Below are 277,012 nucleotides of genomic sequence, written 5' to 3' on the forward strand. Positions count from 1 at the left end.
AATCCAATTTGAACCAGAAGTTCTACGAAATGAGAGTGAGTTTAAGAATTAAAATTTTGGGGTGAACTAACCCTTTTATATCTAGTATAGATCAACCTGAACATGTGAACTATTTTATGTTTAGCCAGTAATTTACATAATTAAGTCTTAAATGTATATATTAGCAAAATAGACTGTCATAATAATGGAAAAGTAAAAAAAAATGGTGGTTTAAAACTACATAATGACTATTTTTAGTGCACACAACCTTGACTAGTGGAATTCAAGGGGGAAAAAACCCACACAAAACCATACATTACAGCACATTTAATCTTTTCACAGGAACCCGTACAGCTACTCACTTCAAATTTAAGTGTACTTCTCAGATTTCAATCTGCTCATTCATGAAAACCTTCCAGATGAGAATCACTACAGAAACACTGCAAAAGATTTAAGGAAAATCTGTAAAAAGGAAGTAATTAATATCCTCCTGCCATTCCTCAGACTCATTTAGACAGCCTCACCATCCTCATATCTGTCAAAAGTCGCACAGGAGGTGTCAGTGAATCACTGATGATTTAATGAATGCAGTGCTTTTTTGTAAAATAGGCTGCCATGTTTCAGGTTAGTTTAAGACTGCTTTTGTGCCTGGAGCAAAAGTGCCTCTGTTATCAACGCTCTCAGGATTTAAACTGCCTCAAACTTTATCAGCAAACGAAGAGGAAGAAATTAGCTGTGAAATGCTGGGGCTTATATAGGAGTCTTATGCAGTCATCAAAAAGGTTTAGTCAGCAAATGGAAATATTGGCTAATAACAATGTGAATATGTGAGGGTTATTTTATAATAATTTACATTGATGAATTAAACATACTGGTTTTGTGTGTATTGGGGTGTTTACTCTTGAAATTGTGTCTCCATCTAACACAGATCTGTATGTAGAAACTTTCTTTAGCCATTTTAACACCGCTATGGCCCCAAAGAGGTAGTGAAGAAGAAGGTATTTGAGTTGTGGATATCTCCAACTCTGAACTACCTTCCCTCTGTTCTTAACAAGCCTCCAGATAGTCAGTGACTATTGCCTTTGTTCCATTTTATCACGGTCTCTCTCTTTTTTTAGCAACTAATCAGCAACAAAACAGTCTCTCTCTCTTGTTCTGTGTGAGAGAGGTGTGTTCCCAGAGTACTGCGGGTGTGGTAGAGTGCTTTATGGCGGTAATGTATTTCCACTCAGCATTGCCATAGTTCATTTTTACGAGCGGGAGCGGGGCATTGTAAAGCAGGCAGAGATAGCGCTGTGAAATATTCCTCCCTGTGTCCACAGCATGACCGCTGCTCTTGTAATTTCAGCTGCACCATACCAAAATGAAACAAAGAAACTAAATAAATAAATATATGTATAGCCTATAAGAATATTCAGTTTATACATCATATATATATATATATATTTATACATTTTTTTTAATTCCGTATTTTCTTAGTAATGACTATTATTATTCTATTAATAAATTATATAATCAAGTATTATATGGCCTGGTTTCACAGATAGGGATTAGATTAAGCCAGGATTTGGCAGTCTTTAGTCAGATTAGGACATTTAAGAAGCTTTTATAAACATGCTTTAGAAAAAAAAAACATTACTGGTGTACATTTTGGGGAAAAAAACAATGGCACAGACATATTTTTAAGGTATCAGTGCAAGTTGATTTCAGTTAAGACATCTCAGACATGCATTTTAGTCTGTGACTAGCTTAAGCCTTGTGTGTTAAACTAGGCATATATTTATAGCCTAATCATTCAAAAACTCATTGTGATTCCTTGAATGAATTTACTCAACCATTTTGTTCAAAAACACTTTCCCCGTACCCTTATATATGGTGCACTGCTTGAGGGAACATCCGTGTGGTGTCCGAAACCATAGTGGACATTATCGAGTGCACTTATTCAATCCCATAATTCCCCCCAATAACATGTCTACCGATATAAACTCAATGGCTAGTCATTAGAGCAGGGGTACTCAAGTTCGGAGGCCAAGAGGGCTGCATTTTAAACCACATAAAATGTAAAGAGCCACAAATTACAACTTGGATCGTAAGACTTTTATTTAGGCCTAATCAGGACAACATCTGAAGCTTTAGTAAGTATTTACAGTTTATTATCTAGCCAAGTCTTACCAGTCCTTTAATGGTTGTCCTATTTATTTAAGTATCACTGAACATGAAAAAAAAAGGATTAATAGTTTGTCTTGCTGCAAAAAAATATTAATTATTTTTCTTAATGCAAAAATACATTCATACTCAAATACATTCATACTCAAAAAACATTCTTAAGCAAATAAACTTAAGTGAGGGGAGATGGGGTAGGCCTAGATATTAGACTAGATAGCCTATAATAAAAGATAATGAATTTCAAACCTGAACCAAACATATTTTTATTCAAAGATCAACAGTCTGTCATTAGTCTTTAATCTGCCACAAAAAACAACATTAAAATCATGAACTCAAATGTCATTGTGAAATAACAACAACAATGACTGTTGTAACAGTGCGTAAATCAGACCTTTCAGGCTAAAGCCATTCATATTTTTATTCAAAATTAGCTTATCAATGCATATCTAAATTTACGCCTACGGTATCTTTGTAGAACTTCAAAAAAAGAAGCAAAAAAGATGCTGCAGCCAATGAGCAGCCGGCGGGGGCTGGCTGCAGGACGACTTAACCTCCACGGACAATTTTAATGTTTTATCAGGCAATAACTACTCAAGATGTTGCTTTAGTAGAATTTTCGGGACAATCAGGGCCGGATTCGGAATTCGGGACAACAGCTTAGATTTCAGGACTGTCCCGAATTTTTCGGGACGTCTGGTCAACCTTATGTTGTCGCTAGCGAAAACCTAATGGCGGTGCCGTGGGTGGAAACGTGCAGATAAATAATATTATAATTAATAATATTATAATAAGATCCCCTTCCTACGTCAGAAGGGGAGCAAAAACGGATCTGCTTATTTTTTGACATGCTTGCAGAGTAAAAGGCTTACCAAAGCAAAGTTACTGGGTTGTCACTTTTCACGTTTTCTGTGTTGGTAGATGCACTGGGGACTCGATTATAGCACTTAAACACGGAAAAAGTCTGATTTTCATGATATGTCCCCTTTAAGAATAAAAGTTATGTTTTTCATGCTGCTAAGAGGAACATTGGCCACTTACACACTGCAAAGTTTCAGTGTTGCATTAAATTATGCAAAAATAAAGCTACTTCGTTTTAACTCTCACTCATTTGACAGCGTGCGCGAACACAGGTGCTCGACACATGCGCACTAGAAAGAGTCATCCTTGTCCAGTCTCTGCGCTTTTTTGCTCCAAAAGTTACAATAAAATTGTTTTTGTACATGTTTAAAATAGAGATGCTGGTATCTTTTAATTCCCTCACACAAACACTCGTCAACACTGGCGACTGTTGTTTGTCTTTACTTTTGTTCCATCTTCTCCGTTTCTTTTCAGACTGTGAGACGGCCTGTTTCAGTGTTGACATCTTGTGGACAAACTAAATTAGCACAAAACCTATTCAAAGTGCCTGTGCAAAGTGCCTTACTACATTGTTCTGTGCTGATGACTAAATGTGCGTCACAGGCAGTGTACGCCTTCCCTAGTGTGCCTTCTTGTGTCACACTCGGTGTCTAAATTTGTTCACTCGTTTTCATTCACTCCTACTAAGTGATATATAAGTGAGGTAAAGTAGCGAATGAGGGTATAAGGGACTTTTCAAATACAGTCAGTGATGACATGAATGCAATTAAATTTTTTTTTTAAACTTTTAAAAAGACCTTGCGGTTCTTGGTTTTGTTATGTTTTTTTTCTTCCCATTTCACTTCATCTCACATCTAGCATTTTTTAAAACATCTTACATGTAACCCGGTTCCCTTTCGAGGGAACTCAACGCTGCGTCATAGCATTAACGTTATGGGAACATTCCCATAGCATCAACGCCATTACGCAGCATTGAGTTCCCTCGAAAGTGAACTTGTTCTGTGTGAAAAGCCCCTAACTCTATTCAGGCCTCGCTTAAAACTATTTGGGGGTAAATGCAAAAATACATAATCTGTTGCTATGTACCGTATATGTCCCTTTTGAGATAAGAAATTTGTGAGAAGTTTTGTTTCATTCTTATTAAGCAGCATTGTTTAGATGTTTGTTTTTTTTAAGCTAGGTGATGATAAAACTCTCGCCTTTAAAAAAATGACAGGTGTGAAAAGGCTAAACATGATGCATTTCTGTGATTTGCCTCATGGCCACGTTTGTAACATGATACTGAAAGCCTGCCATACTGTGGCACTGAACATCATCAGATATGCTCTTTACGTGTTTGGAGGTGAAAATGATTTTGTCCTCTTTTCCATCACCTTTTCATTCTGTCTGCACAAATCATTTGTTCACTATTTGTCCTTTTATTCTTCTATGTAGCACATTTATTCATTTTTATTTCTTATTACACCATACAGAAGCCCAGTGTTGCAATACATCATCTATTATTAAAGGGATAGTTCAGCCAGAAATAAAATTCTGTCTTCATTTACTCACTCTCTTGTCTTTCCAAACCCATTTATCTGTCTTCTATTCACCTTATTATCAACGTAAGAGCGGGAGCGGGCCATTGTAACTTGATTATGTCAAGGTCTCACTTCCATTTAGCTGTTCAAAAACGATGCTGCTTGAGAGTGTAAACTGTTACTTGTTATCATATTATTTAGGGATTTCAAATTTCAAAAAGGGTGCCAAAAGCACCAGAGAAATATCATAAAACTGGTCCATGCATAGATAGGACATGTGTACTATATTCAGCATATGTGTGAGTAAAATGCTGTGAGTTATTCACTGACAATCTCCTCCAGTGAACTGTTTACTGCAGTGACACACAAATTGAGTCAGTGAGTTGAACTTGAGAGCTGGATCAGTCTGATTTGTGAATTAATCATTCTGACTGCTTTTGTGAACTGGATCCAACTGATTCATTGATAAAATCGAACTCAAAACCATACTTGTTCATAAAACGCACCAAGGAGAGCTAGAACAAGGAAAACACGCACATGTCTCTTTTATGATACTTTTATGGTGCTTTCACCTTTTTTTTGAAACTTTAAACCCTTTTAATGTAATAAAAGAGTGACTGGTACAATTCCTCCAAATCCTCCTTTTCTGGTCCACAGAGGACGAAAGTCACACAGGTTTTGTACGACATGGATGACTAAATTTCCACTTTAAGGTGAAATTTCCCTTTAAACGTAAGAATTATACAATAATATATTCTGCATTATGATTCCATTACAGCATGGCCAGAGACATGAAGCTGGCATTGATATATCACTGCAGGCATGAGACACTGAAGCTCTGAAATCATTGCTGCAGTATGTGCCTCTATCTGAAATTAAGATATAAACCACGCTGACCTACACACCCTCACTCTCAATGACAGCAACACACACACATACACGCACCTCTAAATCTCCATACACATACCTGTCCAATGACACCGTTTTGCTCTCTAACAATCTTGCTAATTATAAATGTTAATTAATTTTCTCATAGTGTCCCCATCAGGAGACTAATAACCTACATTTTACATAATTAGACCTTCAACCTTTTACTCACTCTCCCGTTACCCTCCCTCTTCCTCTCATCCTCTCTTCTCTTCACATCACCTCTTGGACTCTGTCCCACTCCTGTTCTTTTGAAGTTAGTGGGTTACTGTTACGTCCTAACAACGTTTCTTGCGCCCTCATCCCAATATGACAGCACTGTGGCCGGACCCCTCACTGTCACCCTTCTCTCTGGTCTTCTTCCCTCTTTTAATGTCAGTGTCTGCCAGCCATCTTGTCTGCCTCCTCCCTCTCTCTCACACACACACACACACACACACACACACACATACACACACACACACACACACACACACACACACACACACACACACACACACACACACACACACACACACACACACACACACACACACACACACACACACACACACACACTCTGTGACCTGGTTTCAGATTCGGCTGTGAGTGCTTCAGAAAGCCACCTGTGTGCAGGAGCCTCATGCACCTATTTGTTTTCAGGGGCACCGGGGGCACTTCTGCCTCACTTTTGCTCTAGGCGAGATAAGACATGTTATTGTGTTATTGATGTGTTATTCTAGTGTGTTTTTGTTTTGTTTAGTGTGTCTGGGTTTAGGGACCTGGCTTCAAATTCTCACATAATACTGTATATTTATTTTTTTAATTATCTGAGCAAAACTTTTGAGCCATTGATTGCCATGCTTTTTTGTTGTATGAAAATGATAATTTTATAGCAATTTTTATTTTATCTAGAGAGGGGGAAATTAGCATTGTTATGGTAATTATTTTAATTTGATATTTTAAATTAAATTTTCTCTCACATATTGTTTTATATACATTATTTTATATAAATTTGAATATTATATAAGAGTTGGCATTTGGGTGATGAGTTACTAGGTTTTTTTTTACATAGTTGTGATTAACTTAATTATTATTTTATTTAATTATTTACTTTACTTTATTTAGTTATTTTAATTTTATACACTCAAAAGTTTTGAGCGTGGTAAGACTTTTATGTTTTACTGTTTTTAAAATAATGTTTAATGTTATGGCTCACCAATGCTGCATTTATTTGATCAAAAACAGTAAAACTGTAATATTGTGAAATATTATTACAATTTAAAATAATTATGTTTTCTATTTGAATATATTTTAAATGTTATTTATTCTTGTGATGGTGAAGCTGAATTTTCAGCATCACTACTAGTTTTCAGTCACATAATCCTTCAGAAATCATTCTAATATGCTGATTTTCTGCTCAAGAAACATTTATTATTATTATTATTATCAATGTTGAAAACAGTTTTGTTGCTTAATATTTTGTGGAAACAGTGATTCTTTTTTTAGATTTCTTTGAATTGAAAGAACAGCATTTATTTTAAAAAAGAACAAACATTTTTGTAACAATGATGTAGGCTAACTTTTGATCAATTAAATGCATCCTAAATATACATAATATAGTATATAATATAAAAGAATTGTTCAATTTAATCATCAAATATACAGTTAGATTTATTTATTTATTAGTTTTTTATTTTAAAAAATTTTCTCACAAATCTGCTGTATAATACTTTGTGTTACTCTTTTCAGGAATACTGATTTTCCTGTCTCATTCTCAGCGGTTCACTGGAACAGTTGTGAAGGCCTCAAAGTCCTTATGGAGGAACATGACGACTGCCAAGACTCCCATCTGTCCAAACTCTTTTATAGAGCGAGACTGGCAGCTTTACAGACTGAAGCGGATTATTGATCACTGATCAGATTTCTTTGCTTTCCATCCTACTGTACTGGAGCTACTGGCTTGTCCGAGTATGAGCGAGCTGGTGGCCAACATCTCCCTCTCTTTCTCTCTCTCTGTCCTCTTTCTTCACCCTCCCATCATCTGTCTCTTTTTTACTCTCTAGAGAAGGGTAACCCAGATTTCAAAAATGAATTGCTGCCTATTTCTCTTCATCTCTCTCTCTCTCTCTCTCTCTCTCTCTCTCTCTCTCTCTCTCTCTCTCTCTCTCTCTCTCTCTCTCTCTCTCTCTCTCTCTCTCTCTCTCTCTCTCTTCTCTCTCTCTCTCTCTCTCTCTCACACTTCACTTCATCCCCTCTTGCTGTTGGTAAAAACAGATTCAATCTTGGAAAGTGAAAATCGCCTCTTCCTCAACCCCTCTATTCTCTCTATTGGATAAAGGAATATACGACCATTCAATCCTCCTTCTCTCTTTCCTGGAAAGCGTCTGTTTCATCCTTCCCTTCATTCTTAATTTCGTTTTTGGGGTTTGATTCTTTTTTTTTTTTTGAGTTGTGTTTCCTCTCTTGTAGACCTTCTGTACGGTGAGGTTATCTCTTTTTTTCCTTTGTACTTTTTATGAGCCAAGGATTGATCGCATAGAATAGCAAGAGTCTTAAGAAGAAGTGGGAGGAAGAGGAGAAACCAATACTGTCACATTTAGGTACCTGTTGGGTTTGTTTATTCTTTCTTTCTTTCTTTCTTTCTTTCTTTCTTTCTTTCTTTCTTTCTTTCTTTCTTTCTTTCTTTCTTTCTTAAATGTAGTCTTTGTTTCCTTTCTTCATTCTCCTGCTCTGAAGATCTGCTCTTAAATTAATGTGACGATCATTTGTTCAGTGTCGTGTCCTGTTTGGTTTGATCCTGTCATCATTTATTTCCGCTTTTCTTACTTTATTCTGTTTTATTAATGTGATCGATCCTAATGCACTCCACTTCTGACTAACATTAAATCAGCTAAAAAAACAGTCTGTATGTATGTATATATATATTCGACTTTTTATATATATATATATATATATAAATTCGAATTTAAATGACAATTTAAACTTTAATATTTTATTATAAAAGTAAGTGTAGAGACAATGAGCTTGCAAAAAAATCTGAAGAGCAGGTGTGTGTGTGTGTGTGTGTGTGTGTGCGTGCGTGCGTGCGTGCGTGCGTGCATGCTTGAAGTAGGGCAGAAGGTACACTAATCTCTATGCTTTTTGAAGTCCCAGTGGAAGTTTCTCTTGGAGTGTGTATTAACCTCTATTTCACTCTCTGTTTTTCACCCTCCCTTTCCTTCTCCTGGGAATCTCTTCCTTTCATTTCCTCAACATCACAAACCGGACTGCCATCGCATCCTATTGAATTCATTCCTCTACGTTCCATGTAACCTCTTATGCTTGATCGGTGTTCTACCAGACGTTTTTCTTCTTATTTATTCTCCTCTTGTTGTTCTTTCACCCCTTGGTTGCATAAACCATCCATCCCTCTCCCAGTCGTGTTCTCCGTGTCTTGCTCTGTCCAACTGGTAGCATGTCTACCCCGGTCTCTCCATCTCCATCTCTGTCTCCCCTGGCCCTGAACTCCCCATCTCCATCCTCCTCTCCGCTCCCCTCTCCTCTATCTCCTCCCCCCAGGCTGCCAGTCTTCCAGAGGAAGGGAGCTCTCAAACACAAGAGGATCATTGAAGTGAAGGACCACCAGTTCACTGCCCGATTCTTCAAGCAGCCCACTTTCTGCAGCCACTGCACTGACTTCATCTGGTACTTCACACCTTTAACACTGCAGGCCACTTCAGTAACTTTACTGAACTCGTAACATTATTATGCTGTAAACCGATACTTTTACCTTAACCTTTACACTGCACTGCATTTATGTATTGATTTAATCCTAAAAACGTAATGCCCATATCCTGATTCATATCATAACTCACTCTCAATGCTGTTCTGGCCTCGTACTTTATTGTTCATACTGAATCATTCAACTGAAAGTTTTCATTTCTTTAAAAAAAAAAATCTTACTGACTCCAATCTTTTGAAGAGTATGTACAATCTTGCAATTAAGCATACTTTTAAATGTATGACCATGCATGAATTGCATGTAACAAAACATTAATGAGGTTTATGCTTGAAACCAAAAAATGGTAAGAAAAACAAGCCTAATTCAACATACTGTTGTTAGTTGTGTAATAGTTAATTTATCAATAAATATTTCTAATTTTTTTTCTGGACAACAAGACAAAAGAACTTGGTTAATATTTTCAGTTAACTTTTCAATGACACGCACACAAGAGAGGGCAGAAGAACACTGTCCCACATGTGCGTTACATGACTGTGCTTGTTCTCAGTTTCCTCCATGCCTCATAAAGCTCAAGCCCTGAGGGGCTTCTTAAATTATGCAGTCCTCTCTGTTTGAGCTGCCATTTAACCACAAGCTTCACAGAACCCGCATGGAAGTATGGCCGGCCATATGGCCCATGCATTACCCACTCATATTCTGTGCCTCATGTTCATTAGTACAACTCAAATAGCTTCTGATAGATGCATCTGTTTCTCTGTCTGTCTTTTCATTTTAGTTCATTGAAATTTTATTGTTATGTCTGTTGGAGTACAGAATTTCCAAAGAATGGTATAGTAGGAGAGACCGGGGAAATACCTTTCTGTATATATATATATTTTTTTAGCTTTTTTAATTTTCCTTAACTCAAACTACTTCAAGTCTATTCTGCAATATATACTGTATGCCAACGGCACGATACCATCAACACATTTACAGGGAGAAAGTCATTGAATTTAATATAATAAGTCAGATTTATACCATTACATGCACCTCCAACATGTAAAGAAAATGTATTATTATTATTATTATTATTATTATAGTATTTTTGTTTTATTTGCTCAAAAAATATTTTGCCCTAAATATAAGACTTATGTTATTTGAATTGCATATAAAGTTTTCATTCATTTGGATTACACTGTTTTAACATAAACTAATAAACTTAATGTGATGCATATTTGACAATCATACATAAAAAGGTTACGATTTCTGCACTCAAAAACAAATAAATCATAGCATACAGTAGTTTATTACTAACTTTTTGCACGTATTTGTTCAAATTGCTTAGGAATCAGCATAAATCTGTACATTTTTAAAACAATCAAATGTATTCAGTTAAACATAATAAACATGGTTAAAATGTGGCTAGCTAAGGAACAAGCAATTATCAATTAGTTAAAATTATGAGATTTAAGCAAATTAAATTGTACCTGGTTATTGTGTTTTTAAAACTCATTCCGTTCATTAGTACATTACCAAAATCTTAACTGTTCCATTTATGAAATGACTGACAAATGTTAGATTGCGTTTATTAGTCTGTTTATGTTAAAACTGTGTGTTCCAAATTGGATGGAAATTTTATTTACAATTCATATACATCTTAAATTTAGGCCTAAGTATTTTTGTGAGTGAAGGGTGAATTTGGGTCAATTTATTTATATATATATTTATTTATTTATTTATTTTGACATTGAGGTGACTACAACTGCATGTACCTAAACAAACCCAATACAGTACATAAATTACTATTGAATCCTATTAACTTGGTTCTCTCTTCCCTCTATCTGTCTCTTTGCCCTTGTCTTGTCTCATCCTATATTTCGGAGTATACATTGATGTATATATGTTGATGGCTCACATCTCTCAAACCCTGTTGACTGGTCTGAAGGACGCTCTTAAAGAGTCGTAGATACTCTCAGATGCATTTTGAGAGCATATCATGCCCAAAGTGTTGGGTGTCAAAGTATCTTATTTTAGTACTTTAGGGATTTATGATAAGTTATGTTTTGCATAGCAAAGATATCATGAGCAGAGCAACCTGTTATTATGGTGAACTGAAGAGCACTTAAATTGCCCGTCGGATGAGGATTTCTTGAAATTACCTTATCTCTTACGGCCTTAGCAGCTTATGTTTTCTGTTTGCCCTCTGCCCACACACACACACACACACACACACACACACACACACACACACACACACACACACACACACACACACACACACACACACACACACACACACACACACACACACACACACACACACACACACACACACACACTACAGCTCTGTGAGATCTGGTCTTTCTCACAAATCAATGCATTTACCTACAATATAATTAGACAGCATTATGTGAGTTGTTGTTTATGTTTTACAGGGGAATTGGAAAGCAAGGATTCCAGTGTCAAGGTAAGGATTTAAATTCATTCCACACCTGTACTCAACCAAAAACAAAATGAGTGCGGAAAATGCAAAAAAACTGATTCTATCTGGGGCTTCCTATCATCAAAGTCACCTAGCCTATTTATGAGTTAATTGCATTACTCGATATTATACATTTCTGTGAATGAGCATCCCAGGTCCAAAGATGTGACCAAATATTCCGTACTGAAGGGGACCTAACGTAAAATTGTAGGCCTATTCCATGACCCCCTCAATGTATATGGGGTCCATGTGAAGATCGAAGTGGTTTGCTGAAGCAATTCATATTTGACAATGAAAAGCTGAGACAGCAAAGTCTGAGTAAAGCTATTTTTTGACCTGAGATCAAGTCCCAGCTTGTGGTCCTTTCTGATCCATCTATCTCTCTTTTCCCCACTTTGCTTCCTGTCTGCTGTCTGCACTGTCCTGTATAAATAAGGCAAAAAAAAAAAAGCAATGTAGCAATGACCTGTAGCTAAATGATATACTCCTTCCATTTAATCTCACTTTAACTGTATATTTTTGCTGCATCATGGCATTTAAAAGTTTTTGGGTTTGGATATATACGTCTGTATATATATATATATATATATATATATATATATATATATATATATATATATATATATATATATATATATATATTGAGCAAGGAAGCTTTTAATTGATCAAAAGTGAGATTAAAGACATTTATAAAACATTTCTGATTAAAAAATGTATAGCAGCAATATTAAAAATATTAAGGATTATGTGACATTGAAGACTGGATTCCTGGAGACTGTTGCAAATACATTTTAAAATGTAATAAAATGTAAAAGCGTTATTTTAAATTGTAATAATATACTGTATTTTTGATCAGATAATGTGGTATCAAACCAACAAATATTTTTAAAATATATTACTGACCCAGACTTTGAACGGTAGTGTATATAGCGATTTATGACATTTAATGTTTTTGATTAAATTATGAAAAAATGTTTATTAAATCTATTAAGTGTACTCATTATAAATGAATTAATTTGTCTATTAATGATCTTCTATAGCCCCTAAAATAGGGAACATTAATAAAATGTTCTACCATTTTACTTCGCTGCTATGCGTTTCTTTTAGTCTGCAGTTTTGTGGTGCACAAACGCTGCCATGAGTTCGTCACTTTTACCTGTCCTGGAGCCATCACCGCTCCCAAAGCAGAGGTATGTATGTTCCGTCTGTGTCTTTCTCTGTTAACTTGTACAGTATGTGTGTGTGATCCTCTTTCCATTAGGATTAATTTTGTTGTTGTTTTTGTCCTATCACTTTTCATGTTTCTTTTGCTTGATCATCGTATAACTCTCCTTTTCATGCTTGATTTTCTGCTATGATCACCGCAGTTCATCTTTTATTCTACTGTATCATCCGTACCCCATCTGTCTCTCTCCTCTTCATTTCTGCATGCCAAACCATTTATTTTTTGGCTGAGTAAGCCAAGTGGAAGTAGATCTCACCATCACACACATATTTTTTTCCTTTTCCTGATGAGCCTTTTATTGCTCTCGCTTGCATACCTTCTTTAAAAGAGGAGGCTTTATAGGAAAAAGAATATCAATTTCCTCTCTCTCTCACTCTCTCATATTCGTGCTACGGTATGATAAAACATGCAGGGGATGTGAAAGGATGGTGTTACACTGCTACTCACACTCATACAGTACAGAGTGAGTGTGAGAATATGTGTGAAAGAGGAAAACAAGGAAGGGGCTATAATGTACCACACTACCTCTGTTCCAAATCCTAGTTAGCAGCCTACGTAGGCAGCACTTTTCATCAAAGGCATCATGGGCCACTTCCAAAGATTGTTTCAAAAGTGAAACCGCTCAATTTTGCTGCCTCCAAATTCACTTTTTTTTGTAGTAAAAAGTGCTGTCAAAATTAACGCATTAGCGCGCGCAGTTATTTTTTTAGTTTAATTCGTTATTTGGTGCAATTAACACAGCATCCGTTTTTTCCTCGTCAAAAACAATGAAAACAATAACCTTTTGTGCATTTTGACAGGGCAAGTAAAAATCTGAACTGGTCTGACTGAGCCAATTGAAAAAGAAATTGAGCCCTGATATTTTAAAGGGCACAGGTAAATTTGACATTTATTATAATGTGAAGATTATTTCAAAATTATTAAAAATTATTTGTGTGAAGATTGTTTTAGGTTCACTTAAATTAAAATTTGTTGTATTTTTTTTTAAAGCCTTATAAATGTTAAAATTTGGATAGCAAATATACTGTAATTCTGAATGGCTATAATTAATGGCTAAAATTGAGGAAAAAATTTTTTTCATAGAGAAATCAGTAGCAGTATTGGTATCGGTGATACTGGCCTTCCTTCATAAAAAGGTGCGATTAATCGCTATTAATTACAGGAAAAATGTGTGTGTGTATATATATATATATATATATATATATATATTAGGGCATAATCTAAAACAATGCAATATAATATAACAATGTAATGCTTAATGATAATAATTATAATCGTTTGCAATTTTTGCAAGTAAAATTGATATTAAAAAAGAACTTAGAAATACTGACACGAACTAACAAGTACATATAAGACTTATAAATAAATAAATAGTCTTGTTTTTACTTAATAATTTATAATATTGTCTTATACTACATTTCATTAGACAGAGGAGAAGCGGTTTGGAGAATGGATGGATGGATGGGTATTATATTGTTTGATTCTTTTTTTGTATTGATATTATGTTGATGGATATTATATTAAGTGGGAGTCCGTTGCTCAAATGTATCCTTTGTGTTTTAATCGTTGCCCGAAGCACATTGAAAAAAATAAATGGTGGACAAAGTGAGATGAATGTTGATTGCAAACCATTTCATTCAATACGATAAAAGAGTTGATAAAAATAGTCAAATGTAATGAAAAATGCTCATTAGTGTCACACTGCTAGCTTAGCAACATGCTAACGTCAAACTCTACTGAAATGATACAAATTGAGTGTGTGAGGCAATGTTTGTGCGGCATGTCGAGCGCTCTGAATCTTGGCTTCCATGATGGTTAGGACGCGGTTTTAAAAAGCATCTGCTGGCAGTGAGGCATCTCACTGGGTTTTGGATCAAAGCTATGGTGTTTATTTTATCATGTCTTCCTCAGTAGCATAGTTACGACTTTTTTATGAGATTTTTTTCATAAGCTGCTAAATAGAATGGTTGTAAAATGAGGTAAAGTATGTGTATAAAGTATGTGTGCAACTAGGCCGTAAGGAAGGGACAATGATGCCTGTGTGAAAGGCGGATGAGGCAGAATGACAGAGAGGGAAAGAAGTGTCAGAGGATGAAGAAAAGATGTATAGGCAGCATGCAGAGAGTGGGAATGAGGAAGAGAGAGGGAAACGAGGGGTGGGGTGGAGGGGGTTGAGGCATTTAGGAGGATTCAGTTTTCACAGCTGAGCAGAACTCATATTCATCCACCATTCATCCTCAAAATAGCCCTGGCTAATTGGCTCCCAGTGAAAAAGTCACTTGAAAATGAAGCTTTTCCTCTGGACCTTTAAAGAGAGAGAGAGAACCAGAGGGAAAGTAGAGTATCTGTGTTTGTTTGGGCATAAAGCTTGTCCTATTTATAGAGCAAAGAACAGTATGAGAGGGCTTCTTATCAGACACATCATTTAAATCTCTTTTTCTTTCTCTCATGGCCAACCATTTCCAAGAACTGGGTGTGCATGGTGCCCCTCTTTTTTTAAATGGGAAAATGCATCAAAGTGCTTTATCCAACTGACTAAGCAATTAAATAATGAAATGAGGACAATGTTTTTCTCTGTCCCTCTCTCCAGGATCTCAAGAGCAAGCACAAGTTTAAAATACAGACATACTCCAGTCCCACCTTCTGTGATCACTGTGGGTCTCTGCTCTACGGCCTCATACATCAGGGCATGAAATGTGCCAGTGAGTGTCTCTCTTTCTCTCTCTCTCTCTCTCTCTCTCTCTCTCTCTCTCTCTCTCTCTCTCTCTCTCTCTCTCTCTCTCTCTCTCTCTCTCTCTCTCTCTCTCTCTCTCTCGTTATATATCTTCAGCACTTATTGTGCACATGTTGTTTGTCATGTTTATAATAACTAGTATAATATAAATCAAAAAGTCCCCTTCCCAAACTCCGCAATGCTTAAAATATTTACGCAATATAAAAAATACAATTCAATTGAAATAATTAAAAAGGAGCCTTGCAAATAAAAGTGTTACTTTTAAGTGTCATTATATTATATTATATTATATTATATTATATTATATTATATTATATTATATTATATTATATTATATTATATTATATTATATTATATTATATTATATTATATTATAGTTAAATTCATTCCCTACATTTTTGAGGGATTGGGTAAAATTTAATCTACTCAAATTCTTTGTGCATATATATTTTAGGGTTTACAGCGTAATCCTGCCAGCCATGCAAGGATATATAAATGATTGCAAATTGTAATATTTATTAAAAAAATAATAATTCAAATTACAGTAAATATTATTATACTAATTTTTAATGAATTAAAGTCCATGGTAATTTCTTGCTCAAATTCTACATGAAGCACAACATTCATAGAATTTTAATCATTTTTACAACATTTTTATCCTGATTAAACTGTATCATTTCTAAGATTAGCATATCATAATTATCAAGATCACTGTTATTAAATGAACATAATTTCTGTAATTATATGTAATTGTATTACTGTCTGTTTAATAGATATCTCATACTGTTTATCAGATTGAATTAATTCCCTTTAACTATCGTTTAATCCATGTAATAAACATGTCATCTAATTTGCATGACATGATACAGTTTTAGAAAATAATGAAGCTGTCGCAGCTGACAGCACTTGCTGTTTCAGCATGTTCTCTCATAATGTACAACGTATGACAATGGCTGTTAACAATTACACTGTTTATATTAGATTTGGACTTTATAATTATATGTAATTAATTATTATCATTTTTGGACAGGCGGGAGACTATAAGTACATCACTCTTTCTTTCTGTCTTGTGTTATTTGTCTGTTTGTGTGTCTGTGTGAGAGAGGTTGTGACATTAATGTACACAAGCGTTGTGAGAGCAGCGTCCCCAGCTTGTGCGGACAGGACCACACTGAGAAAAGGGGACGGATTCGTCTGACCGTGCGTGGAGAGAAGGAAGACCTATATGTCACAGGTGAATACCTGTAAATTCGTGGCCTGGTTTCACAGACAGGGCTTGCATTAAGCCTTGGTTACATTTTAGTAAACTTGCCTTAGAAAAACATTACTGGTGTGCATCTTGAGACAAAACAATGGCACTGACATATTTTAAGATATGTCGGTGCAAGTATCTTTCAGTTAAAACAGTTCAAACATGCATTTTAGTTTGAGACTAGCTTAAGCCTTGTCTGTGAAATCGGGCACACGTGGGTTTTAAAACTGTTGAATATTATAAGACTTCTCAAAAAGCTCATTCATGGATGCTCTACACTTGAGTGCTCCATGACTTTGGAGGTCCTTCTCAAAAAATTAGCATATTGTGATAAAGTTCATTATTTTCCATAATGTAATGATAAAAATTAAACTTTCATATATTTTAGATTTATTGCACACCAACTGAAATATTTCAGGTCTTTTATTGTTTTAATACTGATGATTTTGGCATACAGCTCATGAAAACCCCAAATTCCCATCTCAAAAAATTAGCATATTTCATCTGACCAATAAAAGAAGTGTTTTTAATACAAAAAAAAAGTCAACCTTCAAATAATTGTGTTCAGTTATGCACTCAATACGTGGTCGGGAATCCTTTTGCAGAAATGACTGCTTCACTGCAGCGTGGCATGGAGGCAATCAGCCTGTGGCACTGCTGAGGTGTTATGGAGGCCCAGGATGCTTCGATAGCGGCCTTAAGCTCATCCAGAGTGTTGGGTCTTGCGTCTCTCAACTTTCTCTTCACAATATCCCACAGATTCTCTATGGGGTTCAGGTCAGGAGAGTTGGCAGGCCAATTGAGCACAGTAATACCATGGTCAGTAAACCATTTACCAGTGGTTTTGGCACTGTGAGCAGGTGCCAGGTCGTGCTGAAAAATGAAATCTTCATCTCCATAAAGCTTTTCAGCAGATGGAAGCATGAAGTGCTCCAAAATCTCCTGATAGCTAGCTGCATTGACCCTGCCCTTGATAAAACACAGTGGACCAACACCAGCAGCTGACATGGCACCCCAGACCATCACTGACTGTAGGTACTTGACACTGGACTTCAGGCAAGTTGGCATTTCCTTCTCCCCAGTCTTCCTCCAGACTCTGGCACCTTGATTTCCGAATGACATGCAAAATTTGCTTTCATCCGAAAAAAGTACTTTGGACCACTGAGCAACAGTCCAGTGCTGCTTCTCTGTAGCCCAGGTCAGGCGCTTCTGCCGCTGTTTCTGGTTCAAAAGTGGCTTGACCTGGGGAATGCGGCACCTGTAGCCCATTTCCTGCACACGCCTGTGCACGGTGGCTCTGGATGTTTCTACTCCAGACTCAGTCCACTGCTTCCGCAGGTCCCCCAAGGTCTGGAATCGGTCCTTCTCCACAATCTTCCTCAGGGTCCGGTCACCTCTTCTCGTTGTGCAGCGTTTTTTGCCACACTTTTTCCTTCCCACAGACTTCCCACTGAGGTGCCTTGATACAGCACTCTGGGAACAGCCTATTTGTTCAGAAATTTCTTTCTGTGTCTTACCCTCTTGCTTGAGGATGTCAATGATGGCCTTCTCGACAGCAGTCAGGTCGGCAGTCTTACCCATGATTGCGGTTTTGAGTAATGAAACAGGCTGGGAGTTTTTAAAAGCCTCAGGAATCTTTTGCAGGTGTTTAGAGTTAATTAGTTGATTCAGATGATTAGGTTAATAGCTCGTTTAGAGACCCTTTTCATGATATGCTAATTTTTTGAGATAGGAATTTTGGGTTTGCATGAGCTGTATGCCAAAATCATCAGTATTAAAAGAATAAAAGACCTGAAATATTTCAGTTGGTCTGCAATGAATCTAAAATATATGAAAGTTTATTTTTATCATTACATTATGGAAAATAATTAACTTTATCACGATATGCTAATTTTTTTTATATACATATATATACATATACATATATATATATATACATATATATATATATATATATATATATATATTTCCGTTTTTCACAAATTGTACATTTGTGGCCCTAGACCACAAAACCAGTCACATGGGTCAATTTTTTGAAACATTGAGAAAATCGCCTTTACAGTTGTCCATTTATGTTCGCGATCGTGCTGCATTCACTTACAAAAATAAATGTTTTATCTATTTACAGTAGGAAATGTACAAATATCTTCATTGAACATGATCTTTATTAATAGCCTAATGATTTTTGACATGAAAGAAAAATCGATAATTTTGACCCATACAATGTATTGTTGTCTATTGCCACAAATATACCCGTGCGGCTTGTGATTGCTTTTGTGATCCAGGGTCACATTTGATTGCTTTTGTCAAGCGCAATCATTCAACCCTGTTCCTCAAATTATTGTAAGAAATTATTGTATAGATATTAATGAACGTATCACTAAATAACACCTTCTGAGTGACAGATTAATTTAAGATACTGTTCATATATAGCTCTGTAACTGTATATTGTACCTTTTATTGTATTAGCTTTATATTAATAAATTGTGTCAAATTTGTATTACTACTTTATTTATTACTAGAAAATTGCAATGTAAAAGAAATATGTAGGTTTATACATGGCCCCAAGTTTTGGTAACAGGATTGCAAAAATTCCAAACCCCTTAGAAAATGAATAATGATTGTCCTTGTTTTAAATCCCATTTTAATGGAAAGTGTACGTAATGTTTATTAAGTTGCTCCTGCTGTATTTATACACCAATGAAGAATTACACCTTTGAGAGAATCTGCTGTTTAAGGAATCACTCTGGAGATGCATTATGAGCCGTGTGGCACAGCTCAGCTTTCCTCCAGCAGAGGGAAATGTGTTCATACAGCATCATCAGTACATGAGGAAAAAGCTAATTATACACACACAATCTGCTGTATAACAATGCATTAGCTGCACTGTGTCAACTTAACTAAGCCTGTGGCTCTTACATCAGCACCACCATAGAGTCTGATGAGTAGTGAGAAGACTACTAATGCTCTACAGAGAAAAAAAGCACTGCTGTCATGTCATTCTGACAGGTCAATTTAATAATACAACTGAAGTGAACGCGGGTACAAAGCATACTGTTGATTTTTTTTTTTTTTCAATTTAAAGTATTTTTGCTGGTTTCAAATTTTAAGTTTAGTCAACTTGAAATGTGAAATTGTACTAAGTGACAACTTGGATATTTGAGTTGACTAAACTGAAAAACTAAACTAACTTTTTTAGTTAAAACAAAATTTATTTATTTTTACTGTGCACAGCATGTACATTCGTTTTGTTCTATTGCATAAGATAATTCATGCAAATACTGTTATGTATAAACACAAATGCTTAGTTCTCAATATGTATTCTACGCTTTAGTGCATGAGGCACATAACCTGATACCCATGGACCCTAACGGCCTTTCGGACCCTTATGTGAAGCTCAAACTCATCCCTGATCCAAAGAGCCAGAGCAAACAGAAAACCAAAACTATCCGTTCTACACTCAACCCCATCTGGAACGAGAGCTTCACCTTGTGAGTGTTTATTCCATTTGTTTGTATGTGTGTACGATGCAGAAGTCGCTGCCATAATGCTAGGGTGTGGGTGGTTGCCAAGGTGTTGCTATGCTGTTGCTAAGTCTTCTGAGTGGATGTTAGGCTCTCTTTGCTCTCTTTCCTTCTGTCTGAGTGTAGTTCAGTGCGTGGAAGGCAGTGGGACAGGCGTTTGTCTGTAGAGGTCTGGGACTGGGATCGGACCTCAAGGAATGACTTCATGGGCGCTCTGTCGTTTGGTGTTACTGAGATATTCAGACGTTCCGTCAGCGGCTGGTTCAAACTTCTCAACCAGGATGAGGGAGAGTATTATAACATCCCTGTACCCGACCCAGACCTGCAGGTACTCCCATAGGTGTTCAGTGAGCACCATCATAGTCACTTTCATAACACATCCACAGGAGGGCAGTGTATGTCTATATTGAAACAAACTATTATTTTTTTCTCAATTTCTCTGTCTCATCCTGTGTTTCTCTTTTCTGAAGGTACCAGAGGCTGCTATCGAACCCTCTATTCCTCCTCCTCATGTTAACGTGACAACGCCTGTTCCTTCTGTGACCCCAGCCGCTCTGAGCCCGACTCCCACTGTACTGCACACGGGCAAAGGCCAAGTCGGACTGCACGATTTCAACTTCCTCATGGTTCTGGGCAAAGGGAGTTTTGGCAAGGTGCTTGAAATTACAGTGGTGTCACAATGAAAATGTGCGATTCAAAATCTGATATGAACCTGGGAATTAAATTTCAGGATTTTTCTATTAGTCCTTTTTTTAAATGACCAGTGCATGTGGCCACTACAGCTAACGGACACCAAATTTTTTGGATGTGTAAAAAATAGATGTATTTCGTTCCTGGTTGTCAAAGGACCAGAAATCTTTCAAGCAAACTCTGTAGACTCAGACAACACTCCCACGAACCGCCCACTCTCTTCACTGACCGTCTGATGCATGTTGAACACCAAAACGACAAGTGCTGACTATAATCAACAAGTTTCAGTCTGCTCGGGTTGCTTTAGGCAACATCAAAAGTAATGACAGAGTTTTTTTTATTTATTATTGGTTCATCTGTAAACAAATTATGTTTACAAGGTTCTGAGTTGAAAAAATGAAAAATCATCAGCATAGTACGTGTGTACTGTACGCACACAGCCAGATTTTTCTTAAGGCTCAGGTACAATTAATTTTGCCACGTTCCACTCCGTCTTTGCTCAGTTGAGTGCCCAGTCATTTCAAAGTATACCGCTTTGAACGTGAAGCTGCAGTCACACTCAGTGTTAGGGAAAGTTACACCCCTGCATCTGCACCTAACTTCTGATTTCTCTCAACAACAGGACAGGAGAGGTGTCAGTCAATAATGAGAAAACTTGCATTACTTATTTGAAAAAGTAATTCAGATATTTTGTTGTAGAACTTTACACGTTACTTGAAAAAAGTAATCTGATTATGTAGCCTAACTCATGCTACTTGTAATGTGTTTCCCCTAACTTCTACAGATACTACTACAGATATTCCAATGGCCATGATATGATATCACACTCTGCGACATCTTTTTTAAAAACCTTAATTCAACATATAATGAATAATAATAAATCCAAAATGTAAACAATATACAATCGACTGTTTTTTTATTTTATTCTAATTGATCTTCTCTCCGAAAAAATGTGTAATAATTGCAGCTTTAGGGGTACAACAGCTTGTTACTGGGGCAGGGCCCTTAAAATGATATCTTTGTTTCTTATTTACTTGTAAAAGTTCTTAGTAGTATCTCAAGGGTACATAATACTATAAGGTACTAAAATGCACCTTTTATGGGTAGATAAGGTACAAAGTTGTCCTTTTAAGGGTACTGCCCCAGTGGCAAGCTGCTGCTGTACCTCTAAATGTGCCGGTTTTGGACATTTTCTCTGATAGTGTGCTGTTGGTCACTATCTTCACGTAATATGAATTTGCAGGTCAGAGTTCACCAAACTTGAACTTTTGGAATGCAGCAAAATCCGAAACTAGTTTGCATGTCTGGTTTTCCACATTCACGTTCGTTATTTCCATGCAAGTCAATGGAATGAAAAGTGTAGTGTGACCGCCCCTCGAGGGTGGATAGATGCATTTGACACATGCCCCTTTGTGGCCCCTTCTTTAAAAGCTCTCAAACCACTTCCAAATGTGCTGTTGTACACGGACACAAAAACAGGGCTGAACTCAAACAGTGTGCACTGAAGTACAGGCTATGTGTTCGGCTGTACGTATACTCTAGGGTTCGCGTCAAAACTGAAGTATACTTAAGTTTTTCTGTGTATGCTTGTAGTGCGCTTGATGCAAATTTCATCATCAGCATAGTAAGCACACAGACAGACTTTTCTAATTGCGAATACCCGGTATGATCAGTTTGCACATGCAGCTTGAATGTTTTGCGCTAATTAGTTTGTCCTCAAGGTGGCAACACTGGGCATTTTCAACATTGTTGAAAAGGAAATGGAAGAGACAGAGAAACAACAATCACAAACTACTGGAGACAGCAACCACAATAGACAGCTGCATTGACAAGAGCTTGTGAGAGGCAATTATGACATACAAGCAACTCTAGTTTAAATAAGTACAAAGACATTTTTATCACTTTAAACTTCTGGAGAGAAAGAGTTCAAACACTGGATAAGGATGAAACTTTCTAGCGCACATGTGTTCCAAATGCCATATACTTTGAAAGGCTATGCGTTCAGCTAATCACATATGCTAGCATTTGTGTCAAAACTAAAGTATACTTTGGGCTTCAGTCTAAGTAGGTGTTTTTGGGAAAGAATCGGCTGCAAAGCAGACCAGATTTTTATTCCGAAAGTCAGGCTACATGAGACTGCTCTCACCCATCAACAAACACATCTACTTCTATGTTCCCTGTAGATGCAATAAGGAGTGCGAAGGGTACAGCGTCCTTGGAACTGAATTAGGCCCTTGTCTCATTCGTTCCTGAGCTGCTGCTGCTAATTCAGGCAGAAGGGGAAACGCTAGCTTTTCTGGTCCCAGCTGCAAGAGGAGGGGGCTGATTTCCCTATCTAAAATTTGCAGCTGTGCCTCTGCCTATCTACTTCGAGGAAGCAGAAGCTCTGACTCAAGGCCCAGTGAGATTTGTACCTCATACACCTTAAAATACCTGGAGATACTTAGGCTCAGGGTCATTTCTGTGTTCGGCCGATCTCTTTAAGTGATAAATCAAGCGCAATCTGTGATACATGTAAGAAAGACCTGGTGGGGTTGTGTGTCCACAAGCAGCCCAGGGGATGTTGGAATATTTCAGAGCCAATGCCTTGTTTTGGTCAAGCAAAGCACTGTTCCTCTGAATCTAAATTCTGTTGTTGTGTGTCAGAGCAGAGCATACAAGTGAAGGACTCTGAGCTGTTTGATCCCTGAGGAAGAATGACATGGGAGGGCGTGCGTGTGTGTGTGTGTGTGTGTGTGTGTGTGTGTGTGTGTGTGTGTGTGTGTGTGTGTGTGTGTGTGTGTGTGTGTGTGTGTGTGTGTGTGTGTGTGTGTGTGTGTGTGTGTGTGTGTGTGTGTAGATGTTGTGTGTGTACGCGTGTTTCTGGTGCGCGTACACTTGTCTGTGTGTGTGTGTGTGTGTGCGCTTACAAGATATTTGGTTATATAAGAGGCCAGGGTTATACTCAGTAGACAGCACATCCTCCAGGGCGCAGAACCGCGCTACAGAAGGACAGAAACGAGGGAAGAGATTAAAGAAAAGCGTAGAGGAGAGGCCTGGGACCCAGAGATAGAAAAATGACACAAAGCAGGGTAAAAAAGACATGAAGAGTACAGGATCATACGAGTAAATGAAATGGAAGAATTTCTGTTCTCTTTTTTTTATTTGAGGTAATGTTTGCTTATGCATGTTAAACTCACTTTGAATGCTGTTTTCTGCAGTCATTTTGTGTTTGCCCAATTGAGTTGCTGTTGGAGGAGTGTGTGCAGAAGATGATGAACTCTTAATTGTTAATGTTCAAGAAATGTTAACGCGAGGTTTCCTTGTCATCTTGCAGGTCCTGTTGGCAGAGGAGAGGGGCAGCGAGCGCTTGTTTGCGGTGAAGGTGTTGAAGAAAGATGTGCTGTTTCAGGATGAGGACACGGAGAGCGCCATGGTGGAGAGAAGAGTGCTGGGCCTCGCGGGGCGACCTCACTTTCTGACCGCCCTCTACTGCGCCTTTCAGACTGAGGTCTGTGTGTTCATCGTCGTGTGTGAGAGCGTATGTGAATGGTTAATGATTTAAAGAAAGTGGGAGCCTGGTAATGAGGTTTATACATGCATATGCACATTTGTAAATTATGAAATATACATGGGCTGAAATTTCATTCGCCCCTAAGCGATGGAACAGATGTGCTCTTCACCTTCAGGGGGATTTTTAAATCACTTTTTTGGCCTTGCGCAGTTATAACATGAGTACTGACATTTAGTAGGTCCTTCATGTCCACATGTGGCCTCCCAGGGCAACGACTGGCTATTTACAACGATGAATGCAGTAATTTTTTGTTTGTTTTATGCTGGTTGATAGTATACTGACACCTAGTGGAGTGGATGAACCTCTGATGTTTTTAGGTACTGATGCCATTCGGCGGGTGAAAGTGTCTAAGAACAGGGGAGTTTCCAAGATAAAGCAAAGCATGACATTCATTGCATTTTGGAATTACCGTAATTAAGAGATTCTGACTTGCAAAAAAGCTCACATCCTTATAAAGCTCCTAATTACAACTTGTAAACTGCAGCAACATGCGGAAACATTCAAAATGGTGGTGGCTTCAGCAGTAAAATGTAGTTAAGTAGTAACCACATAATATTTATGTTTAATAATTGCTGAAATTGACTCTTGCTAATGTCTTAATAATGCTAGATTAAGCTGAAAATAAATGAAAGACATACAATACAGTTGTGTGTCAACATACAGTAGATTTAGATAACTAACGTTTAACTAATTACTTTTTTAATAAATCCTTTGCATAACAACTGTAACTGTTGTATTTTTCAAAAGTACTTTTTGTGTAAAATGTTATTTTTATGGATTTTTTTTATTTTTATTGCACCTCTACTGAGGTTCCTACAACAGATTAATGATTGTGTTAGCTATGGACTAAAGCTGTTCAATCATAGTAAAAATGAAAGCATCATAGTTACTATTCTTCTTTTACCTCATTAGATGGTTGTTTACAATGGCCTAGATACGCACCGAAATATTAATTAATTTGCCCTGAACAAGGCTGTTAGCAGTCCTGAGAGGGAGAGGAGTAACAAGAACAGATTGTTGTTACATTTTTGACTAACAGTGTTTATAAAACGTCAGCCTGAACAATGGAAGAACAAAATAGCAGAAGCTTCTGACAATGTATTAATTATATTCTTGGAATGCTGTCATGTGAGCCCTAAACTGGCAACCTAGAACAATCTCCATCTTAAAAGGTGATTCATTGATCATTTTTCCACGATTCACTTTGACACGATAAATCATTTTTCTGACTAATGAATCTGGAGGGCCTTTTTGCAATGTTAGTTGCCTCATTTTGCTTTGAAAAATGACTTTTGGTTATGCTAATTGTCTGACCTCTTTTAGCAGACACATTTTGCAAAGTGGCAATCAGCCTAATGAAATATTGGCAGCTGCTGTACTGAAAGAGAGAAAAAGAGGTGTGTGTGTGTGTGTGTGTGTGTGTGTGTGTGTGTGTGTGTGTGTGTGTGTGTGTGTGTGTGTGTGTGTGTGTGTGTGTGTGTGTGTGTGTGTGTGTGTGTGTGTGTGTGTGTGTGTGTGTGTGTGTGTGTGTGTGTGTGTGTGTGTGTGGCTTTAATGGTTTGTGAAGGTTTGAATTACTCTTGGTAAATGATCTTGTTTTGTTTTTTTTCTGTCGATTGAATTTGTAACAAACACTCAATGTGACTGTGTTTAGTAATGACCTCTTTTGTGTATTTAAACTGTGTCTCGTTGTATCAAGTACATGAAATAGAGAAATAGAGTCAAAGCAATCAGTTGCCCAGTGGAAAAATGCAGCATCCCACTGATCAGAAGTTCAAAATCTTGCAAACTCCAGATGCTGTAGTCAGATGCCGCTGCAGATAAAGTCAGCTGTTATCTTGCTCTGGCTGTAGGAGACAAATACTGAAGCAACAGAGAAAACATGCTGGTCTCAACTAACAGAGTTTATGTAAACAGGCTGTGTAAAGTAAAATTTGTAGTATTTATTTTTTTATGTTTTTGAAAGAAGTCTCTTACTCACCATGGCTGCATTTATTTGATCAAAAATACAGTAAAACTGTAAAAAGTGATCGGTTGACTTTACTTAAAAAAGTGAGAAAACCTGTTGCATTAAAATTATTAAGTAAAGAAACTTCATGCTAATTGTTATAATAATTATGTGGAATTTTCAAATTCACGTAACTTACATTTTTAAATTAGCATGAAGTTTATTTATGATTTTAAAAGTTTATTTTTAATTTTATTGGTTTCAATAGACAATTTCATTACCCTTTCATTAGCAAAAAAAAAAAGTTTATTCTTTCTAATGCTTTACAGGGTTAGTTCACCCAAAAAGGAAAATGATTCCATAATTGAATAACCCTCAAGCCGTTCTAGGTGTATATGACTTTCTTCTTTCAGCCAAACACAATCTGAGTTATATTTAAAAATATCCTGGCTCTTCCAAGCTTTATAATGGGAGTGAATGGTACCATAGATTTTGAAGGCCAAAAAAGCACATGAACTAATCCTTTACTTTCAACTAAATTTAAAAACTATGCATTTTTACTAGATACTTAAATTTTGACACTTGCCCATGCTTTATTTTAAATATAATTTCTCTAAATTATTATATTTTCCATTATGAGATCACAAATCTTAATTGTGTTTGTATTCATGTATTTATGAACATCTATCTTTCGATTTGACTGATTGCCAATCTGCTGTGGCATTTCCTGTATTATTTACTTACATAGCATGAGAACAAGTGAATTGATTGGTGATTCATTTTTAGTTCCTATTAATATTCTGAAGTTGCATATCTGCTGATTACTAATAATCAGGGGTTTTTTTGTTTTAGGATCGTCTGTATTACGTCATGGAGTATGTGAATGGTGGTGATCTTATGTTTCACATCCAAATTGTTGGCAAGTTTAAAGAACCACACGCAGCGTGAGTTCAGCACTTTTCGTCTTAATCCTGCTTGCTTTTTCTCTGTTGTTGTACCCCCTTTCTTCTGTCTCTAAATTCACCTGTTCAGCATCATTCTGTCATTCTGCCCTGCAGTGGCAGCATGAGTGTTTAATGGAGTTAATGAGAGATTTTGATGTTGGCAGATTCTATGCAGCTGAGATAGCGTTGGGTCTGTTCTTCCTGCACAACAAAGGAATCATATACAGGTACAAGACACGATGAGAATCTCCTTACGCAAGCACACCATATGTTACAGTCATTTAATATTCTCTCGCTTTCTCTTTCTCTCTCTGATGCGCAGAGATCTAAAGCTGGACAATGTCCTGCTGGACAGTGAAGGACACACAAAGATAGCAGACTTTGGGATGTGTAGGGAAGGCATGATGGCTGGGGACACCACTCGCACCTTCTGTGGCACACCCGATTACATCGCACCTGAGGTTTCCCTTTCTCCGTCTCCATCCTTCTTCTGATTCATCTTGTCTTCTTCATGACCTTGGCTCTGTGTTCACATTAACACTCAGTGGATATGCGCAGTCAGCACATGTCTGCCTTGTGCGAGTCTGTGTGTGATTTCATTTAGGTTCACTGCGGTGTTTACTACCGGCGACATGATGGACATCCCACTCGAGTGATGTATGTGCTAAATCGTCAATGTTTGTGTTTTGCTGTGATGTGAAGGCGATAAGTGTGAATGTGAGTCTCCCGAAGCACAGTATGCGTCAGTACTGTATTAACCCAGCAGTTAAACTGGCTCACATTGATCATATTATGTAAAAAAAGGGGGGGAAAGAAAAAGCTATTGATCTTTGTGTCCATGTCATTCTGAAAAGATGCAATATGTGTCCCTGCAGGCAAGGAAATTAATCTCTCTTTCTCACGCTGTGACACACACTCACGGCTGACACAGAGACACTAGCATATTTATTGTGTAATTATCTTTAATATGATTTTTATGAGCTTATCTGCACATTGAGAGGCCTATAATAGCAACTCTGCAAGGGGCATATTTCTAATTGATCTGATTTTAAAGAATATAACATTATGAAGCATTTACCAGGGTTGGGCAAAATTCAGAATTTATGTTTTGGCTCCTTTCAGTTGGAATGTGTTTTTAATTGGTTATGTTCCACAGGGTGTTGAATTTGAATTTGAATTGTAATGATGGGAATTTATGTAATTGCAATTCAAAATAATTCAACACAAGCAGACAACGGAGGAACTTAATGGACAAGAACAATCCTACCAGAACATACCTAGTGCTCTACTTAAGGTTTTCATCTTGTCATCATGCTTTATGTTGTTTGTCTCCATTTTAAAGAGTATTCTGTAAAGTATCATTTATTAAATATGTAATATTAAAATTAATATTACGAAATAATAAAATACCTACACTGCCATCCAAAAGTTTGGGGTTGTTAGGATTTTTAAATGTATTTGGATGAAGACTCTGATGCTCATCAAAGCTGCATTAATTTGATCAAAAATACAGGGGAAGAAATAGTATTGTGAAATATTATTATGATTTCAAAAAACATTTCTATTTTAGTGTGTTTTAAAATCTAATTTATTTCTGTGATGGCAAAATTCAGCATCATTACTCCAGTCTTCAGTGTCACATGATCCTTCAGAAATCATTCTAATGTGCTGAGTTTCTGCTCAAGAATATTTCTTATTATTATCAATGTTGAAGATGTGCTGCTTAATGTTTTTGTGGAAACCGTGATGCATTTTTTTCAGGTTTCTTGGATGAATGGAACATTCAAAACAGCATTTATTTGAAATATGAATCTTTTGTATAACATTCTAAATGTCTTTACCATGACTTTTGATCAATTTAATGCATCCTTGCTGAATACATTTTTTAATTTCTTTAATATATATATATATATATATATATATATATATATATATATATATATATATATATATATATATATATATATATATATATATATATTAACCCCAAAATTTGAATAGTAGTGTAATTTCATTTTATTCAATTCAATAAATTACACATTTTAATGATATTACATATTTTAGAAAAATATGAAAATGTAATATGAATATAAATGTTATCACATTTTAATATCATATTTTTTCAGAAATTCCACGTATAATTTGTACAAGATAGCATGTTGGCAATTCATACTACGCTTAGTTTTATTGAATCTCATTTTAATTCAAATGAGAATTCTACATCCTGTTTGCTACCTCAGTACAAATGAAGGAATTCAGCTGGAATTCAAAAGGCATTCTTAATCATCATTTGAATAAATCTAGACTAAAAAAGCCCTTTACAATAGATCTGTATTGTTTTCAGATTGTGGCGTATCAGCCGTATGGTAAAGCAGTGGACTGGTGGTCATATGGAGTCCTCCTTTATGAGATGCTGGCCGGGCAGGTAATTGTTCATTCTCTTCTTCCTTGAGCTTTAATTTTGTCCTTTTCTCAATAGATCTTCATCTCAGGCTCCCTCTGTCTCGTTCTTTTCATCAGCCTCCTTTTGATGGCATAGATGAGGAGGAGCTGTTTCAGTCCATCATGGAACAGAGCGTTTCATATCCTAAGAGTCTCTCTCGGGAGGCTGTGGCCATCTGCAAAGGGGTAATCTACTTCCTGTTCTTTCATCTCTGTTGCCTACATGTGCTTGGATCACAGTGCATGCGCAGAGCAATCTATCCCATCTTTAATACTAACATTACCTCCAAAAATTGTGGCTTAAATTAGACAACAAGCGTGATTCCATCCCTTCTGTATTTCTTTCTTTCTTTCTCCATCTGTTTCTCCCCCAGCTCCTCACCAAGAACCCTGTTAAGCGTTTGGGTGGAGGAGAGGATGCAGAGAGAGAGCTGCGGGAGCATCCCTTTTTCCGCTGGATAGACTGGGACCGGCTGGAGAGACTGGAGATACAGCCTCCCTTCAAACCCAGAAGTGTCAGTATCACCTATCACAACACTTGTCTCTGTGTGTGGGTCAGGGTTACCCCACAAAACTCCCATCATTCTAGAAAAACAAATGTATACATAGGCTCATTTTCTATTTTCATTATATGAGTTTATCAAAACTGCCCTTTGGCGGTATTTATGGGGATTTATATATATATATGCATGATATATCGGCCACCACATCGGTAACGTCCGATATATGTTCATTTTTAATAAATAATGGAATAAATAATTTTAAATAATGGATAATTTCCTTCAGCTGAGACACCTCAGATGCGCACGGTTTGCAATGATGGTTTTGAACAGCCTGAAATATGTTTGAAATCACTTCAAAAATCACTTTAAATCACACAAACATTTTTAGTGCAAGTCTGTCATAAGCTACATAAAATTATAATGAAAACATAATATTTTATGCTTGGGAAATGGCTTTTAATGGTGAGACTTTTTTTTTTTTATCAGGCTCTCAAAAATTATATACAATTTTGGATTTGGATTTATCTGCCAATATATCGGTTATTGGCTTTCAAATATAAAGAATTATTTTGGTTATTGGTATCAACCAAAATTGTATACATGCATAATTTATTTACTGCAAATTTTATCTTTAGTGGTAGGACTTTAATGATAAATTATTTTATATACTGTATATATATGTATATGCCATATTTGCCAGTTTCTTTTAGCTATTTTAAACTAGTAACCATATAACTGGATATTTATTAATGTGCTCTGCCTGCTCTTCCTTGTTATTTTCAGCATGCATCTGTACATGTGCGTTTTCATATTTACTAGTGTTCTTTTTTCTTATGAAGATTGCAGAAGCAAAATAATCCTGACCCCTATTGCCTGTAGCTCTTTTCATATTACTCATGCTTATCTATGCAGTTATTATTATGCGGTGTGAATGTATGTAAGTGGGTGTGCTCTGAGTTCACAGCGCTAGACTATCATCAAGAGCATCCACTCAGTCTGCTTGATATTTAATAGATATTTAATAGATATAAACTTAACCCAACTTATTTTTTTTTTTTTGTGTGCGTGTGCCATTTTCACAGGGAGGCAAAAAAGGAGAAAACTTTGATAAGTTTTTCACATCCGCCCCCTCTGCCCTCACGCCCTCTGATCCGGATGTTCTCGCTGCCATAACTCAAGAGGAATTCCAAGGCTTCTCCTACATGAACCCGGAATTTCCCCCCTCACCCCTCACAGCTGTCTGAGAAAACCTTAATCGATCCTCACCAACAATCTTGTGACTTTTATTCTGCTCCTGTTCATGATTTAAACTACTGTGACAAAAAAAAAACATTGCGTAATCTGGCTTTTGCTTGTTTACAATAGGAGTCTGTCTCAATTAGACCAAACGTCTCCTTCTAAAACAACACCACAAGGATTTAAATTATCTTTACAGTAAAAAAAACTAAGCATTAATAATATTCAGCCGGTCCACTCTGAGAGTATCAGTCTGAATTATTTAAGGGTCATGCATTCATGCCATTATCTCATTGGACAATAGGATCTTATTGGATATCCTTTTGGATGCTAGTAGTTGCCATGACCTAATTATAACTGACTGCACCATAGAAACCAGCATGAACATGATTGCCCCCATGTTTTAAAGTTCACTTCAAGCTGATTATTTCATCTCAGATCAAACTCAGTCTTTGTGTGAGATCCTGTTCGCTCTGGTTTGGTTTAGTTAACCAAATAAGTGTAGACAGGTGAGCAAACACTGGTCATCCTTTTAGCATCAGACAACTGGTATAGAAGCTCAGTAATGTGATTTAGAAGTCACACACACATGACAGCTAGATGCAAAAAAAAATTATTATAAACTATAAATAAACTACTTGTTTGTGACATGAATGTTAGAGCTTACTGTATATGTAGATGCATCAGAATTCAGTCCAAATATGATACAGATTATAAATGTTTGCATCATCTAAGTATTTTACAAAAATAAGTTATCAGGATCCATGTTCCCTTGTTATTGAAACAAATGACTTTATGAAAAAATGCTAATTTAGATATTTATGATTTATTCCATATATCTCATATGCATATCTATATAAAGTATGTGCAGTGTATTATAAAGTATACATGTTAACGTTTATTCAGAATAAATAATATAAATTTTCTATGAACATGTTAAACCATATCATCAGTATAAAATTAATTTACATCTCATCATAATGTTTTGCAACCTCTAGTGTCAAGAAAAAGCAGCCCCAACTGTTATCAACCAAATATTTTATTTATTTACAGTGCACACATATTACTTATTATATTGCTAAATTGGTCTCAAATCAGCCTTTGAAATCTCAAGTGTCTGGATGAATTAATTGGTGTTGAGTGTTTATTTGTTTGAAGCTGGTACTGTATAAATATGAGGTCTCCGAGATCAGCATGATATTGCATAGTGAAATTCATGAAGTCTGACCTGGAAAGACCTGAGTCTGCACACTGTGCCCAAACTGCCCTACTAATACAACTTGCTAGCAAACAAAATGCAAAGGACGTGGGAAAGACAGGATAGGAGGAGTGACAGGTTAGGTCAAATGATATGTGTAAAGGTAGGATGAAAATAACTGAAATTAATTTACAAATTAAAAAAACATTAAAATGTTTTGGTATCATGTCCATTATTCCTGGAATTTGTAACTAGGCAAAATTGACTGATTACTGCCTGGTCATGGTCAAATTTCCCCAGCGTTTTTTTTATCCCAGAATTGCTGATCTTGTGGTTATGTAAATGGGCTACTTTGTAAACCAGGGTGCTCATGGAGATCTACTGTACATTATAGATATAGTTCCATTTACATGACACCTGTCTGTGAATTTCTGTTGAACCCAACTGATTAGCAGCGGTGCTTGATTTGGGGTTGGAACTAAACTCTGTAGCGAAGTACATCTACGCAAACAGGACTAAACATTGGATTAAAAAGTGGTTAAAGCTGCAGTCCGTAACTTTTTTGCGTTAAAAATTGGGTTAAAAAAGTGCATAATCAGCCAGTGTTCAAAACGATCTGCTTGTCTTAGCTTGATTCAAAACGGTATAAGCTTGTAATAATGTTTTTAATTACTATACCACTGGTTGATTTCCACAGGGAATTCGAGCATGTCTTTGCGTCATTACGTCACATCTGTACACATAAAGGAGTCTAGGCTAGTAGGCGTTATTGCGTGTGAGGATGTTGGAGGTGGAGATTTATAGCCTTTTCTTACAGCACTTGATATAATTAAACATCAGATTGATGGCGGATCCAGAAAGGTTCAAACGACAATCACCAGTGACAACTAGAGATTCACCCGTTGTAAAATGGAAAACACTTCGGACTTCGGAGTGGCTACAGAAAAAAAGAGACTGCAACCCGGCCCATGCGAAAACAAGGACAAATATCGGAAGGGCATTAAATGTAGTCACGCAAATCCTGATGTTGTTAACATTTACAATTTGAGAATAAAGTATAGTCAGACATGATTTGAGAAGCTTTAATCAGCGCAATTTACTGCAATGATTTTTTTCCCCTTAGTTGTTCAGAACAAAAGTGGATGTTACTTTCTTGTTTATATGACATTTTCCGGTGAAAATTCTTATGTTGTTCATACTTCCAAAAAGTAGAATCTGTGATTCTGAATGACAGTATTCACACCGCGCGGTGACTGACATACGCACATTCTCCTCAAAACATTGGATTCATCCACGCAGTGCCGTGCCGAGCCACAACCCACGTAAAGTTAGATAATTCCGCAAATAACTGCAATTGCAGTTTTCGAACAGAGATGGCGACAAAGAGGAAAATCTACGGACTGCGGCTTTAAAATATGAATGTACTGATTAGTGAAAATTCCATGTATTGGTGTAATAATGCTGTTTACAATGACCATGTATGTTTCCAATCACAATAAACGGATAAACCTCAGTATTAAAAATCATTTAGTTAAATGCACAGATAGATAGATAGATAGATAGATAGATAGATAGATAGATAGATAGATAGATAGATAGATAGATAGATAGATAGATAGATAGATAGATAGATTGCACAATGATTTTGCATTGAGTTGTTTTGTGTTTTCAGAGTGTGAAAATAAAATATATGAAGTAAACCCATCAGTTTTTTTGTATGTGTCCACTCTATCAGCGATCCGTTTGGCCTCGTCTCACTGGTCACGTCTCTGGCGTCTGTGTTCGTGCTGATGAGACGAAAGACTTTTACACTCGTCTCTCAATTTCAACACTTTCTCTCTCCACTCATCGCTCCCTCAGTGCCGTCCCAGTGGGCATGAGTGATATAACAGGATACCCTTAGATACCCTGCCTATTAAAAACCACCCTAACCTCCTTACTGTAACTGTCTTCATCTCCGTCACTCCTTTTTTTTAATGCCCCAGTCTGACTTTCTTTTTAGTTCTATGACCTCATCTTCTTTTCTTGAACTGAAGATTTCCAGCATCGGAAAAGTATTTAAAAAGGTGTGTTAAAGAAATAAAATGCTTTCAGAAGTGTTTGCTTGTCATGTATTATTGTATATAATGTAGATCTCTATCTCTCTGTCTCTCTCTCTTTCCATCTTTCACTTCTTGAGGTCAGAGTGTACTATGCTATTGATATCATGTCTAAAAATACATATACTAAAGTATAATGGGACTAACAGAGGAAAAACTGAGAAAGGATGAGATTAGGCTTGAGTCCAACATGGATGATGACACACGTGAGCCCTTATTGGTGCATTCTTTTGATTTTTTGTGTTTGCTGATGAAAAGAAACATAAAAATGCTCAATTATTTCTCCCAGACAGACTTCTGCTTCTGTCGGCTGCTTCTCAGATGTTTCTTCTGAGAAAAAGACCCCAGTAATCATGTGTCTCTCATCTAGAGTTTCAGAAGACATGCTGCACATTTTCTTTTGTTAAATCCAACAAAGATTCAGTAGCAGGTAAATCTTGGATTCTGCTGAAGCTGCAAACATTTTGAATTCTGACAAATTGTCAGGGAAAATTGCACTAATTGCTAATGTAAGGAGAAAATGAGTCCTACGTCTCCTTTTCTGACTCCCTCTTTTACTGTAAATTATGCTGCTCTCTGTAAGTCTTCTCACAATGCACTATTGACTAAAATGTCTTTCCCTCCATACTTAAACTAATTTACTGAAGCTTCTTTCATAAAGGAGGGTGTTGGAAAGTGGCAGGTCGACACTTTTACAGACACACCATAAACATTCACATACAATTTTAAAGATTCATTGAAAGTGAGCATTATATGACAGCATGGTAATTTAAATGTGATAGGGGAATACAAATTTGAATATCAATACCCAGCTGACAAATAAATGTTCAAAAGTCCTTTTGCTAACACTTAAGTTGCCATTCATTAAAATGTTATTTCTGAATGTTCTCTGAAAAGTAGCGACATTTGAAAAACAGACTTATAGCTTAAAAAAAAATGAGGCTAACTTTTTGAGAGCACTGATTGAACGAATATTTTATTAATGTTACTGGAAGAATGTTTGTTCATAACCGTGCCTCAACGTTAGCTAAAGTTCTGAGAATATTCTCTGTAAGGACTGGCTCTTATGTATCAAATATCGATTGATACCGATCAACTAAAAAATATCTAATATCGACCAATAACCAATGTCATATATTGTGCATTTGTAAACCATAAATGGTTTGCAAAACGTCTTTTCCCTGTCAAAAGCACTAACACCAAACATAAGCTTCAAGCCTGAAAAATATCTTTCCATTTATAATGCAAAAATACATTTTCCATTGCGCATTACTAACCCAGAACCTACAACATATTCACACGCACATTGTCTGCGTTGCCTCGGTATCTTTAGTTTTGCTGGGATAAACAGGGAGGGAAACCGTGAAAATGTGAGGGAGGAGAAGATAACGGGGTAATAGAGGGAAATGTGCACGTAAGAGTGAGAAAGAAAGAGGGAGGGAAAGACGAGAGTGAGGGAGAGAGAGAGCGCGCAGATATTTTGCCAGGCACCCCTGGTGTGAGGCTTGTGCCTGCGCGCTCGCTGCACACTCGTCAGCACCACGCGCACGGGCAGGGTGAGTACAGTCTGTTTTCATTGTCCTTTACTGTTCTCAACTAATGCGTGACTGAGTCGAAACACGTTTGAACTTTTGTCAAGTGTTATTGATAGAAGTTATAGAAAACGAACGGGTATGTGTTTATGGCTGTGCGTATACCGTGTTACAGAATCCCAGCAGGTCTGTGAGCGCGTCGCATGTTGTCTTAATATGAGCGGAACATTTATCATAGGACGTTTGTGAGAGTTGTTTGTGGTCCGTTGTGAATTGTAAACCTCCAGAATCATTAAGGAGACTGGCATGCAGTGCAACTAACATTTGAAGCTGTTTTTGTGTTGGTGAGTGAATGGTAGCTGAGGTAGTTGAGTGTGTAACTGGCTCAGTCAAGTGCCTCAGGAGGCGCGCACTGGCATGTAGGTGGGAACTCCATCATTACTGGGCCAAGGTCTTTCCATACATTAACCTACATCTGGCTTGGCACTCTTTCTCTTCTCTCTGTCCCCGTTCCTTACTGTATGTCTGGTGTTTACATTGTATTTATTGTAATGCGTTCAGATAACGACTCAATATCTGAGGGTTCCTTTAAACAAAAACATACAAAAAGATTTAAAGAGACAGTTCACAAAAAAAATGACAATTCTGTTTACTCAACCTCGTGTCATGTCAAGCATGTAGACTTTATTTCCTCTGTGGAACACAAAAGAAGATTAGGAGAATGTTGTTTTATTTCCCCTTTTTCCCGTTTTTTTATTTTTTGGCAATACAATAAAAGCAAGTATGGTCCAAAACAAACAAACAAAATATTATTATTATTATTAATAATAAAATAATGCTGGATCTCATGGACTTTCATTCCATGGAGAGGAGTGAAAGAAAAAAACTTTAAAAATATATATATATTGTATGCGTTCCACAAAAGCAACAAGAATTTTCATTTTTGGGTGAACTGTTCCTTTAATATTTTGGATCAAGTGCACATATGCCACATTGACATCATACTGCATGTGATTAGTGCAAACTGCTAAGTGCACGTAATGTGTGGCAACAGTAGGATTGTGTAGTATAGGACAATTTCATTTAGCAAAGGACAATATCAGACCCCACAAAAATGCAAAAAGTCAAAATAGAAAAAAAAGAGTCAGTGGTGACTGACTGGGGAGTCTGTGGTCAAACTTGGACAGACTGATTTTGTCATGGAGAAGTAACCTCTCTTCTACATCAGTACACGCGGCCTTGAGGGGGCAGAAGCGCTGCGGGCAGAAAAAAAAACCTCTCAGTGTAGATGGTCAAGCTGGAGTTTGACATGGTTGTTCTCTGCTTCTGTTGTGCTTGCTTCAAAGCACTCAGTACCAGCACTTTTTCTCCACAGCGTTCTCGCTGTGCCTTTTTTCACTGCATTGCAAAATCTGTCCATCATTTGCTGGGGTTCATTATCTGTTGACAGCGAGTGTTAAGGCTTGTGTCATTCTTTGCGGCAGGACGAACGGCAAAAGGGTCAAACTCTCTGATTTTCACAGATGGCACTACGATCTCGTCTAGACACCTGCGATTCAATTTGGAAGCCAAGAGTCTTGCTTTCCCTTTTTCTTACTTTTTCTCTTTTTCTCCCTCTCTTGTTGCTCAGGGTGCTGCTCTGAATCACCAGCTCTGAGAGACACACAGGAAATGACAGCATGAAAAAGCACACACACACACACACTCAGACACATTCTCTCTCATACACACTCTATACAGCATCTTCAAAAATAACCATAATAAAAGTCGCCATTGCAGCAGCAGCTGAGTGACTGCAGAGACAGGAGAGTGATTTTTTTCAACCTCATTCTTCATGTAAACGAATGACTGCATTAATTGAATTAATCTCATGTCAAATCATAATCTTTAAATAGGTAGAGAGCAATGACAGGATGAAATTGTTCCTGTATCAGCTCAGCACAGATGCGGAGACAATGACAGAGAGCAAAAGGCACATTTCCCTTTGAAAAGACCTTTCAAATTATCGCCAGCGCAGTCATTCATTCATCACAGAGACAAAACGCATCCCTCATTAATTAAGAATCGATCAGAGCTCAGCTCTGGGTGAATCAGAGAGATGCACATGGTCAGAAAGAGGATCTAATCTTAGTTTTACAGCACATTTCACATAGAGAACATGAGTTCACTGTACACTCTGACATTTACATACTGCCATTTTTAGTTAGCTGCCCCATATACGGCCTCTCCTTCATGTCTTTTCTTGCCCTGTCTCTGTTCCTCTACAGTCTGAACCTTTCTGTCTCCTTTTTTATGCAGTGTTGTGATTAAAGCTCCAGTAGGTAGCCTTTGTAAACAAATATTTGTTAAAACTCTCATTATGTCCTGAAAGTAGAATATGAGACAGATAATCTGTGAAAAAAATCAAGCTCCTCTGGCTCCTCCCTGTGGCCCTATTGCCATTTGCAGGAATACAACGCTCCCGGTCAGAAACAACCAATCAGAGCCAGGAGGAATGTCTTAGCAGTGTCAATCACGCTCGTGTACGCGCTGATCACCCCTCTCTTGAACAGCGCGAGCGCGTACCGTCGTTCGTGACTCTCCTGTTCGAACTCGTTCATCCAAATGAACGAATCTTTTTTCGAGTCATTTCGTTCATTCAACGAACGAAATGACTCGAAAAAAGATTCGTTCATTTTGAACGAGTCTTTTTCAGAGTCATTTCGTTCATTCAACGAACGAAATGACTCGAAATAAGATTCGTTCATTTGGATGAACGAGTTCGAACAGGATCACCTTGTGCATCACAGAACAGAGCAAGGCGAGCATTTGTGCTTATAAAACTTAAAGTTTTTTATTTATTTTTGAAATGACCGATCGTTTCGCTAGATAAGACCCTTATTCATCGTCTGGTATCGTTTAAAGCCCTTTTAAGCTGCACTGAAACTGTTATTTGGTCCTTGAAACGTTTGTGTCCTATTGAAGTCCATTATATGGAGAAAAAGCCTGGAATGTTTTCATCAAAAACCTTAATTTCTTTTCGACTGAAGAAAGAAAGACATGGACATCTTGGATGACATGTGGGTGAGTAAATTATCAGCAAAAGTTTTTTTTAAAAGTGAACAAATCCTTTAACCTTATCTTAGTAGCTATTTATAACTTATAGAAAGAGTGCAACCTTATAAAGTTACATGTATTGCAAAATACATAATGATTTGAGGACCAAGTTTGTAGTCAAACTATGGGCAGGCCATAGTCAATGTAAAGCATATTGTTGATGTTTCGTCCCTATTAGTGAATGTTCCATAACTGTTTATAATCCGCCGCTATCGGTGGTCCTGTTTACTAGCCTGCGCGTTCACGGCAGGCTCCGCTTTGGGGGAGGAGCTGTGGAGGGAGGGCTGTAGCGCAGCAGAGAGTAAGGGGGTTGGACCTGTAAGTTGTGCTTCTTCAAATTTTCAGGCTAAGTCAACATTTTCTCAAAACTCTCTACTGCAGCTTTAAGTAAAACTTTTACAAATCATTTTTCATTATATGAAGTAAACATGAAAATATAATTTAATGAATGAATGAATGAATGAATGAAAAACCTAAACTTAAAGAACTAAACTTGAAGTCTAGGTTATGAATAAAACCTTGGTTACCAGATAGGAAACGGGACGCTGCTTCATAACACTCTGGGGAACACCAAAGCGCCAACGTTATGACGCAGCGTTGAGTTCCCTCGAAAGGGAACTAGAACTCTTGCCTTGGTAACTGAAATAAAATAAGTTTCAGTTGAAGTACTAAATTGACAAAGTAAAACCAATAAAAATTAAATAAAATCAGTTGATGCTAATAGAAATGTAAAAAAAATCACTAGAGCACATACAATTGTTAAAACTGAAAATATAAAAATAAAAGCTAATTCAAAATATGAATAAATAATATTATATTATATGAATTATAAACAATACTAAAATAACAATGTTTTAAATCATTATAGGAATAGAGTGCAACGGTTCCTGCCCCCTTTTCAGCTGCGCTGGATCCGTAAGTTTTTTTTTTTTTAAATAGTCAGTACAAAATAAAATTTAAAAAAAATCTTCGTTAAGTAATGGATAATATCCAGCCAGTTGTTATTGCAGAATAAACCCCAACAGGGTGATCAGGTCTTACATCAGCCTGAATTGGTTTATTCTGAAAAACAACCAGCTGGATGTACATTATTATTACAAGGCTACTTGCCACATAAGTAAATAATTAAACACAAAATATTGATCTGAGTCTAAATATTTTATTAGGTCTTCAAACCCAAAGCTTCCCACGGAGAGAGCAGTTACTAACGTGGCAGGTTCAAACTAGACATATATTTAAGGGATACGGTACATTCATACCACTTATTACACAGCATTTTGCCACATAAATAATAATGGGGATAAGAGAGGATTTGAGATGAAACTGTTTTAAAATCATACCTGTTTGTTATCTTATAATCCAACAGTGTACAAAACAATAGCCGCAAAATGGCAGCAGCTGCGTTTGTATGAAACAAGAGAGAGCGAGTCCACAATACTGGATGACATAATTAAATAACTGTACACAAAATATTGATTGGACTGAGTTTTAATATTTTATTAGCTAACCAAATGAAAAACTACCATGAAGAAAAAACATTCCTAGCAAGAGTGTAGCGTTGACCTGACTTCAGTAACCCGGATGAGCCTGTGTTATCTGTTTTCAGCAGTTGCTATCGAGGAATAACATACTGTTGGATGGATTGATGGACCAATAAGAATCAAGTATTCCACAGAGCCGTGTAATAAAAAGGTATAAGCCCTGAACCAAGCCAATCAGCTACGAGGTGAATCACAACACTACAAACTTTGATTTGAAGCTAAAAAGTTTTTGAAAATTGGACAAAAGACAAAGGTACAAAACTCTTTACTTAATGGTTTTAGGAAAGAACTACAATCCCATGAAGCATTGCAAACAGCATAATCTAATTAAAATCAGTGGAAAAATATAAAACTACTTATTTACAAATGTTGATTATATGTATAAAACTATTTATTTTAAGTTTATTGCAATATATATTATATATATATATATATATATATATATATATATATATATATATATATATATATAACATTCCAGTGTTTTTAGAGCGTAGGGAGATGGGAGCTTCATGGGAGTGGGCGGAGCTAAAGAGCTATTTTGGAGCTTGTTGCTGTTTTCGACTCTCTGATTGGTGTAATTTTCTGTACAGCATCATGGGTAATGTAGTTTTTCACCAGGAATTCAACTGTCAAGCACGATTATTTTAAAAATAAGCTGAAATAATGCTGGCTGACGGCTGAATTCTGAAAATCATTGAATATGTGAACGATTGTTCCTCTAATGAATATCATCAATTTCACATAACCACTCTGAATGATTTGACTCTAGTTGAGTTGAATTCACTTGATGCAATTATTCGGTCACTAACGGCTCAGCGGAGGGTGAAGATTTTCATTGAATAATGATTGAAAAAAGCTGACTACAGTCATATATGGATACATTTATGATGCTTCAGTCCAATTCACGGTAGAAAAGAGTGAAAAGAACAATCCTTCAACAGAATAATGAAAGTCATAAAGGGAGTAATTAATGAAAGGACTGTCATTTTTAGATGAACTAATCTAATTGCAGCTTTCATCATATTCTGTTCTCCTACAGTGCATCACATTGCATAGGATGCCAATGTGAAGCAGGACCAGTGTGTTTTCATCTGCTTTTTTTCTCCATACGGACAAGGTCTGTCTCACAGTAAAGCTATGACTCATGACTCTGTAGGCACTTGTGTGTGATGTGAATCACTGCCAATAATGTTTCACTTTCTGCCTCAATGACTGCCACCCGTCAAGCCTGGTGAACTTTGACCTTTTGTGCGATTGGCTGATTACCGCCACAGTGGGACTGGAACTGTCTCTCATGATCTTTTACACTCCTCTCTGTCTTCCTGAAGAATAACAGACTGTGCAGAAGTGTCTAGATTTGATGGTGCCATTTCACTCCCCGCTGCTCATATCTCTAATGTTTTTGCTGTGATTTGGAGCTTGGGTGCTGACGGTTCGTGTGTGTGTGTGTGTGTGTGCAGATGAGCTCTTGCAGCAGCAGGGCTCTGACTCTGCTCTCCACAGTGTTTGGGGCGTGTGGACTGCTGTTGGTGGGGGTTGCCGTGGCAACGGATTATTGGCTACTGATGGAGGAAGGAATCGTACTGCAGCAGAACCAAACTGTCGATGTCAAGATGGCATTGCATTCTGGCCTCTGGAGAGTGTGTTTCATAGCAGGTGTGGACAGACACACACTTACTTTATATGCAAACACACTAAGGTCTTCCATTGTACTTTTGGATTCAACTTTCTTGCCAAGGACGCAAAATTTACAATATATATATTTTTTTCTTGATAGGTCTTGTCTATTTATAGTTTTATACACTACTATTCAAAGGTTTGGGGTCGTTTTGTAAAAATTAAATGTTTTATTTATTAGACACATTAAATTGATCAAAAAGTGACGGTTCAGACATTTTTAATCTTACAAAAGATTCATATTTTAAATAAACGCTGTTATTTTTAACTTTATATTCATCAAAGAATCCTGAAAAACTGGTTCATGGTTTCCACAAAAAAAAATATTAGGCTGCAAAACTGATTATAACATTTGTAACATATTATAACATAATGTTTCTTGAGCAGCAAACCAGCATATAAGAATGATTTCTGATGGATCATGTGACGCTGAGGACTGGAGTAATGATGCTGAAAATTCAGCTTTTTACATTTTAAGATATATATCGCAATAGAAAACAGTTATTTTAAAATGAAATCGTATTTCACAACATTACTGTACTATTCATCAAATAAATGCAGTCTTGGTTAGCATAAGAGGCTTCTTTCAAACACTTTGAAAAATTTTAAAATCTATAAAACATAAAACATGTTATTCATACTTTGTGTGAAATGCAGTGTAAAAAAGACGATGTGTTGTTTGCTAAATTAAATAATTGTATAATTATAATTTAATCATTTATTATCGGACTGATGCCAAATCAAATTATTATAATATTATATTATAATATATATTATTTACTTTGTATTAAGGTAAAGGTGTATCTACCAACTTAGTATTTTTTTTAATTCTGTTAAAATTCTGTCAATAGAACAAAATGATCACCAACATTTTTTAACAGTAAAGAAAAAAGAAAAATAAATCATAATAATAGTAAATTCAGTAAATGTTAAATTAAAGAACCATTGATGGAACATATTTCATTCATATCTAAAATGAAATTTAAGATTTTAAATAGTGTTTTGCTATTCTCCTCTATGTTTCATTAAATTCCTACAGTTATTCATCCATTTATATATCTGTGTTTCCTGTATTTCATAAATGTATCTTTCATTACATCCTTTGTCTCACTGTTTTAGGTACAGAGAAAGGTAGATGCGTCGCCTCTGAGTATTTCACTGAGCCAGAGATTGAAATCACCACAGAAAACACTGCAAATATTCTCAGTGAGTGAACGTGAGTTCAAGTCAAAGTAACACGTCCATACCTCCACACACAACTCTCATGCACATGTATTTCTCGTTCTGGCAGAGATGGTGCGGACAGCTACACCCTTCCCTATGGTGTCTCTGCTCTTCGTCTTCATGGCCTTCATCATCAGTAACGTGGGACACATTCGTCCGCAGCGCACCATCCTGGCCTTCATTTCTGGAATCTTCTTCATTCTCTCAGGTAGCGAGAAACCTTTCCATGTGTAAGGTGGCCATTGCTGGAATTAATCCATTTTTTGTATCCATTTATAAGTTATATCTCAGTTTTTAGACATATATTGAGTAGTATAGCTATAACACTGTTAGGATAGATGTTGTGCCATCTATAATTATGTCATCACAAAATAAGCCTGGAGGAACCTTCTTTTGAATCACATCTCTTTCTAAAATACTCTTACTGTTAAAAATAGTTCATAACATATTTAATGCCGATCCTTTTCAGGAGGATTAGATGTGTGAGGACTTTGTGTTTTGTTCTCATCAGAATGTAGCAGTACCATCTGTAGTGCATTAATGATGTCTTCTATGATCATAAACCTGTGTCTGAGCATGAAATCACTCCATCTGTTTATTATTTATCAGTTTCTGGAACCAGTAGATGCAGTGCCAAAGATTCTTTGGTGGAAGCGCTGTATTTGAATTGCATTAGTTGTTCTGTAAAATAAAAAAAATCTATCATATGAGTGCCATTACTAAGCCACCTGTCAACAGTGTATGATTATGATGCAGGCCGCATTATAGGTCAGAAGTCAGATTGGATCAGAACTTTCACAATATAAAACGTGTACATAATAATGTGTATATAATAATAATGTGTGTATAAGTCACAGTATGTAACGTGACTGCTCTCACTACACTGTTGCATATATTTTGCTCTTATTATTTTCTTATGAGCAAAACTGTAGTCATCTTTTCACGTAGGCACAAATGCCTGATGTGTCCCATATTATGTTAAACGGAAGATTGAACTCATCCGTCAATGGTGCCAGATTTATTTCCCAGTGGAATACCTCAAATATCTGAACATGCAATTCAGTTCTGCACCAGCAGAGGTCAGCAAGTATATAAAATATAAAACATGCTCATTAGTGAGGAGACTGTAGAGAAAACTCAGAAGTAGACTGTGGTAGGCATTGCTGTATGAACTTGTGAACATACAAAAAGCTGAAATCAGAGACATTTAATGACTATTGTTTATTAACAATAATTGTTTTTATAAATCAGGTGAGTTTACTGATTTTCTAATTTTCAATTTTGTGTATCTAGGACATATCTGGTGGCCTAAAACGTGTTTATTTCATGAATATTGATGAGTCGAATTTTCGAATATGTTTGTCTTGGCAATTTTCTTTTTGTTTTATGTAGTCATTTTATTCAGTGCTCTGCCATCTGAACTCTTATCGTATTAGGGAATAATTAAACCGTGTCGTCAGTGTTGATATTGTGGCTTTATGGTCGGATGCTTACATGTGTCACTATATTAGTAACATTTGACCAAAATCAAGGTCAAATGGAGTTTGAAAACAAGGCTTTTGACCAGCGAATTTCAGACACACACATCTTAGAACGGCCGCATCTGAGGCAGTGCATCGCATTACGTTTTCATGACCTTACAGGTTACAAAGTTTATTGTAGATATAAGTACGTAAATTTTTTTCTGTCATTTGGCCAAAATCTCATGTTATTAAAGATGAAGTGCTACATACAGACATTTAAGACTGTACTGACTATGACTCGATGACAGATTATTGACTAAGACACTCTTCTTTGGTCCTCAAATACATAAAACATTAGCCTTTATATATAGTATTTCTTGAGTCAAGAAAACACTGTACTTATTCAAGGAACCAGTTCTTTATTTAGGCTATACCCTTGCATTAAGACGGTCCAAACTCCAAACTGCGTGCGGCACTTCATTCACAATAGAGGCTGAATGGAGTTATAAGGTTTTATCGACAGTTTGGGGATCCAATGAAGTAAAAAGGTTTAGTCACAAGCTCTTTTTAATACTTTTCAATGGTTAAATATTTGCAAAGCCCTAAAAACACACATAAAGGGTGACCAGTAGTAACAATTTATGAAAAAATGTAAAAATTTGTGACATTGATCATGTCTAGTGAAACACTTGATGCTCTTTGTATGTTTGTCAAATCAAGCTAGAGAACATCATCATCAGGTTTTACACAAACTTGTGAAGTTTGTGCTGCTTGTGTGCTGAAAATATCGAGCACTAAGAATTATTTAGTAGTTTTTTCCCCCCATTTTTTTCTCTTTTACCTCATTTTTTATGCATATTATACTTTGTAATGAACAAAACAAAACAAAAAAAAGCAAAATAAAAGCATTTTTCCTCATGAACTTGAACCCCACTGTAAGGTCATCAAATAGCACTTCCATGACAGGCCGCAGTGAGAGCCTAACCCTAACCCACTCTGAATGTAGAACTTATTTGTATGCAGATCCTGCTGTTGTTTACTTCATCTCTGCCTCAACCTTGCACACGGCCAGAAAAGACCTTCAACTTTTTTAGAAACACCTCTCTCCTTCACAGACTTCCTGACACACCGCCCTTGAAAAACACCTTTTTACTTGTCCTTTTCTCTGTGTTCTCTATCAGCCTGCCACTGAATATGTAATGCGCATTTCAGACTGCCCGGGGCTGATAAAAGTGCGTCAGTTGAAAGAAGCCATTAAAAAGTAAAGATCAAGCATGCTGATAGTGCAGTTAGATGGAGCAGCTGTGAAATGTAGCTGATGTTTGCAGGAATGTTGTGTTTTTACTTTTTGTATGTGGGTGAGAGAGAGTCTAGTTCGTCATTCTGCTGTTGCCATAAATATTACAGGCATTTCTCAGCTTGTGCATGTTGAGCTTTTCTCACCCATTCTCACCTGTCCCTTTTACAGTTTTCTGTTATTCTCTATCCAAACTCACACACATACACACATTGCTCTGCTCCCCTTATTTTATCTCATCTGCCCTCCATGCATCTCTGTGCTGCAGTGAGGAGCATCTGGGATTTATTTAGATGAAGCTGATGTCCTCTCATCAGTTGCTGGGCAAAGCCCTGGAGAATGCACAGTACTTGTGTGTCTGTTGAGTTGGCCGAGGGTGAGCATTATGTGCCTGACAGGAAGGCTGATGACCTCATCACAGTGCAGTTATTTATCTACATTGTTTATTACTGTTGTTGTTATTTCTCTTTTTTCATGTAGCTGCATTTAAAGGTACAGTAAGCGATTTTTTGGAAACACTGTTGATATTTAAAATCAACACAAACAAAGTTAACAAACACACCCCTGTTTTTATTGCTCCATCCCCAAAATGCACAAACATACAATGCAAGATTGGATGTCTCTTTTCTCTTTATCATAGCTAAAGAGAAGCAATATAATTCATTGTGAAAAATAAAGATAGGTTGTCGAACAAATGACAAGAAAGAACAAAATATGAACATACAGTACTAAAGAGTATATCCAAGCAACAGAAACAACGCAACCTCGACGTCCGTTTTCAGACCTTCCTGCATAGTTTTCTCCAGGTCCTTACCGCGGGTCCTTAAAGCAACACTATGTCGTTTTTGCGGTTTTTGCTCTCGGGGTCCCCCTACAGTTAGGAAACAGTATTGTCTTCTACTACTGTCGTAAAATCTGTCATGGTTACACCAGGCGATACACGTGTGCATTTGTTGACAAGCCGATACGGTCTTGAGTTCTCGCGAGTTCTCACGTCTTGGGCAGACTGCCAGCGTTGCGTGTGAAATGTCTTCATCCCAGGTACATTGGCATATATTTCAGCATGTCATATGAATATAATTTCATGGGTTTTATTTTTTTCAAACGTCAAAAGATCATGTAGCTCACGTTTACAAGCCAGCGTCATTATAGTAGCCTATTGTCTACTGTTTTACATTACGGATATGCTAATTCAATTCAATGTTTGCGTGGTAGGTAATAGCCATATATCGTCAATATTATAATATCAAGCTACCATAGATGAATCTGCAAATTTGAAAATCGATTTGCATTATAGCCAGAGGCAAGACACCAGAAAAATAAATAAACAAACATGACTAACAGCCTGCAGACATTAGGATAGTTATCCTGAAAGATTATTTATTATAACCATCGTAAACTAGTATGTTAGTGTAGCTACCAGATTGATAATTCGCTACTCTACTAGCATTACTTGATTCATGAAGATAAATGGAGGACCAGATAGATTCCGTAACATGGCCAGGCCATGTTATTCAGCCTTTTACATTTCGTGCGATAGTCAGCTCCCTGATTTATTTATAAATGTATTGATTTATTTATAAACTTTATAGATGACTGACTGCTGCGCTTGTGACAGGGTGCATGTTACTGAAAGAACGAGCAGAGAGAGCCGGTCGCGCGCGCGCACACTCTCACCGTCTTCAAACTGTCTTGCTCTCCCTCCAATAGTGATCCTCGTCCGGTCTTTTAATTTGTCACTCTCCCTTTTTCTTCTTTTAGTCTCCTTTGACAAAACCTTTGCCTTCTTCCTTTTAGTTGTTGCTTCGATCATGACAACAACATACAGACGCGTATCAAACGCTAGTTGGACTCTTACGTCAGAATCTGAGGAAGTGGGGGAAGTGACGTATGCCGTAAATCAGTTGAATTTTGTAGGTTTTTTTTGTGCTTACATAGTGCCAGTAAAAGTGATACAGACACTGTCAGGCTATGGTAGTCGTGTCATTCAACCTATTGTAAGTCGATGTACCATCACAAGGGTCTTGTAAATATATAATGAAGCTTGAAAAACTACATAGTGTTACTTTAAGTTATCTTGCTTTCTACAGTCTTTCCTTAAATCTCACTCTCTCTCCTCCCCCATCATGTAAGGACACATCCCCTACTGTTGATTGGCTATAAGGATGTTGTGGCGCTCGGTCCGATCCACTTTCAACAGCTTTTTTCAGAAATGCATAAGCGCTAGCAACAGTACAACCCTCGATTCTGGGGGAAGGCAGCTCAACTCCCCTAACACTCTCATCTAGGACCTGCTATAACCCATACTTGATTCGATCAGCACTAGCCATAGTGTCAAGAACAAGGGATGCTGAAAGGGATAGATGCGAGCTGAATATGACTTCTTCCACGACTTTTCTACCTCAGTGTGAAGTTCGTTAAGAAATGGAAGGCTCATTTGAGCGGGACAGTTATGGCCTGACAGGAACCACTCGTCAAGTCTGCTATGAGCGACTCAAGTGCCCCCAAAGTATCCAATCTAGTGCCATTACCTCCAGCTACTCCTCTCCTCGCGGGGCTGGCAGTCTGATTTTTTGCTTGTCTCACTACAAGCGATATCTTCGCCCTCTTCAACCACGTCCGCCTCGTCCTGGCTGGATGGTGCCAGCAATGCTATCTGCTGGATCTGAAGACTCATGAGAAGGTGCATCGTGATCCAGTAGATCGTTCGAGCCAGTGACTAGGAGAGACACATTCCTTTCTTGAACTCCTCGGCCCACGTCGGGTTGCGCTGATAGGCAATAATATCGTATATCGGCGATAGTTTGAGATATCGTCAAAAGCATCAGCTATCGACCATATCAAGAAGATTTGGCATTTCCAATTAATGTATTAAATTATTATTATTATTATTAGGCTACTTTTATTATTAAATTAATAGTGCAATTCATTTGCCCCGCAATAATTTCATAACTAAGGCACTGTGAGGATAATTAAAGATGTTAGATTAGCTTACTCCTCATTTCAAAAACAACAAGTTTAACACGAAATACTTCTTTTCTCTTTTTTATTTTTACTATGTATAGGCCAGGAGAAATTATTATTAAGAAAATAAACAGTCATAGCCTTGTTGTGTTTATGACAATGGTCTACAGCCAAAATGCTTCTGAAATAAATGTATTCAAACCTTACTAATTCTGGGTCACTGAAAATAAAAATGATGCTTAAAATTGTTGATTGGCTCTAATTTTTTTAAAGATATGCTATATCGCCTTGACGTATGTTTCATCTGTAGAAACATTTCTCTCAGTTGTTTATGTACTCAGAACTCAGAACGAGGAAGTATACAGGACGTCGTCATCCGGAAGGGCAGGAGTTATGATCACATTATCTGATTGACAGATCTAGAACGAAAGAGTGCTCTCTGACTCATAACACACACGCACCCGGAAGAATACAGACACACAGTGCTCTGTATGCTGTTTTCAGTGGAAAATGAATAGGAATGATATTCTGTATAATGAAATATAAAGTAAACTGGAGAATAAATCTGTTCTCAGACACCCAAGACAACAAGAACATCCATTCTCTTCTCTCTTACAGAATACTTTTCTTTTATATTTAAAAGTATTTTCACTGGTTTTCACAGTTCAGTACCACCAATCTCACCCTTTTGTGCAACAACAGAGGCTCCAGGCATGTGATATAAAGCTCAAATCTAATTGGACGGCCCGTTTCATCGCTGAGCAACGGGGGGGGGGAATCTCACTTTGTCGCGCCCGGTGTTAATACAGTAGCTCCATAGGAATCTATTGTTTCGATTCAAGAGCGTCATCGCGTCGTACATTTGCTACACTTAATCGTGCTCAGAGTGAAAGGCCCTTAAGAATAATACATTTTTGTTAATCACAGAATTATTTTTTATTTTTTGGTCCAGGGAAACATTGTGATACGTACTTCTGGGTTAGCCTTAAAAAACATCATCACTGCAGCATTCAATAAACACTGCAATATTCTATAAAATAAGAGGTGTCAATTTTGATTTCATGGTGACTTTAACATTTCAGTTGAATGTTTTTTCAGGAGATGGCAGCCAAGATCTTGGCGTTCTGTTGATTTTTCTTCACTCATTTGTTATTGCCTCTCTTTCTCTCAGGGTTGAGTCTGGTAGTGGGGTTGGTGCTGTATATCTCCAGTATCAACGATGAAGTAATGAACAGGCCGCGGGAGCCAGAGCAGTTCTTCAACTACCGCTATGGCTGGTCCTTTGCATTTGCTGCCAGCTCATTCCTGCTCAAAGAGGTCAGAAGATGAAATTTCAGTCCAAAATATCAGTTAATCTGGCTTTTCTGTGTGTCATTATGTTTGCTCAAAGCAAATTCAAGCTCTTTGGCCTGGAATAGCCAAGATGTAGTCATATTTCTTGTGAAAGCTCCAATGACTTGAGCATATCCATGCTTTTAGGCCCGAAGAGCTTGACAATTTAATTATGTCACTTGATGCTGTTGAAGCAGATTCTTTTAACATGACCCTGCCCTGACATACACTTCAGTCGATGCAGGAACTTGGAGTGTGCTCTTTATGTATTATGAATGTGAATCTTCAGATGCACTCCATTTTAGTCATTACTCTATACCTGAATACTGCATTTAGCGCAGTTAATCATTGTTTTCACTCACTGCAATAGGCAAAGGTCAAGTAACCTGAGCTCAAGGAGGTCAATATAAGGGATTTTCACCATGTATATGTTTCTTTCTATTGCTACACATGATATCCACATACGGTTTTAAGACGCTTATTATTAAAATGCAGATATTATTGAGGTGATTATGAAAGTTAGAGTTTGTGAAGAAGACAAAGTGAATGATGGATCAGTGAGAGCTGCAGTCTGTCAGCTGTTCTGTGCCCATAAGGTGAGGATTTTATTTTTCTGCTTGATTCAGCAGGATACTTTTATTATTATGGTCGCTGAAGGAAGCATTAGATTGTCAGCATGTGTGAGAATGAAAATTAGAATGCCTGCAAAACCATAAATCACTCCTCGTACATTCACCTTTAAAGGTCCATTGTGCAATATTCAGGAGGATATGGTGACAGAAATGCAATATCATATACATAGCTATGATTTCAGTGGTTTATAAAGACCTTACATAATGAACCGTTATGTTTTTATTACCTTAGAATGAGCCATTTCTATCTAAAAAACACCGCGGGTCCCCTTACATTGAAATAACCATTTTGCACCGACATTAAATGAGATTTTTTCTACAGAAGACCTAAACGTTTCGTCACTATGTTGTTGGTTGCAATTTGCAACCTCACCATTAGATATATCTCCTTTAATTTCTTTTATAACTGTTTTAATTTAAAATTTTCCTTGCTTTTATTTTGTGATTATTTTAATTCATTTATGTAAAGCACTTTGAATTGTCATGGTGTATGAAATGTGCTATATAAATAAACTTACCATGTCTAGATGCCGCTACAAATTACACAGTGCACCTTTAAGTTTTTCAAGGAAGAGTGTTGCGAAACCATTAATTACTGATTTGCCACAAATACTTAAAGTAAATAAATAATTAAATACATAAATCTGATATTTTCTTTTTTGAATATATTCAAACATTCTATTATAACAAAAGTAAAAAGATTATAAAATGATGTATTTCAGATTTTTAAAAAAAGTTTTTTATCATGGTTTCCTCAAAAATATTAGGCAGCACAACTGTTTTCAACAATGATATATATTTTTTTCTTGAGCAACAAATAAGCATATTAGAATGATTTTTGAAGGATCATGTGACACTGAAGAGTGGAGAAAAATCAGCTTTGCCATCACAGAAATAATAAAATTACATTCAATATTTTAAAATAGAAAATTGTTTTTTTATTTCAGAATAAAACTGTTTTACTGTATTTATGAACTCTTATTCAGCCTTGGTGTGCAAAAGAGACTCCTTTCCAAAAAAAAAAAAAAAAGTCTTACCGATCTTATCTTCTAAACACAGGCCTGAAAAAATCACTGTTCTCCTCTCTCTCTCTCTCTCTCTCTCTCTCTCTCTCTCTCTCTCTCTCTCACACACACACACACACATATTCTCTCAGGGTGCCGGTGTGATGTCAGTGTATCTCTTCATGAAGCGTTATGCAGAAGAGGAGATGTATCGGCCTCACCCGGCTCTCTATCGCCCCCGCCTTTCCGAGGGCAGTGACTACAGTGGCCAGTACCTGCACCCAGAGACCTGGCCTCCACCCCAGCGCGCACGGAGCGCCTCTGAGATCTCCAGCGACATCTCCATCCAGCTCACACAGAACCCCCAGGCCCAAATGAAGACCAGCGGCCAGCAGAGCACATCATCTCCGGGAATCACCTCCGCTTCCAGCCCCGCCTCTGGAGCAGGTTACCAGCTGTCATCGTCAGGTTCTGCAGCTCCGTTCCCCCACAGCCATCCCCTCCACCCTGGGATACACGGGGCAGCTGCAGCGTCCCAGACCCTGCCCATGTCCGCATCACCTCCACACTATCACACGCATATGCGCATGAGCGCCTCTCCATGTTAAAATGTTTATAGAGTATTTGTTTTTAATTGAGATAATGCATAAAGAATATGATGCAAGGCAAGATATAGTTTTTTATATGAGAAGAGGAAGTAAAAGAAACTGTTTGTAGCTAAAGTCCTCTTTTTAAGACTGAATGTCGTCGTTGTGAAACTGTAGCATATTAAACTGCACTGGATCGAAAGGGGTTCATGCAGAACACTTGACAATCGCACACACCACCAGAACTGACAATTCATTTACTTAAGCATACACATTAGCGCACATAAGAGAACTGTAACTATTGCCTTTAATTCTGCAGATGATATAAAACTGAACTTAAACTGTTATTTCTCATCATGTTGTTTCTGTTCGTTTTATTGTTAATATTATCATCAAATGCTAAAGTTGGAATTACTTATAAACAAAAATGCTTAACTTATTGTTTTTTTTATTTGAAAAAAGAGTTATTCACAAGCCAGAGTTCAGATGTATAAAGTATTTCCTGTGTAAATAGTGTGTACTGTTGTGTTTTGGCTGTGATTTGGTTCACTGCCTTTCTGCAGAATGTTGACAAATTTGGTGGGGAAAAACTAAATTAAAATGCTTTAAACGTTCTTATTTCACAAGACTCTTTTCCTGATTCATCACATAATGTAGGTCCACAAAACGCTCATAGCGCCCTCTAGTGGTAAGAGATTGTATTGAAACTGCGGCGTTATGAGAAGCGCTGTCCGCGGTGCTGAAATCATCCAAGGCTGCTTGTCAAAAAAATCTATAAATGTTTTGAACACAGTCAAATGTACCATAAGGTTTTGTTGCTAAATGAATGTGCAGTAGCCATGCAGAATTAATGTGAATGAACATAAATGACGGCTAAATTATGGGTGTTAACCAGATTTAAACTGTTAGAATATGAAACAATTAGTTTCTTGCAAACCCCCTCTATGATTATTATTATTATAAATATTATCATTATTAGTATGTTTTTATTTTGTTTGTGTGTGTTGAGAAGGGTGTAAACTTAAGCGTTACAATATGCATCGATCCTGCGCTACAAGTGGCAATAAACAGAATTACAGATAAAATGAGTTTCTTGAACACACCTCTTTTGTTTTATTGGTCGAACACACATATAGCCCCGCCCCAAACTCAGGCGTTTGGCAATGGAATACAATGGAATAGTAAATGTATTTAAATATATATGAAAATATAAATACTTAAGCTTTCAACGATGTGTATTTTCAGCAATGTGAATGTGTGTATATTTGCGTGTGTATTTTCCGCACTGGGACTGTTAAGTGTTTCTCTGCTCTGCGGTTCATCGTTCCATTGCCTCAGGGAAGCGTGCAGACCAATTGATCACAAAACTCTCTCTCTCTCTCTCTCTCTCTCTCTCTCTCTCTCTCTCTCTCTCTCTCTCTCTCTCTCTCTCTCTCTCTATTTCTATCTCTGCACGTTTGTGTTTAAGTGGGATGTCATATCAGTCGCATTTCAGTAATTCCTTTCGCCAAAGTGTTGAACGTGTGTGTGTGTGTGTGTGCACGTATCCTGCTTGATCTCAACGCAACAGCTAATAGTGTGTGTGTGTGTGTGTGTGTTGTTAGTGTGTGCTTATATGAGGGGGTGGGGGAGACTGCCCGTGTGTGTCAGTCAAGAGTTGGATATAGCGCTCTTTTCACCAACATTGCTGCATGAAAGAGCTGTCACCCAGCATTAGCGATTCCCTGCTCCATGTGTGTAATAGGTGGAGAGAGAAAATGAACATGAATATCTGTCGAGAAAACCTTTGAAGGTCGTAGTTCACTGTACTACTATGCAGATGTCTGAGTTTGGTCATTTGACAGCCATTTGACAGAGGAATATATATATATTGGCAACGCCAAGCGCTCAAACGAGACTAGACCAATGGTAGGCTCTCAAAAAACCCTCCCTTGGTCCAAAACTGGGACTAGTCTTTTCGCATGATTACCCATCATGCTTTCACTCGACCTCAGATTATTTTCTCCACATCCGGGAGTGTGCTGCGTGTAAACACACACACACACACACACACACACACACTGAGTGTTTATTGATCTTTTAAACGACAGAAAGCATAAGAAATAGACTATCACCCGCTCAAAGCCAATTTTGAGGCATATGTCGCATTCAACCTGCCATTTTCACTTCCCTCCCTCCATACACCCCCTCTCCGTCTCTCTCTCTCTCTCTCTCTCTCTCTCTCTCTCTCTCTCTCTCTCTCTCTCTCTCTCTGCGGAACTCAGTGCTCTTTCTCAGGCTGGATAACATTGCATTCATTAGCAGTGCGGTATACTAACATCATCTCCAAGATGCCTTTTTCTCTTATCTCCTGCAAAGGCAAAAACCAATATGTTGAGCATGTTGCTATTATGGTGGGAGCTTTACGTCGACTTATTATGCTAATGATATTTTCTATCCCCTAAACCTAACCCTCACACAAACCTTGTCGAATTTTAACATTTTCACTGAAACATTACTCTGGATGTTAATATATTTTCCGCTGAATTTGCAAACATATTCCGAATGATATCAGCAAATTGTCATAAGCTACTACGATTATGTAAATATCATGTAAATGCATTATTACTACATTACTATTGTCATAAACGGATTCTGGTTTCTAAAAATGTGAGTAAATAGATAGCAAATGCCTTAATTAATCAGAATTTTTGGTCATGTAGACGCATTATTCAGAATATCCACTATAACTGGAATTTTATAGTTGTGCGCATGTCCAAACAATTGTTATTCTGGGTCATATTAGATATAGACAGTTGGCAGGTAAGTCAGGTAAGAGTAATTTATTTCATAAAGGAAAGATATATTTATTTGCTTGTTTATTTATCTATTACAAACATTAAAAGAAGTAATCAAGAAATCAACATACATACGCATAAAATCATTTCTTAACCTATATTTTGCAGTTCACTGGGTTATTGTATAATTTAGCCAAGGAACATATATTAATTAAATCATTGTGCAAAATACAAATAAATAAATAAATGGCAAGAGAATGAGAAAATATCGAAATGCACGTTTTAGTGGAATGTGCTGATTCCAAAGGAATATTCCAACTGTGAAGTATGTAAAATTACGTGCATGTGGATGCGATTTCACATTGTTCTTGTGGGGACATTTGGTCTCCAAAATGCAGGTAAATCTTGACACAAACACACACACACACACACACGTTGACATTCGGCAATGTTTTTTGCACTGTAAAAACGTTATAGTAGGCTATATCACTACACTAACCCTACCCCTAACCCATCACAGACAAATTTAGCTAGACTATTTTTGATATTTTTAAAACATCATTTCGTATGATTTATAAGTTGTTTTCCTCATGGGGACCATAAAATGTCCCCAAGGTCAAATTTTTCTGGTATTACTATACTTGGGGACATTTGGTCCCATAACGAAAACCAGGACCACACTCGCACTTAGGCTTGAGTGCAAATTGTGAATCATCTGTCCCAGGAGATATATGAGGTCGGGAAAAAGGCTTCAATTTCAAAAGCACAATGGCGCGAATATTTCGTCTGGTCTGCCAGGATTTGGTATGCGACAAGTTGCTTACGACTCTCTCTCTCTCTCTCTCTCTCTCTCTCTCTCTCTCTCTCTCTCTCTCTCTCTCTCACACACACACACACACACACACACACTAACACACACAGGGGGTAAGGAAAGGGACGGATAGAGCGAGTGAAGGGTTGCGGCGCGGGCGGGGGAAACGCAGTCGCGCACACGCATTGGCTACACGCTCTAGACAAATCCGTGTTCGAGTGACGTGGAAACGTGTGCGCGTTGAATATCTCTCCTATATACTATATGTCTTGAGAGAGATTCACATTTGTAACTGTGTGTTTTTTTTATTATTACTTGACGATATTTTAAAAGCGTCAGTCCCCGAGACGAGCAAACCCCGCCATTATTTTCTTTGCTTGCTAACTCGTTTACAGTCCATTTCTCTTGATATGCAATTATCTGTCCTCGTCTTCCTCTTTGGGAGCCGACGGTCTTCAAACCGGAGACAAACTAAACTGGTAAGCAATAATCTCAGATTTTCTGTAGTCTGCGTGTGTGCTCGCGATTTTCGGGGACTGTTTGGATGTTTCCGTTTGCATGTGTGTGTCCATGTGGAATGTAAAGAGCGGTCAATCGATGCCAAAATGCAAACTTGCAAACCTCAGCTGTCGATTTTCTCAAAGCTTTTCGCCTGCGTTTGGTTGTATCTGCAAATGTGTGTTAAATCAAACCGAACGGGGAAACATGTGATAAATGATGAAATCGTCTTCATAGTGGGTCTGCAAGCGCATCCTCGCATTCATTATGCATGTGCAGCATAAACTCCTCTTATCTGGAGCTCGATGAAACAAACACACTGATATCACTGATATACTTCAAGAACAAGTCTCTTGTGGTCCATTGGACACATCCTGTCCTTTTAGCATTTTGAAGCGAGAATGAAGGGCTTTTTATAGAGAAAGGCGTCCATTTTCGGTGTCGGGCTCCTCTAATGAATGCACTGCGGCTCGCATCAGCGCCCAGCCTCCCCCTGTCAACTCCCACACTTCACCCTGACCATTTATCTGATCTCACTGATCACGAGCGTGGACCTTTTCACAGCCCTGCTCGTGCATGTTTGATCCATGCGTTTCAATCACATCTCGTGACATGAGGAACATGGCTTTTGCTGTCAAGAGGCCTCTATTTCAGCATCAGGCAATTTTCAAAGGAAAAAAGCACTGGTCACACTGATAGATGATAGAGTTCTACATAGAGGCGTCTGGATATTAAAATGCAGTCAAATCCTGTTAATTGGTTAAGTGTAAGTTTTAAGTGCCCATTTTAAGACAATACATAATTCTACTGGCAAATGTTGTAAACCAAACTGAAGGAAAAATATATTTCTAGTAAAGTTTCTTTTTTTAGTTATCAGGTGATGTATGTTTAAATTTATTAGTTTATGTTTATGGTTGTATTTGACAGTTTTCATGAACTCTAAGACATGTGGTCTGCCCTCTGTTACATTGCACTGTAAAAAGCAACTATCACTAGCTGAAACAGGTCGGTGCATTAACATATAAATTAACTATATATATATATATATATATATATATATATATATATATATATATATATATACGTACAGTAGCCAAACTTCACTTAATTGCAAAGTGTAAAGTATACTTTCACTAAAAATGCCATCCCATAATGCCTTTAACAGTGTCAGTGTATTTTTACAGCAACATTCTGGTAACTAGAGCTGCCTGTTTTTAATGTAAATGTTACTAAAAAAGACGTACGGTGGATTCCTGTCAACTCTCATTATGAATGTGTGGAAATATTGCTTATTTGCACTTTGATTTCACCTGCCCATTTTACAAGTAGTAATATGTCTCCCATTCAGTGTCATATTGTACGATATACTGTAATAAAAATGAATGAATCAGTTAAAAAACACACAGCACAAGCTAGTGATGGCAGTGTCTGGCTTTGGCACTGAAACCTTAATCAACATAGTTGTGTGCTCACAGGAAGCCTAAGATATACCTCCACCGTTTACATGGCCTATGACCACACAGAAATGTTTTAATGAAAGAAAGCACCTGGTCAGGGCTCAGGTTGTATGGCTCTCCGTTGGAGGAGTCTGTTTAAGCAGATTGCGTCTCCTGGGATCATAATTATATAATACTCTGAAGAGTCCTGTGTCAGCATTGCTGTACCAACACCATTTTCCCACGATCTATACAGGAACTGAATACAACAAAGGAAAAGAAACCCAGCGGACGGCCTTTTTGCTATTATTAAAGAGCGGACCCCTGACTGAGATTATCTCCTTTATTCTCTGTATAATTTAAAGAAGTGAACTGTAAAAATAAGAAGTCCTGCAGCTGTAAATGACAGATTTTATATTTGCAAGTGGAAGTCTCTGCATGGTTTTGAAACTGATAAATGGTGAAATATGATCAAGCCATGGATTGTTTTAGCAATTGGCTTTTCTTTTCTATGCCATCTCATGAATTGCACATTGTGTTAGTCGTGACACTTTCCCAGGCACACTTGTTCTTTCCCACTAGACCAATACAGCTTTTAAAACAGCCATACTGCAGCAGAAAAACAAAGTGGAGTGAACTGACCCCTCATACCCCCGATCAATGCTGTCTATAGCAAAGCTATATCCTCGCAACAACACCGGCAAAAGAGTTTTTCTCACAAACTACATTAGTGATGAGGTTTACACAGTTAAAACAGATTTAGAAGTTAGCTATTGTTCATATATTGACTGTTTATGGTCAGTGCAGTTCAGGTCCTGTTCATGGTTGTATTAGTCTGGCTTTTTAACAGACAGTGACATCAGATGAGTCAGGCAACATCTGTTTGCGGTGTGCTTACTTTTACCCTAGTGCAATGATGCAATAGTACTAATTTTAAACCATTTTTGGGAGAGATGACTGATGTCTTTTTCAAGCAGTTAATGCCAATAGTGATATTTAATAAATTATGTTTCATTAGGAAAGTTCGGGAGGAACACGTTCAAATGATCTATCCAATCAACACCTCATTCCAATCAGCAATTAACACGTCTATCCAAACAGCATGAGAGGGGGCCAAATATGCACAGTCCTCGACAGTTTTCAGCATCCCTCTTGGCTGGTTCCTATCACAGCCAGGAATACAGGGGGAGCACTCTGGGTTCAGGCCAAAATACAAAGCTCAAAGCCCTGTTTTCGGACAGCACGCCAAATACACATTCTCTTTACTCGATCTGATTTTGAATTCATGAAAATAAACATTTTTGAGAGTTCTTGAAACATTTTGGATTTAAATACTACAGAAATCTGCCATCAGCATGCAACCGATTGAATCTAGCAGAGCAAAATCATTGTTATGTGATCAAATAATATAATATAATTAATTTTATATTAATATATATTAAATTGATCAAAATTGACAATAAAAACATTTGAACATTGTTCCAAAAAATAAGTCAAATAAATTGTATTCATCAAAGAATCATCATCCTGTTGTCCACAAACATTTTAAGCAGCACAACGGTTTTTAATATTGATAATTAGAAATGTTTCTTGAGCAGCACATCAGAATATCAGAATGATTTCTGAAGGATCATGTGACACTGAAGACTGGAGTAATGATGCTGAAAATTCAGCTTTACCATCACAGGTATAAATTACATTTAAAATATATTAATATAGAAAAGTTGTTGAAAATTGTAATAATACTGCACTTTTGATCAAATAAATAGAGACTTCATTTGAACGGGATATATATATATATCTCAGAATTGTCAGATTCTAATTTAGTGTGGAATCAAACAACACATACACTCTCATCGCCTCATACACATCCATTGAGGCTTTTGGATTGTCCTTAGAGCTGTGATAATTAACTCTCCCTTTCGTCACTCCCAAATGGGACAGACACTTTCATGGAATGAGAATCCTTAAATACCTTAAATACAGACGCAACAGAGTGCAAGAGACAGACTGTGATCGTTTGTTTCCTTCGTGCATAGTCATCAAACAGAACCTATAGCAAGCTGTAAGCAAAAAAAAAAGATTCATTCAGTTGGTTCATACATTCTTTGCCTGGATCTCAAAAGGAATTAAGAAACAAGGTAATGGCGCTTGTTTAGAGACTGTTAATTGCTTGTGGGAGGAGATACGGACATCCAGGTTAAGCAAACTAAATGAAAATCCTGACTCACTCTCTTTTCCTTTGAGCTTCCTTTACAGATACTGCTGCATAACTAGAACTATATGATTGTTCATCATTCATTGAGCAACTGCCTCCTGGCAAGTGATCTTTATTTCTGAAGTTTATCTGAAAATAAATTATCTGAAATAAAAGAAACAGATTTATTAATTTAGAAGGATTATACCTGAGCAGTACTGACATGCCTGCTACTGTACAATTCATACAAACACCTATCAGATGCCCTTAAAATGATGTGAGTGCAGGCCAGGGGAGATATATTCTATGTTAAGGAATTAAGCCTAGATGTGCTTGGTTGTTGTCACGGAATGGTGAAATAGTGAAGCGAGGATTCAAGTGCAGGAATGAAGGTTATTTAATAATAAAAATTAAACAAGATACAAACAAAAACTCCCCGTGGGGGAAAACAGGACAGGCCTCAAGATACAACAAAACTGTGGCAGGAAAAAGGAACACGAGGATACATAGATGACAAACCAGCACAGGACTGCAAACACTGGGAGAATAAATAGGGAAGCAAACAAAAGGGGGTAACGAGGGAAGGCAGGTGGGGTTGGGGGTTGGTGCGTTGCGACCTTCGTCTGTTATTAATAGGACAACTTAGTTTGAATAAACGAGCAGACACTGATTAGCTACTTGCTCTACGTTTATTTAAAATTAACAGCAAGACGACTAGAAGTGAATGTGCTTTCCATTAAATGAATCACACAGAGTAAACAAAACTTTAACAAAAAAACTTTGCAATGAACTGCAATTTAGACGCGCAAACTGGGTGCCGGTGCGGTGAGACGTACATGCTCGGGCAGATTCGGCTTGAAGTCGTTCATCCTCGTATGCGGCGCCGCGCGCGCGCTGTTGCTAAAAAAGCCTTGCACACAGCAACAGTGAAACGAGGTCTTGCCGGTCTTGCGCACCGAACGTGTCATTTTTGCCGCACGCACCTTCGCGCTCGTGCGGACCATAGACAATAAAAGAAACGGACGCCTCGAGTATAAACAAGGCTTTACTCCGTGTCAGCGCGCGCTCTGATCGGTAAAGGGGCACACATACACCTCTCCCGAATCATCTCCAGCAGCGGTAGCCTCTGAAGCACCACTGACTCCGCCTCCGTTTCCCTCGTAAGCTGATATTAGTATTTAAACATTCTCTATGATAAAAAATGTTTGTAAAAAATATTTTAATAACACGGTTTTGGCGGTTATAGAGTTCTAATGACGGTGTTCAACTATAACCGTCGGTCTCACGGTTATATAATAACTGTCACACCCCTAGATGCTCAGGCTCGGCAGGCATGACGAGCACGGTCTCTAGCTCAGCAGGTCTGACATGAAGAAGCTCTGGCTCGGCCGACCTGACGTGAAGAAATACAGTCTTGACAGGCTGTATGGGCGGGGCCGACAGGGCAAGTACCTTGGGTGGCGCTGGCAGAGCAAGGAGCTTGGGCGGCGTCGGCAAGGCAAGGAGTTTGGACAGCACCACTAGGGCAAGGAGCTTGGGCGGTGCCGGCCGGGCTAAGAGCTTGGGCCTGGTCTTCATGCCTTCTGGGATGGAGGATGCCTTCCTCCTCCTCCTCCTCCTCCGTCTATGAGAGCGCGGCGGTGCTTTAGGCTCTTCGGCCACCACTGGGGCCGCAACAGGGAGAGTGGACAGCTCTGGGACAAACGGGCATGGGACCGCCGAAGTCGAGTCCTCCTGGACCACCGGACTTGAGACACCCGAAGTCAGGTCCTCTTGGACCACCAGCCTTGAAACCACCGAAGTCGGGTCCTCCCAGACCACCGAACTTCAAACCCCCGAAGTCGGTTCCTCCCGGACCACCGGACTTGAGACCCCCGAAGTCGGGTCCTCCTGGACTGCCGAATTAGGGGGAGTAACAGGAGCCTTCCTCCTATGCTTGTGAGGTGGTGTAGGAATAACCCAGCAATAGCTGCCATTTCTGCATTTGCCAAAAGCAGCAATAACTGCCATTTCTGGGGGAACTGCAGCTTTTACTGCCAACTCTGGGGAGACTGCAACTTCCTTAGGTGGAGAATTCACAAATTCCTCAAACTTCAAATGATCCAGCCCTCTCATTCTCCAGAAGTTGATGGGCTCATCAAGGGCGTAACTAAACAAGTCCTTAAGAGCTGCATCACCAAGCCCTAGTCCCTCTCCAGCAGCGCTGAACTTCAGGGCAAACTCCCTCACGTCAGTCCCCTGTTGATGGAGGAAACTCAAGGTCCTGAAGAAAGGGCAGTAGACAGGGGAGACCGGTGGATGGTGAGAGTCCTTCCTCCGCTGAATCCTCATGTTGGCTGGTTCATAATGTCACGGAATGGTGAAATAGTGAAGTGAGGATTCAAGTGCAGGAATGAAGGTTATTAAATAATAAAAATGAAACAAAATACAAACAAAAACTCCCCGTGGGGGAAAACAGGACAGGCCTCAAGATACAACAAAACTATGGCAGGAAACAGGGACACGAGGATACATAGATGACGAACCAGCACAGGACTGCAAACACAGGGAGAATAAATAGGGAAGCAAACAAAAGGGGGTAAGGAAATGACAAGCCACATTCTCACAACAAACAGGACTATAACACAAGCACATGACAAACCGGGAGTGTCAGAGCTCTGTCACCAAACCAACATATAAACTAGACAGAAGTGACGAAATCCTGACAGTTGTGTTGTCTGAATGCGAGGAGATTTGAACTTAATTAATCAAACTGTTTAATTTGGTTTTGTTTAAGTTCTCTCATATTTAATGACAACAACCTTTTGGTGAAATTCAGTTCTAGCCACATGTGGTGATATTACATATATACACTGAAATGTTTGGGTTTGGTAAGATTTTTTATGTTTTTGAAAGAAGTTCTCACCAATTCTGCATTTTTTTTTATCAATATTTCAGTAAAACTTTTGTTATTGCAATTTACAATAATTTTTTTCTATTTTAGTACATTTTAAAATGTAATTTATTCCTGGGATGACAAAGTTAAATTTTCAGCATCATTACATACGTTTTCTATTTAATTTTTTTTTTAATGTTGCTGCTTAATATTTGTTTGTGGAAACTATGATTCTTTGATGAATAAAAAGTTGAAATCTTTTTAACCAATCTTTTGAAACATTGAAAAGTGTTAACGTCACCTTTGATCAATTTTAATGCATCCTCGCTGAAGATTAATTACTATGGCTCTAAACTTTTGAACAGTAGTACATGTGATCAGATTTATGCTGGTTTGTGAAACCAGTTTTGGAATTGTGTAGATGTATTTTTGAATGAATCTATTGGATTAACTCAACTGAAACTGAAGTTTGATACTGTGATTAATGTAATAAATAACAGTAGATCAGTGCATGAATTGGCTGTTAACTGTTTTGGTGGGGCTTAAATGGATTTATTATTAAACTATATGTGATCTTGTGCTTTGTGCTGTGTTCTGACTGTTGAATTTGAATCTTTAAGGTGACTTCTTCCTGGAAGCCTTACATGTTTATGCAAAATGCATGTGTATAAATATACTGCCTGCTGGCCCATCACAGCTCTTGTCTTTTCACAGACTTACACATTCTTTCCTTCATAATATTGGTCATGTCAGCTTGAGCTTGCCTGGTAAGAGAAACAAGCGATCCATTAACTATCTATCACTATTGTGCTCTTGAGCAAGCCACTTTAACTAAAGTTGCTTGGGGGAGACGGTCCATGTAATAAAAAGTATACTGTAAGTCACTTTGAATAAATGTGTCTGTTAAATAACTAATTACTTAAAGGGGCATCCGGCAACTATTTCAGCTTAATAAAACCGTTTAGAAATCATTTGGATGGTTTAATAACCTGTTCTGGTGAGAATGGTGACTTTCCCCACTCCGCCCAACGTTCCTAGGCGGAAAACCAACCTTGCAACATGAGGATTAACGTCCCTGTAAGTTGGAAATAGGAAGTCTTGTGAGAAGCGAGAACGAGCGAGTAACACAAACTGCTTTATGGCAATTTGACATAAACACACACGCCGCCCTCAATGTGTATGATGTATTACCCACCTCGGTAGACATAGCTCCACACGATAAAGTTGGCCGGCTCCGATAATAACAAATGCACATGAGCAGCGGTAGAAAGGGGGAGAAAGGTGCCGTAAGTGATTTTTTTTTAAGACTTTGTTGTGAAATATACACCTCACAGCTGCAGGGGGAGCTTGTTGACAAAACATGCAACAACAAAAGTGATAATCAGCAAAGAAATAGCTAGGGTTGCCGAATGCCCCTTTAAAGATTTAGCAAAGAGTTCAGTCTTTGAGAGAAAACATGATCTGAAATGAACACCTCATTTCATGTAATTTCTGAATCTTTCAATGTCTCTATGTGTGCGAGCACAGTTCTTTAAGTGTAAAATACCGAACTTGTCCTTAAAGCATGGTGGTGGCTCGGTGATGCTCTGGGGCTACTTTGTATCCTGTGGCACTGGAAACCTTCAGTGTGTGGAAGGCAAGATGGATTCATTAAAGTATCAGGAAATCCTAGGAGAAAACTTAATGCCATCAGTGAGGAAGCTGAAGCTGGGCTGTCATTTGGACCTTCCAACAGGGCCTTCATGGTCACCTAACTTGAACCCCATAGAAAATCTCTTGTGGGATTTGAAGAAGGGGGTTGCAGCACGCAAACCCAAGAATATTACTGAACTGGAGGCCATTGCTCATGAGGAATGATTCCTCAGAAACGCTGCCAGAAGCTGGTGTCTGGTTATACATCTCATTTGCAAAAGGTCGTAACAGCAAAAGAGTGTTCTACTAAAAACTAAAAATGCTTGACATGAAGGGGTTGAATAATTTTGAGACTGCAGAAGTCATTAAAAGTTGCATTTTCAGTTGAATTTGGGGGAACCACTTGAAAAATGTGTTGTGTTGAGCTATTTCAATTACTTTGGTTTGATTTGTTCATTGCAAACAGCTGAAAGTCTGTCAATTTGGCCATTAAACCTGATTTGCAATGGGGGTTATAATTCCGATTACCGATTAATGTAATAATTTCGATTACAACTGTAGGTTAATGGGTTAATTCACCCAAAAATGAAGATTCTGCTTTTATTTACTCACCCTCAAGTTGTTCCAAAACCCTTAAGACTTACTTTAATCTTAGGAACACAAATCCTTTTGATGAAATCTGAGAGCTGTCTGTCCCTCTATTGACAGCTACGCAACTACCACTTTGATGCTTCAAAGCGTTCATAAAAAGATTGTAATTCTAATACATATGAATCGGGTGTCCATTTTCTGAAGAGACACAATCACTTTATCAATCATGATGAACAGATTTAATTTAGTCTTTTATTCACATATTAACATTGATCAGCGAACATAAACAGAAGCTCAGTCGAACTTGATTGACGCATGAGAATAAGCCTCTTGCGGAAGCTCAAACGGGCTGCGTAACACACGAGAATGAACCTCATTAGTCCGTGCAGAAGCTCAAACATGCTGTCACATTATGTTCTGTTTAGTGTTGTTTTCATGGACTTTCAGGTTGTTGTCATTTGTCACATGTCTTTGTTCAGATTCACGCCACTCATCTATCTCCTTGGTTACAGTCATTATTAGTTCATCCGTGTCAGCTGTGTTCTATTAATTATCCTTGTTTGTGTTTGCTTTATAAGTTCATCCCTCACATTCATTCTCCGTTTGGTCTACGTTTCATGTTATGTTTGTGTACCTTGCTGCCTGTTTAGACTCATACCTGTTGGGACTATTCTATTAAACCGTGTGTTTGAACTTTATTCATCCTTGTCTGCATCTGCCTATCTACACGCATGCCTTAAAGAAGACTGAACCAACAAAATGGATTTGGCAGCAAGGATTGGTGCGTTGGCCAGAAGCAGTCATACCATCTTGGACTTCACCGTGGAGTTTTGCCGTCTCGCCGTCTGTACCTCTTACAACGACGAGACCCTGAAATCACTGTATTGGATCGGGGTTAACTATTAACATCCCGTAGACCTTCCAGAAACTCAAGGACTTTGCTGGAAAGCTTCTGCCTGCCGCGATGTATGAGCCAGAACCCGACAAAGAGAGGACAGCGCCCACCATCGCCCCGGAGCCGAAGCATCTCAGAGTCTGACCCGGGGTGTGAGCCAGCAACACCGTCCATCGCCGTGGGAGTTCTCGTGGAGTTCGAGGGAATAGAAGCGAGCCCTGTCCACCCTCCCGCCATTGAAAGAGAGTACCAGCAAGACTCTATGGACATTTTTCAAAGGAGTGGAGAGATGGATCCCCTTTACTCCATGAATTTACCTGTAGGGCAATTGTCTTCAGTCATGTTAACCATGCCCAGCCTCCCTCTCCGACCACCTCTTCTAACTGCTGTTGGTAGCACTTTATTTATTATTGGATTCTGTGCGTCTCTATATGCCTGTCCTCAGTCCTCAACCCCTGTTACCACCCAGTCGTCATCAATTTCCCATTGGTCCATCAGTGTCACCTCCTATCAGTGGCGTGGTTCCACCTTGGACCTGCGAGGAACCGATCTCTCCTGGGCAGTATGAGACCGTGGCTCCGACTCCACCCTCAGAGCACTCAGATTCACCTCGACACGTCACCCTGGCTTCTGCTTCTGCGCTCCTTCCTCCCTCGACTCTAGCGTTGACCTTCGGCCGTTCGCAGTCGGCACTGGAACAAACCACGGATTAACTAATAATGACTGTAACCAAGGAGATAGATGAGTGGCGGGAATACGCAGCGGCGACCCCCCGAGAATGAAGCGAGGACCCTGAGGGCTGAGGTTGAGGTGCTGTGACCGTCGGCTCCGCCTGGGTCAGACCTCGCCATGCATCCGCTGCGGACTTGCGGGCCATTCGCTGCCATCCACCCCTTCGGCTCCGCCTTCCCTCAGTCATCGCCTCGGTCACACCACCTCATCCTCAGCCCTCAGGGTCCTCGCTTCATTCTTGGGGGGTCGCCGCTGCGTATTCCCGCCACTCATCTATCTCCTTGGTTACAGTCATTATTAGTTAATCCGTGTCAGCTTTATAAGTTCATCCCTCACATTCATTCCCTGTTTGGTCTACGTTTCAAGGTTCTTGCGGAAGCTCAAACTGCGTAACATATGAGAATGAACCTCATTGGTCTCACAGGTCAAGTGAACATGCTTGAGCTTCTGTTTCATAACTGTGTGAGTTGATGAATGTTTGTGAATAAAAATTCAATCTGTTTATCATATAAATCGATCTTTTGACTGACAGACGACTAGAGCTGGAAATGACCAATGAGCTGCTGTTATTAGCATGCATGACCCAGTAGTTTACTTGAGTGAGGGGTCGAAATTTATGAGGTTTTATAGGTTCTAATGGTTTATGTAAAAAGTTGATTAAGACTTATTTTAAGATTTATTAACGTATGCTTTACACATGTAAAATATCCGTGTTTCACATAATTGTTGGGTGCTTTAATGATAGAATTATGTATTTGTGACGTCATCGTGTGATTACGTAAACTAACTAGTGAATTGGGTTTTTTAGAACCGGTTCATTGAAACGAACTGTCCGAAATAACCAGTTCAAGGAAAATAAATTTCCCATCTCTCAGCCTCAGATGATATTAAAACCTAAAAGATATTCAAAGATTTGAGTCACTTCATGGCAAGTTAACTAGATATTCACAAGAAAAACTTCAGATTTCGCTTTATTTTCTGAGCTATGTCTGTATTAATGTACTTTTTGCATTTGGAGGGACAAAATATATGATTGTGGAATCAGTCTACACATTTCCTGCTTTTTCCCCAGTGTTTTCTGTTTGAGACAGCCACATAATTGTGTGTTGTTGTGGTATATTCTATTTCAGATAAACTTGGTCTTAAACAGCACTTAAAAACAATGCAAACTGTGGTTGGTTACATGTCGACCAGACATGGTCTGTTCCAGTGCCGACTTTCTACTATCTTCGACATTTACATACAATTGTTGCAGTTCCATTCGCTTGGAACTTTCACATTTTTCATGCTCTCTGCTTATTCACCATGTTAAAATGAATGAAAAATGAAAATACATACAAAACAAATGATTGCCAACACATCTGAAAGAAAAGCAAAGTAGGGCTGATCCATGTAAATAATTATGTAATAAATTATTTCCGACATTATTATTCTACTAATATTACATAAATAATGTTTAAAGCTCACATTTTAGAACAAATATACTGGTAATTCTCACCATGCGCTTTTGATTTTGATTAGAATAGGCCTTACATCACATCTGGTCGAGTGGTTGCATAAGGTCTTACTGCAAAAGTTCCTGTAATATTGCACTGGAAATTACTGACTTCCGGTCTGTCATTTGTCATTAGATAGTTAAAAGGAGGCAGTCGGCAGTAGACAGGTCAGCCAGATTAAGCAGTGGGAACTAGACATAATGCTATTTAGTTAAGGACATGCGAGACTAGCCTAAACTTAATTATCTTTACTAATGAAAAAATAAAATAGCTATATATCCATTCTTTAGTAAGTACAATTAAAATGTTAGAATGCAGAATCAAATAATCTTTCACATTTGACAGACACTTTTAATATCAGCGACATGCATTGCATTTAAGGTAAAATACCCAACTTTTCAAAAGTTGTAGTAAGATTTAATACTTTTATTGAGCATGTAGGCCTATGCATTAAAGGGATAGTTCACCCAAAAATTTTAATTCTGTCATCTGTTTTTCTGTTTACTCACCCTCATGTTGTTCCCAACCTGTATGAGTTTCTGTCTTCTGTTGAACACAAAAGAAGATATTTTGAAGAATGTTGGTAACCAGACTGTTGACGGCACCCATTGACTTCCATGGTATTTTTTTCCTACTATGGAAGTCAATGGGGCCAATCAATCAACTATCTGGTTACCAACATTCTTCAAAATACCTTCTTTTGTGTTCAACAGAAGAAAGAAACTCATACAGGTTTGGAACAATTTGAGGGTGAGTAAATTATGACAGAATTGTAATTTGTGTCAGGACCACTATCGTCAAATACGATTGACAATTAGCATACAGTTTCGATTGGCATTATATGGTTCCGTTCTGGGCAAGAACTCCCTGTGCATCCATGCAACCTAGCATGGATAAGAGCAGGGAGAGCAGCAATAACCACCTTAGGATAAACAGAACAGAAACAACATGAAGGTATGCAGATATCATTAATTCGAGATTTTAAAGTACAGCATAATTAGAGAATTTCCTTACTGTGTGAGAGGAGGAGCTGGGGATGGAGGAGGGTAATTAGCTCCTGAGAAACGCGATAGCTGCTGATAATACTGAAGGAGCTTATATATGTATATATACAGTGATAGGCGTTGTATTCCTATTGGTAGATGTGGATCAGCTGAGAGTCAGCTGATGCGAGCTTGACTAACGCTACCTGCCAGAACTGACGCTCTGCTTGATTTTTGAGTGAACACTTTAAATTGATCAATAGTGACAGTATGCATAATGTTACAAAAGATTTCTATTTTAAATAAATGTGCTTTTGAAGTTTTCACAAAAAAATAGTAAGCAGTAGGCTACAACTGTTTTCAACATTGATAATAGTAAGAAATATTTCTTGAGCAGCAAATCAGCATATTAGAATGATTTCTGAAGGATCATGTGAAGACGAAATGATGCGGGAAATTCAGCTTTGCATCACCTGAATAAATTACATTTTAAAATATATTTAAATAAAAAAACAGTTATTTTAAAATGTAATAATATTTCACAATATTACTGTTTTTACTGTATTTTTGGTCAAATAAAGTCAGCCTTAGTGAAAAAAAAACCTTTTTCAAAACATTAGCTACAACTCTTACCGACGCCAAACTTTTCTACATTTTTATCAATCCATGCATTGAATCGGACTCATGACCTTGCTAGTGCTATTCTCTACTGTTCAAGCTAAAAGAACACAATGTTTCAAAATTCAATCAGAAGACACGTGATAAGGCTACACAGGTACACACATCATTCATTTTGTATGGATAGCACTCAAAAAGTGTGAGTTGGACGTACACCATGGCCACAATTTGAGCACAGTGGAGGTGAGGCTGGCAGAAAGAGAGTGTATGTGGTATGACCACAGCCAAGAAGTGTAGTGTGAATGTGAGGGGTGTTATAAAGGGTGTGTTGAAATGAGAGGATCAGGTGTTATACTCTAATCCTTCATTAACGATGTCGCCTCTCAGCTCAGTGTGGTCTCACACCCTCAGCGTGACGATGCTGCTGCAGTAGCGCTAAATTCATCCAAACAGAAAGGTGAAGGTAGTATTTCATTGCATTCATTTGATGTATAATGCTATTCACTTTTCAAAGTGAATCATTCAAGTGTTTCCTTGCACAAAGGTATTTCAAACTTCAGTGCGCTTGCCGCTTGCTGTTGTTTGATGTCATTCGCACTCTCCATGATTATATTGCTTTTGCTCTGTCCATTCTGTCTCTGTCTGCTTCTGTCTCACGCTCGTTCTCCCTCTCTTCCTAACCACGCAAAAGAGGTCATAATTGACGCTCTTTGTCATGATTGCAGCAGGGACTTATGTGCTAATTATTTTGATTCACGAGTCATAATAATTGGACGCGTTTCCCATAATTACGGCTTCGCCTTTCACAGTCATGACATGATTTGTCGGAACGGTGTATTAATTGTCTGTAATTTTGATCGGTTACTTGACATACACATTGAAATGTCGAATGTATGGTGAGGAAGTAATGATGGTGGAAATGAGTTATTTTGTGTCACTTCTTTCCCCCTCCCCCCCAAGCCTTGCGAATCAAATCTCGCATGACTGCAATAACTGGGAAGTTATGAATGGAAGCACCGCTGATTATGTGACCGTCTCATGAGAACAGGATCTCTCTGCTATTTTTTTCCTTGTCCTTGTGTGATTATAAATAGATGTAAATAAATATGTGATTTTTTTGTGGTCTGCCAACCCAAATGTTTGTATTTACTGCGATAGTAAGTGGCAGACTTTGGAAACACAGAGACAATCTGCTTCATAAGAGGTGTTGTGTGTGGTTCTCAGTTTGATGCTCTTTTTTGCCTACTTCAGTTTAAACATAGCAGAGGCATCAGACTGAAACAGACACTGAAAGCTGCTGACTGTCTTCTAAGCGACTCTCAGGCTGATTACTTTGACATTTAGAAGAACCGTGTATTTCAGTTAATGTTTCTGTGGCCTGCAGAGGTGGAGTTAAACGCCTCAGGACTGTTGACTTCGCACTGGCTTTCTGGGCAGTCATGTGAACTACAAAAAAATGATGGCCTATTATTCTGTAACACTTTTGGTGTTTTGGGCAGTGTTTTTGTGGGAGGAATATAATTCTTCTTTTGAGGAAATAATTATATTTTGTTATGTATTTATGATGTTCTGAATGCTATAATGCAGTGGTTCTCAGTTGATTTTGTTTTTTTTCTGGACCCAGATTTATCCCAAATATCCTTATTGCGAAACTTTTAAATTATATTATGATGAACTGCATAGACTAGATTAGAATATGCAACATTACTGTTTATGTATCTGTTTTGTGTTGATATAGCTTGAAATTTGCTATGTGAAGCCAATTATTCTTTGCACGAAACGCATTGTATCTTAGCATTGTATATGAAATCATAGAGAAGAGTTTGATTAAGTGCCATATTTATTCAATTTTGTATTTTGCCACATTCTATGTAATTGTATTTTTTTCTTTCTTTCATGAGAACAGACCCCATTTGGGGGTTTTGACCCACCAGTTGGAACTACTGCTGTATTGTACACTACTGTTCAAATGTTTAGGATCTGTAAGATTTTTTAAAAGAAGAATTAATAATTGTATTAAGCAATGATGCATTAAATTGATCAAAATTAACAGTAAATATATTTAGAGGGTTAGTTCACACAAAAAAGAAAATTCTGTCATGATTTACTCATCCTCTTGTCGCTCCGAACCCATAATACTTTCACTCATCTTAGAAACACAAATTAAGATATTTTACTGTCCCTCTATTGACAGCTACGCAACTACCAGTTTGACGCTTCAAAATCTTTTATGATTTCTATGAACTTTTTGAAGCGTCAAAGTGATAGTTGCGTAGCTGTCAATAGAGATCGCTCAGATTTCAATAAAAACATCTTCATTTGTGTTCCAAAAATGAACGAAAGTCTTACGAGTTTGGAACGACATGAGGGTGAGTAAATGATGAAAATTCTTTATTTTTTGGGCGAATTAACTCTTTAATGTTAGGAAATGTTTATGTTCCAAATAAATGCTGTTCTTTCGAACTTACTATTCATCAAAGAATTCCACAAAAATAGTATTAAGCAGCACAACTGTTTGATGGATCATGAGACATTGAAGACTGGACTAATGATGCTAAAAATTCAGCTTTGCCATCACAGAAATAAATTACATTTTAACATTTTAATATAGAAAACAGTTCTTTTAAATTGTAATGTTTCACAATAAAACTATTTTTCACTGTATTTTGATCAAATGAATGCAGCCTCAGTGAGCATAAGATACTTCTTTCAAAAATATTTCACAAGAAAATCTTACTTACTAAACTTTTGAATTATTCACTACTCATTGTACTATGCTGTGTAATAGTAATGTATATGCATATTTGAAGTGCAATAGTAATTTTTGTTAGCTATTTTTAATAGTACACCTGTAGTGCATACAATAATAGAATATTAGATATTATTGTAATGCAAAAAGTGTTACCACAAGTCTCTTTTTCTCATGAAATTAATAAATATTAGTTAGTATTTGTTGGTTTCTGTTTGTGATAATAAAATATTGCCTCAATGCAGTTAGCTATTTTTGTTTATTAGTAGCTTGGCAACCTACATTTATGAAGTTTTAAAGCTTCTTCAACACTGGCAATGTGATAAAGCACAATTAATCAGTGATTACACTGCTAGAAAAGAGGCATTTGTGATCTGTGAATGTGACTTTGAGCTGTAGTGATGAAGACTTGGACCCACTGTTGCTGTCTCCGTTATTCATAGCTTTATTAACAGATTCTTGTATTGATCAAAATAAACTGTATTCACTGTGTGAGTAGAGATTAGATTAAAGATTTAAAGATTAAAGGTAATTGTCAGGTTTATGTTCAGTTTGTTCGTGTTTGAGGGTACGTTTAAACGACACCATTTTCAACAAAAAACTTTTTGTGCATTTTGCCAGTTCATTTACACGACAACAGCGTTTTGGGGGCCTGAAACTTGCACTTTTGAAAATGAGTTTTTGAGAACAATACTGTTATTGTCTCCGTGAAAACTACAAAAAAGCGAATTTGTGAAAACAGTGACGTCATGCGCATGCGTGTTCAGTCTATAAGCGTGTAGTGTTTCTTTACAAAGTCACACCACCAACTACTCGCCTGGCAGCATATTACAGCATTTTTAATTGATTTTGCAGATCCATGTGAACGGGAAATGTTGTCTTCTGTATACAAAAAAATGTTTTTAGTACATCGTTGTCTGGTAAACGGACCCTTAGTTTGGTTTGCTCTTTCTGCCTGTATGTATCCACTAGTTAGTTTCCTTGGTTACTGATTGTTACGCAACTGTTTCAGTTTCTGTTGATTAGCATCCCTTGAGTATTTAAGCCTTCAGTTCTCTTAGTTTTTTGTTTGGTGTTAGACATCAATGTTTTACGTGGTTGTTTTTTGATTATTATTCCGGTTATCTCCTGCGTGTTCCAGCTTGGTCATCATCATGTCATGAAAATGTACTCTAATTACAAGTAGCCTACGCTTTGTGATAATATCAATTAATTATTTTTTTTACTTTAAAGTACATTTTAAATCATTATGGTGTAATGCTCGTTTGTCGTGTTTTAAAGCAGTACATTATTTTGATGTGTTGACTAACATACCAAAAGCACGTAAAGTACTTGATTGTCATTTTCAGTAATTCAATATTATATTTAAAGTTAATATATTTTAAATATACCAAATTGCTAATTCTTATTTACAAATATGTAATTACAAAATATCAATTATAATATATTATATTATATATAAAATATAAAACATACAAGTTTCAAAACAAATTACATTAAAGTATACATTAGTTTACCAAAAATGCTTGTCAGCACTTTCAGCACACTTTAACCATAGTTCAAAGACAATAAAAGTAATTTTGATATGACCTATAAATTTGAACTTACGTCCTACTTAAATGGGTCTGAAAAGCTCTCTAAAGTTCAGCTAATTGTATTTAATATCAATTTTAACTATAATACATTTTCATTATTTGCAATTACATGCAATTAAACATAACATTTAATTTACACTTAATTATATTATTTTAAACTATATTATTCCCATTATAAGTACTCCATTTAATAGTTTGCTTATGCTAAAGTGTACTTTTTTCCCACAAGGACTATTATCCTAATAATTCTCTTTTACAGCATCTTGAAGATCAATATACTGTATGTGTCATATAATGGTTTGCATTGTGTATTTGTACAGATTGTATTTTGTTTGTTTTTGCTATTTTATTACAGCCTCTTTCATCTTATCTAATAGCTTACACTTGATAAAGTCTCTAGCTAGAGTAGTTTGGGCTACCACATGCAAAACTGCATCTTTATGTTACTTTTTTTTATGTACCACTGCCACGTTAGAAATCGGCTCAGATTGTCCATCCATGTTTTACTCGAAAGGGATTTTTCTATGAGCGTTACAAATCTGTACTGCAGAGGCTCACCATGTGAACAGGATTTAACCCATTTTGATGGTTGTGCCATATTGCATTATAAATTATTAACAGCCAAGGCAGCCCTGCATTATGTCTGCTAAATTATGTTTGCTAAATTATGCGTACTGCACGATTGTCCTCTGGTTTTATAGGTTTTCATTGTGCGTGTGTGTGTGCGTGTGCGTGTATGTGCATTCGCGTGCATCTGTGTCTCATATAGGTGTGGTTAACATAAAGCATCCAGCACTGTGAGGTAATGCTTCTCCCTCTTGCTTGGTCAGGGAGTCTCTACAGATTCATTGCAATGATCCAATTCATGTAATGTTGCTGAATTGCATGTTTGTCAGTTATTCCCTTATCTCGTCCCAAGGGATGAAAGCAATGCCCCCCTCCTATCTCTCCATGCTAAAGCTTTTGCAAATCAGCGTTACTATGGTAACAGTGTAGGTCTGCCTTTGCTCCTTTCTCCCCAAGTTCTTTAGAATCATTCCTTGCCAAAGTTCCGCCAAACAGTTTCTTTGTTGTTTTCTTTTTGCGGCAAAGAAATTGCGGCGGAATACAATCTCTCTCTTTTCTTCCTTTTCTATCTCTAGGTTTTGTTTTATATATCAGCAATGACCAGAACTGACACAAAGTAAGACTGCATACATACGAAGGGATCAAAGAGACCAACACAAGCTTTTCCATTGTGGTCGACCTGTCAGAAGAGAAGCGGGGGAGTAAACGAGTGCAGGAAGAACAAAAGGAGTGTGCGAGGACAGTCGATGGATGCTGCCCGGATTGAGGGGACAGCACATTCTCATCTGACGAGGAAAAGAAAGATTTCAAAATTGAGTCGAAGGACAGAAACTCGCCATCAGGTAAGCTACTTCGTCCAATCAGGTTGGAGCATTGAATGGCCTTGAGGCTGAGGTTGCATGATTAGAATCAAGTCTAAAAAGAGAAGGAGGTCAGTCATTTCTCATCTCTTTATATCTATTCTATAAAATAAAACAAATTGGAGGAGAGATTGATGGACAACCAGTGATTTTCCGTATCTCTCTCTCTCTCTCTCTCTCTCTCTTTGCATCGCTTGCTCTCTCCTGTAGGCATGGTGTGTGAGAAGGGTATTCAGATCCTTCTCACCATCGTGGGTGCTTTCGCATCCTTTGGCCTGATGACGGTGGCTATCGGCACAGATTATTGGCTGTACTCGCGGGCGCTCATCTGCAACAGCACCGCCAACAACTCACAAGATGATCCCCATAATAAAGACAAGAAGGACCCCGGGGCCTTGACGCACTCTGGCCTGTGGAGGATCTGTTGTCTGGAGGGTCAGCCACTATCTTGGCTCTTGGTTACATTGTAGGGGTGGCATCTGTGTTTCTGTGCACTTATTTGGAGAATAGGAGGGTTATGATTTATTAATATTTGCCTCCACTAGGGTAGTCCTATTCTGATATAGTGTTTATACTTAAAAAAATATACTAGGCCACAGTTTAATAAACAAACAATATTACATCAGATGGTAAATAAAAAATAGTTATGTAACCTACATTAAACAATATGGGACTAAGTCTTATATCAGTGGTTTTCAAACTGGTAACCATGGGGAAAATTTATATTTTCTGTCATAGTTAGTGTTAGCTTAATATATCGATTAAATATGTTTAAATATTTTTTCATTGATAAATGCTATTTTTAAAACGTATGCAAATTTTGATGATGTTTCAGTATAATTTTTACTCCACAGACTTATGAGATAAACAGTTATTTTATTCTATTGACAGCCATAGTTTTTAGCAGTAAGAAATGAAAAACAAGTGTGCCTATAATTTTGTGTATATATAAAAAAACGCGTATGCATACACAATTGTTTAAAAGTTTGTGATTGTTTAAAAGCAGTTGTTCTCCTTTCGATTTTTTGTGGAAACTGATACATTCAGGATTCTTAGATGACAAGAAATTTAAAAAGAACAGCATTTATTTGTAATAGAAATATTTTATCACATTATAAATGTCTTTACTGACAATTTTGATCAGTTTATGCCCGGTTTCACAGACAAGGCTTAAGATAGTCCCAGTCTAAAATGCAAGTTTGAGCTGTTTTAACTGAAAACAACTTGCCATTTCCATTGTTTTGTCTCAAGATAATCCAGTAATGTTTTTTTTTCTAAGGCATGTTTAAAAAAAGCTACTCAAATGTCCTTATTTAACTAAGGCCTAATCCTGGCTTGATCTACATAAGCCACGTCTGTGAAACCAGGCCTTAGTGTCTTTGCTGAATAAAAGCATTAATTGAAAAAAAAAAAATCATACCCCCAAACTTTTGAACGGTATCGAATCTATAATAATTGCGGTGACAATATAAAATGTTATCTTTATAATATCCCACTATTATCTATATTTTAGGAAGTGGGTCCCTCGCAAGAGGATAGTCATCTCCCCTGTCTTGGAACATTTTACAGGCATGGCAATGTTTTTAATTCCAAAAATATACTAAACATAAGATTTGTATTATTTACTTTAATTATTCATCAAATTAAATGGGATCTCACAAGCTTCACATAATGCTTGTTATTGATCTATTTTCACAATCACAAGTGCCTTTAAATTGTTCTGAGAATAGCTAATATGTCTGTATAAAAGATAAAACCATTTCAAAAGAAGTTAAATTCTTCATGTAAATGGCATTTAAGGATACCCAGACAGCAACATAATGTCGGCCCAGATCCGGCCCACATCTGGTATGTGTGGGATGAGCCCGTTCTCATCCTTTGGCGGCATATGTGACGCCATATGACAAAACGGCGAAATACTACGCACATGGCACCCTTTAGCGTGAATATAACAAGCGAACCCAAGGCGTCATAAAGTTGACTGGCATCCTTTAGCGTGAATATGAGACGCAGACCCTACCCCACACCTAAACCTACCCATCACAGTGCGTGTTATATTGACGATAAAGGGTGCCATGTGCGTAGTATTTCGCCGTTTTGTCACATATGACGCCAAAGGATGAGAATGCGTTAGTGGGATCCACATGTACCAGGTGTGACACTATGTTGCTGTCTGGGTAATTAACACACACAGTATCATAAAACCTACACATCCTGAACCTGTTTGCTGCTGAAGAGTTTTGAATTTAGGAGCGCAGCCCAAAAAGGCCTGTAAAGGCCTAAATAAAAGGCTGAGCAGATTGCATTGGGAGGTCAACACAGAGGGACAGCAGTCGTAGTCTTAGGGGTCGTTCTAGCACCTCATGTTCTCACTCATCCCCGTGTAATACGCTCTCCGCTCCGCCTGCAGCCAGCCATTGTGCTCTTCTAATTTAGCCTTATGGCTAAGCTCTCTGATAACAAAGCATTCAATTAAAGATAAGCCTGGATTCCCAATCATCATGGCGACGCGGCCTGCTTTTTTCGTCCGTCTCTCTTTGTTTCTCTCTCTATCTCATTAAAGCCTTGCTTTCCCGTCTTTCTTTTTGCCCCTTTGGTCACTGCAGTATTACAGCACTCTTGGCATAGTTTAGAGGTCAAGACATCCTTGCTTTCCCGAGGGATTAGAGCCCAGATAGATGCTCAGTAGAAACACAATTAAGAGCAGGTGAAGTGGAAAGCGGATTTTTTTTGGATCTGCATAATAAATGTTGCCGCTAAATCAGTCCAAACAGCAAATACTACTGGCTTCATGATGATAGATGCGCTGATTGTCACAGCACCCCGACTCAATTCTAGACATGCACACACATGCTGGGCCTCGTCCTGTCCTTCATCTAGGCTCCCCTACTGCTGTAGCAGTCGATATAGCAGAGGCCAATGCTACTCTCAAAGCTAATGAGTTGCTTTCATGTGTAACATGGCTTAGATCGCTGGCTCTACAAGAGAGAAAGCAAGGTTATGGTAAGCAGGTGAACTTCCTATTGGACCAATTTGGACTAGCTTGAATTTCCATACTGACTTGGTGCTAGTCTTTTCCCATGAATTCTCTCATCATTTACTTACCCTCATGCCATCCTAGATGTATTATGACTTTCTTTCTTAAGAAGAACACAAACAAAGATTAAAAAATAAATAAATAAATAATAATATCTGTGAGTCCATATAATGCAAGTGGATGGAACCTTCAAAGTTGACACTTAAAAAAAAATCACCCAAAGTGAACGTGACGGGAATCAGTACGGCCCCAGTTTTCTGAAGCGTAAACGATAGGTGCGTGTGTGAGAAAAATACCATTATTTACAACGTTTACACTACAAACCATCCGTCTGCCTGTCAAACACGGGTTCATGAGTTCGCGCTTGACATGAACATCAGCACTTTATAAGCATGTTCAGAAGCTCAAATAAGAAGTGATGGAGAAGCACAGAAGACCTTCACTACTCACACAAGTCTCACAACATGCCGATATTTATGTCAGCTCACGAACACACATTTGACAGCTGGCTGAAAGTCATACTTTATGGTGTAAAAAGTGTAAAATATTAGTATTTTCCTTACACACCTATCGTTTTGCTTCAGCCGACATTGATTCATCAACTGGGGTTGTATGGATTACTGTAGTTCACTTTTTTTTAAAGTAAATTTTAGAGGTCCTGTACACATTATATGGACACACAGAGATTATTTTTCTAAAAATCTTCATTTGTGTTCATCTGAAGAAAGAAAGTATAGCCTACTTCTGGAACAGCATGAGGAGAGAATTTTCATTTTTGGTGGAGTATCCCTTTAACACCCTAGCTGGCCTTTGGGCTGTGTGTCCAACAAAGCATTTTTAGCCAGCTGAAAAAAGTCCTTTGCAAACGAAATATTTCTCCAAGCATTATTTTTCATATTAATTCTATGGTAGTTCGGAGATGCCATCTACAGACATGAATAATCAGAGACTAGCAATAATAACTTGTCCAATCTTGTTCAGTCATAGTACAATCAGGTGTGGTATTTTCACCACTCCTCCCCCACTGTGATTGGACAGCTGGATAAAAAGTGACACTGATGAGCTCTGCGTTTTATTCAAAGTTGTACACTTCTCAACTCTCAGCGACCAGAAAAAAAGCCAATAAAGCACTCAGCATGGAAAAATCGCTCAGTGGCTCGTCACGCTGCTGACTTTTTTAAATATGTGGCTCTTCCATTGTGGGTGATGCAGACCTGCCAACCTGTATGGCTTTTGCGTAGCAGGTACACATTTTGACCTCAAAGTACATATTTATACATACAAGGCTAGTCTAAGTAGATTTAATAGTAGACTAAAATGCATGTTTGAGCTGTTTTAACTGAAAGCAACTTGCACTGATCTTATAATATGTCAGTGCCATTGTTTTGTCTCAAGATGTACATCAGTAATGTTTTTTTTTTCTTTCTAAGACTTAAATGTCTTGATTAAACAAAGGCCTACTCCTGGCTTAATCTAAGCCTTCTGTGAAACCGGGCCATAGGGTTTATATATATATATAAGGTTTCCTATATCCTCACTATATAATTGTTGTTGGGTTTTTTAATAAAAAATGTAATATATATTATGAATAAATTTATAATATGGTGGTGAGTGGGGAAATAACCGAAGCGAAGTAGTGCAAAAGCATGTGAACTGAGGTTTACACTATTGTGGTACTCAAATAATTTCCCCAAGCTTGGCAGGTCTGATGACGTGCTCTTGATGGCAGAAACAAAGGCCATTACTGAGAGCTGCAGTATCTTTACCAAAGAAACAAAATGGTGATGCCAGATTCTCCTACGCTGACACCTTTCCCTTTTGTGCCCTCGTCTCTTTCCTACAGATTAATGTCCATAAGAGGAGGAATATAAAAAGACAAAAACAGCTGTGAAAAGAATCCCCCATACACCTGTTTCTCCTTTCGTCTGTCTCATCAATCCATTACATTCCCACTCCATCAATCAACACCAGTCATGAGGTCCTCATAGTGCGTCAGTCTGTCTGTCTGCCGTAGGCCCCCAGCACTGGAGCGGGTAGCTATTCACTCCCCGATGACTCCAGGGCTAGATGTGTGTGTGTGTGTTCCTCTGTTCCACATCTTAACAAATGAACATAATGAATTAAGAGAATTAGATCTGTATCAGCAGCTACAATCCAAAAATGAGTTCCCTATCTAATTTAAAGAGATTGGATTGCAAATTAGACCATTAAAAGGTATTCTTTCTTTCTTTCTATCTATCTACTGTATAAATCTATCTATCTGAGCTCACATCAATGCCTGTTTTATTATGAAAGAATAATAGAAAATTTGCATTCCTGCATTTGACCATGATCACAATTGATATTCCATGAGACACTTCTTGTGTTAAATACACACTACTGTTCAAAGGTTTGTGGTCAGTAAGATTTTTGTGTGTGAGGGGTTATACGGAGGTATGTGATGCGGTTCTTTCTCAGTTCAGGATTAACATATGCTCAGGGTTGTTGTCAGGATGTCTTACCTCTGACGTTCCCGTGTTTTTGCTTGTAGGGGTGAAGCGTGGCGTGTGCTCCCAGATCAACCACTTCCCAGAGGATGCTGACTTTGATCATGATGGAGCAGAATACGTCCTGCGTAAGAGGCTACCCTTTATTACAACAACAGAGTTTATCATGACAAAGCAGTTCTGCAACATGAATGGAATGCAGCAACAGCAATGTTAAAGGAAGAGTTCACCCCAAAATAAAAAAATGGTCATTATTTACCCCCCTTCCCCCTTTGTATTGTAACAAATGATTATGATTGTCTTGATTATGATTGACGATGATCTTCCTTTTAAATACCTATGTTTCTTTGATGTGACATACTGTAAGAAGAGCTTTTTCAAAGTGACATATTGCTTCATATCCCCTGAAATGCTCCAAGATATTTCTGTGCTACAGCTCCCTGTGTGCACGTGTGCATGTCATGCGCATAAATGCACGCACATATATACACACACACAGGTTGGCATTTTGGTTGGTATTTAGATGGCATTTCTTGCTCTGTCCCAGCTTAACTGGTCCCAGATGGGATGCCCAACTGCCAGGGGAACATTTTTCCTCTGGGGCTTTTTCACAGAGAGCACAACAGCATAATTTAATTAACCAGGTGCCTCATTTTAGCTTTATATTTATATCTCAAAATGTGTGGAAATACAAATGCACAGAGCTAAAGACCTGAACAGAACTGACTGGCCTGCACTCATCACGTCTCACACTTATGATGCTCTCCGTCTCTCTACTCTGCTATTCTCTCCTTCCCTGCAGGAGTGGTCCGGGCCTCCAACATCTTTCCCATTCTTAGTGCCATCCTGCTGCTAATGGGAGGGGTCTGTATCGCAGCCAGTCGCTTCTACAAGAGCAAAAGGAATATCGTGCTGGGGGCTGGCATTCTGTTTGTAGCAGCAGGTAAAGTGTGTGCAGTGTGTGTGTACGTGTATTGGTTCTGGAGTAAATGTCAGATTACAGCTAACATTAGCCAGAACTACAAAAATGTGTCATACATATATATTAAATGCAAAGTAAGCTAGACATTATATTCAATTATATATTACATTTTATATAATACATCATTTAATATAATGTCTATCTCATAATGCTTTAAAGATTATGTATATAATTTAATGTAATATAATGTTTAACTTACATTGCATTCAAGATGCACATATAATTATAAGATACATATATTATATTGCAAGACACTTTCTTCCAAACAGACTTAAATTGCATTTAAGATACACGTTTAATTAAGAAGCTGCTTTGGATAAAAGCGTCTGTCATACATAAATAAAAATGGTTAAAATTATAATATAGTATAATATGTGTTAATTGTCTAGTAAACTTTTCAGTAAAAATCTGTTTACCGATAACATATTTTTATTGGAAAAAAATATGTAAAATTGACATTTTTACATTTGGACCCCAAAATGTATCTGATGAAATCTATTTGTCAATTGCCATATTAGACTGCAAAATGCTTCTGAATCGTCGTTGTTCTGCAAACAAGAGCTGCTAATCACCTGAAGCAACAACACATTTTGATCAGTTGGCATGTTTTTGACCTTTGATCTTTAGGCCTGAGTAACATCATCGGTGTGATAGTGTACATTTCTGCCGCTCTCGGTGACATTTCCCCAAAGAAGGACGAGGATAAGAAATGGCAGTACTCCTATGGCTGGTCCTTCTACTTTGGTGGGCTGTCCTTCATCCTGGCTGAGATGGTGGGTGTGTTGGCGGTAAACATCTACATCGAGAAGAACAAGGAGCTCCGCTGTCGCTCTCGCACCGATATCTTTAAGAGCACCACTCACGCCATGCTACGACTCCCGAGCTACCGCTTCCGCCGCAGATCGCGTTCCAGCTCTCGGTCCACCGACCCTTCGCGCTCTCGAGACCCGTCCCCCGTGGGAGGTCCTCCGGGGGGTAAGAACTTCGGAATGGCCCCGTCAGCTTTACTCTCCCAGGGGCCCATCTCGGTGTCCACTCTACCCAACCCCCACTCCCGCTCCGCTCTGCCAGGGGGTGATATTTCCCTTTACACCCTCTCCCGAGATCCCAAACTGGGTGGTTTAGGAGGGCTGGGCGCCCCTCCGCTGTACGGCACGGTGGACCGCGCCACACTATACCAGCTGCACAACTGCTTCCCTAAAGAGAGCGGAGGGGGTGGAGGAGGCTTGATGATGAGTGGGACGCTGCCCTCGCTCAAATCCCACAATCCGTCAGTGGTCCAGAATTCTTCCAACTCCAATGCTCAGCTCGGCAACTCTGTCCCGTCCTCCCAGCCTCCACCTTTCTCCTCCTCTACGGTGGAGAGGGAACGAGGGATGGGGACGCTGGATAGGCTAGGGAAAGGTGACAGAGAGAGTAACTCCAACACGCTAAATAGGAAAACTACACCAGTCTAGACAGATCGAGGGTTGGAGTAGTTGATAATGTGCAAACGCGAGAGATAACGTAGACGGAAAGACTGGGAAAACAACTAAAAAAAGAGGATAACTCTCTCGGTATTGAAAAATGTTTCACTTTATGAAAAAAATAAAGAGTAAAAGAATGAGAAACATCTCATAATAACAACAACATTCATGTTTTTTTTTTCATTACGGTTTTATAACATGTTGTTTATTCTTAATGAAACTATAATCATGGGATACTGTGATTTTTATTATTTTGCTTGATTTTAAAGACGTAGAATTTCCAAGACGATGCAGTGTTGTTGTTACTATGAGGACGTTTAAACTGGTAGCTCTTAACATTGATACATGATTCTAGTTTTTAAACTAGAAAGGTGAGATTTTTGACTGTGATTCAAAAACGTGATACTGAGCACTGCAGAAACATGAGTGTTTTGTGAGAATGAGATTATTATTACAACTAACTTTGTGAGAAGCATTTTATTTATTTTAATGAAAGTTTTATTTTCTACCCTTTGATAACATGCAATTTAGTGTGTAATATCTGTATATCTGTCTTCCAGCTCAGTAAACAGATCAGCACCATAATTGATGGACTGAAGAGTTCAAATGAAAAAGATTTTTATATAAACCTACCATCATATTATTTTTGTTAAAATCACTGTTAGCAGTAGAAGTAGCACTTGTTGAATTGAAAATCTTTGTTTTGGGGCATTAAAAACATTCCCTCGCTTAGTCGAAGAGGGACAGATGATATATTTGTATAGAGAAAATGGTGAATGACATTCAGAAAATGACTTCTATCCAAAACTGTGCTTTTCAAATGGGCGGGCACAATAAAGGACCATTTGAATTGTAAATCGACAGGTCTGCAGTTGGAGGGAGGCTGAAAAAATACATTTTGAAATACAAATGTATATTACACATTAAAAAAAAAAAAAAAAAAAAAAGACTTTAAAATCCAGAGTACAGATATGTATTGGAGAGGGCAGAATGGGTGGGTGGGGCTTTTTTTGAATATGTATGAGGACACTTGTCTTCCTTGAGCTATGATTGGGCTACACTCTATGTTGGGGCATGCCCTGTGTCATTTGTGTTTTCCCTCCATTGTGTCATGTGATCATGACAGTATCCCAAAGGCAAAGCTCCCCTCCAAAAAAAAACAAAAAACCCTAACAAAAAACAAAAACAAACGTTCACTGTGCTGCACCTGACTTTCTTTGACCCGTCTGCTTCTCTAAATGAGAGATTATATATATGGACATTCTGCTAACCTTTAACCTTTATTCCATGATCCCAGCCAACAAGAGGTCAACACAGGACATTACATAATTGAGTGCAAATGGGCATCAAATCACAATCTCCTGTAATCGGGGGTCTTTTTTAATTCATAAAAAATGTGAAAAACTACACACAGACAGCATTTATGTGCTTAGTTATAAATATTACGTAGTGGAGAATAGATATATCTAGATAAAATATGGTTTATCTTAATGTGTGATAAACTCTAACACTGTATTGCACGGATTTTATATATAAAAGAAACAACAGACAATCTACGAGTGATGTCATTTGTGTCTTTTAAAATCTTGATCTTTTATTATTAACTTTATTAAAATTGTTTTCTATGGAAGAACATCTTAACCTCAGAGTAAAAAAAATAACTAGATAATTGAAATAGTTTAAAATACAAGGCACATTTATGAGACTTAAGTTTGCAAATGTGAGATAAAAACTCACAATTGTTCAAAGGCGCAATTATATAAAAAAATGTCACGATTGCGATCGCAATTATGAGATAATAAATGTTCTTTTTTTATTCTGAGGACAAAATGAGCTTTCATAATCTTATAATACAGTGATTCTCAACCAAAATTATTTAAAATAAAAGCATTAAAATTGGCAAAAATCAAGATATTTCTCATTTTAATTAACCCCCTAAACAATTGGGGTTTTTTTATCTGTTAATTTTTCTTTAAGAATGAGGATGCTCATGGTATTTGAAAACCTGTATATATGAGGTAGCCTAATTTTGTGTGATTTCTAGAACTGGAAAGTCATGTAAATTAATACATGGAATTTTAATAAAATTCCATGGATCTTTTTATAATGAATATACATTTTTCTAGTTATGCTATGCTCACGATTTATTATTGTGTAAAAATTGAGAGTAAAAATCCATATCCTTAATCTTTATCCTGTAAATCACAAACAATGGGAAAGTCATGGGGCCTTTGAATATTGTAAACAATGGAGGGCCTTGGAGTCAAAAAGGTTGAGAACCACTGTTCTAAAAAAAAAAAAAAAACTACTAAAAAACAAACATGAAAATAATACACTGTTACCCTCTGTTACCCTCTAGCCTCCTTTTAACAGGCCTTTAAATGGTAATCTAGATATTTTGCAGAATAATTTTTGGATTGTGGAAGACCTCATTTTTTTCTAATTTCCAGATGGGCAAACCATCACACACCACCCCAGTTCTTTTACAATTGGAAAACTGGCTATTGAGTGTTTTATTGTACCCACCCACGAAGACGCACTAATTTCTGTTCCGACCAACAATTAGTTTCACTGTGAGAGCAGATCCTGTTTTATTCCCCACATGTACTTGGACACATAAAAAGTGAAAGAACAGCCCGTTAGTCTGACAGGCACTATTAAAGGGCTATATATACTAGCAGACCTCTGGCTTCAGTGTCAACCTACAGCTCCAATTTCCCAACTCCTGCACACTCCCATACTCCCCCAGCTGATCAGCCCACGTGCTCTTATTCTACAGACCCAATACAGATTCCCCAAATTAAAAGGGCCAATTATAAGCATACTGTAGGACATGTCGAGACGGTTGCTCCAGGAACACACTTGCCACCTGTCATTTCTGCGGTCAGCGGATATCTAGATTGTTTTGCACAGGATGGAGGCTTTAGTTAGACTGGATGAGAGACATGCAGATTACTGAGGCTCAGACCTTTCCTCACTTCCCAAATGTACTGACACTGTATTCACAAACACTCGGGTGGGAGGGGAGGAACGGGACGGCAGACGCAGGGAAACGGCAGCTCCACCCAAACCCTCGGAGACACCCAAGAGCGATCAACATCGAGAGAACGTCGAGGGTGGGCATAGTTGACATACCAGGATAATATTTCTCATCCACTTCAACATGATGTGCTTAGATGAGCAATGCACTAATTTTAGACTGAGCGAGAGGCAAAAGAGAAGGTGTGAGATTAAGAAACAAGCGAGGGAAGGAGTGCAGGAGACTGTCTTAGGTGAAAGAGATTTAATCCTCAAGCAAAACTACTGAACAAGTAAGAGTGTGACGAATAGAGAGTGGCACAGACAACCAAGTGAAAAACAGATATAAGAAAGAAGGAGATGAAGAAAGTTCAGTGAAGGACAGTATTTTCAGTATAAGGACAGGGTTCTCTCATTTCGACTGAGTACAATATAAATACATTATTTACATAACAGTGTGGCTCAACAACGGGTCTGTATCATCCACATCAATACATTTCATTCATCATTTTTATACACACACATCGGTTTCACATGTATTTCAATACTGTGTTCACAGTATTAAGCATCATTTTACATGTATATAATGTAAGTTGAATCTATGCATTGAAATCTATGATGTCTAATCTGCTGATTACTTTGTTCATTGAAAACCCAGCAGAAAAGGCCAGTATAAAGTGATCCCAAAAAATATTTGGACATTTGAATGCATAAACACTACATTATATAGCAAAATATCAAACCAAGCAGCATTTATTTTAAAGGTATTTTTCACCCAAAAATGAAAATCTGTCATTAATTACTAGCCCTCATGTCGTTCCAAACCTGTAAGGCTATGCAACTACCACTTTGACGCTTCAAAAAGTTCATTAAGAGATCGTAAAACTAATGCTAGGTTTACTGAGCGGATTAGTTTTCTGAAGAGACACGATCGCTTTATGAGAACCAATGAGGTTCATTCTCATGTGTTACGCAGAACATTTGACAAGCACGACAAGCAGGTTCGGTTGAGCTTCTGTTTATGTTAGCTGATCAATGTTTATATGTGAATAAAAGTCTAAATTTAATCTGTTCATCATATAAAGTGATCGAGTCTCTTCAGAAAATTTGGACTAAACCGCTTTACGGACTTTTTGAAGCGTCAGAAGAAGATCTAAAAAGATCTACATTTGTGTCCAGAAGATGAACAAAAGTCTTATGGGTTAGGAACAACATGAGGGTTAGTAAATGGCAGAAATGTTTTTTTTTTTTTTTGGGTGAATTAACCCTGTAAATAAAGATGGCACAAAACGTTGCAAGGTTTATAAATCAATAGATGTTTTTAAAAAAAATTACTTTCACATTTTTTAATGTGTCCAAAAGTGTTACTTTTTTAGATCTCTGTAGCTAGTCACCAGCATATATTCTTGCTGATGTTCCCATTAGGCTTTTTAACTAGCAAGATATTGTCGGTCACCAGCTTCACCATAAAGATAATTCTGGTCAACGAAGCTCACCTGCCAAGTTTTGCTAGTAAACAGCTATGATGGTTCACAAGCCACAACTAACTAGCATACACCAACCTGGAAAGCTGGTATCTTCAGCCAGGAAATCCCTGTTAACGTCCATTCACACCAAGGACGATAGCTATAACGACTTTAACTACAAAGTTTTAATAATAATTCTAAAGGCCCATTCACAAAAAAGGCAATATAACTATAAAGTTTTAATAAATGAAAATAGAGAAGTCCCGTAGCTATAACGATAACGACACGGGAACGATATAGTTGGGATCACTTTCAGAGATGATAAACGATAAAAACATTGACAGGCAATCAGAATCCACCCAACTTTAAAGTTGGCATGAAACGGAAGTTGTGATAATCTTTTCTTCCCTATTGTGACATATATCCGAGTGAAACGGCTTCTTGAATAAGAAAAATGTAGAGCGGGATTTGATAGGGCTGTAAGAAGTTGGGTGTTGCTAACTGAATAGAGGCAGATTTTTGATAAATTGATTTGATCAATTAGTTTCGATTTTTCAATTGTTTGAGCTCTTTGAAGACTTAACTAAAAGCTACAGTCGAAAAACTGCAGCGCTGTTTATAATAAACAGAATGTTATCATGCGTTGGTGTGGACGCTAATATAGTTATCGTTCTTGGTGAATGGGCCCTAATTCTATGAGAATAGGGAAGTGCACACCACAGCTACATGGATAACGACACAGGAAGGATATTGTTGGAATATTTTTTTTTACACCTGATAAATGATAAAAAAAAATATCGACGGCCAATCAGAATACACGCTCAAGCATTTAAAGCAGCAAATGACAAAACTGCAGCACACATATAATAAGCAGAATGTTACGCATTGGTGTGGATACAAATTTTTTATCTTATATTTATAGATATTGTTCTGTGTGAATAGGCCTTAAGCATAGATAGAATGGCATTTTTTAAAGAAACAGTTTTACACTTTGATGCAACCTACAGAAACCATCAGTCAGAAGTCAGTTTTACACAACAAGTAAATAAATCAGGTTTCTTATACAAATTAGCAATGCAGATAAATGAACGATGCATAATAGCACAGCATGTTGTGTAAATGAAGCCTTTAAAGACAGTAAACAGATCTGTTGGTCACTGATTTTATGTACAGAGCCATCATAGAAATACCAGTTAAAATTCAGTCTATGTGTATTAAGGTCTATAATCTTATTCATAAGCATTTCTAATGCAGATTATTGCAAAACATTATGAACATAAGCTTTTGAGAGTCCTTTATAACATCAGTTAATCTCCACAAGCAGCATAAGAGTATAAAAGATCTTCTGCTACTTAACTCACTGGCAGTCCTTCTGACAGCTAGGTATCACTACTGCTCTGCTGACGAAAACATTTCTCCAGGGGGTTGTTGGGGAGGGAAAGCAGCAGGAACATAAGCCCTCCAAAAATGAGAATGGCCCCAGCCGAGCCAACACACGCCACTGACCAGGACAGCTCGTGATGGAGAGGGATACTGTGATCGCTTGCCAATAAAGCCAGCACAGACTGGTGGAAAACAATGATGGACAACAGGACCAGGATACCTGGGGAAAGCGGAGAGATGAAAGGTCATTTCATTAAAGGAACAGTTCACCTTTTTCGATTCAACAAAAAACATTTAGGAGCAAAATAATATTTGTAGTTGATAAATTAGCCAAAAGCGCTTCTGACTTTAGCTTGTAACAGCTTGTGTGCTGTGATGAAGGGACATTTTAATATATAGACTATAACAAGTTATATAAATTAGGGTGTTTTCTATATAATTGCATTTAATGTAAATTAGTTACAACTTTTGATCCTGTTCCTCTAGGCAACTACATTTTAACTTATTGTTGCCATTTTTTATTTATTTTCTATTTTAGTTTCAGTCTGGAGCTGCATGTGTAACCCCTCACCCAGATCCTACTTCGCCCTGCTCTGTGCGGGCCTCGAACCCAGGTCTCCGGAGTGGGAGCCAGGCGTTTTAACAAGGAGGCTAAAGACTGCAGCCTCTAGCGTCAATCGCTAGAGCGTTTCTTGAGATCAGGGAAGTGAGGTTTAACTCGCACAGCCAATACTATCTGGCCTCCGATACACATGGGACTATGAAAGTTCCCATATACTTTAAGTGAAAATAAAGAACAAACTGGTGTGAGATTATGTAAATATAATCAGGTAAGAGCTTGCAAAAGTGAAGCTTCTGAAAAACACCTTCAAACTATCTTTGATCCATGCTGATTACGTAATGGCTAGAAACCTTTGGTTCATTTCTTCTGTTTGGTCCACTGAAGAGCTGCTTTATAGTAGAAATTGAAGTTAAACTGAAGCAATTCTAATTGAAAGCGGAACTGTTTTTTTTATGTTTTATACCACAAAGCAGCTTGCTTTAATGCAATCTATTGTATGAAGTGCTATATAAATAAACGTGACATGACTTGACTGGAGTGCCGAATTGCAGAGCTGGTGCAAACATATCCACGTCGCTATGATCAGATGCTTTCTTAATTGGTGTTTTCTCACCGCTGTTATTTTTGTGTTTTATTTTGTCATCGAGAGGAACACATGGAGCACATATTTACATATTCATCTAAATGATGCTCTCAGCAGTGTGGACGGCATGTTCGAAAGGTATTTAAAACTACTTTTTACCCCTAGGTGAAACAACAACCTTTGTTCAAACTACACCAGAACCTTAAGTTTTAAATCTTCTTTTACAACTCAAACTTAATAAGCTTTTAATAAGCTTTTAATAAGCTTCTGCTTCATCCCGCTCCTTTTCGAACATATTGTAATTATTGTTATAGTACTTTATAGATATTGTTTTTTTCTTTCTGTATGTTGCAACATACTTGTATTTTTATATTTTATTTTAATTGTATCTTTTTTGTTGTTCGAAATAAAAATAAAGAATGAAAGAAAATAAAGATTATCAGTGGTTACACCTGACTAGTGAAGTGACCCTGAAATAAGGCCAGCTGTATTTCTTGAGATGCCTGAAATTGTGATGGTTGAGGTTTGAGCTCAGAATAGTGCACTTGACCATTGCCAATCCTAGTCTAGTCTAGAACATTGTCTCACAGGACGCCTTAATAAAATGTAGCCTCGTCCATAACTAGTTACTTCAGTTTTACTGCAGATGAATGGTGCTGGTGTTTTAAAGTCATTGGATGCAGTTATGAGGTGTTTGAAAAGTACCTGAGGAAACGAAGCAGATGGTTGCAGGCTTGAGAAAGAAGGGCACACTCTTACTGAGAGACATAGTGATACACAGAGAGCCCATGACCATTAGAAACAAACTGAACAAAGCCAATATTGCACCTGTCATATGCAAACCTAAGAGAGAAACAAAGCAAACAGTGAGTTATACTTGTTACCAAAGTCATACTTGATAATAAAAGTCTCCATCCTTTTATAATATAGGCAAAAGTATGTGGACAACCAAACCCCAGGGGCATTTCATTTCAAAACCCTTGGCCTTAATGGCCCTCCTAACAGCTTGCACTTTTCTGGGAAGGCTTTTCACTGGATGCTGGAACATGGCTGAAGGGATTTGCTCCCATTCAGAGAGAAGAGCATTAGTGAGGTCAGGGACTGATTTTGGCCAATGGGATCTGGTACATGTTCAGCATTCCAGTTCATCCCAAAGGTGTTCAATGAGGTTCAATCTGAGCTTTAAGCAGGCTGGATTCAGTAAATCATTCCTTTATATTGCTAGCATCATGCTCAAACAGTTAATATAACAGAATACTATCATAAAACGTGCTATTCCAAGCCATCTGAAGTCATACAAAAGCTTTAAGTGAGCAATAGGCCAAAATTTAAGCCATTATTCACTGGAAATCTTGATTGTAGGTCACTGGCATGCTTGAAGAGCAGCAGCAATATCTAAATCATGGACGGATTGCCCTTTTGAGTCAGATCTTTTATAATTAATCAGTTCTGAATGATTTAGTCATGAATCAAACTGATCAGGATCAGATCAGAAGTTTAACAGTCAACTAACAGTTCACTAGTGGAAGAGATTTTCATTGAAAAATAAATTAAATTTCAGTCTGTTTCTCACACAAATGTGTCGCATTAATTCAGAAGACAAGAAATATAGCTTTTGTTTTATAGTGATTTTGCATCTTTTTGTGTGTAATTGCATTGCAAAAGTGACCTCTACATTCTTCGAAATGTTTCCTTTTGTGTTCCATAGAAAAAAGGTTATACAGGTTTGGAACAACATGGCGGTGAATAAATTATGACAGAAGTTAAATTTTTTTGGGTGAACTATGCCTTTAATTGGCCTAGCCAAACCTGTGTCCAGATAAGTTTGAGTATATAGTGCGTTTTGTTGGGGCATTCAGTAATTATGTAAACTGAAATAAGAATTGATCAAGAAAGAAGCTCAAGAATGATAAATTCTTCTGCATGTACACAGTAATGGAGAGCTGGAGAGACATGGAGCCGGGGGAGGAGAAATAAACACATGACTGATTTTCAATGAGAGAAACAGTGTGGAAGGGGAGAGAATGAATAGATGAGAGAGCAAAAAGGGAAATGACACATAGAAGGCAGAGAGAAAAGAGGGCAGAGGATACAGTAAGAACTTACTTTTTTGTGTCGTTTTCTTAAATATGACAGCATTCTCTCCAGAAGTGTAGAATTTAAAGAATGTGCAGTTCGATTCTGAGGGCGAAAAATGAAAGAGTGAGGGAGAAGAATGAGGCAGAGAAGGTGAAGACTAAAAATCAGTCAGAGAAACAGAAAAAGGCACTTGAGCTCTCTGCTGTAAGCCCTGTGAGGGTCATTGTGTATTAATGTGTCGAGGACACAGAGCAGCCCTCTCACATATGGCACTGAAAGAACAAGAGACAGAGAGAGCGAGGCAGATGGAGAGGGAGGGAATGAGAGTGAGGCAGATGGAAAGAGAAGATGAAGGGCAGAACAAGGAAGAGAGAACAGACTCAGGTTAATGTATACAAAATAAAATCCACATTCACTCTCTTTCGTCCTCTGCAGCTTGTCTGTTGTCTACTTATATTTCCAGATTTTTCTCTCATGTCCTCTATATTTAGACTTGCAACCATGCAGCAGTCAGACTGCAGTTTTTCCTTGTGCAACATGACTGACCTTTCTGCTATAACTGTGACCCATCTCACATACACGTCTTTTTTCCCAGAACTTACCCTCATTGGAAAAATTTGTGCTGACTCCAAATTTTTATTTATTCAAATTACAGCCCTGGATGGATTTTTAAAAATCCAATAAATTAGATGATATAACAAAATAAGGAAAACATCTATCTATATATATATATATATATATATATATATATATATATATATGGATACGCTTTAACTAGACATACATAAAGTGTCTTTAGAAGTCATTATATTGTTTTTTTTATTTTCACATCAATGAGCATAAACCTATTACTGACCTACAGTCCACGGCAATCTATTTTTTGTCAATTTGTTCGAGGTTGATTCAGGGTCAGTTCACACAGAACACATTTTCGCATTCTCCGTCTATTCTATTTTTTTAGGTACACATGAGTCAGCCTGATGTTTTTGTCTTCCTGCTATTTCTTGCATATCTTACTATATGTGTTACATTTTAAGACACTTTGTCAAAAAAAGTTGATCTTCCATTTTCAAAATGTTATGAAGATTCATTTTTTTGGCCACACTTATTTACGTACAGGTTAGGGCATGATTACATTTTTGTTTTTTAATAATTTTGCTTTATACTTGGATAAATAAAATATAATTAAATATATATATATATATATATATATATATATATATATATACATATATATATATATTTAATTATTTATATATATATATATATATATATTGTGTGTACATGTATATATAGAGGCACACACACATACATACACACAGTCAAGTAAGGTCACTGCTGAGAGCTGCACAAGATATGATTGGCATAGAGCTGGTAATGTAATATTGAACAGATTTCTTAAAAATGCATCATGGAAGTCATAACTGAGAATGAAAGCAGGTCATCTCTATATAACGTTCAAACATCAAACTACTGAGAATTTTTAGTTATCTCTTATTTAAATGTTCAAAGCAGAAACCAAACTAGTTGCCCTTTCCTCTGAATCTGCCAAATCTTTCTAACTTTGCCAGGAAAAATACCCCCAAAAAAGTGCAGTTCTGCATTTCAGCTAAAGGGGTGTCGTGTTATGATCTGTTATGACAGGTTCAAGTTCCTTAACAGATCTGGCAGTCGGACCAATGGCACTGTTACAAGAGACATCATCACAGTTCTCTGAGTCGTACAAACTGAGGCAAATGAAACTCTCTGGTTCTCTGTTTATGGTTGTTGTTATATGAGAGGTAAGATGAATATCACCAACCAGAACTAGATAAACTAAGCCTCATGGCATCTTAGAAAGTCAACCGTCATTAATAACCTCACTGTTTTGCTGTACGTGAGCTGAATGCTGCTTTGTGTCTTTAAAAATAATTATGCATGATCTGTTCCTCCAGCTAACCCAGATACATACATATAAGTATGCCGTATAATGTGTTCACATTTCCAACAATACATGATACAAGAACAATTCATTATATTATTAAAACTCTAAAACTGTTACTGTAAAACACACCAGGTTTTGTTTATGGATTTAGTAAGTCTAATAATTTCTTCATACTTCTTTATTAATTAATATTTTTATCTCATGATATCAGCCTCCAGTTTCCCAGGAGCAACACAAACACTGGATTGGTAGGGTTTGTATGGTGGCTATGTTGAGAATGGAATACTATCATGCTGCCTACTGAATTCTACACTCTAATCTGCATACAACTTTTTAAAAATAGTATGTAGAACAGAACAAATTATGCAACAAGAAATGTTTTAAACAGCATTATGCTACATTACTATCTACAATCTCATTATGCTGCATGTAATGACGCTTAAGTTGCCATTATCTTTTCTTCCCTATTGTGACGTATATCTGAGTAAAACAGCTTCTCGAACAAGTGAAAATGTAGGGAGGAACTTGATTTTGATCTGGAATTGATTGGATCGTTGTGGTTTACTATTGCTGTGATGTCATGTGAGTGACAGGTCATCCCGCCCCCAAACGACAGTAAGTAGGTCATCAGAGAAGAGATGTTGTTGCAAGGGGGAGGGGAAGTTATTTTAATTATTGATTACAAGGGCACATGAATTAAAAACAAAAAGAATGATGTGCATGAATAAATAATTTTTAATAAACACTGCAATATTAAATTAAAAATCAGAATTGTCCATTTTGATTTTATGATGACTAATGAAATAGATGTGCGCAATTATCATATCTTGGAAACAAAAAAAATGTTTTGCATTTTAAATACTAATTTTGTTACAGCAATTATATTATCCAAAAAATATTCATAAAAGAATATATATATATATATATATAAAATATTTAAATAGTGAGTCGATTTAAGAAACAGATGTTAAAATTCACAGCATATGTGTTAATATTCAAGCACATTGCATTGTGGGATGCAGTATGCAGGAGGTCATCATACAGAAAATCGGCATACTATATCCTACCATATACTGCAGTTTGAGAAGTATGATAGTATGCTGTTCTGAATATAGACAGCTACGTTTACATGGACAGTTTTTTTTTTCAATCGGAATGAATCGGAACATACTGTTTACATGAAAACTAAATAAAGCGTTGATGTGTGGGATTTTATATCACAAGCTTCAAATCAGATTCGATTTTTTGACATGCCCACACTCCACGAATATAGTTTCGCGTTGTTTGCGCATACTAACTATGCTTCTCCTTCTCCTACATTGCTTCTTGATTTTAAAGAGCAGACTAAATATTTATCTATTTCAGGTCGATGAGCACATGAACCATTGTGCTGTGCTGTTTATATTTATCAAGCAGTAAAAACGCCCTTTCTAGCGACCAAATCACAGTATCTGTGGATGAGAGTCCGAAGCAAAGTACTGGTGGACGTAGTCTCGGGTTGCCAAACCTTCAGACTGACGACAGAAGGCGTGATTTTTTTTCCCAAACCACTTCAGTGGAAATCCCGCCCTGCAGCCGATTCTAAAGTTTTCTTTGGTCATGTCAATCACTGTACTGATTGCCTAAACCAAACACTGATCCCTAAACCTACCCGTCACTGTAACCTAAACCAATGAAATCGGCAGCAGGGCGGGATTTCCGCTGAAGTGGTTTGTGAAAAAAAAATCACGCCGACAGAAGGCCGGGGCTGCGTTCCTGTCCAAAATTGTCACGCCCTTCACTCGCTATCTTCCCTCCGTCTCGTTCACTCGGATGTGCGTCATTGCTTACGTTGCACGAGTGTCCACTTCTGGCGGAAACTGCAATGGGCTGAACTGGAACGTCCTAAGCCCTTGATCACTTGGAATCAGCTATGGAGTTGATTTATTATTTACAAATTTTTTCCCTTTAAGAATTTGTTTAGTGCAGCATCCAAATGTATATAGGTGTGTTTGGGTTGTTTTACATAAAAAAAATCGAATTAATATATAATAGAGTTGTTTGTGGTGGTGGTGATTAGACGAGATCGGCGGTGACGTCACAATCGTGTTGCATTGTGGTATATGGAACTGCCTGAAGAGTACATATGAAGTAGACTCGCTCCCTCGGTCAAAATCGAGGGAACGAGTGTCTGTCCATATAAACTTCCCTCGTCCACTTCACGAAGTGGAACGCACTTCAAAATGGCGGCAGTTATTCCCCCGAGGGGAAGTGCTTAGGGAAGTTTGCAAGTGCATGTCTAAAAGTGGACTGGAACGCAACACTGGACTCCGTCACTGCCACCCAAGAGGACGCCTGACTGACATGTAAAGCAACCAATCACAGGGCATCTAATAAATTAATCATTCAAAAACATTGTGCAAGTTTTCTGCAACAATGGCCCTGCAACTTCACATACTTATGAAAATCCAGCGTTAAGTTGTTCCTCGTCACGGTTGTGGCTTTCAATGGCTTTCTTCTTCCATAAGTTTTGGCATCATGATGTCTTTGTTTCCAGGTGGACCGTTAAAGAACATGACACACCCGTCTCCCGGAAATCCTGTAGAATTTAACCAATCAGATGACGACTTCGTGACTTCTGAGGCTGAAACTAGGTGGGATGTTGTCCTGCTCCACCTTTTTCTGAATTTTAGAATGACACGACAGTCATTTATGACACTTCATTCCACAACAACAACAACTCGTTCCACGCGTCATACATCATTACGCCATTTTTTACGTCATTGCATATGCGCAGTACTTTCCAGTTTCGGGTTTCAATCTGATTAAGTTTTTAGACCACCCATTACAATCCAAAATACATTTTAATTGGATTTGGCAAATTCATTCTGACTGACGTGTTTACATATGACTTTTCTATTCCGAAGACTGTGCTACTAGTTCGATTACAATCGGATTATTAGGGTCCATGTAAACGCAGCTATTGAGTGAGTGAGTGAGTGAGTGAGTGAGTATGTTAGATAGAGAGAACGAGTGGTCTCACCTCCAGGCAATTCTACAGGTCCACAGCTCTCTCTCTCCGGGTCAATATCTGACACCCATAGAGTGCGAACGCATGATTTCCAAAGGCCATAATGTGCCATCTCACACGTCTGGTTGTTCCTGAAGTGTTTTGGCTCAGATAGCTCCACCCAGAACTCTGTGCCCATGCCAAGTACCACCAGAGTCACCCCTATGAGGGCGATAAAAAATGCCAGCTTTATCTTGCCCTCCTGGCTGTCACTCATTCGAGGAGCCCTCGGCCGTTGACCTGCACGCCCCAACTTACTGCCAGCTCCACCCAACCCTGCCGCACCTCCTCTCCCATCTTCTTCGTGTGCAATGAAAAAGTTGGACCACATGGCAATGAGAGAGGAAAACTCCCAGAGGCAAAGTCAAGAAAGGGGAAAACCAGAAATGACTAAAGCAAAAAAACAGGAGACTAGAGAGATTAGTCTGGAGTTTGCTGGACCGATGGATAATGAGAACGCAGAGAAGTATATTAATAGAAAGTTAAAAAAAAAAAGAACAGGAAATGATAGAGAATTACAATGTTCTGTGATTTAAAAAGAAACCGGCGTGCCAGAAATTCAAGTGACAGGGGGTCATTTCTGAAGAACGTAGAGTGGGAATTAACTGACGCCTACAAACACGAGAAGGTTTGATAACAAACTAGACAGGAATAATGGGTAGATGAAAAGAACGACTTGATGAGAGACATTGGATTGAGGCCTTATAGAGCAGTGAAAAGAAGATGCATTCCTCTTTTTGATGAACCTGCAAAAAAAAAAAAAGACAGTACATGAAAAGTAGCAGAAAGACTGAAGGATAAAGAGATCTGCAATCTAAACAATTTGCCAATGCGATAGAAAAACTTTATTCAAGATAGATTCTATTATAGATTCTTACTACTAATTAATACTTGGTATTCTAATCTAATTTTAATGCTTTACTAACTCTAAAATTACTACTAATTCATTCTAACTCTATAATAAGGCTGAATTTATTAGCATTAGAAAATGCATTAGGTATCATGAATTTACAACAACAGCATTATGAACAGGAATTATGGTAACACTTTAAAATAAGGTCCCATTTGTTAATATTAGTTAACTACATTGGTAAACATCAACTAAATATGAAAAATACTTCTAAAGCATTAACCATAGTTCATGTTCATTTCAATATTTACAAATACATTGTTAAAATAAAAAGTTGTATCTGTTAATATTATTTAATGGACTTGAGTTAACATGAACTAACACTAAACATCTGCATTTGTATTAACTAAAATTAACAAAGATCAATAAATACTATAACAAACGTATTGCTCATTGTTAGTTAATGTTAGTTATGAATTAATCTATTAGCTAAAGTTAATAATGGAACCTTATTATAAAGAGTTACCGTAAAAATTAATTTAATAATAATTTAAAAATATCATATTTATGTTCAGTCATCACACATTAACCAATGTTAACAAACTCAACCTTATTGTAATTTTCTAATTTAGAAGTAAACTTAGAACTTATTAAGAAATTCTAATTAAATTAGTTATTTATTAAATTATTATTCAAATATTTATTAAATTATTATTTCAAAGCAAGACTTGTTTTTAAAATATCTAATAGCTTTTCTTTATTTTTACCTCACTTATATTTGTATTGGAAAACAAGACATTTTGCAGTATACATTCAACAATGCACTTTTCATACTGAACTTTTTTTCTTTACTGTTAAAATTAGTAGTGGCACAGCGAACATCCCTAATACCTGGAAAACAACATTATCCCTTTGTCCTCTGTTCAATAAACAAACAGGCAGCTTGCTGTCAGAGAGAGTTAATATGGGTCACGATTAGGTCACATTGTCTAAGAATTAGCTATGCCAGATGCGACTCTAAGATAACACCACATACCCACATAACCCAACTCACTTTAGCCCAGCCTGTTTGATCTGCGCCATTTTAAGGCCTCATAAATACCCAAGCATTATGTGTACAGAGAATTATCAGATCTGTGGACAGAGAGTTTCAAGGTGTGCGGCGTTCTGCTATTCTAAAAAAAGATGTGAGAGTGGGAAGAGAAACAGACTGAGGGATAAAACACAAGGTTGATTGAGAATGAAGGCGAATATAAGAGCCAAGTGGAGCAGTAGGTGTTAATTCATGTGACAGGCAAACCAACAGAGGGTCTAAAGGCGTTATCACGGTCCACGTACAGGGAGGGAGTGTTACAGGACGAGGCTCACTGAAACCAATTACCCACACAGGAGCAATAAAACCACAACAAGGCAAGAAATAAGCATGTGGCCCATAGCCAAAATTATAGCATTATAAATTATAGCACTCACAAACGCCATGACATATACTTATGAATTAGCTTATTTTATTATTATATATTAAGTCTTTAACCAAAATTAGCATTTTAGCATCACAGTAAAAATAAATGACTCAATAAGTTAAAGCAAGGTCACTTATGCAAAATCACTTTATATTTAATATAATGTTTTCAGAGAATATATATTGAACTTAATTTTTCTTAGTCTAAAGGGAAATCGCTTTTTTTTAAATAAGTAAATAAACTTTCAATTCCATATAACTTAATTTTTTTTGTTACTCATGCAGTTTATTTACTTAATAATTATAAAGCAACGGGTTTCCTCACTTTTTGTTAAGTTAGGTCAACTGATCACTTTACAAAGTTGTTTACAAATGTTTACACTTTACAAAGTTTACAAAATGTAAAATATCTTTTTCACATAAATTATGCTAACTTTCTATTCCAGAAAAAAACACTACAACAAAAATATTAAGCAGCACAACAATTTAACACTCATAAATGTTTCTTGAGCACCAAAACAGCATATTAGAATTATTTCTGAAGGATCATGTGACACTGAAGACTGCACATCAAAATAGAAAAGCTATTTTAAATAGTAATATTTTACAATATTACACTTTTTACTGTACTGATAAAAAAAAATCAACTTAGTTCCATATATTTAGCTATAAATCAATTTATAATCAGAAAACAAGCCTTATACTTCACTTGAAAACAAGCTAAAAATCCAGATTAAGACATTTGCAGTGTGACTACACACACAGATATTAAAGTAGTTCTTCAGTAAGTTTTTGGGGCTATTTACAGTAAGTTACAGTCATTTGAGATATAGCAGACTGTCAAAACACTAAACATGACCTGGAAATGTAACGGGCTATAATTAACCCAGCACCAAGATCATCTCCACCTCCATCGTAGCTCTTTAAATTACCCCGACTCTGTCAAAACTTTCTTCAAAACAGTTACGCTTCTGTAATATGTATACTATACTTTGCCATATGTTGTTGTCTCAAAAGGAAAAAGTCTACACCCGTTCCTAAGCGGCTCACATCTCAGTCAAGAGACAATTTTGTCAGCAAGAATGAAAGAAACCAATCGTCATTTTAAAAGTTACAGGGCTTCAACCCCAAAACTCACATCTTTGATTTAGACTCCAGAAGACATGTATAAACATCACTTATGACAATAAATTACATCCAGACCAATGGAACTGCCTAAAAGTTTATAGTGTATCAGACAGTTAGACATATGCAAACATAACTAGTCACATATTAAACAGTGATGTGATTATGTGCTGCAATAAAATGCTAAATTATAAACATATTTTTTTTTAAATTCAGGTTAATATACAAAATCATTTACAGTTCAGAAATAATACATTTATACTTATATCAATACATCCATGCATTTTAGATTCAGATTCTTAGAGAAAAATAAATAAAAAAAATAAGTTCGCAAAGTTATCAAATGTGCAATCACTCTTCCTGAGAGCATAATAAAAAACATAATTTAATCAGCTGCACAACACAAAACTATTAAATTTAAGGTTTGTCTCACAGATTTTATTCAACTATGACAGTATACATGTGTGCAGTAAGTGCATTGAAAAGCCATCAAGCTTTAGCAACAGTGAGAGCAATCAAATCCTGACCTGTTCTGTGTGGGTGCAGATCTGATGACTAGATACATGAAACTCAACTGAGAGAGTAGGAGAAGGAGGGACGCAAAGAGAGCAAGAGAGAAAAAAGAGAAAGTGGAGGGTGGAGAAAAGTGGGACTGGGGCTCATGCAATCAAGTGGAAGATATTTTGAATGCATGACCGCTTAAGCATGAATAGATGGTCCAAGCAAGAGTATTTATCTACGTATGAATAGATTTTTTTATTTTTCAGTGTAGGTCAGTGTGAGTTTTGCATGTGTGCGGGAAATATAGTCGAGTGTATGTCAGCTGATCCACTGATGTTTGTGTGCGCGCGCGTATGGGCAAGGATTCTATTTTGGACAAGCACCTGTTAATGACATTAAGAGCGTGGGAGTTACAGTTGCAACGACAGAGAGGACTGTTTATGAGGCGAGAGAGGGCAGCTTAAAAAGTTATAGATGGAATTAAATCAAAAGCAGATGTGCGAGAAAGAAAAAGGGTGAGAATAAAGATGGTTAGAGAGCTGGCTGTAAGACATAAAATTGGGGCATTATCGATAGGTAAAAATAAAAAATAATGAAGCCAAAAAGATGGTCACTAATAATTCAACAGAACATGTTTCTATCCATCCATTCATTAGTTGTAGTTTATTCATATAACGCCATAGCCATTATAGAAATGGTTTTAGATACAGCTCTGAATAAATCAGTAGAAAGTATTTGTAGTCTTTGTGATCTCTCCAAAGTAATGAGTACTATTTCACTGAACTTTAACAAGAGTATAAAACTACAGTGGAGTATCTTATTTATTTGATGCCATTAACGTCACATTCAACATTGTTGCAAACTGCTGATTTGTTTCCATGATAATGTTATCTAGCTGGCTAACATAAATGGTGTTAACAAATATGAAAATAATTAAAATTTGTCAGTATGTTCCACACCAAATGCCATCATTTTCCAGCAGAAGTGTTTAATTTATTGACATGATTCATTTCCAGGTGCATTTTTTTTAAAGCGTAAACAGTTTAAGGTGTCATTGTTACAGTGTAATTATATATTTAAGTACTGAGTAATATTAAGCAACTACATGTACTTACTATAGGGTTAGGGTAGGATTAGGTAGAGGGTTAGTTGCATGTAATTATGCATCATTTACTGTTATTACCATGGTAAGTACATGTAACATATGTAACAAGGACACTGTAAAATAAAGTATTACCGAAAAAACGTTAAAGTAAATACATTGAAATGGTTATTTTTTACGTGGGAGGGCACATAAGAACCGAGCTGACTGAACCAGATGATTTTTCTGTTGAGCTTGTGAACAAATTTTTCCTGGCTCCCTGAAAAGTAACGTTCAATAGGCTTGAAAATATATTTTCTGAAATGTTTGCACAACATGCATCAGGTGGTCCGTAGTTGTGCCACTGACGACTGAGACTAGGAGACAATGTGTTTTAACCAGTTATGTTATTTCTTTTCTACACAATACATTTTTTTATTATATTCACATACCCTTTGTCAAGCAGCTAAAAGCAGTTTATTATAATCTATCAAAATTAACCACCCAATAAATAACTTTCCCTCCCCCATTCTTTGCAGAGGACTTTATTCAGTTTATTCACCTGGATTTGTGAAGGACAATTAACTCCTCAAAATCTATTTCAGTTTTCAGTCAATCCATAGGAGCACATGAATATCGTTAATCAACATATTTCACGGATATTTTATCCGGTTTTTTTTTTTTTTAAAACAACATTATCCCAATTCCCCACCCCCCCCCCCACCCCCCCCCCCACCCCCCCCCCCCCCCCGCCAGCCCCAAATAATAACCCCCCGAGTCTAAAAACAGACTGACTACAGACTAACCAATTGCTCATAATTCTCAGATACCATATTGGTGATAAACTAGTTAGAAGCACTGGCAGAATACAGATGCAGTGTGTCGCGATTCAATTCAAACGCATTGGGTTTATTTCACCAGATTGTTTCTCTGGTCCTCATACATAAATGCATTGTATTAAATCAACTCAGCTTATTACAGTTTTTAAAAAAACAGCAGTGGACAGTTCGATACAGAATCAGAATGTATAAAAAAATTTAAATAAAAAAAAAAAAGACAAGTTTCTTTTTCACTGTGTATAAATTTGGTTAGATGGGGCCAGGAAAATAGGGTTCACAAGAAACAGTACAACTATTATAAAAGGAAGGAGAGATAGCAGGAAAAAAGAGAGGAGGGGCAAGATAGAAGACAGTATAGACTTGGTAATAGTCACCCTCTACAAGATAAGATGCCTGTAACAGCTTTACCTCATACATGTGTGGTGTCAAAAAACAATCCAGAAACTCATCTGGCTTTTTAAACTGCACTTTTACACAGGAAACCTCATTTCACAGCCAAAATAAAAACCATGTCAAAATAACAAGGACTTCTCTCCTCAAATACCCCCTCTCACCTTCTTGTTTGAGTGTAACATTCATTTCTGTTGTCATCATTTCTCTTCCCTCACTTGCTTCTTTATATCCTCCTCTCACTCCTATCTGACCAGTCTGGCTCAAAGTGTGAGCTGTACAGATGATAGAGCAGGTATTTAACATTGAGGGGAAAAAAACCTGACACGTAAAATCACTATGGGCCAGAATTAAGCTTAAAGTTTAGTGGCATGTCTAATTGTATCCTTTTCTGTAGACATCGACATAGTACGGTCTATTTTCCCATCTTATAGCTTTGCACATACTTCAATGCTGCCATCAACAACATAAAAAACATGACAAATAATTGGTTCGCTACATTCTGACCAATCACAAGTCATGTTTATAGTCTGCCAGATTTAAAAAGAAAGCTCACACCCTCTCAGACCTCATAAACCTACAAATTAAGGGGTTTCCGAGAGACTGAAATCACACCATCTGCGTCTCTCTCGCTCTTGATTCAGTCCAGTCTCTACCAGAAGTCGCGGCGGTGATAGGCATCAGGGTCGCAGTATTTAGTCACCACCACTCTGTTGGCAAATTTCCTTCCTGTTAAGCCTTGCATTGCTTTCTGAGAGTCAAACACTGACATAAACTCCACAAAGATCTAAGGGGAAAAAGAGAGAGAAAAAAAACCCATAGACAACAGTTTTAACAAGCTACTTTTAAATTTATCATTCAAATGTAGATTTATTTATCAAACCTTTCCAGTGCCAGGAACTTCCAGGCCGTCTACAGGGCGTGGAATCTCGATGCTCTTGACCTGACCGTATTTAGAGCACTCGTCTCTGACGTCTTCCACGATCTCCTCATACTCGTCATCATCCAGCAGCTCCTCTGGAGCCACCATGTTCATCAGACACAATACTTCCGTGGGAATGCCACCCATCTGAGTTACCGAGCTGTTCATGAGACCTGGAACTTGAAGGGTAACTGGAGTCTGGTTTATACCAGTCTTCAGAGGGGACGAGAGTGAGAAATAATATTAGGAGATTCAGCACATCAACCACACATAAAGGTACTCGATACTTGAAAGCATTCACACTGTCCCTCACCAGTGTGGTGTTCTTGGAGCCGACGCTTGCTCTCTGAACCAGGAGTTTCTTGTCCCCCAGCTGCATCCCATTAAGCCCCGCGATGGCCTGTGACAGTGAACAGTGTGCCTTGGAGAGGTTAATATGGATGTCAATTAACAGCTCTGACACGCCTCTAGCTCATTTCCTGTTCTAACCCATGGATAAATCCTGGGCAAATTATTTCATTCTAATTGATCTACAGATACAGCCCATATTCAACAGCATATGTAATATATGTGCATATATGTAATGTGATAAAGCCCATTACATGCAGAGGAAAAGGGTAAGTGTTGGGTGATGTGTCTCATATAGTGTTGTATAAGCTTATGTTATTTGCTGGGAGTTGACAGACTGATCATATGATTTTAATGCTTGTTTTTATCACCTGGTCGTTGATATTGACGTCAACATATTCACAGAAAGCATAGCCCTTAGAGAGGCCTGTAGCGCTGTCTTTCACCAAATTGAAGGCCTTCAGAGGACCAAACGATGTCAGCAATTCTTTGACCTGTGGAACAGAGAAAAATCTTAAAATTACTTTGATGTTAATATTATACATACGTGAATATTCACAGAACTGGAGTAATGGCTGCTGAAAATTTAACTTTGCCATCACTGGAATAAGTAACATTTTAAAATATATGCAAATACAAAACACGCATTTCAAATAACATAAATACTACAATAAATTGTAATACTTCACAATATTACTGTTGCTACTGTATTTTTGGTCAAATAAATACAGCCTTGGAGAGCATAAGAGACTTTTATCATAATCTATCATAAATTAAAATTTTGATTTTTTTAAATAAATATGTTTTTTTACAATGACAAGCGGTTTCTTGTGAAATTAGGTTACTTTTAATTCGTTGCCATGTGTTGATTTTTTCCCACGGCGTAAAGGTTTGACACATTGCATAAATTATATTTGCCTGAAATATTTTATATTCTAACAATTATAAAAGTGTGCTAGATTTTAAGTTTTGTGAGGAGTCACTTTGTGCTCCTCCGAGCTCCTTTTTGAAAACAGACTGTTTATGTTTATAACTACAAGTTGAAATTGAGAAGTCATAGTAGTCACTGTAAAATATATATATATTAGGTACAGTATGTGAGTGACATTTTAAATTTTGATATCTGGGCCATTTCTGATTGGCAACTGGGCTAGATTTGTTACGCAGACATGGCAACCCTGCAACCATGTGAACTTAAAGGCTATAATATCATGGATGCATCTGTTCTGAGGAGCATGAAAAGTTTTTATATTTCCTTTAGCAAAGCATTAACCGCTTCACTTTAGCACAGTCAAAAGATTAGCATATCTGCCAATATCATAATCAATATGCTAATATCAAAAGCTATCATAATCACATTGTTGTAGCTGGTGTTGTCATCAGGTGTTAAGGACCGCACAGCCACTAAAAACAACAAGCCATGCCAAGTTATGCAAAAACTTTGGTCAAAACAATTCTACTTTAATTACACTCAGAATAATGGCAAATAAAACATACTGGGAAATCAGTTTTGCCCAATCAATAGTTAGCTCAGCAGCCCTCAGTGACCGGAACTTGCTGCCACATAATGCTATATTAACACGAACCTGGTCATCGTTGAGGTAATTTGGCAGACCGCCAATAAAGAGTTTATGGGCCGAATCAGGCACCACCGTGGAAACGACACCTAGGGAGAGAGAACCAGAGTGTGACCAAAAATGATCCACATTAAATCAATCACTAAAGTTTCAATGAAATTATGACTGAAGAGAGCAAAACATTGAGCGTACAAGAATTGGGGGAGCAAAAGAGTGACGTGCCTGGGACATAGACACTGGGATTCTCACTCATGCCGGGCAGAGGCTGGTAGTCGTGTGGTCGGCGAATCTTCAGACTCTGTCCCTGGAAAATGATGCCATCAAATGCCATGGCCTGTGTAGTCTCATCCACCGAGCGGAACTGTATAAACAAACATAAAAAATAACATTCATATTACACTCCCAAAATGTTTTGGATCTACTGCTCAGAATGAAGACTGACCTCCAGAAAGGCAAAATTCTTGTCCTGGTTGATCTGGACAGCAAGAACTGGATTTCCTGGGGCCTGAGTCAGGCCACCCAAACGCATCTGAGCATTGAAGAAGTCCATCATAGACTCCTATATTTATATATAGATAAAAGAAATTAGAAAGCACCGCTATTATGCAACTGGAGCAAGAACAAAGAAAAGCATAAAAAAAAAAAGAATTTGTTGTACTACGATTTAAAAAAATACAGTTGGATTCACCATAACGTTGACGGAAAGATTATCACACATTCCACTACACCAAAATTCAAATGGATGTCAGATAATAATGAACCTCACCTCTGTGATGCCAAATGGGATGTTGCCCACATAGAGCCGCCGGGCCTGTCGAGTCATCTGACTGCCCACGACAGGAACAGGTGTTGAGGTCACAGCCAGACCCTCAGGGGTCATTGTGGGCAGCAGAGCAGTGGCCGGGATCTGACCAGCAGCTGACGTCAAAGAACAAGGTTTACAAGTATGCTAGACATATGTATTCATTATAAGCATTATACATAATAAACATTATAAATGTCTTTACTATCCATTTTGATCAATTTAATACGTCTTTGCTGAGCAAGTAGTAATTTCTTTCAAAAAATGTAATCATACTGATCCCAAAATTGTGAACAGTAGCGTTATAAGCTTTAATTACAAATTGTTCAATCAGACAATTTTAAGGCAGCACATAACCAGAAAGAACTGCATTAAGATGAATCACAGCAGGAGTAAACCAGGTTAGAGAAGGAAAGAATGAAAAACAGACTCTTACCCTGCATGGCTTTGTACTGCATGGGTGTGATGTGTTCAAATCCAGGAGGAGGAACATCCCAATATTTTTTCACTTTAATCTTTTTCTTCTCACGGTGTGGGGAGCGACTGCACAGGGAGAAAGCGAAACCAGCAATGACGCTATTTGAAAATGTACAGGCTCTTTTAAAGCTTTAAGTGAATGGCCCTAAGAATTCAAATGTTTCCCCACGTACCTGCGTCTGTGTCTGCGGTCCTTGCTATCTCCATGACGTTCTCGGCTGCCTCTCCTTTCTCTGTCACGGTCCCGGCTCCTTCTCTTCCTGTCCCGGTCTCTGCTACGACTTCTCGAGCCACTGCGCCGGTGGTGCTTGTTCTCCTTGTCTCGGTCCGCTGCACATTTGAGTTGCACAGCAATGTACAAAGCATGAATAAAATTAGTATTTTCTTCACTCAACATGTATGTTTGTTCAAACTGATATATGCTTTCTGATGCTCATCTAAGCACCAGAAATTTAAGTCAGAAATTGAATTTGTTAAAGTAATATTTGGTGGGTGAAAATGATATTTTGTACATTTATGAGAGCATTTATTTTTTAAATAGCATGTCTATAAGTAGGAAAGGTTTCAGTAATTTCAAATGGTCACTGCCATATTTCAATTCTTAAAGGGACAGTTCACCAAAAATTTTAAAATCTGTATTGTTTACTCACCCTCATGTTATTCTAAACCTGTATGACTTTCTTCTGTGGAACATAAAAGAATATATTGATGAAAAATAATGAATTCTAATTTTGGGTGAACTATGCCTTTAAATATAACTAGATAACATAAGGCATAGATGCCATTTTACTTATCACATTGTTTACCTAAGCCCTGGTGATGTTTCAGCACTAACCCGCTCATATTTATGCATGCATGCATACATACATCCAATCAACATAAAGCTCAATATCTCAGTGAAACCATCCACCAAACACACATCCTCTACAAATTGGGTTTACAGTACACACGACTAAACAGCAACTACATTTTTCTGGTTTCCTTCTGTGTAATATGATGCAGACCACCCTTCAGGCTGCAGGAACATCCAGGGAAACCGATCCACTCACTGACCACTATCACATCAACTGTAACATTTGGCCAATCCCTCACTTTCATCACAAATATACAATTATTTCTCACCTTGCTTATTTTCGGTTAGCTGTCTCTCAAACTCGTCAAAATCAGACATTTTCCAGCAGCTCAAACACGCCGACAGAGGGTGAATCGGGCTAGCTTGCAGCTAGCAATTCGGTGACTGCGAATATCTCGCAAATAAAAAAAAACAAAGTGTGAAACGCTAAGAAACTACAGTATTTGTAAGGGAAAAATGCGACCCTGGGAAAGCAAAGCGGAGTTTAATAAGAGCAGCAAGAGTCGAGCTGGAGTCTTCCAGAAGCGCTCAGAACATACAAAGACTAGCATGAGGAAAACGTGCTTTCAAAGAGACCTAGAGTAAACAGACACATGCACCAGATGATGTGCTGGAATAAACGAGGGCTTTGCTCGTGAAAGAGCTCATGTATTCCTCAAAAACATCGACATACGTTAAATAGACTCTATATTTCCCACAAAATCTGGGAAACGCCAAGGCCGTGAAAGAGCGCCCACTAAGGTCAGGTAGCCACCCCCAAACACTTCCGGGTCAATTTTACATATCAAGCCATTAAAATATATAATAACGGGTATCTGTTACTGTTGCTGATTTTAGTATTGCATGCATGCATTTAAAATCATTGCATGTAAATTCATATGTTCAATAAAAAAATACACTGAATTGCAGACTGTAAAGTAACAGCTTTGAATCTTACAACGCCCTCTAATGGATCTGGATGGCAGTGGTGAACACCATGTGTATGGTGAACACTGAACAGTGGTTGGGATTTTAATTCATCCCATTGACTCGAATCTTTTAAATATATATATTTATTACATTATTTTGTGGGTTACACACCGTTACGCCAGAGGGTATTTTTGTGTGTTGTGGTTATAGGTGAGCCAGTGAATCATTTACTTAACCGATGCATTATTCATTCAGTTCGTTCACAAACGAGATGACTCGTTCAGTGCTGCTACGACTCGAGTCTCAAAACACAAAATAGATTATTTCAGTGAAGGGGGCGGGTTCGTTAACGGCTCTGGGTCTATGGTCGCGCTAACGTTGCTGGGAAAGATGAGACGTATACAGTGACGTAAGACCTGGCTCTGTGCTGGCTCTTTAGCCTGTGGAAAAGCAAAACGGTTCTTTGGAGGCACATCAGTCGAACCAACTCCGAACAGGCACCTGGTTCTTGTTGGTGGAAAAGGGGTACCAGAGTCATAGAGAGACTCTCTATGACTCTGGGTCCAACCAAAGAAATTCTCATTTACAGCCCTTACTCGAATTCTATTAGTTCTTGCTATCATCATTCTTTAAATGGAGCTAACGTTAGTTGAAGAGAACGATTCCTTCTGAATCGTTCATTTGAAAGATTGGTTCAAAATCACAAGCGAAACGCCACTATTGGCCTCTTATCTGGAGGTTTGTGTTAACGTTACAGCGAGTGAGCGAATTGTGCTGCATTGTTGTAATAATAATCATCAAGGAAATATATCTTTCAAGAGCACACGTAGATATCAGAATATACCTTTGTGCTGTATCTGAATTTTGTGCGTTGCTGTCATTTATGAATATGTTAGTCTTGTACTCGGCTTAGTCATTACCATATAAACTTCACCAGAGTTTCAACAACAGTTTGACCAGTGGACATTTATATAACATAGAGGTAACGGTGACCTGATCTTGATCTTTGAGGTCTGAGGCTCCCTCACATTACACTACTAACAGTAAGTACTGCTCGTGAATGAACTCTATCAAACGCAGTTGTGGTTGAAATATGTGTGTTAATAATGTATGAGAAGAATTCAAAGTTATTTACATGCTCTTCGTACTTTCACATTTATTACAATAAAAGTGGCTCACAATATCGGTTTAGACATGCTACTTTTTATTTTCATTAAAGTTTATTTAGTGCATCTTTATTTTTTTATCGATTTAATTAAGATTATGCTATTATGACTAAATTGAAATGATTTTAAGAATTATTGGGGCCCCTACAGGGCCCTGGCACAAAGACTCACAGAATGTGAGACATTATGTGACATAATTACCTGGTTATCTCCACAGTGGCAAGAATTGGCAGGCTGTCTACCAAAGGCTCAGTGCTGCTACTGTGTGACATTCAGGAGAAGTTCAGACCCAATATTTTCCAGTTCACAAACATTGTGAGCAATGCAGCAAGATTGCTACAGGTACAATCAGCACCTACAGTTAATCAGAACTGCTGCATTATTCATATAACACCAATCTATAATCATCATATATTAAATGTGCTGTCACCACTGCATCTTGTAAGCTACCTGATTTTCTATGCATTATCTATATCCCTCTGGTGGTCTTCTGTAATTTTAGACTGAAATATTTTACATTTGGAATTTTTTAGAATTTATTACTTCATTGCAATGGTACGAAACATGGTGAATTTTGTGGCACTTGCTATTTGACCAAAATAAATTTTTGACCTGATTAGAAAAGGCTAAATCGTCTCTTAAAAATTAGTAACACTAGTGATATTTGTGGTCAAAACTTACTGCTATTGGAAACAAATGGGAAATACAAAAAAATGAAAATATTTGGGTACAATCTACAAATCAGCCATAATGAAGCAGGGTTTGATAATATATAATGTCTAAATATATAATGAATAATATAAGTCATTTATATATAGAAATAAATGGTGCATAATTTAGAGGTGAATATTTATAGTACCATGAAATAGATATTAAAAGAATAAATATTATTGAAACAAAATATTGCACATTCATTCATAAAAAAATGTTTCAGTTGCAGTTCAATTTTAGGTTGGGAAATGGACATAATAAATTGGGTTTCTCTTCCAGGCAAGCCGAATCTTGAACATCCCTCAGATTTTAACCGAGCAGTACCCTAAAGGTCTGGGCCCCACTGTTCCTGAGCTGGGGGCCGAGGGCCTGAAGCCTCATACAAAGACCAGTTTCTCCATGCTGACGGACAGTGTCGAGAGCTCACTCAAGAGCCTGGGAGACCCTCAGCAAGTCATACTATGTGGCATTGAGGCTCAAGCGTGCATTGCGGTAACATCAAACAAATTTATAAACTGGTGCCATGGCACTTCTTACTTTCAATGACACATATATTGTCTCCTGATCATGATCTTTAAGGTTGTTGTTTTACTGTAGTGTACAACCTATGATCTTCTGGAGCGAGGCATGGAGGTCCATATTGTGGCAGATGCTGTCTCCTCTCGGAGGTATAATAATCATTTTGTTTAAAATATACAAAATTGAAAACTGTTGTGATATTCAAAATTTATGTAATTTATGGAAAGTATTATGTGATAAAACATGAAAAACTGTGTTTTAAATCAATGCAAACATGAGACACCTACATAACCTTTTCTTTACTCACATCCACATCTTTTCAAACAGAAACTCAAGTCAAATGATGGATGGCATCTATAAGCTTTTTTTCTAAAGGTCTATAGAAACTGGAGGAATTTCAGTGTTTGCTTAAAGATGAGGTGGTTGTGTAAAATCTGATGTGTCCTGTAAGTCAATTCTTTAAGTGAATGTCAGCGTTTTGAAAACATATCTGTCTTTTTTTCAGTCATACAGATCGTCTTTTTGCACTGTCACGACTGAAGCAGAGTGGGGCGTTTCTCACCACTACAGAGGGAGTTTTATTACAACTAGTGCAGGATGCCAAACACCCCAACTTTAAAGAGGTACCTGCCAACATGTCTGTCAGCATCTATTCTAAATCCATCTGTTTTTTTTTTCTTGTGCATATCATTTACATATAAAAAATGTATATATAACTTTTCTTATTTGTAATTCAAGAAATGTAAAGTGTGTCTGTGTGTATATATACTGCTAGTCAACGGATATATCTAATCAGCCAATCACATAGCAGCAACTCAATGCATTTGGGCATGTAGAAATGGCCTGTGTCCGAAATTGCTCCCTATACCCTTAACCAGAAAGCACAAACTATGCAAAAGCAGCAGTCATTCCGGCGCACGCAGTGTCTGAATGCACATACACACACACATATTAGTGGAGTAATGTAGAGAATAGTGAATGAGGGTATATGTGATTTCAAACCCAGCTATGGTCTGCTGAAGTTCAAACTGAGCATTAGAATTGGTAAGAAATGTAATTTAAGTAACTTGAAAGGGATGCCATTACGGCCTGGTCTGAGAATTTCAGAAACTGTTGATCTACTGGGATTTTCACACACAACACAACCATCTCTAGGATTCACAGAGAATCGTCCAAAAAAAGAGAAAATATCCAGTGAGCGGCAGTTCTGTGGGGGAAAATGTTGTGTTAATGCAGAGGTCAAAGGAGAATGGCCAGACTGGTTCAAGCTGATAGAAAGGCAACAGTAACTTAAATAACTACCCGTTACAACCGCACAACACATCAAACCTTGAAGCAGATAGACTATAGCAGCAGAAGACACACCGGTGACACTCCTGTCAGCTAAGAACATGAAACTGAGGCTACAATTCACAAAGGCTCACCAAAATTGGACAATAGAAGATTGTGATCTGGATCCATCCTGCCTTGTATCAAAGGTTCAGGCTAGTGCTGTAATGGTGTGGGGATATTTTCTTGGCACACTTTGGGGCCCAAACAGTAACCAAACAGTTGATTTTTTTTCTACTATGGAAGTCAATGGGGTTCATCAACTGTCTGGTTACCGATATTCTCCAAAATATCTTCCTTTGTGTTCAGCGGAAGAAAGAAATTCATACAGGTTTGAAACAACTTGAGGGTGAGTAAATGATGACAGAATTTTCATTTTGAAGTGAACTATTCCTTTAAGGCAGTTCTGAAGGCAAAAGGGAGTCCAACATCTCTCTCTCTCTATCTCTCTCTCTATATATATATATATATATATATATATATATGCAAAGTAGGGAAAATCTTAATGTACATGCACGTTAAACCCACAGCTGGTATTTAAAGGAATACAGCACAAACATTTGCACATTTAAGCTTGACAGACCTAATTCCTATTACCCTATTTTTCAGAAGTTGGAGTTTTTGGGGAACTATCCCTGGCTTTTTATAAGACCTTAAGAAAAAATATGATTCTGCAAAAGTTTTTTTTTTCATCCCTGCTTGTAATTTTAGGTTTGTTTGTGTCTGAGTGAGAGCATGATGAGGTGGCGCTGAGGTGGATGGGATTTTGTGGTGATTAGGTTTGCGTTCATGTTCTGACCTGTCCTCCTTCATTTTTCGCACACAGATCCAGAAGCTCTTGGCTCACCCCTCCCCTGATACAGGCCTGCTGTCCTTCTTCAGCTCTCTATAGTGCCAGTCGCACACCACACCCTGCAGACATAATTACATACATTACTAAAAATCAGCACAAACTGCTCTCTGAACCTGTTGGACTCATGTGATCTTTGAATATTTGCATATTCAAATAATATCTACTTTCATAGAAATGCTTCAGCATTAGTTAATAAAAATACAACTGTTCGTTGTTAGTTCATGTTAGCTCAATATGAACAGAAATGACTTTTGATCAGTTAGTACATTTTAATATTAACATTAACTAAGATTAATAAATTATTTTAAAGTATTTTTCATTGTTAGTTCATGTTAACTAATAGCAAATGGAGCCTTATTACAAAGTGTTACCGCATTGACTGGTCTAGGTTCATTTTTAATTTATAAATATGCATGTAAAGTGACATGAATGTATAAAACCTCATTGTAAAGTGTTGCTAAATGATTATATTCTGTACATGCATAAAATTAATAAGAATAAAGTATTGTGTGTACGCCTCTTGATTATGCATATTGTGTTAATATGTGTCTAATACCTATGTTTGTTTTTTGTCTCATTATGAAATGTCTCATTATGAAATGTGTGTCAAATGTGAAATCCACCAGGATGCAAAGATCACTGTGTCATAGCACCAAGAAAATCTCAATGGAAATTATTACAGAGCGTTCCCGCCAGTTTCTCGACGACTCTCCTATTTCAGCAGTGAAACAGGAACTTTTACTCACCAGTAAAACTCTGAAAGTGCAGCCATGAAAGGAGGAGGAGAGAACGAAAAAGAGGAGGAGAAACACTGATTTGTCAAATGTCAAAATGGAGGGTGGAGTGTGTGACGTTCAACACAAGGCAGAAAGGGAGGGGAAAGAGAAAGAAAGGGAAGAACTTTTTCCGACAGTTTTTTTTTTCTTCTTCTCCCAAACTCAAATTTCAAACAAAACGTGTCAACTTAGACAATCCAGGCAGCTCATGAATGCAGCGATAAACATAGAAGAGAGAAGAAGGACAAATAAATGTATGTTGAGATCCTTCATCTGCCTCTGCGCATCAGATGACGGCATTAAAAATTTACAGGGTGAAGTCGGTGGCCTTTTGACAGGATTGAGGTATGTCTGTCTTCACTCAACTATACTTATTCAAACATTTATCTTAGAATGCTATATTCGAAATAAATAGATCTATAAGTGTATCTAACATTTCATTTGATCAAGTGTTCAGATATGAGTATCTGTTTTTCAAGCCATATAGCCTACTTAATGAGTTTTTTAATAAGATTTAGATTTCTATTACAACGTAGCCTACTTTTAAATCACATTGCCTTACAACTGCATGACATGATTGACTTGGTTACACAGCTTAGCTGGAATGCATGAGATAACACACAGTATTACATAATGTTTTGTTTTCTCAGGCATCCCCTTAAGCATGGCTTCTGAACTGGACTCTAGTTTAACCAGCATTGACTGGCTTCCTCAGCTGGGAGTCAGCACCTTGCGATCAGGGAAAGAAAGAGTGGAACGGAAAAAAGAACGAGGAAGAGAGAAGGACATCCCTCCCATACCTACACTGTCCCCCGGATCTAATTCCAAAGTGAAGCCCCCCCACAGCTACGCCACTCTGATAGCCATGGCAATAAGTTCCACTCCTGAAATGAAGCTGAGTTTAAATGATATTTACACCTGGATCAGTAATACATTTCCGTATTACAGCAAAGCAGGAAGAGGATGGAAGGTAAAGTCCAGACCACTACATGACCACTTCCTTGTGCTAAATAGTAGAATGAGACTAGTTATGTATGCAGTTGTGCTCGAGCAGGGACTTGGCTTTACACCATCACTGATTTGATAAACAAGTCTGGATAGAAACTTTAGAAATATAAATGCAGCTGAAAGAAAAAAATTTGTGTGGTATTTTAGGGTCAGTGGCATAGAGAGAAACATGTCAGGGTGATGTTTAAAATGATAAAAATGGTCTTGATATGAAGACTGAAAAAAAAACATCATTTTATTATTATTTCCTAGAATTAAAAAACAATCTGATAATTTTAGCTTGTTTGACAAGGCTAGGTTAGTTTAGGACGGTTGTAAAATGTCATGTGGTGCGACACCTAAAAAACAACATCTATATGTGGGGGAAAAAACTTTTTACCATAGAAATATTTGTTAACAATAATGATTATGATGTATTCAAGTTGTCAGGAAAATGTGTTATTACTTTGTACTTGATGGTTACACTAAAAAAATTTAGTTAAATTGACATCACTCTTATATCTCATTGACTCGTTAACTAAAATAAGTTATTTGTAGATTTTCAGCTTGCAAATTTTTCTAAACATAATTTTTCATCATACAGTTCTGTGTTGTTGTTATTTTGTGGGGGGAGGTGTCTTGAAGCAGGGTTGTTATCATTAACTAAAACTAAAACATTTCTGTCAATTGCAATAAAACTGAAATAGAATAGAATATAAATATTATTTGGAAGAAAAAACTAAATGAAAATTAAAAATGTTGCTTTGGCAATACACTGAAATAAGTTAAAGATTAAACACTAAAATTATTAAAAAAATTAAAACTAACTTAAAATGGAATGAAACCTAAATAGCAATATTAATAATAATAAAAGGACAAAAGCAAGATATTACAAATATAAAAAATAAAAACTAATTCAATATATCAATAAAACTATTAAACAAAATAACAACAGTCTGAAAGGACCATTTACTTTGATAGATGTTCAGATTTAGAGCTCTGAGTGGCTCGTCTTACTGAGTCCATGGAGCAAGACATTTCATCAGCATTACTTAACTAGTTTGTGTTTGTAAACATCAGGTTTCTTCTGTCCAGTGCCTAATTTCTCTTTTGATAAACATAGACTTGAATTGTCCAGGGAGCTCTGGATTTGCATCATATCCTACTGTTAAAATACAACTTCTGCTTTTTACTGAGGTGTTAAACAGACTGCATTTCATTATTGCGTACATACAACGTGTAGGCTATATGATTCATCACAGATTTGTTACAGATTTTTAGTCAATGGGAAATGACAGTTTGTAGGTGTGTAGTCATGAAGGAGAGGTTTTGCAATCTCTTTACAAGAAGTAAAGCTAAATGAAATATGATGCTCTTTAACTGGAAACGGTGCTGATTATCTGAGGAATCTGTGCATGTTTAAAAACAGACTTTAGGAAATGACCCATATAAAGACTGATACATATCTGATATAGTCTCTGATGCACACCAAGTCTGCATTTTGTTCAGCTGCATGTAAAATACAGATACATATAAACAAATATCTGTTTTTTCTCCTAGAACTCAATTCGGCACAATTTGTCTCTCAACAAATGTTTCCGGAAAGTTCCTCGACCACAGAGCGACCCTGGGAAGGTGATGTAGTCAAGTATTTTATTATTTTGTTCATTAATATCTGAGGTTATTGCCATGCTAACAACTTTTTTAACAATTTTAGGACTCTCAAATACTAATACTGAAGTTAAAATAATCACCTGTTTTAGGGGTCATACTGGACGATGGATGTACCACCTGACACAACTCAACCTAGAGGAGTCAAACGTCCTTATCCTAAAGAGGAGGAGGTAAGAGTACATCACATGAAGTGATCTCGTCACGTTTGTGAGATCAATATTTCACGAAATATTTCGACATCCCTGTTTCAGGCTCCACCCTCAGAGGCCCAAGTGCATGTCAATCAACCGGAGCCCCTCCCACTTCAGCCAGACACCAAAAGCATGTTCTCCCCCCCTCCTTGCAAGGTTCAAAGTCATTTCTTCTTATTTCTATTAAGGGTTATTAAGGAAGCTCCTCTTAGAACGGAGTTTGAGGTCTAAGAAAGAGGAAATGAGAGTGTAAAGTAAACAAAATAGAGCTAGTGACTGGTGAACTTCATAATCACTTTCAATTTGGGTGCATGCATCACCTTAAAAGTAAAGCTCAGAATATTTTCTCATCCTCATGTCATTCCAAACCTAAATTATATATATTTTTCATGGAACACAAAGGAGATATTTTGAAAATCTCTACATAAGCTATTTTTACAATGACACCGGAGTGACCATGGCTGTCAAGCTTCAGCAATGACTAAAATTAAAAAGGCTTATGTGCTATATTACAAGTCTTCTGAAGTCCTATGATAGCTTAAAATTGGAGATGAAATGGAAGTAGCGATATATATTTTCTTCTGTTTTGTGCATCCGAGTTTAACAATTTAGTGAAACAGACAAATTGTAGGGTGGGGACTTAGTTTCATCGATTGGTTGTTGGTTGGGTTTTGAGATATGGGCTTTGCATTCAAGAATGAATGTGAATTTGTAGTTGATTGTGGAGGCGAGGGGTAGATTTAAGAGAATTCTTTTATATGTCACCAAAGAGAGTTCTGACTTTTTGATTAAACATTAAAAGGTCAAAAAACTTTTAAAAATTAAACATAGAATCATTCTCAATAAGATCCATAACAGTCATTTACAAAATAGATGGCCAACTTATGTCGTATGAACTACAGAAATAGTGCTTTGATGCCATTAATAATGTCATTTGTTCTTACGCATCTCACATGTTGGGGAAAGCTACTTTTTAAAGTAATGCATTACAGCAGTGGTTCTCAACTCCAGTCCTCGGGACCCACTGCTCTGCACATTTTGTATGTCGTTCTTATCTGACACACTCAGTTCAGATCGAGGTGTCTCTCCGAACGAGCTGGTAATCTGAATCAGGTGTGTTAAATAAGGAGACATAAAAAATTTGCAGTGGGTCCCGAGGACTGGAGTTGAGAACCACTGCATTACAGTATTGCGTTACTCCCTAAAAAGTAACTAATTGCATTCCTTGGTTACTTTTTATGGAAAGTACGTTTGCATTCTGAACCGGGCTGGGCTTGTTTGTTTGTTTTAATTACAAAACAAACAAAACTAAATGTTATATGTTATATTTTTGGCCAATGTAAAGGCCCTTTCACACCAAAAGTTAAATGAATAAGTGTTAAGCTGAAGGAAATGCAAATTCACGTCTGTACAGTAGAGGGTGCAGCTCAAACAAAACTTTTACACTCTTCAGCAATAAAAAAAAAAAAAAATCAACACAAATGTGATGTTTATCTATAGTCATTTTTGCTTATTTGTATGGTTGAATTGAATCATAGAAGGTCAGAACCAAAGACATTGCTTAATAAAGTGAGATTAAATACATAAAGTATATTTGTGTAATTTAACATTTAATTATTGCAGGTTTGCTTAATATTCTGAGTTTGCATTTCACTATTTTAATTCATTTTAAGGAATACTGAATCTTTTTTTAATAAGAGGGATGAGTAAACGCATGCTCATATTTAGCCTAGAACTACAATAACCACCATTTTTACTCAACAATGTTTCGCACACAACGCCACTGCACTTACTCACGATTTCGCTCAACATGGGGACAGGAGAGGTGTCAATCAATAAATGGGAAAACAAAGTAACCTGCATTACCTATTTGAAAACGTAACTGAGATGTTTTTGTTGTAAATTTAAAAGTAATGTGTACTAGTTACTTGGAAAAGTAATCTGATTACCTAACTCGCATTACTTGTAATGCATTAGCCCCAACACTGAACGACACTGAAACTTTTATGGTGCTTTTTTGTCCTTGTTGGAACTTAAACCACATTGTTGTAGAAAAGAGCTACTTCAAGATGAGTAATTTTTACTTTTGGCTGAAATATTGCTTTAAGTGGTACATGACATTGTTTATCCAAATTATTCTCAAATTTATCTCTGCAGTCATCGTTTCCACAGCAACGTCCAAGTGCCCCCATACTTACATCTTTTCCTTCGAACCCTCATGCCGATCCACCTCTCCGATTCTCCTTTGCTGATTTGAATCTACCGGATCTGTACAATTCCTTTCAGTCCCTCTGTCGCTCCGTGCGAGACAGAGTCACCTCACAATGTAAGTAAATCAATTATGTCACTCTTTTTCTTTAGCTTATTATTTACTTTCAAAGATTCAGAATTAATACGTTTTAAGATTAGGTGTGCTAAATCTCTCTCTAATTCTCTCTCAAAGCGGATGTTCCCAATTTACTTGGATTTACCCATGACAGTACACCACTCCACACCCCAACCCTGCCTCCTTTCTCCCCCTGCCCAAACCTTAATATTAACCAGTATACCAACCCAACATCTACCTTCAACCCAAACCTCAATACCAACGGCAACTTAAACCCAAATACACCCAATACTAACTCTAGTTTTATCCCAAACCTAAACCCAAACCAGAATGCTAACATTTATCCCAACTCCAACACTGAGCCTGACAAGCTGCTACACAGTAATGGTGAGTACAACTGCTCAGTAGTGACGTGTTGATGGGTTATGAGTGTCCTGATGACTGATTCTCTCTCTCTCTCTCCTCTCTCCTCTCTCTCTCTCTCTCTCTCTCTCTCTCTCCTCTCTCTCTCTCTCTCTCTCTCTTTTAGTTGTTCCTGCAGACTGGTTCTGTAACGCTGACTCTTTGAGAGAGAGTTTCAGAATTGCTAGTGGTCTGGACTGGGCTAACATAGACCTCACCTCTCACCCTGGTCAGTACTCAACTATAGACTACAGTGAGATATATAATGCATTTTCTGCTCTGGATTTACAGTTTCATTTCAAAGGGACCATCTTGGAATTTGTTTATCCAAAGCACCATTTTCCAATGTTAGGAAACTATTTTAAAACTGTAGCTGTTGCAAGTTACAAGGTTCTCATCACACAATCAAGCTTCCCTTTGGAAAAATTAGCTACACTAAATGCAGCTAACAAAGTGATGTATTTCTTTGGCTAGACATTACTTTTTCTCGTCTAAATGATTTTTAAAATAATGGACAATACTACAAAACTGCTGTACATTAGAGTAAGGGAGATTTATCAGTTGTCTCTATCTGTGTTGTTTTCATTCAGACCTGGTGGAGAGCATGCGGCAGGCCGAGCTGTGTGACTGGGCATTGGATTCTGCTCTCTTCACCTCGCTCTGTGATTCGCTCAACCGTTTCTTCACTCAGAAGGGTCTCATTGGCTCATCTCCTGGTGGCTCCTCCCCTTTTGCACAAATGGCCCCACCTCCTCTCAATATTCCACCCACTAACTCTACCACCCTGGCTAGTTTAACTCAACCATCTCCACTCATATACTCCCAGCTCCCGCCTGCCACTGGTGAACCTCCTCTCCAAAATCCCAGGAGAACCCTGTCCCCTCACACCCACAACCAGACAGCACAAAGACCGCCAGGGCTGCAGCCCACCATGAGCCAACCTCTGACTCCTAACGGTACGTTGAGAGATCCCTTAAACTCTTACAGGACCAGTGCATCTAAACTGAAAGAGATAGTTCTCCCAAAAAAAAAAAATTCTGTAATTTACTCACCCTCATGTAGGGTGACCACCTGGTTATAGCTCTGTTGCAGGACGTAGATGTGATTTGGCGGGACAAAAGGCCTATTTACCTTTACATTGGATGATAACGTGTTTTTAATCGCTGACAAGCTTTGTTAATTGTGACCGGCTCTATAACTGGTACGCAATTTACCTAGGTTCAAGTGAGACAATGTAATTTACTCTACAGGTCCTATTTAATGAACTAGTAACAGGCCAGGTAAAAAATCTAACTTTATACTAAAAGAAATTTGATTAAGTTGCGAATAGTTTATTTTCATTTATTAGACTATGTAAATGCATTCCAAACCTTTCCATGACATTCTTTCTTCTGTGGAACATAACATATTATGAAGAATGTTTTAACTGTTTTTGTCCATACAATAAGTCAGTGAGGTCCAAACGTTGTTTTGGACCCCGCTGACTTTCATTGTATGGACAAAAAAACAATAAAGAAACTACTACAGGTGTGGAAGGACATGCGGGTGAGTAAATAAGTTTTCATTTTTGGTTGAACTATCCCTTTAAGTGCCCTTATTCATTCATACACTAAAGGAAATAAGTGTTGCAATGTTGCTCTAATTGCTCAGGCATCCAAATATGATGTTATTCTGTCTTTATGCAGCACTTCAAACTCAACCACTGACCCCAACAGGTCATCCACCTTTGAAGAATCTTCATAGCAACAGTGAAGAAATCCAGGATGATTTCGATTGGGATTCATTGATTGAATAATTCTGTTGGCAGATATACACACATAAATACACAGTAAAAGAAAACATGAGACATTTTTTGAGAAAAGTCATCAGTGTGTGTCAAGCAGGTGAGGCCAGCTCATTAATCTGGTTTCATGTATATATGGAACAAAAGCAGCACCATCTTCAGGTGTTTGTTTCCTTTTAGTTCAGTTCTACCTTACAATTTATACGGCACAATGGTGCTGCTATAGTCAGCTGCATGTTGATGTGCGAGGTTAACCAAAACTTACAATGCAATATATTCATCATGTTTGTTCCTGAACTGACCCAGACCATGAATGTTAGGGTGGATCAATCAATCCTGACAATGTTTTCATTAATGTAACATACATTTTCCTAGCCCACGCTACATACGCCCAACTGCCTTTTAAGTTTTATGTCAGTGTATTACAATGTAAATAACGTTAGCACTTCCAAAGCCTTGACCTATTGACAATGGCTCAGTTTTTGCTGAATGTTGATCTAGTCTACAGTCAGTTAAGTAGTTATTTTAAAGAACTTTTTGACCAAAGATTTTAAATTGCACTTTTCCAACAAATTGCATGTACACTAACAATTTGTGGGAGAATAAACACAGTACACTGAGGTATATTATGACAATACATATGAGTGTATATTGACTGAAATTGATCGACATTTATTGCTTGATATTACTACATTGTCTCATAGCATTTCCCATTATGGAGTTAAAACAAATAAAAGGAAATGTTTTAACTCACTGTCATTTTAATTTCCATTTAAAATCAAATCAATGCAACAAAAAAACATAGACAATTTTATGTGGATTTTTTTTTTATTTCTTAAATTTCTTAGATTTTTTTTCTCCATTTTATTTTTAAATGTGAATGTTCACAGTCAACACCGCACAATTTTTGACCATAGCCAATATTAGAGAAACATCTCTAAAATGTTCATATATATAAAATAATTCATTGAAAGTAAATAAAGAATAACAGCATGGATCATGTCATTCAGTCCCCAATATTACATTATGATTTCACATAAATCATTCAGATAATTCTTTTTCATTTTCATAAGAGTTAACAATTCCCATTCTCTGTGTAAATGTCAAAGTAAAAAGGTGCTGAGGTGAAATGCAAAGACAGACGCTGTTTCTCATGTGAACAGGTGTTGAATTAATGCTTTGATTCTTACGAATGTAAAAATAAATGGCTGAAAAGAAGAACCATTATGCTGAAAGTGAGACTATGCTGATAAAACTCCATCAGAAACACAGCAGTGGGCCGAGTGAAAACACTGGACACATCATACACGCTCTCACACTCACACACGCAAGCACACATACAGCCCCTGTTCCTGTGTATAAGAACCATGTGACGTGCACAGAAATTTCGCAGGCCAAAGGAAACCAAGCAGGCATCCGTTTCAATGGCAATTTCCAGTGAGATTTTCCTTGGTTTAATCGTTCCCAGGAGTCAAACACATTCGAATTAAAATAAATTACACAAGATTACACATTAAATTAAATTAAAAGTAATACATCTATTGATGATTTTTAGTAGAGTTGTGAATAAAACGGACAGCTGAATTCTTCTCAAGCCCGTCAGTCATCCTTCATTTTACTCTTTCATCAGAGGTTCACCTCAATGAAAGGGGGAGAAAGAGGTGTGTGATTGAGTTTATTAGTGGCTTGTTTTCCTCCTCCCGTATCTTCATCTTCTTGTTACTGAGCAATAACAATCATCCTAATAATATAACAATATTAACAACCTGCATTCATTGAATGAACCCGCCAATCATCCATGTCTGTCAAAAAAAAAAAATTGAACGAAAGGGGAAATAAATACTCCAAATACTGTGTAAAATAAAATGAAAAAAATTATTGAAATGCTGTTTTGTGAAAGAAAATAACACATTTTTGTTTTGATTTTTCATTAAATATAGAGATGTACACACATTTCTTTTTTGTCAAACACAAACTGTTTGTGTTGGTAGGGCAGGTTTGGATTGGTTGTTGAGTGGATAGGGCAACGTGGGATTGGTGAAATCTCTCAAAGGAGGAAAGGATTGGTGCTTGTGCCTGTGGTTCCGCCTCCCAACGATCCTCCTGTTCCCATTACTCCGCCCACCCCAGACGGCCCACCCAAAATCAGTGAAGGCTGCGCAGGGCCTCCTGAGCCCATCAGCAAGGGGTTTCCTGCAGGACCCATGGGGGATATTCCACCAAAAGGCATGCCCATTGAGCTGGACTGTACTATTCCCATGCCCATACCAGGGGCCGCCATAGGGACCCCCATTCCTGGCATGGCCATCCCTGGCTGAACCATTCCCACTGCTGGCGGAGCCATGTGACCCAGCATAGGGTTTGGGGGAACAGGGCTTGTACGGAGCTGGCTCAAACCAAGTGAAGAAGGTTGAGGGGAGATGGATGCCATCGGGGTCACGCCAAAAGGATTAGAAGTGGAAGATGGGGTCGGAGACACCCCTCTACTGGAAATGGTACTGCCCGGGGTAACTCCCATACCTGTTGAGGAGGGACCTTAAGGGAGAGGAGAAAAAGAAAGTTTGAGGGATAAACAAACACATAATTTCTCTCTAAATATGGCCTATTTTAAATACACACCCTGTGTCTGTAGAAAGGGGTTGTGAGATGTTGAGGAGATGCTTGGCGGTGGAGGCTGTTTAGGTTTGGGTTTTGATGATACTAGTGAGTCTAAATCCACGAGGGCTGCATTGGGGCCCAAGAATGACTCTGGCGTTTTTCGAACAGGCAAGGAGGAACCGAGCGATGAAAGGTCAAAGGGCACCGGAGAGCCTGTGCTGCCTCCACCTCCTACATCACCTCCTGTCAACGAGGATCCTCTTCTCTCTAGATCTGCTGTGTGTGGAAAAGAATTAGACAAAAGACTAACAGGTAAATTGTTAAACAATATGATCTTGTGACAGACTAACAAAAAACAGGTTTGCAGTCCAACTGCTATTTTGCTAAGCCCCACCTAAAAAATGTTACTGACCAAAATCAACCAAAGCAAATGTTGCCGTCCACCATATTATTAGACAAATATTTGTTTAGCAATAAATATTGGCAAAGAATTAACACTTTGAGAGCACCATCTCTTGAAGGTCAGTTTCCCTTTAAGAGCGCATCAATTTAAGTTGCTGTTCTGTGTACGGTCTCGAGTAGAAAATTAATTAAACAGTAGTCACCATTATTAAATGTAACTTTGAAATGTGCAGTAAGTCACTGTAGTGACGACAGTAATTAAACAATTCACAGTAAATGTTAACAGTTATGTTCACTTAACCTGCCTTTCCAGTATCTCCAACATATATATATACACAAAAAACAAATGAGTGCCAATGCGTTTAAAAGAAAAGCATAGTTTTCTAGAGCAAATTAATGCAAATAATTAAAATCAGGATTCATTCTAGCCACAAAAGTTCAAAGCTCAAATCAGATCTGAAAATTATGCATATTAACTAAATTCCACACAGCTTCTACACTACTCTCCATTGGAATTTAATGACTTCCAGACTGTTGTTTGTCTGGAGATTGTGAAATGGCGACTTTATCAGCTGTCGTTATCAGCTGTCGTTGTGTTTGCTCTCCGATTCTGATTCAGTCTCCACAGTTTTGTCTTACTGCATAATTAAACTTAAAAAAATAAATAAAAAATAAAGAAACAACATCAGATGCAACACTTTTCAAGATCACAATTAATTCCAGCCCACATAAGAATAATATCCACTATTTCTGTTAATCTCCTGTAAAGCTAATCTAAACGGGCAAAAGTAACGAAGGGGCGGAGCTTAATAGTACCAAGTAAAAGTCCTCTTCATCTTCAAAATTGGTGGTGTCTAATGGAAGTGTTGTGTGTGAATTACCAGCAAACACACTGTTGGTGTGTCTAATGCAACTTAACTTTTCTTTGGCAAGTCTTCGGACAAATTAGGGGTGTCCAAACCTGCTCCTAGAAGTCCACTGTTCTGCAGAGTTTAGCTCCAACCCCAAATAAACACAACTGACAATGATGTAATGAAAGTCTTTAGGATTACTAGAAACTTCCAGACAAGTGTGCTGGTAGATTTTGGAGTTAAACTCTGCAAGATGCTGGCCATTCAGGACCAGAATTTGAAATCCCTGTGATAATAAGCATCTATGCATTTACATGTACAAGTATACCTGTGCCATTAGTTTGTTTAACCGAGCCACTCCAGGGGTCAGAGGTCAGACCGTCAGTGGCAGGGGCGGCTCCGTCCGCTGCCCAGGGATCGGTTGACCCTGAGAGCGGAGTAGGAGCCGGAGCCACTGAGTGAGCCCAAGGGTCGGCACTTGGAGGGGTCACAGCTGGAGGGGATGCAAGGAGAGTTCAAGGATCAGTGGACACCACAAATATAGAGGAAAAGCCAGGGAAAAGACAAAGAGGACACTGAGAGGACACATCCTCTACACTCTCACCTGTGGATGCCCAGGGGTCAGAGTTCACTCTAGAGGACGAATCACCCCATGGGTCTGGGACTACTGTTGCTGGTGCTCTTCCCCAGGGATCGGCACTCGGGGGAGAGGCGGGGGAGGCGGCCCCCCACGGGTCGGCTGGGCCCCAAGGCCCAGCGGTGGATGCAGGAGCCAAAGTGGGAGGAGGAGAGGGTCCCGCGGAGCCCGATGCTGGGGCCCCCCAAGGATCTGCGACACTCAACTCCATCAGAGACGACTGAGAGAGAGATAGGTCAGTAAGATGTCCTCATCAGAAGGGAGTTTGCGACAAAGCAAAAGCGTGGAGCTTGTTTGAGAGAGGACATACACTTACACTTCCAAGTAGTTTAATTATAGCTAGTGTGGCAAAATGGTAAGGAGGAGGAAACTCTAGAGGAAGTGAAACGGGCTCACACACACTGTTGCGCTAAAGAGCGTACGCAGGGTGAGAGACACAGACAGAGCAGGTAACTCTTGGAGAGTGAGAGGCAGGTACACAAACACACAACCCTCGGTAACACAACACACTACCATGTGTACACCTCACGCTCTCGCCCTAGAGGAACAGCTCATCAAGCATGAACTCTATCTGACACAATCATACACAGTCACACACCTCCTCGGGCTTGGCTTTCTCCCTCTTACTCTCCTCGATGGCCATCTGCAGCCTCAGGTCGTCTCCCCTGCGCAGACGCTCCTCCTGCCAATCACACACCACCGTCACATCATCATAGTGAACCAAGTTCTGTGGGCTGATGGGAAATGGAGTCTAGTGAACTGAGGCAACCTGACTCCCATGTCTCACCAGCTCCAGAGGTGTGTTTAAAAGGCTTGAGTTAGACACAAATGAACAGCATTTGGAAGTAGTGGGCAGTTCATCTACTCTGATATTGCATTGATAAGCTCTGGTGGAATTGCAAAGAAAGAACAATTACTGAGAATTATAGGTACTTTTGAAATGACTTGTTGATTTCATCATGCAAAAGTGAAGATTTCAGAAGATTTCAAACAACAGCAATGACTAACAAGAGGTAAGTTCAACACACACACACACAAAAAAACAGACATTACTAACCTTTTAAAAGCACTTATTAGGTATTTCTTAGATATTTCGATTGTTCCATGATCATACTGATGAATATATGATTTTAGGCTGATCTTTGATTTGAGAGGGAAGAAGATAGCAAAGGAAAGGTTCATCCACTGTGAATTTTTGCTCCCTGACCTTTTGGTGAGTCTCCTGGCTGACTGTGAGTGCGTAGCGGATCTCTGCATCTTCCAGAGGGTCTTTGCTAGTCTGAAGGAGGGGGGCAGGGTGAGGACAGGTGTGAGTGAAGGAGTGAGAGGGGAAATGTGTAAAAACTGTGCAGAGGACGGGCCTCTAATGTTGAATGTGTGTTATTGTTCTTTATTAGAGAAACAGCCAATTTTTCTATTTTAAGATGGCAGTTAGGAAAGAATGTAGATTTAGGGAGCTTTAAACATGGTTATTATTAGCAGGGCTCAACAGTAAGTATGGCTTGGGGCCAGTGTGAGAGTGTTGAGCCAGATGACAGAATGACGTTCACTTGCCCTATCTTACTTTTTTTTTTTTTTTTTTTTTTTTTTTTTTTACATAACTTTTTATACTTTGCAAAATTATTTTTTTTTAAATACTTATTGTATTATTATATAATTATAATAGCTATCATTAATTGTAAAAAAAATATATATATATATATTTATAATATAATAATTATAGCAATAGATAATAGTGACATTTTTAAAATATATATTAAATTATACATATACATTTAAAGTTTTAAAATTATGAATGTAAATAAAACATTTAAAATCAGATCAATTATAAAATATAAATGCTATAAGATATATATTTTAATAAAAATCTATGAATATTTTTTTGTTGGGTGCCAGTTCCCAATACATCTAAAAACAAACTGGTGTGATGTAATTTAGAACCAAATCAGGCCAATACGAAACACTTACGATCTACCATTGGTTTGTGGCGATTACATGATAATAAGGTGTGCTCTGTGGCTCAAAAAATATTTTCCAGTTCATTTCTTTTGTTCAGTCCATCAAGGTCAGACACATGAACACACTGGAGAGCTGCTTTATAGTAGGTAGAGTAGAAACTGAAGTTGTAATTTTAGAGACACTGATTTTCACGTTTAATACTGTAAAGCTGCTTGCGTTAAAGCAATCTATTGTATGAAGTGCTAAATAAAAAAAAACATGAAGTGACAACTGGAGTGACGAATTGCAGAGCTGGTGGAAACATATCTACGTCGCTATGATCAAATGCTTTCTTAAATGTTGTTTTCTCACCACTGTCATTTTTTTGTTGTGTTCTCATTCTGTTATTGAAAGGAAAGCATGCAGCGCATATATACATATTCATCTTAACGCCGCTACAAGCAGCATTTACCGCGTCGGGATGTTTGCTAACAGTATAAGTTTCACATTTAATCTCCAAATTAATGCAAAAACAACATAAAGACGGTATATTTAAAATATTTAATCTAACAGGTAGGAAATATACAGAAATTAAGTTATCAAACACGTCACAGTCTTCACTGCATGCATTATAAATGAAATATAGATTAATCCTTATTAAAGCTATAAATGTTACTTAGTCTAGAGCACCGAGTGATTTTCTCTTTGACTTTTGTTGTTTGATTAACATTAATGTAAGACAGCAGCAGGTGTATTAGGCTGCTGTCACTTTAAATCCTGACGCACATCTGACACAACATGTCCACACAACTCTTTATGGTCATTTAAGATCTTTATTTAACTCATTAAAGACTGCTTACAAGGATACTCGACAAAGTGTGCATTTTTGCATAATTTTGTTTTTGTCTCTTCAAGCACGAAAGAGAAAATGCGGCTTGCGCGATGTCTAAGGCAGCTTTCTGTGCGCATGAGTCGTGTGCGTCACACAGACAGGAGATTTCTAGTCACAATTGAAGGGTTTAAAAGCACTTGAATGAATAAAAGCATGATCATAATGTAACGCTAGCTAAAGAATGATGGAAAAAACAGATGCTGCGTTTACTGCGTTAAATATTTCAACGTGTTAATCTGAAACAAATGTATTGCATGCATTAACATGTTCATTTTGACAGTACAAATTATAATATGTAAGAACAACTTGTAACTTCGATATGTTCTAATTTAAAAACAAAAATCTGTTTCAAAAGTCACACAGCCCATTAAAGCAAATGATTACACGACTCTCTGGAATACTTGATTTTAATTGTTCAATCTTGGCATTTTACTTTCAAATATGTTTGTATAATGACTGCAAAACTTTATAATTGACCACTGTCTTAGACAAATAATTACCTGTGCAACCTTATCAAAGCATGGTCTCTTCTTTCCTTACATACAAAAGCTCAAGCCGTGTAATAAGCAGGATATTCTACAGCCAGTGATTATTGCAAAAGGAACCCCTTCAGGATGATACATCCCTCTGCTTTGCATTAGAGCCTTAAAGGGATAGTTCAACCAAAAATGAAAATTCTGTCAGTATTTACTCACCCTCATGGTGTTCCAACCCCGTAGGACCTTCGTTCATCTTCGGAACACGAATTAAGATATTTTTGATGAAATCTGAGAGCTGGATCACTCCTCCATAGGCTTCTAAGGGATTGAAACTTGCCTGCCCCGAAAAGTTATTAAAGATATCGTTAAAATAGTCCAAGTGACTACAGTGGCTCAATCTTAAGTTTACCAAACGACGAGAATACTTTTTGTGCGCAAAAACAAACAAAAATAACAACTTTATTTCAACTATTAATTTCCTTCTCTGTGGGCCTCGAGTCAGTTAACGTAGTGTGATTGCGTAGAGCTACGTCACACGTAGGCTCACTATTGGCCAACGCTGGTCATGTGTGTGATGCGTGTGTCGTACAACAACAGAAGCTTATGCTATTACACTATGTGAACTGACTCGAGGCCAACATAGAAGGAAATGAATAGTTGAAATAAAGTTGTAATTTTTGTTTGTTTTTGCACACAAAAAGTATTCGTCGCTTGATAAACTTAAGATTGAGCCACTGTAGTCACTTGGACTATTTTAACGATGTCTTTAATAACTTTTCGAGGCTGGCAAGTTTCAATCCCTTAGAAGCCTATGGAGGAGTGATCCAGCTCTCAGATTTCATCAAAAATATCTTAATTCGTGTTCCGAAGATGAACGAAGGTCTTACGGGGTTGGAACAACATGAGGGTGAGTAAATAATGCAGAATTTTCATTTTTGGGTGAACTATCCCTTTAATCACCATGTCAGGGATTCCTAATGATTAGCTGACTGTATATTACCCCTAACATGTTTTTCTGCTAAAATCCAATTTCACATTAAGTATGCTTACAAAGCTCTTTCTGTTTCTAGTAGAACAACTATTCATCTTCCTCAGTCTCTGAACCATTTCAATAGTGCATTTTACCTGCAGCCTGAAAATCTGTCGCTGATTGGCTGAGACTTTACCTGCTCTGCCTCCTCCTTGCTCATGGCGAGTGCCAGCTGGAGCTGCAGGTCCTCCTCTCCGGAGCTCTGGGGCCACGCCTGCTCAGCGTCTGCTCCTGAGTGCACTCCTCCCCCTAAAGCAGGAGCAGAAGGGGCCGAAGATGCTAAGGGAGGAGTCAAATGACAGCCATTATGATGCATCAATAGATGGTGGAGGATGGTCCCTAAAAGTGCTTCCAGAGCAAAACGCTTGCCAACCTCCAGACTTGGCCAACGTTGTGAAGTGCAGAGTGCTTTTATAATGGGGCTGACAGACATCTTTTGAGTGTCCGCTCTGACCCCTACATGAGCTCCTCCTACTGCAAAGCACTTCTAGATCTTACCACTGCTGGTCTGTGCCATCTTCTCTTTGGTCTTGAGTGCATGGATTCTCTCCTCTCTTAACCTCTCCTCGTCTTTTAGCAGAGTCACCAGCTGCTTGGCCTTTTCCCGTACATTCACACCCTGAAAAACACACACAACATGTGACGTTATATTCAGGAATGTTTTGTTTTGTGCAAAGCATGTGTGCAATTGCAACAGGTTTAATGGCTCCTTTGTTCAGCATCTGAATGAATAATTAAACAACCTGAACTGGAAGTTGTTGAGTTTGAGGTAGTGCTCGTGACAAACATGTTAGGAATTTATCAGGAGGACTAAAATAAAACCTAGTGAGCTGAAGACTGGGCTGATGTTTTTGTGGTTTAAGTGTGAGTGGGAGAAAGACCTTGGTTGAAAGTCAAGGTGTTTGAGTTGACACCACATGGAGACCTTGAATGAGAGATTTGTTGTAGTGTATAAATCACAATTGAGAACAACTAACATGTTGAAGTACACTTCAAAAGTAACACTAAGAGCTCTTCTTCTATATCCTTATTGAAAGAGAAAACATCTCTCATCTGCATGTGTATTAATAAATATAACTTTCAGTTTCTGTGTACCTGGTCCTTGCCATCTCTGTCTATGTACTGAAAGTCTTTGAGTGTCTGAACGGCGTAGATGTTTTCCCTGCATTGCTGTGCCACTCGCTCTGATCCTGTCTTGATCAGATACTCCATCAGAGTCATAGCCTGAGAAAGAGCAAATGTAAAAAATACAATCAGATTATATTGTTTATAACCCCATATAATACATCTGCCACAAGCAAGAGTTAAACCATCAAACGTACTTTATATACATGTCTCCAGTTCTTCCCATGGTCGTTGAGTCTCTTCCAGACCATGCTCATAATCTCTGAGAAGGCCACAACATTGTATGTCAGATCAGCAATCTCTGACATCAGAGAGCTAGAGGGACCCCATGGGTCATTAGAGGTTGCTTCCCTAACCTGGAGAAAGTACAAAATAAAGTTCAATCAACTTTGCTCTGCTTCTGAATACAGTGCAATGCACACTGTATGCTGCCTGCTTTTTTATGTATGTGAAACAGTATACTACATACAACTATAACATTTCAAAACAGTATTATGCTACAATGTTGTCACGACCTCAAAAACCTTGCATTTTTGTTCAGCCAATGTTGTCAAGTTAAAAAGTAGGTAACATTTAATTGTAATTTTTTAATGTATTAATGTTATTTTTTAAATTAAATACAATACAAACAAAAACACATCGGAGTGGTCAACACATTATTAATTGCCATCACACCGTGTATATATATACGACCATAGCCCTACAAAAAACATTGCAATTATACTATTCCAGTCACATTAACGTTAACTTTTCTGTGAAATTTTGCAAGCAAAAAGGGTCCATTGTCAAAAGTGTGGCATTGCATGAAGCACAGATCGCATAGCAAAACGAGCAGCTTTCTTTTGCACTGTACACCCTAATGCTCAAAATAATTAATTGCTTTGAGTAGGGTAAACTTAAATTAAACAAATTAGTTAATTAGGCTAATAAAATTCACTTTTCTCTAGGGTTAACAAAACAGACACATTTTAAGTAATCTGAATGGTTTCGTTGTTTTAAATTTTATGAACTTGATTCTTTTAACTAGACAAACATAAATTTAACTGAAACTGGGCTGGGATTTCTATTTCCCAGCATGCTTTGCCAAGACACTCGAAAGGGAGAGTAAATGCTGAAATTAAGTGTTATATAATGTTTTTGTGCAAGATTAAAGTTAAGTGTTAAGTGGAGCAGGCCCAAGGCATAACCAAACTAAACGGCTGCTCCCGTGTCCACCTGGAAGTAAAATAATGCCAAATGTTTTTGAAACAAAAAGCCTGTTGAATTGCACTACTTGAAAAAAATATGCATTGTATTAACCCTGCTTGTATTTTTATGCATTGTATATTTTTAGGGCTTGCATTTTTATGGGCTGAAATTTAGCATGGTTGAATATTTAAGCTGTGAATATTTCAATTCAAAACTTTTCTAACACATTTTCATTGGTAAAATTTCAATAATCCATATTCACCTTTCATATTTCACTTCAAAAATATTCAAACTGATTAAAAATACAACCTATAATATTCAACAGGCGGTTTTCGGTCCATTTTATTTTGCTTTGCAAATTCATTTCCACGAATTCAGTGGTTCAAATTCGACAGTAAATTCAACGTTGACATCCAGGAACTGCAGGAAACGCAGTAGATTACCGAGCATTATCTCCATCTGCTGTTAGTCGACCTCACCAGCAGGGGGTGCAAGCACGTGTTGTTGACGAAGACCAGAGCAACAGTTTGAGCAAGCCATTCATTCATAAAAACTAATTTACAACAATGTAAGTGTATCTGTGATTATTATGTTTTATGTGAAATTCAGTGTCTTCACGATTACTTTTCCTGTGTAGCCTACATGCATCTCTACCGTGAACGAGATTATAATGTTATTCCCCCGATGCGGATGTATACAGATCCAATGTTACATTTGAGTTTGACATATCTATTGGTTGTTTAGTTGCCTCTCTGCATAGCTACTAGGGTTTCCCTCAATACGTCAGGATTCCCCTGCTGGACATATAAAACGCTTAGCGTAGCTTAATGGACTAATACAGTGATATAAAACACCAAACTCGCAGGCAAGCAGAAGGACTCAGAATATGAACTTAACGCGCAAAGTTTAAAGCTGAGCGTTTCTCAGTGATACTGGCATAAGTTGTCTTGACATTGGACATTCGCACATAGGGACTGTCTCTGAAGTTATATACGACATTGGTATACACGTTTCTAACTTCAATAGCATTTGAAGAGAACGACTTGCAGTCATAACACCAACTGTAAAGTGTTCATGTAGGTGTCTTGTATTATATGTTGTATTTTTAATCAGTTTGAATATTTTGAAAGTGAAATATGAAAGGTGAATATGGATTATTAAAATTTTACTAATGAAAATGTGTTAGAAAAGTTTTGAATTGAAATACTCACAGCTTAAATATTCAACCATGCTAAATTTCAGACCATAAAAATGTAAAGCCTAAAAATACAATGCATTAAAATACAAGCAGGGTTATTGCAATGCATATTTTTTTCAAGTAGTGCAATTCAACAGGCTTTTTGTTTCAAAAAAAATTTGCCATTATTTTACTTCCATATGCCCCCCAAGAGCACATGAAATGACAGCTTGATTTTTACAGTAGAGATGCACCTATTACAATTTTCTAAGCCGATTCCGATTTCCGATTTTTCATGAGTTTGACCTGCCGATACCGATTTTAGCCGATTCCGATTTCATTTTTTCTAACCACTTTACAGCAAACACAAATATTTATTTTCTATCTTTTCTTTAATAGAACATTTTACATAGAACATAGAACATTTTTTGAACAAATAAAATAAAATAAAACTATATAAATTATTACTCCTGGTGTGGGAAATTCACACATATCTAAATGCAAAGTTATGGTATGGAAGAACCATTTTCATTTCCATATATTCAACAAAAAAAGAAAAGTGATATATTTACTTATTTACGAAACTAAACTTCTGTATGAAAACAGGTAATGGGCAATAAAATAATATATAAATAGCAAATAATAATAAAATAAATATAGCCTTGCAGTATAAAGATGTTTCTCAAAACAAACACACACACACACACACACAGCCTATTGCAATCACTTGTACATCAATGGCAAGTTTTATTTCGCAAACAGTTCTTCTCTCATCTGCCACATGTCCAGCCAGGCTAAACAATCACTTTAATTGAGCGCGAGCAGCGCAGCAAAAACAGACTCTGCGCCGAAACCCCGCTTCACTGCTGCGTACGCGACGCTCCTGCTCGACGCTCACGCGCTGCTCCTGCTCTCGGTGTGAATGCACTCATTGATAAACATGCACGCCGGGGGGAAAAAAACACTGCGCTGCTCACGCTTGCGGTGTGAAACGGCCATAATTCACGAGGTTTCCTACATGTGCGTTCTGTGTGCACGTGTGATGCTGATTTTGCGCAATGTTAATCATGCGGCGCCCGAGTGCATTTGACCGGCAAAAAAAAATCGGCATATATTTCAGACTTACCGGCTGGTCTCCGATCATGGCCGATCACGTGAAAATCGGCCGATTCTGATCACCAGCCGATCAATCGATGCATCTCTATTTTACAGAGAAAAATTTTTTGGCGCCTCTATTCCAATACTGTACAACATGACACATTCATACATTCACATCATGTTAACGCAGCTGTAGAGTTACACTCACTGGACACTGCACTTATTCTCAAACACAAGTTTATTATTTGCATGTGCTGTAAAGCCTTGCCGGTTAAACATTTCATTTGCGTGCTGTTCTGACATGCGTTTTTTTCTGAGCGCGTACACCCGAAGAGCGCGCACACTAAAAGCCTGTCAAACAGCACCCGATGACTGGACTTTATCTTTTGTGTCTGATTAATTGCGCATACTGTCATATACACACACAAGGTTTACATAAACACAGTTGGTTATGTCTAAAGTGAAAGTAATCAAATTAGATGCATGCAGGTCTTAAAGTGACAGTTGTTCCAAACCTGTATTTGTTTCATTCACCTGCTGAACACAACAGATGATATTTTGAAGAATGTGGGTAACCAGACAGTTGCTGTTCCCCATTGACTTCCATAGTAGGGAAAAAAAATACTATGGAAGTCAATGGGGACCAGCAACAGTTTGGTTACCCACATTCTTCAAAATAACTTTTATGTTCAACAGAAGAAAGAAACTCATTCAGGTTTGAAACAGCTTGAGGGCAAGTAAATGATGATAGAATTTTCATTTTTGGGTGAACTATCCCTTTAATGTTAATAAATGTATTATTGTTATCCTGTTACAGGTTCATCTGAATATTCATTTTATGTCGTTATTTAAGGATTTAATTGAATATAGTACATTTACTTTTTATATAAGAAGATACTGTTTATCTTAAGTTACTTTATTTGTAGTTAATTGTTCTGCACTTTTACATGTTGAAATTTTTTTTTAACCAAAAGCAATTAAAGTCATTAACTTGTTTACAGAAAATGCATTGTATGCTGTTTTATTTAGCAACTTTCTGTACACCACATTAAATATGCCACTTAGTTTTGTAAGACTAGAAAAGAAAATTCAGCTTAGAGCCTCAAAAAGGCTTGGCCTGGCCGTGAAGTAGGAGATTTAGTAGCATTTAATGTTTGGGTTTTTTTTATGCTAATTTAGAAGAGTTTCTGTTATGTGGGGTTTTTTGGGGGGGGTTACCATCGTGGGGATGAGTGGAGCATGAGCTTGGTTTGAGAACAGGTATATGTTAAATGTTCTATATTGCCGTACTCTTTTAGCAATTGCTATGCCATGCTATCAAAGCATTGTGTTACCAATTAACAAGTTAGCATTTACTTAATTAGCTTGTTAAAGCTAGCCAAGTTTCCACTATTAAAACTGTTTAAGTTGAAATTACATGATAATTTAAAGTAAAATATATGAATTAGCTTACACAATTATTTCAAGTTAATAGCAGTTAAAATGATTACAAAATAATAATCTACCAGTTCTGCTTCCTTAAACTTTGAATTTCTTAACTTAATTTTTTTTCATGTAAATGCTAACCTAATTTTTTTTTAATTTTGCCAACTTATTCGGATTAACAGCTTGGTCAAAGCGGTGAATTTGCGTGACTAACTTGAACATGAGCGGAATCTGCGTGGGGACTGTAAAATGGTTTTCTATTTAAATGACTGGATATCATCCCCAAAATTTCGCTGAACGATGGAGTGGCCGCATACAAAACGTGAAAATGAGTCATGCATAAGATTCTGTGTTGTAAGCATTTTTGGTCAGTTTTTAACCGAAACAGAAATAACTGAAGAAAAAGGCTGAATGAATTTCTGCTCCTTTGTATGACTGCATAGCATACAGTTTCATTTAATCGAAAAAATTAAGGCCAAGCGCAAAACATTTATAAAGAAATAAAAGACTATCGATGAATAAGATTGTTTCAAGGCCAAGAAGAAAAATGTGAATAGAATAAAGAAAACAAAAGCAAGGTTATAAAGGTAAAAGTCTAACCTTTATCTCCGCCTCTGAGTAATTGTGAACAATATTCTTCACTTGTCGCCGCAGCGATGATGTCGACATGGCAACAGGCTGGCTATCAGGTTCTGCAAAATCTGGGACATTGTAAAACAATGTCAATAAAACACTAATATGGACAGGTACAAAAGCAAACAAAGGCTACACATTTTTCAAATGGGAGTGTATCGACTCTGAGATCCAAACAAAACTTTAATATCTAAGAATGACACGGAGTTACCAGTGAGAAGTTTTTTAGAAAACACAAAAGAAATGCTTTGGCAGCTATTCAGACTCCATCCATCTCCCCGTCAATTAAAAAACCATTAGATCCAATCTAACAGAGCGTCAACAGCACCGTACGTACACCCACTGTAACCATGAGAGCCCAGCCCGAGGAATTCCCCAACCTAAAAAACCCTGTAAACACAAGAGCATCTGATGACGTGAGACTCTGGCTCCAGGAAGTGTCTGTGAAGTGTACTATACCTGGGAGTGTCAGTCTCTCTCCCCCCCTCTCGGTCTCTCTCTGTGTGCGTGCTCAGGTCGGGGTCTCTCAGTGTTTAGCCTGTCCACTGTTCCAAACCTCCGCACGGCGGCCACATGAGGGCCCGGAACCACAGATGTGGGGTGAAACAACTACAAGAAGAACAGAGATTTAGGCAGGAGGTACAACACACAGGGATATAAGCTAGTGCAGCACTGTGGAGTCTTAAAAACACAACAGACATTCAATTCCACTCTCTCACAATAGATAAAATGCATTAATAGCGGACGGTGCCTAAAGGCACTACACATTACTCATCTGTAACATCAGCTAGGTGTAGGCCAAGAGAAACTACAACAAAGCTGAAGCGTCACACCTGCTGTGATGTACTAAACATTAAATTAATCACTGTAATCAACATCACGTTTCACAGAAACATTTTACTACATTATGTAGCCCCACCACTTTTCAGCGCTGCGCTTGTTTGTATTTCCACAGCATGAAGGTAAGATCATACGGATTTATGAATAAACCGCACGTTTTAAGATCTTCCCAGTCTACTGACATTTGTTATGACATCCGCTTCAAACATTACAATGCTCATGAAAACTTTCATTAACTCTCCAATATGTAAATCCACTTCACCGGCTAATTACTCTTTTGACAGCGTGACAGTTCAAAGACAATATTCTAAAGATGGCTGCGTGTTTTTTTCGCTTACACATAAGGCCTATAATATAGTCTACTGTACTGTATCATATATGATACATAGATCTGATTGATAGTTAATGCTTTTTAACAAGTAAAAGGCTTTCAGTATAATTGTTAAAAAGTCCACCTTCAGGTCATTGTACATGTCTTTTTAGTGTGAAATATTTACTTTTGTTTTTATAAAGTAAATGTAAGAATAACTTATATTGTTATAAATATTTTAAGATGAACATTTACTGGACTTGAAGCAACTTTTAGAATGTTAATTGCTTCATGTTAAAATGTATCAAATATAACAAAACAGGCTTTTATTTGTACACCTCTCAGTCATCATTCATTAGCACCACTTTCATTAAAGTGAAATCATGTTTATGCAAATATACTAAAAATGTATTTCTAAAAAGTCTCGCTCAATCCAGAAAGAACAGGCGATAAGTAGCTAGTAGTTCATGAGGGTGTATTAATATGCAGCACTGTTGCATAAGGCTTTGACCTGATAATAACAGCCGCCTTGAGGATGCCAGGAGCAAAGTACTAAAGTCTGAATGAACTGTAGTCAAATAGACCACAGACCTTGACTTCAACCTCCATTCAAAAAAGTAAATTCAGGGGTCAACAGGTGGTTTTCCAAAGCAAGCTGTGTGGAGATAAACAACCTTCTATGAACTTATCTATATGACAACCGTTGCTTGGAAATGTGTGTGTGAAATCTGACAATGGGAGAACTATCAGATCTGTTAAAGTGGCGAGTAGTTTATCTTTGTCTGAGCAGATGACAGTAGGGGCTGTCAAATCTCTCTAGATCCCCACCCAGCCACAGAAACAAACCGCTTTTTATTCCAAGCCTTTAGACAACCCTCCGAAAGTAACTTCAACACCACATAAGCCTTGTGCGGTCCACGGTGTCTCAAACTGATAGCTAGAGAGAGATCATTCCCAAGTCAACTAGAGATCAGCTAGCTGGGGCTACTTACCGTTGAGCTTCAGTTCCACCTCTCAAACACGACCAGACATCCAGCCGAATAGTAGAAAGCGGGTAATTATCGGTGAAGACGGGAGTAAAGGAAAGCGCTGTAGTCTCTGTCACGGCGCTGAATTAAAAACACTCATTTAGAGGCGTGAGCGCTGCGCTGCGCTATGCTAACTCAACTCATAAAGAGACGCGCGTGAGTGCGTGACAGATTGAAGCGACAGTGGTTTTCTTTCACAACTATCACCTCTCGAGTCGCGGTCGTCATTTAAATATATAACGTGTCACACAACCGATTCTAATGATATAACCGAGCTACTTTCTCAAAAACCGTCTGTACTGACCCTGCTGTTGCTCGGGTGGTCAGAGGAGATGGCGGCACTTCCGCTTCCGTTTTCCCGCAGCCGGACGGACCGCGCCCCCTTGCGCGCTCCCTCGTTTGCATATTCATAAGCCTTGGTAAATATTACCGTAACAACGATTTCTAGGTGGTGTTCTATAACAGCAGAGGACCGTATGAATGTAAATACCCTCAGTTAAATGTGACAATCTGGAATATAAATATTATATATACGCAAACAAACTTAACTGTCCTGTTTTGGTGACGTTTGCGCTTCTGTCTACAATCTTTACAGGAACGGCTGCTGTGCTATTGACATTTGTGGCAGGGTGTCGTGTTAACCTACACAAGCCTTGAGTTCTGAAGAGATGATAACTATCCCTCTGATATTTTCTTTCCTAACTTTAAAGTGATGCTATAGCACGCAGTGCCCACATAACGGCGGTGTCCTCAATGAAAATGTGCTCCTTAAACTGCAGCCTATTGCAGGAATATCCTCAAGACATTTAGCCTACTTGCACTACACCAGTGGTTCTCACCCTTTTGAACTTGAAGGCCCCCACTGCAACACAATATGCTGTAATTATGACGACGCTACTTGTTTTCAAAGTTTGTAGAATAATAACAGCAAAAGTGAAAATAGCCAGTAATCTTTAATGAAAATAACTTCCTCTCCTACTTGCAACAACTTCTCTTCTTTGATGACGTATTTACTGGCGTGAGGACGGAACATTTGTCACTCATATGACATCACAGCAATATCAAACAAAACCATCCAACGACCCAATACATTTCTGATTAACAAAATCAAGCCCCGCCCTTATAATGGGGAAGAAACAACTATCGTAACTTCCTTTTCATGCCGACTTTAAATCAATAAAACAATTATTTTTGTAATTCCAAGTTTAATGAACTGTATATAAAACATTTTAAAAAGATATGTTCAGTTAACATCTTTATTTTTTTAAATATTTTATTTAAGTTTGATTATTTAATATAAATAATTTAAAATCATCCTGTGGCCCTCTTTGAATTTTGCTAAGGTGCCCTGTTTGAGAACCACTGATCAAAACTATTCTTGCCTTGTGGATATATAAAATATTCATACAAACATTTTCAAGTCTCCTGATTGACTATATTTGCTCTTTATTGCACAACATTGTTTAGAAATGTAAAAATGGCACTATGAAATAACAAAATGCACCTAAGCAAGAATTATTCTTACTTTCACATGTCTGCACAAGAATTTTTAGGGACTTTTTCTTAAAATGATGATAGTATTGCATTTAAATTCCTTTCGCTGTAAAAATAGAGCAATTTCTTACACTTAGAATATAAGAACATAAAAATAACATACTGCGTTTTTTTGCGAAACTTTGGATTCCAATAATACTTTTAAAATATTTTTTTAATTCCTTTTATTTTCACTTTTACAGTTTGTATCTTTCATTAAAGTAACATGCAACAGATTTACTTTGAGCAGTTGGCAAGTTGATTATAGAAGTTGTTATACCAAGTACACAGACACAGTCTTAAAATATCCTTGAAAAAAAAAACACAAACACAGACAAATGCACATACCCACAAACATTCATGCAGAAGAAATCAAGGCCACTACAGGTAAAGAAAACTTTCACACTTTTGTTTTATAATAAATAACTTAAAATTATATTCAGCGGGTAATTGCAATAGACACCCAAATGATTCATTGCTACCTATTTGCGTCTTTGCGATTGGGTTACATGTTAAACTAATTCTATGATGTCTCAGACATAACATGTGACATTCCTGAACAGCAGGGGAGTGACAGAAGCGTAGTGCTGATTATGAATGGAGATGAGACCAGAGGGATTCATGAAGTCTCTTTGATGTCAACAGCAGACTGTATTAGTAAGAGCTTCATGCATGTAGAGGGCAGCTGGAGAAACAGAAACGGCCACTGTTGTGATAACAGGGATTGTTTGCTTTCGTAATACACAGTAGCCATGTTGTACTTGTGATATCAAGGGAAATCTTTCTGAGATTTAAATGTATAAAGAGTCAATTGTGAAGTGCAGAGAGAGAGAGAGAGAGAGTGAGAGAGAGAGAGAGAGAGAGAGAGAGAGAGAGAGAGAGAGAGAGAGAGAGAGGGGGGGGGGGTAAACTGAGAATGAGATACAGAAAGAGAGAATGTGAATTGGCAGCACTAAGCAGAGGTTTGTCATGGAGAGGATGGTTAAGTTCTGCAAGCTTTCAGCTGTTAGTTTTGTCACTCAAACAGATGGCAGAATGTGCAGGTTAAATACCATTGAAGAATGCCAGCCAATAAACAAACAAGTAAATAAAACAAAAGGAGAGGACAATTTTAATGTAATGTCTATATACACATAACTGTTCTCTTTTCATTCTTTTTCTTATCTTATCCAGAGGTGTTTTAAAAGTGCTGATAATCAGTATAATTGCACATAAATATTTTACTGTATTTTTATACACTGTTGTATAGATTCCAGTTTGCCTTTATTTGGAGAATGTGTGTTTACAAATACATTAACTGCCTGACCCATTTTTGCATGAAACGTAAGAATGACATGAATTGCTTGTTTATGGAATTGTTGCATAAAGCAATATTAAAGATTCTCTTATTAATGGAAATGACAACCTCAAATTCTATATCACTGGAGGAAGCGTAATAGTCAGTGTAAACCACATCCACCTCGTAAGCCAGTAATGACGCTCATGTTACAGAATTGTTTTCCATGTTTTACAACAGTCAGTCACCATGTGCATTCATTACACATGTACACTCTTTAAAATGAAGGGTTCCAAAAAGGGGCAATAGAATGCCATGAAAAAGCCATTTTTGATTGCCCTAAAGAACTTTCAGTGAAAATAACTTTTTTTTCTTAGTGCAAAGAGCCTTTTTCCACTACCTTTCTCATCACCCCAAACTTTTGAACGGTACACAACTTGATCCTATCCTTGACCCATTAGTGGAATCACATTTTCATGGTTATTTTGTAACAGTTAATGAAGAGGTATCATATCAATCACAAGTTCAGTATGGAGTAGCACAAGGCTCAGTACTAGGACCGTTGCTTTTCACCCTTTACATGCTTTGGGAGATGAAACATGATGTTAGTTTTCACTGTTATGCTGATGATACTCCGCTCTATATTTCTTTGCGGTCTGACGAAACTTACCAATTCACAAAACTAATGGACTGCATAGTTGATTTAAAAAATTGGACAACTAGTAATGTCCTACTAAATAAATTCGAAGAAAAACAGAGGTTTTAATTATTGGACCAAAAACCTCTGCACTTAACAACACTTGATGGCTAAATTATGAAATATGCTCTTAATGTCAAATGCAGAAAAGTTAATACATGCATTCCTGACCTCAAGGCTAGATTATTGTAATGCTTTACTGTGTGGTTGTTCTGCAGGCCAACTTAAACCGACTCCAGCTGGTATATAAATAAAGGCGAGTTGACTTGACATGTGTAGCACATCTTCTTCAAAGACCCTGGGGGTCCACTGACCCCTGGTCTTTTACTGTGATTCTAATCAAATATAGCTCGTCCATATTTGAAATTGCTGGTTTCATGGGTTTTTTTCTCTCTCCTGGATTAACTATAATTCATTTGATCCTAAATACTTTTTATAAAAGTGTGTGTGACTGGCACTAATCTCCTTGCATCCTCTCAAAAATATAGTAAATTGATCACACTTCACTATTTATTAAAATGGACATTATGCATTTCACAATGTTCATTTATGAGTCGAGAGCCTTAGGAGTAATTAGATCTCAAAACTGTAAACCTCTTCTTCAGTCTTAATCCAGCAGAGCTGCAGACTGGAGCTGCACAGTAGGAGGAATTTACCAAGTGATAGTGCTAGTAGGAAGAAGGGAGATCAGGAGAGACCTCAGGGAACAGCAGGAACTCAATAGAGTGTTACAGACAGACTGACTGACAGGTGCAACACATTGGGACACTACTGACGTACAGGAGTAAAGAGAGAGAGCGAGAGAAAGAGTGAGACTCTGGGAAGGGCCAGCATACCTCATTGCTGTAGTACATGGCTATCTGGGATGGAAACAAGCAGAGGAATTTTAAAGGGAAAAGGGAGAGAAAGCAGAGGAAGGTGGTAAGCAGGAGGGTCAGTAGACTCATTAAGGATCAAGAGAGAGAGAGAGAGCACAGATATAAAAATACTCAGTAGCAACTGACACTCAGGCTTGCACGGCGACATCTGATTAACTGCTCGTCGATCTCAGTTGTATGTTGATAACGAGCAACGGACAGTTTGACTCAGAGCTCAGTCCTGTCCAGATGGGAAAGAAACAGTGAGAGAGACTTCCTAAAAGACACTGCAGCGTTGGACAATGACTGTGAGTCAAATACTGATCTTATGGAAAATGTTCCATTTCATATTAATACACATTAACAAGTATTAGAAATGAATACTTAACCAAATAACAATATGTAATAATAGCGCACACACACATATACTGATGATTTCACTAATGAGTGTTTTGTGAATGGCGGCTTTACAGGAGTAAATCATGACTAAATAACATTTCAGATTTTATTCTGCTAAATCCATTTAAGCTGTGCTATACACCTGTGGGTAATATAAAGCGCTCCAGCCGTGCTTCCCAAACACATACTGCACATATTTTGCAATAGTGAAATAGATAGATAGATAGATAGATAGATAGATAGATAGATAGATAGATAGATAGATAGATAGATAGATAGATAGATAGATAGATAGATAGATAGATAGATAGAAAGAAAGAAAGATAGATAGATAGATAGATAGATAGATAGATAGATAGATAGATAGATAGATAGATAGATAGATAGATAGATAGATAGATAGATAGATAGATACACAAGGACACTGTAAAATAAAGTATTGTGGTATTATAAATATTGCAATATAGCACACTGAAAATGGTTGTCACTGCAGTTAAATGAGAATGAATGATTGAGTTTGACAGTAAAAAGGATTCATAATTGTTTATCAGTGTCAGATATCATTCATATATAACTTTAAATGGACTGAAGTACAATATGATAATGTTTCAAAAATGATTTACAAGGGGTTGAATGGGTAACATCATTAAAAAGATCATAATCCCTTATGGCAAAGCTCAGAGAACACTCTTAATTGCAAGAAATTTGGGTCACACTTTAGTTTAGAGTCTAATTCTCACTATTTACTCATTAAACTCCTAATTACTGCTTATAGTTAGTAAGGTAGTTTTTAAGTTTAGGTATTGGTTGAGGGATGTAGAATGTGGTCATTCAGATTAAGGCATTAATATAAGTACTAATAAACGCCCAATATCCTCGTAATATGCATGCAATAGTGATAATTGGACCCTAAACTAAAGTGTTACTGAAATTTGATTTTAAAACCAACATTGTTAGTCTTACTGTACATTTCAGACATGAAGGTTGCATGGAAAATGAAGTGAGCTGGAGCATATGCACGTCCACTCCTGGCACCTTATCAAAGGCCACTGCCAGAGACGTCTATCAGTAAGATAAAGGCTGCTCTGGTGGCTCTGTTCTCAGTGCCTAGCAACACACTCATACAATCGCTTCACTAGGACCACATCACAGATTTATAAAGTCGTTATAGAATACCATTCAATTACATGGTCCTGCTCCTCAGCTGCGTGGTGTTAGTAAAGGTTGCATAGATAAAGCAAAAAAATGAGCATTGACGCACACCGGACTGGTGTGACGCACACTTCTAGGAACTTTAATCAACAAATGTCCCTGATAAATATATAGGGTGTAATGTAAATATGATCTGCTTGCTTTGTGTTATGTAAAAATGCATTAGTAACATGCGCCCCAGCTATTTCAGGGCTGCCGAGGTGTTAATGGGCTTATGGTATTGTTTGACCATCCTCTGACATAAAAGTGAAGGCTGGTGAAAGTACTGACGGATGGGAAGTTAAACTGTCATATAACTATCATTATTACATGGCGCTCTGGAATACATGAATCTCAGTTGCGCAATTCTGAAGTCAGACATTTTTGTGTAATTGGTCGTTGTCTCAAGCAAGATTTCGATTTCCTAAATAGCAGTTGTAGTCTCTTTTCTTTAATTTCATGCCCACAATGTGGTAAATAGCGAAAATAAGGGGGATAATGTATAGTCAGCTTATCATTATGACAAAATATATATCAGTACTATATCTGTATATCTGTTAATATAAAGGATAAGTATCGGTTGATATTGGATATTTAATTGTGCTTGTTAATTTACAGTTTTTCCATTTAGATTATTTTTTTGCCATCATCTAAAACTCATTTAAAGTTCTTTAAAACATTAATAACAGGTACAGGTAACAATTTCTAAGGCAGTCTGTTCTGGGTTGGTTAGGAATAGATTAAAAAAATTGTCTCTTCGTAAGAAATTACATTAATTCATACAAATAAAAATATTTAATTAATTAAAATAATTTAATAACACTGATAAACGTACTATTTAGAAAATGTTAAAATTAATAGCTATTTTCATAATGTATATTATAAAGTTGTGATGTTTAAATTCAGTTTTATTTATTAATAATTTAGACAAAACAGTATCAGATTTTAATACTCAGGCATTTATCGGTTATCAGCCATAACATGAAAATAATCATCAGCTTATCGGTATAAGCCAGAATTTTAATATCGGCATAAGACAAAAGCTTTTCATAACTTTCATTTTTACAAAGATCAAGCTGGCATCACATAAAACAAAAGTAGAAGCTTCACACAGCATAATGATTGAAAATCATCATTGTATGATTAAAGTCGGCATGAGATGGAAGTTGCGATAGGTGAAGCAGCTTCTCGAACAAGAAAAAATGTATGACGGAATTGGTTGGATTGTTCCGGAATGCTATTTCTGTGATGTCATGTGAGTGACATGTTGTCCCGCCCTCACGCCAGTAAGCACATCATCAAAGAAGAGATGTCATTGCAAGAGGGAGTTTTATTTATTAAAAATTATGTATTAAAAAAGACTACATTTATAATATACACTGCGATATTCTATTAAAAAATTCATAGCGACTTGAATATTGTTTTTTCTGTTGTTTTCTTGTCAGACTGCACCTAGAGAGCTGGATGAGCTTTGCTACCTCACGGCTCAGTCCATGACATCATTGGTGACATCAGAGCACTTCAAGCTGATCAAAAAGCTGGGACAGGGGTCGTATGGCAAGGTGATGCTGGCGGTGCATCAGAAGAGAGGTCAGTTGTTTTGTGATCACCTGTTTTGTTCAGGCTCTAAACTATAAAATGGTGTATTTGGTGAAGGCGAAGCACTTCTCACTTTAGCAATCTTTGAACTTCCAGGAACTCCAATGGCTCTGAAGTTCTTCCCCCGTCGCTCTACCACTCTCCAAGCTTTCCTGCGTGAATACAATCTGTCCGTCTCTTATTGCACACACCCGTCTCTGACGCGGGCTATAGGCATCTTCTACTCCACGCCTTCTCACTATGTCTTTGCCCAGGAGGCTGGTCTTTATGGCGACCTGTATGATGTCATTGTGTCAGAGGTCAGTAAATGCAGCAGACTTTAAAATTCTTTCATCCTTTACACACCCTCAGGTTGTTCAGATGAGATTTAGATGACCATTAGACAACTTTATGGTGGATTCTCCTCATTAAAGGGCCTGGGACATTGATCCTGGTCTTCTGACGACAGTCCTGATCTAAGGCTGTCGAAATTATGATTATGCATACATGAACATTTTTTGAAGTGACGTCTCTTCAGGGAACAACGTGTCTTAGATTATTCAGGCAAGAACATGTTATGCTCCCGTGTTCTCGCTCTCCTGCCAAAACAACTGCTCCTATCATCAGCCTTGATACATTAATGCAATTTAATGAGAGTACTTGCTGTACCGCTGAGGGGAAGATTAGAACACAGACTTTCCGTCATCTCATAACTCATAGGAATAGGGCTGTTACACAAACACTATTGCCAAAGCATAAATACACACAACAAATGCATTGGAAAAAAAATAATAATGATAAATAAACGAAAATAAGGCCATGCCTGAATGAATAAATAAATGAACAAACAAACAAATAAATAATGAATTAATTCATAATTAATACATAAATGAGCATATACAAATAGCAATTTTATTAAAAAAGGACAAGATGGTGGCCTTGGTTGAATAAATAAATGCATACATGTATACAAATATCAATAATAATGTTGTAAAAGGAAAATTAGGTGCCATGAATGAATTAATGAAGAAATGAATTAATGAACAAACGAATGAGCATATACAAATAACAATATTGGATAATAAACAATAAAAGGACAACAAGATGGCCGTAATGGATGAATGGATAAATAAATAAATAAATAAATAGATAAATAAATAAATAAATAAATAAATTATTATTATTAGTATTGTAAAAAGGAAAATAATGTGCCAGAAATGTAAGTAAATAAATACAATGACAAAACAATAACAGTAATAATAATAAATGAGCATGTAAAAATAGCAATAACAATATTAATGAAAAAGGGAAATAACATGCCAGAAATTGTTAATTGTTATTGGCAGAAATGTGTTATTTCTTATTATAATTCTTGTTATAAAATCCCATCCCTCTTTTTCTGTAGGTGGTGAGTGAGGAGTGCGCTCAGAGTGTGATGTCTCAGTTGAGCGGTGCTGTATCTCACTTGCATTCGCTTGGCTTTGTGCACCGGGACATTAAGCCAGAGAACATCTTCTTGTGTGACCGTGTTTGTCGCTGGGTCAAACTGGGCGACTTTGGCCTGGCGCGGGCAAAGGGGACCAATGTCCGTGCTGTGTGGTACAACTCTCCTTTCTGTGTGCCCGAGATGGAGTGCGCTAAGACAGTCAATAAGGCAAAAGAGGAAGCAGAGGACACCTGGATGACAGTAGAGCCCAGTTTGGATACTTGGTCTTTAGGCATCCTCATATACTGCCTGCTGACAAGCTGCTTCCCCTGGGAGGAGACCACTTCTGATGACCCTTCCTACTGCAAGTACAGAGACTGGTTCAACCGAACCAAACTGGAGGAGGGAGATCATTGTGAAAATCAAAACACTGTGAGAGAGGAGAATGAGGCTGAATTAGAAGTTGCCCGTCAGTTTGACTCTTTAAGCTCATTCGTCCTGATTCTTCTGAGAAAGCTGCTGAACCCGCTGCCCTGGCTTCGCCCCGGGCCTGAAGAGATCCTGTCTTACCTTGGAGGACCTTGGTTACTGAAGACAGAGAAAGAGGAACTGAGGAGAGAGCAGGAGGCACACTTGGAGGCTAAAAAGATCCTCGAGAGAGGAGGGGTGGAAGGGGGAAAAGAGATATTGGGAAGGAGGGAGAGATAAAGTTCATATACGACAGCAATATTATAAACAGATGTACTTTATATTCAAGAGTTTTTTTTTTTTACATATATTTTGGAAAATTAGTTTTTTTTACAAATAGACTAGTTTTGGATGTATACAATGGACAATGAGATACTTGAACCTTTAAAAGATTTGTATTTGTACAGTGGCCCTTGGAATCCTACACTCTCAGAAAAAAAAGGTACAAAAGCTGACACTGTGGCGGTACCTTTTCAAAAGGTAGACCTTTGTACGTAAAGAGTGCATTTTGGTACCAAAAGTGTACATTTTAGTACCTAAATGGTACATATTAGAAACCTTTTGAAGGGTACTGTCCCAGTGAGAGCTTTTGTACCTTTTTTTCTGATAGTGTAGTATTATAATTAATAAGTAGTATTAATTATTAATGTTAAATTATTAGTAATATTAATTATTAAAGAGTTCATGTCATTGCAATAGAGAACAAATTATCCGGCCAAGTTGATGTATACAAACACACAAACACACACTACAATTCAAAAGTTTGGGGCTGATTTTGTAATGTAAAGTCTCTTATATTCACCAATTAAGGCTGCATGTATTTGATCAAAAATAGCAACAACAGCAATATTGTGGAATATTATAACAATTTAAAATAACTGTTTTCTATTTTCATATATTTTAAAATGTAATATTTTCCTGTGTTGACAAAGCTGACTTTTCAGCATCGTTACTCCAGTTGTCAGTGTCACATGATCCTTCAGAAATCATTCTAATATGCTGATTTCAGTGCTAAAGAAAAATTCTTATTTCCAATGTTGAAAATAGTTGTGCTGCTTATTAATTTTTGTGGAAACCATGATCCATTGTGATTCTTTGATTAATAGAAAGTTCAATAGAATATCAGCATTTATCTGATATAATATTAATAATACATAACTACAATAGGATTTACCAACAACAACAAAAAAAGTATTTTGGGACAATGAGTTACATAAGCAACAAATTATTATTACTATCTGTATATGTGAGAGGTTAAATAGACAATGTTTTCATACAAGTATAGTCTCTAAATACTTTGGCCACAATAATTCAATGTTTCTCCAATTGAGGTGATAATAATACTGAAACCAGCAATACTGCAATGCCTAACAGAGTTCTTCTCAGGTGCAACGTATAAGTAAACTCTCAACTTTTAGAGAGGTAAATAGATACTGTAGATGAGGAGTTGCTCATCAGAATAATGCTCATCAGATGTGGGTGGAATACATAAACACTCTCTCTACCTCAAACGAGCTGTAGATACTGTACATGCTTGTTTGTACATATAAACTTGTTTGTTTTGGTGACTCATTTACTCTCTTCAGTCTGTTATACAATATGCACTTCTCGAGCAAGACTTATAAGTTGACATCGTCATGTGGATACATCAGCATTTGTTGAAGACCTCTACTGACCTAATGCATTATAACACTTCAGATGGTCCGAAGACAGCCGATATACTGGCAGGCTGGTTGATATACAGCTCCACTCCACTCTAAATAGGACAAGAGCAGTGTGAAATGATTAAACAAACACAGGTACAATGGAGCGGGTGTCAGGTTGGTGTTGTTCTGGTATACAGTGGATCAGTTCAGATATGTGCGGCCGACTCCAACTTTCCAGCTGTCCACACTGTACTATCTGCAACCGGTGCTGGGTAAATTATACCCACAAATCATAGTCCGTTACTGAATACAAATAAAAATTGCAATTGGTAACGTAATCTATAACATTACACATTTTAGGTAATGTAATCGGTCTAGTTTTTAAATTACTTTTGTCCTAACTCATTTATCACATTGATTTGGACATCTTGTACCAGACTGATATGTAAAAATACAAAGAGAAAGATAATGTGTTCCATTTTTTGCTATCAACAAAATGAACTGCATTAAACCTTACATTACGTCAGGGTTTCCCAAACTGAAGGAACTGCAGGAGGTTTGCAAGTTGATGAAAAGCTAATAATTAATTAAATATATAGTAAAATATAATCTACAAGAATTAATTTTTTTGGAATCTGATTACGTAATGCAGATTACATATAATCAGTTATTACCCAGCTCTGTCTGCAAACTACATTTAATGCGTTTAATCAACTATCAGTTGTTTATGTTCATACATATTTAGTGTTTTGATTATTCATACATTCATTCTTCCTCTGACCCCCTCAATGAATCCTACAGGCCTGCTCTATCAGCTCTGGCCTTCACTATGAGGCCTATGTGAACCCGTGGTTTTATAAATAGCCTCAGGTCCATCTATTTAGACTGTCGAACACATCAGCACCTTTCCGTGTCCCCTCTTTGCACCCTGTATCTCTCTCCATGTTCATGTTCTTTGCCATCTTGACTTTCCCTCACACCACCTCCTCATCTCTCTGACGAAACACTGTGATCTGTCCTTCTCTAGTTCGGTACAGGCCATTGATTTCACTTACAGGCCAAAGCCAACCGGCTGAACTTCACGTCTCAATGATGCATTAATACAGTCCAGTGAGAGTCACCTCTGGCTTCTCTCTTTCTCCCTCAGTTGATGGCTTTGAGGTGCTCTTATAGTAGTCAATGAGTTTGAAAGTATTTGGTGTTCTGTGTTTCATTCATAACCAATGTTATCGTCATCAGCTTCCTGGAAACTGGTGAAATAGCCAATGAAACAGACAGGGCTTTGGGGTATATAGTGGTAACATATATTATGTGTGGGGAAAAATGTGTTTTAGCTAATTAAATTTGGGCACTGATGTATGCAGGGGGGGGTCGGCAGCAACCAATATGAGTGTTAATGTCTTTTTTAAAATATGTATACCTGCACCTGAGCTCTATACCAACTAACAGGAGCTGTGTCAAACAACACAGGTCTCACTTTGATATCCCCGTGTGCACACGTAATTAATTCTTATTCATATTATTATTATTATAGTCTCATTCATTTTGCAGCTAGTAAAACTGAATCTCAGACTTAAGACAAATGGGCACTATGTCATAAACAGAGATTCGATGGCCAGTAAATTCCAGTGGACAGGGATAGACTCTGCAGGGGACAGCTGGATGGAAGGACACAACAACCGATGAGTGGTGGGAGACGCAGATAGAACGCAATTGATCATAAGAATGACAGGAGAAGAGCTGGACTGCAAAAGCAGAGCCAAGGACAGCAATGAACCTGCTACAAACTTAAGCAGAATACAGGGATAATGATTACATCGCTCAAACATATCAATGTACAGACTGGCTAATCTTGGTCAATAGCAGTCAACATATGAAAATTGATCGTTTGCATTTGCTGTCGCAAAGACCGATTTCTTTTAGCAATATCAGCAGATTCACAGTCTGGAAACATGCAGGGACCAGAATTAGAGCTGGAACATTTAAGCACACGAACAAACAAGAGATTGCAAGTTTTACATTTATTTCATAGGCTACAACAGTTCAATAAACAAAGAGTTAATATTAAACAACTTACAAATTGACACAATTTCGCTTCATTCATTTTTGCTCAACCAATGAAAACAGATCCAAACAAAACCAAGCCAAAACAGAACGAAAACGGCTTACTTTGCATTTTTAATGCAATTTTGTATTAAAGCACCCATAACTGACAGTCCAAGTTTATGTAGTAGTATGTCATATTGCTATAATGAACATTGAACATTTCAAAGCCAGACACTGAATGACGCAATCATGGGCAAAGACTTGTTTTATACTCACAACTGCTATATCACAGTTTAAAGTCTCATTTATAGCGTCTTACTTGCTATAAACTTTCTATTATAAGCTGTCATGCAAAGAATTCAGTGTAAGAAATACTGTTAGACAGAGCCAATTGTGCTATCCAAAAGAAAAAAATTGGTAATTCAGATTTACAAGCACACCTGAAAGTGAGGAGGTTACCCTTCAGTGCATTTGGGAGGGGTGGGAAGAAACATTCTTCCAATAAACAGGTCTATATATTATATGGTGTTTACGATCTGGCACGCTTAACTTATATTTGTCGACTCAAGGAGGACCCACCGTGTCTCCCTCGGCCCACCCCACATGGCATGATGAAGCACATGAATTCCACAATCAGGTTGTGAGGTCGCCGTACGCAGGTTTGGACTAGCTCAGCTCTGGCTCTCTCCTGCCTGCCTCTATCTGTCAAAATGTCATCAGCTCCTCTGGTGCTCAGTTTGTCGACCTAGCACAGTATGGATATTGGGAAATCGTGCAGCCATGTTGTGTCAACTGCATGATGACTGTCTGCCTGGGCCTAAAGAAGCTACCAGTTAAGCTAAAGGTCAATACTGAACCAACCATCCCAGTGGCACTGTGGGTTTCCCCCATTCAAAACTGATTTTGATTCATAGAGGTTGTGGGGTAGGTCAGTATTTAGGTGCAGGGTTTATTTTCAGCAGTGCTAACTTTCCTTTCATTCACATGCCAACCCTAAATCAGAATGTCTAATATGGTCTAATATGTTATCTATAAGGATTAACCCTATGAATATGGCTAAATCTGAAACTTTAGGATTAACCTTACAAAATGAGCACTACACTGTCTAACATTAGTGAATCTAGGAAATTACTTTAAAGTGGACCTATTGAGCCTAATGGACCTAAATTCACTTTGAACATAAATATTTCAGCAGTTTATGTACACAACCAACCTATGGTAAAAATCCTTTTTTATTGATCCCCATAAATCATAAGCAGTTTCTGCAATCTGGCGTCACATTGCTGAGGCCCCGCCCATGACTGCTGACGGACTCTGCCCTATTAGCATATTCTGTTTTTCTTTTGTTGAAAGAATATTAACAGAATATAGGCTAATATTCCATATTAACAGCATATATAGCAGTAGGTACTGTATATTACACTGCTTTCACTTTAATACTCAGATTTAATATAGGCTACACATGTGATTTCATACTTGCTGTTTACGTTCACAGACATAATCAAAGTTCTGTGTTTATGTGAACTTTGTTTGACACAACCTTGTGTGAATTTGACAGTTTGGGTGCAATAAGACGTGAAAGAGAATTTAGTTTACGTCCCGCACCTCTGATAGCCTGCTTTCTGTGCGCGTGCATCGGGTGTGTGCACTCAGGAAACCATATATCAGAAGTTTAGACTGATATGGCTTTAAAACACATGCAGATAAAAATCTTCCATGATAATGAAGAACTGCAATGTCACGTAAGCATGACCAAGATAGAGATGATAATCAAAAAAAAACATAAGTTTTAGTTTTTGTCAGAGTATTGGAGGCTAAAATTGTAAAAGCTCCGCTCTCTCACCGAAAGCAGGGTGGGGAGCAGCAGCTCATTTAATCTGGGTAACTTGACGGAATGTGAAAATGGCAATAGGATTACGAAGAAACTTTCCAATCAATAGTGTGCAGAACCGTAACAGTCAGGTCTTTATATTTTTTACCTTGGATAATTAAGCTATGTTATTATTGTAGGCCTAGGTATAATATTATCAGTTGCTGCAAACACATTGCTGCTTTGAATACAATATATGTCATTTATATTATTCATTCAGAGTTTGCTGGCTGGTGGTTGAGCATCCTTCCATTGAGCATCAATTTTTATACGGGATTCATTCGTCAGCAAACGACGAAATCATGGTCAATTTACTTGAGAAGCAAAATTAATATTAATAATTAAATATAAATTTCATAAATAATATTAAAAAGATTAAGATTCTTTCCAGAAAATATATCTTACATTTATAAAATCCTATCTTACAAAATGTTTAGCTTAAATCTGACTAATTTTATTGTGATTTGTGCTTAAAACAAAAACAAACAAAAAACCTGGTGGGGTCAAAAAATAATTCATGATGTACTGTAGTATCTTACGTAGATTTTCTTTAAAAAAATGTATCTCATAAAGGATGTTTAGCTACTTTTACTGGAAAGCAAGACAAAAATACAGATTAAGAACAAAAATAACATAAAAATAATAATAATTTTAATAACAGTGAAAATGTAAGTCATATTATTGGTATTGTGATTAATAATAATAATTGTTATTATAATTATTAATATGAATTAATAATACTTGCATGTTGATTTTTATGTAATTTTTATTATCTATGGAAAACTGTTAATATGAAAATGTCAAATCATCTCTTTTTCATACAATGAAAATATATGGTGATCATTGGCTGTCAGACATGTTCCGAACAGCCAATCACTGCTCTGTGGTGACGCCTGCTGGTGGATAGATTATATGTCCACACAGACACTGTGATTTTGCCAAGACATGTTCCTGAGTCAATGTATTTAGTTGATCCTGGAACAACATTTGAGTCCGAAAATTGAGTCCTAACCCTAAACTTAACCCTGCCCATAACTTATCAATCAATCAATCAATCAAACTTTATTTATAAAGCACTTTACAACAACCAAGGTAGACCAAAGTGCTGTACACAAGAATAAACAGATATACAAAAATAACACAACTCATACAGCATAAAATACAGAGTAAAATAACTTCTAAACAAAACGTATAAAACAAACCATAAAACTGCTAAACCATAAAAGCAAAATGTCAACTCCTGGTGTTAAAGGCCAAAGAAAATAGATACTTTTTTAAAAGAGATTTAAAATGACTGATTGAAGTGGCCTGTTTTACCGACTGAGGCAGGTCATTCCACAATTTTGGAGATGCCACTGCAAAAGCACGGTCCCCTCTAAGTTTACGTTTCGTTTTGGGTACATGTAGGAGCAGTTTATCAGCTGACCTAAGAGAACGAGTGGGTGTGTGAAGATGTAATAACTCCGAGATATAAGACGGGGCAAGACCATTTAATGATTTAAAAACAAAAAAAGAATTTTAAAATTGATCCTGTACTGTACAGGCAGCCAATGAAGTGATGCTAAGACGGGTGTAATGTGTTCGTATTTACGTACTCCTGTCAAGAGACGTGCTGCTGCGTTTAGCACCATTTGCAAACGAGCTAAAGAAGACCCACTAACTCCCACAAATAGGGCATTACAGTAATCCAGCCGACTAGTAATAAAGGCATGGATCACTGTGTCAAATTGACGTCTTTCCAAGAATGGCTTTACTTTGGCCAAATTTCTCAGCTGAAAAAAGGCCGTAATTATGGTTCAATTTTTGTTTTTGGTTGCCTGAGTTTTAATGGAGCAACACTATCTATCGCAGATTGACAAGTGAAGTGTAACCATGAGCTAAGCTCCTCAGAATCATTATGCTGTGGTATACCAAAATTCTGATTAAACACAAATGAAAATTTAACAGCAGTAGTAGAGTTTATAATGCGGCAAGGCAGAGCCAGACCCGTCGCCATACCTCAGTCTTAAGGGGGGCATATGAAATGTATGGGGGGGGGGGGGGGGGGGGGCAAAATTATTATTAGCCTACATTATGTATATTTATAATAATCAACTCTAGTCGCGCAGCACGTAATCATCACGTTAAACATATAACCTACAGCAATATGACCAGGTAGCCTAGCCTACACCACATTGCACAGAAGCAATGTTATGAATATCCATAAAACACTTGACTACACCACATATTAGATGTAAAACTAGAAGCATCTCTCAAACATTGCATTTTAAAGCAGTCAACAGAGGGATATGCATTGCCATGACACACACACACACACACACACACACATACATACACGCGCACGCAAATACACTCGCACAGATACTTTGAGTGGAGGCAGCGCTGTCCTCTCTCCAGTCCCAGTAGGTACAGCGGGAGGAAGCGTTTCTCCGAGCAGAACCTCCTCATCAAAGTATCATTCCACTCGGAAGGAACTGAAGCGAGTAAGCCGGCGAAAACTCGTTTTGAAACCGGTGTCAAAAATACGCGGTAACTGTTTAGAGCGGCTTAGTTGTATGTCACGTACGTAGCCTAACGTTCTTTTGTAAGGCCGTGATAGGCTGTTGCAGTGTAGATTCCCATCAATCAAACTAAATCACACCATTGTTTCTTTATATTTTTAATATTTTAATTATAAAGAATGCAACATTAATGCAACACAAAATTCGCAACTATGATAATATTGAAATAAAATTAAAATTAAATTATCTGTGCCTCAAGTGGGGGGGCACAAGCATTTTTGGGGGCGGGCCCGGCCCCCTATCGCCCGCCCATAGCGACGGGTCTGGGCCGAGCAACAGTGCAGGGTTTGTTTGTATTACAGTCCAGGGCAATCTCAAATAGTATAGGCATATGGTCAGAGAACGCTGCATCACCGATCTCTAGATTATAAACAGGCAACCCAAAAGATAGAATAAGATCAAGTGTATGTCCACGTTCATGTGTGGGGCCAGCCACAGACTGCGTGAGATTAAAAGAATCAATAAGGCATAGGAAGTCTTTTACCATTGGGGCGTCAGTACAACACACATGTACATTAAAATCCCCAATAATTAGGATGCAATCATTTTTCGGCATTATCTCGGCCAGAAAGACAGAAAACTCACTTATAAAGTCCTTATTATATTTCGGAGGCCGATAAACCACTGCACATAATACAATAACTTATCCCTAAAATCAGAGGGAAATGATAGGCGAATAACAATGACGTAGAAGCACCTAACCCTGGCTGTAAACCTAAACTTGACATAAACTGTAAACTTCAAATCTGGTTTATTGGAATGTTGTTCCAGTAATACAAAATCACGTTCACCATGTAGGAACAGTAGTGAATTACAAAATTACTATCACTAGGCAGATTTTTCACTAGGAATTTCTCACAAAAGAATGACATTGTTGAAGAACATCATTTTAAAAATATATAATTAATACATACACATATTGTGGTTTAGAACACAAAAATCTAAATCACCCATGCAGGACAGCCAAACAAGGCCCAAGACCAAATTATAGGGTCAAGCCCCCATACATTTTTTTTAATATAAAACCTTATCTATAAGGGCTATAACTCCGAAATTTGGATTAAAATGTGAAGAGTGAATGAGCAAGAGAGAGAGAGAGAGAGAGAGAGAGAGAGAGAGAGAGAGAGAGAGAGAGAGAGAGAGAGAGAGAGAGAGAGAGAGAGAGAGAGAGAGAGAGAGAGAGAGAGAGAGAGAGAGAGAGAGAGAGAGAGAGAGAGAGAGAGAGAGAGAGAGAGAGAGAGAGAGAGACAGGCGGAGGGATGTTGAGGGGAGGGAAGAGAAAGGGAGGGGAAGTAAAAGCCAAAGGATTCTGAAAAACACAAGGAGCAACAGAGGATTGGAAATTTGTAAGTATTATAAAAACAAATTATTTTTAGAATTACATCATTACCATCATCATATAACACATCATCTGGTCATTGCTTTTAACATGCACACAGTAAAACAGAAGATATGCATTCAGAATGTGGGCAGTAAAGAATCTTTATGAGATGAATATGTAAAAAATCTGCATTACTCTTGAAAAAACATGCAGCGGTTTAAGAAATAAACACTTTAAATGAAAAACAATGCAGAATGAGAGTGTGAAATGTGTGTTGATGCATGCACTCTACATTTGAGTTGTCAGTTTATGAATATGGAATTGATCCTTAAGGCAAAACTATGGTCTGAGGGAATGCATATAGGAGTGCGTATGTGTTTATGTATGAGTTTGTGTGATTTTATGCATCTGTTAGTGTATGTAAGCATGTGTGTGTGCGTGTGTGATTTTGTTGAGTCCACAGGGAGGGGTGGGAATGCACATTCTTTAGTGTGAGCTCATGTCTTGGACACAGAGAAATACAGGCTTAGAGGAAAAGACTTGGGGAGAGACAAGGAAACAGACAAAGCTGGACGGATGGAACAGCTGTAACTGATATCTTTAATGAGTGATTGAGAACAGAGAACTTATGTTCTGTGACATCAATAAATGAGAATCTGCATGAGTCAGAGGCAAATGGAAATCTAGATTGGTCTGCCTTCTCATACAGAATTCTTTTAGAATTTATATATTTTGTCCAAGTCCTTCGAGGATGCCTATAAATGGTTATATTTTGGAAGTGCATGGTGACTCTTAAAGTGTTAACAGGGCCTACTTAGGAGAAAATCTGTTCTGCCGGCACACGGATACACAGTGACTGTGGGCTGAAACAGCACCCCCAAAAAATAGGATAGAAATGATAAATGCTGTTCTTTTGACTTTCTAATCATCAAAAAATCCTGGGGAAAAAATTATCACGAATGTAAAAAAAAAAATATTAAGTAACATAACACTGATAATAAAAGGAAATGTTTCTTGAGCAGCAAATCAGCATAAATTAGAATGATTACTGAAGGGTCACGTGACACTGAAGACCTTAGTAATGATGATGAAAATGCAGCTTTACATCACAGAAATAAATGATTGAAATATATTAAAATAGAAAACACTTATTTTAAAATCTAATACTATTTCACAATATTATTGTTTTTGTTTTTTTACCATACTTTTATCAATAAATGGTAAGCATAAGAAAATTATTTCAAAAAGAATCTTACTGACCCTAAACTCTTGGACATTAATGTATTAATTCTTACTTTATCTCAACAATAAGCTTATAATATTTATTTATTTTATTTTTTACTCTGAAGGGGAAACAGTCATACCATCCACTTTACTGTAATATGAAATACTCTGAAAGCATTACCGTTGATGCTCTCTCTTTCTCCAGGCCCTGAGCTGTGATCGGATCCCGTAAAGACCCTGAAAGATGGGCAGCTATCCAGTCTCTGTGCTGCTATGCTGTTGTCTCTTTGGTAAGTTCATCAAAACAACCAAACAGAAGCCAATTCATTTAATTACAGTAATATGAATGAATGATTCCTTTTGAATGCCCAGCCAACAAAACTTTTCTGCTTTTTTTTTTTATTCTTCTCTCACAGTACTTGTTACTGTCCGGGCACAACAAGCTGGTAATTCACTATGACACTGTAACTATTTTGTTAAAATTATTGTGTGAACACTGTGTGTGTGTGTGCGTGCGTGCGTGCGGGTGTGTGTGTGTGTGTGTGTGTGTGTGTTTGTGTTTGTGTGTGTGTGTGTGTGTGTGTGTGTGTGTGTGTGTGTGTGTGTGTGTGTGTGTGTTTGTGTTTGTGTGTGTGTGTGTGTGTGTGTGTGTGTGTGTGTGTGTGTGTGTGTGTGTGTGTGTGTGTGTGTGTGTGTGTGTGTGTGTGTGTGTGTGTGTGTGTGTGTGTGTGTGTGTGTGTGTGTGTGTTTCAGTTTGGTACATTGGTTTCAAACATCTATTCATTATATTCATAAATGTCAGGGGCAAGTTGACAGGTTTTATCTGTTGTCATTTAATTATATATATATATATATATATATATATATTTTTTTTTGCTGTTTCATGAATAATTAGTGTTTTAGAATAATTTAAATGTATTGTTATTTTTTACCAAAGTCTAAAAAATAGTCTAAAAAGTAATACAAAATCAAGAAAAAAAATCAAGAAAAAAAATCAAGAAAAAAAATCAAGAAAATATTTATAATGAACGTATATGTTTATTTGAGTTATGTCAACCTCTAAAAATATTTCATCTGGTAGAAATTGCTATTTGTAAGTAAAAAAAATAATAATAATAATAAAAAAAAATTATATATATATATATATATTGAAAACCTTATATAGTATATATGACATATAGTAATATAAATTCATTGGTAAAAAAAAGTGTAAACCCTAAAGAACATTCAGAAAGATTATTTATATATTTTATTAAATCATTTTAGTTACATAGTATTGTTATAGATATAATCTAGTTTATAATATTTATATAAATATATAAATATTTCATTAAATTAATTTGTAATGCCACTCTTAGTTTTAGTAAATTAAAAAAAGGATGAAAACTGCTGTTTGTAGAAAATGTCTCTCTTTTCTAAATATTAATTATATAAATATTAATGTCCTTCTTGTGGCAACTCACCCATTTGCCTGTTAAATGAACTGTATCTTTTTCCTTGGTCATAACGCAGAAATGTTCTTTAGCGTTTTTGTAGCGAAGACTTGAAGTACTTTAAGTAATAAAGTATGTCTTTACACACACTGACTTTCAGAAATAAACCTTCCCTGAGTCCAAAGTGTGATAACTAGCCCGGGTCTCCCGTAAACGCTTTAAGTTTGCTTTGTTTTTCTTTTTCTTGCTAGAAATACAGGAAATTGACGTTACTGCTTTGCCACCACCAGGTGAGTTTGTATATGCAGTATATGCGAGTACGCCATTTGTATCAAGACAATAACAGTCTTGGATCTGTCCCACAGACTGCAGAGAGGAAACATACCCCTGCACCAGGATGTACTCGGTTCATCGACCGATAAAGAGATGTATTCAATCTCTCTGTCTCTACAGGTGACTAACACAGACCTCTCTTTCCTGCTGACATTCTCTCTTTGTTGCACACACAAAACGAGATCTGTATTTGACATGGTGCATGTTAAATAAATGGCATCTGTTTCCAACCAGTCTTCCAAGAGTCTATGTGATCAACAAAGAGATCTGTGTGAGGACCGTGTGCCAGCAAGACGAGTTCCTGATGGGTGAGACACTCGTCCCACTAATGTGAATTGGAACTTGTAATTTTTGAATGGACCATCTTGTTATATATATTGTTATGATATAGTGTTACCCCCCCCCCCCCCCCCCCCTTTTTTTTTGCTGGTAAACATTAAGCAGTTTTCTGCAAACATAATATTTTAACTAATATTTCTGTTGTTTTGAATTTAAAATAAAAATTTAATATCAACAATATTAAAAGTAATTTACTTGAAAAGCAAAACTCCACTGAAAAAAATTGCTGCCTTAACTGTTTAAGTACAATCAACTTAGATGTTTAAGTCATTTCAACTTGAATGACATTAAACTGACTTAAAAAATTAGTTGAATTGCAGACAACTTATAAAAAACATTGACAATTGCTTAACTTATTTTGATGAGTTAAAGCAATGTAAAAACATATGTTGTCAACTTATTGATCATATAGTTTTTTTACGGTGTGATATTAAGAATTGTTGAATATTAAAAACAATATTGAGATATTATTCATAATAATTATATCCTTAAAGTCCCCCTGTGGTGAAAATCAAGCTTTTAATGTTGTTTATATGTCTATGTGGTGTTTTAATATGCTTTGAGACAAACCATCTGCAAATGCATAAGTCAACACTATTGCTGAGTATTTTCTCCTTAAAACTGCAATGAACCAAAGGCAGTCTCAAAAACAAGGTTTGAAATCGCTTCTGGTTTGAATTGTTTCTGACATCACAAACTACCTTGTAACCAATCACGTCAACATGTGATCGTCAATGAGACGAGTTACATTCAAGCTAGTTGAAGGCATAAAAAATAATAAAATAAAAATAAAACACAATCTTTTGGTGGTAAATACTCTCTCTCTCTCTCTCTCTCTCTCTCTCTCTCTCTCTCTCTCTCTCTCTCTCTCTCTCTCTCTTTCAGCTGAACTCTGTAGAGAGAAATCTGGGTGGCCAAAACGCCAAAAGAGGACAACTAGGAGACACTGTCGCCGTGGCTACCCAAAAAACTGGGCAAACAAGGTCTAAAGTCAGATGGATGACAAAGTCAGAGAGAAAAAGAAGAGAGTTCTGGTTCCAACAAATACAGCTATATAAATCTGAATGTTGAGTTTTTTTACTGTTGTGTTCCTAAAACAAACGAAGCAGACACAATCATTACTGTTCATTATCACTTTTCATCACTTTTTTTATTCTGAAATAAGCTTGGTTGAATGTCTCAGCGTTTTAGTTTTAAGATTGTATTTTGATAGGATCACAAAGGGCATGACAATACACAGCTCTGGTGCTAAATGTTCAAGAAGCCCACTGTATCACCACTATATGTGCTTTATATGGTTCTTGTATACTGTATATGTCCACACCAACCACTGTAAGTAAAAGACAACATCCACAATAGCAAATAAAAATGTTTATATGTTTCATTTATATGTTTCAGAATTAATGTTTTACTCTCAAAGATCAGACTAATTTGTTTTGGACTTTCCTGTTTTTATAATATGTCAGGATGTAATTGTTGTGTTTAGCATGGGATTTTAGGATAACCTGTTATTACAGAAAACTACCAGAACACAGATAAATCACTAATCTTTTAAAGTCGTCATGAAATCAGAATTTACCCTATTTACTTTGTTAGCACACATTAACTAGTCTTGTGGTGAACAATTAATCAGTGCAAGTTAATACTCAAAAAATAGTTTGACATGGTAATCTTTAATAAAAATCTGAAAATTTACTACTGGAATGGCGTTCCTACTCTGATGACATCAGTTTGACGGCTTGGGTTGAAAATCCTTACCACTCCCCTCCTACCATCAGTCTGATATGAGCGAGAGATGGAGAGAAGGTGCGCTAAAGTAAAACCCTGCCATCTATTCAATATTTAGTTTCACTTGGGCTGGATCCCAAATGGTACACTCCGGCCTTGTGGACCTTCTTCGAGTTCACACTTGGTGACATCAGGAAGTGCAGACCTAAGGGGCGCTGGCCTCGAGTCCACGAGGGCGCTCACGAGCACACTTCTGAGCACTGAAATGTCGAATGTGACACCCTACGGACTCGTACACTTTGCGAGCACGCGCAATTTAAGGCCACGAGACCACGAGTCCACATGAAGTGTGCCTTTTGGGGTCCAGCCTTGGGCTGCCAGTCCAAAATTGTCATGCCCTTTACTCGCTAACTTCCCTCCATCTCGTTCACTCTGATGTACCTCATTCTTTATGTTGCATGAGTGCTCACTATTGGCGGAACCTTTGCAACAGGCTGAATTGGAACATGCTAAGCCCTTTATCATTTTGAATCCACTATGGGGTTGATTTATTATTTATTTTTTTCCCTTACGATATTGTTTAATGCAGCATTCTATATGTATAGGTGTGTTTGAGTTGTTTAAAAAAACATTTTTAAATAATTAATATATCATAGAGTTGTTTGTGGTGGGGTAAATTAAACGCAATATGTGCTGACGTCACAATCGTGTTGCATTGTGAAGCTGCCTGAAGTGTACATAAGCCCTGTCTAGGCTCTTCCCCGTTACGGGTTGTGTTTAGCCATTCGTTAGTCTGGTTGTTTGATGAGAAATAGATGAAATGTAGTTGCAATAAATGAGATAAAAATCGGCACAACTGCAACAGCGGAGGGACTTCTGGTGAGCTGAACTGATTTTTAATGGCGGTTGGCAAACAACTTTTTAGTCTGCTTTACCCCCACCTTCTGAAATGGAGTGTGGATTAAAATAGCCTACTTTACCTGCTAAAAAAACAACAACAACTAAAAAAAACTTAAAATAAATACTCTTAAAATAAATACACTCTACAACCCGGTTCCTCAGAGACGTCAGATTCAGTGGCCAAGAGTTGCGTCGCACAGTAAAGAACTTATCTAAAGCAGCAGAAAGGAGCAGCAACTGGCTGTGGTTGAGACGGAAAGATTCTAGCTGGCTGTGTACAGGCCGCCATGCTACGGTTTTGAAAAATTCTTGAAAACTTGAAGAGTCTGTTGGTTTATTGGTATAGGTTGTTTAGTATTTACAGTCATTACGTTCCTGTACTGCGTGAATGACGGGTGTTTGGGCAGATATTGTGTTTTGCGGTAGGTGGTATGCCATACGGAACCGTTGCCACTGAAACTGCATATTAACGCACCAGTGGGGCTCGACAGCCTTAGTCAAACGGGTTGGCGTGTATGGTTGGGTTGTGGAGAGATTGTGAGATTGTGGTTAGGTCTCAGCAGCAGGAGGGATGTAAAGGTTAGTAAGCTGGGCTGAGTTGAGTGGGGGACGGAGGGGGGTGACTCTGGGACGCCAGAGTCACTGTCGAGCCCTCTTGAGGTGTCGTGGGCTAGTCGACGAAACACTGAGGACGGAAGGTGCCCACTTGAAGACCTGTTCCCTACTCCGCTCAATCCAGACGGTTGTCATGGGGGGACCGCACTGTGGTTGCAGCCGTTGTGTGTGCTGACGCGTGTTAACACTAGACAGAAGGAGATTTACTTATGGAAAGAAGCATAAATGGATGGAGAAGCATATGTTACTGTAAAGCTATGTCTTAGTTGGTGCTTATCTTGGTGAAAGCCGAGTACAAATCAGCATGAAGTTTTAACATCTACTCTCGTGTAATGGAAATCAATAAACCTATTAATAATAATAAAATTGTATTCCCGTCATTAAAAACACAATTTTAATAATAACTAAACTCATATCCATGAGGAAGTACTGATGATGGAACAGTTTGATCTTTTGGCTGACAAATCAGAGGAAAGGGGCGTTTCATTTCCGCCTAATTGTAGAAATCAAATATTCAAGCTGTTTATTCATTTTTCTACCTCAGAACGAAAAACGAAAAATCAAGCTGAGTTCTTGTTTTTCGTCTTTTTTTGTGGAAAAAATTAATAAAAAAATGAAAAAGGAACTGTTTTCTCATTTTTCTACTTTCAATATTAAATCAAAAAACGACTGAACAAATGATTTTTAACACAACAAAGAGGCCAATTTGCATGTAGTATTATGGAATGTTATAGACATATCAAACAGTTGGGGGCGACAGACATGATAAAAAAAAAACTGCAGAAAGCAACTTGCTATAAATGAACACAAGACCTGTCCGGGAAACAAAACATCTGTGATACAAGTGTATTCTCTGAGTAATTCTTTGTTTTGATAAGTGGAGATAAATAATAGAAATGATGTAATGATTTGATTTATGGGCTGTGCCTGGTGCCTGAAGTGGTTTACTGATCTCACTGTGGTCATGAATAACACATTTTTGAGACAATATGTCGACAATATGTTTACTGATATGTAAACAGATGGAAGACAGAAATCTTTGTTACTTTGTTCTTTCTCTTCTTCCCGGTTTTGAAATCATTATCACAGGAAATGCTGTATAAATGCGATTTTGTACCTTTCTACGCCAGCAGTGTTTGAGTAGTTTCGTACATTATATTCATGAGACCAAACGACAGTCTTTCATTCTGGCTGAAAAACTCTTTCACTTGCCATTCGATCTAGACTCAGAGCACAATGCAATTGAGTCACTCATGGTTTCCACTTCAACAGTGGGAAACAGATCCCTCTACTGGACACAAGAGAAACAGGGATACAGAAGGAACATTTACTATAGGCCCCTGAAATATAAACTAAACAAGTGAACATGCAGAAATATGCCTTGCTATATATATATATATATATATATATATATATATATATATATATACTGTATATGCTATACTCAATGAGGGGAAATCTGTGAGGTTACCTTTATCTTCTCAAATTTACTAGAATTCCCAGGCATATTGTAATCAGAGTGTGTTTTCTTTTTGACTCAAAGACTTCTTTTGTACAACACAATAATTCGGCTAAGACAATTCCAGAATGTCTGCTGCAATTATGACAACGTTGCTTATTTTCAAACCTTGGTATAATACTGAGAGTGTTGACGTATTAAATTGAATAAATTACCCATTACTTATTTAGTGTTTCCAGAAGATCCAAAATTCTGATTCTGTATGATCTTCAATAAAAACAATATTTATTTAAGGTTGAGGAGAGAATTCAGTCTATGCTTTAAAAAAATATATATGATCAATAAGTTATAACAACATAATTTTTACATTGCTTTAACTCATCAAAATAAGTTAAGCAATTTTCAACTATTATAAGTTATATGAGATTCAACATGTGTGTGTGTGTGTGTGTGTGTGTGTGTGTGTGTGTGTGTGTGTGTGTGTGTGTGTGTGTGTGTGTGTGTGTGTGTGTGTGTGTGTGTGTGTGTGTGTGTGTGTGTGTGTGTGTGTGTGTGTGTGTGTGTGTGTGTGTGTGTGTGTGTGTGCGTGTTTAAGACTACATTGTGAATTTCTGCTGCATGAAGGATTTTTAAGCAGAGATGTTTCGAGAAAGCAACATAAGGTCACTGTCCACTCACTGTCCAGAGTCAAGAAATGTTGATAAACTTGAGAAAGTGTGGGCAGAACTGCATAAAAATGTTGCACTAGTCACCCACACAGTATCCTACATACAGCCTCAACAATAAACATTATGTGTAAACAACTGCTTTCACTGTTACTGAGTTTACCCAATTTGGTCAAATTAGGATGTTAGGATGGGTCTTAAATCTTCAACCCCCTGGCCAAGGAGGACCTCTTGGTGTGTGGAGCCATAGATATGTGTATACATGTATATATCTATTGGTGGAGCAGTGACCCCCCTGTTACAAAATTTTTATAAATTAAATAAATACTTTATAATAAATACTACCATATTCATCGATTTTCACAGGCATCACGTTTTGGTCGACAAAGAAGAAGGTTAGCATGGAAATAAAAAATAGCTTTAATAAATTAAATCAAAGGCAGTATTCCAAACAGAGTAGCAGCATAACTATGCTCAAAACACAAACAACACTAGAAAATGAACACAAAGACCTGAAAGGCTTAAATACATAAGATAAGAAACTGAATGCAAACATGTGTGATCTAATTAATCATACAATGACAAAAGAATGAACAAAAGAAAACTAACTAGAGGAATAAGGCAGGCAAACAGGAACAGAACACAGTGAAAATGAAACTAAAACTGAGCTTAACCATTCCAATAGGCTACATTGTTATGATACTTACATTACAAAGCCATTCAAATATCATTACTGATGTTCAAAGTTATATACTTGCACATTTAGTTTTAATGTTGGTGGGATAATGAAACATTCAACAAACTTTTACCCCTGGTTTCACAGACAAGGCTTAAGCTAGTCCCAGACTAAAATGCATGTTTGAGCTGAAAGCAACATGCACTGACATATCTTAAAATACATTGGTTCCATTGTTTTGTCTCAAGATGCACATCAGTAATGTTTTTTTTTTTCTAAGGCACATTTATAAAAGCTTTAAATGTCTCAATTGAACTAAGACCTACTCCTGGCTTAATCTAAGCCCTGAATGTGAAACCAGGCCTTAACTTCTTAACTTAAAAGGATAGATCACCCAAAAATGAAAATTCTGTCAGTATTTACTCACCCTCATGTTGTTCAAACCCCGTAAGACCTTCGTTCATCTTCGGAACACAGATTAAGATATCTTTGATTAAATCTGAGAGCTGGATCACTCCATAGGCTTCTTAAAGGGTAACTAAACACTAAAAAAACTTTTTTTAGTTAATGATCTGTAAGAATGGAGCTTCATAAATGCTGTTCATTGATTCCAGGAAATTTTTTGACATTTGGGTTTAAAGTGTTTTAAAGGTGCAGTGTGTAACTTTTGGCGACATCTAGCGGTTCGGTTGCGAGTTTGCACTAAGGCCACTGCTCACCCCTCCCTTTCGAAGAAGCTACGGTGGCTAAAACGGGACAAACATCGTCGTCTGAGACAGCAGAGAATAGCCAGAGTAAACCAAGTTTCTGTACCACAGTCCATTATAAACCACATCATGGATAAAGATTACAAAGCCATAGTCAGGTGAGGATCAAGGGTCTTAATACATAATATAATAATAGTAATCAGCTAATTGTCTCACGAACGTAACCAGCACATTCTCCCCACATAGCAAACCCATAATATAGCGAAGGAGAAGAACCACATGAAACTATGCAACTATATATTTTTTCTAACAGGGTAGTAAAAGTTTAGCTGGCTAATATGAGCTGTTACTGTGGCTGAGGTGGTTAAAGCGTTAAGCCTTGTTTATACTCGACGCGTCCGCATGAGCCCAAAGGTGCGTGCGGCAAAAATGAAATGATTGTAACAGCGCGCGCGCCTCCGGATCCCCTAGACACCACTTACTACACACAATAGGCTTTTTTCTCTGATTTTGGAAACTCGATCGACTTAAAATGCTTCCAAGATCGACGGGTTGGTGATTCCTGTAACTGTTTTACGGTCAATGACAAGTGTAGCCTACTAATCAGCTGTCTCACGAACGTAACCAGCGAATTTATCCCCACATAGCAAAGCCATAACACAGCGCGGGAGAAGAATTAAGTTACATGAAACAATCCAACTACATATTTACACCACTGACAAGGGAAAAGTCACTACTCACTGTGTTTATGGCTAGCTTCTTCTAGCTTTCTGCGGCTTCTCTTTCAAGGTAGTGACGAAATGCGCTCTGTAACGCTGTTTGTTCGCTGTCGGCTACGGTAGAAACATGAAGTCACAATATGGCGACCTTCATAGAAGGGGATTCCCGCGCCTATGTAGATATAAATGTCTCACTCTAAGGTAATAAAAACATTACGGTTTATTAAGTAAGTTCTTTATACACCACTGAACACATAGTTATGGATGTCATATTGCATTCCTGTTAATAGATACTCAAAATGTTTACACACTGCACCTTTAATTCTACAATATATGGTGTAAAAACGTCTGAGTGCTGCCCTCTTCAGGTTGAACGGTGGCTACTGCAGTTGAATTTTCCTATTGGTGGTTGCAGTGGTTCGTGACGCAGCGGTTGTTGGTGACGTAGGCAGGTTCCATACAAAGAGATGCATCTCAGGTGCACGCCCCTCTCCGCTGGGCTCTTCCCACTTTTCCAGCATTTTTCAAAAATTGCCAGTGGGTGGAGTCAGGCTCTGACCAGGGGTTTAGTTACCCTTTAAGGGATTGACACTTGTTCCCCGAAAAGTTATTAAAGACATCGTTAAAATTATAGTCCAAGTGACTACAGTGGCTCAATCTTAAATTTATCAAACGACGAGGACACTTTTTATGCGCAAAAAACTAAAATAACGACTTTATTACAACTATTCATTTCCTTCTCTGTGGGCCTCGAGTCAGTTCACTAGTATAATAGCGTAAGCTTCTGTTGTTGTACGTCACACGCATCACACACATGACCAGCGTCGGCCAATAGTGGGCCTACGTGTGACGTAGCTCTACGCAATCACACTATGTGAACTGACTAGAGGCCCACAGAGAAGGAAATGAATAGTTGAAATAAAGTACTTATTATTGTTTGTTTGTATTCTTGTCGCTTGATAAATTTAAGATTGAGTCACTGTAGTCACTTGGACTATTTTAACGATGTCTTTAATAATTTTTCGGGGCAAATTTCAATCCCTTAGAAGCCTATGGAGGAGTGATCCAGCTCTCAGAATTAATCAAAAATATCTTAATTTGTGTTCCGAAGATGAACGAAGGTCTTACGGGGTTGGAACACCATGAGGGTGAGTAAATACTGACAGAATTTTAATTTTTGGGTGAACTATCTCTTTAAGCTTTGATTGCAGTTAACTTTAGTTAAATACTGTGTATAAAAAAAGTTCAGTCCTTTAAACAAGAATCTGGCAAAATGCCTGCTGTACCGAGGTAAGACAACACCAAATCAGCGTCTGTCAATGACGTACACTACCGTAAGATTTAAAAATGTCTTGAAAGAAGTTTCTTATGCTCACTAAGGCTGCATTTAATTTATCAAAATAAAGTTTAAAAAGACACGACGTTATTAAATATATTATTACTAATTAAATTAGGGTTTTCTATTTTAATATATTTTAAAATGTAATTTATTGCTTTGATGGCAAAGCTGAGTTTTCATCATCATTACTCCAGTCTTCAGTGTCACATGATCCTTCAGTAATCATCCTAATTGATCCATCCACCAGCTGGAGTGCCTATGATCTCCAGCAGAGGGCACTCCTCCCAACTCCCTTGCTTTCCCATAATGAACTCCAATTCCTATTGCCTGGACTCATTATTGTTTGATCACTCTCACCTGTGTCTCATTATTTTGTAAATCTCTGCATATGTTCAATGTTACACTGAAACTATGAGCCCTTGTATCCTGAGGGTTGTCCCAAAAAACAAGATTAGAATACAAGCCAGGCTTATTTTGGTTAGTCAGACATATCGTCGGTGGATTCCGTTTCATAAAGCAAACTTAAAATAGTTCAAACTCAGTTACTCTGGCAACTTATCCTGGGAAACTAACCTGGTCTGGCATGCTGCCATTTTATTTCATATAACCACTATCAGTCCAAAAATGAAAGCAAATGCAGTTTAATAATAAATGTAATAAATTCGAACATACAAGTGTAACAAATGTAAAGAAGTAAAGTTACATTTGTTTAGTTGGTGTGATTTTTGTAATGAATCAATTAAATGTAAATAAATAGGGAGTTCAACCCATATGTTTCGGACGCATAATCATGACGTATCCTTTCATGGATGAGGGAGCGATAATCAGACGCAGGGCATTTCAAAGAGAACGTACTTTCAGGGACAGGAAAGACCTTTTATTGAATCGCTGGTAAGTTCAAAAATTAACTATATAGAAATGGAAATATTCATTGTCTGTTAATGTTAGACATGGCAATTGAAAGACAAACACTTAACTTTTGTAGCTTTCCCAAATGTTATCTGTGTTTTCTGGGACGTGCGCATAAAGCGTCCGTCCGTCCGTCACACTTTGTTAACAGGAAACCGATTGTTATGTACAATAAGCTGGGCACCAGTGTTCTGTTCATTACAAATGCAGTAACAAGCCTCACTTTATATATCTAAGTCCAGTCTGACCTACATTTTCTATTATTTAGATGACCAGTAATGCAGATTGCATCATCACAAATGTAGAGGCAAAGTGGCTTGGCTCAGTGCATGGTTCCAGAATCTTTTGAGCCTCTTCTCTTTCCCACCAACTGGCACAATGTATGTTAGTCACTTAACATATGGCAAAAACTACAGCTTTAAAACATCTTTACTAAATTAAATGTAAAAAAAACAACACACACAAAAAAAAAACTCAATTCAGGTGAATTTTCAGGAGTTTTGCTGGGAGACGAGGGATATGCATGCCTGCCTTATCTCTTGACTCCCTATCAGGAGACCCAGACTGAGGCACAGCACACCTACAATATTGCCCATGCATGCACAAGAGCTCGTATAGAGATTGGATTTGGGCTCATCAAGTCAAGGTTCCAGTGCCTGAATTACCTCAGAGTGACTCCACAAAGAGCATGTGACATTGTAGTTGCATGTGTTGTGCTACATAACATTGCCTGTAGAGGAAGACTGGGGCACTGAAGCCATTTTTGAGGGGAATGAAACTGGCAGGGTTAAAAGAGACAGTTATGCCAATAATTATTTTGGTTAATATGGTCCAAACCATGTTAAGTTTCACTTTCTCCTCGATTTTCCCCTTAATTTACCAGACACACAAGTCACAATCAGTTGTTGTTTTTTTTATTCGGGTTTAAGCTGCCTGTTGGGGGTGAAAACATACAATTGAATGTTGTCAAAAACAAAAAGGTCATGTGTCATTGTTTTAAATATGGCAGTTCTACTTTTATGGCATTTTTCTCTAGCTGTTGGATTTCTATCTCCAACTTTCTTATCTTGAGTTTTTTATATTGTATGTCAGTATCTATGGCTTCCATTTGTTTCAGGAGATAGCGCTTGTAAACTCCCTTTATGTTCTATGGGTTCTGTGGGAACAGAAATTTAACTTTTTTTGTAATTTCTTAATATACTTGGTCACACGTGGTCCCAGACTGAGAGAGCTCTAGAAGGGTGTCCGCATCCTGCAGCCAATAATAATAAGGGAAATGCACACCATTAGCACCTCACGGGTAGGCTTTTAAATATATAATGTGCAAATCTGTGCAAAAAAAGTTATTACACACACACTCTTTTCAATGTATTTTGACAAATATTTAATTTAACTTTATTAAAATAATGTACATTTCAAATGAGTTGCTACTTAAGCATTGAGACGACGGCCTTTATTGAACAACCCTCTGGTTTCCCATTGTCTTAGGGTATGTTTACATGACAACAATATACTAAAAAGACAACAATGCGATCCAGGTTCACATGGATCTGCGAAAATGACTTAAAAGGCTGTATTTTCAATACCAGGCCTGTAGTTGGAGATGTCACTTTGTACCAGCCACTAAGCTTTTATGGGCTACAATTGTGTTAGTCAACTAATGAGCTCAATTACTTCATCTTTCCTTTTGGTAGCGGAGGGAAGAAACACTCCGTGAATTAGCATGATGTCATCGTTTTCACAAATTCACATTTCTGTTGTTTACATGGAGATGGTAAAAGCATAATTTTCAAAACCTTGCACTTTGAACCCCGTTTTCAATAGCTTGCGTTTTCAGGCCCCCAAAATGCCATTTTTGTGTAAATGAACGGCCAAAACGCTTGGCCAGTTATCATTTATCAATTCTTATCAATGTTTCTTCTTAATATTTTTGTGGAAATCATGATATGTTTTTCCAGGACCCTTTGACGAATAAAAAGGTCAAAAGAACTACCGTACATTTATTTAAAATATAAATCCTTTGTAGCATTCTAAATATCTTTACTATATAAAATTAACGCTTCCTTGTTGAATAATTGTATTAATTTATTTCAAAATCCAAAAATCTTACTGACCCCAGATTTGAATTTTGAAGTGAATGAAACATAGTGTATGTATTCCACAGACAGTTAATACTAAAAATAAATACTGGATTATCACTGATAAAATATTAATGCCAAATAACAGCTTTTATTTTGACACCCAAAATAACCACATTAATGTCAAGTCACCTTTATTTATAATAGCACCTATTATTAATGCTATACATACAGTACAAAATCAGATCAAATTCAAGTCAAAGGATTCAAGTCTCAGGTAATACAGCACCATTTCTCTTCATCCCAGTCGTTCACGTCTCAGTGTTCATTGATTTGTGAATCTCATATTTGTGATCATAGACCGAGTAGAGTAAAAACATCCCTCAGATCCTCAGTCTCGCAGGGCTACAGTGAAAAAGAAAGCAAGTCATTTAGCACTGACAAATATGCCATGACATCTGACCTCATCAAATATGTACTTATATATATGGATCACAACCACAAAAGCTACCATTAAATAAAGTGAATACAAGTAAAGTGGGGCACTTTCTTAATGACTAAATACTATAAATGGCCACACGAGTGTCATCTCATATTACCCAGACAGCAACATAGTTTCGGCCCTGATCCGGGCCACATCTGGTAAATGTAACTGATTTGGGCCGGATCTGGGCCGACACTATGTTGCTGTCTGGGTAGTCAGAGTGATATGATTGAATTTAGTTAGTATTCATTATAATCTTGTAATTTAATGCCAAGGTCGTATTAAGATTATTAAATTTGTAACCTGCAGGATCTGATTGAGTTTTCGAACGAGTCGGACAGAGTTTTGCTGAAGGTCATCCCAGGCTTTAAATCTCCTTTCCCTCCGTGCAACAAATGTTTGCCAGCAGTAGAAATAGTCTAAAAACAAAACAGAATCTAATAAAGGACAAGAGTATGGCATGTAATTTGCCACATTGCATCACAAATATTAACCACGCCCCCCTTTGTTCCCTCCCCCATTTACCTTTATACGTCATCACAGAGATCTGCACTCCTGCCCTCTTCAAGTGTCGCAGTCCTTCCCTCTCCAGGCTGTCCTCTTCATCACAGAAGTAAAGGCGTGACACAAAGATTCTCAGACGCAAGTTTGGCGTCTGCGACAGGAAGTGGGCAAGTTGTTGAGCGCATTTAGAGCAGGGCGACCAGGAGCAGAACCAAGTCACTGAGTAACATATTCTCGCACCGTCCACACTGGAACCACACAGGCCCGGACACAATGCACCCAAGTAACGCAGAAAGAGCAGCTTGAGATTTAAAAGGAGAAAAAGGTTACAGATGGAGAAAGAATGAGTAAGATGAAAGTTATTATCTCTATAATAATGCCTTTATGATCATATCTTTTCTCATTATCAGATCATGTTCCCCTCACTTCTACATGGCAGCCGGTGCGATTGCGCAGGTGTCCGAAGTCAAAGGAGAGGGAGTCTGGGCCGGTGCGTCTCTTTACTACAAAACAAAGGTACGTCTCGTGTCTCCCTCGGGCCCAGCGCACATTCTTATAATGGAAGATGAATTTCCTCTGGGTCATGAGAACACTACAGTAAAACAGGACACTATATGTTATTCATTTGCATCACATTTGTCATTAAAAATAGATAATGGAGTACACACTGCAAAAATCTCTTTTTTAATTTCCAGCAAAAAATATCTACGACTGTAAAAAAAGAATAAACATAATTCATGATACATTACCAGAAAACATGTCTTTATACAAAATTCCAGTTCTCTAATTAATGACTTGCAAATGCAAGGATTTTGAGATGTTTATTGTAAAAAAAAAAATACTGTTTAAAACATTATTGATAACTTCTAAACTGTAATATTGTGCTAAAAACAGTTCTTAGTTACTTTCAAATGTTACAAATCTAAAATGTAATCACACATCAAATATAATCATAAAATTGAATCACATTAAAGGGAACTTTAATGATAAAGACATTGAATAATTCAGAAACTCCAATACAGCATTTTGTAATGATCACATTGTTCAGCATGACTGGGACACTTGCAGTCATTTGTTCGGTTGAGTTTAGACTTGGTTCTTAACCATGTGCATGTAAAAATAGACATGCATCTAATCATTCCCACAATCACTCACAGATATTCACACAAATAACTATCAGTTTCAATTTACACCTTCTGAAACTGGAGAAAGTCTGAAAACAAGTCAATGCCCTTGCATGTCATTAAACTACATGAACTGAATCCACCAATGCATTGATTTATTCCTTTATTACTAAGTTCTTATAAAAATGGGTAGATAGTTGGCTTGATCTGCATACAGCATATAAACAAAAATCCCCCCTTGTCTCTCACTATCACTTGTTTTGTTTTCACTTACCTGTCTAGCTTGCTGATCATTCCGAAAGTCGAAACTTGCTAACTCATTTAGGCACATCAGTGAGAGTTTAAAAATGGGTAGAGGAAGAGGGAGGTATAGAAAACCTATGACATACTCCTATAGCTCTAAGAAAGAGGGTCCCTGATTGGGTGAAAATGGTTTTCAAACCTGTTTGGGTGGGTGAGGTGAATTTAAACAGTGACACGGCTCAATAATCAGTGTATGTTTTTTAAAGAGATATGTAAAAGACTTACAGTCTTAGTTGCACTAAAAAAACACAGACAGTGTAAATCAGAAAAGCAAACAGGCGTTGCATAGGTTAAATTGTCAATTGGCATGACAGAAGGATGCATGCATTTGTTATCTATTTTTTAAACTCTTCATTCCTCCCCCAAGTTTCTACAATAGCACTTGACCTTGTCTTAACCGCATATGAGTCTCTTGAACGTTTGACGTGTTTTCTACCCTTTTTGCTCCTGAATGTGCGTCAGAAATTGCTGCCAACAGCGTAACCAAAGCCAATTGGAAAATTCCAGATCTCTCGCACCCAGTCAGGGAACCCTCCACTTCATTTTTCCCACACAATTTCAAAGGACAACCCAAACACTCCCATGTACCTTCTCTCTCTTGCTCAGATTTTCTCCATCCGCACCCTTTCCACTTGTTTAGTTTTTCCCACAGGGAATAAAAAAAGGGGGGGAAGCTTGTTTTACTACAGGAGATCACCACAACCCCTGGAGAGACCTTCCCAGTGGGTTTTTTCCAAAAAGCCACTTGACCTTCACACAAGCAAGCACACCAGCGCACAGGTATAGCGAGAGGGCCCGGTGGATCTGCCTGGTTAAGGAAGGAGAGTAACACACATCTACTGCGTGCTTATTCATTTGTTTCCATCTGCAACTGTCTTTGACTCTTTCCTGGTGACTTTAAAGTTGGCATCCCGTGTGTTTGTCTGTCTCCAGTCACTCTACTTCACCCTCTCATGCACTCTGCGGCCAGGGAAATCACCGCTCCCCAATGAGCTCCCTCTCAAGTGTGTGTAAGTGTACGTCTGAATTCGAACATCTGGAAGAGATCTGTCTGCTCCCATGATTTACCTTCCGACCACATGTCTTTCTGAGGTCTTACCACAATGCGCTATGTGTGTAGAACTTGGAAAAACAGAGAAAAGAATATACTGTAGGTCCTGCTCCCATTAAAGTTGATTCTCATGATTTTTTTTTTTTACCTGATAATAATTTGCTTTAATGTGCATTATCAAGAAAAGACAAATATACATCTTAAAATATACACTGATTATAAAAGGCCAGTTTGCCCAAGAATTAAAGTTCTGTCATCATTAACTCATCCTCATGTTGTTACAAGCATGTCTTTCTTCTCTGGAGCACAAAATAAGATAGCCTTAGTTCTTTTTTGTCAATACTTTGAAAGTCAGATGGATCTGATTGTTTTGGACCCCATTGGACTTTCATTTTAAGGACAAAAACAGCAAAAAAACCTTTTTCAAAATATCTTCTTAAGTGTTCCCGCAGAAGAAAGAACTACATGAACTAAATGATGACAGAATTTTTAACGTTTGGTTTCCACAGGTGACCCAAAGCCCACTTTCCTCCGTCTCTTGCTGATGGTGGGTAATGAAGACCACCACATTGTCAAGGGGCACAACAAATTAATCGAATCTTGGCCGGAAATGGCAAGTCATATTTTCCGAAACCCACCCACCTACACACACACACACACACACACACACACACACAGAGTGAAGCCCATCGTGCAGACAAACTCAACCACAACTCCAAACACACTTACTTTCCAGAGTCATGAACTCACATCTGTTTCCTGGCGACAATAATAGTTACACATCAGTTAGGGGGACATAGTAGCAGGTGTTCAATTGCCTGAGCTGCTCAGTACATTATAACAAAAGCTCCTCCACAACAAACCAGCCACTATGACTTGCAAAAGCTACCAAAAGGAAAGATGAAGTAATTGTGCTCATTAGTTGACTAACACAATTGCAGCCCATAAAAGCTTAGTGGATGGTACTAAAATAGGTTTTTACATTAGATTTGTACATGTGCATGACAGACACTGCACTGTCTGAAGAAAAAAATAGCGTTATGGATCTACTTCTAGTAGATTCATTTATATATCTCAATGTGAGTCTACTGAAGATGGTTGGATAAAAGAAATAGGGTTTCAGGTAGCAATTCAAATCATTCTGAAACTGTATTAAAAAGCATGCATAATACTGTGTACAGTAATTTCAAAACCAGAAAAATGAATACAGGCCTACATATTCAACATGTTTATCACTTTACATTTAGTTTGTTCAATAATCTATTTTAATAGTTAAGTCTCTTGTAAATATGCTATTAAAAAAAGGTGTGCGTAATCATATTGAATGTGCACTTGTAGTGTAGTTACAGTTTTTAAAAACTTCTTTTTTTTTAAAAGTGTAGAGCACATTTTCACTACTATCGCTGCGTCCGAAATCGCATACTGTCTGAGTAGCTACTAGATTTGAGTTTTAATTTACTTCACGGACGTAAAATAAGTATGTTCTATAAAGTATAAATATGTGTAGTATGAATGAAATTTGGACGTACTACATCCACCATGTTGTTACTGTCACGTGAAAGACAAAATTACCTTATAAATTCGTACACTAGACGGTTGAGTATATATTACGCAAGTACATAGTTTAAGAGTGCATAGTGTATCATTTAGGACACGACATATGTATATGGACATACTACTATTTTGGCATACTTTTTTTCTCATATCGTGGGAAAGTATTCGATTTTGGATGCAGTGTCTCTTAACCCACTTAACCCCTATTTAAAAATGCACTTTAATCATGTCAAATTAAAAGTTGTAATTTAAAGTACATCTTAAATTGCTTTAATTTTTAGTATTTTAAATAAGTGCACTTTTGATGTGTTGACTAACATACAAACACGTGAACTGTAGTGTTATTTCGATATATTTAAAATGAATATATTTTAAATGAACTAAATTGCAACTTCATAACAATTACATAATTACAAATATATTTAAATACATGAGATAAAAGTTTCAATAGAAATTACATTAAAGCATATTTTAGTTTACTGCAAATGCTTGTCAGTACATTCGACAGTACGTTTTAGTTTAAACATGTTTCAAACAGAATAGAATTAAGAAACTACGTATATAAGTGGGTCAGAAAGGCCCTCTAAAGTTCAGTTAATTGCATTTAATATAAATTTAAACTACAAAAATTTTCATTTAATTGCAATTAACATTGCATTCAGTTTAAACTAAAGAATATTCTTTTAAACTCTTTTATTTCCCTATTAAGTATTCTTTTTAAAGTGTACTTCTTTTTCACAGGGATGTGGTTTTAAAACAATAGTCAAACAGGTTTAAATTAGCAGCAAAAGCCTTTAAACGTGACAGTGCAGCTTTCTGTTGCAGGTGAGCATCAAGCCGACCACACTGTGAACTGTATAAACATCCGGTGGTGAATGGCAGCCTTACATGCTGTTGGGTAGTAGTGTGAGTGGTTAAGGTATAGCTGGTGTTTTAAGCTAACCACACAGCATGAGCAGCTCTTAGTTTCAAATACACTCAGCATCACTAAACTGTATCCACCCACACACATTTAGAGTAGCATGCGGGAATTAACTGTATGTGCAATGTATTTTGCAGCAAATTTTAAAGTAATCGGGCTGGATATGAGATTGAACTCAATTTGCAGTGAGTTTGTACAATGTGTAGGTTTGCTTCTGGTGAAATTTATCAGAGCATTTTCAGTGCAGCTAAACCACAGATATTTTGGTATAGGAAGATCGTTGAAGCAGAAAAACAGATAACCATGCATGGTAGAAACACATTAAAAGGTTTAAACTGTGAGCTTAATTTTATTCACAGAGATTATTCATCAACAGTCAAGGGAAACAAACAAAATGTTTTCATAAAACTCAAATTCACTTATACAATATAATAAATAAGGTGAATAAATAAGGAAAGCACATGTAAATCACTATCTTTATCCAGTTGGCTTTCAAAAAAGCCTACAAAAATCTCTTTAAAAGCAATGCATGCTATAAACAACAAGATGACTGATTGTCCTTTCAGCCAGACTGACACCCTCGTGGCTCTGAAACCCAGTGATGATTCTGTAATGTTCAACATTACAATTCTCTTAAGCAACAAATTTAAATGATTTATATAAAATAACACAGCCATCACTAGGTTACTAGTGTCAGTGATTCGCTGGGACGATGTGAAAATGAACAAATCCATTTATAAATTTGAAATCTAAGCACTTTCAAAGGAATATTCCAGTTTCAAGACAAGTGATTGTGACTACTGACAGCACACAATGTGGATTACCACAACAAAACACAAGTCAAAATATCCTTAAATTTGCCATTAAATGAAAATCTGTTTTCTAAATGCATGTTATTGATCTTGTTGTGAACTATTCAACAAATCATATTCACTAACAACTAACAAGTCCCCAACATTAACAAGTCTTTTTCGATAATCTGTAACACTTGGGTGTACGACACAATACACACTTATCACACAATACGGCACTTACAATGGAAGTGAAGTAGGCCAATTGTAAAATATAGCAAAATACTTGATTATTTGCAAAATACTCACTGTTTCAATAGTATAGCCACAAGATATAAACAGCATTCATGTTAAAGGGATAGTTCACCCAAAAATGAAAATTCTGTCAGTATTTACTCACCCTCATGGTGTTCCAACCCTGTAAGACCTTCGTTCATCTTCGGAACACGACTTAAGATATTTTTGATGAAATCTGAGAGCTGGATCACTCCTCCATACTCCTCAATAGGCTTCTTAAGGGATTGAAACTTGCCAGCCCCGAAAAGTCATTAAAGACATCGCTAAAATAGTCCAAGTGACTACAGTGGCTCAATCTTAAGTTTATCAAACGACGAGAATACTTTTTGTGCGCAAAAAACAAAACAAAAATAACGTCTTTATTTCAACTATTCATTTCCTTCTCTGTGGGCCTCGAGTCAGTTCATTAGTGTAATAGCGTAAATGCTTCTGTTGTTGTACGTCACACGCATCACACACATGACCAGCGTCGGCCAATAGTGAGCCTACGTGTGATGTAGCTCTACGCAATCATACTAAGTGAACTGACTAGAGGCCCACAGAGAAGGAAATGAATAGTTGAAATAAAGTCTTTATTTTTGTTTGTTTTGCGCACAAAAAGTATTCTCGTCGCTTGATAAACTTAAGATTGAGCCACTGTAGTCACTTGGACTATTTTAACGATGTCTTTAATGACTTTTCGGGGCTGGCAAGTTTCAAACCCTGAAGAAGCCTATTGAGGAGTATGGAGGAATGATCCAGCTCTCAGATTTCATCACAAATATCTTAATTCGTGTTCCGAAGATGAACGAAGGTCTTACGGGGTTGAACAACATGAGGGTGAGTAAGTACTGGCGGAATTTTCATTTTTGGGTGAACTATCCATTTAACATGATTTTAGGGTGGTGAAAAAAATGCTTACTAACCTTCTCTGTATAAAGTTATATACAACTTCAACTTCAGTTTGAAGGTCCAATGACAATTCAACTTCATCAACATGACAACATAACTCCATAAACCATAAAAGACTGTAAAAATGATTATTTAAACAACTTTACAGCTTACATTATACACATTTTAACAGAGGAATTAAATTGCTTTTATAAAATGATGAGTTTCACATTTTCGACTTTAAATCCTCCAAAGTCAAAATTATTTTTGTGGTCACATTTAACATTACACCACAGGTTGACTGAGCTTAACTTGTATTGAATCCAGTATTCCTTTATTTATTTGTAAAGTCTTTAGTTTAAATGATACTTATAGATCCTTAACAAACACTTTAGTTAAAGGGAACCCCAGCCAACCCTTCTCTGGCTCTTCATAATCCTCATCCTCCTCCTCTCCCTCAGTCCCTGCAGTCTCACCCTGCAGACGATAACCCAGTCTCCTGAAAAAAGCTTCTCCCACCCTGGAAGGAAATGGCACGTGGGCGTAGACCCGCCGTATGCCACTCTGCTTTGTTTTGGACTCCAGGCCCTGCACCAGCAATCTACCCAGTCCCTCTCTGCGGTACCAAGACTGGACCACCAGTCTGCAGATCCTACAAACACCGTCCCGACTCCAACCGTCTCTAGCCACGCATCCCATTATCTCCCCGTCAGAGTCCGCAACCCACACCTCTCCAGCAACCTTTGCCCTTTCCTTCAGCTCATCCTCATCCACCTGCTCTCTCTCGTTTGTCTTCTTCTCTTTGGCTTTTTTACGGCGTCTGGTTTTCTCCTGGTTGGTGATCAGTTTGGCTCGGTTGAAGTAAGGATTGGGTAGATCTGGCTCGGTGTCTGCGTGGTAACTGCTGCCCACGTAGTCCCAATACGGCCTGCTGGAGCCCAAGATGCCCACCGATCGCGGGATGGTGAGCTTGAGGTAGATGATGAGGATGAAGACTGGAATGACCAACGCCAAGATAAAAGAGTGCAGCACACAGCGGAGGATGGAGGATAGGGTGGCCAGCATGAAGAGAGCAAGCGGACGGGTCAGAAGGTGAAGAATCAGGCGGTTCTCCATTCCCTCACATCCTTCCTGCAAACAAAGATAGAATGAGGAGAAAGAGCGATTTGAGAATCTCTAATTTTTTGCAGAATCATTTGTCCACAACAAAACACAAAAACATTATTTTTACCCATATTAAAAAATATATTTTCAAATTACAGTATATATTTGAATCAATAAATCATGTTGTATTCTTGCTTTACGAAAGTCTTTTAAATAAAGACTGTTAACAAGTCACTGTTCAGTCACTTTCAAAATCTATTATTGTTTTTTTTCAGACAGTGAATATTTCATTAAAGCTGAATAAGCAGGTATAGTAATCTAAAACAGAGGCTTTAATCTTTCACAATATATAAAATAATGAAAATGTTTTGCTCTCTAATTAACAACAACAAAAACACAACAGTCTAATACTAGAGAATTTAAAAGCATTGATAGTGTGCAAATATCCAACAAACTGTGTTGGCTTGTTTTAACGTACTTCACACTGGTGTAGAAATATAACACATAAATAACCCCTCAATGTTGTATCTCCTATTAATTTATATCTGTGTAGTTCTTATATATTGCTAAAATGAAGAGATTCTTATATATTGCTAAAATGAAGAGATTCTGAAAATTGCATGCGGCCTAAGAATAAATATGAACTGAGAGAAAGGACAAATGAAGAGAATGAAAAGAGAACGGGTGAGGAAAAAATATGAGGGATATAATGTTGAATCGCACCTTGATGAGAGCCTTAACAGCTTCAATGTCCTTCTCCTGCATCCTCCGCAGGACTACCTCACCAAGATCCAATCTAACCATCTTAGCTGAGAGACATTATCAAAAAAAACAGTCAACTCATGTTAAACATTAAAATAGGGAAATCTGAATTCATTCTAGATTCTCATTTTATTTCAGAGAACTCAACTGCAAGAAACAAGAAACTCTCATTGGAATAAATGCAAATAAAGACAAATTTAAAGTGATAGACTTGTGGTTTATGTATGACTTCCTTATGGGAAATTACGTTACATCTCCAACATTTATCAAAAATAATATAAAAAAACGCATATCTTTTTTGTCTTTTAGGTTGTGCAACTGTTCATGAAGCATTTAACAGGTTTAAAAATGCTGTACCGTTAGCTTGCTCCGTCAAACCTAGTGACACTATTTAAACCCTTATATGGTAAACGACGCCTTCTTTATTGCTCGATCTACGGTATATAGCTATATATATCATATAGAGCATGCGTGACCTACTTACCTAATATTCAGAGACGCAGGGGTTGCTTTAAAAGAAAAGCAATAACAGTTACCCTCCTCTGTAGTTATGTTACTTGCAGTGTTTGAGGCATTTAAGGATTCAGCGTTGTCTTCCCGCATGGAATGTTATTTCAAACCAATCCTCATCCGGGAATACGAGCCTGCGCAAACTACGTAGTGTGGATGCGCACGAAGCGGTTTAACCTTTCGACGGTAAAGCGCATGCGCACTGTATGGCTTTGACATGTAGCGTTATAATAATAATGATGATAACAATAATTCGTCGCATTTATATTGAGCTTTTTTCAGCACTCAAAGCGCTTTACATGGAAGGGGAATCTCCTCAACCAACACCAATGTGCAGAATTCACCTGGATGATGATGATGATGGTTTTACAGTCTTTATTGAGAGAGAAAAAAAGAGTTGTCAGCTCATCTCTGTCTGTAAAATAATTTTCATCCATATCAAAATGAAAATTTAAATGTATTCATTAAATCTAACCAAAAATGAACCTACATATGAAGTAATCTGAATACACTTCTAAATTCTGAGAAATTAGTAAAACAGCAAACACAAATACTGACATTCATACCTATTTTTATTGGTAATTGTCATCTAGTACCAATATTAAGAAACAGAGTAGACATATTTACAAAAGTTCACTTTGTACAGTAACTGTCAACATGACAGCATATCATATTTCATATTAGTTTATAAATTCTCTTTTCAGTGCACCCTGGATATAGAAGAACACCAGGGATTTTCTTCATTTAGAAACCATTGTTTTTGGTCGGGATGAATTAGATGATTGTGGTGAAACAGCTCTCCGTAGGGGCCAGGTGAACAACCGCATTGTGCTTTATCCCCACAAAGTGCAGTCTTGGGGGACAGCAGCTTAAGAAGACACGGTGGTGTTCTAAGGATGTCTATGTATGCAAGAAACAATTCTCAAATGATTTATGTAAGATTTAACATAGGTCCTGTGTCAGTCCTACAGTTACAACACTGTCATCAGCTTCCTAATCTTTAAAACCATTATTCACAGTTCAAAAAGAAACACTTTAGAATGACAGAACCATTACTTGAAATGAAAACATTTGTATATCTAGTAAACACGTGCCACATAGTTTTGCATGTGAAAGTGTCATGAGGTGTCATGAGGTGTGAATTGTGTTAAAGCCAGTTAAACTATCAGATTTACTCCATACTCAGCCCTAAATTCCAATCAGTCCCATCTCTGATGATATGCTCTCAGCATCAGCAACTTTTGACTCTTCTGACATTACTTCCTCTTGTATTCCTTGTGCATCATTATTTTGCTTTTCCTCAGTTCCTTCCACTAACCTATGTCCTACATCTGCTGCTTCTATTCCACCCTCTCTCAAACTGCTGGTGCTAACTTCGATTATAACAATGCCTTCTCCTCCTAATTGGAAGATTCCCTCCATTTGCCCAGAGTTTGCCCCAACAGCACTTTTAAAACTGCCCCTTGCCCCAGAACCATTGCCATCACCTTCTATCAGTGCAATCATTTGAACACTGTCCCCTGGACCTGTGCTTCCATCAATTTTTGTTTCATCACCAAGCTCAAACACCACATCCTGCCCTTCCAGAGGCACCAAAGCTTGACCCGGGTGGCAAGAAAGGCTGAGATCCTCACCTGGGCATCCTATGTAGCCTGAGCCTGGTTGAATGTTCTCCTCACCCGGAGACTCTGTTTGGAAATGAAGCACAAATGACTTCTCTACTTCAACATTTCCCTCAGTATTTGCAGTACCATGCCCCTCACTCTGTCCAGCCCACTCTTGGAGTAAGTTAAGAGAGACCATTTCGGTCTTCTCTTTTCCTGCATCTCCCTCGCATTCTCCCTCTGTCTGAAACCGGAGTACATATGACTTCTCTCTTCCCCCACTATTTCCTCCCTCTTCTCCCTGGCCCTCACCTTCGATCTGTAAGACATAAGACTGCCCTGCATCATTCCCTCCCTCCATTTCCACCTTCACCTCCATCCCATCCCCCTGATCTCCATTCTCCATTTCTTTCTTTAGGCACAGAACAAAGCGCTCCCTTGGAATTTCTTCCACAGCTTTCTCCTCGACTGGAACACTCTCAGGATCACAGCTCAACACATCGGAACTGTTTGCTAGTGTAGAGTTTTGCGTCACCGACATAATGCTAACTGCAGGGACAGAAGGACTTTCAGGTACTTGGCTATTGCTGACAGGCAACACAGCCAGTGGATTGTTAGAATTAAGCTGCGGGAACTCTGTCTTTACAGAAGCAGCAGAAGTGGCACTGGATATCGTAGTAGATGTGGAAGTAGCAGTTGAAAACATAAATGGTTGCTTGACTGGTGGGGTCTGAACAGTAGGAGGGGATTTTGGGGTAGCAGCTCTAGGCTTTCGTCCACGCCTATTTCCACCTTTCCTGCTACGACCGAGGCTTCCTAAAATGGGACGAGCCATTGTCGATGTGCTTTGAGGCTGGGCAGTATTGAGGGGAGCATTATTATTGGTCAAAATAAATCTCTGCTGTGTCTGAAATGGTTGAAATTGCTGAATTTGAGTTTGTGGTGTTGCCAAAACTTGGGGCATTGCCTGAATGGTCTGCAGCAAGGGGAGGGTCTGTGGTTCTGAAGAGGTGGGAAGAGTGTTTGTACCGGATGCTGTGGGGACCAGGATCAGACTAGGCTGGTTACCATTGTTAGACTGGCACTGAAGTAGCAGAAAATTCTGTGTCTGTGGAGGTGGTGGGGGAGGAGGGGGTGGTGGAGGAGGGGCTTGTTGTGTTGGAGTGGGATTGGAGAGTGGAATTAGTTGCAGCCCTGAAGTTGTCTGGATCATAAAATAATTCTGTGATGTGTTTGGAGGTATGTCAAGATTTGGGGGTGAAAGAATCAACGTGGAATTGCCATCACTAGGAAACAATGAGGTAAGCCCTCCAGGTACATTCAAGTTTAAATTTAGCGTTGCTGTCTCTGAAGCCCCAACACCTTTAGCCACCTTTCCTGCTTCCTTTGTACATGCTACTGTACCCCCTGAACTGTGAGTTCTTAAGTGCCTCTGCAGGTAGGAGAGCATGACAAACTCTTTTCCGCAGTGTTGGCACTTGAAGTCCTTGCGCGAGGAGTGTGTGCGTAGGTGCAGCTGCAGATTAGATGAGTGGGTGAAGCTCTTGTGGCACTGGGAGCACTGAAAGGGCCTTTCTCCAGAGTGTGTCCGTTCGTGCTGTTTGAGGTTGGAGGTCTGAGAGAAAGCCTTACCGCACACAGAGCAAGCATGTGGACGTAGGCCAGAATGGAGCTGACTATGGCGACGGAGACAGCTGGTGTTCTTGAAAGACTTTCCACATTCCTGACATACATATGGCCTCTCACCGGTGTGCTGGCGTAGATGGTACTGGTAGTGAGAGCTCCATTTAAAGGTCAGTGGACAGTAGGGACACTGAAAAGCCCGCACACCTGTGTGGACCTATATGGGTTAAGAAGAATTTTCAAGATGTATTAACATTTATCTTGGTTTTAGCTGATTTTCAAAACACAAACAAAATTCAAGAAATACTTCCCCCAAAAATTTAAATTATGTGAATATCTACTGGTCAATTGCCATGCACTTAAATTTAAGTGGAACTTTTAAACTTAAAAACACACAAAAGCACCATAAAAGCATAATAAGTGTATAATAAATGAAGTTTTGTGACTCGTTATATAGCTTAAGTGATACAAAACGAAATTTAAGTTAATAGTAAGCTTTCCTTTAGCGAGCTGCTAACTGCTGCAACCAAATCAGTGTGTCAGTAAGTTGAACTTGTGAATTGGATCAGCCCATGAATTAACCATTTAGACCTATTTTTTTAAACCAGATCAAACGATTCTAATGCAAAAGATACAACTGGTTGACACCAAGGAGAACTAGTGTGTATGTCAAGGATATGGATGTTTTGTATGTTTGTTTAGCCATTCACGTTTATTTCTGATCTTTAGGGATGCTCCGATCAGGATGTTTGCAGCCGATACCGATAGCCGATTTCTTGTCATGGTGATCGGCCGATACCGATCCCGATGCTTAATATACTTAATATGAGACAAAGATAAATACAAACAAAATGGAGCAGTCTGATGAAGCCCACAAGGTTAAATTAAACATTGTCCAATAGTAAACTTTGGAGGACAACATAAACATTTAATCACCTAAAATAGAGAAGTCTGATGTAACTTAAACCTTGTCCAATACAAGTCTGAGCAGGACAACAATTAAATAAATAAATAAATCATTTAAACTTCTAAAATAACAAATTGGAGTAGTTTTATGCTACTCATTAGAAGGGATGGGCATTTCAAGCAAAAATTATTTTAGAAGATCGCTGGGTATTATTCGATTATTATTTGAAAATCGCACCCCTCCCCCATATGCACACACACACACGCATGTATAGGCCACACACGAGAAAAGCAGAGTGGTCTGACATTTAAATATAACTTAAAAACGTAAATATACATTTCATATATGTTTTATATAATATAATGTTCTTTTTTAAATTTCATCTATCTTTATTTCAATCAATGTTTCATCAACAAATTGGCTGGATTTAATAAATAAAAAGAGAAATATAGCAGACAATATAATAGGACACGGAGGCGCCTGCGCGTGAACTGGAGCGTGTCTCATAAATTAACCGAAACTCGGGGTATAAGATACTTACCTCACAGACCTGAGAACGTATAGAAAGCTTGAAATGTCTTGAAAAAACAACAACAATTCAAATCGATAAGAAATGGGCTACTCTCTGCTTATGTAGGCTAATTCGTATGAAGTGTGCATTTCTCTGAAGCGTTCACTACATGCGAAGATGGCGTCAACATCGCCAACTGTATCTTTTTTCAGCCAGAAAACACTAGTTTATTAATAAACAATTAAAATGTATAATGCTGCATAAACATTACTTTTGCCGGTTCTTTGTGGCAAGCTGTATGCATGCGCTTGATATGCGGAATATAGGCAATATTACGATAACGCTCATTATGGTTTAGTAGGCTATTTTCTCCCATATATATTTAAGTAATTAAATTAATCTAAATATGCGACTAGACTAATGGCTTAAATGAACTAGGCCTACTACTAGTCGACCAGAAAAAAACTTTAGTTGTGCACGGGCAGCCCTACTTATTTCTCATGTTTCCTAACCAGCGCGTCACTGCGGGCGTTCTGAGCGAGCGGCGCTGTGTGGACTGAGCGAGGGAAGCAACTCTTCAGAAAGCCGATCTCTCTGGAGGACAATGCTCCTCCACATGAGATTCCTTTAAAACATACACGGCAAATAGCTCATTTTTTTCATCGTTTCTGGACACATAGTAATTCCACACCGGTGATGACATGACTGCCAAATCATTTAAATCCCCACGCATCATGTACCTTCTCACGTTTTGACGTCATCAAATTGTGATCGGTTTGTGAGATCGGCCAAGTTTAGGGAGTACCGATCGAGTTATAAAATGTGATTATCGGCCGATACCGATCTCTGGCCGATCGATCGAAGCATCCCTACTGATCTTAATTTCTTATTTAATTATATTTTATTACTCACACAAAATTGTGACTATAAAGGTCTTGTACTACACTGCACAAGTACAGACAACTTTTAGGATACTTTCATGGTGCCTTTGAAACTTGACAGATCCAGTCCCTTTTTATGACATTATGATAAATAATAAATACATTTTAAATGCACAGGAAAAAAATAAGAAATACATGAAAACATTTACATTTGTGTTCCATGCAATTTATTAAAAAATATTTAAGTGTAATTAATGTAGTAAATAGATAATGCATTGATTTAATAATGCAAAGTACAGTTGTTGTTTTTTAACATTGCTCTTGTACAGAAACAAATCAAAACATCAAGTTGAAAAGCAGCTGTGTTTACCCTTTGGTGTATGGAGAGCAGTGAGGACCTTTTGAAGCTCTTGCCACACTCTGTGCATCGATACGGTCTCTCCCCAGTGTGATCTCTCATGTGGTACCTAAGTCCTGATGAACCTTTAAATGACTTCCCACATTCAGAGCAGCGATATGGCCTCTCTATAGGGAATATAAACAGAAATACCATCGTGAGATAAATATAACGTTGTATGAGACCATGTCTAATCTTTCAAATGGGTGTTTTTAATACAAAGATGTAAGGTCTACATATATCAAAAGCTTGAGAACAAATAGCATAAATGTATAATAAATAAAAATAATTAAACCTCACAGTTAGAGAAGCCAGACTTTGAATATAAACCAAACAAATGGTTTAACATCCACTGCAGCACCCTTACCGTTATTTGTGGCAGATGTCTTGCTACCTCCACCTCTCCTGCTTCCCTTCCCTGATGCTTTGGCAGATGGCTTCACAGCTCGTCTCTCTCCCTCCTCGGTGACAGCAATTAGACTGACATGGATCTCTCTCTCTCCATCTTCACCATCTCTTTTTAAGGAGGGCAGGGGCAGTGAGAGAGAGGGACAGACGATCTCTACTTCCGCCTCTGCCTCAGCAAGCAGCCTCTGCTCAGGAGTGTGGGAGTGCTGGTGGTTGAGCAGAGAGGAGAGCAGAGGAAAGGAGCGGTCACATGCCGAGCAGTTGAACTGAGAACGCGACTCAGACAGAGCGAGAGGATGGGCCTTGAAAAGAAACAGATAATGAGAAATGAAGGTTGTTTCTTAAAAGGCTCTTCTTTGACAAGAATTTCTTTGGTCTTACCTGATCCATGTGTCTGTTCAGTCCACTGCTGGTCTTGAAACTCCTCCCACAGTAAGCACATGCTGTTGTAGTTGGTGCAGTTGAGACACTGGTCTCAGTGGATGCGGTGAAGGTCTGAAGTAGATCATACTGTGCCTGCCCTGACTCATTTCTAACCGCATCCAGACCAAGTAACTCTGCTCCCTGACCGCTATCTGCAACTGCGGTGGTTTCAACAACCTCTTCAAAGTCTGCCAACAATGGTGTAGCCCCCACCAGTGACACCCCACCTCCCCCCGTGCTATTTTCTGTAACAACCTCTCCATCGCCTTCTGGACCAAGGCTATCTAGGTGTAGAGTCTGATGTGCCTCAAGGTGACTCTGTGTTGAAAATGTCTCATTACAGCTGCCACAGCTAAACAGCAAAACACTGGCACCCGTGTCAGTCTTGCTCATGTGGATATGCTCTGTGCCCGTGACAGAGGAGGAAGTGGGTGTGAGCGTTAGCTGTGGCAGAATGTTCTGATTGGCTGTGCCTGAGGTAGCAGGCGAGGGCGTACAGTGAGACAGGAACACCTGTCCGACTCCTCCCTCCTGTCCACCCACGAGGCCCACCATTTCAGAAATGCTCATCCCAACAGTGTTCAAATCCTCCGTCAGCACCACCTCCATCTCTCGAGTTGCTGAATCTGAACCGGCCCCTCCAGCCTTCCCAGCACTCTTCGCCTTTCCTTCTTCGTGAGAGATGCGATGCAAAGCCAAGTTGGATGAATGCGTGAAGCTGCGTCCACAATCCCCACAGATATATGGACGTTCTCCCGTGTGTATGCGCATGTGCTGTCGCAGATTAGTGGACTGACTGAAGGCCTTAGTGCAGACGTCACAGACGTAGGGCTTGAAGCCCAGGTGTACATTCTTATGGCGACGCAGACTGCTGGAGTTCTTGAAGGCTTTGGAGCAGCTGTCACACGGGTACGGACATTCACCAGTGTGCTGGCGGAGGTGATACTGGTAGTGCGAGCTCCATTTGAAGGTTAAAGGGCAGTAGGAGCACTGGAAAGTGCGAAGACCTGTATGCACACTGCGGTGAATCTGGATAAATAAATCATTGTGATAAGTAAATCAAGTTGCTACAATTGTTACATTTGAAGAAAGTCACCTTTAAGACCAAATACATTCATAAATTCTCAGAATGAATGGTTAAAACTACAGTAAGGGTGTACATAATAATCTCCTGCTATCAGAGGGCTAGGAATGCTACATAAAACATAATAATGAAATCAATTATCATTTTCATTTTAAAATAAAAAAACCCCCAAAATGTTCAAAAGTTTGGGGTCAGTCATAATTTCTTTGGAAATAAATTAATACTTTTTTATTTGGCAAAGACACATGTTATTGGTCAAAAGTGACAGTAAAGACTTTAACATTGTTACAAAAAATTCTATTTCAAATAAAAGCTGTTCTTTTGAACTTTCTATTCATAATCAGAACCCTGAAAAAATGTATCACAGTTTGATTTATCTGGACCATAAAGATATACAGGTCCTTCTCAAAACATTAGCATATTGTGATAAAGTTCATTATTTTCCATAATGTAATGATAAAAATTAAACTTTCATATATTTTAGATTCATTGCACACCAACTGAAATATTTCAGGTCTTTTATTGTTTTAATACTGATGATTTTGGCATACAGCTCATGAAAACCCAAAACTTCCTATCTAAAAAAATTAGCATATTTCATCCGACCAATAAAATAAGTGTTTTTAATACAAAAAAAAGTCAACCTTCAAATAATTATGTTCAGTTATTCACTCAATACTTGGTCGGGAATCCTTTTGCAGAAATATGACTGCTTCAATGCGGCGTGGCATGGATGCAATCAGCCTGTGGCACTGCTAGGGTGTTATGGAGGCCCAGGATGCTTCGATAGCGGCCTTAAGCTCATCCAGAGTATTGGGTCTTGCGTCTCTCAACTTTCTCTTCACAATATCCCACAGATTCTCTATGGGGTTCAGGTCAGGAGAGTTGGCAGGCCAATTGAGCACAGTAATACCGTGGTCAGTAAACCATTTACCAGTGGTTTTGGCACTGTGAGCAGGTGCCAGGTCGTGCTGAAAAATGAAATCTTCATCTCCATAAAGCTTTTCAGCAGATGGAAGCATGAAGTGCTCCAAAATCTCCTGATAGCTAGCTGCATTGACCCTGCCCTTGATAAAACACAGTGGACCAACACCAGCAGCTGACATGGCACCCCAGACCATCACTGACTCTGGGTACTTGACACTGGACTTCAGGCATTTTGGCATTTCCTTCTCCCCAGTCTTCCTCCAGACTCTGGCACCTTGATTTCCGAAAGACATGCAAAATTTGCTTTCATCCGAAAAAAGTACTTTGGACCACTGAGCAACAGTCCAGGTCAGGCGCTTCTGCCGCTGTTTCTGGTTCAAAAGTGGCTTGACCTGGGGAATGCGGCACCTGTAGCCCATTTCCTGCACACGCCTGTGAACGGTGGCTCTGGATGTTTCTACTCCAGACTCAGTCCACTGCTTCCGCAGGTCCCCCAAGGTCTGGAATCGGTCCTTCTCCACAATCTTCCTCAGGGTCCGGTCACCTCTTCTCGTTGTGCAGCGTTTTTTGCCACACTTTTTCTTTCCCAAAGACTTCCCACTGAGGTGCCTTGATACAGCACTCTGGGAACAGCCTATTTGTTCAGAAATTTCTTTCTGTGTCTTACACTCTTGCTTGAGGATGTCAATGATGGCCTTCTGGACAGCAGTCAGGTCGGCAGTCTTACCCATGATTGCGGTTTTGAGTAATGAAACAGGCTGGGAGTTTTTAAAAGCCTCAGGAATCTTTTGCAGGTGTTTAGAGTTAATTAGTTGATTCAGATGATTAGGTTAAAAGCTCGTTTAGAGACCCTTTTCATGATATGCTAATTTTTTGAGATAGGAATTTTGGGTTTTCATGAGCTGTATGCCAAAATCATCAGTATTAAAACAATAAAAGACCTGAAATATTTCAGTTGGTGTGCAATGAATCTAAAATATATGAAAGTTAAATTTTTATCATTACATTATGGAAAATATTGAACTTTATCTCAATATGCTCATTTTTTTAGAAGGACCTGTATATGGTGACACTGCTTGAGATTGGAATGGCTCACCTGTAGAAGAGAAGAGCGTTTGAATGCTTTACCACAGTCATCACACTTATAGGGCTTCTCTCCAGAATGAGACCTTAAATAACATACAAACCAGCTTTATGAACTAAAAATTGTGGTGAACAGAATTAATAAAACTAAATAAAGTAGTCAGAACAGAATCACATCTTACATTGGGTTTTGTGACCTGGCATGTCAACCCATATCTAGAATCATTTGACCTCTCACCTCTGGTGGTATAGTAGGGCAGATGAGCCCTTGAAGGCCTTAGGGCAAAGGTTACAGCGATATGGCCTCTCGTTGTTATGGCTTCTCTGATGATGTGCCAGTCTGGATGACCACTTAAAACTCTTCCCACAGTCCAAACACTGAAATGGATGCTCTGGGTTTTGAGCCACCGTTGCAACGGGGGGTGATGATGATATCACCATGTCACCTGTGAGCCCGACTGTTACTGACTCTTTGCCCTCTTCTTCTCCCCTCTCTCCATCCTCTTCTCCATCCTCTGTGGTGGGGAGGAGGGAAGGAAAGGGAGAGAGGGAGGAGGATGTTTGAGAAGGTAAGAGTTCGGTTTGGACCACCAGAGTTGCAACAGAGTTGGCCATCAGAAAAAGTTGGGCTGTCGTGAAGGGATCTCAGTTTTGCAGTTTAGATCTAATTATGGCAACCATGGCTTGTGTTTAATGGAGTTTGGGCCGGTTTTCTCAGATTTCAGCCAGGGAATCTTTTCTGAAGATTAAAGTCTTCTGTCGTGTTCTCCTTCGTTGATAGAGCTGTACACATTTAAATACATAAAAATTGATTTAAGATGTATTATATGTATGCAAAAAACACAAATAATAAAATTCAACTATACTTATAATCATGAGTGCAAAGGATAACAAAATAAATAGGCATATCACATCCTCATATTAAAACATATTCCTCATATGATTTGTTTAAGGTATCTTTCAGCTCTCTGTGGAAGCAAGTCAAATTAGGCAGATGTCAACATCAGCTTGAATAGTATTTCCTCATTCTCAAAAACTATGAATACAACTATGCAAGGTAAAAGTAATATAACCCAGACTACACTTAAAATGAGGATAAACATGGTTTGTGCTATGCAGAATGTGTTTTGAACTTTGAATCATGGTCTGCCATGGTCAATGAAATTCAAGAGACATTTAGAAACACTCAAACTATTAAGACAACCCTTTTGATCATCAGAACACTTTGCAGCAAAAATCCTTAAAACAGTTTGTGGTAAATTTAAAATTCTATATTTTGTTTTACTTTCGCCCAATCATTTTATGACTGAAGCAAAAGCAGATGAGAAACTCTGATATATTGTAAATAATAAATATATAATAGAAGTCCAAATGTGAGAATACACAAAAAAATCTGGGATTTAAATGCAATTTGAGCCTGGGAAAAAGTTTTAACATCGGTAATGATGCAAAATGAATATGATACATTTGAGAATCCGCCCTTTAGTTTCTAGGACACACTAATGAAGTAAATGTGTGACACTGATCATATGCTTTGTACAGAAGGTAAAATGTTCTTCCATTGAGTACTATATGATCTTTGGATCATTCTCAAATCATGCAACAAAACTGTGGAGTGTCGTTAAAGCAAAAACTAAGACTAACAAAATACGAAGATATTCTAAAAATCTATGAAACTATGACATTTATGAAACTATTATGCTAGTCATATAATTTGTAAGGGGAAAAAAATTAATTAGATTGCCCCAGAAATTAGAAAGCCTTTAGACAAGACTGCATGTTATTTTAACAATAATTATTTTCCAGGAGTAATTCTGATCATCAATGTCTCTCATCATCAGTAAACAGACCATCTGAGAAATGACCCACCTTCTCTTTTAAAGTTCCTCCTCCTCCTGTTTCACTCCCCCTCCCTCATCCGCTATCTATCTGTGTGTTCCTGCCTTCTTGTCCCAGGGAAAAGGGGGAAAAAAACTAAACACAAAATGAAAATAAAGGGATTCAATTGGCCAAAGCGCACTCACCCCTTAATTTCTATAGAAATCAATAGTGGGTCGTTTTATCGGCTGTTTGTTGAATTATTGTGATATCTCGATCCGGCCTTATCGAATCCATTTCAGTTTTGTCTTCGTTCCTCAGGCGTCGCAATATTTATCGGAATAGGTACATTATTCAATGCATGTGTTATTCCCCTGGTCCATTTCTATGAAATGGTCGTTTTTGATGTAATGATATAAGGCCGAAGTCCGCAGTGTTAGTCCACACAACCTTAACAATAATCTAGAGCACAAACTAACTAGCAGTCGCCCGTCTGTGACCGCCTCTCAGTAAAGTCTTTGGCTATTGGTTCGCTATCGTCCCCTGTTGGTTTGTCTCATTGGTCAGAAACATACTGTGACGAACTTTTAATTAAGATGTGCGAAAAGTGTCCGCAGTTTTGTTTAAAATTATCAGTAAATAAACCCATTAGGTTATTCTAAACATCTCCCATCCAAAATAAGTATCAATTCTTGATTATAGAAAAAGGAATTTCATGTTATGCACTGGTTTGGCTCTGCCCAAGGATTTATGGGAAATGTAGTTCAGCCCATACGCCATCGCTTGCTCAGTATGTTCAATATACCGCTAAACCTACAACAGTTAGAAAATGTGCATGCCTACTAAAAAAAGTAATGATTAGTTATTATGTTTTAAAGGTATATTCCCCTTTTTAATTTTAGCATTCATAATTATAACCTTCCCTTTTAGACAATGGACAATAACAAAATCAAAAATGTAGGCTACAAAAAAAAATTCCTTTATTGTCTCTCTCACAAGGCACACAATTGAACACAGTCAGACAGTTTTTGCATATTTAGTGCACATACATGTAGCAACTTTGAGTCTATGTAGACACAGAAACCGACCTAAACAGAGATGATTGGCGGTGAGTAAAAAAGTACAAAACATGACAGAAGTCTTGCTTCTGAATAGCGAAAATAAATAATTTGAACATAATTAACAATTTTATATTAATAATAACATTATAATAATATCAATAAATAGTAAATACTGTATCAAAATCCTAAAAAAGAAAATGTATGTGGAAAAATGTATGTATTGGAAAAAAATAATGTTAATATTGCAACACATTGATAGAGCACTGGACTTATACGTACAAACAATATTATACGTAAACACGCATTGTATATACCAGTTTACATTCGGGAACATGTATGTACAGCTTTACAGTACCAAAGTATCACAATACATAGTATTTTAAGGCTTAGGTTGTCTTTTTCTCATGTTGCTTGAAATAAGGTTTATCAAAACATGTTGCTGAATCACAGAACCAATATATATATATATATATATATATATATATATATATATATATATATATATATATTATTATTATTATTATTATTATTTATTTTTTTTTAAACAATATAATCCCCAATATGCTGTGCAAAAAAATAAAGACAACAACATAAAAGAAAGACAAGTTCCGGTCAGTGCTATTCCTCTCTCCTTCAGCACTGATTTACCTTACACTCCCAAAATATTGCTACATCTAGTTTGCAGAGAACTGTAACCTAGGAAATTGAATTGTATAAAAATACAATCAGTTTAATAAGAGACATAAAAATTAAGCTTTTGTGTGTGTGTGTGTGTGTGTGTGTGTGTGTGTGTGTGTGTGTGTGTGTGTGTGTGTGTGTGTGTGTGTGTGTGTGTGTGTGTGTGTGTGTGTGTGTGTGTGTGTGTGTGTGTGTGTGTGTGTGTGTGTGTGTGTGTGTGTGTGTGTGTGTGTGTGGTACAATTGAAGCTGAAAGATAAAATAAGAAAGAGTACACTTCTTGACTTGCAAATGAAAGAATGTTGACAATGTTGACGTGTATCAAGAAATCAAATAAATAATATCATCAAATAAATAACTAGTCAATAAATAAATAAATACATAAATAACGAATAGTTCTGAAAAATTAATTGTATAAAAAAGAAAAGGCAAAGGAAGATTTACGGTTAAATGGAGCGTCAGAAGCAGGATGTCGACTGGAGTGCACTGTTATTTTCAGATCGGACTCCTTCAATGATCAGGCTTCAGACTGTGACAGGGATGGACTGGGACTAAAATTAAATGGGCCTGGGACATACAAGGCCCATCACAACCCACCACAGATAATCGGCCACTACAACATCGCACAAAGCATTGGGGGATGTTTAAATCTTTCTCACATGATTCAACTTTTGTTTGTCCGATATGGGGTCAGATGATTTAATGTGCCCCTTTTTATGACTCAATTTACCCCTATCTTGGGACTGGGACTGGACCCTATTTTTTGAGAGTTCATACTTCTATGGCACAACATTTCAGATGATAGAAAACATTCTGAAATAAAATTAGGCCAAATCAATTATTGTCTTCCTGCTTCCATATGCAATAATCATTATTGTGCATGACTGGAAATGCAGAATTGTGTTAGGCACAGATTCACTCTCATGCTTATAGTTGGTTTGTAGCGAACAGTAATGGAGGTTTGAATGAGGCTGAACAAGGGTAGGTTGTGAATGGGTAGGAGAGAATAAGTTGAAATATTCAACTTCCATCCTTTCATTATTTTCCAACAAGTCGACCCAGCCCACTGGGAAAAGTCCCGTTGCTCCCTATGGCCAGTCCATCCCTGGACTGTAATAATGATCGAGTCCTTGCCTTTTTTGCTGTATTGTAAAGAGAATGTTCACCACTGAGGTTTTTCTTTTTTCTTTTTGCATGATAGCGTTCAGTTTCCTCATGCTGGTAATCTAGATTTAAGGGTAAGGAACACTCGTGAGGCCCAGTCACAGAAGAGCCGGAACTGCTGCAGGAGTTCCTGAGAGGACTGAACCACCTCCCAGTGAAAGGCGGGATTAGGTGGAAGTGAAGGAGAGGGAACGGGGAGCCGGGGAGCCTCTGCTCTGGTCATCTGAAATGTAAAAAAAACAAAAGTCACAACCATGAATGCACCGATGATATTTCCATGTAACTATAAATCATAAATTAAATATATATATATATATTAGTTTTAATGATTTCCATTACACGAGAGGTGATGTTAAAACTTCATGCTGATTTGTACTCGGCTTTCGCCAGGATAAGCACCAACTAAGACATTACTTTACAGTAACCTATGCTTCTCCATCCATTTACGCTTCTTTCCATATGGTGATGTAAATCTCCTTCTGTCTAGTGTTAACACGCGTCAGCACACACAACGGCTGCAACCACAGTGCGGTCCCCCCATGACAACCGTCTGGATATATATATATTCTATTATACACGACTGTTCAAAAGTTTGGTGTTGGTAAGATTTTTTAAAGTTTTTGATTCTCACCAAGGCTGCATTATCCGATTAAAAATACAGTGAAAACAGCAATATTATGATTTTTTTTTTTACAAATTAAAAGTACAGTTTTCTGTTTTAATATAGGCCTATTTTAAAATATACAATTGCTGTGATGGCAAAGCTGAAATTTTAGCATCATTACTCCGGTCTTCAGTGTCACATGATCCTTCAAAAATCATTTTAATATGCTGATTTGCTACTCGAGAAACATTTCTCATTATTATCAATGTTGAAAACCGCTGTGCTGCTTAACATTTTTGTGGAAACCATGGAAAAACTTTTTTTTTTCAGGATTCTACGATCAATAGAATCTACGATCAAGAGTATATTTGAAACAAAAAATAATTTGTAACATTATAAATGTTTTTACTGTCCCTTTTGATTAGTTTAATGCATCCTTGCTGAATGAAAGTATACATTTCTTTTTCTTTCTTTTTTTTAAATCTTACTGACCGTAAACCTTTGATTGAGTATTATACTTTATATTTTTACTACATTTTGGAGGTTTTATAAACAAGAAATAAGCCAATCTTGAAACAGTTGTATTGTTTACTGAGAGATGTGCGTCTGAGCACGTACCTGACGTTGTAAGGAGTTTATGAGGCTCCTAATGTGGGAGATCATGTCCGTCAACTTTGGTACTGAGTTGTGGTGCTGCTTCCGTGTTATTTTGTTCAGCCACTCAAAATGGTGCTCGAAGGACTTCAAGTCCGCATGGAGCTGAGAAAGAGTGGGCTTGAACTGCAAGAGAGAAAAAGAGAAAGAGACAAAAAGAACATTAATAAAATAATGCAGAACAAAACAACATGATAATGTCATAGCAAACTAACCAAAGAACTACTTTGTACAAGCAGACAGAAAAAGGGCCATCCATAGGGCAGTGCAACTGGTGCGACCCATGCATTAGGGACTCCCAGGCCCCGCAATTATGAAACGACCAATTGGGACCCCCTTGCTTGGGATGGCTCTGACCTGTTAAAGAGGTAAATAATGAAAATAAATGGCAGCACGAGGGCCTTTTTGTCCTCATACACACCTCCAGAGTGGTGAGGTCGCTGACTCTGCTGCTGATCGCTGGAAGAGACTTGAACCTGTGGTGATCAATCTCTGCACCAAACACCGGGTCTTTCTGAAAAGAAAGGAAAAAAGGCAGAACTGGCATCAATAAAAAGTTAAAAACTGCATATTGCACACACATGGAAACGTCATGGCACTTTTCTCTAGTCACACCTAAGTTCTAGATCCCCAACTTTGAACTCAACAATCAAAACAAAAGAGTAACAGTAGTGCCAGAAATGAAATGACTGGCATCCACTAGCAGAACCACCGCAGAATTACAGGGAACGGCAGTAACCCAGAGTTCCCCGAGCTTTAACTTCTGAACCTAGACAATTCAAGTTCGTGACCTGAAGCCACAGGATGTTTTCAAGAGGAAGAATAACAACATAAGCAATGACTAAGGAGTTTAAAGTGGAATAGACAACACTGGGCTGCAGGGAAACTCCAGGGTCAGGACTAAAAAAAGGTGCCATGACGTATGGGCCGGTCCGTGCCTTGCTGCACTGTCATCACGTTGCACTAGAGGGAGACAGAAACAAACTCAGGTGTTTGTAAGACATCATAAGGGGCAACGAGTGACCCTAACTTGCTCTCGTCCGTGTTTAGACAATGCATTACAATATCTGTGGTTCCTAATGTGGCCGCCAAGTGAACGAATCAGAGACTGTTTACAAGTTATCCGAAGGGTTGTTTGTGAGCGCTAATGAGTGCTGATAAAATGACAGGTGTAATGCTCCCCTTGTGTCTTTCAAGCCCCGTCAGAAGAGGAAAACAACATCGCAGACCAATCAGAGGTCAACGTGACGAAAATAATAGCGTGCTCAAGCCAGCTTTCTGTTTGGAATGATGTGTTTTTTCCTTGGTTTGTTGTTGTTTTTGTGCTCCCTCAGCTCTGCATCCCTCTATTTTCTCTATCTAGGCTCGTAGCAGCCAAATGATGACACATCCATCCTTTAGCTCAATTGTCCATCTTAGTGGGACTATCATCACACACATGAGCACTTGTTGTGTGTCTCTCATCCAGAGCACTCTCTGATCTCTTTATCTCCTCGGTCGCATGTCCCCTTCTCCCACCCCACTCTCTCCGTTTGGATCATGACCTCACTCGACTGATTCTTGTGCCCTCCCTCCTCCCGTCTTCCTGAATGCAAATACGGGAATGTGATAAATCGGAGTGATTTTTATCAGGACACTTTGCTGTGGAGACCGAAAGCTAAACAAGCAGCCCCACACCTACACAGACCACAAGTATTTACAACATGCACACTCTCACCGGCACGCACACACGGTCATACAAACATCGCATGTATACACACTCTCACCACCTCACACAAGTAACAGTAACACATTCTGTACATACACGCACACACAGAGTTTTATAGCTTTCTTGTGGGGACTTTCCGTCGACTCCCATTCTATTTTTCTTTCCTAGCCTTGACCCCTGTAAAGTGGAACTCCATGCAAGAAGAAAAGAAACCAAAATAAATGCTTCATGTCATTGAAAAACTAACAAAATGTTTTTCAAAGTGTGTCGGGCCCTTTTGTCACCAGTGGGGTCTTTGATAGAGTTCTCTGCTGTAACATCTGGTGCACATATACAAGGCGGCAGACGCAAAACTCCCTTATATACAAGACGCACACATACTCACAACAACCATTATTGTGTCTAATTGAAGCAAAGAGCTGGAAGAGGTGGCATGGGATTTTGGATCCATAAGTGATGGATTCAGATCAGGTGATTCTCTGTGCTCGAAGGAAAATCTGTCCTGTTCGAGATGAGTAATCATTTGAGTTACACATAATCTCAATGAAAACTGGAACCAAAGACTATGCAGGGTCAAAATAACAGCAGAAATATATCTTAAAGGGGTAGAAATGAAAATAAAAAGTTCTATCATCATTTACTCTCTCTCATGTCATGCCAAAACGGTATGACTTTCTTTCTTCAGTGTAACACACAGCAACAAGATATTTTGAAGAATGTTTAAAACATTCCAATTTTATTTTAGTTTCATTTATATACTATCATAGTTTATATTTTACATTTTGAATTAGCTTTTATTTTTATAGTAATTTTGTTGCATTCCTTTTTATTATTTTTTGTTGTTTAAAATATAAAATATTAAAATACATTTGTTTTTTTATTTCAGTTCTCTCTCTTTTTTGTGTGTGTCCCACAGAATAAAGTCATACTGGCAAAATTAGGGTGAGTAAATTATGACAGAATTTTCTTTTCTTTTTTTGAACTATCCCTTTTAATACGAACCCCAATGATCTGGAATCGTATTCCAACAAATAATCAAGCCTCATCCTACGCCATTAAGCAGTACATCTGTTAACATTTTCATTTACAGTGGAACTACATAGAAGGCATCACTGTACTTTTCACCTTTTTGTGCCACGTGCTTCACCCATGCTGGTAAACAGGACTTCCAAGTAAGTTACCATGGGAACAAGGATCTGTTTATGTTTCCGAGGTAGGAAAGGGGGGCCTTGGAGAGGTGAGGGGGGCAATGTGGGTTCAAGACCCTCAAAGTACAGATCTCCATCACATAGCAACCACAAAAACCTGACTAAAGCCCACAGCATTTCGCTCTCAGATGGTCTGAGCGCTGGATACAAGCACAAGGCTCGTTCTGAGCCATGCAGATCGTGTTTAACCCCCATCCCGTAGGTTCAGGCTCATTAGGTTGAAAGTTTATGAATGTTACATTGCGATCTTTGATGGTGTCTGGGATGTCAGCCCTGCTGCTGGGCCTGAATCAAGGGATCTGTTTTTTTTTTTTTTTGTCAGATAGAGGCAACAGTAATGAGCCTTATCTGCTCCCACATGGACTCAAAGCTACCGCAATCTGCTATCTCAGCTCTAATATGAGCCAGCTGAATAAAAAGCCGATTGATGGGTGTGTGCGCATGTTTGTGTGTGAGCGAAAGCGCCAGAGATAAGCCAATTCCTGTCCACAAATCTTTTGCAAGGAGCATTATTATAGCCCAGCTGTTCAGAGGCTCAGATCAAGATCTGATCATCATCAGCATCTCTGAGTACAGTGTGAGCTTCCTCTCCCGGTGTCACAGCAGATCAACTCACCAGTAGGTCCTGAGTCAGCTTCAGAAGGTGTCTGGTCTGATTAGTCAGCTTGTCAAAGTCGGTTTGGATCCTCCGGGGGTGGGCAGGGAAGGCAGATGCTAACAGATGCAGTTGAGCCAACAGCAGCGAGAGGAGCAGCGATGAGGAGGAGTCACCCAGCACTGCGGAGGAGAGCAAATCATTGATGCACAGCTATAAACAACACTCCAATGTTCGTCCCAGGAGCCCGTGCCACTCTTATAATGGGGCCGTGTTTCCACACGTTCAAAAAGCATATCAATAGTCTTAGCCCAGAGGACACTTCTTTCATCTTTTGGGGAGAATCGCACATGTTGCATCAGACTTAGAAGAAGAAGCGGTCCGCTGAAGCTGACGTGCGCCCTGAGCGAGTAACACTTGATCCATTATTCCTGTCGACATGATAAATGCTTCCCTAATGAACTAACCGCGAGCACCTCTATTCATTATCCTGTCAAACTAACTTTACACATTAACACTAACATCTCGAACAGGTTTCCATTAAAAAGTCCCGCATTTATAAATCACATTGAAGGCTTGTCAGTTCAATAAATCAGTAGGGATGCTTACTAGTTAGGCATAGTTTTATCTTAGGCGGCATAAATTACTTAAACAGAGGGTGTTTTAATAACAAAAGGCGATTAGAAGAGTTAAAGCAACAAGTGTCAATCGCAACAGTGGAAATAGCAAATTAGAGACGGTGATAAAAAAAGGAAAAAGGTTAGGCTACAGAGCGAATGTAGGCTATAAACAATTTGACACTTACATTTCATATTTGTCCAGGTCCTTGTTTTAAAAAGCAGATAAGTTGCAAATAAATACGCAGACAAATAAACAAACAAACAAACGTATAAAATGAATAAATAAATGAAGCTCCAGATGTTGTCACGTGCTCCAAAGTTCGTCTCTCTCTCTCAGTATCCGCGCGAACGGCTCGCGACAGTAGTTTACAGAGGGAGAGCGTGAGGTGAGGAAGAAAATTAATGAATGACAGAAGTGTAGGATTAACGAGAACAAGAAAACAGCACCAAAACCTGACTGTGTCCAGTTCCAATAGTTGTTTAGTTTTAACAAACGCGAGTGAGGATGGAAAGAGACACGGCGAGGGTCAGAGAGGTGTATGGAGGGAGAGACAGAGAGAGAGAAGGATGCGAGGGTAAGTCTAATTTTTCGCGAAGTGAAATGTTTAGGCTTGTTTAAAACTTCCTTTATAAAGACGGGGGTATGACACATCCTGAGTCACCACTTCATTCATAAAAACACTCTCACACACACACATTCGCCTTCTCAGAGCGCGCTTCCCGCCCCTCGGCACTGTCTGTCTCCTTTTGCGAATTTTTGAAAGAAAGAAAAAAAAAGAAGTTTCTGTTGTTTTTATTTTTTTTCTCTGGCAATATCATATTCTCTAGGTCTGCCTATCTCTCCTGCTATCTCTCTTCCTCTGCACCATCCCGCTATGGCAATCAAATCGTCCATCTCTTTATCTTTTAATCTGCAGATCTCTTCCCCTCTCTCCCTTTATCACTGCAAAAGTTTAAAAAGCCCATTGTTTCATTTTGTATCAGTCACTCTTGAGTTTGATAACTCTCCCGTTCTGTCTTTCTCTCAGCCCCGTTATATTAGGAATAAATAAATAGGCTGCATTATTTGCATAATGTAATGTAAAGGGGGACGCTGCATTGCGCATATTTACCATATACACACACCTATTCAAACTTCGCTCCTGAGACAGCAGTCTGTTATTTCCACCCTTTTCGTTCACTGACGCTCCCTCTTATTTCTCTCCAGGGTAAAGGAAAGAGTGAGAGAAGGAATAAAAGAGAAAGGTGTTGCATAGTAACAGTTAGGGAATTTGCAGAACATTAGCACTAACCCTTCAAGAGCGAAAAAGAGAGGCAGGCAGAGTAAGAGAAAGAGGGAGAGGGGGAAGGATAATTTAGCATATACAGAAACCAGTGCACGGCACTGGAAACACAGAGTCACATGCAATAAAGCATAGCACAGTGTTGCAACAGGAGCAGAGAGGAGTTTCCAGACAGAGAGAAAGTATGGCTGAGGGGTTAATGCAACCTTACATACACATGCGGCATTAATAGCTGACCTTTCCATATTCACGAAAGAGAAGAAAAACTCACTCAGGGATGTAGGAACGAAATGTGTGAGAGGGGGGGAATGTTAAGGTATGGGAATGATTATCTGACAAAAAGTGGGGGAACACTGGAGCTATGGCACAGTGCAGGCACTGGGGTTTACATCCAGCCTGCATCCTAATCCCATAAAAAGTCCTCCATTTTCTTGGCACTTTTGATGGATCATAGGTCAAATAAATGACAAATAAGAGTTTCCACAATAAACATTTTTTAAATCTTTTTAAACACATTTCAAGCTACATTAGAATAAAAAATTTACTTTTTATATTCATGCTGGTTTCATATAGAAAAATCGTACACCATTTTTCATGAAGCTTACATTTAATGACAGTATGTTTAATGAAACGTATCCCCCAGTTTTGATGGTTGCAGCATCCTCACTCACACTTATCCATACATAAAGCCCTGTTCACACACAAGCATTAATTTTCCCACTTTCTCATACACTCTCTCTCACACACACACAAACACACTCACACGCACACAGGGTGTGTGGATGTAATGTGGTTGCAGGGTCACATTCTGGTTTTGTTGGGTCAGCCGTAAAGAAAAAAGAGAGGAGAGAGGAAGAGATTGAAGGAAGGGAAATGGATGAGTGTGCAGGAGCGATGGAGGGATGGAGGGAGATATTGACACACTCGCTCTTTTAATTTCCCACATCAAAGAGCCGTTTGAAGACACAGCTGGGAAAAGAATAAAAGAAAGAGTGAAGTTAGTCACTCACCGACTCTCTCTGCCTGCATGCCCTGATGGGGGTCTCTTGGGTGGTTGTTGGTGAGTCTGTTTAAGTCCCTAATCCAAAGGGCGTGTGTGTCTGATTATGTGTGTGTGTGTGGGGGGGGGGGGTGTTAGCGGGTTACCAATCAGTGGTGATTGCTTTGCTGTATGCGTGTGTGTGTGAGTGTGTGGTCCTGCTTTTCAGCCCGTCACATCACTGATCACTGAACGCTCCAGAGGGAAGACCGGTAGTCTGAGCTGTCCGGTCACAAACTTTACAGACATTACACCAACTCCCACACATTCGCACACACTCCTCGATCACGGGGGAAGTGAGACACAGGTGGGGAGCAATAAGAGTCCAGACATCCTGGTACCTCATTACTGTAATATCCCCTATTATGAGACACACACACACACACACACACACACACACACACACACACACACACACACACACACACACACACACACACACACACACACACACACACACACACACACACACACATTCATTATGTCCATGTTCACACGCTGCCAGATCTCCCCTCCTAAAAATACACATACACTGCAGCACGCAATAATACACACACTGTTTCATTGGCCAACAGGCTCACAACTCAGAAATGGTTTTTGTTGTCTTTTTTAATAGATTCCTTTGATGTGTCAGCACCCTAGGCAAGACGGCAGAAGCTTAATTGGAACAATTAAGGCACTAATGAATTTCAACAGGTGGGTAAAATGCTGAGTTTAAGAACTACTGTTAAAAAAAGATGTTTACTTTCCTCAGGAATGGGCAGTAGGCTTAGGGAGACTGATGGTTAAACTCAGTAAAACAGTGGAACTCAAGAATAAAACTTAAAAGTTCTAGAAAGAGTATATTCTTTTTTGTTTCATTTCACAGATAATGCTTAAGTGCATGAACATTGCAATTTTTTTTTTAAAGGAACAGTGATTTATTATTATTTATGGCTTTCTTTTGTTTGTGGAACACAAAAGAAGTTTAGCAGAATGTTCTTGCACTTTACCACACAATGAAAGTGAAATTGGTGAAAAGTGTAGATGATTAGATCTTTAGATATATAATGCAATTAACCTTAAAGGTGACATATTATGCCCCTTTTCACAAGATGTACTATAAATCTATGGTGTCCTTAGAATGTGTCTGTGAAATTTCAGCTCGAAATACCACCCAGATCATTTATTATAGCTTGTTAAATTTTCCCCTTTTTGGTTGTGAGCAAAAATGCTCAGTTTTTGTATGTGTCCCTTTAAATGCAAATGAGCTGCTTCTCCCCACCTTTTAGTTTGTTTCTCTTTAGTTTTCTGTTCCCTTTGTTCTATGCTGCATACCAATTTTCCTACTTATACTATGCCCTAAAAGTATGTACTCTTTTTATGAAGAAAAAGTACATACTTTTGAGTGTGTAGCAAAAGTGTAGTCAAGCTTTGGGACATACTACTTCATCATCTTTAACGGACCGATCTGTTGCGTGCATCTTGTCACTGTAAACTGCCCTGTCAATCATCTTGTCACAGTTAAGTCCACCATACAATTTAATTTAATTTCCTACCGTTTCGGAGAGAAATGTAATAGCACTTTCATCTGCCAGTCGTGGGTCTTTCATGTGGAGACTCTCCTCATGTCTTTCCCATTTGAATATAATGATGCATTTAAAAGTAAATGGCTAAACGTATCTTTACAAAGTTCACAATGCTGCTGCAGATGCAATATAATGTAGACAACATTAAATAAATACATTTTCGTCAGGTTAGATACTGATAATTAATCACTCAAACCCCTTTATCTAAACCTCTCTACATAACCGGCGGACTCGCGTGTCCTCCATGTGTGTAGTTTTTTAACACTTGTCACTCGTGTTTGTAGTTTTAACCGAATCCTCGTCCAACGCTCGATGGATTGTGGGCAATATTAGCCGTTATAGTGTGCATCGATCTGCACTTCGGATTCTGACCGGAAATAGTAGACCATCTGGGTATCTTTGGAATACTCATTTCAACATACTACGATTCGGGACGTACTAATTCTATTTCCGAATACTATTTAGGACGGATAGTATGCGAATTGGGACGCACCCCTAGTTTCCCGCTAGTCATTAGTTGTCATGGACACTCTTTTATTCACACCTGTTCATTATTTAGTCATCATCACTGTGTGTTTAAGTGCATCTTCTTCTTGGTTTAGTTGTCCTGTTCTATCGTGTGTTTGTGGCTACACACTGTTATTTTGCCCGCTCTTTATCTTTGGATTACCTGAGTTTGTATTATTTAAAACCCCTTTTGTTATTTAAACTATTTTTGCATCTTTATCATCATCCTCTGGACTAAGTCAGACAGAATACCGGACCAACAAAGAAGTGAAGATGAAGATTTCCTCCATTCATGTAGCTTCCATGGGGAGCTTGCTCAAGGCCAACAGGGTTGTGATTTTTATCTCCTAAGGAGGAAGAGACCTGGAGGAGTATGTGGAAGAATTCGTCGGCATCTGCCACCTCACTTATTGCATCAACATCACGCTCATGGAGGGGTTTATATCGGACTCGACGAGGAGATCTGGTTGGTGATGCCGTGAGAAAACTCCTGCTGGAGGCTGTCCAACGGATCTTCTTTTGGAGTAGGCAAAGAGGAAGAAGATTTCGTGTCCAGCGTCCAGCCACACTCTACATTAGTCACCAGCCCAGAGCCAGACCCAGCACACAGATCAAGCCTGAGGCAATGCTTGCTTAGGAGGCAGAGCCAGCAGCCACATCCGTCCCGAAGGAGAAGCCAGAGGTCCTTCCCAGTTTCACCTCGGCCCGTTAACCAGTTGCCTCTCCCCTGGCTCCTCGGCTCCACATGGGACCACCGTCCCTTCGGTTCCATTGTGCTCCCTCATCCCACAGTCTCCATCTTGGTCAATCGTCGCCCCACCATCACCACGGACTTCCTGTCTGCTGCACTCCATCGATCCACCCCAATGTTTCCGTCGGGCTTCTCCATTCCTCAGGCTCCACCAGCGTCACCTCAGTCCTCCGGCCCCCTGGCTCCACTTCAGCCACTCGTCGCCGGGACTATAACTTGGTCTCCCAGTCCTTCTGCGTCACTGGGTCTCTCGGCCCCACAGACTCCATCTCCAGGCATAATTGCTGTTGTTTGGGCTCAAATGACTATCTTGTTTCCACCATCCATCACTGCCACGGTGGGTCGACTTCCTCATGGCCGTCTCTTGGGTCACTTTGGGATCTCGTCGGCCGCCCGTTCTTCCCTGGATGCTCTCCTCCATAGTTCCTCCCATCATCTCCTCCATAGTTACTCCCATCATCTCCTCCATAGTTCCTCCCATCATCTCCTCCATAGTTCCTCCTATCATCTCCTCCATAGTTCCTCCCATGATCTCCTCCATAGTTCCTCCCATCATCTCCTCCATAGTTCCTCCCATCATCTCCTCCATAGTTCCTCCCATCATCTCCTCCATAGTTCCTCCCATCATCTCCTCCATAGTTACTCCCATCATCTCCTCCATAGTTTCTCCCATCATCTCCTCCATAGTTCCTCCCATCATCTCCTCCATAGTTCCTCCTATCATCTCCTCCATAGTTCCTTCCATCATCTCCTCCATAGTTCCTCCCATGATCTCCTCCATAGTTCCTCCCATCATCTCCTCCATAGTTTCTCCCATTCATCTCCTCCAGAGTTCCTCCCATCATCTCCTCCATAGTTCCTCCCATCATCTCCTCCATAGTTCCTCCCATCATCTCCTCCATGGGTTCTTCTGCTGTCAGCTCTGCCGTGGTTCCTCCCAACTGCCCCCCTATGGGTTTCCAGCGCCACCCCGGTCCCTCGTTCTCCTCCTGAACCTCCACCCTTCTTCCCTCAAGCCATCTTGGCGCAAGGCAACGCCTCCCCGGAGGGGGTGTTCTGTCATGATCTGTGTATTTTGTTTCATTTTCATGGACTTTTAGTCTGTTTCTAGTAAAAGTTTTCTCTGGTCTAGTTTCCTGCTAGTCATTACTTGTCATGGACACTCTTTCAATCATCACACCTGTTCGTTATTTAGTCATCATCACTGCGTATTTAAGTTCTTTGTTCTCAGTTGAGATGTCCAGTACTATCGTTATTATTTGTGTTATTAACCGGTATTATTTGTGTCTACACGGTGCTTCGTTCCCTGCTCTTTATCTTTGGATTACCTGAGTTTGTTTTATTTAATAAACCCTTTTTGTTTTTTAAACTCTTGCATCTTTAAAATCATCCTCTGGACTAAGTGAGACAATATTCATTTGTGATGTGTCATGCAGGGACTTCTAAGAACGTCCTTTACCATTTATCCCTGTAAATTGTATTAATTAATTTATGCAGTAATTCATAGTTTTACTCAAAAAACATACATTTTACAGTAAAACTATAATGCGAATAACCAGTTCTTTAAAAAAAATAATTTTACTGTACAAATTACTGACTTTTTTTAGTGTAGTAAAGTTTTTTTTTTACATGGCGCTAGTAAAGCTAAAGTCATGAACTCGGTTCCCAGCGTATGTGTTCCATGAACTGAAAAAATTAAGTAAACTGTATTGTAAGTTGCTTTGGAAAAAAGCACCTGCCAAATTCATAAATGTGAGTAAAATAATTTTTTATAAATGTAACTCATATTAATATTTCATGTCACGTCTGTTCTTAATTGGTAACATTTGATAACATTTTTCACGGCATTCATAATCATAATCACACTTTCATTTCCCAAAACAAAACCTCAAAGCAGTTCACCATCATTTGGCTTTAGTCTACTTTGTTTTTTACTGCCAAACTGCATGTGCAATTACAACCATATATTTGTGGAACCATTTATTTGTCTTGAATGGAAAACTATTTTAGGAATGCTAAATGTTTTAGTTTAACAATGTGCATGTTGGGGATGAATAATTTTATTACTCAGTGTTACGGAATAAGTTTATACCAGTCTGAAATTGGCAATAACATGATTTGATAAAAGTAAGGATGTTTAAATATACGTAGCAGCAAAATAAATCATACTTTGTTTAATATTCTGTTCTCCAGTGTTTTAGGCCATAATTATGATTGTTCCATGCATGACTGCATATCACCGCCTCAGTCATGAACACACACACACACACATATTGGTTGTCATGTTTTATGGGGAGATAACATTCCTCAGACATAATGATTTTTATATTGTATAAACTGTATATTCTATCCCCTAGCCCTAAATATACCCATCAAAGAAAACTTTGAAATTTTCAAAAAACATAATTTAGTATGATTTATAAGCTATTTTCCTCATGTGGACCAAAAAAAAAAAAAACGTTCGCACAAGGACAAGATAATTCAGATATTGCCATCTTTGTGGGGACATTTGTCCATAACATAGGATATACCAGAACCACGCACACACCAATATCATCAGTTGGCAGAGCAGTGTATGACACTAAATACCTGCAAAAGCACGATCTGATATATTTGAATAATTTCTCTACCATCTCATCAAACCCCCAAGGGAATTTCACAATGTCAGAGGTGTTGAGAAAGAAAAAGAGGAAAAAAAAGTGAGAGTGTCTGCAGGAAGATCAATGTGTGTGCGTATGTGGGAGGATGTATAAATACAGTGAAAAAGACAGATAATTCTTATGACAGGATGTTGTTAATGTCCTTTGACCCTCGCTGACTGCTCCCATTCTTTGTTTGGCAGAGAAGAAAGAGGTGTGTCCAGAGCAACAATCTGGCAAGCCCCCTTCACCTTTCCCAAACTGTGTGCCCCTCTACAGACGTCAGAGAGCAACTGAGTGTGTTAATAGCTCTATGGGAAAAGCAAAAGGGGGGAGAGAGAGAAAGAATGACACACTGCAGGAAGATAATCATTGGGCAATAAAATGACGTCTCAGAATCGGTCTCACAATGCTGCAAACACAAGCATGTACGAACACACGTGCACAGGAAACCACACACAAAACTGCTGGATTACACCTCTGCCAAATGATATTCAGGCACATGGGGGAGAACAGTAAATTTTTTTTATTAGGAAGTTTACAATCCAATATTTAGTATTCAAAATATTGATTTTCTGATTAATATTATTTGTTTTTTTGAAATCCCAAGATCTTTAATTAAATATAAGATAACAAAGGATGTATACAAGTAACTAATGGCAAGAAAACACTTCTCTATTGAGTTGCACTCCTAGGCTCATATAGCATGCAGTTTCAATTCACATTTAAATGACTCTTATGAACAGTTTTTTTGTCATTGAAAACATATATTAAAAAACAATGTAGTCTGATTCACAATCAATTGACTCCTATGAATTGGATCTTGTTTGAGAATCAAAACATAGCTCAGCCAGCGTAGTCCAGATCATAAAGAAATTACTCATTTGAAATTTGAAAAATTGAACTCTTTGATTTTGGGAGGGGGGGGGGGGGGGTGGTGAGTTGATTATTACATTTGTTAAATAAATAGAAATTGATCAACAGTTAATCTATTTAACAGATATAAGTGTTTTAATAAATTAAATAAATAAATAAACTTAATAAATAATACATTAAATTAACTAATACTTTTTTTTAATTAACATTCTCGCAATGTTCCAAGTTACAAGGTCCCTGTAAAATTCACAGCATTACTTGAGAAAGAGTTTATATTATACAAGCAAAATGGGCATTGTAACAAAAACATACCCACTTAAATCAAAATCGAATCAAATCTGGAAACATGTATCAATGCCCAGCCTTATAATTCACTACATTTTGTCTTGCCGACGCACAGACACACACATACGTACACACAGAGTTGGATTACAACTAACTCACTTTGAATTTATCTCTTAAAATCTGACGTATTGGAGTGTCATGATATTTTATTTCCTTAACACACACATACAAACAATGGCTCAATCTGGTTACGAAAATCCTCCTAAATGGTAATAAGTAGTTGTAAATTACGCATGGCAGTAGCTGTCTTCCGGTCCTTAGAGCTTGGCAGGAGTGTGCCAATATTACGCACACAAACACACACTGATGCAAGCTGCTTGCTGGAAGACATTAAGATTTGACATTAAGAATGAGTGTGCTGGTGGTTAGGTCAGTAGGTGAAATAAAAAATATGTTTTAATGGAAAAGAGGAAATAAAAGAAACTATTTCTCCTTGCTTAAATCATTTGTATGAAGTTGTGTTTTTTGATTCATTTTCGTTTATTTACTAATACATTCTATATTTTTTACATGCACTAGAATAAAGACTTTTGAATGAGCGAAAGGTCAGAGAGAGACCAAGGGAGAGAAAGAAAGTAGGAGAACAGAATGAAGATGGAGGACAACCCACGCAAAAAGTAACATTTTACAGTCTTTCCATACTCTCTGCACCCTCTCTCCCCCCTCTTCTTGCGTCTCATCTGTCCATCTCATGAGCATGTTAACATTTTGCAGACTTCAGTTCAGTCTGTTAAAGCACGTGCATACAAACACAGGAATGCTGACCGTCCCGCTCTTAGTCTGCTTAAACATTCTTTCCTCACCTGTCATTGTATGTGTCTTGTCTGTATCTCAGACCATCAATTTCCCTGTCTGTCTCAAAAATCATTTTGCTCAAGACATGTTTTTTTCCTGTTTTCCAGTTTAAAAAAAATCTAAACAACCTTATTACTTGAGAAGCAAAATTTTGCACTTTTTTCAGACACTATATCTTGATTATAATTTTTATTACTAGTTTTAAGTTTATTTATGTACTTTTTTAAAGCATGAATCAAAATAATGTAATATTAGTATTCACACGTATATACTTTGAAAACAAGTCATTTTTACAAACCTAAAACCAACTTTTTAAATAAAAATGTATTTATAAAGGACTATATATATATATAACACAGATATGTCTTTTTGACCTCCATCTCTTCTAGGATCTCTCCATCTTTCACCGCCTCTCCATCTCTCTTCATCTTGGCGGAAGAGTAGGTGTTGGAGGAGAGGGCAAAACATAAACCGGGGGATGCTAAACAATAACAAAAACAAGCGGATGGAAAGAGGAGTGAAGTATGTAAACAGGCCTGGTCACTAGTATGGTATGTGTCTCTCTCTTTTTGAGAAAATTAATCAAGGACAGCTGAAAAAGAACTAAAGACTGATGAGACAAAAGGAAAGACAACAAGCGTGAGTGGGGCTATTTTTAGCACATTCTTTGTAGCTAAAAAAAGACACCCGGGAGACATTGGGCATTCTCAGGGTCTTCGTCAGTCTCGTCTGATAGCTTACAAGTGAGCAGCGTCACAAGCGGCCAAAGGCCAAACTCATCACCCTCCCCTTTTCTGGAGACCTTCTGTTGCACATGAACTGGACCCTCCCCTTACTGGACCCCCCTTTACTTCCCTCCTGCGTCACAGAGGGCTAACTGGAGGGCTGTGTGTTTTCTAAGAAATCTCACGGCTCAAAAACAGAGGAAAGGAAAAGTAAAGATAAAGAAAGGGACGTGGAGCAGGATAAGATATGATGGACGGCTGATGTCGGCTGACAGAGAGACAGTGGGAAGGCGAGAAAGAGGGTGAGAATGTATCAGAGACTAGAGGAGACAAAAGAACTTGGAATGCTCCAACGTCATCGGATTGTCACACTGACTGGGCTTTCATCGTGACCCCAGTGATATGAATGAGGGAAACCTTTGGAGGGCATTCTCATGCTCTTGGTCGTGTGACTAATGCCAACCAACATCCGTACCGCTTGCAAAAATGTGCCATTTAGTCCCACACTGAATCGGCTCAAAGTATAAAGACCACTAATCTCCACTTTCCAATAACTTGGGCATTTCCATTGTGCTGTTAAGCAATGATCCTCCTTATGTCTTCCTGTCTAAGAGATTTCCAGGAGACTTACGTTCATTCTTACTGTGTGAAGTAGCCTATAATTACTTAATATAACACAAACTACAGCAAATAAAAAAACTTAAAAAAAATATATATATTCCTCTGTACAAAATGTATCATCATAGTTCTTAGTAAGTAGTAGTACCAGGATTATAGGGTGGGACAATCTCCCCTGGAGTCATCATTGTGCCCCTCAGGGGGCCATTGTGCCACTACACCCTGCCCGGCAACTACCTTGTTTGCCAGTCTTTTCATTGGCACCGTTATAGAGTCTTTGGTAGACCAGGCTGTCAGCAACTCATTGTTTAGTAACTCATGTTTTGTCTGGCTAGCTGTAATCTTGTGGGGTCTGATGCCACCCTCATGGTGGTGCTGGCTCTTTGCCTGTGCTTCCACAGATTTGCCAGTTGTTCTCAGTGCTGGACATGGAAGTGTGTTCCTCCACTACTGTAGCTCAATGTAATAATTCAGTTATTGTCTTGCTCATCCCTTACATACTGGAGCTGCTGAGGGAGATCCATTAAAGAAACGCCTACTCACCTGTCAATCAATCATATGTTGAGCTAAAACAGGGCAGTTTACTTTTTAGGTGGGGCTTTTAAATAAAGCATGTATAATCATGGCAAAAAATTATTCTTCACTTAGGGGTCAAAAGAAGTTCTAAATGCATTTGCAGCATTAGCCTATACTGTTAGCGAACATCCCAACACCACGCAGCCTGCTGGGAGCATTGTTTAGATCAGTGGTTCCCAAACGTGAGGGGAACAAAATGCTGAATTTTCAATTCATTTAATTTCACCCCACCTTAAAATAACACTAAAACAGAGCATGCATTTCTAACTGAGTAAAAACAGGAAAATGGTGGCGTTGTAAACAAATAATCAAAGTAGGCCTTCCTCATCTTTTTTTTTTTTTTTTCTCGGTTAAAACTGACTGCATAGGCTGCGTGCAGAAAATGCTGCCTTAGCAAATCACACTATAGTAGCTAAGTACTGCCGTTTTTGTACCTTTGCAAAAGTGGGGTTTAGCACTTACTAGCATGAAGAGAAAATATAGACACAAACTGATTTATGGCCCCGTTTACACCTGGCATAAGATGCATTTTGGTCGATCGGATCACAAGTAGACGACGGTAAATACAGGTGTAAACAGGGTCTAAAACTTTTTGAGCTTGTCCATTTTTAACTACTTCCAGAGGTAGTTGAGAACGCATTTGACCGGATTGCTATAGTGTAAACACTCGTGTGGTCGAATGTATTCGATCAACCGCAAAAGACCGCCTACTGAACTAACGAGTAAACATTATGGGAAGTGCGCTAGCCAGATGGGATTTATACTTTGTCAGCATTAATGGAGCTGTATGTAAGAAATTTATTTCAATTAATCATAAAACGGCCCTGATATGTCACTAGACATTAAGAAATCATGTTCATTTCAAATACTTATATCACTGACAACAGTAGTCCGGCCAGGATATTGTCATTTAAAAAGTGAAGTTGCAGCCCTCAAATGATGTTGATGTTGTCATGTTGTGTTTTGGTCTAATGCGCCAACCTCCACCTATCTGCCAATCACGAAGTCAGTAGTGTTGCGGCATCCGGGTTGCCAGCTCTGCTCTAGTTACCACAGCTGCAGCTACAAACGTGTCGGAATCGGATAAAAATAATGTCTAACGTTGCGAAACCAAAAAAAACTCGTTATGAATCCGAAACATTCGTGACAAAGTCCGAAATAAAACAAGGATCTTTAGAGGAGATGCCTTTGAAAGATGGAGACGGCTGAAACGGAGAAGAATTTCTGGACAGGTAACTAAGATTCATCTATGTTTGGCTAACTTGTACTTGATGTAAATGGACATTTCAAATATTCATGACAGTCGAACAAAGTTATGCATGTTCGTGCAAAGTAACGTTACGTTAGCTCATATGGAGGAGGTGGGTCATCGACTTGAAAAGGTAAGGAATTGTTTGGGTAATAAAAACACAGAGTCGTCATTGCTAACATTAGCAATGAATGCATTATCAGAGCCTGTTTCTCTGTTATTATGCTGAGACGCTGAGGAAAACAACATTAGCACACCCATTATTGTTTATTGTTTATGCAAGTTCTACAGGCAAAAATAATAGTATGACATGTTATCTTTCACATCACATATTTTAGCGTTATGGACGTGTACTGCAGCAGGGTAAGTTAAAAAAATACAGCTGGTCGCTTTCACTAATAGCGTCAGCTAAATGAATAGGTGTATCTTTTATATCGGTTACACACAGTGACAGAGGCTTGTGCTTGCCTTGTACTTACGTTAATGACAGATACCTACCGTTACAAGTTAGACTAACAGCGACTGTTCTAATGCACTGTCACATACGAGCGTACATATTTACGAATATATGTGGCTAATCGCCATTAGTAAATTTTTGCGATATATAATTACTTTGCAAAACATCTCTTATTTGAAGGATAAACATAATTAACAGAAAAAGCTTCTTGTAGCAGCCTACGTTCCTGCTGGATCCTGGAGCCTATCTGGCAACTTCGTGTCAGGGAGGAGGGGAAGGGGATACACCGCTCTACAGTAATTTGAAAGTGATTGCAGTACCAGTTTTGGCCACAATCTTACATACGGCTCCTTTAAGACCCAAGTTTGATGTGAAGACGAAAAATGCATCAAGCACAATGTTCTCTCACCATTACTGATTTCTAACACACTCACAGCGTTCAGCATCATCTTGCGGTTGTCAGAGCAGAAACTAAAACTTAAGCTCTCCGTATTTTTTCCGTTGCAGTGCCAAATTATGGGACCCACCGAATTATGTGACCCTATAGGTGCTGTAGTGACAGTAGGGTTAGGATTAGGATTGGGATTAGGAGTAGGAGTAGGTCAGATTAGCGCGATACAGCGGTCACATGATTAGGTGGGTCATAGAATTTGGCATAACACTGTCTCTGTGTTTTTCAGTCGTCCCCGGTCGCGTTCATATGTAAATTGTGCAATCTCATTTCGTCCATTAGATCTAAAGATCTGAAAAAAAAAATGCATTTACCCGTCCATAGACCCTCCCCCTCAAAGAAATCAGGACAGAAGTGATTGAAAGCGGACAAAAGAGATGGATTAAAACACCAGGTGTAAATGGTTATGTGTCTGCCTCGTCTACTTGTGATCCAATCAATTCAATTCAATTCAATTCAAATTTATTTGTATAGCGCTTTTCACAATACACATTGTCTCAAAGCAGCTTTACAGAAATTGCATTTCGGAAATGTACATAGAAAAATACAGTTAGTTAATCAAGTATTAATTTATGGCATAACATATCGCCGGCTTTGAGTCGTCTCTTCACAGGCGTCGAGTCGTCTCTTCACAGGCGTTGGGACATCTGAAGTCTCCGTGAGAGGCTGGATACAAACTGGAGCTGACGAACGCTATTTACCTCGGGACTAGCGTCCCGAGATAACAGCAGAAAGGCAGATGGGAAATAATCTCATCTGCGAGAACACCCTCCCTCCTTTAGTGGACTTAGATATCCTAGGAATGACCAGAAGCCTCGAATTTAGTGATCTTAAAGAGCGCGATGGATTGTATGGCGATAGAAGGTCTGTTAAATACACAGGAGCTAAACCATTTAGGGCTTTATAGGTCAGTAGGAATACTTTGTAATTGATACGTAACTTAATAGGTAACCAGTGTAGAGATGATAAAATAGGTGTTATATGATCATATTTTCTTGATCTAGTAAGAACTCTAGCGGCTGCATTTTGCACTAACTGTAGCTTGTTGATTGAGGATGCAGGACAGCCAGCTAATAAAGCATTACAGTAATCTAGTCTCGAGGTCATGAATGCATGAACTAACTTTTCTGCATCAGAAACAGATAGCATGTTGCGTAGCTTAGCAATGTTTCTAAGGTGGAAAAAGGCTGTTCTTGTAATATATGAAATATGATTTTCGAAAGTCAAGTTGCGGTCTAGTATAACACCCAGGTCTTTTACTGTAGTGGATAAAGTAACAGGACATCCTTCTAAATTAAAGTTGTATTGTAAGGGATTTTGTGGGTAGTTTTTTGGACCAATAAGTAGTACCTCCGTTTTATCTGAATTTAATAGCAGGAAATTACACGTCATCCAGCATTTTATATCATTTAGACACTCTGTCAATTTAGATAAGTTAGTGTTTTCATCTGGTCGTGATGAGATATATAATTGAGTGTCATCAGCATAACAGTGGAAATTAATTCCATGTTTTCTTATAATATTACCAAGTGGCAGCATATATATTGAGAATAGCAGGGGGCCTAACACCGATCCTTGCGGCACTCCATAGTCTACTGACGTTATCTTTGATTTTTCCCCATTTAAACAGACAAAATGGTAACGGTCTGATAAGTACGATCTAAACCAGCTTAATGCCTGTCCCTGAACACCAGTGTAGTTTTGTAGTCGATCCAAGAGTATTTTATGATCGATAGTATCGAACGCAGCACTAAGATCGAGTAGAACTAGTATTGAGATACAGCCTTGGTCAGAAGCTAAAAGTAAATCATTTGTAATTTTAACTAGCGCAGTTTCTGTGCTATGATGCGGTCTGAATCCCGACTGGAATTTTTCATAGATATCATTTTCTTGTAAGAAAGAACACAATTGAGCTGACACAACTTTTTCTAGTATTTTAGACATAAATGGAAGATTTGAGATGGGTCTGTAATTTGCTAAGTTATTTGGATCTAATTGCGGTTTCTTAATGAGAGGTTTTATTACTGCCAGCTTGAATATTTTTGGAACATGACCTAAAAATAAAGACGAGTTAATAATATTAAGAAGAGGCTCTTCGACTACAGGTAACACTTCTTTCAGTAGTTTAGTGGGTATTGGATCTAATAAACATGTTGTTGGTTTAGATGCAATGATAAGTTAATTTAGCTCTTCCTGTCCTATAGTTGTAAAGCGGTGTAGTTGTTCTAGAGGGGCCATAATTGAGGCTGAATCATAAGACATCATAGAGGATTGTATATTTACAATTGTGTTTCGGATGCTTTCTATTTTCTCATTGAAGTAATTCATAAAATCATTACTACTATATTGTAATGGATTATTTTGCTCTGGTGATGTTTGTTGATTTGTTAGTCTAGCCACGGTGTTGAATAAAAACCTTGGATTATTTTGGTTATTTTCTATTAGTTTGCGGAGATGCTCAGCCCTGGCTGCTTTTAGAGCCTTTTTATAACGTGACATACTGTCTTTCCACGCGATTCTAAAGACCTCTAAATTAGTTTGTTTCCATTTACGCTCTCAGTTACGAGTTTCTAACTTGATTGCATGCGTAGCACTGTTGTACCATGGTGCTTTAGTTTTCTCTCTAACCTTTTTTAATCTAATTGGTGCAACAATATCTAGTGTACTAGAGAACATGGTGCTCAAACTGCTAGTCATTTCCTCTAGTTCATCTGTTTGTTTGGGTTCACTGAGCAGCTGAGATAGATCAGGTAAGCTATTTGAGAATCTATCTATAGTGGTTGGAAGGATTGTTCTGCCTGGTCTATAACGTGGTGCAACATGACAAATTTCAGCAGTACGTATTATACAAGTTACCATGTAATGATCAGTGAGATCATCACTTTGCGGTATAATATTTATATCAGTTGGATTGGTTCCATATGATATAATTAAATCTAGTGTATGATTTAGACGATGAGTGGGACCACTGACGTTTTGCGTGACCCAAAAGGAGTTTAATAAATCTGTAAACGCAGCCCCTAATGCATCATTTGTATTATCTACGTGTATGTTAAAATCTCCAACAATTATTGCTTTATCGACATTGACCAATAGATCTGAGAGAAAGTATGCAAACTCTTTTAGGAAGTCAGCATAGGGCCCTGGAGGTCTATATAGGGTAGCCAAGGCTAGAGATAATATGGATTTGTTTCTTGCATCTAAGAGCGTAACATTTAGCACAAGTACTTCAAACGAATTAAACCTGTGACCTGTTTTCTGAGTAACATTAAGAATATCTCTATAGATTGTTGCAACACCGCCGCCACGACCGATCAGACGGGGCTCATGCTTATAACAGTATCCTGGTGGAGTAGACTCATTTAGACCGAAATAATCATTTGGTTTCAGCCAGGTTTCAGTAAGGCAAAGTACATCGAAACTATTATCTGTGACCATTTCATTTACAATAACCGCCTTAGGTGTGAGCGATCTAATGTTTAGAAGACCTAGCTTAAGAAATTGTTTTTGTTCACTGATATTTAGATTTTCTGGTTTAATTACAATAAGATTTTTGCTAGATCCTACACTAGATTTATTGTTTGGCCTCACTAAGCGAGGAATAGACACAGTTTCTATATAATGTTCTACACTACTTATATCAATTAAGTTGGGACAGCAAAGACTGTGATTTGGACTTTGACTTACTAGTCATATGGTGTGTAACGTCTTGGAGATGTTGTCCGACAGAACAGCCGCTCCGATTCTGCTGGGGTGCAGGCCATCAGCACGGTAGAGCCTAGGTCGCTCCCAGAACAGATTCCAATTATTTACAAAGAGCAGTTTCTGTTCATTACACCATGACATTAACCATTCATTTAGAGCAAATAATCTACTGAACCTTTCTTGTCCTAGTCGGTACGTGGGAAGCGGTCCAGACACGATGATCGTTGCTTCAGGCGATGTGCTGCGAACCGTCTCGATCAGGCTTCTGTAGTCCTTCTTCAGAACCTCCGTCTGCCGCAGCCTGATGTCGTTCGTCCCCGCGTGTAGGACCACAGCTCCGACGCGCTCGTCACCGTTCAGGATCTCGGGAATCTGTGCAGCGACATCAAGAACACGAGCACCAGGAAAGCAGTGAGTGCGCACCTTACGCTTACCTGAGGTAGCACGGACATGACAGACCATGGAAGTGCCTATGATCACGGCGGCGTCACGTTCCGGCTCGCGAAGAGGGGAGAAGCGGTTCCGGGTGGAGATCTCGAAGACCGGGAGGGGCGGGGAAGTCCTTGGTCTGGTCCTGGCTCGTGTCTTCCGCTGTGGGATCACCCAGGGTCCATGGTGTTGCCTCGGTGCCGGAGTGAATGAAGGCAGAGATGATCGCGTCCTCCTGGGCAGAGAAACGCACGGAGTAGACGAAGTCGGAGTCAAAAAGTTACTAACCACTGACTTGTGAGCATCGGCGCGTGATGTTTCAAGCGTTGATCGCCGATCTCGCAGCTCGGCTTGCTTCACCAGCAGAACGCGGATCTGTTTCTCCACCGACTCCAGCTCCAATCGTACCGAAACCAGCTCGAATGTGTCCTCACCTGCACTCAGAGGTAACGTTAGACACACATCCGATATGTTCGCCATTATAACAGATGAACAGTAAATTAGTAGTGATACTACCAATATCACTACTAATTTAGGACTGAAATGATGGATATAACCCGTATCCTTTCAGTCAAACGGGTGTAAAATGAGAGGGTCGATAGGCGCGAGGCCACGCGTGAAATGCTAGCGGGCTAAAGACTAGTAGCCGAGATTCGGAAAGTTGGATCTAAGTAGCGATATCAAAGCAATCCGATTGTTTTTTATAAGGAATAGTGTCGAGGATAAGTTCACATGATATAAAAATAGAAAGTGCTTGTTTATAAATGAGTGGTAAAGAAGAAAATCAGGGATTAATGAATCAATTCGACGGAGCTCCAAACACAAACACAGATCGCACGCGCATGCGCAATGTACGGGCCTTAGTTTCACTCAATCTCTAAGACTCAAACTCTCTTCGATACAGAAACATATCCTGTGTGAGTTCTTGTTAGTAATGTTAATGTGGCAAGCTGGACGAGTTCGAGGGCTGTGGGAGAGCGGGGCGAGGCCGGTGGCGTGATTGATAATGAGCAACACCAGTCTCGTATCTCTCAAGGAGGAGCAGAAGCATAAAGGAACACGGATGACAGAGAAGATCGAGAGAAGAACAAGCCTGGACTTATGTTGTGTTTGATTATACAGGTGCTGGTCATAGTAATTCCAGTAATTCCATTCAAAAAGTGTAATTTGGAAATTATATTCATTCATTACACACAGACTGATATATTTCAAATGTTTATTTCATTTATTTGCCTTTTGCCTGAATTAATGCAGCAATGCGGCGTGGCATGGAGTCGATCAGTCTGTGGCACTGCTCAGGTGTTATGAGAGCCCAGGTTGCTCTGATAGTGCCTTCAGCTCTTCTGCATTGTAGGGTCTGACTTATCGCATCTTCCACTTAACAATACCCCATAGATTTTCTATAGGGTTAAGGTCAGGCGAGTTTGCTGGCCAATTAAGAACAGGGATACCATGATCCTTAAACCAGGTACTGGTTGCTTTGGCACTGTGTGCAGGTGCCAAGTCCTGTTGGAAAATGAAATCTGGATCTCCATAAAGTTGGTCAGCAGCAGGAAGCATGAAGTGCTCTACAACTTCCTGGTAGATGACTGCGTTGACCTTGGACCTCAGAAAACACAGTGGACCAACACCAGCAGATGACATGGCACCCCAAACCATCACTGACTGTGGAAACTTTACACTGGACTTCAAGCAACGTGGATTCTGTGCCTCTCCTCTCTTCCTCCAGACTCTGGGACCTTGATTTCCAATGGAAACGCAAAATTTACTTTAATCAGAGAACATAACTTTGGACCACTCAGCAGCAGTCCAGTCCTTTTTGTCTTTAGCCCAGGCGAGACGCTTCTGACACTGTGTCTTGTTCAAGACTGGCTTGACATAAGGAATGCGACAGCTGAAACCCATGTCTTGCATACGACTGTGCGTATGTGGTTCTTGAAGCACTGACTCTAGCTGCAGTCCACTCTTTGTGAATCTCCCCCACATTTTTGAATGGGTTTTGTTTCACATTCCTCTCCAGGGTGCGGTTATCCCTATTGCTTGTACACTTTTTTCTACCACATCTTTTCCTTCCATTCGCCTCTCTATTAATGTGCTTGGACACAGAGCTCTGTGAACAGCCAGTCTCTTCAGCAATGACCTTTTGTGTCTTGCCCTCCTTGTGCAAGATGTCAATGGTCATCTTTTGGACAGCTGTCAAGTCAGCAGTCTTCCTCATGATTGTGTAGCCTACAGAACTAGACTGAGAGACCATTAAAAGGCCTTTGCAGGTGTTTTGAGTTAATTAGCTGAATGGAGTGTGGCACCAGGTGTCTTCAATATTTAACCTTTTCACCTTATTCTAATTTTCTGAGATACTGATTTTGGGGTTTTCATTAGTTAGTTAGTTAGTCAGTTATATTCATCAAAATTAAAAGGAATGAACACTTGAAATATATCAGTATGTGTGTAATGAATGAATATAATATCCAAATTTCACTTTTGGAATTACTGAAATAAATAAACTTTTTGATGATATTCTAATTATTTTGGCTGCTGTCTTTTACTTTAATTTTGTATTTGTTTATTTATTTATTAAAATGTGTGTTAAATGTTCGCCGGTTCCCGCCTCCTCCTTCCCACAACATCTAACTACATTACAGTTGATAATATATTATATTAGCATGAATGCATCTTTCCTGAATATCCAAACGATTGCAAACGTGACATTGATTGACATATTGTCAATATTGTTTGCTCTATTTTGCAATGAAATAATAGTTTCATCAAAAGCCAGATCAGAACTGTTGTGTGTCTCTGTTTCGTTAGAGAACAAATCTGCAGATTTACATGTATTGGGAGAATCAATGATTCAATGACCCATTTCGTTTGATTGAAATTATTGGTTTAGTTTAATTTATTGCAGTCTAATTTTAATAGTGGAATAGAGGGGGGTACGCAGAAGGATGTAAAATGCCTCAGGGGCTACTGTAAAAAGTTTGGGAACCACTGGTTTAGATGAATATGTAAATATGTGCTGAACGCCTTATTCCCAATAACAAAATAAACACTCAGCAAAAATGATAGTGGTGAGAAAACAGTAATTAAGAAAGCACAATACCATAGATATGTGCATTTGTTTGCCCAAGGTCTGCTATTTGGTGCAGCAGTCAAGTCACATCATGTTTATTTATATAACACCTTATACAATAGATTTATTTAAAGCAACCAGCCTTACAGTCTAAAAATATGAAAAAACAATGTCAATTGAATTGACAACTGGAATTACAACTTCAATTGTTACTATAAAGCAGCTCTCTGTATCTCTGCTCATGTCTGTACTCACATCTGAACAGAAGAAATTAACTGGAGAGGATTTCCACTTCAAAGAAGGAGGGGCAGAGTACACTTACCTATTGCGGAATCACACCAGACCAATGTTCGATGTGTAGCAGCCGGAGCTGGTTTTCCAGAAAGTTCTCTGTAGAATGCTGTTTTGAACTCACAAATAAACTCCAAAAAAACTTCGGTTTGGTCTGATTTTGTTCTAAATTATGTCATATCAGATCGTTCTTAGGTTTCACTTTAACAATATGGGGGCCTTAAAACTTTCTTTCTTAAGTGGAACGCATTGAAAAAAAATTGTTTTGTCCATACAATAAGAGTCAATAGACGTCCAGTCTTGCTGTATTTAATTAAAAGTATTGCCGTTATTTAATTTTTGAAAACGAGGCTGTGAGGGAAAGAAGTACAGTGTGTTCAATAGATTGCACTGTTTTTTAACAACATACAAATTGTTCAGTTGACTTTTTTTTAAAAGTCTTTCAGTAGAAAAACTTCAAAAACAGTTGTGAGACGGGCTATCCCTCACAGCCTTGTTTTCATTTGTGTAGAATTCAATATGGCATCTACCCTGACCAAGGATCCAGTGTTGTTTTGGGCTCCATTGACTTTCATTATATGAGCAAAAACTGCCAAATCTATTGATGTTTGTTCTCAGGTGTGACATAAGCATGGTTGAGGATATTTGATGTGCTCTATGTATGTGTGTCACCAACACACATGACGAAAAAGATAAAGATCCAAGACAGTCTTTAATAGTATGCACAGACAGGTAAAACCAGGGAAAGAAATCTTGCAGGTTTAATACAAAATATGTTAATTTGTGTTTTGAACAAAAGTATAATTTGTTCAGAGCAGCATAAAAGTCAGTAGTTAATGACAAAATTATAACTTTTGTGTGAGCTATCCTTTTAAAGTACCCTCTGTACTGAATAAGGGCATACACACGTCACCATTTCAGATGGCCTTAAAAAACAACCATATTGTCTCATGTAACAGGAAGTCAGAGTTTACGGTGTGAATGGTCAGTTTCACATTCTGAAGCCGAAACAATCCCACTCCATCTTACTCAGTCACTTTCCCTCTCAGTGTTTGTCACTGAAACGTACAGTATGTCGTAATGACCGCTCTATATTTATATAACTGTTTACATGACCAATTAACCTCCCACGGTCAGAGGATCAATGAAGTACAACATCCTCGTACTAAAAGCTCCTCTAATACCACCCACTCAGCGCCTCTCTATCTCTCCCTCGAGACGCTCCATTAAATCCTTTCATACACACACACTCCCGCACATTTCTTCGTCTTATCCTTATAGGTATGAAAGGAATGTGAGGAATGGCCGAGTCATAGATAGAGGGAATTTCCCCGAAGGACAGCAGACATGTAAGAAAGTATGATCAGACAGACTGTGGGAAAAGGGGGGCAGATGGAGGATGTGAGGAGTACAGCAAAGAGGAGAAAAAGAGTTGAATCTTTGATGAAGAAAACAGACACTCAACGGTACAGTAGGGCAGCATTACTCAAACACTTCTGACTAGATCAGTCACACCACATCAGCATGACTCAACCTGAACTAATCCTAGATCAGTGTGACAGCTTTTCTAACACTCTGTTTGTCTGTCACCAAGCTTACAATGTTGTCAGATCAGAGCCTTTACCTGTAATAAACAATTCACTCGACTTTTACTGCAAACCACTTCAAGCTTACAGGTGACTCGTCCACCCTGACCTCAAGTTCATCCCAGAACTACCACAATAGACAGGTCAATGACATATAAGAGATCTAGTTTAAACCATTAGAAATGTATTTTTGTTGGTTTCACAAGGTTATACGTAAAAGCCTTTTTACAAAAAGTTTTTAACAAAGTTTAAATATAGTGCAACCATTAAAAAGTAATACAATATTTTCGTTACACCTCGAATCATCACTATTTCCAAAAAAGTTTTAAAATATACTTATCAAGGTAAAACATTTTTTTTATTCAAATATCATAAATTGTTCATTTATAAATTTCAAGTTTTTTGGGGAGTCACAACACATGACATTTTACAATCTGAACTAACCTCGTCTTGTAATAAAAAGGTCAAATTATCTGATATTTTAAATTACGAATACAGTCAGTTTTTACAGTAAAAGCACACTCATGAGGGACAGCAGAAGAAATTTTGGTTTCACTTTATTTTGATGGTCCCTTAAACACTTTCTGTTGACTGTAACGTTGCACCTACATGTCTACTAACTCTCGTGTTAGTAGACTGGTAGAGTTAGGGTTAGAATAAGTTGACATGTACTTGCAAAGTTACTTATCAAAAGTTATTTATTAAAGACCATCACAATAAAGTGTTACCGTAATTTTTGACTTTTTGATATCTTTTTGACTAAAAGTATCTAAATGAATTGTAATTCAAAAATTAAAAACATGTTCATTACAGAACAGCTGTATTCAAGTCACTGCATGTATGAATTGCATTGTATGTCTGAATAAATTAATAGATCTGGACTGGAAATTAGTGTCAAGTCATTGACCCAGACTTCAATAAAATTACAAAATATGGGCAAGAATGAAAGCAAAGAAGAGGGATCAGATTACAGGACCGCCGGGGTTGAGTTCCCCCTGTTTCCTGGCGTTACATCATCATTTGAACTGTGCCGGGCCTTAAGCAAGCACATGCCATATGCCTCCCACCCAGAACACACACAGTCTTGACAAAAGAGGCATCAGTCTCTCTATATTTGGGCCGAATGTGTATAGATCAGCTCTGGGAGGAGTCTGGGAAAGAATAGAGACTGATTCTAAAGCTGCCGTATGATTAAGGCTCATCTGGATAAATGCAAAACGGGCGTGAGTGAGAGAGAAACAGAGACATCATTTCCATACCCTCCTTTAGATAATGCAATATTGTTGAACAGAATGGAAGGAAGAAACGGCTATGTCATCTCCTGTTAAGACTTAAAGGATGAAAGCAAGAATGAAGTATCTCTAATGTTTTCTTTACCCTAGCAGCCACTGAGGTGGAGAGAGAAAGCTGTTGTTTGGCTTTGTGCCAAGCTCCACCCACTGAATGATTTACAAACGGGCACGCTGTAATTTACTTGAATGAGAATGCATCACTGGAGTTTAACAGGTGATGTCAGAGGGCTTTCCAAGATATCACACTGAGATGATGACACACACACGAACACATACACGCACGCACACACATACACCCTACTGCTTTCTGCCAAGTACACACAAGTTTTTTTTTTATTAAGGCCACAAAGATGAATCGCACCTTTAAATGTTTAACACAGGAATTACTGTATACAGTGCACCTGCTTTACTGCTTACAGGATCATTATGATTTACAGTAAAATACACTGTGAAAGAAAAGCATTGTGAACTGTTATAACAGTAATAAAGAGAGATTGCATGTTTTGCACTGCCAGCATGAGTGATAGGAAGTATTGACAGATCTTCCTTTCACCATGTGAATTATCAGCAACATTACTCCAGTCTTCAGTGTCACACGATCCTTCAGAAATCAGTCTAATAAGTCTAATAAGTGCTGAGGTAACATTTCTTATTGTTATTAATGTTGAAAATGTTGCTTAAATGTCTTTACTTTCAGTTTAAAGTCAATGCATCCTTACTGAATAAAAGTATTACATAAATAAAACTGCCTAAATATTTTCTCTGCCTTTAAAAGCCTTTCAATCTCACAGTTTGAAACACTGGTGCCAAGCATGTCATCAACATGATTGACTACTATAACCTTCCAAAACTGTCTGATATGCTGTTACTCCCAGATACAAGGCATCTGCAGGCCAATCACTAGCAAACAAAAAATGTGTCAACCACTCTAAACCACAAGTAATTTATTAGATTTAATTTAATAGTGGCTTGCCCAGTGCATGGCTACAACATCCATTTCTATTTTGCAGCAATTTCCCATGGGATGGAAACACTGCTCAGTTCGCATATTGTTTTTTTCTACATTTCTATTTGCAAAAATGTAACTCGCAACTGCCATCAGCATGTTTGCTTTGATTGGTCATGCCATTAAAGCTCAATAGCCAGAATTAAAGGACAGAGAGTAAGCGAGAAGCAAAAAGAGAGAGAGGCCAAGCGCCTGTTCTCAGACAGTGAGTGATGCCATGAGCTTCAAACACAGTGAAGAGGTTAAGTACCTATTATGGGATTGTGGAGGCGTAATAAGGGTTGATGGAGTAGACGCAGGCTTGCCACCACAGCCAGGGCACAGAGATCCCCACACTCTCTGAAAAGAGAGCGTGAGAGAGAGAGAAAAAGAAAGAAAGAGTGAGAGCTCCCCTTCTGTCCCCTTTCTCCCCTCTCTGACACTAATATGGAAAAAAACATGTTTTGAATGAATACGAATGCAAATATTATTCTTCCTGACTATTACCACTGCAAGCACCTCTGCGCGGGCAGCCAAAGCGTTGGACAAAAAGGCCAAAGACTTTCTCAGTGCCTTCAAAGAGAGCCTACATAAAATAAACACCGCCATCAGATTACAGCCGCTAACATGGCTCAGTGTTAGGCCGAGGCTGGGCGCGCAACTGCCCGGTAAGTGTGGGGTCCGCTCAGTCAACACGATGACGCAGAACGGAACAAAAGCACGACAGAAAAAGCAGGTCTGTCGGAACACAGCCCCAACCCGCAGCACCGCTGACCCCACCGCCACTGCCCAGACCCAGAAGAGAGGAGAGACGAGGGGATGAGAGGAGCGTGGAGGACAGATGAGGTGGGATGGCCAAAGGGCTTGAGCCGGGAGTTGAGGTGTGGTGTGCATTTTGGACGAGACCCCTTAACCCGAGACCAGAGCGGAGACTCCCAGGGAAGGCAAACCTGAAAGAGAGCAAATATAAAACAGAAGGAGGGGCAAGGAAAGGTGGGGAGAGAAATGCAGAGCAAAGGTTAGGGTGGAGTGAGAGAAGCTGGATGAGAGATGTAGGGAGAGGTAAAAGGGACATCTGAGTGGATGATGTTTAGAGATAGACAAAATCGATAGAACGAGAGCGTCACCGGTGGATAACCTCTCGGTATGACATCACAGGGCTCTTCTAATACGGTGGGCAGCGATGACGTAATCCGCCTGGCAGCAGGAGAAAGTGAATCGTCCCAGAGAAGAGCTTGGGTGTTTCACTCGTCCCGCGTCTAACCTCAAACCTACACACAGTCTCTCTTTCCCATGCACGCACACACACACACACACACACTGACTACACACACGCAGTCCATTTCATATTTCTCTTTTACATATCAAGGATTCGCTTCTTTAAGAATGTAAATGAACACCGACACGTGTTCACTCCCTCTCTATTCATGGATAGAAATACACGCAAATATGCAAGGATAGATTTTCTCTCTCATACACACACACACACACACACACACAGACTTTGTCAGAGCAGGGTAGGAAACTCAGGGCAGCTCAACCTCACTGACCGCACCGCCTGCAGACACATGCGCACACACGTCTCCATTTATACTATTCACCATCTTTTTGCACTAACAAAATGTAGATTTTTCTTTTTAATTTTTTAACTCTTAAAGTTTTCCATAAATTCCTCAGATTGGATATTTCAGATTTACGTAAAAATCTGAAATGTTTTATTTTTTTATTTTTTATATTTGGTCATATATGGTTGAATATGCAAACAGTCATCTGTAATAACAGGACCCCATGAAATTGAATTTAAATGTATGTGACAAACAGAATGTAGAATTAGAATTTAGGCAGTATGAAAATGAACTGAAAATTAATTAACTGTAATTTTAACTAGAACAGCTTGGCAAAAGCAGATAGACAGACAGACAGACAGACAGACAGTATACAGATAGATAGATAAATAGATAGATAGATAGATAGATAGATAGATAGATAGATAGATAGATAGATAGATAGATAGATAGATAGATAGATAGATAGATAGATAGATAGATAGATAGATAGATAGATAGATAGATAGATAGATAGATAGATAGATAGGTGGAAGAACAATTCTGAAGAATGCATTAAAAGATTTGCACTTTTACTATACAGACCATATAACAGAAATAGCATGCTATACTAATCCACCAACTATCAGTACCAAATCAACATGCAACAAGACCAGCATACAGCCTGGACTAAACATTCATGCCAGTTGGTCTTTTCTGCAGCGTCAGTAACACTTCTAAAATCAGGGCAATTCCACTTTCTCTCTGAGAACTTTAAACTATATAGAATTTTGTTTCATATCTGTTTTGTATATTTTGTTTATAGGATTTTTAGGCCTATGTTTTGTTACCCTTGAACAACTGATAAGGAACATCAGCTGAGGAACAGCTGGTGGCCTTGAGATTCAGGTTATTTGGGTCGCAGCCTGGAAAGCCCCAAATTGTGTAATGAAGGCAGACCTCAATAAGAACAGGATTAAGACTGTCAGACTCTAAACATGTGCTTGCGTCAGAATTTTGAAAAAGTGAACATCATCCAATATTATATGTGCAGGAGACAAGTGCTAAGAACACACACACATCCCGACACATACAGGGACCCTCCCTTTCTAGCTTTCCTGACTCAGCAGTTTTGTAGGAAACCTGTGTTGCTTTGAAGAGGAAAGAATCTATCATTACTTGAGAGATGTAGAAAAAGAAAGCAAAGTGAGAATAAGTGCTCCATTGTCTACCCCGTCACCCCTCCTTCCCCCTCTGCCTCCGAAAAAATAATTGTGTTGTCCTAATTACAGAGAGGAACTTCAACAGGTGCGGGGAGCAGCACCTGGAGGAAGGGGTGTATCTTCGCTCAGAGTGCATGTGTGTGTTTTATGGCTGGCCATGTGAGCAATACAGACACACACTTTTATGGACAGGGGAGACAGTGACACAGAAAAAGGATGGGGAGGCTGACTGTTCACATCAACACTGGCATCACTGACCCATAGCTGTAGCCTATGACCAGTAGCCTATGCCTGAAAAACATCTTTACTGCTTTAACCCAAATAATAATCATCAATTATTCCATGATGAATGGATGACAAGTTCAAAACAGCCCATGGACAGTCTCGCTCATAAACCACACAGATTTGCAAATCAGAAGTCGTATAGTAACTTAATTGATTAAATTTCCACCACAGGGAGGCTGAATCATGACTCACACAAATCTGCCACTGACTTGAGACGATGACATGGCGCGGGTGATGGGGTTTAAGACAAACGAGGGCTGGTGCCGTTGGCTGGACAAATTTAAAATCCGGAGTGATGTAAACGGCTCTCACGGGATCACATTCTTACCGTAAAAACGGCATAATGAAACAATTGACCGGAAGGGACGGGGATCTGGCACGTTGTCAAGATACAACGCGGAAACGACAACACAGTTTTACAATAAGTGTGGATTAAAGACTTCACATGACGTCAGTACACGTCTTGGGAATTTTTTTTCATATCCTCAAAAACATGTAAATCTAAACAAATGAAGCAAGGATATAGCTTGCCCCCAAGTTCCATCCAGTGCTTCGTTTGGGTCAATAACAGAGTGTTTATTTTCGAACGTCACTGTGAGTGAGAAGGTTGTTTTATCAGGAATAAGAACAGCAGCCTGTGTGAACTACTAACAGGAGCCTGTGTGAACTATCCTTTCTCCGTCACAACAGATAGCTCTACAATAAATATACACTTGAAAATACACTTAACCCTGGGCGACGTCTTATAGCATACCACTTTTAACCCTGGGTTAGGACATGCATATTTTGAGGACTGAAATAGGCTAATGCAGTGCAGAGGGCGGTCAAACAGGTTGTTTTGTACTGCAATGCTTTTCAAGTGTTTTTCTACGGAGCCCCTTATGGTGGTGGGGAAAAATATGAGATAAAAATACATTTTCAATGCTTTTACGTTCTCTCACAAATGTTGCGTTTCTACATTTCTCGGGGGAATTGAGTTTCTTTGCGTTACATTTGCGAGCGAACACAAAAGCATTGAATTATTATTTTCCCTCCCATCTCCAATTTTTTCCCCCACCATCCCAGCAAACACAGAACGTTGTCACAACGTACCCAACCTTCTAAAAACGTTTTAACTGCATTGCTATAACTACGTTGTGTGGTGAAGGTTGTTACAGCGTTGTCACAATGTTGACATTGAACCTCCGTTCAGGGCCATTGCTGAGGCTGAGGGTGTCTGGGCCATAGACATAATAAATACATAGACACCCTATTGGCTGCTGGAGCGTACGTCAACGGCGCCGCCATTTTGCGGAGGGCAACTTTCTCATACTTCTCATAGCGAGAATTGATAAAAATGACTGTTTCGTGTACTGCTTTGGCCTGGACAAATCGCCGTACAATTGAAAACAGGTCTCGAGGAATTATCTTTCACAAGCAAGACTGAACATTTTTTTCTGGTTGTATTTGGTCATGATATAATTAGTAATAGTAACGTCCAGAGGAGAAAAGCCGCGAAATTTAAAAATACTACTGTTATTGTGTCACGAAATGTAGTTTTAATAGTATTTCAGTCGACAATGTAGTTGTTTAAAGCTCAAATATGTGGTTTATTTATAAAGATAGCGCCTATTTATTTGATCTGACGGTCTCGGAGTTGAGATCCAGGGATCAGCGCGCGCTCAGCGCTCTCATGTACCCCGCCTGGAACAGCCTTTCCTCGGCTAGAGCTTCTGACGTTTGCCGCTGGCTCTGATGTCTCTAGTCTAATTAATTATATCTTCACAATTCTTATCCAAGAATAAAAAGCCAGATAGCCTACATGACAAGCCGGAGCTTTGACAATTCCTTATTTAAAAAAATGTTTTATAAATCTGTCTAACTATCGAGATTTTAAATAAATAGAGATGGAACTTTTTGTAAACCACGTATACGTTTATCAAATTAAAATCAAAAATTACATTTATCAACTGATTTCAGTAGATAAATGTAATTTTCTTTTTTGTTTTTATCCAGAAAACCGCAGCTCACCGTTTACTTGCATTTGTTTACGGTGCAGTCTTGCCCTCCGCAAAATGGGAGACACGTTGACGTATCGCAGCAACGTTCCAAAGCGGCCAATAGGGCGTCTATGTATTTATTATGTCTATGGTCTGGGCAACCATTGGACAACATATTCGTCACTGCCCTGACGCGCGAAAATCAGCCTTATAAATTTCGACCAACCGCTGGGCCGTCTCATTCATCATGATTTACCTCAGGTAAACAAGATACGGAAATTATACAAAAACACAAATTTCTTGTCTATTGTGACATTTATTTGAACATCGTCTGGTCAGGTATGACAAATATTTAACTTTATGCCTAAAGTTATAAGCCACAATGAAGCCAAAATGACTTTAATGATGAGTAATTGATTTCAGCACTCCTTGAACAGGCAGCGACTGAAGCGCGTAACGTTACTTGTTGCATAATGTTTTTTCCTTTTTTTGGAAACGCACAGGGAGATTTTTTTTTGTAACCACTCACACACCTGTTTATTTTTCCTTAGATTTGTCGTCTCATTCGTTTCTTTGCTAGATTTTCATATGTCTGCTCATGCTAGTTAACGTTAGTCACTCCCTGTGCCTGTATAGGCTATATAATATGTTTTCTTTTCTCACAAATGTATGCCTTTTGGAAGTGGAATTTGATTACCATATGCTTAATAAAGTTGTATTAGCTAACCTTCTATGTCATTTTTACTCTTCAAAGTGTACACTTGCAGGTGTTGATTATAATTAATTTACTGTTAGGCCCATAAACGGGGGTTCGTTCGTTGCATATGACTAAATTAAAAATTAACCACAACATATAACATGCTACATGGGGAATATCTATAGGCCTATCTAGCGTATTAAAAAAATGTAATTGTCAGAACGTCGTCTCTCAGTTGCTGAATGTCGCGCAACAACGTAGCTAACGTTACGGCCCTGTCGCGTCTTACAATTCTACATTGTTACAATGTTGCGAGCACGTAGACAACGACGTTGCCATAGCAGAAATGTAACGTGCCACAGACGTTGCCACAACGTAAATATGTTTGCTGGGATGTCCCTTAAAGGGCTCGGTGATAAAAACTTAATTGTAATTTACTACATTTCATTCATTAAAATTATATGTATTTTTACCATCATTCGTAAAGCGTTAAATCATCATCATTAGGCACACAGTAGTTGACACAACACTTATTTTTTTGTTTTAATTAAAAAACATACCATATAACACGCTATGTACAATTTAAATAATCATTTTGTCTTTATTCATTAAAGTGCATAATATCAGCGTCATATCATGCATACATGCAAATAGTCATTACAATTCAAGTCTTATAGCCTACTGGTAAAACCTGAAAGCCAAAGAAAGAAAACATCGGTATTTTTTATTTCTGTAGACAATATACAATATCACCAAATATTACTATGGTAATGCCGTAAATGAGTAGGCAACTGTCTGTCGCTACATTACTTTCCCTGCCTTCCCTTATAAAATAACCTTTTTATCAAAGTAAAATCTACATATCGTTCCCAACAAAAGTAGCCTATTGTTTAGCGTAAAACATTTTGAAGATTAGTAAACAGGCTGTCAATTACTTAAATTATAAGGTGTATACTCACAAAAGCGGTTTATTCAGTGTAGTAAAGCCTCCTCTCCATTGACAACCATTCATAAAAAACGTCCTTGCTCTCCTTCCCTGGCCCTGCGTACCAGCGTTAGCATGCCGTTACGCTTTTTTTGGCTAAAGCTGCGTTCACACTACACGCGACCAAGCGACACGATACCATTCATTTTCAATGGTGAGCGGGCGACTTCCGGCGACACGTGCAGTCGCGACCATTGGCGACCGGATGGGGCGTGTCTGGCGACGCGACAAAGTTGAGATCTGTTTAACTTTATGCAAATTAAGAGCAACTTTCGGGAGCTACAACCAATAGGAGCGGATGCAAATGTCATTCATAAAGGCAACCAGTAGTGGGAACGCCCACTAGCGACCTCATCGCCAGCCACTGGCGACATGCAGCGACAAAGTCGCTTGTAGTGTGAACGGGGCTTAAGGCTGTGTGTCCACCAAAGCGTTTAGCTGGCTGAAAACGCTAGAAGCTCTGCTGAAAACGCCTAGCTGTGGACGCTTGAGAGCGTTTTGGCAGCGCTGCGTTTTTTCAGTTGAGACGATTCGTTGCTATGATACAGAATATCCGCAGCACGGTTTATTTGTAACTGATTTCGTAGATAATTTGTTTCATACTAAAAATTTATTTTTCATCCATTTTATTCGGTTAGCTCTGTTGGTTGATGTCTTTGTACACGTAGAATGTTGTGACAGTTGGTCGGTGTGATAGTTGTCCCGCCCCTCCTCCACTGTGATTGGACGGCTGTTTAAAAAGTGAAAGTGATGAGCGCAGCGTTTTACCCAAAGTTGAACATTTTTCAATTCTCGGCGACCAGTAAAAAACGCCGGGCGCTCAGCGCTTGAGCGTTAAATAAATGCTCAGCGCCTCGTTACGCTCATGGCGTTTAAAAAACACGGCGCTCCAATTGAAAACAATTAGAATTTTACGCCAGGAGCGTGAAAAAACGCTTTGGTGGACACACGGCCTATAGGTGTCATGGATACCCAAATAGAGAACAGGAAGCAAATGCGAGTAACAACTTTTATTCTAATAATAAGTGCACAGTAACGGGACAAATGGTGGAAACAGTACAAGCCGATGGTGGTGGGTGACGCAGGGACTTCAATGGTCAGGTCCGTGAAGAAGTGCAGAGACGAGAAGACAGTGAGGCGACAATAATCCACAAGACGATGAGTAATCCACAGAACAACGGGCAACAGGAACACGAGGCAGGAACACGAGGCAGGAACACGAAGACTGGATCACCAACACCGACAACATCAAACAACGATCTGACAAGGATGAGAAAACAGCGGTGAGCATATAAAGAGTGGTGAGATAGTCTGCAGCTGGTGATGTGATGATGATCAGCTGGAGCGGATTAGGTAATGACATACATTCACGCCCACTACACACGTGCACTCATACAACAACATAAACACGAGACTAGAAGGGACAGTGAATGTGTCTACCGTGACAGTACCCCTCCTCCTAAGAACGCCTCCTGGCGTTCCCAGGCTCCCCTACCTGTCGATTGTAATCATCGATAAGGGAGTGATCCAGGATGTCTCTGGCAGGCACCCAACTTCTCTCCTCCGGACCGTAACCTTCCCAGTCCACCAAGTACTGAAATCCGCGTCCCCTCCGCCTAGAGTCCAGAATGCGGTTAACCGAATATGTGGTCTCCCCATCTACGAGTCGCGGCGGGGGAGGAACCGGGGTAGGCGGATTAATGTGAGAATGAAACACGGGTTTGATCTTTGAAACATGAAAAACGGAATGGACCCTCCTGTACGCAGGGGGTAACTTGAGGCGGACTGCCACCGGACTAATGATCTTGGTGACAGGAAATGGGCCGATAAATTTGGGTGCAAGTTTATTAGAGACGGTGCGAAGAGGAATGTTCCTGGTTGAAAGCCACACTTTTTGACCAACGACGTATACGGGAGGCCTTGACCTGTGGCGATCGGCCTTGGCCTTGGTGCGCGCCCCCACCTGGAGTAGAGTCTCACGGGCTCTAGTCCAAGTGCGGTGACACCTCTGGACGAAGGCGTGAGCGGAGGGGACCGCAACCTCGGATTCCAGACTGGGAAAAATAGGTGGCTGGTAACCTACACTACATTCAAACGGGGATAGGCCCATGGCCGACACCGGTAACGTGTTGTGTGTGTACTCCACCATAGACAGTTGTTGGCTCCAAGAGGAAGGGTTCTTGGAGACCAAACATCGTAACATCCTCTCCAAATCTTGGTTGGCTCTTTCGGTCTGGCCATTGCTCTGGGGATGGAACCCTGAGGACAGACTAACCGTCGCCCCCAGTAACCTACAAAACTCTCGCCAAAATTTGGACACAAACTGGGGTCCCCTGTCGGAGACCACGTCTCTAGGGAGGCCATGTAACAGAAAGACGTGGTCCACGATCGTCACCGCTGTCTCCTTGGCTGAGGGTAATTTGGGCAAGGGAATAAAATGGGCCGCCTTCGAGAATCGGTCCACCACAGTCAAAACTACTGTGTTACCCTGGGAGGGTGGGAGGGCGGTGATAAAATCTAGAGCGATATGGGACCAGGGTCTCGAAGGAACCGGCAGCGGCTGAAGTAACCCGTCTGGAGGTCGATTGGAAGTCTTACCAGTGGCACAGACCGAACAAGCCAAAACAAAATCGTGAATGTCGCGAGCCATAAGTGGCCACCAGAACCGTTGCTTGACTAAAAAGCTAGTGCGATTGACTCCTGGATGGCAAGCCACGTTGGAGCTATGACCCCACTGGATGACGTCCGACCGTAATCCCTCCGGCACAAATAAACGATTCGGTGGGCAACCGGGCGGAGGCGTTACCCCTTCTAAGGCCTTCTCGACTCTCGATTCGACCTCCCATGTGAGTGTGGAAACAAATAGGGTTTCGGGTAAAATTCACTCGGGAGTGGACGGGCGTTCGGAAAAATCAAATACACGAGATAAAGCGTCGGGCTTGATGTTCTTGGAACCCGGACGGTATGAGAGGGAAAAATCAAAACGACCGAAAAAAAGTGCCCACAGAGCCTGCCTGGAGTTCAATCTTTTGGCGGTCCTAATGTATTCTAGGTTCTTGTGATCGGTCCAGACGATAAAAGGTACCCCCAACCCTTCTAACCAGTGGCGCCATTCCTCCAACGCTAACTTGACTGCCAACAACTCCCTGTTACCAATGTCGTAATTACGTTCAGCTGGGGATAGACGATGGGACAAAAACGCGCAGGGATGCATCTTGTCGTCTGTGGAAGAGCGTTGGGATAACACTGCACCTACTCCCACCTCTGACGCATCGACCTCCACCACGAACTGACGTGAAGAGTCAGGGGCGACAAGGATGGGGGCCGAAACGAAGCGGCCTTTAAGTTTGGCAAACACAGCCTCGGCTGTGTCTGACCACCTGAACGTAGTTCTGGGGGAGGTCAAGGCAGTCAGAGGTGCGACTAGTTGGCTGAAGTTGCGAATAAAACGCCGGTAGAAATTGGCGAACCCCAGAAACCTCTGCAGGGCCTTGCGGGAGTCTGGGCTTGGCCAATCCACCACAGCCTTAATCTTCTCAGGATCCATCCGCATTCCCTCAGACGAGACGATGTACCCTAGGAAAGGAACAGACTGTGCATGAAAATCGCATTTCTCCGCCTTGACAAAAAGCCCATTCTCTAGCAACCTCTGAAGCACTCGTCGGACGTGTTGCACATGTTCCTGGAGAGAAGAGGAAAAAATCAATATGTCATCCAGGTAGACATATATGAACTGATCGATCATATCTCGCAACACGTCATTGACCAGTGCCTGGAAAACTGCTGGGGAGTTGGACAGCCCAAACGGCATGACCAAGTATTCAAAGTGCCCCCTAGGGGTGTTAAACGCAGTTTTCCACTCATCCCCCTCCCTGATGCGGACCAAATGATAAGCATTACGCAAATCCAGTTTTGTGAAGATGGATGCTCCCTGTAACCTCTCGAAAGCTGAAGACATCAATGGCAAAGGATAAGTATTCTTTACCGTGATGTTATTCAGCCCTCGGTAATCAATGCAAGGTCGCAGAGAACCATCCTTCTTCCCCACAAAAAAGAACCCCGCCCCCGCCGGAGAAGAGGAAGGGCGAATGAACTTGGTTGCTAGAGAATCAGAAATATATTTCTCCATAGCCTCCCTCTCAGGAATAGAGAGTGAATATAACTTGCCTTTGGGCGGAGACTTACCTGGCAGTAAATCTATCGCACAGTCATAGGGACGATGCGGAGGGAGAGAAGCAGCCCGAGACTTACTGAACACCTCCTTCAGGTCCAGATACTCCGCAGGCACGTTAGACAAATCCCCCGTCTCCTCCTGAAACACAGAAACAGGCACGGACGAACAAGCAGAAACAAGACAAGACTTATGACATTCCTTGCTCCACTCCAGCACAGCTCTATGATGCCAGTCCACTCGGGGGTTGTGTTGGATGAGCCAAGGGTGACCAAGGACGACGGGTGCCAGGGGTGAGTCCAGTATATAGAATGAAATAGTTTCTGAGTGGTTGCCGGATGTGATGAGGGTGATATCTTCAGTGGAAAAGGAAATGGTGGGGAGTTCTTGGCCATTTAGTGCGTGAACAGCGATTCTGTGTGTGAGGGGTTTGAGGGGAATCATGAATTTCTGTGCAAACGTGTGGTCCATAAAATTACCTTCCGCCCCCGAGTCCAGAAGTGCTTGACAGTCGTGCTGGTGGACTGACCATCTTAGTCTTACCGGAAGGAGGGTGGAGGTAGATGTAGACGTAGGTGAGGGCTTCCTGGCGGAGATCCCACCCGATAGTAGCCTCAGATTTACTATCGGGCTTGGCCTTTTACTGGGCAGTTATATGCATAGTGTCCAGCTCCTCCGCAGTACAGGCAAAGGCCCTGGGATCTCCGCCTCTCCCTCTCCTCCCGGGAAAGCCGAGCTCGACCAACCTGCATGGGTTCATGATCGAAAACTGGGCTGACCACGTCCCTGCCGCTGGATCGTGGATCGTTGAATCCTGTGAGCGTGCGGGTGGACGGAGCTCGACGCTCGATCCTTGACAACCGAGCGTCTACCCGCAGCGCGAGATCGATAAGTCCGTTCAGTGTGGTGGGAAGATCCAGGGCGTAGATCTCCTTTTGGACGCGGTCAGCCAACCCATGCAGGAACATGTCCCACTGCGCCTCCTCGTTCCATCCACACTCCGCCGCCAGGGTCCGGAACTCAATTGAGAAATCGGAAACGGATTTCTCACCTTGGCGTAACTCCGCCAACGCCCTGGCAGCTTCTCGTCCTGATACGGCCCGGTCGAAGACCTGTTTCATCTCGGCGGAGAGTGTCCGGAACGAGTTACAGCACGCGTGCTGGCTCTCCCACACCGCCGTTCCCCATAGTGCCGCCTTCCCAGTCAGCAAAGTCAACACGAAGGCTACCTTGGCTGGTTCTGTGTTGAACGTGCGCGGTTGCAGTGCGAAGTGCATGTCGCAGCGGGCCAAAAACGCTCTGCAGTGAGCCGGCTCCCCAGAGTAGGCTTCTGGGATGGGTAGGCGAGGTTCTGACTGGGAGGGGTTCTCTGGTGGTGTGGGGGGAACGGCTGGTGTGGGTGGTGCAGCGGGACCACGTAGGCGTTGGATCTGCTGGGTGAGCTCGGACACCTGCGTCACCAGGGCTTGTACTGCGCGACCCGTGTCGCCGATCTCTCTTTCTTGTGAGTCCATTCTGCGAATGCTGTGGTGAATGAACTCCTCCAGGGTCGATGAAGACGCGCTCGCTGCTTCCATTCCACGGTCAGATCGTTCTGTCATGGATACCCAAATAGAGAACAGGAAGCAAATGCGAGTAACAACTTTTATTCTAATAATAAGTGCACAGTAACGGGACAAATGGTGGAAACAGTACAAGCCGATGGTGGTGGGTGACGCAGGGACTTCAATGGTCAGGTCCGTGAAGAAGTGCAGAGACGAGAAGACAGTGAGGCGACAATAATCCACAAGACGATGAGTAATCCACAGAACAACGGGCAACAGGAACACGAGGCAGGAACACGAGGCAGGAACACGAAGACTGGATCACCAACACCGACAACATCAAACAACGATCTGACAAGGATGAGAAAACAGCGGTGAGCATATAAAGAGTGGTGAGATAGTCTGCAGCTGGTGATGTGATGATGATCAGCTGGAGCGGATTAGGTAATGACATACATTCACGCCCACTACACACGTGCACTCATACAACAACATAAACACGAGACTAGAAGGGACAGTGAATGTGTCTACCGTGACAATAGGTTGCAGGCTTGTCATCAAGTGGCTTTGGTTTGACCGTTCGCGTCTTTTGTAGCATCTCTTTCCCTGCCATTGACGAGTTAACTCGTCATTTATGAGCAAACGCTTCTCTGCCAATGATTTATTTATCATTGATAACAATTAAGTTATCAAGGTAGGGGGCGCTATACGCTTCTCCTGAACGAGTAGGCCTACAGATTGAATCTCCAGATCAAAACACGTAATAAAGAAGCAGCTGAAACGAGTGATCTCAAAAGTAAGTATGCATATGACAAATAATGCGATAATCAACAATAAACAGCATATAAATAAAAATGGGCTAATGTTACTGAATGAAATGCCGACCCATAGACTGTAAAAAATGTGCCGACCCCGGAAGTGGTGTCACTGCAAGCATTAGGGGTGTTCAGGGCTCTCAAGTGTCACTCATTTCGGTCTTTTGTCACGCTCTGCCGCCACACATTGTATTTCTCACGTGGAAAAACTATTTATAATATATATATATATATATATATATATTAGGGGTGTCACGATTCTCCAAATCCTCGATTCGATTACATTTTCGATTCTAAGGTCACGGTTAGATTCGATTATCGATTTTTTTTTTTATCACAGGTTGCTGTTGCTCCTAAAAAGCTGACATCAGTTCAATCGCAATCTCACACATCTCTGTTATTATCAGTGAAGCTGACTGCACAATGAATCTTTCATAGTATATAGCCTACACATTGTTTGTTATAATTAGAGGATTTGCCAGCTTACAGAATTCAGCACTGAACAAAAAGTCCTTTTGAGCGGTGAGGAGAGTCCATCTTAAATGCTTCTGATTGGTCGTTGCGTTCAAGAAATCAACACATATGTCTGTGATTGGCTAAATCGCTCAACGCTGCAAACATGTTATAAATAGAAACTCTGGCCTGTAAATTGTTTCTATTTTGTTTTAGTTGTTCTTGTTGCCTTTCTGCAACAGATGAAAAAAATGTATTAGTTTTTATATGTTTTATTCATAGATATTTCTAATTTGCGGGAGTCCCGCGAATCTTTTTATTCTCCCGCACACATTGAGTGAGTGCATTACCGCCCGCGCTCGCACTCGGCCATCAAATCTAGTCCCGCGCCGCACTCTATTGCGTTGGGAGTGCACGTCTATAGATCAAGGGCCCGGGCCGAGGATAGTGACGGGAAATATCGGCCAAGTTCGGGCTCGGGCATAGAATCCAAGTTAGAGGACTCACAGCCTTTCAACACGTGTGTTTTTTTCCCGCGCCGTGATCAGTCGTTCATGAACGATCCGTTCATTGCCTCTGTCATGCGACAAATGAACAAAAGACTCGGAAGGTCAGGTATTAATGTTCCCTGTAAATTACTTTTGACTGTATTATAAGAATTTCTTAATTCAGAATATGATCAAGATTGCGTTGGATGTGTTCGGGGAATTTGCCTGTTAAAAGTATAACATTTAAAGCCCCTGAAATGACTAGAAAAAAGATTATTCAATTTTGATGAACGAGATTGAACAATAGAGTCAGTAAAACGATCCGAACTTTCCATCACGGGCGCGACATGGGGGCGTGGCAGTATCGACGATTCCATTTTTTATTTCGATTTTTGAGTTTGTGAATTAATTTCGATAGATTTCGATTTAAAATCGAAATCGTGACACCCTTAATATATATATATATATGCCGCAGCGCCCAAAATTTCTCTGGCTGCGCCGCTCCGGCAGGAATCAAGCGCGTCTCCCCTTGGGTGACACAAACAATGACAACTTGACTGCTGTTAGAGAATGTTTCCCAGATAATTAGCATCAGTTTTTCAGGAGTGTCTGTAACTTAATCAAAAATTTTACTCTTGTCACTCTTGCCTGTCTTCAAAACTTGAGAGCCCTGTGTGTTGGTGGACTCGATATCTACTCAATCTGTGTTTTGACCATCGTTCTGAATACTTTGATAAAACAAGATTTTCTCGGCTTGTTTGCTAAAATGTTGCTTTTATCCCTTAAACTTACACACATTTAAGTGTTGATAAAAAAAAATAATGCATGAAGATATAGAATAAAACTTTTTTTTGTTTAAAAGCGTTATATGGAGTGAAGACACTAGGCTTTATTGTTTGTGTGTGCTTTTCTAAATTGTTTGTGAGGTAGGCTAACACCCAGAGCAGAGGCTATTACGGGGCGAACTTTTCAGAGGTAGACAAACAGGTAATGGACCTGTCATGAGCTGCATTTCACCCAATCACTGTTGTTGACCTCATAAATATGTAAATAAGAACGTTAATCCTGGGTTTTAATGTCGGAAACCCTAATAGGATGCATTTTGAGCAAATTCCAAACGTTGTTTTTGCACTCTTAAAGGGCACTTCGGAAAGGGGACGCCATTTGTAGGGACGTGCACATAAGTGAACTACTGAAGGGATCAGTTAATTTTTACAAAAATCATAAAATTGCTACAAAGCAGGAGGGCATGCACTATGCTGTGAAGGCCAAATATGATAACCCATACTTGGAATTTGTGATCTTCATTTAACCCATCCAAGTGCACACACATTAGGAGCAATGAGTAGTGAACACACACACACACTGCAAATGATGAAAAAGACAAGAGCCCTAATGGCGCTTTTCCACTGCATGGTATGGCTCGGTACGGCTCAGTACGGTTCGGCTCGCTTCGCTTTTCCACTGCGTGGTACAACTCGGCTCGGCAAGGCTCGGTTCGCTTTAGCTCGGTTGCTTTTCCACTGCAGTTAGTACCGCTTCAAAGTGGGTGGGATTATGACTAATCGTTATAGTTTATCCACTCCTCGGCAACCAACAAGAGGAACGTCTGCACTTCTCGTCCACTGACCACGATACAGCCATTTCTTTTTTGGACGTTTTTTTCCTTCAAGCAAGTAGTTTTAAAACAGGTGCTACAGCGGTGGCTGTTACTGGCTATTTAAATCTAGCGGGTTTGATGTCTCGCAAATACAATGACGCTGGTAGTGACGATTCTGTCTGTCTGACCAATCAGTGATCTGCAGTGTTTTCACGTCACATTTTAGTATCGGTACGGTACGCTTGGAACCTCAACAGAGGTGTTACATTCTAAAAAATATTAAAAAAAATTAAATTGGGTCCCTCTCCTCCCTGCCCCATCCATCATCTCTGATGTTTTCCCTACATCTCTGTACATCTCTGTTGGTGGCATTGTTTGTGAAAATTTGCATACCTCTATTAGCGTCTACTGACTATCATTGCTTGCATTTACAATGTCACATGCCTGCACGTTGATCACAATTTTTCTCCAATAAGGAGGGTGGATGTGGGAGGATGAACAGCACTTGTGTTATTGCCCTGATTGGCTATTAGCTGACATCACAAGGTTGTATCCAGGGCTGCGTTCAGCCCTGATAAAAACTTGCAAAACGTTTCTTAAGGAAACGGTGCGTTGAACACCCTGTTCTGATGACGCAAGAGTTGCAACTATGGTAGCTGAGAAGGCCATTCTTTGTTCTTTTTGAAGAATTTTCAGATGAAATCAGTATAAATACGTGTTTAATACTGCAAAATACGCTCAATGTTACAGTCACTGCCCTTGCCATCCAGAATAAAAGAGAACATCCGAATCGAGTGAAGGGATTTGTGGAAACTGTGATTATAATTATTGTGGAAACTGTGACAACTAATTATTGTGATCCAACATTTGCCTCGAATTTCAGGATGAAAAGGTCAAACATATCAGGTGAAGGATAATCAACTTCTTACCTCCGAGACTGTGTTATGATCTATATGACCTTATTATTTTTATTGTGAGTAGGCTTATCATTATTGCTGATCACTGTTGATATGCTATATTTTAACTATAAAACTCTTACGACAAACATATCTTCTAATATCTTCAATTGTTGCGTATACCAAGCAGCAACGGACACCTTTGTAAACGGCTTTATTGGACCCATTGTGTGAGCTGTCTGTGTGGTTTATATACATGTTGCTGCTGATTGGGCTGACATTTTTGACACACCCATCAAACAAGAGAAAACGTATCTCAAACCCCGTTGCACACCGTTTCCAGGAAACATGTCGTTCAACTAGGAAACAAAACGTTGCACACTGGTTTGAGCTTGAGCGTGCCCTATTTATTCATTAGACAGCTACTTATTGATGCTTTTCTGTTCTATCTTGAATAACGTGATGTTTCCATATGTGTTCCCATAACAGAGATGTAAAGCGTTGTTTCTCTGAAATTTCCAAAGGCTCATAAAATATAATACTTTGCTTTGGGTTGATACAGTCTAAACATCTTTTATTGTACCAATTTAATGGGCCTAAAACTTCCTATTTGAGCCAATGCAGATGAATGATTAAAGTTATTTCAGGGCATTACCACCCTGGTTGTAAAGCAAATCATGATTGATTGGAGTGAGAGAGTGCTATGATTGGTCAGAGCGAATGGCTGTTATCCTAAGTAGATGGTCACGGTGGGTGGAGTGAGTCCACATATTCATTGATTTGTCTGCATGTCTTGACACTAGAAGTGTTTCCAAATCTACAAATTTGTGGGGATCAACAAATGCACTAGAAGTGATCCACAAATATATGCAGCGATTCACAAATGTTCAGAAAGCGATTCACAAATGAATTCCAGGCAGAATTATGGTTGTGACATAAAACATTTGTTTTATTTGCAAATCTCCTTCTTTTTTTTGGTGAAACTCTTTACATTTATTTGTGGATCTTAATCTATTTATTTGGAATAATATAACAATTCTAACCCCATAGTATACAGTGAGCAAGAGGGATATTTGAAGAAAGACTGTAGAAAGCAAGATGGCTGAGAGACATTACAAAAGAGAAAAGGTCAGAGTAATATTACTGGAAAAAGAATGGTTAGGATCAGGCAAGAGCTTTAGGACCCGTGTTAATATTAGAAAGCTTTCCAGTGCTTGAGAGACCTAAGCGGGAAGGCCTGAAAACTGAGGTTGCGTTGTTTCTGCTCCATACATGAGTAACATTGCTTTTGAGTGTGTGCTGCTGGCGACTAACAACAAGCTTATATATACTCATGTATGTTCATTTTTGTTCTTCCTTGTCGTTAGTTCGTCATCTTTGCTTTATTTTTTTGCAAAGCTTTATTTTGCTTCGCTCCTGCCCTGGTGAAGAGACATCCACTCTTGCATTGCATGTTCGTGCATTATGGGGGCGGAGAAATGAAGGGAGGGGTGTGTGTGTTTGTTTGAGTTGATTTCAAATATCATATTATTAATATATTTACAACAATGATTCTCAGAAATCACTTACTGCACCTTAAACCTATAAAGTTAAGAGCAGATCGGGAACACTCACACATATAAAACGTATTTTAAAAACTTCATTATAAATGTATATTTATTTGTATCATATTAACACCAATAATAAAATGTTCCTGTTGTCGTAGTAACATTCCATGTGAAGCTAATGAGGAAAATTAGATGGACTTTCGTTGCTCCCTTTGCCAAGTGCGTTCCAAACGGCTTCATGAAACACAAATGCTCCCTCCAAAGTCCCCACTTTAAAGGCTCTGCCCTTCGGAGTGAGTGGGGCATAGGGATGCGCACTTCCGATTGGAATTTGCCCTTAGTAAACAATCAACCTATGAACAGTATCACAGAAAAAGATAACTCTTAATTATATTTACCCAGGGTTTACCCTGGCTTCAAAGCAGTAGAACTATCAAAATCCTATGTTACCCGCACAAATATTTAGGAATATCTTTGTAAACATTGGTTCCATGGAAACTAGAGTTATTACTGCAGTAAAATTGTGATAACTTGAGATTAGTTGAACCGTTATCATATAAATAATTTTTCAAAGAAAAATAAATCCCCATATTAATTTTTGGTATTCAGTAGTAGCAATATATATAGTAACTGTTGTATTTAGGCTTAAACTAATATGTGGTTGCCCTGGCAAATGTTTGTAAGGGCACCTGCAAGTATCAGTATTTCCACTGTTAAACACATGGCATATAACAAGTAGGCTATTTAAAATTCAAAACCCTTCTAGAATCCCATTATATAAATCTTCAGTATACTGATCCACGACAATATATGTCACAAGTGATTTGCCTTTTTTGTGTACTGGTGGTTTAACTGACCAGTGGTGTTTCTCACTAACTAATCATTGAATCCATTGCGATCATGCCACCCAGTGTTGATTAATAGAACAGCAGATGGCCTCCACAGACTCTCACAAAAAGTATGAGAATCCATTATTAATAATAATAATTATAAAACATGCCAGGGGATATATGTAATTTTTATTTATTACAGAAATACAAACAGTGAAAAACCTACTTAACAGAACATTAGAAGACTGTGTAAAATAACAGGCTGGCATTTATCATTGCAACCAGGCAATGAATTTCCTATAACACAAGTCTTTAAGGTAACCAATGCGATTAATTATACATATTCATAATTAAGCCAGTGTATTTCCTTTAAAATCAAACAGTTGTGCTTGATAGGCAAAGAAAGAAGGAATGTCACCTGAAATTAACTTTACATGTACAGGCCCTTATGTAGCCTACTATAGTATCTAAAGACTGATAGTTTCTCTATATGAGAACTAGATAATGTTCATAATTTCACTACTGGAATGAAATAATGTTACAGTCTAGTCCTCTGATTAGCAGGAAGTTCATCCTGGTCGAGCCCCCACAGGAATGTTCGCAGGCGTGTCACTTCCTTCAGTAGATCAGGGCTTGGGATTGGCTGAGTCAGGTCCAGGCGAGGTGTCTCGTTAGGCAGGATGAGAGGAGGATGGTCCAAGAAACTCTCAAAAATATCTGAAAACATGTGAATAGTATTAAAGAATATATATATATTATGATAATATAAATATATTACATATACACTACAATTGAAAAGTTTGGGGTCAGTAAAAAATAGTTTTTTATATTTTTGAAAGAGGTATTTTATGCTAACCAAGAATGCAATTATTTATTCAAAAATACTGTAAAAATGGTAATATTATGATATTTTGTAACAATTTCAAATAACTGTATTTTGTGAATATATTTTAAAATGTAATTTATTCCTGTGGTGTTAAAGCTGAATATCTTTACTGTCCCTTTTGATCAGTTTAATGCATCTTTGCTGAATAAAAGTATTCATTTCTTAAAAAAAAAAAAAAAACTTTTACCGACCCCAAACTTTAGTGTAGTGTATGTAAAAGAACAGTAGTGTATGTAAAAGAAGCTGATGTAACCTATAGTTTAGGGGCGTATTATAATTACTTTTTAAAGTAACTCACCACCTCCAAGCTCGGTACCGAGAGGCGGAGCCCATGAGGAAGGTGGGGCTCTCGTTGGTCCAAGTTTATAATGAGTGAGAAGATGGTGAAGCTGGGAAGGATTTAGCAAGGAATGTTCTTCCTGTAAACTTGACCAGGATGACTGAAGGAAGAGAGTGGAAATGTATTGTCATGTGACTGAATTATGGATGTTAAATATCATTGTGCTAGTATTTATTTTCATATTCAGCGCAGGGATCCGTTTGTTCTCAGACTCTCACCTGAATAAGGCGTGTCTTAGGTATGCACAGGAAATTGACCGTAACTGATAATTTCTTTAGAAACTCTGATGCAATATCTCCAAGGCCTGCTCCTTGTAGCCAGTCTAGAACCAGGTCCAGATTTGTTCGAATTTGAACCGCACGTGACCAAGAGAACAGACTGTCTGTTTAAGACAAATCAATTTCAACATCACACTGCTGGTCCAGCCATGAACTCTATGCCATCACAAGTCAGCTTCTGTCTTCGCTGCTCGAAACCATGCGCAAACACAACTATGTTTATGAAAGATTGTAAATTCTCACCTCTCTCCAAGAGTGTGTTGAGAAGAGACGTGTTTGTGAAGAAGAAGAGGTAGCCAAATGTTTGGGAGGTTAGCGGTGGAGAGAGGGAAGCTTCTCGGGAAAGCTGCAGAGAGCAGCGATACACTTCTACCAGTCCAGCCACGGTGGGCGGCAAAGTGGAGACGTCCTCTTCCTCGTCTCCTTCACCTTCACTACCTGCCCTGTCCTTGGCTCCTGCTTTTCCTTTCTTCTTCTCCTCACTGGAGAAGGGGTTAGTGTCTAACAGTGCTGGGAGTAGGGAGTATAATGTCTGAAAGAGAGAGGAAATGAGATATAAATACATATAATACATTATATGCAAAAATGGGTCATTCCGGCAGCACTGATGCACATTCTCTCACCTTGGTCAGGTGGTAAACACATTGCTGAAAGGTGTGCATAATGACGTCATCCAGCTGTGCCAGTGCCTCAGAACAGGTGTCCATGTCAGCCGAAAGCACAGGGTCACCCGGGGCTGCAGGTTAATGTGAGACAAAACTTACCATATATAACTCAAAATGACACATGGAGAAATATTCAGACCATCCCAGGTGTGACTAGTAGCTGATTATTAACATTGATCATTTATACTAATTGCAATTAGTTTCAGCATGTCCATATTCATATTCATTGACAATAAAATGTTATTTTACGTGCTCATCTTTGAAGGAAAACTTGCTGCTTGTTGACAAAGCACAATACATTTTGACATTTGGCAAAGATTTTAACGTTTACTCCATGAGCTGCTTGTATTTGAGTCGTATGAGCCATAAGTCGGTAGGTTGAATATATTCTCATTGTAATTCTTTTCAAAGTTCAGGCCTATTCCGCAGGTCATAATGTTTGCTTAGACTGGCAGGTTCACCAAAAAGTACAAGATGGGATATTTAGAGATGAGAGAAAACTGATTTATTTTAACAAAAGACATAACACGTCTACAGCAGAAGATATGGCACATTGTGTAATACAAGTATTTTTGGTTTTCAGAAAACATGCTGTAATCGCTGATCTCTCTCTCACCTTCAAATTCCCATTCTTTTTCCATGGCTTCGACTTTGACCTGAAAGAAGTTGAGGAGCTCCGTGGCATTGGACATCCAGAACATGAGAGGTTGAAGGTCAGATGAGAGCTTCTGCATGCTTGGGGGAGGAAGTTCAACCTCAGCCTCTGCTGGGCTGAACAACAATAAAATAAAATGAAACATTATAAAACCTCTGCATTGTGCACAAAATGCACACATATATATCGATACATTGCTCTGTTTAAATTATTTGTTTCATACTGTGTTTTTAAAATTTGGATACATGGTTGGTCACCATCTGACATTTTTAGCTTGTGGCATCTAAGAATAGTTTTATAATTTCTAAAGTTTTCAAACTCTTAAGGCCCGTTCACACCAAGAACGATATTAGCGTCCTCACCAGCGGATGATATTATTCTGTTTATTCTAAGCGCTCACTACAGTTTTGTCGTCTACCGCTTCAAATGCTCAAGTTCTTTAAAGCAGGATGGATTCTGATAGGCTGTCATTGTTTTCATCACTTCCATCAGCTGGGGGAAAAAAATTCTGAAAGTGATTCCAATGACATTGTTTCTCTGTGTCATTATCATTATTGGTGTGTTCTGGATTCTGCTATTCTTTGATATTTAGAAAGATTTTTATAACTATATCTTTATCGTTAGCATTATAGTTATCATCCTCGGTGTAAACTGGCCTTTAGAGGAAAATGTTATATATACCAAAAAAATATGACCAGGCACTGGTGAAGAGAATATCTTTGATCATCTCCTAATAAGGCCACTTATTAGTAGATTAGATTAGATTAATCTGGGTAGATTAGATTGCAATCAGTTCTTGTAATGTTGGATGCAGGAGAAATGGCCGCCTTATGGCAAGGTGACTATAGGTCAGAGAACCTCTGAAACAGCAGGCTTGTGGGCCGGCCCAAAAAAAGTCGCCGTTTGGTATTAAATAGGTAAATGCTTAAGAGTTAATGATTTGATCGTTATTGCAGTGCTTATTGTGTTTCTAGCATGTTATATCTTTGGCAACAGTTCTTTTAACTCTAATTGATGGAGTGTGTAGTTTAAAAAAATAAAATAAACAACCATGTAGGAAGACACTTAAGTAGAGTTCACTGAGTGCTTGACTCTTGCATTGTCAATACAAGATCTTGACCAAAAATTGATGCACCTCTTGATGGAAATAAATGTTGTGATGTTTTTTCCATCAAGAGGTGCATCAATATTTGGTCAAGATCTTGTATTGACAATGTAAGAGTCGAACACTCTATCTCTGTCATCCTGAAATATGGCCATGATATTTCACATGGTTGATTAAGAAATAAAAATCTGCACACTCCATCAATTAGGGTTAGAAGAACTGTTGCCAAACATACAGTATAACATGCTAGAAACCTAATAATCACTGCAATAATGATCCAATCATTGACTCTTAAGCATTTGCCTATTTAAGTCCAAACAGCTATTTTTTTTATTTTTTTATTTTTTTTGTCGGGCAGTGTATATACATTTATTTTTGTGTAATATTGTTTCATTAAATATATACAATACATTTTTATACATTAATTATGTTTAAACATTAAATGCATTAAAGCACAACACATGCTCAGTGCTGGGTAAGGTGATAGGAATTTACTGTTTACAGGCCTGTCACTGAGCAACAATGTTTGAACAGTGTATACAGATCTACAGCATGGAGAGGTAGTGCAGGTTCTTACTTTTGTGTTGGATGTTTGTCACCGAACTCTTTAATTTTGTCCTGAAAGATGAATAATGGAACAGAGAGAGAGAGAGAGAGAGAGAGAGAGAGAGAGAGAGAGAGAGAGAGATTAATGCAGACTTGGATGAATGCATGGGTGGGAGTGTTTGGCTGATGTGTCCGGACAATGACAGCACATTTTCCAAAAGGGTGGAAATGACATCAGTCAACCTCTGTTTACAAACTACGGCGAAATTCCAATGAAAGCCTATCTGTTTCTGCAGCTGTGGCTCCTCAACCACAGTTTAACAGTGCAGAGAGAGAGAGTCCATTTTAAGGCACTCCTGTTCAACACTCTCAGATAAACTGTTAGTGTTTGTTGTGTGTTTTAACTGCTACTCCAGTTTTATCTGTGCCTTAGTTTGACAAAACAACAAGGAGAGAAAAAGTGTAAAGAACAGTGATGGCCTGTTCAAATCATGTCATGTTTAATATCACCTTTGCATTCCAATAGCCGTCTCATTACTGTTACATAACAGTCCAACCCTGTGCTTCACTTTACTCTTAATAAAGGTTGTGGTTTTACACTTTTGATATCATGATATTTCATGTCATCTAGACCAGTGGTTCCAAGCCTATTTTGTCCCATGAGTGAGGCTCAAGCACCGCTTCATCAACATCGAATCAGACATAATGTGTTCATTTTTACTTATACTGTACAAACATTAAAATAATAATAACAATGATAATTATTTAATTGTTTATTGTATATATTAATTTAAAAACTGTCATTTCTGTTTTATAGGTTTAACAAAACAAAAGCACTTTGGACACTTACCCAAACAATTCCTTTGATCTGATTGGCTGCCTTTAAAAGCAGTTGTGGTGTTAATTCAGGATCCAGGTGTTTAGAGGCGTAGTCAATCATGAGCGACAGAAGATAGGCAGGTGCTAAGGCCCCGCCCCCTGAATCTGGACTGGAATTCTTCGAAATAATTTCCTGAAATTAAAGTAGAAGTAGTAACCGATTTGTATAAATAAATATTATGATGGCATTGCAAAACTGAAACTACTGCAGTATTTGTTACACCAGTGATTATATTTTTCCTAAATTAAGTTTCATTGCAACACTCACTAAGTATGCCGTATTATAAACGGTTATGCAGAAATGTTGGCTGAACTGTGCTATGATTTTTAAATCGCTGTAGTCTACAGATTTCCATTGAGTAAATCATTATGATAAAATCCCCCTGTCAGAACTCTGTATTTACATGCACTACTGTTTGTTTATGACAGATATATCAGAAGGAGTATTCGATCGTATCAGTGTTTACCTGCAGCAAGGCATCGGCATGTTTGGCCTGGAATCTCAGTAGTGATTCTGTGGACCCCAGATACTGCCGAAGCATTTCCTGTCTATCTGTCATCCCACCAGGGCTGTAGGAAGTTGACATGTCACCTTGCCATGGTGGCGGTAAGGCCAGGGGCGGGGCGGGGGTCACACGGGGGTCACGGTAAAGGAAAAGGAAGTGGCTGCCAAGACCCAACAAGTCTCCTGGCTTTAGGGCTGCTTCTCTATAAAGTGGTGCTCCATTAAGAGTGACAGGTCCTCCTCTGAATGGACGGGCCAAGGCTAAGGAAGAATGAGAACAAGAAGGATAATTGCAGACCGTATTTGGCAAGCTATTAAAAACATATTGCTAGCTGAACTAGCAACAGAAGAAAAATAGCTAAGCTAAAAGCTGAAAAACTAGTTGCACTAGAAGCTACAGTACATTGCAAAAGTAGCTTGCTATGCATTTAAGCTATTTAAATGTTTAACAAATATGAAATATTTAGAATAGTACGCTGTAATTTTGTCTAATAGCTTACACGTTTAAACAAAATCCCCAAATTGCTAGTTGCTGTTTGTGCAAAGTGAATAATTACCACATTATTGAACAATGGTATTTGTTTGGTACTCCAATTTACCACAGTACTACCATGGTACAACACTGTGGTATTTAAGTGCTTTTGTGTACTGTTAATGTTTTGATAGTTTTTTGTTTGATGAATGTCTTTACCTACATCGTTTCACAAGCATGTGAAAGTTAACCATGAAATTAAAATGTACCTTACAGTATAAAATGATTTATCAATGCACATTATTATTTATTTATTTTTAATTCTTGTACTCTTGTAATCTTTAATCAAAATAACTTCCCCTCCTACTTGCAGCAACATCTCTTATCTTCTCTGATGATGTGTTTTCTGGCGTGAGGGCGGGGCAACTTGTCACTCACATGACATCACCGCAATAGCAAACCACAACAATCCAATCAATTCCCAATGCGCAAAATCAAATCCTGTCCTGCATATTTTTTCTTGTTTGAAAAGCTGTTTCACTCAGATATATGTCACAATAGGGAAGAAAAGACTACTGCAAACTCTATTTCATGTCAACTTTAATATTGACCTTCTTCGTCGCTAGCAATATAAGCTAGAACAACGGAAGGACTTGAATGTTTTTTTCCATCCTAGTGATCTTTTTGCTGTCCGTGTTATGCCTCCTACTACACGACTTTCAAAGTTATCGGATTGCTGTTCTTTTCACACTGTTAGTCGTCACCGATGTCAGTTCCCTTTAAAACACATTTCACACTACAGGACTTGGATTGCAGACAGGTCTAGATATTTAACGTGCTCCATATCTCTCGGGCATCAACGACAATATTTAACATATCGGAGATGCATCAGTCTTCTCTCAGAAAAAACTGTCACTGTGAATTAGCACAGATTTGCCTGTCATTTTGGGCTGTTGTCGGCAATCTCCATTAACTGTTTATGAAAATCAGGGCTATCGTGTAGGGTGTGGGCGGCATTAGCAGACTAAATATCTAGACCTGTCTGCAGTCCAAGTCCTGTCATTTGAAATTTGTTTAGAATGAAACTGACATTGTTGAGGACCGACAGTTGTGCAGGGTAAAAAAAAAAACAGAAATCCGTCGACCTTGGAAATCTTATAATGTGTGGGCAGCAGCATAAATACCTCTCAGGCATTTGCAATGCTTTGGCACTTCTCTCAGTTTTTTACCTTTGTAAACTGACACATAGTGATCGTCAGCTGAGGTCGTGATTGAGTGCAGATTTGCCTCAGATTTCTGGATTTGTTGGCGATTTCCATTAAGGGAAAACAATTAGGTGAGTGGAAAACAAGGGCGAAAATTGGGCAGGGTGTGGGCAGCATTATAAAGTATCAAAAAAGTGAAAAAGTAATGTTGCAGAGTTTATCAGCACTATTTAATCAATAAAATGGCTCAAATGCAAAGATATTTAATTAAACCACCCAACACTGATTGCAGTGTTTCTTCACGTCAGAACTGCCTGTTCCTGTTTTATCACGAATGTTTGAAATCCTTGGTGCTGCATTATTGAATGCGAAGGTAAAAAATTATCGAAATCAGAGCCCAGGTGCAACAAACCCCTTACATTTCGTTCTGTCTTTTGTTAGCTTGGTGTCAGGTTACCTTGACCGCTTGGTTGCTCTGGGACGGCTGTGTCTCTTCTGATCAGGAGGTGTCGGGCAAGCAGGTCAGGAGCTGAGAGGTAAGTGTCCACTTTTAGAGGCCTCTTCCCCTTCCTCTCTCTCTCCCTGTCCATCTCACGCTCACGGAATGTTGGCTTACGCCCAAAAACATGTGTGTGACCCGTCATTATGTACAACACAAAGTCCTGAACAAATAATAAACAAGAAAGTGAGAGATTGAGAAGGAGAACGACGAGAGTGGAAAAAAGCCGTTATCATCTTCATTGTGGTCTTTACTACAATCTGTGCAATCTCCTATCTTAAGTTGCAGAAATACAGCGACGATAAGGAATGAAGAGTGTTACAGTTTTCGACAATATGTGCTTGTGTGAGGTCATTGTGCAGAGATGAAGCAGTAGACACAGCATGCTTGTGTTGGTATTGTGCAGCCCGTGTGTGTTTATAGAGCTTCTGTATGGCTGTTTTGTGCAGTTTGTTCAATGGCCATTCCACTCAAAGGTATGAAAGCTTTGATGGTATGTTGTGATTAGAGGAATACAGAAATGATGTCATGGGATGGCTGTAAGATAAGTGAGTTGATGCATGTCTAGCCTTGCTCTGGTCATAGCCCTGCAGTAACAGGAAGTAAGGCAGATCTGTTGGTGGAAGGATCAGACTCTGCGACATCACTTCCAGGTCACAGGTGTCTGTCTCTTCCTCTGCTGCACGAGTACGTCTGTCCGCCTCACATCCACCACCTCTTGGCCCAGGGACCTGAAAAATCACACAACGATAGTTCTAAGAATAGATTACATGCATTCATCATGACACACATATTACATTGACTTATGTTGTGTCATATTTGGTATATATGACATTATAGAGCTAAACAATAAGGAAGCTGTGGGAGAGACTTTCATGGGGTGAAAATGTTGGAAGGGCAAGGAGAAATCAAGATCACTTAAAATATCAGTTAATTTGAACTTTTCATGACAAGGACTGGTTAGGACAGGTTGTAAAATGTACAATTTGTACATTGGAAGGGTAAAAATATTGGAAGGACAAGTAGAAATCTGAACTACTGGCCAAAACCGGGCAAGCACTAATAAGTCTTTATTGTTGAGCCCTTCGTTATTATTTTGATTTCACATTATTGATGTTGTAATGTATTGAAAAGTTGGTCTGTATCTTTATTTTACCTCTTCACCTTCAGATGCCATCATGCTCACTATGTTCTTTCTATCCTGTCCATTGTTTGAGGCATTTCCAGAACGCCGAGGGTCATTGGTAGCAGTGTTGCCTTGACGACGTCTTAGACTCAGGTTCATATCACTAATACTCCTCCTAAGTTCTGTGTTCCGCCCTCGATGACCTCGTTCTTCTTCTGGACCACTCCCAGAAGACATGCGGCTCCGCCTCCAACGTACACCTGTTACCACAGTAGTGTTTTCCCACAACTGAATTGCCACACTGGTTAATACACTTGTAAAATCTCTTACAGTTAAATACGAAGATATTCCAACCTTGATAGCTCTCTCCATCCCTCTCTCTCTCTTTCTCTTTCTCTTTCTCCTCCCTCTCGTATTCATCAAGGCGCTGGATCTCAAACCGTCGTTCAAAACCATCCTTGGGTCTCCACATATCCACTAGCTGTAAGGGGCATTCCCAGGATGCCACGCCCCTTCGACACTCTGTTTGCCATTTAATGGCTCCATCTGGCTGTGGAATGGGCTTTCCAATGACATCACATAACAGGAAGTCCTCGGGGGAATATTTCTGGAGAGCTGACCAGGTGAACAGGAAGTCAGGACATTCAGAAGGGAATGATACAATGAGCGGGTAAAGCCTAATGTCCTATATATAACCTGTGATGTCTCCACACGAATGCACATTTAATTATCTGCATCTTGCTTTTGATGTTTTATTTTTCATCCATTACAAGACCCAGAACCCAAGAACCCAATATGCTGCAGCGGACCCATATGAAACTGCCTAAATCATTATTTGCTCACCCTACATATCTCTCTACATACAACAATTTAAACACCATAAAAGCACCATAAAAGTGATTCATATGGACATTGAACTATATTCCAAGATTTTTTGTGAGGAACGGAATACACTATTCTCAAAAAGTTTACCATCAGTTTACATTGTTACAAAAGATTCCTTTTTTAATAATAATTGGTATTCGTTTGAACTTTCTATTCATAAAATAATCATGAATTATTCTTTTTTTTTATCATGGTTTTCCACAGAAATATTAAGCAGCACAACTGATTTCAACATTGATAATAATAAGAAATGTTTCTTATGCACAAAATCAGCATAGAATGATTTCTGAAGGATCATGTGACAATGAAGACTGGAGTAATGATGCTGAAAATTCAATGCGGCCTTGGTGAGCATAAGATACTTCTTTTTAAAACATTAAAACAAATCTTGGTCATAACACATGAAAGGACTGATGGCATTTTGACTTTAATGACATCAAACCTGGCATGCCATGTCTGTGTGCCATTTCTAAATCTGAAAGGGGTTCGTTCGCAAATGAGATTTCAGAGCAACAGTGGAGGTCAATTATCAGTGAAAAGTGACTTAAATTTAATGATATCTGTGACTAGTGAACTATATTTTACTTCACATTTGCATTATAGTGCACAAGTCTGAAAGACATTTTTTGGATACATTTATGGTGCTTTTGTCATTTTTGGATTTTGACAGCTGTGGCCACATCATTTGCATCATTTTATGGGACTGTATTTTTTTTTTTTTACAAATGTACACATTATTGACCACAACAACTAACTAAACTGGTTGACCATTACAGGGAATGAAATACCTGTGTCTTCACTCTCGTTCTCTCGTTCTCTCTCAGTGTAGCGGGTGATGACCTGCTGAATGAGCTGGCGAGCAGTGGAGTGTATATTTGCCAGCAGGCTCCGATAGTTAGCGCCACTGGACAGAGCATCTCCATAGATCTTGACCAGCCCAGGGGCATTAGAGGAAGCAGGAGGCAGGTAGTGATGTGATGAAGGGGTGGCAGAATGCGCCCATATTTCCCTCTCACGTTCTCCAATGGCGCGGTCTCGGTCGCTGTTGGACCGGCCTCTCAGGAAGAGGTGAGACAGCCTTTTGGCCCTGGACTGCTGATTGGCTGGGCGAGGGCGGAGGAAGGCAGGAGAAGGGGATGGAGAGGGTGGGGCAAGAGAAGGGGTGGAGTGAGAGAGGGAAGAAGGGACTGATGATGGGGCCTCGTGCAGGGAAGCGGCATCTGAGCTAGTTGTGGACCTGATAAAATGAAGGAATAGGAAGGAGGTGATTTACAAATCATTTATTGTATATCAATTGTTATTGTATAAGCTGTCTACATACTCGGTGAGGTACTGTATGTTCAGACATGTTGATGTCACATTTGTTTCGCAATTGTTTCATTAATGTGTCCTCATTATTTGGAAGGAGGAATGTTAACACAGTGACAGAGAAAGTATTTTTTTTTTTGTCCAGAATAATTAATTGATTCAAAAATGAAGATTAAAAGTGTAATTCATAATACAATGACTTGAATACAATTATTCTATGATGAACATGTTCTAATTTTCTGAATTAAGATTTGTTTCAATATTTTTGAGTGGCATAAATTAAGAACTATTTGGGTGATAAAACTGTCCTGATATTGTAATGAAGAAAACAAACGCATTGAAGTATGAAATTATTGAAAAAATAACCTTAAGTAGATTGGCATAATCGTTTCTTCTTTTTTGTTAGAAAAAGTTTTGAATAGATATTTGAACATTTTCAAGGTCATGTGGTGCAACCAACATACAAACAGATATACAAATTAATGAATTTATAACAAAGCAGGATCTGTTTTAAATCTGCACAGGTCAAAATAAGGTCATAAGTCAAATATAATTTTTCTCATTGACCTTGAATGTGTGTCAAGGTCATAAATCTCTAAAAATATTAGATAATTTGACCTGTTTATGACAAGGACAGTTTAGTTTATAAAATATCATGTGGTGTGACTCCCCAAAAACTTTGTGAATTATTAATTCATGATATATATTTTAACACAAGTCTGATTTAAAGTCATTAAACTGAAAATATATGAAAATAACATGAATACATTTCTAAGAACTTGGCACATGTCCTTTAAACTAGACTTTTGAAGGCTTTTTTTATATTTTACTTGATCAGGGACACTCTTATTTGTCATTGATCCAGAGAGTAAGAGAAAGTTCAGAACACTGACTTGACTGATGCTGCACTGGGCCAACGAGCTCCCAACTTGGCAAAGTGTTTCCGTGGAGAATTTATCCACAACCCCACTGGGAAATGGAGCTTCCTAAATCGGGGACTGCCAGACTCCTCCATCTGAGGGAGTGAGAGAGGGAGGTGAGGGTTGGACGGGAGTGTGGAGAATGGAAAGATAAAATGGACAACAAGAAATTGAGAAAGGAAGGATCAGGATAAGTAGGAAAAAGCAAGAAAGGGAAATGTCTTAACAGTCAGAGAAAAAAAGATGCAGAGAAACACCAGAAGAACACTGACATAAGATATCAATATTAGCCATCGTGCAAGTTGTAAAAGATTTCCTTTCCTGGGTTTGTGTCGTTGATATGTATCTCGGCAGTGATTGACATTCAGTAGACAAATGGCAGGAAAAGCTAACGTCTCGTTGAATAATCAGGACGTGCCGTGTCATACATTCTTCGTCATCTAACAGTCTATGAGTTAACAGAGCATTAACGCAGCTAGCAGGGAATGCCACAAAGTTGACGGCAGGCGGTGAATAGTTATGGCTTTGAGAAAAAGATTTATTTCACATTCATGTCTACATGTCTAATGAAAAGCAGAGGTTTGGCACTGTTGCTCCTGAGCTAAGCAAACTCGTGGAAGTCAAGTAAGAGTCAAGTGGCTTCGCCAAGAGGCCATGACTAAGATAACAACCAACATGAAACTATCACTGCTGAGGATCAGCCATGCAGCCAAACCACATTCTATGAATATCATTCTTTTTGTACTTTGATTAAAAGCGCTGAACGTCGGCTATACATAATAACATACATGTTTTTGTCCTCCGCCCTGACTGTGGACTTCAACTCCATCGCAGGCAGACGGGGAAAACCCCTGAACAGACCCCCTAAGTGTCAGCTGCCCTATGTCGATCCTCAAAAGTGAACTTCACTTTTAATATGTTGACTCAGTGACCATAATTGATTTCATCACATTCTACAAAGTTAATGGTGGATGTAGAACAACCAAGACACAAAATTTACTACATTTGGTTAGGAAAGGTTTTCAGTATATGCTGACTAAAGCTCCAAACCTGTCATTTTGCATCAGTAAAATGGCTTTTCTCACCAGCGGATGATCTGAATGCGACTTACCCACTGTGACGGGCTTCCTCTTTATAACAGGATAAATCTTCGGAATGGCTGTTGTTGTTTGTTAAGTGTATTATAATAATATAAAATAAATACCAGTGGAGGTCGGCTCTGTGTCTCCTTATTCCACAATAATTAGGCTTAAATAGTCCATTTTCTGTATGAGGCCTTGCTTTGCTTTACCGGAATTTGCCCTTTCACCCAGTTTTAGCATGTCTTTTTCATTTTCGATGTATAAGTTGTTCTAGAAGGGTCCTCTAGTCCTTATTCGTGCTTTCTATTTCTTTCTCGTTTTCTTTCTCCCCTTTTCTGCGTCTATAGATAGAGAAGCAGGCCCATTGTTCTAAATGACAGAATTTCCTTCCTCCCCAATGGACAACACCTATATCCTGAGAAAAAGAGAGAGAGAGGGAGACAGAGAGAGAATATGATATATAGACATAAAGAAATGTCAAAGAAACTGATGTATGTACAAAACGCAAGATGTAATAAGCCCTCGTCAGGATATTTAATAGGCCTATGTCCATACAAAATCAAAACGGCGCAAAATCAAAATTGTCTGAGAGTTGCAGAACTCTTAGCCGGGGTAGACGCCATATTGAATTTTACGTGGATGAAAATGAGGGATAGACTTACAGTATTTACAATGGCATTTACTGTATAAAGGGCCTAGATCACATGTAATTTTCAAAACTCAAAATTGTTTTATGGAGTTTTCTTCTAGTGAAACTCCTTTGTTTCGTTTGGCATGCTGTTGAACAACACTATACAGTCCATTGAACGTACTTCAATCCCTCACAGCCTCGTTTTCATTTCCTGTCAGAAATTAAATATGGTGCTATACCCTAACTAAGATCTATGGGGACAATCCTAAGGAAATACAATACATCTGAAAGAACTGAAATAGTATATGTTTATTACCTAAAAGAATGGGCACAAGACTAATAAGCACTGACTTCAACATGTTTTACCCAATGCTCTTTGGTTTGTGTTGTAGGGCTTTTGAAAAAAAGAGGAAGCAGGAAACCTGGGACAGGATGTCAAAGACAGAGAGGCACCTGTAACCTTTAACCTTGTCAACAACAGAATGATGTGTCAGGAAAGAAGAAGCATTTGTATCCGTATATGTGAGTGTGTGTGTGTGTGTATACATATCCTATTTAAGTGTATACTAGAATAAGAAGCATTTGTATGAATATACCAATACTTAACAATTGTTCTTGTTTAAAGCCCAAATCTAACTAAATTTAGTGAGGTTTATTCACAAAACAAGAATTGTAAAATAACTTGTATATAATTTTGCTTTTCAAGTTATTTTTTCTTTCAAGGAACATCCAGCTATAACAATTTTTTTTAAGTGTAAAGCAGTTATGCTGTTCTACATAACATAAATACACACACACTTGCATGCACCGTGTCAGACCAAACGCTCTAAGAGCAGTTGGTCTCTCAGACAGGAAGCACTGACAGCAGGCTGTGAAGGCTCCTGTGCGTCATTCAGACTTGTCCCTCCATGTTTGTTTTTAGTGTGTAAGTGAAAGTTCTTCCTGGCTTCTGGTCAGAGGGAATGGGTTTGGAATGAAGTGTGCATACAATAGCACATGCTTTCTTTGGTAAAAAAAAAAAAAAAAGTTCTTATACATCTCTCTCACTCCAACTCCAGCTCTGGAATGAGAAGATGGTTTGGTAGCCAGCAGTGCCCTACAAAGGCAGAGGACAGTAACTACAATGTGTACAATTACTGTTCCCTAGTTAGTCTAGGGGCTGTGCTCAGATTTCTTAACAGATCATTATTGATTTATTAAAGCTACAACTGCAAAAAAACAATACATTTTTCAGAAAATACTAAAGAAAAAATGCTCCATTGTATACACAACTACAACACAAAGCTCACAATATATAAAACATAGTCAGAAATAAATGAATACCCTGCTCCAGACAATGGATTAATAACAAAAATATATAAATACTAAAAGAAACATTCTTTACAGAGATGGAAAAGTTCTGATACGCTGAAAGCCTTTTTTTATTATATACAATATTCGTATCATGCTCTTTATTGCTTTGCAGTGTTTAGCCTGCTCAAATGGTAACTGGTAAATGTCAATATTAGTTTGTCATCAGTTTAACGCCCCATTTTTATATTGTATATTGCAATTATTATTTTATTAATATTACTGACACATTAGTAGCCTATTATTAATATTATTTTATATTATCGTTTCATACTACTATTATTATTTTATTCCCTTCATATTACATCTAAAGATTCGAATAAACACAAGAGGAGCGTTCATAAATGAATTGTGTAAATAATAAATAGGCCTACTAATATTGGTCTCGTAAGCCCCGCCTTCCCTCATCCTCATGCTCCCCCCACATACTTTGACTTCCCACAATCCATTGCGTTTAAAAGTCTTTCGAGAGGACGTTACTATAAGGGCACAGCAAGAGGTAGGCCTCAATATTTATATTTGTTTAGTCCACGGTTTCGTGCAATTGTTTATCTTGTGTAAGGTTTGTTGAAACTCTTTACTTTTACTCTATTGTAAAATTAACGAAATATCAACGGGCGGTTTACGAGAACGGGTCATTTGAGTTAGCGAGTTAGCAAGCGGGCTATTTACGCTGGTTAACGTTACCAAGGTTATGTTAGTTGAGTTAATATATCTGCCGTTTTAAACCTATTTAACGCGTTTACAATTTCACTATTCCTTACAATTACTCTTTGAAAATTAAAAGAGCTCGTTTAAAGTATACGTTAACACGTTAGTTTTAAGCCTCGTATCATGATACTCTGGCTGGCGTCAGTTCAAACTGTGACTGAATGTCACTCTCAAATATTTTATTACCAACTACGACATTTGAGCAGCTCAGGCCCCAGTGTGTACTATAATTTTGCTCCTTGGGTAATGTTGTTTATCTGTGAATGTCTTGCAGACCCATTATCTGCGACTGAAGATGGCTGATGTCATTGAGGATAAGATCAAGAACTACAGAACGGCACCATTCGATGCCCGTTTTCCAAACACTAATCAGACACGAAACTGTTTCCAAAATTACCTAGGTAAGTACAGTAGAAATTATTATGTGAACCATATTTGTACATAAAATAAGTGCTTTCAAACGTTGGGCAGCTAATCTATAACCAAATGCATCATTAATGAAAGCGAGAAGTGCCTTACACACAGGCCTGTACAAAATCATCAGAATGACTGAGCCTTAGATACTTTTCATCTGTGATGTATTAATAGTATACTGATCTCACAAATAGTTCCCTTGGAGCACCCTGGGTTTAATTGTTTTAGTCAAGGTCACATTGGCGGTAAAGCTGGGTTGCAACAAACATCTGAGGTTATGAGCTATAATGGATCTATTGATTGTTTGACCTTATCAAAACACATTATGAATTGAGTAACTAGTTGCGGATGCCTGGGTTGTAGACTATGGACTATTTCTGGCTGATTTCAGTGCAGATTACTTAATGTTGTTTCTTTCTGTCAGACTTTCACAGGTGTAATAAGGCTTTGTCAAGCAAAGGGCAGGAAACTTCTCCCTGCGACTGGTATCAGAGAGTCTACAAGAGCCTGTGTCCAATGAGTTGGGTGAGTCTGAAAATGCTTCTGTATGAATAACCAAGTTATAACTAGAGCCCGACCGATATATCGGCGGGCCGATATTATCGGCCGATTTTAGGCATTTTCCTAACTATCGGTATCGGCATTTATAATGGCCGATAAATGAATATTTTAAAAAATGCGGGTACGGTGATTCATGTAAGGGTGGCGCTGCCAATAAAGCACCTAAAAGCTGTCACAAGAACTGGCAAAAATAATGATTATGAATACAACAAATATAGCAAGGAGACATTTTAATTGTTTATTAATAAACAAGTGTTTTCAGTCAGTGTCAGCCAAAGAGGAAGTTGATGATGCTGACTCGCGATCTTCAGTGAGCGCGCGCCAGAGAGAAATGCACATTTCATACGATTACATGAGTCTGTCTGTCTTTCGTTTTGAATTGTTCTGTTTAAAAGTAGACATTTCAATATAGATATATTTCAATTCTCAGGTCTATACGCTGAGTTTCGGTTTATGAGACGAGCTCCTGTTCACCCGCAGGCGCCTCAGTGTCGAGATTATCTATCGTCTAATAAATTTACTTCTTATAAATTAAATCCAGGCAAATGGCTGATGAAACATTGATTAAAATTAAGATACAATTAATACAAAATGAAATTCACTTTGAAACGAAAGGTTTTGTGCTCTCTGTTTGATGTCTATGTGAAAGTTTCAAAGCATTAGTGCCGCTTTCAGAGCGCTCACGTCCGTAGTGCTGAACTGTCGCGTCTGTAACATTGTTTTTTCCTCATAAATGCAAACACGAAAAATAAAATACAATAAAATGAATATTTTATGTAGCCTGTGGAGACTGAGAGCCAACCCTTCTTCATCCGGTGGGTAGTAGCCTACTTGTGATTTGCGCAGTGTAATTCACAGAATTGATTTCTCTGCTACAAGCCTCTGTCACGTATTGTGTGAGCTTGTGACTATTGCAAGCGCGCAGCTGAGAAGTCCTGATTATATTGTCTGCTATATTTAGGCCTTCTTATTTATCAGGCAATTGGTTGATGAAACATTGATTAAAATGCGTGGCGCGAGCGATCTCCGACAGTAAACTGCTTCTGCTTTGTCTAGGGTAAACAGCTGTTGCGACGCGAGCAGTAACGGCCGCGTCCGGTGTAGACACAGTGTTAAAGCTCATTCTGCCTGATAACGCTACGTTACAACATCAAGCAATATTCCAAAAATGTATATAATTATAACACTTTATATAGGGCCATTTTGCATTAAGAGTAGCCTAGTTTCACGTTTAGTACATTTTGCTTACTAATTATTTAAAATAGTATAAAAGTACTGTACATATGTAATTAAAAACGTTTGCATTATGATATTATTCATTTTACTTTAGTAAAAAGATCTGAGTTCTTCCTCCACTGGTAGAGATTAGAGGAATTAAGAGTAAAAATAGAAGATAATAAGGTTTTGTCAGTGACACTTTTTATATATTTATTGATACAAGTTATGACTAAATTAAAAGACAAAGTCGTCGTTAGTGAAGATTATGCAACAGTATTTAGAATATAATATAATATAATATAACATGCAATGCAAACTAGTTTGGTTACAGCTCAGCTGTATAATTCTCATTCTATCATTCCCCCTGCCTCCATTACATATCTGTGTCACACAAGTGTTTGATTACCACATTTGAGTGATCATTGCAAAACGTGTTTATAAAATATTTTTATTCTGTTTATAGCTACTGTGTAAAGTACCCATCAAAAGTTTGTACACACCAATAGGAAAGTGTCCAAACTTTTGACTGGTATACTGTACTATAATACACATAAATAATATTGCTACTGTATTATAATATACACATAAATAATATCGGCCGATATATCGGTATCTGGCTTTTTTTACTCCCTAATATCGGTATCGGCATCGGCCCCCAAAAATCCATATCGGTCGGGCTCTAGTTATAACACTGTAGTCAACATCAAATCCAGATTGAGTAGGCTATATTCATCAGTGTGCATTTTATTTAAAACAATCACTACCTCTGAAATAAATTTCCTCTTTGCTGACATTTTTACAATATATTTAAATTAGGGCTGTAGCTATCGATTATTTTAGTAGTCGAGTATTATACTGATTAATCGAGTAATCAGATAAAAATTTGTGGTAATAAAAATAGATCCAAGTGAACAACAGCCTTTAAAATGACTATAAAATAGGTAACACTTTACAATATGGTTCATTAGTTAACTACCTTTGTTAACATACTAAGAATGAACAAAGGTTAAAATCAAAGGTTCTATTTGTTAACATTAATGTACTGTGAACTAACATGAACAAAAAATGAAACTAACATTAACAAAGATTAATAAATAAATTTACAAATGTATTGTTCATTGTTAGTTCATGCATTACATTATATACATTACATCACATACATTACATCATGCATACATTAACTAATGTTAACTAATGAACCTTATTGTAAAGTGTTACCTAAATATAAAAAGCAATTATTTGTTCAAATAAAGTATCAAAGTAATCATATGATTTTTATTGGCTGTTAAAATAAATTTTACACCCTGTAAAATAAATGATATAAACTAGAGCCTGACCGATATGGATTTTTGGAGGCCAATACCGATAAAAAAAAGCCTGATACAGATATATCGGCCGATATTATTTTTGTACAGTAGCAATATTATTTATGTGTATTGTAGTTCAGTACCAGTCAAAAGTTTGGACACACTTTCCTATTGGTGTGTACAAACTTTTGATGGGTACTGTATATAGAATACACAGTATTTAAACAGAATAAACATATAAACGTTTCGCAACGATCACTCAAATGTGGTGATCAAACTCTTGTGTGACAAAGATATGTAATGGAGGCAGGGGGAATGATAGAATGAGAATGATACATTTGAGCTGTAACCAAACTAGTTTGCATTGCATATTATATTCTAAATACAGTTGCATAATCTTCACTAACGACTTTGTCTTTTAATTTAGTCACGTTATATAAAACAACTTCAGTAAATAAATCAAAAGTTTAACTAAAAAAACCTTATTATTTTTATTCTTAATTCCTCTAATCTCTACCAGTGGAGGAACAACTCAGATCTTTTTACTAAAGTAAAATTAATAATGTCATAACGTAAACGTTTTTAATTACATATGTACAATACTTTTATACTATTTCAAATACTTAAGCAAAATGTACCGTGAAACTATACTCTTAATGCAAAATGGCCCTATATAAAGTGTTATAATTATATAAATGATTGGAATATTGCTTGATTGTAGCGTAGCGTTATAGGCAGAATGAGCTTTAACACTGTCTACACCGGACACGGCCGTTATTGCTCACGTCGCAACAGCTGTTTACCATAGACGCGAGAAAGCGCCCGTTACAAAGCAGAACGAGGCATCAGTTTACTGTCAATGTTTCATCAATCAATTGGCTGGATTTAATAAATAAAAAATAAATATAGCAGACAATAATCAGGACTTCTCAGCTCTAGGCCTACGCTTGCAATAGTCACAAGCTCACACAATACGTGACAGAGGCTGGTAGAAGAGAAATCAATTCTGTGAATTACACGGCGCAAATCAAAAGTAATAGGCTACTACCCACCAGATGAAGCGTTGGCTCTCAACAGAACATAAAATATTCATTTTATTTTTCGAGTTCGCATTTATGAGGAAAAAACAATGTTATGGACATGACCGCTCTGAAAGCGGCACTAAAGTGCTTTAAAACTTTCACAGAGACCTCGAACAGAAAGCAAAAAGCCTTTCATTAAAGTAAATTTCGTTTTGTATTAATTATATCTTAATTTTAATCAATGTTTCATCAACCAATTGCCTGGATTTAATAAATAAGAAGTAAATATAGTGGACGATAGATAATCTTGACACGGAGGTGCCGGCGAGTGAACTGCAACTCTTCTCATAAATAAACCGAAACTCAGCGTATAGACCTGAGAAATATCTATATTGAAATGTCTACTTTTAAACAGAACAATTCAAAATGACAGACTGCTCTCTGCTTATATAATCCGTATGAAATGTGCATTTCTCTCTGGCGCGTTCAAAGATCGCTAGTCTGCATCGTCAACTTCATCTTTGCAGCCCACAATGACTGAAAACACTTGTTATTAATTAACAATTAAAATGTCTGCTTGCTATATTTGATGTATTCATATAATTGCTTTTGTCAGTTATTTGTGACAGCTTTTAGGTGCTTTATTGGCAGCGCCACCTTTACATGAATCACAGCACGCCGCATTTTTTTAAATATTAATTTATCGGCCATTTCAAATGCCGATACCGATAGTTATGAAAATGCCTAATACCGGCCGATAATATCGGTCGGGCTCTAAAACTAATATAAACATAACTTAATATGTACATTACGTAAAAACAAATGTCCAGAGAGCGCCAACGGCTTGGTTACACGAAGGCATGATCAAATCCTTGTTTAATATTGGCCAAACAAAATTTAACTCTAATATCAACTTAATCTTTAATATTTGGTCACTTCTGTACGATATGCAACAGCTGCTGTAATTTCTTGAACAAGAACATGTGCACGTCAAAACATGCAAACTCAGTGCAAGGGTTAAACTTTTATTTTGAAATCGCCATGAACAACAATTTGCATATATTTCATAAATATATTTATGTATTCTCCTGTGTTGGTGTAGATTTACAAATGAGTTGCCCTACGAAATCTTGTGAATCGGCGCACACTGTGTGCAGATAAAGGTTATAAGCAGACAAACTCACAGCACGCAGAGATGGAGTTTGAGAAACCCGAGACGCTGACACGCATATAAATGTAAATAATTAAAGATTTGTGCTTCTCTGTGGGGAAAAAACAGCGCATATATTTTTTTAACTGATTTGCAGCCTTTGTGATTTCATGATAGCGCTATGCTATATTATGATTGTAAATGGTTTTAAATAGATCGCGTAGCCTTAGAAAATGGTATAATAATGGAATTCATGGATTCTTGTCTGTGAAATGCGCCACTTCCGGTATTTTGCCGGTTACTCGACACGGGTAAATTGCAATCGAGGATTTATTTAAATTGAGTACTCAACTTTAATCGAGGAATCGTTACAGCCGTTATTTAAATGCATATTGTAAATACACAGTTGTTTTTATAACTCCACGCATTTTTTCTCTATTTGCCTAGGATTGACAGTTCAGCTGTGTCATTTGGAATTATAAAAGAATATAGACACTATTTAGATAGGTGGCCACAACTAAAAAAGTGAAACCAGCAGGCCTGTGGCATCACAAATGGACACTTACCAATCAAGAATTTCATGTTGTAAACTACCATGAGAGAAAATGCCACACCATTATAAAGTGACACCTACCATTCCAAAATGCATTATAAAAAGTGGCACCAACCATTCTCAAGTGTGCTGGACCTTGACACCGACTCTTCACAAAGCAGAGTAATGTAGGTCTGTAGATATTATATTAACTAAATGTCTATTATAATGTGGAAACAACAAGTCAAGTACTTTATCAAAACATTTACGCATCTCCAGAAAGAATGCATGATCATTCTGTTAAAAATGTTTTTTATTTCTTATGAGATAATTCCATAACATTATTTGCGAAATATTAAAGCCATAGAAGAGAACACGCATCTATATTTATTTGCATCAATATTAATCTGATTAATTTGTTTTTTGCTTCTAACTCACAAACAAATAAATACACCACCTGTGTACTTCCTCAACTGTTGTAAGTTTTAGTTTGTCTTGCGCTGGCCAATGTTACACTTATACTGCATGCAGCATCATGCTATAAAGGTGGATGGATGATCACCATGGATTTATGATAATGTAGTAACTCTAAACAGTACTATGGTATTGTGACAGAAATAGTCAAAGGCTTAAAAGTACTACACATCTTTTTCCAGCACTTCAAAACTATAATATCATAAATGTTATTTTTAATGTGATGACCAACACATTTTTTGTTGATCCTTCAAAGATTGTCATAAAAACTAAAAATGTTAAGATGTAGGAAAACCCTTATTTAAACACTTATTTAAAATTAAAATAAATTGCCATTGTAAACAGTAGGATACTTATTGGATATTTTCACTCCCTAATATATAATTTATTTATTTATTTATTTTTATTTTTTTTACTCGTTTTGCTTTTTAATTTATATGAAGACATTATGAATGATAATAATTAAAGTTAATTTCATCTACACCCTAAATTAAGCTCAGTGCTTTATTGTCAGCCCCACTGCTACCAGATATGTGTTGTAGAGCTCAGTGTCTCGGTGCGGCGGCCCTCAGATGTTAGTCTGGACTGGAGCCCTGTGAACTTAAAATAAAACTGCACATTGTAATATCTGTACGTTAAGTATATTAAATAATTTGTCAGTATTACAGTTATTTTGGGGAAAATTTGAATAATTGCATTGCAAGCTGATTTAAGGTGTGCCCCTAAATTTTCTGCTTGCGCTCCTAAAAATTTCAGTCAGGGGCTACAGTTCTCCTAGTAAAAAAAAGTTAGTCTGGAGCCCTGTATAAAAACATGTTTTTTATTTATAACCTATGATATAGCCTAGTTAAGTATCTTAACATGACGGGAGCTATTTTGCTGAATATCCTCACGATTGCAAATGTTACATTTGATTTTAGTTCAATAAACAAGTAGTTAATATTAAATTTACTAAGGTAAATATTACTTATACGTTTGTAATATAATGTGTATTTCCATCACAGGTTTGGTCTTAAATTTCATTCAAAGTGGCATTCAAAGTGGCATTAAAAAGGTCTTAAGTCTTAAATTGAACTGGTTTGTATCTGTAGACACCCTGAATGACAGAATCACTGTAATGTTGGATGGCTATAATTAACGTTCAAATTCTTTTTTAATGTTCTGGATTTTTATCCAGACATCAATGGCTTATTGATCATTATTGAGTTGAGAAATACACATTTCTGCATTATCACTAATCTGTGTGTGCATTTTCCTTGAGAACCAAGCATGTTGACTCTTGAAACCATTTGTTTATTATATCGCAATATTGTGACCTCAATAATCACAATATGACATTTTCCCCAAATCTTGCAGCCCTAACTATGCATTTACAGGAATCTTTGAATAGAAAGTAAAAAACGCATTTGTTTGAATTGGAAACTTTTGAAACAGTGGTGTCATTCACTAATAATTGGATTGTGGATTATACATGTTTATGCGTACAGGATAACTTCAAACGAAAAATATCTGCCTAACTCACAACACATGCGTATGCACATGAATTTGTTCTTAACTTCTTTATAACATTAAAGAATTTCAATCTAAGGGGCCGTTTACAAGATTTACACTTTACACTTCATCATTTTCTGAAATAGTATGCAGGTGAAGGAAGTGCCAAAAACTCCACAAAATAGTCTTTATTGCTTTCATACATAATCTGTCAAGTGTGGCTATGACAGGTTATTAACCTTTGAAAAAAATATTTAGTACATTAAACATGGTAAAGATTGTCTCTTTAAATCAGTGTTTCTCAAACTTTTTCAGCCCAAGGACCACTTTATCTTCCAATTTTTTTGAGGACCACCTAACAAAATCCCACTCTAACACGCCCCCAAAAAACAACAAAATTGAATGTTTCCATGGTGACGCGTCATTGCTTGTGACACAGCGCAACCACAACACAGCGCAAAATTGTAAGGATAAGCTAAATTTAAGTTTAATATGCAACTGTTTCACTTTCAAGTCAAAAAACGAATTATTCAAACACAAATGCAATAATATGATCAGAAATTATTATATGAATTTTATTTCACTTGAAAAAGTAAATGTGAAATGAGTTGCAGCTTAATATGAACAACAAATTGCACATGTGGAAAAAAAAACTGCAATTAAACATACTGTAACAGCCTAGGTCCGACTTCATGTAATTCCAAAGAGCCATTAGTTTAAAACTGAGGTGGTGGGTATAGGAAGTCTATGATTGTAAATATGGTAACAATAAAATGCTGAAAAAAAATCCCCTTAATGTCCAATATCACTGAAATTACTGGGATTTTACACATGAAACAAAAACTAGTCCATTACGAAACTAATAGATCTGTGGATTTTATATTTTGAGATTTCCATCTAAAACTTAATGTGAATATTAATGAGACGAGTGGTGCTGCTTCTCACACATCAGTCTCTGAATGTCTGGCTCCAAAGAGGAGAGTTTCAGTTTCATACTAGGCTCCACGTTTAGTCTGTTGCGCTGTTTTGTTTTCAAACCAACCAGTGTGGAAAACCAAACTTCACAGTTGTATGTAGTTGGGAAGGGCATGAGCACTTTGAGGGCAGATTCTGCAAGCTTTGGATGTTCAGCTCTGAATGAATGATGATCTGCTTTTATGTAATTTTTCCTTTTTTATTCAAAATATTCACAAATGTATTATCTATAACATGAAACACTGATATTCCGATTGTCAAATATGTGTGGGTGGATGTGTTTTGTTGTTTAAACAACTGTATAACGATCGCGTTAGTTGAGCTGTATGTGCGATGGGCAGCGTCATGTTAGTATAGGCTACAACACGTCAATTCCTCAACTTCTCACGAAATACATGAAAGTAAGTGGCAGGTGAACTAGGAGAAGAATAGGGTAAAATGTAAAGCTACTTACACAATGTGTATCTGATAAGAATAAAACGTGTCGTCTTTTTATAATGGAAAGGATTATTATTGCCGCTTCCATAGACATCAGTGTGTATTTTACAAACTCAAAATCATTTTTTTGCTAGTACATATGTGTATTTAAATGTCTGAAACCTAAAATAAACATTATGTGGTTGAAAACACTGAATAGTTGTGAAATATGACAGCACTGAGTGCCGTTTCTGGCTGAGCGCCAGCCAACGCGCGAAAGCACATGTTTATATCTATGATTTGAATTTAGCAGTTGATCACGTGATGCATGGACCGTTCTAATCACATCGTACCCTGCAGGGACCAGCCAATAATGAACACACCGGTGTGATCGTGCGAAAGAGTTAAATAAGTGACGATTTTGTAAACACTTGCCTACTTTAGGTCATCTTTTCGCGGACCACTAGGGGGTGATGGCGGACGACTAGTGGTCCGCGGACCACACTTTAAGAATTACTGCTTTAAATGTACAAGAACCTCCATGACTCATTCTGTTTTTACCCTTTCAAAATGTGGCTGTGTAACTAGTGTAAAAGTTCTTGTAGCCATGCTTGCAAACGTCAGTATTACTGGAAATCCATCTAGTAGTTTTGGTACTTTACCATTAAGTAGATTAATGCTGCAATCTCTGTCATACGTTCATTAATCACCAAAATATTGAGACTCGGATGTTAACTTTTTTTTAAATCAGAGTCCGATGTCATTCTGCCTGACCGTCAGGTAATAACTAGAAATGCACACAATTATTGGCAGCAGGGGGTTCCCATCCTGATCATCATAATGAAATGGCCCCTATTCAAAACGTTAGGAGTGTAGAGAAGAAGCTTAGTTTAAGTAAAGAACACTTAAATTAAGTAATGTATAGTACATAAGTCACAAAACTTTCGGGATTTTAAGTCAACAATTTTCTAATATATAACCTGATGTAGTTGCTCTTTTCCTTTTTTTATGCACCAAGACACAAGCAATGATTGTGAAATGTGATAATATATGAAGGGCTGCTGGGATTATATTTAAAATACAATGTGTTCTTGTCTTTGTTCTTTCCTTTCTTCAGGTGGAGAAATGGGATGGACAGATTGAGGATGGAAGCTTCCCCGGAAAGATCTAAATGTTCGCTGTTACCTTCAATTCATGAACTCCCCACCTTTTGTAGAGTACCTCATAATATAGTATCCTATTTTGATGTCGTATTTTGCCCGCTGGAGGATGAAAGGTCATTCGGAGTGCGCCTCCGAATCATGTGACCTTTTGTCCTTTAGCATTTTGAGGTCCTACATAAGCATCACGCTTTGTCGCTCTACAACTTACTGGTAAATTACAAAATAAAAACGCACAATTCCAACTGATTTCAATGGTTTTGTTTGTGTGGATTTTTATTTTTTTATTTTATTTGTTTATAAAGTGCAAACAAATTATAGTTTGTACAGACTGTTTCTAAATTAAACAGTCTATTTACCAGCATACTGATTTCCATTACACGAGAGTAGATGTTAAAACCTAATGCTGATTTGTACTCGGCTTTCGCCAAGATAAGCACCCAACTAAGACATAGCTTTACAGTAACCTATGCTTCTCCATCCATTTACGCTTCTTTCCATATGGTGATGTAAATCTCCTTCTGTCTAGTGTTAACACGCATCAGCACACACAACGGCTGA

The 277,012-nt window shown here is 38.3% G+C and overlaps 16 protein-coding genes and 1 long non-coding RNA gene across 44 annotated transcripts; 9 read left to right on the forward strand and 8 right to left on the reverse strand.

Annotated features, from left to right (window-relative positions):
• Positions 1-7,679: 7,679 nt before the first annotated feature.
• On the forward strand, positions 7,680-34,570 carry prkcg (protein kinase C, gamma). 3 transcript variants are annotated; one of them, XM_077209700.1, is made up of 17 exons: positions 7,680-7,913; positions 8,850-9,116; positions 11,568-11,599; positions 12,722-12,804; positions 15,430-15,541; positions 16,679-16,807; positions 20,160-20,316; positions 20,476-20,677; positions 20,820-21,002; positions 24,356-24,529; positions 27,393-27,484; positions 27,649-27,711; positions 27,807-27,945; positions 29,829-29,909; positions 30,005-30,112; positions 30,301-30,441; positions 31,512-34,570. In XM_077209700.1, exons 2-17 carry the CDS (start codon positions 8,887-8,889, stop codon positions 31,671-31,673), a joined length of 2,088 nt encoding a protein of 695 aa, XP_077065815.1. In that variant the 5' UTR covers positions 7,680-7,913; positions 8,850-8,886; the 3' UTR covers positions 31,674-34,570. The 3 variants fall into 3 exon arrangements, with proteins under 3 accessions (XP_077065815.1, XP_077065813.1, XP_077065814.1); XM_077209698.1 differs by having other exon boundaries at positions 7,701-8,032; positions 8,773-9,116; XM_077209699.1 differs by having other exon boundaries at positions 7,705-8,032.
• Positions 34,571-36,307: 1,737 nt separating this feature from the next.
• cacng7b (calcium channel, voltage-dependent, gamma subunit 7b) lies at positions 36,308-54,399 on the forward strand. The gene is made up of 6 exons (XM_077204892.1): positions 36,308-36,518; positions 42,595-42,790; positions 43,931-44,017; positions 44,103-44,243; positions 50,931-51,076; positions 52,880-54,399. The coding sequence occupies exons 2-6, from the start codon at positions 42,595-42,597 to the stop codon at positions 53,333-53,335; spliced, it is 1,026 nt and encodes a 341-aa protein (XP_077061007.1). The 5' UTR covers positions 36,308-36,518; the 3' UTR covers positions 53,336-54,399.
• A 2,607-nt stretch (positions 54,400-57,006) lies between these two features.
• On the forward strand, positions 57,007-84,723 carry cacng8b (calcium channel, voltage-dependent, gamma subunit 8b). Of its 4 annotated transcripts, none has more exons than XM_077209724.1 (7): positions 71,067-71,098; positions 71,243-71,318; positions 76,342-76,608; positions 76,837-77,061; positions 82,194-82,277; positions 82,952-83,092; positions 83,759-84,723. In XM_077209724.1, exons 4-7 carry the CDS (start codon positions 76,839-76,841, stop codon positions 84,586-84,588), a joined length of 1,278 nt encoding a protein of 425 aa, XP_077065839.1. In that variant the 5' UTR covers positions 71,067-71,098; positions 71,243-71,318; positions 76,342-76,608; positions 76,837-76,838; the 3' UTR covers positions 84,589-84,723. The 4 variants fall into 4 exon arrangements, with proteins under 4 accessions (XP_077065837.1, XP_077065840.1, XP_077065839.1 ...); XM_077209723.1 differs by having other exon boundaries at positions 71,243-71,312; XM_077209722.1 differs by lacking the exons at positions 71,067-71,098; positions 71,243-71,318 and adding an exon at positions 57,007-57,381.
• cacng6b (calcium channel, voltage-dependent, gamma subunit 6b) lies at positions 84,394-104,350 on the reverse strand. 2 transcript variants are annotated; one of them, XM_077209728.1, is made up of 6 exons: positions 102,623-104,350; positions 98,635-99,407; positions 93,716-93,790; positions 92,315-92,452; positions 90,443-90,684; positions 84,394-84,525 (listed from the first exon to the last, which is right to left on the reverse strand). In XM_077209728.1, exons 2-5 carry the CDS (start codon positions 98,990-98,992, stop codon positions 90,461-90,463), a joined length of 795 nt encoding a protein of 264 aa, XP_077065843.1. In that variant the 5' UTR covers positions 98,993-99,407; positions 102,623-104,350; the 3' UTR covers positions 84,394-84,525; positions 90,443-90,460. The 2 variants fall into 2 exon arrangements, with proteins under 2 accessions (XP_077065843.1, XP_077065842.1); XM_077209727.1 differs by lacking the exon at positions 84,394-84,525 and having other exon boundaries at positions 87,866-90,684.
• A 215-nt stretch (positions 104,351-104,565) lies between these two features.
• On the reverse strand, positions 104,566-116,163 carry u2af2a (U2 small nuclear RNA auxiliary factor 2a). 9 transcript variants are annotated; one of them, XM_077209778.1, is made up of 12 exons: positions 116,119-116,163; positions 115,319-115,431; positions 109,206-109,362; positions 108,992-109,098; positions 108,520-108,671; positions 108,196-108,312; positions 107,976-108,114; positions 107,763-107,842; positions 106,548-106,670; positions 106,142-106,249; positions 105,790-106,041; positions 104,566-105,693 (listed from the first exon to the last, which is right to left on the reverse strand). In XM_077209778.1, exons 4-12 carry the CDS (start codon positions 109,011-109,013, stop codon positions 105,559-105,561), a joined length of 1,128 nt encoding a protein of 375 aa, XP_077065893.1. In that variant the 5' UTR covers positions 109,014-109,098; positions 109,206-109,362; positions 115,319-115,431; positions 116,119-116,163; the 3' UTR covers positions 104,566-105,558. The 9 variants fall into 9 exon arrangements, 8 of the variants coding, with proteins under 8 accessions (XP_077065893.1, XP_077065890.1, XP_077065884.1 ...); XM_077209775.1 differs by having other exon boundaries at positions 107,946-108,114; positions 116,119-116,152; XM_077209769.1 differs by lacking the exons at positions 115,319-115,431; positions 116,119-116,163 and adding exons at positions 109,683-109,715; positions 110,155-110,653 and having other exon boundaries at positions 107,946-108,114.
• Positions 111,221-115,874, forward strand: isoc2 (isochorismatase domain containing 2). Of its 3 annotated transcripts, XM_077209783.1 has the most exons (7): positions 111,711-111,837; positions 112,178-112,302; positions 112,951-113,163; positions 113,269-113,339; positions 113,696-113,813; positions 114,766-114,868; positions 115,346-115,516. In XM_077209783.1, coding segments are annotated over exons 1-7 (663 nt in total). In that variant the 5' UTR covers positions 111,711-111,836; the 3' UTR covers positions 115,378-115,516. The 3 variants fall into 3 exon arrangements, with proteins under 3 accessions (XP_077065904.1, XP_077065898.1, XP_077065902.1); XM_077209789.1 differs by lacking the exon at positions 114,766-114,868 and having other exon boundaries at positions 111,221-111,837; positions 115,346-115,874; XM_077209787.1 differs by lacking the exons at positions 114,766-114,868; positions 115,346-115,516 and having other exon boundaries at positions 113,696-113,944.
• Positions 116,164-116,221: 58 nt separating the features above from the next.
• Positions 116,222-124,260, forward strand: foxj2 (forkhead box J2). The gene is made up of 10 exons (XM_077209740.1): positions 116,222-116,493; positions 116,799-117,118; positions 118,696-118,770; positions 118,899-118,979; positions 119,061-119,156; positions 121,158-121,326; positions 121,444-121,713; positions 121,856-121,957; positions 122,319-122,684; positions 123,414-124,260. The coding sequence occupies exons 2-10, from the start codon at positions 116,813-116,815 to the stop codon at positions 123,521-123,523; spliced, it is 1,575 nt and encodes a 524-aa protein (XP_077065855.1). The 5' UTR covers positions 116,222-116,493; positions 116,799-116,812; the 3' UTR covers positions 123,524-124,260.
• Positions 124,261-124,320: 60 nt separating this feature from the next.
• On the reverse strand, positions 124,321-141,537 carry epn1a (epsin 1a). 8 transcript variants are annotated; one of them, XM_077209734.1, is made up of 13 exons: positions 141,127-141,534; positions 139,444-139,593; positions 138,952-139,052; positions 133,661-133,819; positions 133,434-133,562; positions 132,837-132,957; positions 132,475-132,587; positions 129,207-129,278; positions 128,598-128,681; positions 127,967-128,219; positions 127,691-127,855; positions 126,131-126,385; positions 124,321-126,046 (listed from the first exon to the last, which is right to left on the reverse strand). In XM_077209734.1, the coding sequence occupies exons 3-13, from the start codon at positions 139,018-139,020 to the stop codon at positions 125,559-125,561; spliced, it is 1,908 nt and encodes a 635-aa protein (XP_077065849.1). In that variant the 5' UTR covers positions 139,021-139,052; positions 139,444-139,593; positions 141,127-141,534; the 3' UTR covers positions 124,321-125,558. The 8 variants fall into 8 exon arrangements, with proteins under 8 accessions (XP_077065849.1, XP_077065850.1, XP_077065847.1 ...); XM_077209735.1 differs by having other exon boundaries at positions 126,131-126,382; positions 141,127-141,524; XM_077209732.1 differs by having other exon boundaries at positions 132,475-132,617; positions 141,127-141,524.
• Positions 141,538-145,402: 3,865 nt separating this feature from the next.
• sbk3 (SH3 domain binding kinase family, member 3) lies at positions 145,403-150,868 on the forward strand. Its single transcript, XM_077209790.1, has 4 exons — positions 145,403-145,833; positions 148,561-148,705; positions 148,811-149,013; positions 150,099-150,868. The coding sequence occupies exons 1-4, from the start codon at positions 145,828-145,830 to the stop codon at positions 150,825-150,827; spliced, it is 1,083 nt and encodes a 360-aa protein (XP_077065905.1). The 5' UTR covers positions 145,403-145,827; the 3' UTR covers positions 150,828-150,868.
• Positions 150,869-159,920: 9,052 nt separating this feature from the next.
• Positions 159,921-164,744, forward strand: mfap5 (microfibril associated protein 5). Its single transcript, XM_077209792.1, has 7 exons — positions 159,921-160,056; positions 161,461-161,545; positions 161,672-161,701; positions 162,940-162,978; positions 163,054-163,141; positions 163,256-163,329; positions 164,246-164,744. The coding sequence occupies exons 2-7, from the start codon at positions 161,500-161,502 to the stop codon at positions 164,347-164,349; spliced, it is 381 nt and encodes a 126-aa protein (XP_077065907.1). The 5' UTR covers positions 159,921-160,056; positions 161,461-161,499; the 3' UTR covers positions 164,350-164,744.
• A 10,765-nt stretch (positions 164,745-175,509) lies between these two features.
• aicda (activation-induced cytidine deaminase) lies at positions 175,510-177,561 on the reverse strand. The gene is made up of 5 exons (XM_077209813.1): positions 177,542-177,561; positions 176,570-176,735; positions 176,165-176,444; positions 175,943-176,058; positions 175,510-175,560 (listed from the first exon to the last, which is right to left on the reverse strand). The coding sequence occupies exons 1-5, from the start codon at positions 177,559-177,561 to the stop codon at positions 175,510-175,512; spliced, it is 633 nt and encodes a 210-aa protein (XP_077065928.1).
• A 5,455-nt stretch (positions 177,562-183,016) lies between these two features.
• Positions 183,017-185,553, reverse strand: nat14 (N-acetyltransferase 14 (GCN5-related, putative)). Its single transcript, XM_077209811.1, has 3 exons — positions 185,406-185,553; positions 184,883-184,968; positions 183,017-184,186 (listed from the first exon to the last, which is right to left on the reverse strand). The coding sequence occupies exons 2-3, from the start codon at positions 184,961-184,963 to the stop codon at positions 183,425-183,427; spliced, it is 843 nt and encodes a 280-aa protein (XP_077065926.1). The 5' UTR covers positions 184,964-184,968; positions 185,406-185,553; the 3' UTR covers positions 183,017-183,424.
• A 432-nt stretch (positions 185,554-185,985) lies between these two features.
• Positions 185,986-197,608, reverse strand: znf628 (zinc finger protein 628). 2 transcript variants are annotated; one of them, XM_077209794.1, is made up of 7 exons: positions 197,304-197,608; positions 195,518-196,062; positions 195,293-195,365; positions 192,144-193,214; positions 191,722-192,064; positions 191,328-191,482; positions 185,986-188,875 (listed from the first exon to the last, which is right to left on the reverse strand). In XM_077209794.1, exons 2-7 carry the CDS (start codon positions 195,892-195,894, stop codon positions 186,620-186,622), a joined length of 4,275 nt encoding a protein of 1,424 aa, XP_077065909.1. In that variant the 5' UTR covers positions 195,895-196,062; positions 197,304-197,608; the 3' UTR covers positions 185,986-186,619. The 2 variants fall into 2 exon arrangements, with proteins under 2 accessions (XP_077065909.1, XP_077065908.1); XM_077209793.1 differs by having other exon boundaries at positions 197,149-197,608.
• A 1,631-nt stretch (positions 197,609-199,239) lies between these two features.
• Positions 199,240-205,655, reverse strand: il11a (interleukin 11a). The gene is made up of 5 exons (XM_077204893.1): positions 205,574-205,655; positions 204,790-204,950; positions 201,679-201,771; positions 201,222-201,383; positions 199,240-200,222 (listed from the first exon to the last, which is right to left on the reverse strand). Exons 1-5 carry the CDS (start codon positions 205,578-205,580, stop codon positions 200,049-200,051), a joined length of 597 nt encoding a protein of 198 aa, XP_077061008.1. The 5' UTR covers positions 205,581-205,655; the 3' UTR covers positions 199,240-200,048.
• Positions 200,108-216,637, forward strand: LOC143713843 (uncharacterized). 2 transcript variants are annotated; one of them, XR_013195319.1, is made up of 4 exons: positions 200,108-200,229; positions 208,327-208,406; positions 214,916-215,013; positions 215,581-216,637. It is a non-coding gene; the product is annotated as an uncharacterized LOC143713843 (long non-coding RNA). The 2 variants fall into 2 exon arrangements; XR_013195318.1 differs by lacking the exon at positions 200,108-200,229 and adding an exon at positions 205,751-205,963.
• A 33,215-nt stretch (positions 216,638-249,852) lies between these two features.
• rasip1 (Ras interacting protein 1) lies at positions 249,853-263,453 on the reverse strand. 2 transcript variants are annotated; one of them, XM_077209795.1, is made up of 16 exons: positions 263,068-263,453; positions 261,930-262,051; positions 260,517-260,965; positions 259,198-259,458; positions 258,874-259,103; positions 258,287-258,448; positions 257,676-257,880; positions 255,504-255,802; positions 255,008-255,169; positions 254,189-254,229; positions 252,468-252,622; positions 251,810-251,922; positions 251,430-251,718; positions 251,127-251,290; positions 250,867-251,008; positions 249,853-250,399 (listed from the first exon to the last, which is right to left on the reverse strand). In XM_077209795.1, exons 2-16 carry the CDS (start codon positions 262,049-262,051, stop codon positions 250,221-250,223), a joined length of 2,973 nt encoding a protein of 990 aa, XP_077065910.1. In that variant the 5' UTR covers positions 263,068-263,453; the 3' UTR covers positions 249,853-250,220. The 2 variants fall into 2 exon arrangements, with proteins under 2 accessions (XP_077065910.1, XP_077065911.1); XM_077209796.1 differs by lacking the exon at positions 263,068-263,453 and having other exon boundaries at positions 261,930-262,231.
• A 1,966-nt stretch (positions 263,454-265,419) lies between these two features.
• cox6b2 (cytochrome c oxidase subunit 6B2) lies at positions 265,420-276,706 on the forward strand. 2 transcript variants are annotated; one of them, XM_077209797.1, is made up of 4 exons: positions 265,420-265,518; positions 266,005-266,131; positions 266,569-266,669; positions 276,409-276,706. In XM_077209797.1, exons 1-4 carry the CDS (start codon positions 265,432-265,434, stop codon positions 276,460-276,462), a joined length of 369 nt encoding a protein of 122 aa, XP_077065912.1. In that variant the 5' UTR covers positions 265,420-265,431; the 3' UTR covers positions 276,463-276,706. The 2 variants fall into 2 exon arrangements, with proteins under 2 accessions (XP_077065912.1, XP_077065913.1); XM_077209798.1 differs by lacking the exon at positions 265,420-265,518 and adding an exon at positions 265,559-265,581.
• The last annotated feature ends 306 nt before the right edge of the window (positions 276,707-277,012 follow it).

The sequence above is a fragment of the Siphateles boraxobius genome, unplaced genomic scaffold, assembly GCF_051911475.1.
Source record: "Siphateles boraxobius isolate OS27281-9 unplaced genomic scaffold, OSU_SipBor_1 12, whole genome shotgun sequence".
NCBI lineage: Eukaryota > Metazoa > Chordata > Actinopteri > Cypriniformes > Leuciscidae > Siphateles > Siphateles boraxobius.

What these genes read in the sequence shown, in the direction of transcription:
- prkcg (XM_077209700.1), top strand. Translation starts at nt 8,887, where the DNA reads ATGTCTACCCCGGTCTCTCCATCTCCATCTCTGTCTCCCCTGGCCCTG. An exon ending in GCAAGGATTCCAGTGTCAAG is followed by an intron (nt 11,600 to 12,721) that starts GTAAGGATTTAA and finishes CGTTTCTTTTAG; the next exon opens with TCTGCAGTTTTGTGGTGCAC. An exon ending in GCAAAGGGAGTTTTGGCAAG is followed by an intron (nt 21,003 to 24,355) that starts GTGCTTGAAATT and finishes GTCATCTTGCAG; the next exon opens with GTCCTGTTGGCAGAGGAGAG.
- cacng7b (XM_077204892.1), top strand. Translation starts at nt 42,595, where the DNA reads ATGAGCTCTTGCAGCAGCAGGGCTCTGACTCTGCTCTCCACAGTGTTT. An exon ending in GAGAGTGTGTTTCATAGCAG is followed by an intron (nt 42,791 to 43,930) that starts GTGTGGACAGAC and finishes TCACTGTTTTAG; the next exon opens with GTACAGAGAAAGGTAGATGC. An exon ending in GCTCATTCCTGCTCAAAGAG is followed by an intron (nt 51,077 to 52,879) that starts GTCAGAAGATGA and finishes ATATTCTCTCAG; the next exon opens with GGTGCCGGTGTGATGTCAGT.
- cacng8b (XM_077209722.1), top strand. Translation starts at nt 76,839, where the DNA reads ATGGTGTGTGAGAAGGGTATTCAGATCCTTCTCACCATCGTGGGTGCT. An exon ending in GAGGATCTGTTGTCTGGAGG is followed by an intron (nt 77,062 to 82,193) that starts GTCAGCCACTAT and finishes TTTTGCTTGTAG; the next exon opens with GGGTGAAGCGTGGCGTGTGC. An exon ending in CATTCTGTTTGTAGCAGCAG is followed by an intron (nt 83,093 to 83,758) that starts GTAAAGTGTGTG and finishes TTTGATCTTTAG; the next exon opens with GCCTGAGTAACATCATCGGT.
- cacng6b (XM_077209728.1), bottom strand. Translation starts at nt 98,992, where the DNA reads ATGTGGTCCAACTTTTTCATTGCACACGAAGAAGATGGGAGAGGAGGT. An exon ending in ACCTGTAGAATTGCCTGGAG is followed by an intron (nt 93,791 to 98,634) that starts GTGAGACCACTC and finishes TTTCGCCCTCAG; the next exon opens with AATCGAACTGCACATTCTTT. An exon ending in TAAGAAAACGACACAAAAAA is followed by an intron (nt 92,453 to 93,715) that starts GTAAGTTCTTAC and finishes TTTCTCTCTTAG; the next exon opens with GTTTGCATATGACAGGTGCA.
- u2af2a (XM_077209741.1), bottom strand. Translation starts at nt 110,203, where the DNA reads ATGTCTGATTTTGACGAGTTTGAGAGACAGCTAACCGAAAATAAGCAA. An exon ending in ATTACCTCAACGATGACCAG is followed by an intron (nt 106,671 to 107,762) that starts GTTCGTGTTAAT and finishes TCTGTTCCACAG; the next exon opens with GTCAAAGAATTGCTGACATC. An exon ending in AAGTTCCTGGCACTGGAAAG is followed by an intron (nt 105,694 to 105,789) that starts GTTTGATAAATA and finishes TTTTCCCCTTAG; the next exon opens with ATCTTTGTGGAGTTTATGTC.
- isoc2 (XM_077209783.1), top strand. An exon ending in AACACCCCAACTTTAAAGAG is followed by an intron (nt 113,814 to 114,765) that starts GTACCTGCCAAC and finishes CTACTATGGAAG; the next exon opens with TCAATGGGGTTCATCAACTG. An exon ending in AGGTTTGAAACAACTTGAGG is followed by an intron (nt 114,869 to 115,345) that starts GTGAGTAAATGA and finishes TTTCGCACACAG; the next exon opens with ATCCAGAAGCTCTTGGCTCA.
- foxj2 (XM_077209740.1), top strand. Translation starts at nt 116,813, where the DNA reads ATGGCTTCTGAACTGGACTCTAGTTTAACCAGCATTGACTGGCTTCCT. An exon ending in AAGCAGGAAGAGGATGGAAG is followed by an intron (nt 117,119 to 118,695) that starts GTAAAGTCCAGA and finishes TTTTTCTCCTAG; the next exon opens with AACTCAATTCGGCACAATTT. An exon ending in CTTATCCTAAAGAGGAGGAG is followed by an intron (nt 118,980 to 119,060) that starts GTAAGAGTACAT and finishes TCCCTGTTTCAG; the next exon opens with GCTCCACCCTCAGAGGCCCA.
- epn1a (XM_077209732.1), bottom strand. Translation starts at nt 139,020, where the DNA reads ATGTCGACATCATCGCTGCGGCGACAAGTGAAGAATATTGTTCACAAT. An exon ending in ACTGGAGACATGTATATAAA is followed by an intron (nt 133,563 to 133,660) that starts GTACGTTTGATG and finishes GCTCTTTCTCAG; the next exon opens with GCTATGACTCTGATGGAGTA. An exon ending in TAAACAAACTAATGGCACAG is followed by an intron (nt 126,386 to 127,690) that starts GTATACTTGTAC and finishes TTCCACACACAG; the next exon opens with CAGATCTAGAGAGAAGAGGA.
- sbk3 (XM_077209790.1), top strand. An exon ending in GGCGGTGCATCAGAAGAGAG is followed by an intron (nt 148,706 to 148,810) that starts GTCAGTTGTTTT and finishes TTGAACTTCCAG; the next exon opens with GAACTCCAATGGCTCTGAAG. An exon ending in ATGATGTCATTGTGTCAGAG is followed by an intron (nt 149,014 to 150,098) that starts GTCAGTAAATGC and finishes CTTTTTCTGTAG; the next exon opens with GTGGTGAGTGAGGAGTGCGC.
- mfap5 (XM_077209792.1), top strand. Translation starts at nt 161,500, where the DNA reads ATGGGCAGCTATCCAGTCTCTGTGCTGCTATGCTGTTGTCTCTTTG. An exon ending in TGTCCGGGCACAACAAGCTG is followed by an intron (nt 161,702 to 162,939) that starts GTAATTCACTAT and finishes TTTTCTTGCTAG; the next exon opens with AAATACAGGAAATTGACGTT. An exon ending in TACTGCTTTGCCACCACCAG is followed by an intron (nt 162,979 to 163,053) that starts GTGAGTTTGTAT and finishes TCTGTCCCACAG; the next exon opens with ACTGCAGAGAGGAAACATAC.
- aicda (XM_077209813.1), bottom strand. Translation starts at nt 177,561, where the DNA reads ATGATCAGCAAGCTAGACAG. An exon ending in GCACCGGCTGCCATGTAGAA is followed by an intron (nt 176,445 to 176,569) that starts GTGAGGGGAACA and finishes TTAAATCTCAAG; the next exon opens with CTGCTCTTTCTGCGTTACTT. An exon ending in AACTCAATCAGATCCTGCAG is followed by an intron (nt 175,561 to 175,942) that starts GTTACAAATTTA and finishes TTTTCACTGTAG; the next exon opens with CCCTGCGAGACTGAGGATCT.
- nat14 (XM_077209811.1), bottom strand. Translation starts at nt 184,963, where the DNA reads ATGGTTAGATTGGATCTTGGTGAGGTAGTCCTGCGGAGGATGCAGGAG. An exon ending in CTGTTAAGGCTCTCATCAAG is followed by an intron (nt 184,187 to 184,882) that starts GTGCGATTCAAC and finishes CTTTGTTTGCAG; the next exon opens with GAAGGATGTGAGGGAATGGA.
- znf628 (XM_077209794.1), bottom strand. Translation starts at nt 195,894, where the DNA reads ATGGCCAACTCTGTTGCAACTCTGGTGGTCCAAACCGAACTCTTACCT. An exon ending in TGAACAGACACATGGATCAG is followed by an intron (nt 192,065 to 192,143) that starts GTAAGACCAAAG and finishes TTTCTTTTCAAG; the next exon opens with GCCCATCCTCTCGCTCTGTC. An exon ending in GACATCTGCCACAAATAACG is followed by an intron (nt 191,483 to 191,721) that starts GTAAGGGTGCTG and finishes TATTCCCTATAG; the next exon opens with AGAGGCCATATCGCTGCTCT.
- il11a (XM_077204893.1), bottom strand. An exon ending in AGCTGACTCAGGACCTACTG is followed by an intron (nt 201,772 to 204,789) that starts GTGAGTTGATCT and finishes CTTTCTTTTCAG; the next exon opens with AAAGACCCGGTGTTTGGTGC. An exon ending in GCGACCTCACCACTCTGGAG is followed by an intron (nt 201,384 to 201,678) that starts GTGTGTATGAGG and finishes TCTCTCTTGCAG; the next exon opens with TTCAAGCCCACTCTTTCTCA.
- rasip1 (XM_077209795.1), bottom strand. Translation starts at nt 262,051, where the DNA reads ATGGAGGAGTCTGGCAGTCCCCGATTTAGGAAGCTCCATTTCCCAGTG. An exon ending in TGGCATCTGAAGGTGAAGAG is followed by an intron (nt 258,449 to 258,873) that starts GTAAAATAAAGA and finishes GTGATTTTTCAG; the next exon opens with GTCCCTGGGCCAAGAGGTGG. An exon ending in CAACACACTCTTGGAGAGAG is followed by an intron (nt 251,291 to 251,429) that starts GTGAGAATTTAC and finishes TGTCTTAAACAG; the next exon opens with ACAGTCTGTTCTCTTGGTCA.
- cox6b2 (XM_077209797.1), top strand. Translation starts at nt 265,432, where the DNA reads ATGCTCCCCCCACATACTTTGACTTCCCACAATCCATTGCGTTTAAAA. An exon ending in CTGTTTCCAAAATTACCTAG is followed by an intron (nt 266,132 to 266,568) that starts GTAAGTACAGTA and finishes TCTTTCTGTCAG; the next exon opens with ACTTTCACAGGTGTAATAAG. An exon ending in GCCTGTGTCCAATGAGTTGG is followed by an intron (nt 266,670 to 276,408) that starts GTGAGTCTGAAA and finishes TCCTTTCTTCAG; the next exon opens with GTGGAGAAATGGGATGGACA.